Consider the following 288,358-nt stretch of genomic DNA (forward strand, 5'->3'; position numbering starts at 1 on the left):
TCCTTTTCTATTGATCCGTGTTTATCACATAATACTACACTGGCTTGCATTAAACAGTGTAGATATACATTTTCATCCCTATGAAGGGAATTAAATGCCCAATTCTTATTATTGTTAATAGTTGTATGCCTAATGCCCAGTGTGCCTGCCTGCAAACATACCCCTTTAATTGCCTAATGTGCAGTCTTGAGAGAAGCAGATTATTCAGCTTTATGTTTCTGCATTTGCAAATATACCAAGGAACTGGTGGCTGTGGTACAAAGAACAGATTTGTCAATGTGTTTATTTTCAAAACAGGATAGCATAGAGGCCTTGTTCTAGCAACTCTTGGCTATAGCACTGTGAAATTCTAAAAAAAAAAAAGAAGTATTTTAACATATGGATTTCTACAGTGTGGGAAGGCTTTGCTTTGCATTCAGGACTCTTTCCAATTAAACTGAATGTTATCTCAGCCCATTTAAAATCCATATAAACTGTACTTCTGAGTTTCCAGTTATGCTTACCCTCCTTCTGAAAGATACCACACAGGGCATGATCAGAAATGCAGAAATATTTTAACCCTTGAGTTTACAGATGGGTTTCTGTTGTGGGTATTCTTTTCTTCTTTGGATGGAAAAATGTAGATCCCTAAGGACAGCATTTACTACTGCTTTTCAAAACAGTTGAGAGAGTTGTACATGAAAAGCGTACATGGAAAGGTGTACAATGAAAAACGTATGTTCCGAACAATTATTTCTATTTAGCATTACACCAGGGTGAAAACAATTTTGATCATGATGAATAGTCCACAGCGAGCTTCATTAATTTCAGTGAGACTAAACCTTGTACCATATTACTTCCCACAATGACGATATGAGAATTTAGTTCTATTAAGGAATACTTTTAAGAATTCTACACTTGCAAATACATTCCAAGGCTGGGAATAAATCTGATAAATTCATTCACGTGATTTCATAGTGACTGTATCTATTTTGGAATTCAAAGTTTATTGGAGTCCATAACATAAGAAGTCACTGTATTCTTGGTGAAAGCTTGTGGCTGAAGTTCTCTTGTAAAACAATAAAGACATTCTAAATAGGTTTCTCACAGAAGCTGTCAGGAGATTCATTCAGCACAGATCAACCTGTCCACATTATCTCTATTCACACATTCTAACCACCTCCATTGTCAGAGGAAAAAAGCACAGCCCAGAAAAACATCTAAACAAATAAATAAATCCCTTTTCCTGTGCTTTGAGAAAAGCAGAACTATTTCCTCCCAGAGAAGCCACAGAGAAGTAGGTGGCTAATGGAATAAGGGTATGTGGGCCTGAAGTCTCAAGGATAACAAGGGTGAAGAGTCACTTCCTCAGAAGCAGGCAGAGCAATATCCTGAAACTTTCAGTGTCTCTAAGATGAGCAATTCTTCCATGGTTTCATCTAGAGGGAGTGTTTTGCACAGAGAGCCCACCTGGGTGGCATCTCTCATTGAGCTCTGCCTACAAAAACAGCACTTAGCTGTATTCTCTCTTGTCTGTTGCTCCTGGGTATTCACCTCCATGTGAAAAAGTCCACTTTGCAGCTCATAGCATCACTGTCTCTCTACGTCATGATTAGGTAATGAGGAGGACATCATAAGGGCAGGCTGGACTGGGCTTTGAGCAACCTGGTCTAGAGGAAGGTGTCCCTGGCAGGGGGGTTGGAACTAAATGATCTTTAGGGTCCCTTTCAAACCTAACCAGTCTGTGATTCTGTGATTGTATGATTCTATGGTTCTATGATTTTATGATTAGCTGTGTCATGCCATCGGGGCTGAGGCAGGCCAGAAGTTTACAACCCCTCATGTCTCTCGTTTGCTTGAATATTTCTCTCATCTGCCAGATGGGGCAATAGCGTACTGAGAAATAAACCTCTTTACTCTGCCATATCCCTATAAGAGAGATATCCTTATTAACAACTGCCTGAGCCAGTCAGTCAAAGTTTTCCCAAATTCTTCTTAGCATCAGCTAAGTCACATAATATTAATACCACCGATGTCTGCTACATCTCTATGGGATTTTAGCAAAGAGTGAATGTTATTAGAAGAGATAGTGTGGCTTTCCCTTCTTTTGTTCTTACACTATACTTGTTAAACAAGAAGCAGTTCCTCAAGTCATGCCAATCAAGCACTGCTATCTAGGACCTAATGTTCACAGTGAGACACAGAAATCCAGTCCCTAAAAAGCCAGCTGGATACCTGGGGGTGGCGTAATGGTACTGGGAACCTTTCCAGATCACTGGTTCCAAACCAGACCTGGCTGGCACTGGGCAAAACCAGCACCATTGCTGGTGAGTTGGCACTTTCTCTTCCCTGTCCACTGCAGAAAAATCGTTATCCCTGCTGGCACTCATTAGAGCCATTCTTGCCCTCCTCATTGTGAAGTCACAGGCTGTCCAGGCCCCAAAAGACTTCTCAGGAATACCTTAGCTTCATTGATGCAACTGGAGGGGATATACGGGTGGGAAAGAGGAACATAAGATGAAGCAATGTATCTCCCCGTGAAAATAAATCTATTCTGTTGCACTGGTGGGAGTGAGCCGATGCAAAGCTGTGTGAGCAAACGCTGAAGATTCCTCTAAACTCCCCATACTACTCTACCTCCAACAGGATACAAAGTGGTAATTTATCCAAACATTGAGACAGAGTTCCTCAGCTAGTGTAAACAGGAGTTTACCCATTGGCTGTGGCCCTCCTGAGAACAAACTCCCATTGACTGATAAGTGATCCTGAGGATAAGGCACTATTGTTGGGCTGTTTCTAAGAGCTGGCCTTCATAAACTAATCCTTTCATGGGTGCCATAGGCACCAAATTCTAAAGCACTAAATTCACTTGAGAAATCCCACAATTAGAAGGCAAATTGACTCACCAATTTCATCTTTAAAGGTTTTATTTTACCAATCTAGATTTAAGAGGGTGCAAATCTAGGCACGATAAGATTAGCAGAGCACAAATAGGTGAGCAGAGGCAGGGCTACCCCAATGTGTTTTCAAATCAAATCAAAGAAATTCCATGTGCTCTAGGGCAATTATAGTCATGCAACTGCAGGTGACTGAAACCCTTGACTAATAAAAATTAAATTGGCCCAAAATTAATCATATGCAGCAGGAATTATTTGATTCAACCAGATTAGCTGCTAAAACGCCTCTAGAGGGTTGGATTAGCAGAAGATATACCCTTCTATCTCAAGGCTCAGGGAGCAATATCTTACAAAGGTAAATTAACAACAGAATACATTAGCTAGTACCCTCTTGATCTCCACAACGATGAAGCAAGCAGGGGAAAACATGACTGTAAGTACTGGGCTGTTTCTGCATTTTTAATTCCTCCAGCAAATTTACTGCAGCAAGCACAGCAGTGCATGGTTGATGCCAGACCGGTTAATAGGCAAGAGATCACCTGGTGGTAATATAGTGCTCCTAGTTTTGCGTTTTGTGACAGTAAAAAATTGCATAGTCAAGACAGATTTCTATTATTCAGCACAAGGATGGTTAATCCAACTTTAGATCAAGAAGACAGCTAAAACCAGCTGATCTTTTCAGATTCCTTCCAACCTTCTCTTCTGCCTGAGCAAGCGGAGGCCTAACAGGCCTGCTGGTCTGACATGCCTGGTGTGGTGGCCTGTGAGATAAACCATGGGGCAGCTCACTGGGCCAACCAGCATGCTCATGCTGACTGAATTTTGTGAAGGAAACCTCTTGTATGGCAGACAACACTTGCAGACTTGCTGTTCAGACAGTCTGACCTTGAGGGTGGCTGAAGAGCATCCCTCTAAACACACCAGAATGACGAAACCAGTACTGTCATGCTTTCCACTGCCAGCGCCTGAGCTACACATACCTCCTGTAGTGAGCAATGATCTAGCTTTCCACAGTCCCTTATGTGGTCTTACTGCTTCTGAATGCAAGCAGCAAAAGAACAAGGGAATAATCAAGAAAGCAGTGTGCTTTGCTGCAGACATAGTTCCTTTTCTGACCTTTTTTTTTTGACATTCTGTTGTTTGGTTTGCCTGAAACTCAAGCATATCATTCATAGCATTTCATATTTATCTACAGAATTAATTCAACTTGAATAGTCCAGCTTCTCATTGTACGATGTCTTTATTTTGCAGCTACGGACCTTCACTCAATTGGCTGCTAGAAACTGGGTCTAAGAGCAGGACCCCAATGTCCAGGAACTTCTGTGTTCTTCCCAAGTGGTATGAAGCAACAGACACCATGGCACAATTCCAGTGGGTCCAGAAATATTGCAGGTGGGCTAAAGGTTGCATTTTGTGAACTGCTACCCAATGAAATAGTCCCATTCATTGTAGTTTAATTTACAGCAGACCGGGAGACACAATGGCAAGGAAAAATAGTGCAGATACCTTTACTACCGTCTTTCCATCTCTGAAGCTAGGATTAGGTATTCACAGGTTCTTGTTTTGTTTTTTCTTTCCATAAAGATTTCTTGGTTCAATAAATAGAATAAATATAACCAAAGTGTAAAGACAAAAAAAAAAAAAAGGACTTCTCAGTTACCTCTGAAGTAGATAGTGCTACCTCTTGTATATCTGGGCCTAAGAATCAGCCTATGCACCTCCATTAGTACTCTAAAAGACTCCCTTCTCCATTCTTCCAGGGAAAGGTACACAGCTGGATTTCCATCAGAATAAATGGCACTGTCCTGTTGGCTAACTTCTAAATGTGGAAAAAGCATAATCCTGATTTCCCATGGTTTACTTTGTCTTTCTTGCATTAATTTGTAGGGACCGCTACTTCCACTCTGTATCCTGTAAATAAATAATTGTACATAATAATTTCCTCCATCACAAAACACTACAATTCTGATAATTTATGGGGTGGTCAGTACCCATCAGTTATTTGATTGTTCATGGAGCTAATCAGCTAAAGAAAATAAAAAACTCCCACATTTTCTTTCAGGCTGCACTGCCAAGATGAACATTTTGCTCTAAATAGGCAAAATACGCATTTAGTTTTCTCAACAGCTGGATCTAGCACTGAGTAGAAATTTCTCCAGCATCTGGTATAGGCTAGAACTGTAACACCATCCCAACTTTCCAGCTCTCTCAAGTCTTTTAGTTCACTCACCCGTAGAGGAATGACGTCAGTCACATAACCCCTTCACTTTCCCTTCTAGGGCATATAAAAGGAAACCCTGCAGTTCTCAAATGCTAGTTAGGAACTGTAACTCTGATGAAACTGTTTTGTAATGTAGCTGGATAGGTTGCACAGTGGCTGGTCACCGTGCTGGAAGCTGTTTTTAAATTTGATCCTAACTTGGATTGACTCAATTCTCCCAGAATATGGACAGGGCCTCATTTATCCGAACTTTGATTTATAGTAAATAGAAGGAATCCGGATTTCATTTATATAATTCCCTAAACATGCATATTATACATAAATTTATTCTTCTGTTCCTGTTCTTTTTTATAAACCTAAGCAAAGACAATCTCTCCAAGAATATCTATTGGAAAGCCTGGGGAAGAAAACAGAAGAACTGATGTGTGCGGATGATTTTTTAATGTTCGGGAGGCATCTAGCTCAAGCAGTAAACAAACACTTTCGTTTTTATGAATAGTATTATTAAGGAGATTTCATGACATTAAGGAAGCTTCATTATCATAGCTTTCCTTGAAGTCACTACAGAGTCAAATATAGCTGCAGAACCTTCAGTGTGTTTGGTACTTATGCTTCAATCATTTTTTAAATTTTTCATAAGTCACAATCCAAAGAGATTAAAAAATATGAAATCTCTATAAAAATTATGTCAATTAAAATGATCTTTTAAAAATAATTTTCCTATGAAGATCAAAATATGGTCAGTGTAAGCATGAACTCTGTCTTCCCCGCTTAAGGGAATTTTTAGACCAGATGTTAAGGCTTCAGTCACCACATTTGAAATACATTTACAGTGCTGTTGAAATACATTTACAGTGCTGATAATACCCAACACTATTTACAGAGAATCATAAGGAAATTTAAGGTGGACAAGAGCTCTGGGCATGACCCAGTCCAACCCCACACTCAGAGCAAGGACACTTTCAGGGTTGGCCGGGTTGCTCAGGGCCTTATCCAGTCAAGCTCTGGGTGCCTCAAGATGGGAGATTTCACAGGCTCTCTGGGCTCTTGTTCCTGTGCCAAACCACTCTCCCAGTGAAGGATTCTTCCCCTAAGCCTCACCGCATTGTCTCGGATGCTTTAGCCTGTTGGCTTGTGAGGACCTTCTGCCTGTAATGTTGTATACTGCCTTTTCACAATCATCTTTGCACCCTTTCATCACCACTGCCAGGGCAGTGCTTTCCAGAGCCTCTGCCATAGTATCTTTCCTTTGTTGCTCTAATGCTATTTCTTCATGTTTCTCTCATGCACCTGCAAACACCAGTAGTGTTGTTGTGGGGTGTTCTCATGGGAAGCAACTCCTGCTAGTGTGACAAATCACAACTTCTACCCTTTTGTCTTCAGCTGTAGCATTTGGGTTACACTAGGGGACAAACAATACGCATGCACAAAACTCAACTATCAAGCAGTGGACAGTATCTGCTGATCATCAGTGTGCTCCAAGCATCCTTAATGTCCCTCAGTGGGAATGACCAACAAGGATTTTGAGAAAAGGCTGGTGGAAAGTATAGAATTACTGTGGGAAAATTACTATGGGAGAACACTGCTGTGTAGGAGAGAATGTGCAGGGAGGATGCTCCTCTGGGGACCCTCATCACTTCCCTCCCCAGCTGGCCAGTGAGCAGTTTCCTCTATGTCTTCTTTCTGTCTGTCTGTTTCTTCTTCTTTACCCTTACATTTTTTCCCCAAAAATAGCTTTCATCATCAGAATTGATGTATACCATCAGTGATGGATGGACCTTGCTAATATGCTTTCAGTGCATGTAAACTTTTGTGTTGAGAATTTTTCAGTAAGAATTTCCTTTTCTGCAACTTGTCGCTGCTGTCCCTTCTCCTCTTTTTGTGCACATTGGGTAAGAGCTCTGTGCTCCCTGTAACCCTTCCTCAGGTAATGGAAGACCGCAATTACACACACACACGAAAAACTTTCCTTGTATGTCACATCCTCCAGTTTCCTCAGTGTCTTAGCAGCTGTCCTCCAGACTCTTTCCAGTTTGTTAACAATTCATCTTCTGTGCCCCTAAACCAGATGCAGCAATCCAGAGGTGGCCTGTGAGTACTGAGCAGAGGGGAAAATCACCTTGTTTAACCTGCTGGATATATTCTTGCTAACACAGCCCTGGATGTGGTTAGCTTTCTTCCCCATAATGACACACTGTTGGCACATTTAACTGACTACCAGGACTCCAAATTTGCTTCCCAAAGAACTGCTGCTTTCCTAGTCAACCCCAGCTGGTGCCTATGCATGGTACAGGAATTTACATTTGCTCTTGCTGAACTTCAAGAGACTCTTCTCTGCCCTTTCATCCAGCTTTTTGAGGTCCCTTTCTGGCAGCCCTTCTCTCCAGCATGCCAGCAGCATCCCCAGGGCTGGTGCCACCCACAACCTTGCAGAGGACTCATTTATGCCAGCCCATCATGCAGGCTGTTGTTTATGAAGATGAACAGGATCAGCCTCCCAAGAATACCAGACTGCTGCCAGTTAAACTTCCAGTCATTAATCACTACTACAGATCCAATCCTTATCTGCTCAGTGAAGCTATGTGGGTACTCTGCAAGAGTATGTAAAAGCTTTGCTAAACTTGAGGCAAACATCCACTGCTCTTCACTTAGCCACAGAGCACAGCATTCCACCACAGAAAGTTAGTCAAACACAGTTTGCCTTTGGTAAACCCCTTCTGGCTGTTCCCGATCTTTACAGCTCTCTCAGGGTTTCCCTGTTTCTTCAGCATGGTGTCCTTAACCACACTTTGACAAAGACAGCTGAGATTCCTTATTTTCTGTAGTTAATATTCTAGCCTGAGCAAGCTTAGTGATATTATAAAAGCATATAAAGATCTTCAAAATTAATGACCTAAGGTTTCCTAAAGTTTCTACCAAGACTTTTTCAGAAGATATATAGCACAGCCCTTCCAAAGAGAACACTCTCATTTCTGTCTTTTAAAAGAGTGAGCCTGTATTCTGCAAAGCAGGGATGCTCTTTTTTTAGTGGCTAAGACAATGAAATAAGTGAAATTTTAAGGGCTGTACCCTCACTTGTTTACATCAACCCATACCTTTTAGCTCCAGTGTAACTGTACTAGTTTATACCAAACGAGGATCTGGGCTCCAGTTTCTGTTTCCAGCTCCATTTTGCTCATGTGAATGCAGCAGTTAATTCGGAACATATGGAAGAGGTGGGGGAGGGAGTTCCTGCTCACACAGCTCATGTAGCTAGATTGATTTTTGTTAATGCCTAAAAAAAACACAGCACATGCCATGTGTGACAGTCACTGTCCTGCATTTCTGATATGAATTTTATTGTATAAGAAAATGTGAGTGTTAAAATTTAGTAGCATGGCAGTTATGCTATGCAACATTTCACCTGCCTGGAAATACAGTTATTTCCATTTTCATAGTAATGGGATATTGTATCCCAAGATGCACTGAGAGAAAACACACTTAATGGGATTTTATGTGAACACCTGGAAGACCAATTTATACAATGGAACTGGGCTGGAATTACTTGATTAAATGCAAATCATTAATGTTGTAAACAATACAGAGTAAACCAAAACTGAACGTGAAATAATGAGAGGAAAATGGGCTTTATAGTGTTTGAAACACACAGGTCAGATCATGAGGCTTCTATAGTATCTGCTAAGGCAATTTCACTGTAGAAATGGTTTTTTTGTTATAACAAAGCCAACTTGCACATGACTGATTGACTGGGAGAAATGTATTACTGAGTGTGGTCTCTAGGTCTATGAAAGTATTCCTAACTCTTAGTTACCTCCCTAATTTCCCACTCAAATCAACTGGAACTATGAATACTGTACAGCTTTTTAGATCTGAACTATGGCAATAGAATCCTTTACACAGGAGGTCTTGAGTTAGAAGCTTCTTCTCCAGAAATGAAAAGGAAGACTATATCATAAGTGTAAAGGAGGGGACAGCTTATATTTCACAGTCTTTGCTTGGATGTGGCCCATTCCCATACTCCCACAGAGAAGCTAGGATGTTTAGGCAAGCAGGATGGCAGGAGCTAAAGAAGATGGGAAATCGTACACTGTAAAGGCAAAAATATTACAAATTAGGAACAAATACAGTGAGAACAGGAGGTAAGTGCTTATAAATACTCATTTCCTATAGCAAAGCTGTAATCCAGATACAAGGCTGCTTGCTTGTGTCTTTTGCTGAATTTTCATTGCATCTCTGGAGGCAGGAAGGCGGGGAAGAGGGGTGGCAAAGTGACACTATGCCCTGAAGTTTCACCACAGCTCTGTTCTGGGTTGTCTCAATTGGATCGCTTGAACTGTAAAGGTGCAAAACACGATTCCCCTCAGGTACTGCTCACATTTGTAAGAACTGCAGAAATGTGACTACCTTAGGAAAGGTTCCTTTTTTCTTCTCTTTTTTATTTTTTTTTTGTTTTAAGCACAAACAATTTAGATTTAGGTGCCTAATTTTAGACACTAAACGAGTTTTAAGATGTCAGCTTTCATGCCCAGCTTGAATGCTTTTTTTTGTGATAATATATTTAGCTGGGTCAAATGTATCCCTCAAGTTATCTGGTCTATTGTGCTTACAGTCTGCTTAACTTTTATTTTCTGAATATTTCTTCTTTGTTTTACCTTTGTTTTTCTACCCTGTGGCAAATAAACAGTACTTTTATTGAAGATAGCTAGAACTGAATGTGAAGACTCATGTGTATTACTCACTGAGGGTGCCTTAGAGCAAAAGGAACTACCTTACTTTTTCTCTTCTCTCACCAGCTGCTCTTGTAATAGTGCAGAGTATTGTTATTATCATGGCATGACTCAGAGAAACAGCCAAAGAAACATTTTAGCAGATAGGATAAACAACTTCTGAGGAACTTGGGCCCTATTTCTGTCTTTTATGCATCCTTTTCAACCCTTGCTGGGCTTTCACCAGATGCTCTTTTCAAATCTCATGAGTTATGGGGCTTCCCTACATAAGAGGCAGCTCAAAATTCACTGATATCTTCTTTCTCCAGGGAACTCTGGAACAAATGAGATTCAAAGACAACATTCAGCCAGACACAAATTAGTTTGGGATTGGTTTGAGATTTGGCTTGAGGGCTGAACCAATTCTTCCTGCATCCCCTGCTAAGCCAGGTTGTTCATCTCTCATTTTAAGCTCTAGGTACTTTACAGTAGTGTGGTATGCACTGCTTCCTGTCAAGATGATATGAAAAGACTTTCATATCTGAAAAACATTCAGATACAAAATCACCAGGAAATCTGGAAGATGGAAAAATTCCAGCTTCACAAATATTCTCCCAGAAGAATCTGCTGCTAAATTGAGATCTATTTGTTTAGCGCTTTTTTAACTCTCTATGGGAGACACAGCACTGGGACAATGAGCCACACAGATAATGAGCTGGGAAGAAGAAATGCTGTAAGAATTGTCCCCAGCTTCAGGGGATTTAATCTCTCTCCATATTTTTTTTTAAACACGTTTGTCATACCAAAGGCTGTAACTTAAAAAACACTGGATTTCCAGGCTGTAGGAGACAAAATTCAATAATAATAACAATAATTATTATTGTTGTTGTTGTTATTACATGAGCAGCAGAACTCATGAAGACAGATTTCCTATGGGTCTCTCTTCTTTTACGATCACGTCCATCTCACTACAGGTGCCCTGAGGCAGCCTCTGTCTTTTATGATACTTTCATGATACCTCTAGCTTGCAAAATATACATGCTACGGTCACTTTGGAATTAAGGTCAATCAAATAAGTTTTCTACATTCCTAAATAAATAAACACACAAGCATGCATAATACATAGGAAGAGGCTCCAAAGGAAAGAAAAGCCTGCAGTCATGGATCCCATACTAGCTTAAATCCTGTCATTCACCACCAGGACCTAACAGCAGAAAGAACAATCTGCATAGGAAAGAAATGAGTGAGTAATAAAGGCAGGTTTATAAAGTCTAGATCTGCTTTGATCAAGCACTGTTGTAATTTAGACATTGTCAGCTGCTAAGACCTATACTGCAGCTCCATTGCTGGTGAAACTAAAGGAATTCCAGAGCAATGGCAGTAATGCACAGGAAAAGTGCCAATTTAGGGAGGCAATACCACATGGAATGAAGCAGCTAAACTAGAAAAAGGGGAAACCTCCATTCTTGTCAGCCTCAGAGCATAACCTCAGTCCCATCAGGACCAATTCCATTAACGCCTTTAATTCAGTACGAACCATTAGTGTTTAGCTAGGACGATGAAAAAGATACCTGTATAAATTGTATTGAGCTGATATAAATTTCCACCTGCCTAGATTTTACAGCCTTAGTATTAAATCCCACTGTGGATATGCGGTATTTTATGAATCGGAATAAATCCCACTGTGGTTTAATGGTGGGAGACAGGGTTCACCTATGGTTAAAAGCCACTGAAATCCAACACCAATTAAGAAAGTCAACGTAGAAAGTTAATAGTGCCTTACTTGGGTCTCTAAATGATTTAAAAACTTAGGCATAGGGCTTTGTGTCCTCCTCAAAAACACACATCAAACAGATTTCATAAACTTGTGGTAGGGCTGGGAAAATCCCTATTCCTTATTCAAATTCCTTTTGGAAGTACTTCAATTTCTGTTTAGCTTCCAGTATCAGAATCTTGTGAAAGCACCCTGTAATATGCGTATCTGTAATTCTCTTTTGACATTAATATTTGAATGAAAACCCTCAAGTTCTTCCCAAATTCAACACTAGTAATCCTAAAATACACCTGCAGTTACAGAGTACGGCAGCTAGCTCAAATCTCAGAAATATAGTGGCATTTTAGGTGTCATTATCATTGCCTTGGGGAATGAAAACATCCTTCTTTTCAGAATCAGCAGTTTCTTATCTGTGACTCCAGCGGGTAGTGTGTGGTCATCTTCTGGAATCCTTGGAACGCTTAATGTTATATGGGGAAGGGTATTTGAATGATCACTCAAACCACTTTCATAAATACTGAGTTCATGCTTCTCCTCCATGTGACAGCATGTGCAATACTGAAACAGAGAACTTCAGGAATCGGGACCTGTGAGAATAAATCAAGGTATTTATTACAGAAATAATCCTTTCTTTCTTTCTCTCTTTCTTTGTTTTCCTTTTTTTTTTTTTAATGAGAAATTGCTTCAGTATCCAGTTGTGAAAGATTTTTCCCAGACCTTTTTAAATCTATTCCTTAGGCTGCAGCTTTTTGCTCTGTGATAAGAGAAAACACTTTCCCAATATGTCTAAGTGAGAAACTCTTCTCTCTTCATGTCATTATGAAAAAAGTGTAGCAAATCCTACTGATGTAAAACTTGGAAAGGATTAGCAGGAATGCAGCCACTGCTAGTGTATTTTTTCCCTTTTGTCAGTGATAAAAGAGAAATACCCAAAATGGTAGAGTCCAAGATCAGATTGCTGATTGTGGCAGTTTCCTCTGAAGAGTCCAATATAAAAATTATGTCTCTTCTTCATGAACCTACTGTCCCATATAATCATGGCACTCCCTGCAGTTGGGAAGATCTTTTTGTTCAGGCAACATGCCAGCTGAAGTTGGCTAAGAAAAGTGCAACTGTTCCTAAGTAACCATTAACACACTCCAGAGTGTGCATTTGTCAGCCAACATATACATCTAGTATGTAGCTGAAGAGCTTTCAGGCTAGGAACATTGTTGAGTGCTTATAAACTGCACAGCTGTACTTGCCAGTGTAAATCTAGATGTGGCTCAGCTACACTGTATGCAGTGGGGCTCAAGCAAGCATCACCTGTATGATGCAATACAGATGATAGGACCCCTGCTGAAATCTCTTGTTTGTATGAAATCATCACATGTATATGAGTTCACATACATGTAACTGTGTTGATGCAGTTAGATCCCATCAGCATTTTTGAACCACATATGCACTGGTTTTGACTTTTCATCTGACCTTGGGGGACACTGCATTTTCTGGGATATTCAGATATTCAGACATCAGGTGAATTCTAATAATACTAGTATCTCATCCTTGGCTCATTTCCCAACTTGCTACCTCTCTAACCGACCTAAAAATTGATAACTTTGTGATAACTATGTGCCTACACCAGATTGTTTCCTCCAAGTCACCCACCCCTGCATGGAATGCCATTAGCAGCAGCAGTATATATCACTCTAATGGAGACTGGCTTTTATCAGAGGAGGGCAGACTTCTTTACTTCATGCACAGCAGTGCTGTCCATCCTAATGCTCCCACTTTTGCTACTACCAAGAAAAGCTTAGGATTGACATTCAGAGTAATGACTGACAGAACACACCAAGTTAATACCAATAACTTAGCAGCAGGATGTAAGTAGGCTGGCAGGCTCTAACCTAAATGGTACATAGCTCCTGCTACGAATGGTTAATTCTCTCTCCTACACAAGGGAGCTGTGGCCATCATTCTTATACTATGTCTTTCTTGGTTTCTAACTGTACTGGCACTGTATGATATTATTCCTTGGCCCAAGAAACACTATTTCATATCTGCTGAATATCTAGAAGGAACCAGTTGAGAGATGAATACTCTGATATTCTCTTTCACTGCTTCCATGACTCACAAGACATGTCATAACAAAGCCATATGCAAGCCATGTTCCAGTCCCAGTTGCCTTCATCTTTCCATCCCATTCCCTTCCTCTCTGTTGTTTTAGCAAGACTGCAAAGTCTTTGGTGGCAGAACTTCTCTTCTTATGTGCTTGTGCAATAAACAGAAACAGGCTCCTACCCCAGTTGAAATCTCTGGATACTGTTTTAGACCATGAAATGTTTTTGGATCTTGGCCTGAAACAGATAGCAGCATACACAAGGCTGTAATAGCCTAGCTGTGCCTAGTTCTTTTTCACATGTAGCAGTTTCCTTGACACTAGACCTGATAATTATTGAATGAATTGCCTCTTCCACTCTCAACCCCAGCAACCATTATCTTAATTGCAGTTCAGCTGGAATCAGTCGCAAAAATCCCACAAAAATCAACAACATGAAGAAATACCTTCAGCACACTGAGCTGCAACCACGTAAATCGAGTCTGAGGTGTTATGTAAATCACCTCAGCATATTTCATCTGTGCTTCGGGTAAAGTCCACTTAACTTTTTAAACGTGTTAAATACATAAAAGATGTTCAGTTGTATGAGGTAATAGGCATGGTGAAATCGCAATCTATTTGTGAGAGGCAGATTTTAAAGCACGGCCAGGTAGAGTTTTTCCTATCACCAGTCAGTAAATAACTTAAAGCTCATTAACTTTTGATGACTTGTATCTAAAAGGAAAGTTACACACGAAAAGTGAAAAGCACTGTTGCATGACAGATCTGGATTCACAGGGATACTTTAATTTTACAGCAAGCATAAGAAACTGGTTAGCAGGTTGCATGTTTATGCTTCTATATTCCATATTTGCAGAAGCAGTGCAGACCCAGATACAGCACTATTACATGGTTTATTCTGACAATACAACATATAATGAATGAAAGAACTTGTTACCAAGGAGATAATTGGACTCGAACAGCGAGAATATCTCAATGTGCCAATTTTCAGCATCAGTTTTTCTTTTACTGTGGCTGTGAATTGTAGCTGGCCACATTTTTATAATAGCAAACTAGGGTCTTCTTTTTGTGTCACAGATTTCATAGTCTAATATATTACTCTAACAGGGATTTTACGCAAGGCTTGACCTGCTATATATTAATGATTTTTGTTTGGTTGTTTAAAAAATAAAACACAATTAAAAATAGAGCACCAGTAAGGAAGGACAGTTAACAGACATGTCAAAAAAGATGAAGGACAAACTGGTATTACTCCAGATCCTCACAAGAAAAAATCAGAGTGTATAGAAAACTCTTTGCAGGAGACAGGAATGGTACATATTGATGCCACATAGTGAAAGGACTCCTGCCCACCCGTCTGGCCAAACTTCATTATCATGTTAACCTCTGTTCTTAATACTTTAAACTCCATTACCCTGTACTTACTGGTATCTTTTTCTAGGCCTCTCTGACAACCACTTTTAGCGTATTATCTGTAGATGAAATCTCTTTGCCTTTTTTTTTATTTTTCCAAAACCAGCTTCAAAATAACAAACTTCTGAGACATGCATACCACATAGATTAGAACAAATGGATTAAATTGCCTTCTTCTCAGTCTATATCAAAGCACAAAGACTAAGTATATATGACAATTACTTTTAATCTTTAGTTGGTGTTTGATATTTGTCTGTTCACCACGTGGAGGGACGTCTATATATGCCTTATTGTTTCCTGTCCTATTTGGTTGAGGGTGAAGAAACCAAACCACCATTTTTTTTCATTACCACCTGCAGCCTGTATACTACACTTCAATGCTCCTAAGTTTATATATCAACAAATTACACACACAGGTTGGGAATAACTGAAGAGAACAGCCTAAAGGTTTTTCTTTAGTTATTGCCTTAAAAATTTTCTTGCACCTTGCTAAAGTCTTTAGCAATGTATTTTTAAACGGTGGTTGCAATTAAGGCAATGCATGATCATCTTCCAGTACTATCAGTGCCAGATGAAGACATTTCCTTCCTCAAGGGCTCCCACTGTTCCCTTGAAAACTGACAATCCTTCAGATCCAGTGGACAAAATGCTTGTGTGAGGCCTCCTTAATCTTCTCCTCAAAGTTGCCATCTGAATATGCCATGCTGGTAAATGCTGGTAAAATGAGCAAGATAGCCCAGCTCTTTCTGGCTGCGGAGGTAAGCAATGCTTTCATGAGCAGCTTGCTGGTGGCCTTGAGAGAAGCCCCTAGAGTAACCTGGATGTTACAAATAGCCATTAGAGGGAGGAGCAGGGAATGGGAGGCTCTGCTTCTCCCCATGCTGGGGTCATTCATTCAGATTACTTTCCAGCCTCTAGGAGTTTGTTAATTTTCAAAAATCCAATATTCTTTCTTCTCTTTTTCTGAACATTCACTGACAGTCATCCAGATGCAAAACTGAAGGAGAATGTCTCATTTGTTCAGAGAAAAAACATCCATACCTTCTACAAAGCCCTCCCTATAGCACTGCCACGCTAGGAAAATATATGTAATGCCCACTTTTCCTGACTACCTGTTTCTCATTCAGTTTCTTTCCCCTCCCATATTTTCATCCGGTTTCTCTTCTCTCCCATAGCTGCCTCCAATAAACCAGCAACATCACAGGATCTTTTTCTAATTGTAGGTACACAGTTTATTATAGGAGACAAGGAGATTTGCTTTGCAAGACATAGAAAAGCAGTAAATAGCTGTGAAGTGCTGAACAGGGATTGGCCTGTCATCTTCCCAAAGGAGGTATCAAGAGTAAGTAAAGAGTATCATTTAGTTCACTCACCACAAAACCTGTATCCCCAGGCACTAACAGCACATAGAGAGAACAAGCTTTACCCTACAAAGAGATGGTCTTCTCCAACCTAAATGGTACTACGATTCTGTGCTAGCATATATATAAGCCTCTCTAGAGGCTTACAGGAGGAAGAACACCTTTTAGTGTTCTCTGCCCCATGTTTGAGGATACTTCCGGTACAGTAAGCAATGGACACAAAGGTGCTTAACCGTTTGCTTTAGTTTGGCTTGAAATCCTATGCTGTGTCACTTAGTGGTGGGGCATGTTTGGTGTGGTCTGAACATAATAGAGGAACCAGAGCTAAGCAGAGACCTCTAAGTTTTTCCTGAGCCTCCTCAGCTCCGTGCAGTTGTGCTGCTGATGCTCAGAAGTGATGCCCACACCTCCTGAGACCTTGACAGCTTCTGTTTATTTTACTTTCAAGCTCGATAAGGCAGATGGGAATAAGTTCCTTGCCAAGATAAAACCTGTTAACTGCGGTCATTCTATCACTGCTTTATTGTCTTGAGTACCCACTAATCTTCAAGCAGCTTCATAAATATGTCCTGCTCCATAGCTATTGAAACTTAACTAGCCAGTGAATCTTCAAGTGATAAAGATGGCAGAGACAAGAAAAGATGATAGGATTTCATTTTTTTCTCTCCAGATTCATAACAGTGAAACTGAGACGAGAATGTAAGACAGTAGAGTCACTTTCTTTTTAGATTTTTCTAATGGAGGAATTTTTCTTCCTCTTCATCAGTTAAATGGCTAAGAAAAATATGTTGTTGATGTACATATGATAATGCTGCACACAAAGGATGTTCTGATATCTCCCACTTTCACAAAAGAACATTTGTCATCACTTCTGATGTAATGGAATTAAATTGTGGTCTGCATCAAAGACATCGGTTGAGAACTAAAAATGTGGAAATTCATGGAGAAAATACTAGTATCAACATTAGCATGATGAAGAATGCAATGATGCAGAGAATTCATACAGACAGAAATATCATATAGTCTCTCCAGAAACCTTTCACTGTCCCCATGCAAATCAAAAGGAGATTGGAGGATTGTGTGGTATGGAAGTAACAATAAAACAAGGCCAGTGCAATAATTCTAATTCCAAAATGGAATGTGGGAAAACTTGGTTTCTAGTAAATGTAAATGTTATGTTTGATGTAATTAAATTATTCTGATTTTAGCTACTTTTAGTTTTTCTTATTGGTAAGGAAAAAAAAGTCTCAAAAGGAAAAGGTGTTCAGCCCCTCTCTGGTTTCCAGTTCTTGGTCAAACTGCACTATTAGAATTTTGCCCAATCAACAAGTCTCTCTTCTCCCCTCCGTTTCTGGCCTCTTTTTCCCCCAAACCAGTAATTATGCTGTCAGTTGCCTCCCATTCCTCTCCTAGGTATTTTCTCAAGGCTTGTCCACACTACAGAAATTTATGATACAAAGAGCTGTGCCGGGCTTCTAAGGATGCTTGTAAAACACTTCACATCCATATGCCAAAGTGCTCCAAGTGGTTTGTAATACTGCCAAAAAACACTTGGATTTTTCTTGTGTTCAGCAAGGGCTAAACTTGGCTCAAGGCCAGCAGGGACAGCACTAAAGGAGATAGGATGCAGCACTCGTGCTGCAGCCCTACAGAGGCACTCTGTACATTCCCAGAATCCACACTCTGTCAGAGATACACTTGGAACCAGGAGACGGTTGCCCATAGGACTCCATAGCTGAAAAGCTTTGGGGAGGAGAGCAGAAATGCTCTTGTTTGGAACAGCAGTCGACAGGGTACTGCTCGATATAACAAATAGTTTGCATTTAAACCAAAGAACTGGGATCAGCTTAATGAGAACCCTTCCAGTTATCACGGTATTAGTAAGGAAGTGAGAAAATGATACAGGTAATAGAAGGAATTCCTGCTGTTCACTCCCCTGCTCTGCCTGTCCTCCTCAGCCTTGCATGCAGAGCTCTCCCTGCTCTCCTTTCAGTCAGGATCTAAGAAAGAAACATGAAGAAAAGGGGGAAAGGGGGGGGCTCACTTTCAAAATAGCAGCAAAGAGCTCCTCTGCAAAATGTGACTGGAGGTATAAAAGATACAGCTGGCAGCTTACACTGCTTTGCTGAAATAATGAGACTAGAGTTGTAGAAGCAGGCTACCTAAAATGGGCATTATTAGTTTTCTTTATTAGGGACTGGGTAGGAGAGCGAGGATGAGCAGCACTTCCCTGTGTTTTGTTCCTGCTGTCACTTGACAGCTTTTTTGTCCTTGAGATATTCTCTCAAAGGGCAAGGAGTACACCAGCTCCAAGTCACTCCAGGATGGGGAGAGGAGGCTCAGTGTATCAAGGGAAACGTGTCCACAGCAAATTTGACTGTTCAAAAATAATCTAGAATAATTTTGTCAGGAAAGTAAGATTTAATTGTAAAGAATAATTTAACCTTAAATTGGAAGGGATTTTAAGCATCATTACAAAATTCCTCACATAACACATTAGGCACAGCACAGGGAATCCTGATTTAACCTAATGATGAGCAGACTGACCAGATTTTCGAAGTGAAATATTGGGATTCCTGCAGGGGAAGAAGCAGGGTTCAGTCACAGACTTTTGGAGTGAAAAGCAGAGCAAAAAAGGAAAAGACAGCCAGTTTCCCTCCTCCCTTGCTGTATTGCTCTACCTTTCCTCCACTCCGCTTGTGAGACGCACAAATCCCCCACTGGGTGAGCCCTGTGACAGTGAGTAACAAACAGTAATGCTGATGAGGGCAGTCAGCAATGCTGGGCTTGTACTGACGAGATTAGCTGGAGGAGAGGCAGATCCAAGCAGGGATCCAGTTTGCTCATCACAAGAACTCTCCACCTGAGACCTTGTTGCTGCATGATGGGTGGACAAGATACACTGGTTGATACCCTCACACACACCACCCCACACACATACCACTACGTACAGACTGAGATCCATGTCCTCACTCTGTTGTACAGGTGATTCCCCTATAAAAGGTTTATTTCACTGGCTAATAGATTCATTATATTTTTTCCATGATAACTACCAGAAAGTCTCAGTCTCGTGTGTGCTGGCATCTTGCATCAGTCTCAACCACCTTGTGATTTTTCACAAAGCAAAACTGTTGGGTTTTGGCTAACTCTACTCAGCATCCCTTCCTGAGGGCACAGGACATCCTCACCTTACCAGCAGCTGGGACATAGTGGGGGCCCTCCCGCTTTTTATTCTTCCCTGCATCATTTGAAGCAAGGCCTGCTGACCTATCAGGTTGTTAGCTGAAAGAATTATCCCTCAAGGAAACATTTCTTTCTCCTCTTCCCTGTGTTTCCTTTCTCAAATAAGCCTCTCCTTCCAGGCTCACAATTACCATGGGCACTCTCATTTTGTCCAGACTTATTGCCCCTTGTTCTCCTACACACGAGAGACCTGCCAAAGTCCAGGACTGGTGGTAGTGATCATCTCCATATGGTTTACATACCTTGTACTATCTGCCACTTGAATTAGTTGCATAGGATATTTATATATCTTAGATAAGCTTTTTCCAAGCAGGAACACAGGTTTTTTTCTCCTCTAAAATTCCTCCACTGCACACAAATAATAAAAAACCTAAGCCCTCTACACTGAACTGAGGCAATTGCATAGCTAAAAAAACCCGTAAGGCCAGGCTTGAAATAAGGCTTTCAGTTTCTACAACAGATGTAAAACACATGTGGGACTGATAAGACAATCTGAAAATATGATATGATGGTGAGCTCACAAGCATGTGGCACCTCTTTGACTCATTTGGTATATAATAACATACTAACGCCATCCTAGAAAAAGACTATTCGTGTATCTAAAAATGAACATAGGCTGCTCTGCTCTAAAATTTGTACATTTTGCTGCTCTGCCTCCTGCCTGCCAAATCCAAATCTTTCTACTTTGTTCCCCACAAACACAGCACTTGGTCACGTCTGTCTGTTCAGGTAAATAATAAGAATAATAATAATGGTCACTATAATAAAAATAGTCTCAAGTAGGTTTCTCATTTCCAGACTTAACTGCTGGAGCGAATTCAGAGGAGGGCCATAAAGATGATCTGAGGGCTGGAGCACCTCTCCTGTGAAGACAGGCTGAGAGACCTGGACTTGTTCAGCCTGGAGAAGAGAAAGCTTCAGGGAGACGTTAGAGCAGCTTCCAGTGTCTGCGAGGGGGCCTACAAGAAATCTGGAGAGAGTCTTTTTACATGGGCATGTAGTGACAGGACAAAGAGGAATGGATTTAAACTCAAAGAGAGTAGAGTTAAATTAGATATTAGGAAGAAATTCTTTACTGTGAGGGTAGGGAGACACTGACACAGGTTGCCCAGAGAAGCTGTGGCTGCCCCATCCCCGGCAGTGTTCAAGGCCAGGTTGGATGGGGCTTTGAGCAACCTGGTCTAGTGGAAGGTGTCCCTGTCTTTGGCAGGGGGGGTGGAACTAGATAGTCTTTAACATCCCTTCCAACCCAAACCATTCCATGATTCTATCATTCTGATTTTCTCATCTCACTAAAGTCCATATTGCTTCTATTTATTTAGGAGGATGTTACTGCTGAAATCATACTTGCTGACCAGTCTAAATATCCTCAGTTTAATGTATTTGCCTTCCATTTCTGCTATGCTGATGCCAAGTCTGCTTCCTTCTCTTTTACTTGACTTCAGTATTTGGCTACCACCTACTTTCAGTATGTAATATCAGTGCCAGTACCCCAGACCACCCATTATTTTCACTGTGCTGGCTACAATGCTCCAAACACCCACTGAGTCCATGCATGACTCTCTTGAAGACCATCTTATTCATTTAAGTTATCCTAATGGAACTTTTCTGCTGAGACACGGACTTAGGCAATGAACATATCTACACGATGCATACAATGTAGGCTACAGAGTTCCACAAGCTCACTATGCCCAGGCACCTGTTTCATGGACTTTCTCCCCTTTTCCTCTTCTGTCACTATTCAGGAGCCACACCGTGCTCAGTATTTCTGAGGAATCTTCTCTCTTCTGTGAACTAAGCTGCATGCAGCAACCATTACCAACACTCACTCAGCATAATAAATGATACTTAGCGAAAACGCTTCTCTGGACTGAAATGTTACTGTTCTGGAAAAATACTGTTTTGCTTCAACAAGATGAAATGAAAAGCAGAAAGAACGGTAAGACCAATGTTTTTGCCTGTACCAACTGCCCCCTGCCAGCAGGAAAAGCTCATCCAGGTAAGCTGCTGATTTCTTCCACACTTCCAAAACTGAAATGCTTTCCTGGAAATTCAAACAAAGGCCAGGTCTGCCACAGAATGGTGCCTGATGGATACAGAAGTGGTGATCTGGAAGAAGTCTGTATTTTAAGCTGCATTTCAAATATAACATGTCATTATAAAAGTTGAAGATGATCGGTTAGACTACTTGGCATTAAACATCCAGAACACTTTGCTCATGTCTTCCAGGGGCAGTGAATGCCATGCAGTAAACTTTTCTTCACATTTATCTGGAGATACAGGTGAAGAGAAGGAAACACAATCAAGCCAGGACATTTCACTGATCACAGCAGCAAGGAATCTAGTTATGTAAATCTGGCCCAGGGATGTGAAAGCATGAGCTCAGAAGGGAAATAAGACCAACCTTTCCATGATGCAATGTAAATATTCAACTGTAACAAGATTACTACATTTCTTGAAATGCAAAACTTCAGATTCAGAATTCAGACAAAAGTTGATTCTTTTCTACTGTGAACAACAGGGATGTCAGAGAGGATACAATTTTCTGCTCTCTTTCAAGAAATCACCAAAGTCATATAAAAGAACAAAACTGAACCAATTATGGAAGTTTAGGAGCCTGATTTAAACTTTCTCACAACAAATTATTTTTGCAGCAACAAATACTTATGACAGAGAAAAGGAAGAAGAGGGCAAAGTGCTGATTATACATCTGCATGTATGTAGCTATTTATACCTTTAATAGCTAATCTACTGTGTTGTCCTTTTGTATCACTATTAGCGCTCAGGTAACTTCCAAGAAGCATACTCAGACAGAAAGCACCATTCTACCAGGCCTGGAACTTGGCTTTGGTGCCAGGTTGCCATGTGTTCTTACACCAAAATTGTCTTGGAGATTAATGTCATTTGCAAAATGCGGCACAGAATTCTTCCTGACAGACTGTCAGACTAACACCAGCTTATCCCATCTAACTTCAAACTCACCTGCTCCTTTTTACAAGGGAAACAATATGCTCCTCAGAAAACATTATGTTATTAAAATATTGTTTCCCTGAAGACACTCTGAGGGTCACCATGAAGGATGCTGTATCGGTACGGCTTTCTTTGTAAATGTGTTTGAATCTCTAAGTGTCTCAGGCAAATATAATATTTTATTAAAAAAGAGATAGAGAGTTATTTGCAACGTGGACCCACTGCCTCAGTAAAACAAAATGCCAAAACAATGTTGTCTCAATTGCTAGAGGACTGCACAAATATCTTCCAAGGACACAAGAAAGAGCAACAGTCCTCAGAGAAGCTAGCAGCATAGGTCTCATTTTAGGATCTATTTTTTAAAATTTCTCCCATATTTACTGCTGATATTAGGAAAAAAAGGGTTATTTCTTGTAAAATGAAACATTTTGCCCAACTTAAAAAGATGTGGTTTACATTGGTTTGGCTGTTATTATTAACACATTTATGTTGGTATTTTTAATTAAATTTTAAAGCTAAATATTTGAGGCAAAACCAAATAAAAATATTTACTAAACATTAAAATGTTGCAACCTTTATCAACTAAAATTTTACGTCAAATTAGCATTACTTTCTGCAAAGGTTTAGCTGCACTCCAAAATGTATTTTTTATCAAACATCATTTGACAACAAACATTCTCAACTCAACATATCTCCATTGTTGCTTCCTTAGCTATCATCACAGAGAACAGCAATTCACACATTATCATACATTATGAAAACAGAGACACTCAAAATATCAAGATATTTGGTCAGTCCCCCTTGCTTTCCAGCTGGCAGTAGAGGGAATCCAGCCATAGTGCAGTTGGGGTAACAATAGATTTTCAGCAAAATAGGTGGCTGTGCCAAAGCCCTAGAGATCTTCCTGACCACTGATGCCACTCCTGCTGCTGAGGTGCCAGTGGGAGGTCTGGAGTGAAGGTCCCCCCAGAAGAACACAGCTTGTCCACTCATCTGTCACAGGAAGGAGCCTCCCTCTCCATGACTCCCATTCATCTGATCTCTGCCCATTCCTGTGACAGGAGAGGACATTGGCCTGGTGGACTCTTTCAGCCTTTGGGCAGTATAACTCTGCTTTTGCTATGCAGCTGAGAAGCTCTCAGTTGGCGCTGCGCCAGGCATGCTGTATTGCTATGCTTTGGAGGTTTTCACAGGGATGAAAGAAAGCATTTAGGGAGGTTCCAGAAATGATGCTGATGGTTGCCATGCTAATGCTTGTAATGAATTCTAAATTGGTAGTGGGACCACTTATGGATAACTAAAGGTTTATTCACTCCCCTGGATATCTCCTTTTCTTCCTTTACCACTTTTTGCTGGATTTAGTGCCAGCATTCACTTTGCACTTTCTCTTTTCCTCTTTTTCAGTTCTTTACTTTCCTACTGTCATTTTTCATGCTGTACTCTTCATCTAAAAATTATCACCTCTCAGGTTCTCCACTTATTCTAGTGCCCCTACTGCAGCAAATGCATGTCCTGCAAATCTCTAGGTATCATTGATAGTTCTCTTTTCTCATATGGGGCTAATCACTCAAGTTTGCAAGATTTTGAAAAAACACAATGTGGATAATAACATTTCTATGAGCGTATAATTTTGTTTTACATCTACTGGATAATGCAAGCTGCATTCATACCACCTAGAGATGGGTGATACAGTAACAAGTGGTAAAACAATAGGTGGTCTAATAATGAAGGACTGCATTAATGGGCAGCAATCGTAACTGGCACAGACCTGTAGTTTCTGGCTGATGCAGGTTTAAATGATGCTAGTGTTGATTGCAGTATGTCTTATTGCCTTAGGAGATATGTATTAAGTATAAAGGTTTGCAGTTAAAATTCTGTGAGGCACAAGGCTTCTCTGGAACATCTATCATGTCAGCAGCACTGCTAAAGTGTAACTCTGGTCAAAAAAAAATGACACTATAAAAATGACATCTATCATGTACTGTATTTATTTTCCCTTGGCGATTTCCAGATTAAATCTGCCCAGTTTACAAATCAAAATAGACTTTTTTTTAACTGCTTTTTTATCCAACAGTCTATTTTCCCTGTTCAGACTCTGCCTAAAAAAAAAAAAAAAAAAAAAAAATTAAACTATGTTTATTCTGTTTCATACATCATTTTCCATCCTCTCACTATAAAAATTCCCTAGCTAAAACACAGGTTGTATTTGTACTGATATGGAATGAATCAGAACAAACCATATCTCACTCGCCTTTCAGATCAAAGTAAAATGTGGTTTTAATCCCCAGTAAGCTACATACATATATATAGATGACATGGAGTGATCAAACTGGTCATTTTTACTATGGCAAACTGAACAATATTCCATACTAAAGATATAGCTAACATACATTTTACACATCAATTTATATGTATATACACACACATATGTATGTATGTATGCATGTATGCACATATAATACACACCTGTTAATTGCTACACATATATATTTGGTTATGCTCTCAAGCAAAGTCCTAATCAAAAGGTGTCAACTGCATTGCATATCCCTTAAACACTTGTACTGATATCCTTCTGAAATGTCCTTCCACGTATAGGAGAAATTGGGAAAAGGTCGGTAGCAGACTTTACTAGCACCAAATGACTTTAAGCCCCACATTGCTTCATCTAGGTTGAAAAGCATTAGGATTATTTGTATCATTTCCTAACTCGTTTCTCTGTCTCCTATTTGCTCACCTATTTTCAATTAACTCTCCGCTTTGACATGGCTGAATGGTGTCAAACTGTGAATCTTTTTCAATTTATAACAGGTAATACAGTTACCTAGTTTTTGGTATCTGTTCATAGCATAAGAATAATGAAGTTACACACAGTGTTATATCACAAAAAGGACATGGCTAGGTACTTTTACAATGGCAAAGGAATATGTTTTCTAACTAAAATTACTATAAAGAATGCTGCATTTAAAATATCAGGATTACAGAGAAATCAAGAAAATCAGAGGTAAAGCTGATATTTTAAGTTAACACTTAGCTCTACTTCATCTTCAGCACTAATCACTAGGATGGCAATCAGATCATCCCATCTCATGAATGAGGTATAGCCAAGTCGAGGTGAATCAAAGCAAGGCAAAGGTCTTGCAGATAAATAGAATATACTTTGTGGAGTGTGCTTTGCCATGATTGAGTCCACTTTGGCTGAAAGCATGTCTTAGCAGTTGGTCAACCTGACTTGATTTTGCACCATTTGCTTGTACCAGGTTCCTTCACAACTTTACTCGTGAAGTGCCTTTTCTATTAACACTTTTTCATAGTGTGCATCTGGTGGCAATTCCTCTCTCCATCACATCCCAGAAGAAAATGACATCATCCATCCTCTTGTCCAATCACAACTTTATTGCAGGAAGTTATCTGGACAGAAAATTATCAACCCTTAGGAAAGATGATAGAAAAAACCCAAACAAACAAAAATCTAAAGCATGTGTCCTCAGTAATGTAACCTACCATGAACACATTTAACTTATTTTCCACTCCTTGTGCTGGGCCACCGTCTTTATTTTCCACACAACAGTTGGAGTGGATCCAAGCTAACTAAAAAATCACCTAAAGTTCTCAAATGATGACTAATGGGTAGTGCTATTCTTCAGACACTAAGGCAATTTTATAATAGAGATAAAGCTTGTCTATGCAGAAGACACAACATTTTAGGGGTGTCTATGAGACTATGAAGAAAGCTACCACATGAAATAACGGCCTCTACAAATCTTGTCACTTTCTGCTACAACTGCACGTGATCAATGTTAATCATTTAATTTAATGAAGTGCTGGAAGGTGAAGAGAAGAACAGGAGCTGAGATAGAATTTAAGCCTCAATTTGTCTATATCGGTGGTTGGCTTACAATCTGGTCTCCTTTTAAGCCTTAATATATTTGTGTCAGTTAATAAATTTGCTATAAAAACTGACAATAAAACTGAGTTAATGTTGACAGCGTATATCTGAAATCTATACTAAAACATACTCTTATACTGTTAGAAATTAAAACCGTACAGGAAAATGTTTAATCACGAAGAAAAGTCAAGATTTTGTAATCTCTTCCCACCCCAAATCATCAAAAAAAAGAGATCTCAAGAACATTCAGTACAGTCCACCTCAATTTAAACAATTCATTTGACAATGTAATCAATTTCAGCCAATGAACTTATTTAAAACATTTGGTTAACTTAAACTTGCAATTCAAAAATTATTTTGACTCATAAAATTATTTATCCTGTTTTCTAGGCAAAGAAAGAGCCTTGATTTGCAATTTCTGAAACTGTCATATTCTTGTCAAAACAGAGTCTTCCACAAGAAGTGGTTCTGCCTGAAAATCCTGCTCAAAATTTGTTTGACCAACTCCACAGTATTTTCCTGCCCAAAATCATCATGTACAATATAATCAAAATAGAGTTTAGAAGTATAAAATATATAAAATTTAAAAAATTTTAAAACTTAATTCTAAAAATTAAGCACTGGCTACGGACAGTGGAGAAACACAATCAACCCCATCTCTGATCTCCGATGTCACGCAGTAACTCCAGGTTATAAATCAGGCATTTGTCTGGATCCTCTCTTTAGCGGAATGTTTATTAAAAGGAATGACGCTTCAGGACACATGAAAGTACCTCTTTCTTTCTGTTAGTACAGGAGCCCATGTGGCTAAGATGTCCATGCTGAGCTTCCTCACAACTCCCTGCCCTCCCCTTCTGGATCATACCCCTGACACGTAGCCTTTGAATTAACAACAAAAGCACAGAGCCTAAACTTACTTTCATTAGAAGCCTGTACACTTTTTGTTTTTTCCCAGTGAAACACAAAGAAAGAAATGTTCTCTTTCAAAATGGCTGCTATTTCCCACCGCCTTCGGCAACACTGATGCTAAGCCACATATAAAGACAGAGGCTTCCTACGCTGAAAGAGGAAAGGGTTTTTAGAATGATGTTTGTAAAAAGGAATTAAATGTTGAAGCGTGTATCTGCTGGGATAAGTGTAGTCACAGATTTATTTTGGCTGAACTCCAAGTTAGGAAGCTGTGAGTGTGCTTTGGCTCGGCAGTCAGAGAGGCAAATTAGCAGAGTGCTAATACACCCTGCCTTTCAGCTTACTGCTTCAGGTACAACTCTAGAACAGGCTGACTCATGTTTGGGAAGCTCAGAAAGAAAGATGAGCGAACAGGGAAATCTGGCTACTGTTGACCCTTAGCTGTGAATAAAAAGAGATCAGGAAATTTGTTCCAGGATTTAAAAAAAAAAAAAAAAAAAAAAGAAAGTCACTGATCTTGTAACACATTTCCTGCAAATGTTACTGTAATGCAAATATTCATAAGTAGCAGCACGTTAACATTCATAAGTAGTATCACGTTAGTATTCATAAATAGCATCATGCCAACTTACAGTAATTAAAGGAATCTATGTGGTGAAATTCTTAGAGTTTTAACACGTTAGGTGTTAGACAACTTAACAGATAGCAAGAATTGTGCCCCAGCTTTGATTGTCAAAGTTGTGAGGTAGCGAAGATGTCCGTGCACCTGTAAGTGGGAACACTGGTAGGACACGAGTTCAAAGATGACAAACAGCAGCCTCACAGTGACCAGCTCTCTTAAAACCCTCTGAGGTATCCCATACTATCCCATACACCCAGTTTATCTAGGTAGCCCTTAACTTGATCATCCTTCCCTCTCCCAGTCCTTGCTATGAGATATGGAGACCTGGGAAGCCTGCAAGCACTTCATTACTCATCTACTCATTGCACATTCTCTTTTCCTGTGCTACATTACTATCCATGGACATAGAGAACAACACACAACTCTATACATATTCGAAATTCATAACCACGTCCTTCCCCTGTCTTTTTTCCTCATGGAAAACATCTCATGATTTTGCATTCTTCCCTAGGAAGTCGGGCTTTCTAAATTCTGGATTATGCTCATTCTTCTACTTTTAGTTCATATAATTTTCAAAATTGAACACCTAGAACTGCACTCAGTCCACCATCTAATACCCTACTTTCATTCAAAACACTGCAGTTTTCCTCTGCACACCAAATATATTCAGGGAGATCTCAATCGTTTATTTTTTTCTTTTTTAATTTTTTTCCCTTTGTGTAATATATTTAGATTTCATGGTATTTAAATGTGAAAAAGGCTGTTCAGGACTGATTCTGTGCAGTGGAACACCAATGACAAGTCTCACTGATTTAAAACTCAGGCTCAGGAGCCCTAGGAGTGGCTTCAGATGTCCTCCTGTGTTGTTGTTAGCTAAGATGCTTAACCTACTTCCTACTTTTTCTAAGATTTAGAGGCAGCCAAGTGCACATCCACTACCTGGATGAAATAGTATGATGAACATCTATAACTAGTGCTCAGTTTAATCCTCTTGACCTAAGGCTGAAGCTGTACCACTGCGAAGTTACCACTAGCTCAATAAAGCACACTGCAGAAGCTTAATTTATTTTTCCCAGACCAGAATTGGGTGAAAGTTGACCTACCAAGTCTTGCAAGTAAAGATTAAGATGTAGTTAAGAGGAATTATGGCTATACACCTAACCTTTTCTCTTTTTCTGGCTTTTCTGTGTTCTTTGAATGAATAAATAAATACCTCAATTTGAGCCATTTTTACCTAGTGTGCTGATCACAGATTCTTTGGCAGGAAAGATTTTGCTTTAGTCAGATATAACTGGTTCCATAATGCTAACACAGCTGAGAATACAGAGCTACAGGACTGTAAGGCTTCATCTTTTGTGAGGAGTAAAGGAAAATAAGCCTGCCACTTGCTAAATATCCTAGCAGGATCTAAAGCACAGTTTGTCATGCAACCATAACAACCAGCTTGGATTTTCTGTACCAGATACTTAAGAGAAACCTGGGCTGGTTTGTACCCAGTCCATAAAGTTCAAACCCATTCTTTTTATGCTTTGTGGAATTGCATAAACATTTTTCTGAGAGCTGCTTGCCGTTGTGTTTTGAAATAATACAAATAACAGAGGTGAGCACATCAGAATGCAGATGCAAAGACCTTCATAATGAAGACATAATGGTGTGATATGATAGCAGCAGCAGTGCTGATTCAGAGCTGTAGGCAGTATGCAGAATCACTGGGTATCCACAAAAGCACATTATATGGTAGAAAAGCCATGCTCCCCTCTTTGGTTGATGCACACAACTGGGGCTGTTTAATGGAAGAAATAGAGCTCTTTTACCCCCTCAGCAATCTTCCCTGCAGATTGCACATCTTAGGTTTGCACTGAGAACAATTTACAGACTTCCTCAAGTCTCTTTCCTTCCTGTAATATTAGTACATTTCAGGGGATGTCATCATATAAATGCATCATAAAAAAAGATAGAAAATGTTATTATGCACACCTACCTGATCTCCAAACTCTAACCAGTTTTGGGTTATCTGGTTTTCTTTTCCCAGACTAATACAAAATTCAGTTTTTACAGTTGCCTCTGTGGGTAGAAGGATGCAAAAGATGTGAATAAAGCAGGCTTCCTAACAAATGTTCTTGAGATTGAATATACTTTAATCTCTTTTAGGAGTTAGAAATTCTCCTTAATACTACTTTGTTGTTGAGCAATTTATGTTTTCTTCAGTACAAGATGAAGTGATGGTAAAGTCTGAGAGCAACAGCAAAGGAAAGAAAAAAAGAGTCTAAAGTTGAGTTTCACAGCCTCAGCCACCTTGAGGGCTGTTGTTTTATTCACCCTTTCAGTGTATTAGGTCTTAAGGAATTCTTATTTCTAGTATCACTACAAATGTGACAATTTCTTTATACTGTGGTTTTATTAGTGAAAAATGTGAAGATAGTTTTGGCAATGGTTGAACAGCGTGTGACTGGACAGACAGTACAGAGAAGTCTATGATACATTTGCAGCAGCCAGAACAGCAAAAGAGCCATCAAAGCATTGATGATAAAAAACTCTGTAAGCAAATAAATAACATAGGACATAATTATTACTCAGTTCAAATATTAAAGAATCCACACACCAAGGAAAATGCCTAGATTTAATATTTTTTAAAGGAAATCTATTGCTGCTGAGTTTAGAAAATAATTTCTGAACTGAAAAACATCAGAGTTGTGAAACTTGAAGAGGAGAGTTCTTCTGATCACACTATGGACCTGTGAAAAGATTCTGGAAGTAGAATAGAGAATAATTTTGCTGTTCATCCTGCCTCAACCTTAGAAGGAAAGAATGTCTATTTTTTATCCAATGTTTGTTGTTTACTTCTAATTTTCTTGTAAAGCCACACCAGATAACAGAAAACTACCTATCTGGAAGGGATTTGAGAATGTGCCCTTGTACAGAGGCACTTTACTTTATAAAGACCAATCCTGTGACTTACTTGCCTATATAGCTTTAAAAAGAAACACAAATTGACACAGATTTCTATGTTCTACATCCATCTCCTTCAGACCATCCTTTCCACACCATAGCTCCAGCTTAAACATTTCTTATATTTGCTGCATACATGCCAACAAAAATCCCTGACAAGTGAGGTGACAAGAGAGGAAGAATGATTTAAAGAAAGACCGTGGTTCTTGGAAGGTGTTAATATTTACTGTTGGCTTCTCAATTAGAAAAGGTAAATTTCAGTCAGGTTGTGAGACTGAACTTAATTGTTTTGTTATTATAAAAGGTCTTTCTTCCCTATGATGCAAACCTGTCGTCTATTCCAGCCTTATGAACAGAGGGAAGCGGGAATTTAAAAGTCTTTTATACCTGCAGTAAGTAGCAGCTTTGTGCAGTGAAGATGGAAGAGGAACTGAAGATCTAACAGGCTCACGTGTAACTTAAAGAGTCAAGATTAAAGTGGCTTATTTAACATAAATGTTACAATGAAGTAATACAAAATTGTAGCAAAGGTTTTCAAGCTTCTTTAAGGGTGCTCTACAGCATTTATTCAGTTGGCTATTGAAAGATTTTATATGGATTTTTGTGCAAGTTATTTTTTAAACAAAATTTTCTTTGGCAGTTCCAAGTTGTCTGTTTTTATTTAAACCTCAGGAAAGTGTTCCAAAAATAACTACAATGTAAGTACTTATCAGAACTCTAACAACAGTGTAAGTCAATGTTTATTAAGTTTCAAGTACTATGTAACAGTGGATTGCTGAAAAGTCCTGTCTTAAATCTTGTTTTTCTTCTAACTTTCCTGAAATTTGTGATTTTTTTAAATTTAAGAATACACAGGACCTCCACAGCATCTACTCAGTTTACAGAGCCTCTTCTTCTTAATTGTATTAACAGGTTCATTCAACTATAACGTCTTCTGAAGTACCTGTCTCATAACTCAAATCTTATCAGGCCAGAGATACTCTCAAGGACAGAGTGTAGACAATCCCTCTTCACCATCCTTCTTGAAGATGAAGAATAACTTCCTGCTTTCACTCCCTCTACCAAGTCTAAAACTAGCCTTAGTAGCTCAGGAATTATTTTTCTTCTGTGTTTACATAATGCTCAGAACAAAAAAGCCCTAAACTCAGCAGGAGCCTGGTACGCAGTGTCAGTAATACAGGCATATCAAAAGAGGTTTTAGTAAGAAGCACATTATTAAGTTGCACTTACGTTCCACTTTCTGTGGAAGTTTTGAAAAGCCTCTTATTATCATCATTAATATCTTTTGGACATAAAGAAGAGCAGGAGGGGGAAAAAAAAACAGCCCACAATTTTAGTACTTCATTTATCTAATACTGAGTTATTTTGGTTTAAATACCTTGACGTTTCACTGCATTATGAATACAGTGTAAGAAAAAGAGGAAAGAGGAGACAAAACTATGCAGAGAAGAAAGCAAGTGATGAAAGGGAATAGCTTCCACTACTGAGACAAGGTAACTGCTTAAGCAGAGGAGCAACTTGTAGAGGAGAAAGGCATGAGAAGAGTATGTGGGAGTAGGTCTCTATGGCTGTTTCATGTTTAAAGTAGATAGAACAAGAAGATACCACCTTTGTAAACAGAAAACAAAAGATCTTTTGCCCTCTTATTTCTTTCTTTTTAACCTGTTAATAGAAAGGATAACTGATTTCTTTTTCTCTTTAGCAATGAGATCCTAGCTTCCTATCACTGAGAATTATTGCTTGAATGCGACAAAAAACTCTTGAAAAAAGCATTTTAGCTAAGCAGCTTTTGCAGTTTTGGTCCATACCTTACTTATAATGCTACTTAACCTTAGTTTTAACACAAAGGTAGAATATATTGCCCACTTTTATCAAAAGCCCAAAATAACACAGGGCTCAGTATTTTTCTGCACAAATATTATTAAAGTTGGGGGAAGGAGGGAAATAAAACTGACCTGAGCAGAATGAAAAATTGTGCTGCAATTAAAGAGACTCAGCCATGGCAGAGAGAGAAAATAAGAAAAGGAAAAATACAGCAGCATGTAGGAAATAAACAGCAATTAGTGAATGAGGCTATTGCTGCTTCAAATTGGTATTTAAAACTTGGAAGAAGATCAAGCAACTTTCTTGTAGCTTTCCTATATTAACATGTACAATAAAACTTCCTATCAGCAAACTGCAGCATAAAGGAGTTAACGTATTATGCTACCACTAAAATAGCATGAAAAAGTCTTGGAGGGGAAAAGAAAGGAATCTGTGGGAGAAAAGTTTCTGCAGTTACACAAAATGATTAATTTTGTCTCATGTGTATTTGGCAATGAAGATTTAAAATTTAACAATGACAAGGACTGTTAGTATTGTAGTTAATGTTCTAAGCAGAGGTGCTTATGTTACTTAGGTTTCATTTTATTAATATTAGAGCTCTGTTATTACATTTAGAGAGACAGACAAATCCTGTAGAGTAAGAATATATCTGCTTAAAACTGTATTTTTGGTATAACGGGAATACTTCTCAAAGCATACTTTATTCATTTTTAAAATGTTATAAATGTCCTCTGTTTCAGAGCTAGAAGTTATATTAATATTAATCTAAAATGTTCCTAACATTTCCTTTGCTTAAAACAACAAAAGTTGGAAGAGTTCAGTTGCCATAATGCATAATAATACACCTGTCCCCAAAACATCTTTCAAAAAGATTATTTTGGGGGTTTTTTGAGCTGGCAAAGCCCCCACTCTCTCTGGAAATTGTTTCAAAGCCCATCCTATGCGAAGGCCTGCTTTAGTTGATGTTTATGTGATTCTCTTCACAGACATCGTAGGGAGGTGACAGTGCAAAATCCAAGTGTTTGTTTTCATTCCTAATAGCAGAGAGGTTTTACACATGAAGCAATCATTCACTTCTTCAAGAAACATAATTTATCTCTTCCCTTAGCACAGTCACATGCTGGAGACTTGCCACTTCAATTCTCTGGGACTTTACAACCCACACTACAATATTCAAATAAAATCTAATTGTATTGTGAAAAGGGGAGGGAGGAAAGAGAAATGTTAGCACTGATTAAAGTTAAAACTTCAGTTCTATGAAGGTCAGGAAATTCAAAATAGCTTTTTACAATATCTCTACCCTGCTCCAGTAGGTGAACATGCAAATGCTTTTTTGCAGCGTGTTCATGTGACAAAATATTCTTTTACATTGCTTGAAAAGAAACCAATTTCAAGGTGATCAGGATCTCACTTTCCAAGAAAATCCTCCAAAACATGAGTAACTTTTCCCTTCTAATCAGCATAGTAAAGCTCTCTGAACGTTCCTTGCCCATACTGCTCGACAGGCAAAGTTGGTGGTACCCAAAACAATTGGCTCGAGAAAACTTAGGCTTGTTACCAAAGATATTATCAGTGTGATTTCCAATAAAGTTTGTACTAGCTGAGATTGTGAAATCCAGACAACTAATTTAAAATGTACCCTTTGGCATGTCAGCCATCAGTTTGAAAGGTAGCTGAATTGTCTATTAAGTCCTCAAAGCCAATCAAATGTGTACTGCCTTAGCATTTCCAGTGTTTTCTCTAAAATTATTTTTTTTGTTTGTTTCCTTTAAACACAATAGTAATCATGTCATTGCCTTTGGACACAATGTCCAAGGTTGAGCGTGTTTTTAAAATTAATCTCATTACTCTGTCAGATCTCTCCCCTTTTAACAGTTGAAAAAATAGCCTCCTGTAGAGAGTCAAATCTTTTATTTATCATTTCAGTGCTAGCTACAATTAACTTTGTTATTTTAAAGAAGTTATACTCTTACTGAAGAGATCTGAAGGAAAAAAGTCTTCAGTTAAAAGGACACACACTGTCAGCATTGTTAGTCTTTGAAAATTGTCTCACATTGTGCTTTTTTTTATAGGAGTACAGTACACAATTCATACTCGCACATGTAAGTGGCTGGAGTGCTGAATAATAAATATTAGACTTTCTGTATCTTCCTCTCTAAACAAATTGATTGCCTATAGCAATATGTCACTTCTAGACTGATAAAAAAAAAATAGCCACAGGAATCTTTAAAACAAGTACTTCAACACCAGCCAGCTGCCCAAGCCTAACCACCTTGGCTCCGTTTGCTAAACAATGTAGTAGCCAGTTCCTCATGCAACATTTGCTCAGAATCTCAGAGAAAATGTCAGTGGAGTTCAATGGAAATTAATCTGAAGCTGAATTTAAAGAATTAGGATACATCTTGGACATAAAGAACCAAGGCAACTGAAGGAGCAGACTGGGTAGCTAAAGTGCAATACAGGAGAGGGCACACTTCATTCCCTGCAGTAGGAGCCAGAGGAATGGCAGATTTTCAGATTGGGACAAATTTAGAGACAATCAAAGTCAATGGACTCACTCCTAGCAGCAAATATTGCTTGGGCTTCACCAAGGAGAAGCAGGCTTCAAATGTGACCATTTAGTATATGCTCAGGCATTCACTGCTCCTTTTTTTCCAGTGAATTGTGGATTTTATCAGCCAGTTCATCCTAACAGTAGGCTTCTTCGGCAAGCCAAAGTAAATTGTTATCCCACTGACTAATTTTTAGGGTCTCTAAAATTTCTGGGGTTTGTTTTTGGTTTTGGTTTTTTGGTTTGTGGTTTTTTTTTTTTTTTAAATAGTCTATACTATGCTTCATTTAACACTTATGGAGACTTAAAGCTTTTATAATAGAGAATTACCAGTTGAAAAACCTTGGCTACAAAGCCAAGAATGTAAAGCAGGTGCAGACTCCTTTATCCCAGCTTTAAGGTGATTAAAAGAGTAGATTTGATAGTTCCACATTTGAACTGTTGGCAAGACATTTGAAAAGATATTGCTTAATACTAGAATATAGAAGGACACAAATAAAATGGTTTTGCTTGTTTGGGAACTCATTTTAAGACTTATTTGCTCTGTAAGAACTAAAGAGATATCCCCATGTCTTTTCTGTACACTTCTCCGCAAATAAAGAATAACAGAACTGATTGTTAGACGGTTAGAGATCTAAAAAACTATGATGGTTGTGTCAACAGATGAATGTACTGGCTGGCCAGAATTATATTTCTGATTCTTTCATCAAGTACCCTGTATAACACAAACAGAGTAAATGGGTTTGGTTTATTTTATTTCAAAAAGAGTTTTCTTTAATCTTTTGTTTAGTTTAGTTTAATTTGGATGTAGGTGAATCATTACCTGGGTGGAGTACCTCATGGTAACAGGATTATTATTATTTCATTTCCTTTAGTTTGAAACAAATAAAATCTTTCATTGAAATAATACTCAGTATTCTGCATTAGGAGTTTTCTTGAGACCCAGCATGACAGGAACAAAATTAATGCTGTCCTTCAGTTGACACCAGCAGTATTTAAATTTTTGCTAAGATTGTGCAGAGTTCTTAACATGTATTGACATTGTACTCCATCATGACTTCATATTGCTAGGATAATGTACATTATTTTGTACTTAACACTGACATAATTCTATTCAATGGGATTTTGCCTTGTAATAATACCTTACTGGTGTAAAACCATGCTGACTCCAACTCCTTAAATGGTCTCACTAAGTTGCATTGAGTTTAATTTCAATCTTAATTCTGCACTTCCAGGCTTTGCCCATTTTTCAGACAAGAATGGGCTAGGGGAGAGCCATGGCAGTCAATAAAACAGACTTCCTCAGTAATTTTAAAATACTTTTTGGTACAGGTTTGAACAAAGAATGGCAAGTGAGATCAACTGAAGAAATGCTTCACTTACTTACACCTTTCTGAGGCTGCACCTGTAATTGGCAGTGCATAAGATGAACCAGTTTAAGCATGGCAATATCAAAACCAAGTACCTCTATCCTCCACGTCTGCATTGTGGGGTTTTTTTCACAGTGCAAGATAGCCCCTGAAGAGAGGAGTTTCAGACTGTGACTCAGACTAAAACTCTCTCATTATTTTTCTGACATCCACTACTTCTGCCATTTCCGTTTTTGAACTGCTATCGGGATGCTTGAAGGATCTTGATTAATGCTGTGAATATAAATCTGATCAGTGCATATAGGCTGTGCCTATGCAACTGGAATTTTATAGCAGATGGATATTATTGTGCAGTATCATGTAGCTTCAGATGCCCATGGTCATCTGGCTCATGGAAGAGGAGTAACAGGTTGAGCAGGTAATTCTACAGAACATGGTGCAGTTTTTCCAAGTTGGCTTCCACTACTGAGACAAGGTAATTGCAGTGACAAGGACGAGAGCAATGACGCTGCCAACAGCAGCAGCAGAATTTCAAGATGACAAAGGCCTCTTTCCTATGTATCTGCATGGGTGTTTCTACATCTCACTGTCACCAGGAAGTTCATTTACCTACTGCTTGCTTGTCCTTATTTGAGCAGACCACAGAGAAGCAATCATAGGGAAGATCAGAAGTACTGGAAGGAACAGTGCTGTTGTGTCATATCAGTAACTTAGGTTATTCAGAGATATCTACGAATTGCATTGTATGGTTGCATTCCTGATTCCAATAGGACTCATAGAGGGATGTACATGACTAACCTTCAGCAAGGTTTCAAGCCAAAATCTTCATCTACAAGACATGATATTTTTTCATGTTGCTTCAAGGCATCATCAATTATTAAGGAAGGCTCACTAATATTAATGTGGAAACATCAATGTTGCCAAGAACTGGGGCTCATTTTCAGCAGTGCCCAAAGGAAAATCTGCTCTCTGGATAATCTGGATATTAATGGTGTTAAGATTTCACACCTCAGTAGGGTTTATTTTTGGTTCCCCAGCATATGGTGCTTTCTCTGGGTACCTTAGGTGGAAGAAAGAATAGTTTGGCTTCATTTTGCTTAATCTGAAAACAGGAAATGCTTTTGGACCACGTACGGTTAAATGCTGAATTTCACCCAAGGATTTGTGGAAAGGACTGTTTTATTCCACCAGAAGGAAAGAAGGAGTATGTGATTCCTGTGGGAAGGTCCTATAGCCATTTCTTGAAAGGGTACTCCCCACAGTGATGGGGCAGCAGAGCTTGGGGCCATGCTGCTCAGCCTTTTGTTGAAGATATCCACTGGCATCGTTTTTCCTTTCATTTTCTTCATTTTGACCCCTTCCAGAGCCTTTTGATCCAGTTTGGTCCTTTGGTTCTAGCATAAGAAACTACCTGCTCTCTTCACAGCCCTCTTAGAGCAAATTAAATAGCCCCCCAAATAGATCTTTTATTCTTTCTCTTCCTGTGGAGATCTGCCTGCTGTTCAGCAGAGCAGAGCTACCCCCTTTACACAAGCTGCAGCACGACAGAAATATCCCAGGCACTTGGTGCCCCCTCTTCATAATAACAGTGTCAACAACATAAAATAATCTTTTTCCCCTTTCTCACCTCCCCCACAGTTTTTGGGGAGCCATTTCCAGCTACTATTTCACCTTGTGATTTCTTTTGGCTTCTCTTGACAGGCTGAGACAGATTTGAAATTATCTTCTCCTACTTAAAGCTTCTGCGACAGTAGCTGGATGTTTGACCAGCAATGTTAGACTTTGGTAGGTAGAAAAAAGAAAACCAATTAGATTGGTGCTAATAGCATTCTGCATTCATCAAAGATATTCTTTTGTGGATGCTACCCAGAGGCAAGACTTTCCTGAGTTATAGAAGGATCTTACTCAAAAGAGCCAATAAGAAAACTGAAAAGATGCACAAGGGTGCTATTTATCATGGTCTTTTCATCATCTTACTTCCAACCACAGATGCACTCCAGCTGCTGGAATGGTAGAGGGAAATACTAGTTAACTGAGCAGGCACAAAACAGTTTCTTGCTTGAAGTCTGTGCACCTTAGCTTTCAGGTTTTTATTACACCTACAAATTAATAGCATTCTGCAGTAACTGTTTAAGGACAAGTAGTTTGGAACACCTTCAAAATCTCTACTGATGTTTGAATTGTCTCTGTACTGTGATTTTGGCTATTTATGTTATAAAATCTCAGTAGCAGGAAAAAAAAGAATGCACTAGTGAAAGCATGAGCACACATTCTTTCACTATTTTTCGTGCTCCGTCACTACAGTAAGCACCCTTCCTCTGCAAAGCATCATGGTTGGTTGTTGGGTTTTTTTCCTCTAAAGTTCTGTTTTGTCAGCTTTTTAGAGGAAAAGTGGAGAACTCACAAAACATTTTAAATTCCCCAAGACTGAGTGTGAGCTGTAACCACATCCCACCTTCATACTGAAGTGACATGTGAGCACATAGAGATCCCATTTGCTTGTTGTCCTCAGGAGAAATGACGACCAGGAGACTGGGTCTTAGAAGCATGCAACTTTTAAAAGGTTCTCACAGGAATTAATTGAAGGAAATAGCTATTCAATAATAAACCTCATGTTAAGGAATACTTACTGGTTAGGAAGGAAACATGTTGAAATTAGCTTATACAGGATTCTTTGGCTTTATTGAACATGTGATTCCTGAAAGAAAACAAATTTAGACTCTATTTCTAGATGAGCAGCTCCTAAATTATATGCCACTTGCTTCAGCTGGAATGTGAAGACATTCTGGGGGAGATACTGTGAAGGGATATTATACCTTTTGCTGCTTTGTATTCATTCATAAAAGAAGGAGATGAAGTGGGGTAGCCCTGTGTGTTAGGAAGTGTTTTGATTGTCTAGACCTTAATGACGGTGAATAAAGGGTTGAACGTTTATGGGTAAGACCAGGTGGAAAGCCAACAAGGCAGATATCATAGTGGGAGTCTGTTACAGATCACCTGACAAGCATGAAGAGGCAGACGAAATATTCTGTAAGCAATGGGAGAAGTCTTGCAATTGTTAGACACTTTTGTCATGTGATACTTACATTTACCAGACATTTGTTGGAAATAAAATACAGCAGAGAAGAAAGAGTTCGGGAGGCTCCTGGAGTGTGTGGAAGATAACTTTCTGACACAGCTGGTAAGGGAGCCAGCTATGGAAAGCACTCTGATGGACCTGTTGTTTGTGAACAGAGAGAAGGACTTGTTGGTGATGTGATGGTTGGAGGACGTCTTGAGTATAGCAACCATGAAATGATGGAGTTTTCAATTCTCAGAGAAGTGAGAAGGGGGGTCAGAACTGCTGCCTTGGACTTCCAGAGGGCAGACATGCGCCTGTTTAGCAGCCTGGTTGACAGAGTCCCCTGGGAGGCAGTCCTGAAGGGCAAAGGAGTCCAGGAAGGCTGGACATTCTTGAAGAAGGAAATCTTAAATGTGCAGGAGTGGGTCATCCCCATGTGCTGAAATTCGAGCTGAAAACCAGCCTGGCTGAACAGAGAGCTTTGCTTGGAACTCAGGCAAAAAAGGGGAGTTTGTGACCTTTGGAAAAAGGGGCAGACAACTCAGGAAGACTACAAGGATGTTGTGAGGTTATGCAAGGAGGAAATTAGAAGGGCCAAAGCCCAACTAGAACTTACTCTAGCTACCACTTTAACAGACAATAAAAAATGTTTCTACAAATACACAAACAACAAAAGAAGGGCTACGAAGAATCTTCATCCCTTACTGGATGCAGGGGAAACATAGTGACAAAGAAAAGGATGAGGTACTTAATGCCTCCTTTGCCTCAGTCTTTAATAGTAAGACCAGTTCTACTCCGGGTACTCAGCCCTCTGAGCTGGAAGACAGGGATGGAGATCAGAATGAAGCCCCCATAAACCACGAGGAAATGGTCAGTGATCTGCTACACTACTTGGACACACACAGTTCTATGGGACTGTGATTCATCCAAGGGTACTGAGTCTGAAGTACTCACTGAGCCACTTTCCATCATTTATCAGCAGTCCTGGATAAACAGGGAGATCCCAGATGACTAGAGGTTAGGAAATGTGACACCCATCTACAAGAAGGGCTGGAAGGAGGATCCAGGGATCTACAGGCCTGTCCAGTCTGACCTCAGTACTGGGAAAGGTTATGGAGCAGATCATTTTGAGTGCAATCACATAGCACATACAAGACAACCAGGTGATCAGACCCAATCAGCGTTTATGAAAAGCAGATCCTGCTTGACTAACCTGATCTCCTCCTATGACACGGTGACCCACTCAGTGGATGAAGGAAAGGCTGCGGATGTTGTCTGTCTAGACCTCTGTAAAGCCTTTGACACCATTTCCCACAGCATTCTCCTGGAGAAACTGGCTGCTCATGGCTTGGACAGGCATACTCTTCACTTGGTAAAAACCTGACTGGATGACCAGGAACAAAGAGTGGTGGTGAATGGCGTTCAACCCAGCTGGCAACCAGTCACAAGTAGTGTTGCCCAGGGGTCAGGACTGGGGCCAGTTCTGTTTAATATTTTTATCAATGATCTGGACGAGGGGATCAAGTGCATCCTTGTGAAGGTTGCAGTCAACACCAAGTTGGGCAGGAGTTGTTGAGGGTAGGAAAGCTCTACAGAGGGCTCCGGACAGGGTGGATTGATGGGCTGAGGCCACTGTGTGAGGGTCAACAAGGCTCAGTGCCAGGTCCTGCACTTGGGTCACAGCAACCCCATGAAACACTACAGGCTTGGGGAAGAGTGGCTGGAACGATGCCTGGCAGAGAAGAACCTGGGGTGTTGGTCAACAGCCAGCTGAATAAGAACCAGCAGTAGTGCCCAGGTGGGCAAGAAGGCAAACAGCATTCTGGCCTGTATCAGAACTAGCGTGGCCAGCAGGACCAGGGAAGTGATTGTCCCCTGTAGGAGGGCATTGCTGAGGCCGCACATGGAATACTGTGTTCAGCTTTGCGCCACTTACTACAAGAAAGACATAGAGGTGCTGGAGCGGGTCCAGAAAAAGGCAACGAAGCTGGTCAAGGGTCTAGAGCACAGGGCTGATGAGGATCACCTGAGGGAACTGGGGTCATTTAGCCTGGAGAAAAGGAGGCTCAGGGGACACCTTATCACTCTCTGCAACTACCTGAAAGGCAGTTGTAGAAAGGTTGGTCTCTTCTGCCAAGGAACAAGCAATAGGACAAGAGGAAATGGTCTCCTGTATTGCCAAAGAAGGTTTAGATTGGATATTAGAAAAAAGTTCTTCACTGAGAGGGTTGTCAAGCATTGCAACAGGCTGCCGAGGAAGCGGTTGAGTCACCATCCCTGGAGGTATTTAAAAGATGTGCAGATGTGGCACTTAGGGACATGGTTTAGTGGTAGACTTGGAAGTGGATGGACAGTTGGACTCGATGATCTTTAAGTCCTTTTTGCAACCTAGATATTTCTATAATTCTATGAAAATACTGTCTTCAGCAGCAATAACTGCCAGATTTTTGTTTCACTCCACTCCTCAAGAAGAGCCAGTACTGCAATTTGAGGGGGCTTAGTCATGATATGGATGCGTATGCAAAATGTGCAGAAGACACTGAAAAAAATGAACTCTTTCCAAAACTTAAATGTTGCTCAGCAGAGTCATCCAGTTCAGGCTGAAGTTACTAGAGTTTACATAGCACCCTGACTCCAGGGAGGTAACAGCACCAGGAAGGAATAGTAAGGCAGAGTAGTATGTATGGACAAAACTCCAAGCCAACCCAAGGCCTGGCATTTCGTGCAGACAATGTTAAACTACAGCCATTGATCATATGATTTGTGGGTTTTTATGGACAACTAAACACTACATAATTCTTCGGCTTGATGCAGCCACTATCCATCTCCTCACAACTGTGGCATTTCCAATGCCATCAGTCCTCATTTGGTACTCTCATCCTTCAGGTACTCTGTTGCCACTTCTTAGCCAGTGACATCAGACCCAGATTTGGAGGGAATTCTTCATTAGTTCTGAGAAGCTCATATGTGTTTACAACTTACTGACTCATCTCCAGGTGGGATTACACATGCTTCTCTTCAGAAGCCTGGGACATGTTCGGGCAGAATCAAAGGGGACATGGCTGCTTTAATGGATAAGGAAGCTCGCTATTACTTGCAGTGGAGTGGAGCACTCCTGGCTTCCCAAGGGCATTTATTTGTAGAGGCAATCTGGTCATGATGACTCCAAACCAGTGTGAGGAGAGAATACAGAGAAATGTAAAGTGATGAGCGTGGGATGGAAGTGGAAGACTGCCAGAAGTGGAGCTGCGAAGAATGTATTTACAAAAGCTTCAGCACAAAGGAAAATGAAGGTTCTTCCTGGAAAAGCCAGATGCCTGGGAACAAATACTGATGGGTGTGTCTCAGAGTGAGGAATACTATTTTGGGAAACCGTGGTTCTGACTGGGGAGTTGTCTGATAACCAAAGCAATGGTCTGAGGAAAGGGGTTTTATGTGATCACCAGAACATTAAGTAGGAATCTGGTACACATATTCTGGTTTTCAAACGACTACAGCTGCTGGTGAGATACAGCGTGTGGTTCTAGTACCAATATTTCAAGCAGCATGTAAAAAATCAGAGGGTCTGGGAAGGATTGGAACATTTATTAAATGATTAGGAACTATGTGTTCTAATGAAATACTCAGGGACTTAGATTTAGTTAGCTTAATGAGGAAAAGCTTTGATTTATCAAAGGTAAATGGTTTGTAGTTCCAATACAGGGAACAGATATATGAAAAAGCAACTGCTCAGCTTGCTGCTGAAAGAAGTAACAAGAGTGAATGCTTGGAAATTAGACAAGTTAGATAAATGTCTACTTATTACACAGACATTTTTAAGAAGGGTAACCATCTACTGGAACAATTTAGCACAGTTGACATTAGACTCTCCATCAGCAGTCATTTTTAAATAAAAATTGGATTATTTAAAAAAAGAGAAAAAATTCTAGTTCAAGCAGCAACTACTTCAGCAATGTTTTATAAGCAATATTACATCAAAGGTCAGACTTTTGTTCATTTAATCTAGGATATTTAACATTTCCAATCTAACAACTTTCAGGTAAATCACAAGCATGCACAAAGAAAGCCTGACTAAAAAACCCAGTAGCATTTTCAGTATTTATTTGTTTTTCTCCAAAACCTATTCCTGCTGTGCAATAAATGCCGCGCAATGTAGATACCGCAGCACCATCAGACCAGGTAGCAGCAGCACAAAGCTCAGTGCTGGATGCAAAATCCTTCTGCAAATCAAAGCAAGTACATGGGTGTTTAGCCCATGCTGTGCTCCCTGCTGCTGCCTGCAGCTCGGAACTGTGAACAGACAAGGTTATAGCAGCAGCTGATATTGCACCCTCTCCAACGTGGTTCAGAGAAAGGCCTAGGTGGAAAAAGTGTCTGTCCCTGACTTGTGAAGTAAGACTTTCCACAGAAAAAACGTATTCATTGGGAAAATCTGAGTGTCCGAGAAACAAGACTGTCACTCTAAATCAAGCTTCCATGCCTGCCTCAAAAACATCCCCTTGCTCCAGACAAGTTCTTGGCCTTGTTAGGAAAATTACTAGGTAATATTCATGAGCCTGTGTTTTGATGAGGTCAAAATAAATTATTAAAATGGTCCCTTCTGACTTTGCAAAATATAAAAAACAGTGGATGTGATCCATTAGCAGTGGAGAAAAAGTGAGAGATTTTATTTTAAAGCCAAAGAAGTGAAGTCCTAGATTTTTTTAGTTAGTTATTTTCAGAATCTGCACATGTACTGAATTGTGCTCCTTAACACAGAAACAAATCTGGGGCTACAATTTGGGAGAAAAAAAAACCCAAACCATCCTTAATTTCGACTCCTAAATACTTCTGTTAAAACTCTGGGGGGAAAAACATGGACAAACTTTCAAATGTGACAAGCACTCAGTAACTCCCATTGATCCTAGGGTCAAAAATAGCAGAGTGGGGTTTATAAGGAGGAATGACGTAGATTTAGGGCTTTGACAAAGGAGCTCTTGCTCATCTTGCCATGACGGTTGTTAACACCTTAATCCAAAGAACTGTCCTGCTCCTTTGTCTCAGCCACCATGATTTTTTAATCCACAGCCCAGTAGCTACCTGGGGGCACTGCTCAGCTGTTTAGCTCACACTGCCAATGAGTTTGAACTACCACGGTGGACTGCAAACTGGTGAAGGGAGCTAAAAGTATGTGCTCCCCTCAGCTCTGTGGATGGAGACCTTTTGGGAAGAGACAAGGTGGGCAGCGGTTAACAGTAGCAGACCATGGTGCCACTGGAAAAAAAGCCTTTTTGTTTATTTGTTTCAAAAGCTTAGGTTTGAACACAGCTGTGCCCACAGAAACCAGACTTTCTGCAGGACATACCTAAGCACCGTGAGGATAAAACCCCAAGTCTCCAGGCTGCCAGGGGTCTAACATAACCAATATTCTTCCTTTATGAATAAATGTTTACAGACTTCCTAAAGTTCAGGTTAATGATCCAGTTGTGCAAATTCACATAGCATTCAGATAGATATTTTGGGCTTGAATTACTGTAAAAGAGAAAGCAGACCTCCAAAAGGTCATTTTGGAGAGGAATGCCGTTTTGAAGTCCTACTAACGTAAAAATGATTCAAAAACCAGGAACAGTTTTTTAATCATAACATTTCTCTGAAAGTATGTAACACATCTCTGCATGGCTACTTCACTCTGTGTCAAATTTTCATGTGGACTGACTTTCTGCAGACATATTGTAAATGCTTTTAATAAGAACACTGCTATTATTAATCTGTCAATAAAAACAATTTTTCAGATGTTTGAATACAATCTCCTAACTTTTTAAAAGCTCTGAACTTCTTGAATCCCTGGAACAAACCACATAATATGTTTATTTTAATCTGCAATTTTGGGGAACATTGACTGTGATCTAAAACTCAGTTTTCGTAATTGAGTTTTCTCTCCTTGAAGCAGAAAAGAGTATCAACAGCATATCAATTATATTGCCATACTGGGCCATTTTACATTTTACCTTCATGTTTCCTACGCAAAACATAATCATTACTATTATAATCCATGACAAAGAAGGGCATCTCTGAAGTATAACTACATTTTATACTGACAACGGTTTCTTCACTGGAGGAAGCCGTATATTTCTGCTGTTTTGTGAGGAAATCTTAAAGCACTACTATTTTTTTCCCCCCAGAGAGGTCGGTATTGCCTCAACCCTTTCCTTCAGCTTACCCTTTGATACATCAGTCAGACTCAGCTCCTCCTCCATGCTGTTGGGGCCTTTGGAGGGGAGCAATGTACTCATGAAAATAGACAGTCTCTACCATCTCTCTGGTGCTTAATACCACAGAAAGTATTGGAAACTCCAGGGCAGCTCCTCCAGTTTCCAAAGAGGGGACATGGGCTTGTTCTATGAAGTTGGCTTGTTTGCAGAATTTTTGCAACACAGCAGTTGTTGGGGGAATAAGATGTATATTAGATGTGGACTGATCTCTCAGGGGATATAGATGTGAAACTCCTCCGAACTATAACATCATAATTTTCAGATTTGTAACAATGCCAGGTTTTGGCCAACTTTAACAGCTATTGGAAAAGGCAAAACCTCAACATAAGAATCATGCCCCTCCCACAGCTAAAGTCTGTGCTCCAGAGCCTGGAGTAAGATCCCTCAGTGAGATGGCAGTAAGAATTTTATAACAAAAATAAAATGACATATTTTCCTTGATCTCATTCTTCAAAAAGGACAAAGGATTTTTCTGAAGTTTTCAAAAGGCACTTGGCTTGAAATAGCCAACCAGCCCAGAGAATTCAATCTTGTTCACTAAAATAAGAAAACATTACACTAAATGAAAACAAGATTTGAGGATAGAAAATATTAGGCAAATTTAACTACAAGTGTTAAAAACTGTTTGATAATGAAAGTGGCAATCCACATGACAGCTCTCACATTAAAGTAAATTAATATCTATGCTGGTTTACCATAAAAAATTAGAGTTCTGGCTTCTGACCTTTTGCTACCTAGAAGTCAGGAGTAGTAAGACTGATCTTCTGGAAATTTATAGTGTTTCTTTTTTGGTGTTACATACATACATTTTCACAGAAGCCAAAAGGTTCATTCCTGCCAGTGAATTCTGGCTATGGCTAAAGAGGGAGTATGGGACTGCTGACTGCATGAGTCAGAAAAAAGTGAGACTTTGATCCCAAAACAATAAAATGATTACTTGATTTCATTGGAAAGCCAATCAAGTAAAATTAAATAACTTCAAATAAGAGAATTATCAGCAAATTAAAAATAATAGTTAAAATTTACTGAAGCTAGATTTTTAAGAAGCAAGTCTACCTCTTGCTACTGGCTTATTCAATAGGAGGCAGTTCTACGAAACTGTAAAACTTTCTTCTGTGGTGATTAGAAATTATCATAGGCCCTTGTTACAAGTTGTCATCTTTTCAGCCTTTTATCACATCATATGATTAAGGCCTCGTTGGTTTTTTTGTTTGTTTGTTTATTGAAGGTATCTGGCTGAATAGAGATGCTAAGCTGATCAGAAGGTCATCTTCTCTACCTTGATTTTCAATAGAAACTCTCCAGGCCAAACAGATGGCTGGCACTGGGCAGTCATGCTGAATGAGATCCCTGGGAGAATGAATTACAAGCACTAAGCTTGAGTATGTTGATTCCCAAATCATCACACCGAGGATATAGACATAAAGCAAATTACACAATATACAAATATATTGTACCACATCTGGATTACATATGCTCAGCTTCATCTCCACAGAAAAATCCTTTGCAAAAGTTGCTAGCAATTAACAGAAATATAACTGTGGTGACAGACAGGATTTAGCTCTCAGGAAAAGGAAAAAATCCTCTTCCACCAAATCATATATATGTATATACACATACATAGCAATAGAAAGAGACTGATGTTGCAGAGGGCCTGTTAAAGCAAAACCAGAACTGCTCTGAACAACATTCTAACCCACCTGATTTTCAAATTTGAGCAGAACAGCCCACTAACTGCTGCAGCTGTAGTTACCTTTCCATGTCTTCCATTGTTTTGATGTGAGAAACAGGCTGAAGAAATATGCAGAGCTATGTACATTAGGTAATGATAGTGCCAGAAAAGCCCATGAGGATAACTTGGTTAAGTTCTGTAACAAATTACAAGATATAGTCAAGTAAATATTACTTACTGCTAAGACTGCCTTCCCTGGCCTTTCTCTACCCCCCCCCCACCCCACCCCGAGATAATTTCCCTAAATAAAAGGACAATTAAAACTTACAGAGTTTTTAGTTCACTTAGGTGATCAACATGAAAAACCGTATTTAGAAAAAATGCTCAGACCAGATGATTAGAAGGGTTACACTCATTTTACTGAATTAAGACAGCAGCACTAACAAGGTTTTACTTATCTCAATATTTAAAATATTTAAGCTGTTTTGTCACCTGTGTCACTCAGTTTTTGTTTCCCATCTACATAAAACTGCATTCTCCCTGGCCATCATGATTATCTGCTTCCTAAAACAATCATTTTCATGTGTTTACAGTGACTAAAAATCTTACAATTCAGAAAAATATCCCTCGCCCCAGGAATTTTACATATGTGAAGTTGCTATATAGACTATACAAATTTGCTTTTTCCCTGTTGCCTGTCACAGACTGCACAAAGTAAGTCTGGGGTCTCAAAAGGTCCTCAGAGCCCAAGTTAAAACCCACTGTGTTAAAAAGTTGGATTTTTATTTTTGTTAGTGCTTATTCTTCTTCTATATGTTAAAGGAATATCGCAAGGAATCTGGGTTAGCAGACAGGGTGCATAGCCTTCATGTCATAGTAAGAAACCACCACTGCTTTTTCCACTATCGTGATAAAACTCAGTAATAAGCATTGAATGCCCCCAGACCCATTAACTAGGTGTTTCTTGGTTGGTTTTGTTTTGTTAGCAGATAAATATATTTCTTCATATGTAACAAAGAATACAAGGAAACGGGGTAAACTAATATGCCTTTCGTACTGTTGCTTGGTACATTTACCCTTCCATCTTGTAAATACACAGGCATACCAACAGTGGTATGCCTGTGTGCAGTGTGACACCATTTGCTGAGATCATGTGTATAAATGTTTGTCAGATCAAGGCCTAAACTGTCAGTGAAGTGCTTAATTTGCATAATTTGAATTGAGGAGAGTAGTCATGGCAGTACCTGGCAGATTAAATATAAGGATAGACCCACAAGGGAAAAGGTGGGGGTTTTTTTTCCTCCAAAATATTTTAAGCCATGAGCAATCTAGTATGTTCCAAATTGAAAACATCTATTTTTTACAGAATTTTTATGAACCCGAGAAACGAAAATTAATTTGGACAAGTTGAAAGAGAGACTCAACTCCATGACTAACATGGGAATTACTCTAATCCTCTCCTCAACTTAATCGTGGAATTTTAACGAGGTTTTTCTGGAAGCCCTTGAGATCTCCTAGGTTGAACATGAACTTATGTCCATTATTTTCATACTACTTAAAACACACTCATAAATGCAATCTGTAGCCGAGTTATGAGATAAACCCTTTGAGTTCTAAATCACTCGTTCAAATCTTGGCCAGGAATTGACACTGTTCGCTGGCTTTTGCATGATACACATGAAAAGGGTTGGCGATCTCAATCTAGTAGCAGTTCTACCTCTGGCTCTTCACCTATGCCTACTTAATGCTAGACTATTTCTGTGGGGAAATAAAAGAAAAAAATAAAAAAATGCATGCTGTTTTCTTGGGTTTTTGCTACAGATGAATAGCATGAGCCCTGAGGAATCATCCATGTCTAGAAGCAACGCACAAGTTTCTCCTCTGCTCTCTCACACATATGCCTCTCACTCATAACAAGATGCAGTGCAGATTATACCTCAAAAGGTATAACCCACCCCTGCTCTCTTAGTTCCTCTTTATCGCACTACCCAGAACTAGGAAACTCTGTAAATGGAGGAAACTTTTGGTTACAACCATGTAAATGAGGGAAGCCAACTGCTTGACAGAACCTTGTTCAAAGCTAAAAGACTCAGTAAAATCACGTTGGCAAGAGCAATTTTTCTGCCAATGTTACTATTTCTGCTACGTAAATTTAAAGGCAGCAGCAGAACTGTTAAGAAGCATCAGCCAGAGCTCAGATCTGGTAACCTTCCAGATATGCTGCAGAGCCTTTTATTTTTTTCAGGTCTTTAGGGATGGATGAGTTGAGGGATATGAGGAGCCAGGCCCATTTACATTATAGGTAATTACTCTCATTGGACAGTTGGCTTATGGAGTTGTTTATATTGTGTGCTTAGCGTTTTGCAGAACACTTGTAAGAGTGAATAAATGCTGCAGTATAATCATTACTAAATTTTAATATTATGCCTGCCTACCTGAAAATGCAAACGGGAATCTGTTACTCAAGGAAAGTCACCATTTCATAAGCAAATTCACGCAAAGGCATTAGAATTGCTAAAGAGACTGAACACATGCTCTGTCAGGTGCAAACTCTTCCTTGTAACAGGATATAAACATCAGCTGTGCCCTTCTTACTTACTCTCCCTCAGTCCATTTTTTTTTCCTCCTAGGCTAAATTTTAATCCAGAAACTCATTAACAGACCTCATTTATTGTTCTTCACAACTGCTGGCTTCAGCACAGTTTCATAGGCTTCAACTTTAAAAGAGGGCGGGGGAAGAGAGGGGGGATGCGTGGGGGGACTGTTTTTCTAGCTGGGGCTGCCTGTCCGTGGCTCGGTCTCATTTCGCTGTTAATGCTTGCACGAGGTGCCCACCCTGGCCGCGGCCTATTCTGTCCTGTCCAGTCCCATCTCACGGAGGCAGCGCGGCGTGATCCTGTTCCCAGTAGTCGCGCATCTCCGCCGCCGCTGCTCGCTCTCCCCCGACTTGAGCAAACAGCTGCATCGCAGTTCGCAACTGACCAGTATTTTCAATTTCGAAGCTAATGAAATCAGCATCCTGCGAGCATGTACTTACCCCACTTTCCCCCCCAAAAATATAAAAGCAGATCCACTGTTTCCTTTCAAAACACGAGCATGGCGTTTTGCGTTATTTTCTAAAGCGGGGGGGTGGGGGGGAAGGTATTTTTCTTGCACGTTCAAATGTAAAACAAGATGCTTTAAAATAAATAATGCACCGTTTTGAATCAACATTTCATGAAATTGTCTAGGGGCCAATGCCTACAAATTTTCCCTTTACTTTGTCCCAGGATGGGAGCTCTGAGGCGTGGTTACAAAAACGACTTCGCCGAATGACCTGTGGGCGAGAGAAAATCTTTGCCAGCTCTGCAAATGACCCAGCACTGATAGTTGTTGCTTCTGTAACTATTCCGCTCAGCAACACTCCCCAGCTCCGTTAGGCGCGCTGAGATTTTTGGGACCCGCGGACTGCAACCCCGGCCAAGCTGCTGAAAACATTTGCTGATAAAATTCAGCAGGTAGCTTGGAAAAAACCGGAGGGGGGAATAAAACCTGAAGGGGTGTGGGAGTTAACCCGCTAAGCAGTAACAGCTGAGCGAAACTTTGCCGAGCCGCCAGTACCGGGGTGCCGCACAGGGGCATTCCGCAGCCCCCGGGCTGGGCACCGCCCCCCCCGCAGCTTCTCGTTGCACCGGCCGTCCCCTACCGAACGCGGTTGGGAATGGGTCAATCCTTCCGTCCTTTTTTCCCTCCCCAGCAAGTTCTCTCCTTCCCCCCAAACAATTACTGCACACCAAGTTGGGTTGGAATTTGGAATTTATCCCCCGCCGCGCCAGCTCTCAGGGAACCAAGCAGGGACACCGCTATTCGCGGGCAGCAGCAATCCCCGACGCTCGCCGTGCCATTTCCTTCCCATTGGCCGTGCGGCCGGCAGGGAGCGACGGGAGGCGGAGGGGGAGCTGCCAGGAGCAGGCAGGCAGGCACCGTGCGAGCGCGTACACTAGGCGCACGGCAGGCAGAGGCTGCTGGGGTATTGTTATCATTGTGCTTCAGCGGAGGGTTTTGCCTGCAGGGGGAGGGGTGGAGGGAGGAGAAGAAAGAGGGAGAGAAAGTGCGGGGCGAGCATGCAGCGGGGCTGGTGCAGCGGCGGTGTTGGCGTGCCCGGGTTGAGGCGCTGAGAGGAGCCGCCTGCCCGAGCTCGCTGGGGGCACCGGCAGGAGGAGCGAAGGGGGCACTGATCCACGCGTGGGGAAGGCCGACAGCTGAGGGAAGCCGCCGCCGCACCAGAAGCAGCGGCCTCGCAGCAGAAGCAGCGACTACTTCTTTCTTATCTCCCAGCCTTTTGTTCGCCCATCCTCCTCCTCCTCTTCCCTGCCCACCCTCTGCACCGCGGAGGGGGCTCGGCAGAGAGAAAAGCAGCCTGACCCTGGGCCGAGTTTCACCCATCCTCCGCCCCTCGCTCTCTCCGTCTCTCTCTTCCCCCGCTGCATCGCTGCCCATGAGCTAGAGCGGCAGCCGGCTCCGGCAGGGGGGGCACACGCCGTCCGCAGCTCCCGGCAGCTGCCGGTGCCCGACCCTCCCCGCTGCTCTCCTCGCCCCGCTCCGCGGGCTCTAACCGCGCTCCGGAACTGCTGGGGGCCGCCCTGCCGCCGCCCCTCCTCGCCTCCATGTGCCGGGTAGCGGGAGCGCCGCTGCGGATCCTGCCGCCGCTGGCGCTGATGCTGCTGGCGGCCCTGCAGCAGGTAAGCACCACCGGCGGGGAGCGGAGCCGGGCTGCGTCTCTTTGTTCCCCTGCGGGCGCCGATGCCCGGGGAAGGCGGGAGAGCTGGGGAGAAGGGGGAGTGTAGGAGGGGGCTTCGCCGCTGAGGTGGGGGTCTCGGGGAGGGCGTCCGGGATAGGCGGCAGCCGCCCAGACCTCCGCAGCCAGGGTGCCCCGGTGTGGCTTGTGACCGCTCGCTCGGAGCCACCTGCTCGGGGGCAGCCCCGGCGGCGGGCGCCGCGCTCGGGGCAGAGAGGAGCTTGCGCCCGGGGCCGGCTGAGGGGGATAGGGGATCCCCGGAGCGTGAGGGGTGGCGGCGGCGCCGCCGCTGCTGAGGGAACGCGAGTTCCTTCCTCGCTCCTGGGAGGGCAGGTGCCGGGGGACGGGGAGGGGGGGCTGTCCAGTATACGCTCGGCCGGCAGGAGGAAGGGGACCTCGATCCCGCAGCGAGCGCGGAGGACAAAGTAACGGAGTAGGAGAACGGGACGGACATTCCCCCTCCGCTCGGTATGGGGAGCGGTGCCAGAGGTGCCGGGCAGGAGCAGCCACCGCGCCCCGTCTGAGGCGGCTGGGGCCCTGCGTGCTGCGCCGCGGCTGCTCCCGTGCCCGCTAATCCCTTCCCGGGAAGAATTTAATCAGTCTCCGACTGGGCGCCGGGCTTCCCCACCCCCTGCCGTTAACGGGAATTTCCACTGGGAAGGGCTTGGGCTCCGAAGTGTTTAATTTATTATTATTAAAGTCCTGCTGCTGCCTCCCCCCGGCGGGCTCCCCGCGTGCCCCGAGCGGCGGGATCCCGGGCACCCAGTCTCGGGACGCAAGGCACCACTGGGCACCGCCGGCTGAGGTGCCCCGGGCGGGCGGGGAAAGGGAGAATGTCTCTCTCCGTGCAGAAAGTAGGGGTCTGCCAGCCAGCGCCGCTGCGAGGGGCGGCTGGGGGGAGATGGGACTTACGGGACCCTGGGCGGGGGAGGACGGGGAGACGACAAAATGGATCCCGGTTGGGGCAGCGAGGACAGTGCCTGTGGGGCAGTGGTTGGGTTGGGCTCCCATCGAGCAGCGCGGGGTGTCCGGAGCGAGCGCGGAGCCGAGGGGACCCCGAGCGGAGGCCTGGGGTAGGTGGGGAAGGTGGCGGTGGGTTCCCCTCCCGCTTTGTGCTCGCTGAGCTCGTATCCGGCGCGGCGCCGGGGATGGAGAGGGCGGTAAGTCTGAGGACAGATGGCGCAGATCATCGCCTCTTAATGGTATTTACGCTTGGGACATTTCTGTCGGGCCGTGGGAGCGGGTTGAGGCGAGGCCGGCGGCGGGGACGCGGCGCTGGGGCGGCCCCGGCGCCCTCCCACAGGAGCGGCTGGCGCAGGGCAGGGGGAGGCGGCGGGCGGCAGCCACTGTCCATGGTGCAGCCGTCCGCTCCGTCGCAGCAGGGGCAGGAGAAGTCCGCTCTTCTTTCCGTCGGCTCTTCTGACACTCCCCGTCCGCTCACGGGATCCCCGGTCGATCGAACCCTCCTTCCCCGCAGTGTCTGAGCCACTCTCGGGGCATGATGACTTGCACCAGGCGAGCGAGGTGCTGAAGCGCTGCTCCACGGCAGCCGCGGATTTTCCCTTGAGTCTTAGGAGGACACGGGGCTAGCTGGTGTGACACGGAGTGTCCGGCTGGGCATGAGCGAATCCATGTGAAAACGGCCACCCTCCTGCTCAGAAACTCGCAGTGTGCCACTTACAGGCTGCTGTTGTCTTGGAGATGCATTTGGGGTGGGTTTGTTTTTGGGTTTTTTTGGCCTTGTTTTCTGTACTACTGGTTAATTTTCAGTTGGGTTCGTTATTTGCCCCCCCCCCCCCCTTTTCTTTTTCCTCCTTTCTAAATGCTAGTGTATCAGCAGATCTTATGTGCAGCTTTTCTTTCTCCACCCCCCCTCCCCCAAGTCCTTATGCTGTTTATTGTACGTCCTTTCAGTTCTGTTTAGTCTTCTGAGCTCAATAAATCTTTAAAGCACAAATTCTGCAGGAAGCTTTTGTTCTGGGTTTTGTTTTTTTTTTTTCTCCCTAGCCTGGGCAGGTTTGAAATTGAAGCACAAGCTATGAATTAAGGACAGGAACTAGCCGTATTGCTTTTATGTATCACTCAGTGTCACTGGCACGTTACGGTTGGGGAATCCAATTTCCCCCTTGTTTGGGTATCCATTAAATCGGGTTAGGGTTTATTTTTAATAGTGTGTAACAAAATTGGAACTTGGGTATGAAATCAGACTTATGGACCTGTGTCTGTACAACACTTTCATTTTAAAAGCCTTCCCCCCCCCCCCCCTTCTTCTTTCATGTGTACTGCAAAGAACCTTCACAAGCTGGGTGCAGTGCTAACTTTTCATTTCCCTGTCATCATACCTACTGCTTTTGGTTTGTAGGAGGTTTTCTGTATCGTGTTCTTTTGAAATGTTGAACCTTTCTACTTAGTTTTCCTTTTCTGCAACATCATAAAGGAGCTATCTACCTTTATTTTCTGGAGTTGCTGATCACTTCGTTATTCACCAGTGATGTAGGAAAGCTGTCATGGAATTACTTGGAAGATTGTAACTGGAAGCAGGTTTTAAGGCAGATCTATGGGTGCTGTTTAGGTACAGGAAACGGGGCTTTAGATTTTTGGCAATATGTAACCTGCATGAGACTTAAGAGAATGAAAACTGCACTTTATTTTGCTGGTTAACAAATCACTGTGAGTCTAGAAGTATTATATGAAAAAAACTGACAGAAGAGAGGATGAAAGGAGCCAGGCTTGCTTCTCTGGCCAAAACAACAGTTACAGTTTTTGGAACTGGGATGACAACAGGATTAAAGAAGGAATGGCAAAGCTACAGGAATGAAACTACTGTTAGTTAGAAATTAACCGAAAAGAGGAGTAGAAATTAAGTAAGTGCTCAAAAAGGGAGTAAATTTTTTTATTTTTTTTTTTTTAAATGTATAAAGTGATTGGAACACTCTGTGGATTTTGTCCATTTTTAAATCAGAAACAAATAAACAATAAAGCAGTTTTGGAGCCTTTCGTGCCTAGGTGACTGGTTTGAATTTGAATTACGATGACAGAGGATGTAAGTTATTACCCTCTGCAGGCAGTTTTGGTCTTATTCCAGGTCTTAGCGAATGTATCCAGGTGATAAAGCTACTACCCTAAATGACACTCCTCTTAAGCTGCCTCTGCTCAGAATCCAGCAGTGGCATTTCTTGCCAGCTGCCCCCTCTAGTCATCACCCCCAGAGGTAGTCGCTGGCAGAATTGGGGTGAAGCATATAAACGTGATTTTGTACAGAAGTGGCAGTGAGATCTCCTGTTGTGGGTGCGACTTCTCTCATTATACACCTGTGTCTTAGACTATTATTAAAAAAAAAATCAGTCTATTTTAAGTAATACAGTAAATACGAGATTGTGAAAGCACAAAAAATGAGTTTCAGAGTGTCTCTTTTTTTAACAAATAGGACTCCAAACATCAGCTTCTGTCAGTGAATTTAATGTATTTTATAACGCATTGTATAAGCCCCGGAACAGGACAATTATGTGAGTGGCTCAGCCTTTTTGGATTTAGATCTTTCTGTTCTGGTTTTGCTTTGTCTTCAAAGAATCTATCTGAAAAGTTAAATGTGGCAGGATATTGCAGCAGAGATCTCTCTAATCCTTGTCTGGCTGGTCTAGGTGATACTGATACCACTGATGCATCTTCAAAATTCAGATAATTTCAGAACTGAAGAAAAAAACCTAGAAGTATCTGTTTAGTTATTAAAGTGGGTATTTTATTTAAATATTTATGAAAATACTTTTTTATTTTTTAACTGCTTTTTACATCTATTTTAGGACAGATAAGGTCAAATTGAATTTTTGAAAATTAAATCATTGGTTGACAAAACAGGAGGTAATTTTGTGTATTAAACAAGTTCTGATTATCTGAGCAGATACTATAGCAAGCCCAGAAATGTATATACTGCTTATATAACAAGGTATATGTTCTCATGCGCTGCCTATTTACATATTTTTAATAAGCATTATGTGTTTTCTAAAAAGCCTTCTGCTGTGCTCTCTCTTTGTGCGTAGTAGTGCTACCTAGGTATGCAGCTTAATGTGCTAGAAAGATGAATTTATAGTTTTTATGATACCAGTTTTTAAAATATTGACCCAAATGATCATATTTTTTAACTACATCTAGTCAAGAGTGTGTAATTCATAAACCTCCCATGTATTATTTTTCTTTCTGCTCTCAGAAGTTGGAGGAGCTCCCAGAAACATCACTGTCCTGTCATGTCCCGTCTCGATTTAGTTTCAGTGACACTTTTGTGTCAATAATTTTTATTTATTAGTTTTTTTAAAATAACTGAATGCTGTAATGCATAAGACAGTTTAATTGTGATGGAAGTGCATGTGTATATTTAAAAATAGTTTGAGGAAGCTGTGAGTAAAGTTGTTTTTACTCAACACAGACAGTCTTGTGTAAGGGTTTTTTTGTCATGTGGGAAGGAACAGGAATTGTTGAATGGCTTTTCTTGCCTGAGTAAGAGGATCATTTAGCAGTTAAACTCTCTGTCTTTCTCTCACTGTTTTTGAAAATGCTTTTCAGGTTAACAAAACAGAAAAAAAAGTTTAGAAAACTTGCAGTAGTTTCAGTAGTTCACCAGCGCTCCCATTAGGATGAGAATTTAATTTATTTCAAACAATGTTCACGTACAAAATGTGAGTCTGCTCCCCAAAGGCTATGCAACATGTAATGTTCCCTGGCATTTTTAGTTTAAATTCCTTTTTGTTATAAAGCGCAGCAGGAACCTGTAATGTCCTTACTGAATAGATTGTGTACTTCCACTAACTCAGTGGCACTAGTTGTGCATAAGATGCAGTGAGACGTAGCAGGAGTGGAGAGTGATGAAAGCAGAAGGAATATGTAACGTCTTTTGCAGTAGCAATAGCAATAGTAATTACAATAGCACTTTTCTTCACCTTTCACCAAACTCAGACTCACTGGTTGGTCAAGCTAATAGTGGCATACGTAGACCTGAGTCTTGATAGGAAAAAAGGTGTTGTATTTTACTGCAGGATGAGTTTAGGGAGGATTTGTATTTTGCTAAAACGTGTTTGTAGTTTGTGGGTGATCTGAGGTGGACCTTTTTCACCTGGGTGTTGGACTGTGCTGCTGTGCACCTTGAAAGGTATATAACCAAGTCTGCGTGATTCATCATTTGATTCGATCCTGCAGTTCTCACTGAAAGTCATGGGAGCGCCATCTGAATAAAGAGGGAAAAGTAGGATTTCTATTTTTAAATGGCTTATGAAGACAGATGTGGGATCAGCAGCTTCCAAGATGGAAGGTATATCACTGCTAAATCTTCTCAACATGTCACTTAAGCTATTTGACTTTAGTCAATATTTGTGTATCTAATTAAATACAATGTTTCCAAAAGGTGCATTTATCCTCTAGGCACTCCTTGACATATTTAAAATATATATTTTTACCAACAGACCCCTCTAGGGACTCCTCCAGGGACTCCTCCATTCCTTATAATTAGCATATAATTATCACCCAGCAGCTGAAGACATAGTTAAAATTTCATGATCCCCCAAGACTTCTTCCAGATAGGCCTTGCAAGGCCTTGGAAAATGCAGCATCTTCCTGTACACAACAGTTTTCCTGGGCAGAGATTTCCAATGAGTGGATGAAGTTGAAGGCTATAGTTGTGGATGCCCCATCCCTGGTAGTGTTCAAGGCCAGGCTGGATGGGGCTTTGAGCAGCCTGGTCTAGTGGAAGGTGTCCATGCCCATGGCATGGGGGTTCAAACTAGATGATTTTTAAGGTCCCTTCCAACCTAAACCACTCTATGATGCTATTATCAAATCAGTGAGAGGTCATTTCCTCTCTTAGAGAAATGAGAATGTATCATCAAACATAAGGTTTGGGTTGTTTTTTGGTTTTTTGGGTTTTTTTGTTTGGTTTTTTTTGGGGGGGGTGTTTGTTTTCTTTTTAATATTAAAAAATGTGACTTACAGAAATTCCATTTGGTTTTGTTACTGCAGTTGAAATTTTAAGATGCCCTTCTCTGATGGGAGCTGTGGCTTGTCTGGAGAACCATGTGTCTTGGGAGATGCAGCACTCCCTGTTCTTCTAGTTGGGGGAAGAGAAAAGTCCAACCCGGGTTATGGCTTTGTGCTGCATGGAGTATGCCAAATAAGTGTCGACGTGTTTAATAAAGCAAATGGATGTTGTCTCTCAGTTGGAGTTAAGAGAAAAGGGTACGAACGTGGTTTGTGAAACTAATCTGTAAAGCTGTGGTGGTGAACCAGTGGTGGTTCAAGGCAACTCATTTTAAACTGGGTGGTACCATGAAAATTGCAGATTCTTGTTATTTGGGGAAAGTGTTTGAGCTTGAAGAGTTGGCTTAAGAAGCTGGTTATTCTGATCTAAAATATCCTCGTTCATGAAGTAGAACACTAATTAGAAGTGAAGATGGCACAGCGAAAGCCCTTTCTAGTGTAACTGAATGACCTCTGGGAGGATGTAGCCTGGTACCCAGTTTGGAAGCTTTTGGCTTCCAGAATTATTTGAATGAAAGGCATTTTTGTTTTTCTCCAGTTGCAACCTATGGTTGAAAACAAACTGTGCTTGACTGTGTTTGCTGGAGTACTGAGTACCATTAAGGTATAAGCTGTTGCAGCTCTTTTTTGCATCAAGTCAGATTAAGAAAGAATTGCTGGACGTTTTCAAGTTTAGCATCTAAAGCATTTTGGAGATGTCTGTCATCCTGCAGAGTATTTTTTTGTAAGCCTTATGGTAGTAAGTAGATACCCGTGATAAAAGAAGACCCACCTTCTACAGCATATCCCACCACGTCGAATGATGTATGTGTACAAAACTAAAAATAGAATGTTCCCTGGGGTACCCAAGTTGTAAATGAGTATTGGGTAACATCTTGGCCTTTAAATTAATGAAGAAACACCCAGTCTTTAAACACAGTCACAAATGTTTTTGCGATCTGTGCTTAAGTTGAATATTACTGTCATAGTTGCAAATTAATGTTGGTTATTAAGGAGGGAGACTTCAAATACCCTGTCCTGCTCTGTCATACATATAATTATGTCAGATGTTGTTTTGAGCTTCGCATAATAGTGCCCTGTGAATTGGTTGGACTTGGCAACCAGCAGCTGTACTATGTCCAATTATAACTGTATAGTACGATATTTTTCTCTCATGCATACCCCTCTGTTTCTCATTTTACTACCTGGTAAGGTACTGTAGGAATAAGCTACAATGAGTATAAAAGGAAGCAGTCTTCTGAAACAACTTCCCTTGCATTTTGGTACAATCAGTATTAAGAAATCTAATGTTGAAGTCCCTGCAGATACAAATAGTGGAAGAGCAGAGACTTTGATATTTCGGATTAATAGCTACTAGTGAACTCCAGTGGTGTATGGCATATCAGAGAGAAAAAGATCAGCCCTGCTTGAAAGCTGTCTTCAAGAGCCCAATTCTGCAAATTTAGAATGCATGTTGTGATACAAAATTGCTTCTACAGTCGTGTGGTGAGCTTGCATTTTTAAACAGATGTTTCTTTACAGAATCGCATTCTAAATGTACTTTTTAGAAAGTATGGGAATTGGGAAGAGGTATTAGTCGAGAACTGTCAACGCTAGTGAAGCAATTCTGTCTGGTTTTATTCCTGTTTTAATTTATGATCTTTTCACAAGTGTGAGGCCTATATTGTTGGAAGACGCTTACTAGTGGTGTTTAGAAAAAGATGTAAACATGAATCCTTAGAATTATGGAGTTGAGATTTTTCAACAGGTCGTTGGTTGGTTTTTCAAATTGAGCTGGAATACAACCTTGAAATTAAACCGCAGGTTTCTAGATACTCCTGATGTCTAGGTAAGAAATTAAAGTAACTGAGGAGCAGAGTATAAAAACTGCAAGCTTAACTGCCATAAGTCTATCAAAATGGCCAATTCTTCTAATTGATTGAATAATAACTTTGACAGAAGACTTGTAATTTACATCATGTTGCTTCATAATTGCAGTTTGCCTATTGCATTTAATCTGAGACCTACAGTATTGAGTTTATATGCATGATCTGACACCACGTTTGACTAGGTGTTTAGCTCTTTAGCATCTGGAGATAGTAATGCTGGTTACTCATTTTGCAGTTAAAAATGACTAAATAAGCCATAAAGGATGAAGAAAGCAGAACAGTTTTTCAGTAGTAACCGTATTTTGCTTTAGCAAAGTCAGTTAGTACTTGAGAGGAGAATGTTCCAAGTGCTGAGCTTGTTCAACACTTTGTAACTCCATTAAGTATGTTTTATATGGGTACAAGCTAAAGTAATTGCTTTCCATCTTAAAAGATAAAGTATTTTTAAGTAGTGTCCTTCTGTAGATGAATGTGCAACTAATATTATCTTAGGTTTGAAATAGTCTTGTACCAATCACACAAAATTCTGTAAATTACAGTATTGTGCCCCATAATCATCACTGGCTTTCCTCTTTTTCCCCAGATAAGGGGATAAAAATGTTTCAGCGTCGTCTTCTGCTTTTAGTTAAAATGCTTTAAGTCTTGCAGTACTCCTAGGCTGAACTTGATATGACCCAGTGTGTCTGAAGCTGCAACTTCTACTTACTTCAAAATGCTTAACATAGGGCGATTAAGAATTGCTGAAAATTTGAATTCTTCTTTTCCTTGTGTTTTTATTCTCAAACAATCTTTACAAAGGGCTGTTTTTGGAGAGGAGAGTACAGTCTTTTGTTTCCGGATAAAATTGATGGCTGCAAATGAAAGACTAAAGAAGGCTCTCTATTCATGTCCCCCAGCCTTTGTTTCAGTGGGCATTGTTTCAGTTTATAAGAGCTGTTTAGTACATATAGATTGCTAGAAAGGCTGAAAGATTCCCAGGCGCATCAGTGGCGGCTTATTAAAAATCCAGCTATCTGCTCAGCTGCCCACCCAGGACCTTTTTGTTTCAAGGATACCATGAAAAGCTTTTTTTTTTCTTTTTTTCTTTTTTTTTTTTTTTTTTTCTCCCTCACGTTCGCTTTGAGGTCACTTTTTGTACAGTAGTTTAAACGAGTCTTACTGGTTTTCTTTCCAATTATGGAAACCTTACCAAACCTGTGATTTGAGTTCTAAAGCTGAGGAAACTGGCAGTTGGAATCGTAATTATTTTTGATTTGCCATCTTTTTATCTTAAAAACTCGAATGTGTAAGTTGGCTGTTGGGGCTTAGCTACAGATCCAAGTTCCAAGTAACGTAGTCCCATGTAGCTTAAAACTGTTACTTTATGTTTGCTGTCTCTTTAAGGTCCCCATATAAACATTTTAAAGTACATAAATAATTGTACGTAAGTGAGATACCAGTGTAGTATTTAAGTCACGATTAAGTCCACACCACAGTTTTAAGTTAGCTTAACATTTGATACTTACAAGTTCTCTTACCCGCTGCTTACCTGGATAGTGCATTAACTTGAGAGATAGTAATTTTCTTTTTTTTATTTATTTTTTTTTTTTTTAGTGTTCACATTGAGCTGCTTAGTTAGGACCGTGTTGGTGCAATACAGTGTGTTATGAATGCCTCCTTGTATTAGTGATTAAGTTATTCTAATAGGGGCTGGCATGCTGAGCTTGGCCATGTGTGTCAGTGGAGAGATTACACTTCTGCTGCATGATCCCTCTTCCCTGAGGGAACCCTTCTGGTTTGAGATGCTCCTGTCCCACCTCTGTTCTAATGCTCTCTTTCTCTGAGGTTACTATGGTAAACGTGTATAGCACCATCATCTCCTCTTTCTCTATCCCTTTTTTCCTTTTTCCTGTAGGGCTTTCTTTACCAAATATATGCAGACGTGCTTACATGGCCTTGAGTGGGTCTCCTTGATGGAAGCCCATCTGGCAAAGTAAAAAGGAAAATCTAATTTAAGTCTTGATCAGATTTAGGTATGATCAAGCATAGCATATGATAGCAGCATAGTTGCTCGTGCTGCTAAAGACCATATACTACATCTGGGTATGCACATGGATAGGCCTTTACTTGGCATGTAGGCGTGTTTGAGATGCTGCGAGGGCTCTCACAATTTCTCAGATATATCTCAGCACAGGCTGGCGTGGGAGCTGGCCTCTCTGCCTTGTGCAGTGTGAAAGGGGTTTTGCCATGTATGGTCACTTAGCCACATGTAAGGTGGGCTGTTGTCTTGTGTGGCGCTAAAATGAGACAAAAGCAATTCACTGAAAAGAAATTTTAGTTCTTTGCCACAGAAAATTGGATGATTCCCCCCCTCCCCGCCCCAGCTAGGCGACAAATTGTCCTGGAAAAGAGCTTCTCTATCAGAATTATTTTCTGAACATGGAACACTACAGAACAAACAAGTTTCCAAATGCTGTATTGTATTTCTCAGTAGAAAGGCATTTATGAAACTCTTTGAGAAAAGTGATTTGAGAGGAAACTTTCATAGGAAGTGAGAGAACAAAGTTTCAGTGGCTCTGCTCTTCCCTTGTTGTGCAAATTTAATAATGAGCTGGTCGCCTTTTAACTTAATGTCCCTTTGAAATAGAAGGAGATTGCATTGGAAACATTTGGCTTTATAAGGTATCTGTTTGAATGCTAATGCAAATACAAATTCTGTTAAGTTACTGCAAATGTAACATTTTATCTTAAGTTTACTTGTTCTGGTGCAGCCTTACATAGAAAAACTCTAAAGTGTTTTAAATCAGTGGTTGAAGTTGTTCCTCTTGAGTAATCTGACTATGAAAAAGTTGGTGATGGGCTTTGTGCAACATTTATTTCCAGAGGAAAGAATGTTTTTGTTCCCACTATGATTCCCCTTCAGCGTCAATGGCTGGTTTCGTGGAAATGTTCAGTTGTCAGAAGAATCAAGATTGTGTATTATTTAGATCTTACCAGACAAGTGGGATTTGTTCCTTCCATTCCAGTTATCAGAAAGATTAACCCTTTGCCCCCACAGTTCTAATTGCAGTCATTCAGAAACAAAGATGCTGCTTGTACAAGACAGCAGCAAAACGGAGTATGTGCCAACTGGAATGTTTCTCTGGTGAATGAGGGTTGCGAGTATTACATAAATTTTGTCTTGCATTTCAGGCGCCGATAAAAGCAACCTGTGAAGATATGTCATGCAAGACTGGATTTCCTGAAGATGTTCACAGTGCAGTGGTGTCAAGGAGTGTACATGGAGGACAGCCTCTTCTCAATGGTATGATTAGAAAACATGCTTTAATTTTTTTTTTTTTTTTTTTTTTTTTTTTTTTTTTTCTTTAGTTCTAACCCTAGATCGCTCTGGAGCATTTTCATCTTTAAATAGGGCACAAACTCTTGCAGGAAAGAATGTCAGATGCTCTGTGATTATTTTTTGATTACTGTCATAGGACTTGGAAAATCTGCTGGCATTAGTGGTAGCACCTGCACCTCTGTTGACCGTAATCTGAAAATACTGAGTGTTATGAACCTTCCCATGATTGTCCACTAATTCTCAGCACAGCATTCACACTGCTGTTTCTTCTTCCCACTGACAATACATGTCATCAGTCTAAACTTAGAGCCCGTGTATAAATGATGAGGATGTAAAGAAAATCTCTCTTCTGCTTTACATCTCCCGTAGAAGTACTGCCCTTACACCTAGTCCTAGCACTCATATTAATGCAGAGATAGTTCCCTTCCTGCTTTTTCCTGGCAACCAGAGGAGAGGCACCTGTGGAAAGTAAGACACGGGACAGGCAGCAGCATTAGAGAGTGGATGCCTGTGAGCCCTCGGTCGGTGACCTCAGCACTGGGCTCTGTAAGGAGCCATGCCAGGAGAGGCGGGACAGCGCACTGCGCTCTCCCCCTGGCACCTACCTTCATCTGAATGGTATGGTGCCCAGGATGAGGATGAGCCGCTCTCAAGCTCACGGTGTGCTCTGCAAGTGCAAGCGCTTGCCTTCGTCAGGGATGCACTGCAGTCAGATTGTCTGCCCGCAGGTTGTCCAGGTTGGGAATTCAGTCTGTTGCTCTTTTTCGTGTCTCTATTTCTTTTTCAGAGCACATGCTCTGAGTCTTCCCTAGGTTTCCCAACCTAGGGAAGTTTAAGTATACAAGTTTGTGGAAATAGAACATTTAAAAAAATTTGCATTAATTTGGCTGTTTTCTGAACTGCTACCATAGTATATTTTTTTTAATCTAATTTGGAAATTGTGGAACTAAGAACGTTAGTTTTAGATGGTTTCAAATACATCTTAAATAAGTACTAATTTAATTTAATTTGTTGTTTCTTTCACATATAAATACAGTTACACAGATCAAGACATTTAAATGAAAAAATTCTAATGAGTCTGCAAAACAAATGAAGTAAAAGCTGTAGTCTTGATTTTACATGCTGTATGTAGCAGTTTCTTAATTATATTTTACAGACCTATTTTGTGCTTTTTTAGAAGTATAATGGAAACGTGAATGCAGGATGAATTGATTAGCTTTAGCATATTTAAACTTGAGTTATTAAAGCTTTTTCTGTTCCGTTTCAAGGAAGTATATTCTACCACCACAGACTTTCCTTCTATTAAAGTACAGCTTAGAAATTCATGTATTAAAGTAAATGTTCTGCCAATTGAGAAAATAATAAAAAGGAAAGAGAATTTTCCTCGCTTTCCCACCACATAGGAGTTAATAGATGACTCTACTATAGACTCCTGCAATAGCCATCAGCACTGAGAATTCCTTTCCTAGGTGGTGTGCAAACCCAGGAAGAGTGGTGGAAATGGGGATGTAGAGCTCAGAGGGCAAGAGCTGTCCGAAGGTGTTGCCTTAAAACCACCAAATATTTGTTACTGGTTAATTATCATGCCATCAGTTTATCTTGCAATGGAGATCACACAAGTTTGGAGATCTACCCTGTGCTGTGAAACTTCTGTTCACTCTTCATGGAATCAAGACCCTTTCGCAATTTCTCCCCTTCTTTTTTTGTCCACCAGCTAGGAACCACAGTGGACTGCCCACTAATTCTTTGTTGACATTGCTCATGCAAATCTGATGATAATGACTGACCAGCCTTAACGAAGTCTGAACTAGGAGTATAGGATGGCAGACTAACTTCCTTTCTCATTAGTCATCACATTCACACAATCCCTTCCCTTGCTTCTCAGAAGTGAGAAGCATGACTGTTGTTTTGTCCTTGAATAGTATTAAAGCGCGTAGCATTTTTAGGGAAGTAGGAATTGGAAAAACTGTATGAAGCATACACATCGTATCAGTTGGTTGAAAAATGACTTGGGGGAGTTTTTTCCTACCACTGTTTCCTCAGCTGAATTACTTCAGTGGTTAATTCTTTTGAAAATTCTGACATGCTTAAAAGCATGTAATTTGATGGTTACACATAAACATACGGTCCATCATTGCATAGCTTTGACTTAAATTTAATTACACTGCCGTTTTGAAATACTATTGTTGTCAAAAGCCTATTTTCTGGTTATTAAACTGGATTCAGATGACTCTGGAAGTTAAGTGTAGTTGCGCAATACTTGCTCCTTAGGAATAACCATAGGCCTGATTCTGATCTCAGTTGTGTCACCTTACTGTGTAGAATCATAGAATCATTTAGGTTGGAAAAGGCCTTTAATAACATCAAGTCCAACTATTAACCTAGCACTGTCAAGTCCAGCATTGAACCTTGTAAGTGCCACATCTACACGTCTTTTAAATACTCAACTGCTGCCCTGGGCAGCCTGTTCCAGAGCTTGACAATGCTTTTGGTGAAGAAATTTTTTATAATATCCAATCTAAACCTTCCCTGGTGCAACTTGGAGCAGTTTCCTCTTGTCCTGTCACTTGTTCCTTGGCAATAAGAGACTGATACCACCTTGCTACAACCTTCTTTCAGGTAGTTGCAGAGAGCAATAAGGTCTCCCCTGAGCATCCTTTTCTCCAGGCTAAACAACCCCAGTTCCCTCAGCTGTTCCTCTTTAGATTTATGCTCTAGACCCTTGACCAGCTTCGTTGCCCTTCTCTGGACCTGCTCCAGCACCTCAATGTCTTTTTTGTAGTGAGAGGCCCAGAAATGAACATAGTATTTGAGGTGCGGCCTCACAGATGCAGAGTACAGGGGAATGATCACTGCCCTGGCCCTACTGGCCATGCTAGTTCTGATTCAGGCCAGGATGTTGTTGACGTACTTCCATCTCATCTTCTGCCAGCTGTTGACCAACACCCCCAAGTCCTTTTCCAAGTCCATCTTTTCCAGCCACTCTTCCCCAAGCCTGTAGTGTTTCATGGGGTTGCTGTGACCCAAGGGCAGGACCCAGCACTGAGGCTTGTTGAATACAGTTGGCTTCAGCCCATCAATCCACCCTGTCCTGATCCTTTTGTAGAGCCTTCCTACCCTCAAGCAGATCAACGCTCCTGCCCAACTAGGTGTTGGAATGCATCCTTCGCAAGGATGCACTTGATCCCCTCATCCACATCATTGATAAAGATATTAAACAGAACTGGCCCCAGTCCTGGCCCGTGGGCAGCACTACTTGAGACTGGTTGCCAGCTGGGTTGACTCTCTTGACCACGACTCTTTGTGCCTGGCCATCTAGCCGGTTTTTTACCAAGTGAAGAGTATGCCTGTCCAAGCCATGAGCAGCCAGTTTCTCCAGGAGAATGCTGTGGGAAATGGTGTCAAAGGCATTACAAAGGTCTAGACAGACAACATCCACAGCCTTTCCCTCATCCACTGAGTGGGTCACCATGTCATAGAAGGAGATCAGCTTATTTTTGAGGGAGGGTCAGACTTCTTTCTATTATATTAAAAAAAAAAAAAAGGTGTTTTTACTGATAATGGCTTTGTTCATTTATATTGCCGGGTAGTATGTCATCATCTATTAGTTTCTCCTTCTGTACATGAGGGCATGAGAGGCCTCATCTTCAGTTGTTATCCATGTGTTCAGATGTCACAATATGTGAAAAATCAGTGGAACAATATATTCAGACTAAATTGGAGAAGGGAAAAAACCACACGTTTATTAATGTTGTATTACTGTATGTCGTGGTCGGAGAAGAAGAGGTTAAGTTAAAGAAGGAGTTCTGTTCAGTATGTTAAATGCCTTTGCTTGTGCAGGTTTTATTGCAGTTCCGTAGTTTATCCAAGAAAAAATACTTATGGCAGTTTGATATGCCTGTTTATCTAATCTTTGTTCTATGTCCTGCAAATTTTAAGATACAAATAATGCATTTCTCCTAAAATCATTCGCCTAGGAAGATTACTTGAATGGTTATTTGCAGTGTCATATCTTAAAGGTAGAGATTCTTACTCTGGTAATTTATTTTACTAGTTTCTTATCTTTCAAAGGCTTTATTTTAACATTGTCTGTCCTGTTACTAAATGCATGATTTTAGTTTTCTGCTAAGCAAACTCATTGTCTAGACAACATTCAAATATATCCTTTGAGCATTGTGTAGCTATAAAATATTTCTAAGCACTTTGAGTTGCACAATGGTAAAGGAAAAAAAATTGTTTTGGTGTTGATCACTGAGATAAGTGGTGATTACGGATGAGTAACAGCACAGTTTCATGAGCCATTTAAGCCAGAGCGAGCTCATGCTGTTGCCAGAAGAGGCACGCTTACGCCTTCTTTGAGCCTGGTACCAAGTGCTCATGAAACCATAAAATGAACGTGGTTAGCTAATTTATCTGGGGTAAACTGTCACTCCTACTCCTTTAGATTTTTGCTGAAAGATCTTGTATGCTTAAACAGAGCCATGGTGTCCCTGCTGCCTTTTCTCTTCTAGCAGTGAAATGATTAGAAAATAATACTTTTTTTGATGCTTTCAAACTGAGTGACAAAACTTGATTTTGGCATTCCCACTGACTTATTTTGTAGTTTACTATTGAAAATACCAGTTGGTCTGAAACAACCCAGAAACGCATTGTTGTGAATGCGGTGCTCAGGCATTGCCTGGTATTTAAGAGTGACTAATGTTTCTTCTGATGTAGTGGAAGTTCCATGGATGCTGACTGTCCCAGGTGAAGCCACTTCACTTTGTTGTGAAGTGCTAGTGGTGTTTTATCATCCTACATAGAAATGCCTATCATCAGCTAAGAATAAAATTCCTTTTAAAGAATAGTATCATGCTTAAAACTGAAGACGACAGCATATCTTTTAAGGCTTAGGTCTTGTTCCTTTCTATAAACAACTCTTATGCAATTGTATTCTTACTATGGTAGCTTTAATATTCTGGTGCATGTTAACAGTAGAGCCAGGGAGAGTGTTTTTAGCAGAATCATATTTTCCAAGAGGAAAATCAGTCTTTCCTCCCCCCTCCCCCTCCCCCCCCCCCCCCCCCCCCCCCAAGAAAAAGAAAAGGACTCTCCCCATGAAAAAAATTAGAAAAAAAAAAAATAAAACCAAAAATGGTAACCACTTTGCTTGAAGTCTCCTTGCCTTAAGCAAAAAGACAAGTTGACAAGTTCCTTCCAGGCAGACAGCCAAAGAATCTCAGATGGATCACGTCTCTCTATGAGCTGCTGGCAAGCTGGGGAAAAAAATGTTTCAATTCTTCCCAAATGTATTGTTTACTGAAATTCTCTTCCTGTACCCTTATTCCCACCCCCCCCAAAAACCCCCCAAACTACCACCATACTGGTTATTCTTTTCAGCCTTAGTGGGAGTGAGAATTTTTTTTTTTTTTCTGCAGAAGCTTATGTTGGGGAAAAAATATGAATATATTCTCAGTCCTGCTTAACATCTAGTAGGTTTAGTTTTGCCTTCTGCCATGTGAAGCAGAGTAAATTTTAATGCTGTTACTTGGTGATGTTGTGCCTTGTTGATTTATTTTGTTACATTTGCATTCCAATTCTCAGTCTCTTGCCTTTTTAATCCTTTTCCTCTTCTTTTCTCAAACAGCTTTCCTGTTTGTCCTCTTCCCATACCCCACAGAATCCTAAATTCTCCTGTGTCAGTACTGAGCTTACTCTCCTGGATTGGAAGAGCTGCTTCCGTTTGCTTTAACTACACTAGCACAGTGTCTGTTTTATGATGCCTGTGGTCTGTTCACGTACCAAGCTCTTAATGTATTCTCAGATACTTGTCCCCTGAAAATCAGAGCTTTCTTTTGTGGAAGCAAGGGATTGCTTTTCTCGAGATGTGGTTTCCTTTTCCCCACTCCTTAGTTAAACATAGAACATATCCTAGAGTATACATAACATGTTCCCTTGCTGAACAGTGGTGAAGTATCTATTTGAATGGTGACCCCTTTTTTCTCCCTTTAATTTCTGTAAAGTTCTACATCTAACTCATACATGGTATCTGATTTTACTCTTTATATTAAGCTCCTGATTAATGTTGGTATTTTCTCATTGCAAGCTTGTATGTAGAACGTAACATACATATAAACATATATATTACATATGTATTATAAAAAAGAGAATAAATATAAATAGTGAAATTCAGTGATGCTTTGGATGTGTGCTAGGGACAGACATTTGAGAAACGTTAACTCCATTATTCCTCCGTGGACCTTAAAGCTGTTATGGAATGACTGTGTTTAGGTCAATTTGTGTATCTAGTATCAAAGAATTTCTCTTGAGTTCTAGATAAGAAGACATTCTAAAAGAAACCTATAAAAATGTAGTAAAATGTTTTCCTTTCATGGAATATTTGTTCTAGAGGTGGAAATATATATCATAGTAAAACCAAAATAATTCCTAAATGCACTATTTTGTCTACTTTTTCCTGAGAGGAAACCTGACTCACCCCTATTCCCTGCAAAAGGAACATCGCTTATGTTTCCAGTGTAGACTCTTATAACTACATCTTGATAAAGAGAAAAATAAACTTGCAGAGAAATTATAGAAATCCTGAATGGTTGCAGTGTTCTGGGATGTGTAAATTACTATCTTAGTTAATTAGTCCAGCTCTGATAGTAATTTCTGTTTATGGTGCATTTACTTGGAATGCACTGAATTAATTAGTACTTATTCTGTTTTCCTATATTCAGCTGGTTTCTTATGAGGATTTCAAATGTAGTATCCTTTCTGTGTGCAGAAGTATGAATTATGAGAACTGAGTTGTCAGCTGCCCTTGTAAGCTCTGGGCATGGCTCAGCAGGGGATGGCAAAGGAGATATTTGTTTCCACCTCTGAAGCGAGGTCTAGCCTTATACTGTTAGTAACACCATTTAGTGTAGCCTCAGCTCAGTTTTAAACTCTGCCATCTGGCTCTCATTCCCAAGGGGCCATTATTTCTCCTAGAATTGCTATAGTTAGAGCCTTCTCCAAGACTGACCTGTGCTGTAGGGGAGGCTGGGAGGAATGGTGGTTGCAAAGCTGAGCAGAAAGCCTACCCAGCAGACAAAGGTGCCCTTACATAAAAGAGGTTTATCTAGTGATAGAAGAAAAGTTGCTGTTGCTTGCAGCAGCTGCATTAAAAACAAAATAAAATTTCTGTATGTGGGTGGATTAGTATATGGAATCCATGGAGCAAAAACTAAGGTGAGGCCATCTGGGTTAGCCTAACATGAGACACATGGTTTGTATAATTATGCATTTGAATTCTCATTTAAGACTACAATACATCTTTTGTTGATGTGTCATTTTTTTAACAATCTGGAAAACAAGTTTACCAGAGCATCCTATTGAACCAATATTATAAAAAGTGCCCTTTATTACAAAGCATATTGCCATACTATATAGAGATAAATTGCAGTAGTAGTTAAACATTTAATGACTACGTTAAATTAGATACTACTGTGTTGAACACTTGGATGTCAATCAACAAATCCAACTGCAGTTTGAACTGCTCTGATTTTGGATGAATGCAGTGAGGCAGATTTATTGCTTTGGGTTGAACTTGTGACACTCAACATGGGGACATTTTTTAATTTGGAAATTACAACTTTTGGAAGCATTCACTTCCAAATTTTCAGGGCATGTCTTAGTCATCAGAGTCAGCCCTGCTGAACTGAGAAGATAGGAGGGGCAGAAGGAAGGTGCAAGGGAACAGTTTTGGATGGAAGGGAAATTACTAGAGCTGCTATTGTTTTCTAGGCTGTAGAAGGAGTAACTGGCCTTTGGTACCCTTTAAATCTTTCCAATTCAGCACACATAGTTTCCCACTCTTCTCCATATACCCCAGCTGGATGATCTGTCCTCGAGAGGGCAAGGAGAATAATGTTAGGGGATGAGTGGGGTGAAACTCTGTAGTAGAGAATGGGGCTGAGGCAGAGGAAAGGGTGGAAGCAGAAGAATCCAGGTGATGAAGGATGCTGGAATGGGTGGAAGAATGAATAGAGATTCTGCCTGCTGTAGTTCAAGGGGGAAAATGAAAGCACATGTTTTCAATAACTCTAGAAAGAATGGAGAAACTTGGCATTGTTTGAGGGCTTAAGGGGAGAAGCAATTTAAGGTAGGAAGGAAGATATCTTGGAGTACTTCCAGATTTCCTCATGACATCCAGTTTGAGCTAGTCATGGGCATCTGATATCCATCCTAAAGGAAATGCCAAGGACTCAGTGGAGCTCACCAAAGTGAATTAAGTGAGCAGATAGTGCTGAGAAGCTTTTCTAGGAGAAACTGCAAGGCCTTTTTGGCATCCGAATGACAACATGATGCCTACATCTCCCTTTTTTTTGCAGTTTACACTAATGCCAAGAAACGTAATTATTTGAGTATTCAGCCAAGATCAGAACATGCATAAGAGCCTTTTGAAGGTAAATGGATCTTATAGCAAGAAAATCAGGTTCACTGAAGAAGTACTTGGAGCTGCACATCATGGCTTGTCCACTGTTCTGGAGGCAGCATTGGGTTTGAGCACTCAGGCACATCAGTGTCTATAGAGTGGTCTCAAAACCCACTGCTGCTTCCTGCTACAGGTGAATTGGTACCAGTAATGTTGTTTTTATTGTTGCTCACCTTGATTATAGATGTGCAGTTTAAGTGCATGTGAAAACACCAGCCTTAAGTAAAGCTAGGAGAGGATATACCAAAAATGCAGCTGCCTTTTTGGAGTTATAATTACATCACAGTGATGTGGCTGCAGGGTGAGTGAGTTAGATCAGCGTGTTGGTACGTCTGAAAACTATATGTGTAGGCTAGTTCTCCCCTGGGTCAGCTTGCTTTGGTAATTTACTGGGACCTGCTATGGAAAAGGAGATCAATTAATAAGAAAAAGGGGTCTGTTGGGGATGATAAGAGAAAAGGAGGTCATAGCTGAGTGAGACTCCACTGTGTTGAATTCCCTGTTTGGTTTTGTTTGGGTTGTGGTTTTGTGTTGTGTGCGTTTGGCTTTTTTCCCTCCCTTTTCTCCCTGCAGTGCAACCAGGAGCTTTTTTTCCTGCTATTTTAATTTATTCCAGTTGAGGATCAGCTCCCTGCCCATCCCTTGCTGCCTGCTGCATCCCAGCCCCATCCAGGCACAGCAGTGGACAGTGCCGGTGGTTCCTAGCTGGGCTGTAGATGTCAGTGAGCAATCCCATTAACCTGCCAGCCCAGCTGCAGATAATCCTGGAGAATCAGGGCACCCAGCTCTGGCTGTGGCTGCCATCCCTAGCCCCACTGCAGCCCCAGCCTGCCAGTGGGCACTGATGCTGCAGGCAGAGGAGCATCACAGCACAGCTCAGTTGCATCTTACTCTTCTATGAGCTTCCCACAGAGCTTCAGAAAGTGGCCCATTTTGGTGTTTTCCTCTTCCCTTTTACTATCTGCTGTGTTTTGACACATACTATGTTCTCGTGTGCTCGCCTGTGAGAGCAAGCTCGCTCTTGTGCACTCTGCTGCCTTTTAAGAAGTAGGTTTTGGTTGGTTTTGAAAGTTAATGGCACATGCCTCTCAGGTTGTGGAGAATAGGAATTATTTAAGACCCTCTGTGAGTTCCAGTTTAACATTCTTTTAAATAGGAAAGTTATGAATCCCTAAAAGCATAATTTGTGACATAAAAGCTATCAAAATAGCAGTGCAAGCTGTTAAAGTGTTTAAAAATTTGATTCTCTGCAGTTTAAAATGTGAAATAAATGTACACTAATTGTTTTGAATGGAGATGAAGATGGTGTTTGAAGCCAGTCTTTAAAGGAATTAGTGAGGTAGCACTGCAGTTAATGGTGGAGCACTATTTTTCTGTAATGGGCTCAGCAATGTTCTCTAATTAGCTTGCAAATTGATATTCAAACACAAGTAAACTGGCAATCAAATACAAGCAAAACATCTATGTAAATAGAGTATGTTTTCCGCATTTAGCATACCTGTATCGAAATTATGTGTGGGTGGAGGGTAAAGCTCTTAGTTGTTTTTCAGCATGGAGCTTTTATTAATGGTGGCTCACTGGTTACATTAGGTCAGGGTCTTGGTTCAAGCAAGTGAAAAGAGGAAAGGAAAAAACCAACCCTTTTCTTCCACAAGTGAGTGGCTTTTAGACATTAGTAACATAATACTGAGTGTCTACGAGGCGTTTCCTGTCTTCATTTTTTTCAAGTTTTGTCAACTAGTTGTACACATGGGATGTGATGTGTAGCTGGGTCAGTGGAAATTATTCTGTTGATTATCCTGGATTTGGATCATGTTTATTAAAATTGCCGCTGTATGGTATAGCCATTTAACTTTTCAGCCTTGTGCCAGAGACTGGATGCATAAAATGTTATTAGTGTTCGTGTTCTAGAGTTTTCTGCTACATAGAGTGCAGGTTCTTAAACTTGAATTCAACTCAATACCTGATTTAAGTAGTTTGTAAATTTTTCTACAAAGGAGAACCATACAACAAAGCTGGTGCATAAGAACTGTTGTGAGGAAAGATAAATAAAGATCATGCCTTTGAAATTTGGTTTTCAGGGTCTTTTTAAACTTACTATTTTCTAATCTAGGAAACATCTCTCAGTCATTGACACACTGGTAACTTGCTAACTACCCGCTAAGTGTAATGTTTGTTGGCAGGTGGAACTGTGACTATATCAATGAGTCAACTATGTGGTTTTATTGTACGTCCATACTTCTTTCAGCTGTCCATGGTGTGTGTTGTTCAGCATCATCTTTTATACTAAGACTTCTTTGGAATGCACTTGCCTAAATCAAAATCTTATCCCTGTGCATTCATTAAATCCATTATTGTTTGGATAGATTTAGCTTTCAATGCTGGCTGTGGTCTGAGTTCTTCAAGGGAAAAAACCCAAACAAACCTAAAAGCTAAAAAACCTTATGTTAAGAGTTTTTTGTAAAGCAGCTAGTATGCTTTTTACACCACAGAAATAATACGTAAGTGAAAGCCTCTGGCTTTCCAATTCAGCATGTGCTTTTCTGTTAAAATAACAGCAATTTTCCCTTTACAGTGCTGTAGTGCATGTTTGTGCTTTTATAAAATATTGATTAATTTGATTCTCAGGGGATGGCTAATGGGGGAGTGCAGGTCCCTTGGAGGTCACAGGTTCAGATCCAGTCTATCATCTGCATCCAGTAACCACTAACAGATAGCTGCTCAATATGTTATGCAAGAAGAGCCGTGGTTGGATTGGTTTCTTCTGAAGGAGTTTATGTTGAAAAGGTATTTGTTATGTAAGAGCAGAAATACTGCTGAAATTAGTGGAAACTGGGGCAGGACATGCAGGGAGGGAGCATTTGTGTGAAGGCAGCTGGAGGTGGTCAATACCATAGTGCTTTCCAGACTGTCTAGAAGAGAGAAGCAATGAAGTGGAGATTTTAACCTCTTGGAGTGCATTTATGCAGAGCTGAGATGTATTAGGACAGGAGTTTTAACAGCTTGGAGGAGAAAGCATGTCTAGCATTCCAGGTACCTGAGGTGTTTTTTGCCTACCTGGAATTGATTCAGTGTGTGTCCCAGAACCAGAATGAAGTCTGTCTTGCATTTGAACTTAAAAAAACCCCAAATAAACAATAAAGAAAACCTTTCTTATTCTTACGCTGCATGTCACTATCTGCACTTCTGAATGTTTCCAGTCTCATTTAATTAAAATTCTGTTATGATGCTCGTGTGTAAATTAAATATTTAAGAATTATATGTGTCAGTATTTATAAAAATACATCATTTTCCCCTTAGAGAAGGTGATCTTATCAGTTGTTACAACTGCAAATGATCTGTTAAATCATTGTCTCCTCCTGATTTTTGCAGCAGAGGCTCTGTAATTTACAGATGCTGAACAAAAATAGTCTCAAAAAGCCAGAGTAGTCACTAAAATGAAAGATTTTTTTTTTTTAGCCTTCAGTGGATTTGTTGTTTAAAGGAAGAAAAGCTTGCAAAAGCATAGGTGCACCTGGCTTTGGGACCCAATTTTGCAAGAGAGAAATCTGTTCTGTGATCCCAGCAAAGCTTCATGTGGCTGCTCCAGTTTGCTGGGCAGGTCATGATGCAGGTATATGTAAGCCTGGCTTAAGTTGGCCACCATCTCCAAGTCTTTAGGTTTTGTATTCCAGCTGATCTCAAATGAAAAGTTACTGAGTCATAATAGTATCGAGTTGTGTGTTCCTCTTAAAAAAACAAAAGTACAGAAAGATTCTTAATCTTTTTTAATGCTTTTTTCATGCAGGACATCAATAATAGATTGAAGAAGTAAGCGTTGAATGCTTGTTCATTGAGTAAGTGACTTATCAACCTTCACGTGGTACTTAAACTTTTTGTAAGGTATACAAATAAGATCTTGGGAAAAGCTGGTTTTCAAGACTGCTGGAAAGCCGTTGTGTGACCTCTGTTGTCATACTGTAGAAGAACTCTGCCTGGGTCCTCTTGGGGAGGAAAATGTGTTGTGTTGACTCGTTGAGTGATGCGCAGCTGTGCGGTGAGCAGGGCTGGGCTGGAGCCAATCGATAGATGCAGGTCCCTTTGATAGATCAATACGCTGTAATGAACTCAGTGCTCCACTTCCCTGGTAAGGATCACTGCAGGGGATAGGAAGGTTCCTGTTTTTCTGGAATAAATCAAACTGAAAATTGTGTTTGAAGATTTTTTTTTTTTTTCTCTTATGCAGGGATTGAATAACCTTTCTTAGTTTCCTCCACAAACTCTGAAGACCCTGTGATACAATCTCCTTGGTTATCTGTGAACTGGATGCTATGTGTTTTTCATCGTGACTCCTTTTTGAAAATACCACAAAATAAATCGATAACCGCTTTAGTTAGAAAGAAATCTAAAAGGGCTATGGAATACTTGGTTGTCAATTTGTTTCCTGGTTGTTGTTGTTGGAGGTGGTCTGTGTTTATTTCTCTGGCAATTAAACAATTAAAATACTGTGAAGGTGAGCCTAGCAGCTTGGGTGATGGTTTAGTCCGAGGTGTCCCTGCCCATGGCAGGGGGGTTAGAACTTATATGATCTTAAGGTCCTTTCCAACCCTTTCTATTCTATGATTCTAGATGAGCAGAGTCTGGCAACTTGTTTATGTAGTTCCCTAGACATGGTTTTTTAATTGCAATATTTTCTTGTAAATCATAGCGTTATAGAAGGTATAGAGATAGATAAATGGTTTGATAAGCTGTTACCCAAGTGTTTTAATAATGCTGTCAGCCACATGTATTTATGATGCAGAGAATTTTCCAGGCTGTACATAGTGTCAGAATGTCATTGAAGGTCAAAACACAGTTTGTTTGCTTAGAGGTCTCTGTTTTTATTTGATGCTAGACTTCTCCAGTCTCTGTTTGTATTACTGTTTTAGTAAGAATCTTGCTGTCTTTGATTTAAAATTTTTGCTAGCCGTGCACTGATCTGCCACAGGATAAATTGAATTGAATGTACTGTGCCATAAAGTGGGAGAGGGGGGGAAAAAGGTCACCTTTGTGTGATAAACGCAAACTGTGTTGATACCGTTACTCATTTTATATCAAATACTTTGTTAACTTTGCTGATTTTATCAGCAACAAAAGGCAAAATGTTTTATTAACAAAAAGGTAATATTAGACAAGTCTTTAAAAAGAGCTGGAGATGCCAAGAGCATGGTTGGTTCTCTTACTCTGTAAGGGACAGGCAAGTGGTTTTCGATTTCAGTGTTTCAGAACGTACCTGCTTAGTTATGATAAAATGGTTGGGGGGTTAATAATCATTTATACACAGTGTCTTTACTGCCTTTCTGAGCTCATGCACATGCAGATGAACGTAGTATTTCTCATCTTTTGAACTGATGCTCCTACAAAATGTTCAAAATAATTTTTCTTCAATATAGTGAAAATGAAAATTAAAGTTTAGCTGGTGAAACATTTTTGCTGCAGGATTTTTAGCGGTTCCATGACTTGAATCATCAGGTGTCCAAAGCCCTCCAAGATGGATGTTGCAAGTTCCAGGCAATATTGTGGCTTTTTTAAAAAAAAAAAAAAAAAAAAAAAAAAAAGACCATTAACTTCTCTGTGATAGACTTAAAAGATGCTGTCATGTGAGATTTGGTGCAGAGGCTCTTGCATTGCTGTAGGTAAGGCGGCGACATTAAAGCTTGGTCTCTATTTTTGGTACAGTAAAAGGTAGCAGGACCAAAGGGTGGTGGACTGGGGGGCAGTGGGAAGGAGCTGTTTTGATGAGGGACTGTTGACACTACTTACGCAAGTCACACTTCAGAGGAGGAGACAAGCCAGTGCTTCTTCACTGATGATGGAGGAGCTTGGGCGAATTTGCCTTTTTATTTCTAAGGCCAAAGTTCTTTATTACAGTTCTGTATTACAGTGATCTGATGCTAAATTACCATTGGAGAGGGAAGTCCCACAGCTCTTCTTAGCCTTACCCAGAGGTCCAAATGCTTCTTTTGTACTGGATATAGTCGTTGTGCGGCCTCAGTATGAATCAGTGCATAGGGCTGATCAAATGGCAGGCTTACCCTGGAGCGAGAGGAATGATATTCCCTCGGATCAGCTGGGTGAATTGAATTGTCCTGCAGCTCTGCTGCAGTGGCTTCTAGGAGAAGAGAGAAATGGGATAGGGGGCTGCAAGTCTACCTCCTTTAGCAGCATCTTCTGCCTAAATACTTTTAATTGTCATACCAGAAGTGCATCTTAGGTGTGTCTGTACATATTGCTTATTGTCTCCTGAGGTCTTCATCCTTCATCTTTCACTGGCCAACAATATTGCTTTGCTGTCATTTCTTCAGAGCCACAGAACCAGAGTGGTTGATTTGAGCATCTAGTATGCAAATGAGATGACCTTTTTGCTGTGATTACATTTTTTTTAATGAATATATAAATCATGGATGTTTCATCATTAACTCAAGCCTTTCTGTGAAATATGAGGACATTGTGCAGCATTTTAATCTTTTCTCCAGTCCGTCCGGTCCTTTTCTCTCTGCTGTGATCGTCCAGCAGTAAACCTCTCAACAAGCAACAGTCTCTTCAGACAAGAGTCATATGTCTTATTGCAAATCTGCAAGGCAAAACGAGGCAAGCAAAGCTCACTACCATAGTTGTAAGCCACTTCTGCATGCACCCCCTCTTGAACTCTTTCTTTAGTCACCCTCAGTCATGTAAAATATGATAGTCCACCCATGCTGCTCCAGGGGCTTCAGCGGCATGCTTGCTCCTGAAACTTTTCTGTGTGAAGGAAGAGCTTTGAGGGACAGCTCTGCTGGAGCCTCCTGCCGTAACTGAGAATGCTGCTGCCTCCGTGTATCCATGCTGGCTCTCTGCTGGAGGCTGCCATCCTGCAGCAAGACTGATGACGCAGGCTGCCTGCTTGGGCTTTGCCTCTGAGGGTCAAAGCCTCCTGTGAATTATCAATAAGGATGTGCTGACGCCAAGGCAGTAGCAGAACTAGAGCAGCAAGACAAGGATGAGAATGCCCTTCTGTCGCGTCTCACTAGGCACTGTCCTCAGCAGAGAGGCAAGACAGGTGGCTGGGGCTGGTAGCATTTTGTGGGGGGAAGTTGGAAGAACCCCAGGGCTTCCCGTTTGGTCACAAGGACTTTTGAATCCGTCTTCAGAAAGTGGTCTACAGCTGTTTACTGTACTAAGTTCTTGTGGTGGCAGGGCTTGACATTCTTCAGCTAAGGCTGAAGTCTCATTCCAGGTGTTTATACTGTGGCAGTTGGGGTTTAAAAAATTGAAACATTTGCTGTGCCTTGTAATAATTAATTTGATTAAGTTTGGGCTGAAAACAACAGGAGTGTTTCTTTTTAAGCTGAAGACTGTGATTTGTTTTTAACAGCATTTTTTTTTAAAGCTTCCCATTAAGGGGGGGGGGGGGGGGGAAGGGAAGGAGCCTTTTAAACTATTTACTCCAAAGATCTTTATATAGCACAATCTATTTCTCCTCTTAAATTAGTGGTCAGCTTAAAAGTAATTCATCAAAACTGGTGGATTTATGTAAGTATAAATGTGGTATAAGAAAGAGGAAAATGAGTTGCAGAGTTTCTGAGAATACTTGAAATTTGAGGCAACTCTGGCTAGTCTAGAATCAACCACAAACCTAGTGAGTTCCTAGTATTGAGAGTTTTTGCTTTTTTGGAATATCTATCTCAAATGGAACAGGGAGATTGTGTAGAATCTTCTATAGAACTTACATTCTGGAAAAGATTTGCAAGCTATTTTTATGTATGCTATGTGAATGTTACAGGGAATGACATATGCTGGTTTCCTGTCCAGGGGCGGATGAGCATCAAGATGTCTGTGGAGACCAATAATTAGTGTGCTTTTGTGTATGATGAAGAACAGAATGTATCTGATGGTACACGTGTATTTGTTCAAAGATTTTTTGATACCTGATTTTATTTTAATCTGAACCAGTGGTCAAGAGTTCTGTTACTTGCTTTTTCTTATGATTTAAAAATGTTTTCCTAATACCGGCTTTCACTTAAAGGTAGATGCTTGATGGTACATTTTAATTAGAATACTGATGTGCAGACTCATAATCTAAACATCCAAAGTTACGTTAGTGTTTCATACTGGTTTACATGGACTATTTTTTTTTATTTGCCCTTGACTCGTAATGAGCTTATTAGCTACAAGCTATCTCTATGCCCATGGGCAGGTCCTGATTCTAAAAGTAAAAGCTGACAGCTGTGGCCAGAGGGGGGCTTTTCAATGCAATACAGTGTGGCTTTGCCAATAATTTTAATTTCCTAAGCAGACTTTAAAGGGGGGGAGGCAAGAGGGCTGTCATTGTTGAGTCAAAAATTAATGTAATTTATTTTTTATTATTCTTTGTTTACGTTTGATATACTTTGTTCTTTTATGAGAACATTGTGAAAATAAATCTGCAGTATTTAGACAGATGTAGTACAGAATTATTTCCTCGTCTGAATTCAGTGACTACTTGTCTTGCATGGGTGAATACTTGTCATGGTGCAGAACTTCAGAAGTAGACTGAAAACCAGAGCAATTTCAAGGAGTACTAGAAATTTTGTAATGTTTAGGTTTTCTGGAATGCTGTACAAGGCACTGAATGTGAATATTATGTTTTAAAAGAAACAGTTTTTATATACTTGCATCTGTCCACCTATAAGTGGAGATCAATAAATAGCTCATGATAGATAATGTGCATCTCAGTCTTACTGCAAGTATTCTGTGGGAGGTAGGAGGAAAGCATAAGGAAAAACCAGACTTGAGAGATAAGCCTCGGTGATTTGATCAACTTCACCATGGGTTTTTCTTTTATTCTAAGTCACAAGTTGGGAAATTCATGGTGAGATGAAATATGGAAATCTGTACTTTCCTTCATATTTACCATTACAAATTCAGATTGGTAGTTAGAGATTAGTTTTGTAATTTTTTCATACTTCTGTCAAACTGTGATAGATACGAAAACAAAGTACATCTGTTTTTTCTCAAACTATAAATGCAGTACCTCAATGGCAATTAAGTTATATAGGCTCAGCTCTTGTTAGGAGCATTGTTTTGGGGTTTTTTTCCTCATTTACATTCTTGAAGCAGCAGAAATTAGTAATATTTCATCATTTACATGATGAAATTGCATTCAAAGCTTAAAATGAATTTTACTTTGTAGAAATTCATGGTTAACACTGAAGATGAATCGTGCTGTACAGTGCTGAAGAGCAGAACGTCTTGCCAGCTCATCCTAGCGTAGGAGCTGCAGGGAGCCCTCTAGGGAATGTCACACTACTTTTTGGGAATTCTTTCACTTTCCAGTCACTGTTGCTGTGGGGAGCAAGAGCCCACATCCTGTTGTGTGCCACTAGAAACACCAAGGGGTTGGAGGTGATTTGGGGGTGGAGTATTTGCTATAGGAGAGATTGGCTGGGAGATGGCACCCGCCAGAAAGGTCTCTTCCTTTGTTGCAGCCACCCTGCTCCCTCAGGAGTGTTTCCTGCCTGCTTTCCCCATCTGTCCAAAAAGGAGGGCCAAGAACTGCCTTTTTAATTTTCCCTCAGTCTACTTCCTGCTTAGCCAGGTAAAGCCTTGCAGGAGTGAAGAGCACTGGAAGGCCAGGCCTGGATAATTTTAGCATCTCACCAAGTCTGTAAATGATCTGAGGGCTTTGCAGAGCACATATGCCATGCTGGCACTACCACTTACTTTTTCTTCTCAGAGTTCATTTGCTTGTGAAGATGCATGTTGTTCATAACTGTAAAACAACAAAAAGATAAACTAGTGCAAATACTCATATTTTCTTCCCCTGTCACACAAATCCAGAACAAGTATTAGTGTCATCTGTCTTTATACTTAAATTCCTCACTAGCTAAATTTCAAAAGCAGTGATGTCTGATCTTTGGGAACACTTTTAAAGCTGTCTGACATTGACTTAGGTGGTAAGTACAACTTTGGAGAACTTAGAAGAACAGGATTTCTAGCGTGGGATGCAAATAATTTAAAAAATGCAGAGCAGTGCTCACTGTTTAGACCAGCTATGCCTGAAAACTTCCCATTAAAAATGTTAAATGGACTTTTCAATAATGCAGTAAATGTGCTGTGTACTAAAGGCTTTGATTTTTAAAAACCAAAACCAACAAACTTTGGTTTTATGTAATCTGCTGTGCAGGCTTTGTCTTTTGTTTCATGCCATTCAGCAGCTCAGTAGGGAATACCAATTTTTGATACCTAATCCAGTTTGTCATCTCCCATGGTGCAGCCTTTGGATATTGTGCATACAGGAGACTACTATGTGGATAAAAAGTATGTAGCTCAAACAAAGTGTGAGGCTAGTTGGAAACCATTTGGTTGCCTTTACAGAAACAAAACATTCTTTCTTTAAATGTTGCACTTTGTCACAGTGTGTTTGTCATACTGCTTGGCTTTGTGTGTACTATTGATCAAGGTAGCTTGTGTCCTGTCTGCACTACTGTACCATATTGGTTTTCTATCTTACCAGCACTGTAGTACCGCAGGTCATAGCAAGATTCATTTCAGCAGTGGTCCATCTGAGTTTAGTATGAGTTTGGGCTGATGTAGATACCTTTGTGTTGTGCACCTGGGAAGGAAAGCTCTGGGATCAAATAGCTCTGAATGGAGCCACATGTACTAGTGAGGTCTTGCTGCCCAGCAACAGGCATGATACTAGGGGCAGAGGCATGGGCAGCCTCCAGGCATGGTGACGTTTGTATGCTGTGGGAGAGAGGGCAGTGGGCAGCTGCATTTACTGAGGCACGGTGTGGCACCAGTTTTGCCAAGCAATGCTGATCTCTGTCTAAGGAGATTAGACCTGTGCTCCACCCTTACCCTTGGAATAAAAGCTCAATAACAATCTTCAAAGTCTTGGGTGGCTTGAGATGCATTTCTTAAAAGTACATTTAAAAAAAATAATTAAAAGCAAGTCTTGAAGATAATACTTCTATTTAAGAAGGCTCTAGCTATAGAATAAGCTTCCAGTAGCTATCTTGAGTAGAATAGTCTTTAAAGAGAAACATAAATCTTCCCGAAGAGCAACTCTCACCCACTTCAGCATAAGAGACAATGTAAGAAACCCTAATATAAAATCTTTCTACATGTTTGGCTGAAATAGTCCTTTGTAAAGAAAAAGAAGTAAGAAAAATGGGGGAATTCCCCTCACCTCAATTGAGGCCCAGAGTTAAACTTCTCATAGGAGACATTTCAGTAACCACTGACCTTTTGCTGTCAGTATTTTTAGCATGGAGAAAGTTGAGGATGATGGTTTAACTTCCACCCCCACCCTGCGTCCATATTCTTTTTTTCTTCCCCTCTTGCTTTTTAGTCTCTGTTAATCCATTGTTACGCTTTGGAGAAGGAAGTCTTTTGTTGCTGCCAGTTAGTGTCTGTTCTTTAAAACAGTTCTAACTTTTTTTTAAGTGTCAGAAAATAAAGTACTGAGTGAGTGAATTCAGAGTGAGACCAGAAAGTGCACATGCATCAAATTCCTCTTTGAATGTTACAGGTACCAAGGCTATTTAAAGCAAATGACATAAGACATGTGGCTGTGAGTGACGGCCCTTATCTCTAGCTGTCACCTTGGTGTCAGATCTGATGGGATTTGAGAATGCAGGCACGTATGCCGTATGCCAAGCCATTGTCCTGCTGTAGCTGTGCAGAGGTCAGATGTTGAAGGCACCTCTGGTCATCTCCAGGCAGCTCCCAGGATGGTACCAGCAAAAAGTGGCTGTGGATTATTTTGGTCCAGTGACTGTGTCTCTGGCCACAGAGCAGAGATATGAAATAAAAAGGACTGGGTGCCTCCAGGAGCCTGTAGCGGGTGTGATTTAAGAAGTTATCTGCACATGACAAGGTTTTCCATAAGCTTCAGCATATGGATATTGGCTGTCCTTTTTGCTAGATCTTTTATTAGTTGGCAGTCAGTGTTGCTTTATGCATTAAGTAAAGTTAAAATGTGAAAGTGAAATTTTCAGTCAAAAGTGAAGTAAAAATGAAGACCTCAAGGGAAACAATCAGTGCATATTTAAAAGCTGAATACCTTTCATAGCACAGTGAATAGCTGAGCATGTTTCTGTGGGCATTCTTTACAGCTAAAAGATGAAGAACTGGGGTCGTATCCTCCCATGCTAGGTGGACAAGTCATTGTCTGCCCACTGGCATAGTCTGTAAGATATGACAATTAAACACACAAAGGTGACACAAAAAATGCTGTTAAAAAAAATAACCTTAAGGTGGAAGAAAAAAAGAAAAATCATAACAATGTGAGCAAAAGTCATGTGCTTCCCATTTGCTTGTCTGGTTGGTCATATAAAATCATGTAGATTTAGTAATTTAAAGTTACTGGACAGTAATACAAAAAATCTTTAGTCCTTAGGTGGTTTGACCTGACATAGAATCCAGCCACTTTGCCCACTAAATTAACCCAGCTTTTAAAATGTCCAAAGAAAATATCTCAGAGGAAGAGAGTGCTACACTGAGGTGCAGCACCCTAGAAGTTATTTTTGATGTTGGAAGAACAGAAAATAGAAATTGTGACAGTTCTGTTAGCAGGATTGAACTTTTTAGCAGTTTTTGACAGCTGAAGTTCTTTTCAGTTTTTTTGTTTTATTGTTTTTTACAGATCCAGGTTACTGCTGAAATATATTAACTTGAAGGGGATGGGCTTTATGGAGTCACTTTTTATACCAACTGTACACTGCTAATTCTGTAAAGCCTGCCTTGATGTTCCCTGTCCTAAAAGAAGACTCAAACCTTCCATTTCCCTGTGTTAGACCTGTGAACCACTGAGAATGTGGTTCGGAGGTGTGATAACAGAATTAATATATGAGAGAATTTATGTGCCATGGCATTAAATCAAGATGGTCTTCTGTCATTTTTTCTATTTCCCGAGAGCAAAAAGACTCAAGTTGGCATACTTACTTGCCACCAGAAGTCTAAAGAGGGATGTGGTCAAGAAGGAAGGTTGGAAGGAAGATGTCAGGGGTTTAAAGCTCTTTCATAATTTTTCCAGGCAAAATTGTGTTAGGAAGGACCTTTGTAGTGATGCTTTTTTTGTTTGCAAAGCCCACTGACAATGAAAAGCCCTGTGTAGCACAGGCTATCATTATCGCTATCCATGGTCTAACCATTGCTCAGTACACATATTTCATGATGTCTATAATCTTCTGACAGGACAGGGCTGTTGAAATGCCATGTAAAGTTCATTCCATCCTTTTTACTAGTTAACTAAATTATCTTCAAAAAGCTGGTTTTGCTTCGTGGCAAACCTTGGAAGACATTCTCTAGGGTTTTCTGTATGTAAAAACTAAAGACAGTGTTACAGAAATAGCCCCAAACTTCTTTGGTTGAGTAGTCTTTCTCCACTCTTCATTTGTTTTCAGAGTAGTTGTGCGTAGGCTAAATTGACCCTTTTGGCTTCAGTCTGCACCATGTGACAAAGGGCTCTGGAGTTACTTGAAGGACTCCCAAATCTGTCTTTTCTATACTCCTACTGTATCCCTCCCTCCCTGAAAGCAGGACCCAGCTCTGCCCCACGACACATTTTCATCCTGCTTTCCTAAATGCAGACCCCAGCACTGCTTTTCCATCTTCCTGCTACTGTCCTCCTCCATATCCCCAACCTGTCAAACCAGAAAGGCCTCATCTTTTCAGTGCGTACCTTGAACCAAATGTGCCTTTGCTCAGCATTCTAGGAATGGTGCTCTGCTAGGGGAACAGGTTACTGTTGTCGCTTAGCAGCTGACAATCTCCCTGTGCACATATTCAAGTTCTGACACATCCAGAAGGTGGGCAACTGAAAGCTACCATCCATTGCTGGTCAAAAACGTTTGTAGGTGTAAGGTGTGTAGTTCTAGTGCTATTGGCTCTAACTAGATCATGCTGCAGATCTACCTTTCCTTTCTTGTACAGCCTTCTCATCTCTTGTAGACAGCCCTATGAAGTGTGTGATGTCAAGAGCTGGGACATCAGGCCCACATGAGGTTTGTGTGCTAAAAACCGATAATCTTGTAAGGTTCACATTGGAGTTGGGTTTGTTTTTGTTATTTCTCAAGAGCTGTATGTAAATTATATGTTGACTAGTGGAATTATTCTTAGCAAGAGAATGGCGTGCATTCTTGAGAGTGTAATGAAAGACCAGAAGTGCAGGGGTTACACAGCAAAGAGTCATAACTGGTTCTGCTGGAATAATGAAAAGTTAAGCTGCAGTTGTCTCCTGCTCTCTTGGGATGTGGTGTAAGGCCTAAGATAACTTATTTTCTCAAAATCCCCATAATCTGTCAAGTCATTTAAATGTTTGTGGTTTTGTTTTGTAGGAAGCCATTCCACAAGATGCAGTACTTAAAGGGCTCTGCTCATTCTCCAGGCAGGATTACAGGGTGGGAAGAAGTGCTGTCAGCCTAAAAATAGGAAGGGAAATTCACTCCCCATTTTTAACTAACTTTGTAACAATAAGGCTAACTAGACTTTGAAGTCAGCTTACATTTAAGGTTAGGGAGGGAGGAAAGTGTGACTGGTTGATTTTACTACAGAGATCCGACATGACCAGGATACTACAAGTTTTGAAAAGATTTTAGATAAATGCCATAGTTTACTATAGTACAAAGGAATGCAGAAGTCCGACCACCTTCCTGCTCAGAGCAAATCTGATTTTTTAGTAAATCTGAGTTTGGCTTTGCTGCTGAGGTCTCTTCCAATGGGCTGGAAAGAGTCAGGCAGCAGCGGCATGATGAAGCCCTGAGCACCAGCCCGTCAGGGTGCACTGGCAGAGCCCTAGGCCCAGGCAATTGCATTTTGGCTTCTCCCTATTGCAGCAGCAGCTGGCCCCCCCTGTTTAGCTGGGTACTTCCTCCCTGTCCTTCAGCACTGGCCAAATAAATAAGAAATTCCACTGACTCAGATTGCAGCTAGTACAAAAAGTTAATGAGGGTACATGTTAAGAATGAATAAATGTCCAGAAGTTTATACTTACAGATGTTTTGGGCAGTCTGTAGCTTGCAGGGCTTTATTTCCTTGCTGGGAAGGGATCTTTTGGTCAAAAGCCAAGACTAAAGTGTTAGAAAATGAGTCTGTTTATCTCTTCACCATTTGTCATGCTCACTGAACATCTAGGTTTATTTATTTATTATTGTTTTAATTAGACAGCTTGCAAGCCCCCTATATTTCTCATTTCCCAATTCCCCTGGCCCTTCGCCGCCAGTTGTGGGTTATTGGTTTGTTTGCCAACTTAAGTGGCACCAGTGGATTTTTAAATAGTTTCAGTCAAAAAAATAAAAACCAAAAAAACTGGATAATCTGGTTTAATTAATGGAAGAATAATACTTGTATTGTAAACAAGGTGTTCTTTCAAGATGAATTTTTTCAGTAGCTACGAGAATGATACTAAAGAAAAACTAGTCTTTTAAGACCCAATATGGGAGGATTTTCTTCTTGTAGACAGGAAAGAGTGAGAGCTACAGAAGATGTTAACCCTTTGTCTTCAACTCCTTTCTGGTTTGCAGGCTGGCTACCCAAATGTATGAAGCAAGCTTTTGCTTATCCTTTTCAAGAAAGTGTTGCTTCAGAGTGAGGCATTTGCAAACATTAATTCTTTGTGCAGGTGGGCTGAAGAAACAAGTTGTAAGCTATGTGCAATTTAGGGAACATAAATTAATCTGCATACATAATTGTGGCACACTTTTATATGCATACAAGAACTAGATATTTACAAAGAAACATGACATGTAATACAGTAAAAGATCATTTTCTTAAAACTGATTTCTTTATACTCACTTGTAAAACATAAAATGACCAAAAATAAGCATTCTTGTTGAGTTTTAGATGTATTTTTTGCAGGTATATTAACTTGAGAAAAGATAGAAGGTTGTAGTTTCTTTAATGACTTGTATTTACAAAACTATTCAAGAGACTTTTTAGACTGAAGTTTATTTGGATTCTGTGATGGTCATTTTGACACCAAATCATGCTTTGCCCAACATGCATGTCAGCATTGGGCATAGGTTAAAGCTTCTTGCTTACCATGAAGTTTTGAGATGGTGATCATTTTAAGGCAGCAGTTTATTTATCTAGAAAGGAGGTGGCCGAAATGCTCTGCTATGTGGTGTTACAATTACTTTTTTTTTTTTTTAATTTCTTTTTCAAAGAGCAAACTTGAAATACATAGTGTTAGCTCAGGAAAGCGAGGGTCTATTTGACCGAAGGCCTCTATGCTTTCTTCCCTTTTCCATGGAGAATCAGCTAATTTCATTTCTGATGCTGCTCAGGGTTCCATAACATAATTCTGAGTAGACTAAATGTTCAGCTTCATCTAATGACTTCAGTGTACTTTTGAACTGACTGCATAAATTATATAGTAGAAGATTCATGCACAAAATATACAAATACAGAGTTAGCAGTAGATAGGGTTTGTGGATGAAATTTACTCCATGCAGATGGCCCACTTAAGATGCTTCTACTTGACAGCCTCTGCCAAAGGTACCTTTGTGGGAGGAGGAAGGGTGGTAAAAGGATAAAATGTAATTCTGGCACTCTCTAAAAGGACAAGCTTGTAAGTAAGCATCTTGCTTGACAGCCTGTCCAGGATTTGGGATCAGATAACCTGGGTGTATTTATTTCTGTTAGTTTTGCATTTGTTTTGGAGACTGCAAACAAACATTACTTGAATAATAGAAAGAAAAGTAAAATACTGTGGGTTTTGCTTAAGAATGTAGTTATTAAAGGGGACAGCAGTTGATTTAAGGATCACATGGTAGTCTGAGTGCCATCCCTCAAACAAAAATCCCCCAATTGCTCTCTGGTGTGCAGAGCCCAGGGACACTATCTTGAATAAAGATTTTAAATTAGACTGCAAGAAAAGAAATGTAAATGCTGTGAACTACCATGCCTAAGTTATGGGGAAAAATCAGAGGGAAGAAAAAGTCTGGGCAGGCTGATGGCAGGGCTATGGGGGGAAACATTAGGGCAGCACCCTATCGTAAAAGCGGTAGGCAAAAATGATTACGTTGTTTAAATAAAATCAACCTTAGAAATATTTTTTCTCCTTTTTTTTTGGGGGGGGGAAGCATCATACAAATCTGACATTATTTGGGTCCCTTATTTATATTTATGACTGTTAGAAGAGAACTGTCACATTTAGAAGAAAGTAATGATGCTTTTCTCCTTCCAAAAAATAACTGTAAACAAAGGTCAGTGTTGCCAGAAAATTCTTTAGAATATTCAAATAGAATAAGCTATTGCCAATTAGGAGGCTATACACCATACTTTATGGGTGGGGTTTTTTTAAACACAACCCCTTAGGGTGGAGGGAAAACTTATAAAAGGTATTGCAGTGGGCTTTTAACTAAAATTGGAGGCTCTCACAAGCATAGTAATGTTTCATAGAATGGGGCTCATTCTAGAAGTTGAATCGAAAGCCCTGGTATGTACAGGATTCAGAAAGCAAATTAACAAGGAAGTCAACAGAGGATGCTATATTCTGTTCTCACCCTAAAATGTGTGTGTTCTGGAAAGTGTGTCTGTAAAAATGGCTTTGTACTTCCCAGTGTATTTGTCAGTGAGATCTACATTAAATACGCTTAGTGTACAAGTTTAATTATGTTCCCTCTAATTGCTAGCATTGCATTTTCAGTCTGGAACCTAAGTTTAAAGTGCATTTTTCTTTATTATCTTCAATATTAAAAATTGTGTGGATTCAGCTAAGTCTATTTTTGCAGCTCTGGTTCTTTCCAGAACCAGAGCTGCTGCAGGAACCAGAGCACGAAGAACTGGTGCAGCCGTTCTTGTTAAGAAGTAGGCTGTATATTTATAAATAAAAGCAGCTGCTTTGTCCTGGTACCAACCCATCACCCACTGAAAATAATTTTACTTAACACTCTCACAGGTGTACCAGCTTTTTGCATTTGGCTCACAGTTTATAATCAAATGCATTACTTTGTTCAGGAAAGCATATTTTTAGAAAGGATGCTATAATGCCATTCTATGTCTTTCTTTTTGTGTATAAATAACTGTCTCCTTCATCTATATGAAGTGTGTATCCAGTGATGCATTTGTTGTTTAAGGTTGGGGTTTTTTTTTCCTGGACAGGTAGCTTTTCTTATTTCCAGATATTTCTGATAGATTTATTTTTGCATCTCCCTCTCTGTTTTAGTAAATCTTGAGAACCACAGAGCCTTTCAAAGACTAGATGTAAATTTGCTGTCCTGGAGTGCAGGTGTTGCTAACCTTGAACTTTAGCAGGTATCTTATCCTTGATCTTGTGGAGTCATACAGGCTTTGATGAGTGAGATAAAGCCAATACCATTGTCTTTTTCTTTTCCCTTAATAGTTTTTTTTTTTAAACTGATGCCAGTTGGGAAGCCTATTTGAGGACATTCCTATGTAGAAGCACACGAACTTCTGCGATTTAAAACTCTGTCATCTGCTCTATTTTACGTTGTTTTGACATGTGCATAAATATGCAGGTTCAGCAGCCTCATTGTTTTGTCTCTGACCTGTTCAGTGCTGTCTCTGGAAAGTGGTTCATAAAATGGTTTTATGGATACTTCTCAGATGTTGACGTAAGTGAAAAAGAAGATGGGCTAAGATTTAGTAAATCTTAGTCAACACATGAGAAAGGAAGGAGGGATGTGCCTTTTATTTCTCTCATCCCTTTGTCTATGTTAAGGTATTCATCCTTTGGTATGTCAGTGTATTACCTCCAGATTCTTCTGGGTAAGTAGGTGGGGGTTTTGTTGTTTTGTGGGTTTGGTGGGGTTTTTTATTCAAAGTTTTGGCTGCTGCTTCATATTTGAGAAGGATTCTCTAAGGGCTTTTTTAGTTTGTTATTTTTGCTTGTGGCTTTTATTAAAAAAAAAAAATCTCTTACTCTTTTCGCCAGTGATAGTGCTTTTCAAATCCAAGTTTTTCAATTCCTGCTGTACCAGCAAAGCTCATGTGGGAAAACACCAAAATTGCAGAGAAGATGACAAATTCTGCAGGTGAATAACACAGACTGGCCACTGTCACATAGCTTGCAAAACGCTGAGAGCTGTTCCCACATGCAAGTCTGTTTTTCTCCAGAGGTGGTGCAGTGTTTTGGAAGTAAGAGAGTCAGGGGAAGTGTTACTTTTTTTAGACACAACTGTGTGGTAAGTAATTCTTATTCAAGACTTTTCCTGATACTCTGCCTCCATTGTCTTTATTTATGAAGACTGATGCTATTGTGGTACCCTTACAGAATTCCTCCTCCTCCCTGTACTGTGTCCTTCAAGTGCTTTGCAGATAATTATGATAACTCCCTTATTTGTTACTTAGCCAATATATACAGTATGTTCAGCTCTTTAATCTTCCAATATTAATTGCGCATGCCAGGCTCCTTCTTGGGTGTGTTGCTTAACTTTATTTGGTATGTCTTTATTCTTCTTCATCTTAGACTTGACAAACAAAGGATTTGGAGGAGTAGTTAGAGAAGCTGACAGAGTAGATTGAACTTTTATCCCTAATTATCCTGCTTCCTGGACTTGGAGCTGCAGTATATGCCATGTTCTTTTTCTCCTGTAGGTCATTAGGAGAGGAAAGTAGTCTCTGGTATTATTGTGTTGACTTAAAAGGGAGCATCAGCATCAACTAGATGCAATGAATGTAAGGGGGTTTTGGTGGAGGGGAAAATGATTTAAAGAACATAGCAACTTAGCCATGCTCTGGTTATGAGAGAGGCCGTAGGTTTGTTGTCCTTTCGTAGCTATATTTTCTTGACCTGGTAACCCTTAATCACTTCTTATGTTTGAATGGTGTTTTTGAAACAAGGATCAAGGAGCAGTTGACAGAAAGGAAGGGGTTGTTACAAATGTGTAAATGATGACGACTCTTATCCTAGTGAGAACCAGTAGAATTTTTATGGCAACTTACAGAAGAAATATGTATGACTTACTGCCAGACATTTTATGTCAGGCAATTAAAATTATTTAGGAAAGCTGGATATCTGAGGCAGAATCGGAAAGCAGATCAGTCTGGGGAATTGTCCCATCTGGCAGCTGTCTGCAAGAGATCACTGCAAGCAAGAACGATCTTTTTCTTTTTCACAAATAATATATGCTTTTCTAAATTTAACAGCAGCCTTTTGAGAAATACGTGTTTTAAGTTTCATTGCCCTCACTGGGTGCAAGTAAGCACAAGTGAGGGAAAGACTGTTCTCCAAACTTAAGCAAATAAAAGGATCATTGCCTTCCAGAATTGGTTATCTAATAGGTAAAATCTCCCAATCTCAGATTATTTTTTTTTTTAAATTTTTTTCCCCCTGAAATAGCAGATTTTTTCTTTTTTTTTTTTTTTAACATCTTATGGCAAAGTAAAACAACAAGTATAATAGGATTTGAAATGCATTGAGCAGCCGTGACTTCATGGTTTCTACAGCCAGCTGCCTTGTGTCAGTCCTAGATCTCACTTATTATGAAGATAACTATTTAATTACTATGTTTTTTGTCTGTGTTTGTGTATCTTGGAAAGTATGCTGAGATGCATTAGGAAAAGAAGCTGCGCTATCAGGAGGCATAAGTTTGTTAGATGGTGAGGTACATGTCCAGTGGAAAATATTTTAGACCTCCACAAAGGGAAAAAAAAAATCCAACAACTGTTGTGTTCCATGGGTTCCTAGCTCTTTTTGGATGTCCTGAGGAAAGAGATGACAACTCTTCCCATTTCTCCCCTCTTCCCCCCCCCCAAATCTTGCCTTTTGGATTAGGGAGGATAAAAAAAAGAAGGAAAAAATCTGTCATTCTGGGCATTCTTTATGAATTTTTAACTTCCTTCCTGAAATTAGTGCCTCTTTCCAAATCCTGTGTTTCCTTAGTTCTGACTTGAAAGAGGTATATGAGAACAATCAATCATTGACAGGTAGTCTTTCCTCTAACAAGCTTTGGTGGGTGGTGTATTACTGTACAACCCTGTTGACAGTACAGTGTTAAATACTGTGTTGATCATGAAAGAACTGTTGGGGTTTTTTTAGTGTAAATTGACAGATAAGTGCAGTTCTATCTGAAGGCTATTTCCCTGTGCTTGGAACAAACTTGCCTGGGTGTTAGATGCTGGATATTGATTAATTTATTACTGAAATAATCCTTACAAATAGTGTGTAACAGAGTGTTCGGGATAGCAAAAACTTATTTGCAAGCATGCCCATTTTCTTTACATGGGAAATATTTTTTATACGCAACTCATTTGCTACATTTTGGCTTTCTCCAGCTTGATTATTTCCTTTTGGAAGTTGTTAACATTTTATTGACTACCACATGTAGAGCAGAATGATCCCTTATAGTAAGATGATGACTGGTTAGATTTAAATAGTTTCATGCATAAACTTCAGCTTCTGTGTAAGTGTTCATACTTAAAAGACTTAATACTTAGGGAAATAATTTAAGTAATAAGAAAAGAACTGTGGGGAAAAAATACCTGGGAAGTGGCAGACCACATAGTTCAGTACAGTTTCTCTGAAAGTTTGTAGTTTAAGTTCGATATTTTCAAGATGGCAGTTTTTCTGTACTCTCTTTTATAACAATCATGGGAACATCAGTTTCACTCTGCTGTAGCAGCACTGAGGTGCCATATACTCGGAACTGAAAAACTGCAAAGATGGAAACCCTCAGCAGAAGTTTAGACTGTTTTCTTGGTTGCAAAGACCAAATTCTAATATATGTAACTGGTCCACCTAACAGCAAGACAAGCTCACCTAATGAAATCAGCACTCTGAGATGCTTTAAAAACCCCCAAACAAATAATAATGCAAGCTACAGAAGGACCTTCCTGGAATCCCAGTTCTTTTCCTATAAAATAGCAGTGCAATTTTAGAGATAGTTGATTGTGTTCTGTTCTTGTTCTCATGCTGGTGGAAGTCATGCATAATTCTGGCCAAAATGAAATAGTACCTTTTTTTTGTCTGTGTGTTTTTGCTTCTGAAATGAGCACCAGAGAGAACCATGTGTATATTTCTCTGCCTTAGTCACAAACACAAGTGTTTCAGCCTGACCTGTCTCTTCAGCACGTAGCAACGCTGTACTGTGCTATGTCACATCAGGAATTTTAGCTGTTGTGGTAGACCTATGGGACACTTTAATTGTGACCCAGGATTTATACTGTGGTCTGCAGTACTGTGAAAATGTTATTCAGTGGAGTCGTATACTCATAAAGAAATGTGTACTGGAATGTGAATTCTACTCTGAAGGGAACAATATGTTGCCTTTCTGAAAAGAGGTTTTGCTTCTCTCTGTTCATGTAATTATTCAGAAATGAAAAAAGAACAAAAAGGCAACCCTTCGATTCACCAGGTCCCAGGATACTGATGTATTTTTTTTAAATGCCTTTAGTATTATATTTCAGACTTTTTCCAATTTTAAGTTGGAGTCCCTTCCAAAGTGGAGAAGATTGGATGGCTCAGTGGTCATCATTATGTCCTTAATAAAAACTTGAGATGAACACCTTTAAAGCAATATTTGGGGTTGATATTGGCAAAAAGTCCATATTGATTTAGTGGTGGTTTTTTTTTTTTTTTTTTTTTTTTTAATGCAGCCATGATGGTGAACTACTTTTGATAAAAATTTATTACTGTTTACCTATCCTTGAAGCGAGAGGTAATGTTTTAAAGTTGGATCTGGTATCCAGCTCTTGGATATTGGCTCTTTATTTATGATGACTATGTAAACAGCTGCAAGGTATCTTGCTGTGTATATGAAAAGTGCATATTTCCTTGTTCCCAGAAATGGAAAAATGTATTCAGCCACAGTTTTGCTTTTCAGAGCATTTGCACATTTTCTGCTGAACCCGTATTATGCAAAGATAAACTCCTAATATAACACACACACCCCACCATCCCCCCTAAACAAACCAAACGGATAGCCTTTGTCAAACACTTAATTTAATCTACTCGAAATGATTTGTGTTTCCTAAACAGAAGCCTTATAAAAGCAAAAACTTAAGGGGGTGGGAAACAACACTGATGTTTCATTGCAAATCCTGTCCTCCTGTAATGTTGCAGTAATAGTGATGCACATGTTTTGCACTGCCATAAAAATACTGCATCCATTACTTTGTGTGAGCTTGGCATTGCCGCAGCTGCATTGGTGCATGAACACAAAAGAAAAGAAGAACCTGACCAAGCAACTAAAACCCCTCCATAGAGATAAGGCTTACAAGTAGTTCTCTCCAGCCTGAATTTTTGTCACTGTTATTGTTCTGTTGGTCATTCTCTAAGAATAGGAACAAAAGGGCTTTTATATCTGAGTAAAGAATGGAGTTTCTAACAAGATGGAACCAATAACTGAGACTTAAGAACCTTGTATTTGGAAAAGCCAGAAGAAAGAAGGGGGGGGTGGGGAATGGGGGGGCTTTCTGTTGGGAGGCATACATTAACAAAACAAAACAAAACATACCCACAGACACACGAGTTTATTAGCAATGCTCCAGCCATCTTTATATCCTCATCTCAAAATCAAATTTTCCATACATTTGCAAATTTTGCTTTGTCAGGCTGTTAAATGGATGACTGCATTGCCACAAAAATTACATGGATTTGAGACTTAAATTGCAGAAATTAATCCTATCTGGCGTCTTTGTCTAGCATTAAAATTTCATTGACCACCACTTCTAAATTTTAGGAGCGTTTAACTTTTATCTACATAAGGAAGCAGACTTTCACATTCAGTTTTCATAGTGGGAGAGAAGGTAAGATGCTTTCAGGTCTAGAACTGCACGTGTTGAAGCAATCTGAGTTTAGTGCAGTGTCATCCATTGATATATTGACAGTCAACCAAGGTTTTCTTCATAATTCAGCTTACTTGCATAAACCATGTTTAAAAATTGTTAAAATGGAAAAGAAATCGTTATAGAAAATAACATGGATAAAATTAATGTTAAAGATACGAGATTTGAAATTAATAAAGTCATTCGCCAGTACAGACATAGAAAATTATGCATAGCTTTCGTCAGGCTTTTCGCTTGTTCTTGCGCAGAAAGATTCATGTAATTTGTGATGCACCTTGTGTTGTGCTTTGTGGGTTGAAACACTGTGTTTACCATTTCAAAAATACCTCTTCTGGGCAACTGTGCTCTGGGAGCTTCTTAGGCAATGTGGTACACATCAGCCAGAACCTCATGCTCTTAGCAGACAAAGTGGTCTCACCAGCAGATTGCCATTTCTGTGCTTTTAATTGTGTGCCCTTTGGATTAGTCGGGAAGAAACTATTCTGGAAATAGTTCTTCATGTTTGATGTGTGTTTTGATTAGCAGTTGCCCTCCTCCTTGTTTTCTTACCTGCCCTGGTATTCCTCCAGTAAAAATGCATTTTACATGCAAATGATAATAATCAACCTTTGCAAATCCCTTTGTCTCGGTTTTAAAGGAGCAGAACTAGATTGATTGAAGAAAGAGGAAGGGGAACCTTGACAGACTCAGGATACATGGTTCTTGATTTTTTTCTATGTTTTCATATAAAAAAAAGATAATATGGAAAACTGTCTTGTTTTCAATGCTTGGGTTTAAGAGGCTGCAGTAATTTTACTAAGTATTTTCTTGTTTGATTATCCAGTTCCTTAATTGAATGAGAACTTGTGTTGCTTCTGAAAGCAATTCCACTTATGGACTTACTTTATTGCCAATATTTCTTCAAATGAGGTTTAGTTTTAATATAGTGCTTAAATTGTTTATATGGTAGATTTCTTTGAAAACTACATTTAATAAGCCATTGACATGGAAGACTAGAATAGTACATTAATAAAATGAATGTTTGACAGGCATGATTTTTTAAATGTACATTGTTTTTCTTTTCATATGACTGTAAAATTAAAAGTGCTCATAGTAATTCAGTTTCAACAAATGGTGCTTTTAACCAATTTAAAAATAACTTTTTCTTTCTATTAAGCAATTTGAATATTTATACCAACTAGATTATTAGCTTAATGTGCATCAGTTATTTTGACCAACATAGGGGAAAAAAAGCGCTGTGTAGTTCTTACTATAGTCAATTTGCTGTAACAAAAAAAAAAAAAAAAAAAAAAAAAAAACCACCAAAAAATCACAAACCTAAACAAACCACTAGAAGTTTATGAAGTAAATTATATTACATTAATTTTGTAGTCTAAAAACTATAATTTTGTCTTACTAGCACAAGTTTGCATAAAAAGAATGATGTAGAGGGAGAGAGGATGTAACTCAGAACAGCTGAAAAATAAATGCCAGGCCTATTTAAGCTGTCTTCACTCTGTGACATTTTTTAAAAGGGTGTGTACAAAGTTAGAGGCAGCAACAAGTATAGAAATGCAGGTTGCTGCAGCTAAGGTGGCCATGCTGACACAAAGTCTAAACTCTGAATGTTTCCATACTAACTTGATTTCATAAAACCATAGAATGGTTCCACATGGTTTCTATGGAAGAGATTCCAATCCCTTCCTTAAGATTGGAAGGGATCTTAAAGTTCATCTAGTTCCAACTCCCCTGCAATTGGCAGGGACACCTTCCACTAGACCAGGTTGCTCAAAGCCTTGTCCAACCTGCCCTTGAGCACTTCTAGAGATGAAGCAGCCACAAGTTCTCTGGGCAACCTGTTCCAGTGTCTTACCACCCTCACTGTAAAGAATGTCTTCTTAATGTCTAAATCTCCCCTCTTTCAGGAATAACAATTTCAATATTAGTCACTTTAGTCTGAGATTTTATTTTTCTGTCATAACTGCATTTCAGGTGAACTACAGATAAGAATGAGTAGGTGGATGTGTAACTATTTACATGTCACTTGACATGAGGCATGATAGTTTTAAGATTAAAGAATGTGCTGCTCTTAAAATTAGTTTGGAAAAAATATTTTTGTAACTGTAATGTTATAAGTAACACATAGAATTACTTTAAATTATTAAAAAGATAATTCTCAGTCTTTATTGCATTTAGTAACTGACAAAAGAGTCTGTATTTGTAATTGTCTCGAAAATCAAACAGGGAGGCCTAAGCCTACAAAGTAGTGTAGGGATCTCTTCTTTCACGCATCCATTCATATTTGAGTGGATGTGTGGGGGCATTCGTGCTGTGCAAGTAGAAGGGCCCATTCGACTTCTCTTCAAAGTTTTGATACTTCATGTGTACCATAAAGAAGGAAGTTGTCCCAAGATCGTGGGTTGATGGTCTGCCTGGTCCTGCTTATACTGGTTTTTATTTTCCTGTTTGTAGTAAAGTATTTGTGTAATACACACATTGTTGTTCATATAGCTTAAAATGCAGTGATGAAAATAGGATCGTTCAAGAGATGAAATTGCCCTGTCTTTTGGAATGATTGGTCAGTATCTTTAAGCATTTTTGTTTATTTGTTTGTTTTGTATTATTGTGGATTGATTCACCAAATTAGCAACAATTTGCTCTTTCCTAGAGTGAGCGGCTGAGTTTCTTTTCTTGTTATGATTTTGTGCATGCTTTTGTTCCCGCTTTAGCTGCTTTCTTTGATAGCATTGATTTACCTCATGACATCTCGGTGGTTCATCTCTGACCAGCAGCAGAACTGCTTTATGGTGTTTTCCTTTGGGCAGATGCACAGCCCTTTGTGTGCCTGCCTCCCAACTTTCATCCCACCTTTTGTCTCTCTGGCGTGGAAATTAATCCCGACTCGAGAGCGCTGTTGAATTCAGCCAGTGGTAAAAGGATACCATCTCAAAGCTGGAGGAGAAAATCGACAGGTCCCGAAGGATGAGCCTCTTTCAACATGCCTGCTTAGCTAAAATATTAAAGCTGGGGGCTCTGTGCATGCCATCTTAAGAATGTGTCAGTGTGAATAACCCCCGACCCTCGACTGTATATCAGCTGAATAACAGCTTTGTGCTGCAGAAACTTAACACACAGAGCAGGACTAAAAGCCGGGTTTCATTGGTTATTTTGGACATTTAACATTCAAGTCGTGTAAAAGAAAGAAGCTCGTTATGACTCAGTTCCGTTAATTAGACGTAAATTACTGTCTTTAGGGCCTTAACACAAAGGAAGGTAAGAGTAGTTCTGCAGGACCAGAGGATGCAGAAATTGTAATTCGATGAGGGCATGGGCTGGGAAAGAGTGGCCGAGCACAAGCCCCCATTGAACTGGGGAGCTCACACTGGAGTGTGCCTGTACAAAGGCTGAAGTCAGAAAAATCACTTTTTAACCTCCTCCCAGATTTGTTGTGGTTTATTCCAAGATGACTGGTGTGGCTGACTTTAAAATGATGTGAGGAACAGAGGCAGTTTATCTAGTAAAGATTTTAATCTACTGCAGAAAGCTTTAAGCAATTCCCCTTTTAAAATGCAGATTAGCCGTTAATTCCTACAAGTTCAAAGGGAGATCCAAAATTTTTCCTGACATCTCATGGTCCTGAGATAGCCCTGGTTTTCTCATAGTATTTATCATCTCATTATCATATCTAGTCTAAAAATATTATGCCTATTACATGTTGTCTAGCATACCTTGTCCTGAAATTTTTGTTTTAGGAGAAATGTAAATGCATTAAGGAAATGAATATACCTGTATCTCTATTGCAGAAGAGGCAATAATTTGAATTGAAACCAAATCGTTGTATAAAATGCTGGGGTTTTTTTCCCCATTGCTTGCAAAATTAAGCATCTATAAACCTTATGATTTAAAAGATACTTTAACCCATTAAAAGGGATTTCTAAAAATAAAAAAGCAAACCAAACCAAAAAAACAAAATAATATTTTGCAGTTTTACTTGTTGCTTGCTTCAAATCCCGAGCTGAAAGGATTGTTTTCCATAGTGTAAACACAGGAATGTTTCTTGTCCACCTTAGTAATGAATAACAATAGCCACAGTCTTACCTCTTTGCTCGGATTGTGTCCAATGGTAGTGCTAACAAACCCCTGCCTTGTGCACTTAACGGTCGTTGAAGTTTTGTGTAATTGTGTCACTTGAGTTGATTTCAGAAGTAACATATTAGCCTAACCTCTGAATGATCAGAGGCAAGACAATGGAGCAGTCGTTTTTGAGAGATTAGAAGAAATAGGAGTACTTACAGCAGCATTTGATTTGTTTCTGAATGTTGATATTTATTGCGGAAAAGCTAGTCGTAGAGAAATAGTATAAAATAATGGGGCAGGCTTATCGCTAGAAGATGGACATAGTCGTTCCTGCATTGTTATCTGTCTGGCTGTTCAGCGAATACTTTTTAGGGCTGAAAAGCAAATCTTTCTCCAGCTGTTACGGTGTTTCTCTCAGAACAGTTTTCTGTTCGTGGGATAATAATGTTGATAAGTAACTAGGCTGGATATACCCAGAAAAACGGAGATTTGTGGTCTTGCCTTCTGATTTTTTGGCTTTCTCTGCTCAGCAAAAAGCCACTGAACTATTAATAAACAAAACAGCAGGTTGTTTAGCACCACGGAAGCCAATATAGTGGGGGAGAGGCAAGGGGAGGACACAGATGGACTTGTAAGTAGAAGTCAATGAAATGCAAAGTTTCAGGCTTTCTTGGAAAGAAAATGGGACAGAGTTGCATGGGACAGAATGCATGAAAAGGGTTTAGCAGTTGGAATATTGCTGTTTGAAATGCAGGAAACTGTGAAGGCTGTTGTTAAAGTGAAAGTATGATATGCTCTGCTTCTCAGAATTACTTTTGGGTTTATTTTTAATTGATACTCATTTTCTAACCCTTAAACTACCTTTGAAGTAACAACCTACAAAGGGTAAGAAACAGGTTCACAAACTTTCGAGAGGCAGATCAAACCCTAAAGTACATACTTATCTACAGGCGTATTTGCTGCTGGAAATGCTAAGGAAAGCTGAAAGCAGCTTGCATCTGTGCTGTTGTAGAATTTATAAAGCCTTAACTTGTTCTGAGATGTCCTAGAAAAGCAAAGTGATTTCTTTGAACAAAGTGAATTCTTTTGTTCTTATCTCAAACTGTTTGTCTTGTAAATCCCATTTTAGCCTCATCAGTTACTTCAGCAAGTTGATAAGGAAGTACTGCGTTCTTCACTATGCAATCTTATTCATTAAGTGTGATCACTTAAATCATCATCATCACAGTGATCATCTGTCAGTGACAGGATGGAAGATACCATGTTTGTCCATGCAGTTGGAAGGGCATAACTGTTACCACTAAAGGTAGTTGCTGAACGCAGAAGGAATAGTGGATATTTATTTTAATAACAATTTTTGCATGACTGGTGTTAAGTGGTTTGTATGTCCAGATTGTGAGAAATTTTCTACAGATAGAAAGCACTTTTGCAATGCTGCCAGCTGAGAATAGCCTTATAGATGTTATTGATGTGATGCAGGACAGAATTCTGCACTGATTTTTTCTGGTCAGTCAATTTACCATGTAGGTTATTTAGTGAAATGCTTATTAAATGAGAACTGTTATGAACTATATAAGTATTTTGAGAAGCGGAGCAGACCTAGGAGCCTTGCTGTAACAGCCTGTGTCCCTCATGTCCCACCTTCTGCCTCATCTGATGTTGATCTCTAATATACTGAAGTACATAAAACGTGAGCCTGTTTGAGTCTGTAGTTATCAGGTTTCTGTCTGTGAAAGGACTCGCCTGGTACTTACTCCTGCGTCCTGGCACATGGTTCCCTGACTCATGTTAGTGGAAGAACGACTTTTGAAGAAGCTGAGTCAATTTGTTAAATATATCAGTAGAATAAATGAGGAAGTACTAAAACAATGCATGATTTATTTCCTAAGCTCAAAGCACAAATAGCAGGGGCACCTCTCTCATACATAACTTGGACGGACCTCCTTCCAAGCAATGGATCTTTTGCAATTAGATATTTTTTTAAGAATAAGTGTTTGATCTCTTCTGCCAGCTTGTCTGAAGGGCTCAGCTTCCAGCTGCTAATTTTGCTCCCTCCTGTCTGTGTGCATTTCTTACCTCAAATCTCAGAAATTTTCAAAAGTAATAAACCCACCTTCTCTAAAGAGAGAGATGTCTCTCTAAGACTGACTTCTCTAAGACTAGGAGTGTCAGATAGTTGAATCTTTGTTAGCCAGTATTCAGCAGCTGGTAGTCTTTTAAATCTGATTGGGAAGTGCCTTGACATAGTTGTCCAAATTCATGTTTTGATTGGCTGCTTGGGCATTTTGAGAGAAATGGTGTGTTTTTGGTAGCTTCAATGGTTATGGGAGATCTTATCAACACAGGGGGAAGAAATATATCCAAAGGTTCAGAAAATTGCTAAAAAGTTTATGGCATCTCTGCCGTGTCATCCTTGATTTCCTTCTGTAATCACAAGTCACTTTTTTTATATAAATGATCGATGTATGAACTGGAAACTTTGCACTGTACTCTGAGCTTTGTTCAATGTCCTTTAGCCTTAATAGCTTCCACTGTAACCCTGTAAGGTTGTACCAGGAGTAGAACAGAGCCTCTTCAAAGTGCTCTTTGGGAAGGTGTTGCTTCCCAGCCTGTCCGCAGTGCTTAGTGGTGTGATGTCCAGTTTGTAAACTTCAGACTTATGTTTTAGAGGTATATCTTACAGGGTATAGAAAGAGAAAGGTAAAGGAATCAGCAGTCTGTTTCCATGAGAGCCTCTGTGAGTTCGAGTGTAGGTTTGTGGGCCCCCTTCATTGGGGGGGGGGGGGGAGGGGTGGGGTGGTGAGAGCTGGTGGCACAGCATGCTGCTGTCTGCTGAGAACAAGGCAAGGAGCACAGTGAATGGTGGGGGCAGCATCCCTAGATATGCAATGAAGCTAAATGCAGCCTAGAGACAAAGGGAGCCTGATATATTTATCGGATTCATTGCTCTAAGAATTGCGTTGTGATCTCTCCTTTCTAGCGTTAGCTCCTTCCTGCTTCCAACTGGCACATCTTTTCATATTAGGCCTTATGCCCTTGTTTTGCAATCTTCCACTATTATTTCTGTTGTTGTTTCATACTTAGCTCATCGCAGTTTTCTTCAATGGCCTATTAAAGCTTCCCTCCAGATTGTTCCTGCTATGTTGGGTACTGCTTAACAGTTTGTGGGAAGCTTTTTGTTTGTGCCTGTCAATTGCGACGCAAACTAGAGAAGACATTACTCCTTGTCAAGTGGCAGCGCTAATTGCAACCCACACTGGGTATATCATCAAGGCTATTTCAGATCCCGTGGCAGGAGCCTTTGCCAGGCCAGCTGGTAACCATTCAAGGTCAGGACTTGTGTAGGAGTCCCTGAGGGGCGAGTACACAGATATCTAGCTATAGCTCACTGGAAGGGTTATATCAGAGACTTCTGAAAGACCGGTCACCCTTAGACACTAATTCTCAGCTAGACTATTTTACCTGTAGGCAGTCTCAACCTCCAAAATGTAAACAAATTTTTCAGTAATTTTTTCCCTCTGGATATCCGTATGTATAAACCATTTCTGATCTGTACTGACTCATTCCTTTTCAGAAACACTGCCTAAAACCAGGCTCTTGTTTCAGTCCAGTTAATCTTATTAAGGACAAATCTGTTTCAGTGTGAGGTCATAATTTTTATTCAAAAAAACCCACAAACAACAAAACAAAAAAAAAGAAGGAAAAAAGCCTTGTTTCTCCTTTCAGATGGTTGTGCTTTGACTTCATCATAACACTTACATAGGTGGATTAGACCATTTTAAAACCATACCTGGTATTGGTGGGGCATGGGGTTTTCTTGTGACTTGAACCAGTTTAATTTATTATCAGCTGCCAATGTGTGTGTTTGGATGATACCAGAGTACCTTCGTGATTGGAATGTGCCTTGCAAAAGCTCACTTAAAGCGTTTTCACAAGTGTCTCTTTGTTCAGTGCAAGCATTTCAGAAGTAGCAGAGAAGTGATGTTAGCTGAGGAAAGAGCCCCCAAATGTACATCCAGAACCACGTGATCTTTGATCTTAGTTTGTCCTGGTGATTTGCACAATAGCCCCGGACAAAAATCTCTTGATTTTGTATGTTCACCATTCCCTAGCTCCAAAATAAGAATACTTGCCCAGCTGAGAATAACGTCGTGGGGTTTTAAAACAAAAAAGGGTTTGTGTGCCCTAAATTCTGTGTCATTTTTTTTAAACTATGCGAGTTGGCCTAATGAAAGATACTTCTTCATATAAAACTTACCCTTCATTGTTAAGCATCTAGTGTATGTTGTCTGGGCCTCTGGCCTCTCCAGTGGAGAGGGAGTTATTTTTAGATGGCAGTTTGCCCAGCCTGTCTTAACCCTTTAGGAAAGCAATTTGTCTTTCAGTTGAGTTCTGAAAGCATCCAGATGATGAGAGGCTTGGACTCACTACAGTTGGTTGAAATTAATTCCACCATCTTCAGCCAGTCATTGCCATCTTTTAAATGTTTATATTTATTTGATAAATTGGGTAGAAAATGGGGTAAAAGATAATGCCAGGTACTTTCTGGAAGTCCGTTGAAGACGTAAGTCTTTACATGAATACTACATCAACAGCATCCCTATATAAAGGATTTAAATTAACAGTTCACTTAGGTCTGGGATAAATAGCACTCAGTGTTCTACGGCATTGATACGCATCCATATGTATTTATTAGTATGTGTGTGTAGAGCATGAGTGTGTATACAGACAATGCAAATGTCCTAAGATACAGGAAAACCTGTTATTTTACATTCTGAGTACATTCTGTATTTTTCTGTATTCTCAGCTACTATCAGTCTTGTTGGGACAAACTGTAATTCTGAAAATATGCTTGTTGATGGTCCTCTTGAATGTATGCATGTGTGTACTTATCGTTGGATAAAGGCCAAAGAAAAGGGTTTTCAATGGAAAAAGCTAATACAAAAAGTTTAAAGTCACTGTTTGTCTTGCTCTCAAAATGGAAATTGAACTTTCGATATCAGTTACAGATACAGTCTTTGAAAAAACCAAAGTTTTTCAGCAGCTTGTAGCAAACTTTGACTCTACCAAAAAATTTCTAATGGAGTTATTTGACCACTTTAGAACAAGTGTAGCAATAACCTATATGTTTTGAACTCTTAAATGTTGAAATTAGTTTGAAAACAAGATTGCTGTCCATCGGAAACTTGAATGACTCTCCTGTGAGACCTGAAGTGGTTCCGAGTCTTTTTAACAACTTCATAGGCAACCAGATCTCTTCTGTGAAGCATACTTAGCTGTGTATTTAGCTGAAAAGGAACTTGTTAGACTGGATGTTACGAATATTGCATTAGAGGGAAAAAACATTTAATTGTGAATGTATAGTTTATTTGAGATTGCTGAGTTTAAGCAATTGTTTACCCCCAACTCTGTAAGTTACACACACCTACAATTTAGAAGCAAATTGGAAGATCGTTGATTATAGGAACCAGCATTCCTGTTGCTTCTGCATAGCAAGCTGTTATGCACACAGTCAGCATCTGTAATATTTATTATACACTAGGATTCCCATTTTGCTTCTCTCCCTCCCCCCCGCATATACTAGAGCTTTGCATCTGGGTTCCCTCCTGTACGGTAAGACCCTCTGTGAGCATCAGTAGGAGTAAAGCAGAGCTGACAATATATAATTCTAGCTAACTTCCCTCTGCTTCCATGACACAATCCCACAGCAGGAATACAGGCTTGTTTTGCATTTTTTTTGTGTCTGCACAATAGAAAAGGATTTAGCTGGAGAAAATGGGAAAGGGATGTAATACACAGATTTAAAAAAGGGGGGAAATGAGCTAGAGAAAATAATGTTAAAATACACTATTAAGAGCCTGCTCTGATGGGTTTGAAGTGATTTTTTTACTATGTTGGAAGCAGATAACTAAATAAAGCAATCAGTCATAGATACCTTTTTGCTAGCATCTCCTACCAAATTTTTTGTCCTGCCAGTTTCCACCACAGGAACAGCATGGATGTAAATACCAGCTAGAGCTGTAAAGTGGTCTTAGCAGCAGGAGTGTAAAACTTCAGTATTTCAGCTACTGTATGAATACAGAGATGTGTTAACAGCTCAGGACTGCATCTCCACCAGGATTTATACATATATCCAGTTTGAACCATATAAATAGTCCATTTGACTGAGAGTATTTATATTAATGCAAAAATGATTCTACTGGTTCAGGCTTTGCTTTCCAGTTAGTCAGGCAAATCCTACAAGTGACCTCATGGTGATTTATATTAGCTAGGGCTCCAAAATCTGCTTTTTGATTGTGTGGTATAATACTGTGTATATTTACATCACAAACATCATTCCTTCACGATCACCCTTTGTTCCTGTAATTCTGTCTTTATCTGTTAAGATGAAGGTTTGGCTTTGGACAATTGGAAACAGACCTGCGTTTAGAATTATATCCATAAACTCTGCAGCCATTAGTGCTGAAGTCTAAATAGGGAGCAGAATTCCCATAAAACAGAGTAAATGAAGCAAGTGGTTTCTGCTGCAAAGAATGAGAGGACCTATTCTACTTAGTAATAACAGTTGCAGTATGTTAGTTTGCAAATACTTATTTTGGGTAGCAATCTTGTGAAATTTCAGTCCATTGGCTGATTGCTGCTGATACAAAAAACATACAGATGTTAACAGGTGAGCAGAGTTTCATTCTCTCCTATGAGGCAAGCAAGGAAGAGAATATTCCAGGTTTGGTTTTTATGATTATGCCCCTTTTTGTTGGTGTTAGGTTTTGTTGTACCAGGATGTAGTAGGTGGGTCAGTGGTAACTTTGAAATTTGGCTGTCTGTGCACATCAGCTACATGGAGCACAGACCTTTACAAAAGGTCTGGTAAACTGAGCTGCAGAGATATTACAGGTTTTGAGCTGGGGCAGAGGGGAACTAAGCTCTAATTTGCTGTTTCCCAGCTTTGCTATGGTGAAATAGTTTTAATAGACATCTGGTATGGCATGGGCACAATGGAACAATTCAGCTATCAGTAAAAGTTTGTTATCTTTTCAACTGCACCTTGCTATAAATAGATGTGGTAGAAGATCTTAATTATAGTTTCCCTTAAAAGTAGGATTAGATTTATTTTTTATTTTTTTTCCCCTGGGAGTCAAGAGGAGACTTTTGTATGTCGTTTTGAGGTTTTTGAATTGGATCTAGGGAAAGATTAAAGGGCTGACAAAGTTTCCTTAGCATGGATGTACATTATGGTGATTGTGTAATTGTTTTACCAAATGTCCATGGATTTGGTGTGTAAAAACATCTAAAGTTTGAGCAGCATTTGGGAATATCCTCTAAAATAAGGAGGTAGGCTGCGGCAGGGCATCAAGCCTGAAAAGGGATTTTGATGCAAAAGCATATGCAAGTGCCTAGCTTATTCATCCATCCTTACTCCGCCTGCCTGTTAGAATGTGTCTCTAGTGCGACATCATGAAATGGATGCTATCATTTACTATATGAATCTTGTGTAATATTTCTTTTGTTTATTAAAAAAATGGAAGTGAATGGAGAAAGGATGTTGTATAGTATGTTCCGCCTCATGTGTCATCATCAAAACATACTCCTGTGTTTCTGAGCCTGGTCTTTATTGTTGGGGTCAGCGTCCAAAATGGTGATAGCACTGCTTGACTGTTTCGTTCCTATAAACTTCACAGCAGGAATCAGAATACCATGAGTGCAAGATTCACCTGCATCCATATCAGAGGGCCCGTCTTTGTGAGTCAGGATCTTGTACTGTGCCACTGATGTTCCTTGTTGGATACTTGGAGGTTTAATGTTACTGAGAATAGAATATCTTTTTCCTCATAAATCCTGCTGAATTGTACTGTCACAGATGCTTTGGGTACACAAGGTAGCTGCACCAAGGAATAGGTCATCTGTATAGAGTGTATTGATTTACTTATCATCAAAGAAACTCTAAATGATGCATCAAAGAGACTTTTTCTGCCAGATTGGCTAGTCTGGGAAACTAACACAGTTTTCAGATTTATTCTTGCGCTACTGATACTTTAAGGCAGTAGTGGCAGATTTGCATTAAACAGATGATTGACAAGTCAAAGACTGCACTTCAGAAAGAATGTCTGAGCACTGGTCATTGGGATGCCGCAGCCATAAGTGGTCAATCCAAATTCCTTAGATTCTTGGCTTGTGCCCAAGAAAAAGCTGGGATGCTGGGTAGTTCTTGTTTGTTTCAAGTACAGACCCATGATATTAGACATACAAAATAACTGGTTGATGCTGACAAGCCCCTAAGTAAGCTTCGTGTGGTGAGTGTAAAGGGGTATAGCCAAGATGGACAGCACTGTCTCTTATTTGTGGCATGCCTCTGCAAGAAGATATTGCCAGAGGATGCTTGAAGCCTTAGCAGAAAAGCAGTCACAGACCGAGCCCTGGAGAGGATGCAGTCAACCAGTGTTCTGGGTGGCATTTGAGGTACGCTTTACACAGGTGACAGGATTTTTGGATTTTTTTTTTTTATTTAATCTTGCTGAAACCATAGGCTGTTCAACTGAGAGGTACTCTGTCTTGATGTTGTTTGGCCTGGTATGGGTATGTCTAAGCTATGTGATGCCTGAAATGAGATTCCAAAAGCCATATTGTGGTATCTATAAATAGTTTGATTTTTAGAGGTCCCAAAAACACAGCTGCTGTCAGCAATTCAGTTAATACAATATACTGTTTTGCATTTAGTGGCAAGACATGGGCCAAAATTAAGAGATGGTGATGTTAATGCTGCTTTATTGTGTTGGCAGCTCTGATTTGGAAATAGACCAGCAGCAGGTGATGCCATCAGGTTGAGTGTCTCTTGCATCATTTGACCCAGGTTTTCGACTATTGCCAGTTACACTTCTGAGAGGGTAGCAATCATCCACTACAGATGTGTAGTTTTGTTTAAAGATGTTGAGAGGTCTTCTAGGGTGTGATGGTGGTGGTGCTGATCATTCTAGTATCTCTTTGTCAGGTACCTATTACCTGTCCATTTCATAACCTGCCAGAACAGACTGGGAAGGCAAGGAGTTAACACCTATCCTTGTGTAGCTTCAGTCCATTCCTCCTTTTCAATCCACTGTACAGACAAAAGAGAGGAGCAGCATGAAAGAAGAAGAGGTTATGGTGTGGAAAATTACCAATTTTTCTGTGTTCATCTCCTCTTCCCCCATCCTACTGTCAGTCAGAACTAAGTGTTGATATATCATGCACAGGTTTTGGTGTACTCACAGAATTTGAAAGTTGGCATATAAAAGTCAGCAGCCCTTGAAATCAGGAAATTTATAAACATGCATGCAAGCAGGCAACCTGTGGCAGGGTGAGACCTTCCATATTTTCTTTCCTGTGAGAAATAACTACAAACCTTGCTCTCTCTTTGCAAGTAACAGTCGGTACCACACCTGTCCTACAAGAGGTTTAGATGTGGAGACAGGGAGCCAGAACCCTTGTCGCGTATGTATTCGGGCTTGCATTGTCACGCTATTCATCTAGACTTAAGTGTTAGCACTTAATTCAAGGACTAATAGGTGCATGTGACAGTGTGTCTCTAAAGCCAGTAGCTACTATAGTTGTCATGGCATCCTCTGATGGAGGTCTGAATTACATTATCAATGAAAAGTACTGCAGATTGGACAGGTCCTTGTACACGATGTACATATTACAGTGTAGCATACAAGAGGTCCATTCAGACTGAGTGCTGCTTCATGGTAATAGCCTTCCTCTCTAAGCAGGTTAAAGGGGAGCAAAAACTACATGCTTGGCCTATCTCCTTGCAAAGCTAGGATCCAACAGAATTTGGTATGGAAGTTACACATTACTGAGTTACAAGAGTTACTTGGTAATTGGAATAGGAAGGATTTGCTGGTCAGGGCCTCTTTAGAAAAATAAGCTTCCATTTAAATTCTTTGCTGTGAGTACCTCAATTGCACTGATATAGAATTTGTTGTTTTCATAGTTGCAGCCTAAATGCCACTAGCTGTTCTTCTAGTTGCTGGAAACCCTGTGGCTCTGTTACCTCAAACTATGTTGCCAGATTTCTGCCTATAGTTTGAAATGAGTATAGCAGAAGATCACTGATAAATGTAGAGAGTCCCCAGAGCAGCTCCTTGCACAAACGAGGAGATACTGTTCACTTTATTTCTCTTCAAGATCTTCAGGAGAAAGGGTTTAATGCTTGTGCAGAGCTAAACCTTCAGAGTGAGTAAACACGAGTCTCGTTTGCAGGAGCTGCTATGTTGTGCCTTCCTGGGGATAAAGGGTGCTCTGGGGCTGCATGAAATGCTGTGCGAAGCAAGTGCGGATTTCTACCTCAATGCGCTGGTCTTGCTGCCAGCATTCTCTGCATACCCAACCCAGGGAGGCCCTCCTCCGTAAACTCCACATGAAAGAGAGCAGACTAAAAGCCTTAGAAAGTGCATCCAGCTTTTTGTTTCCTTTGTCATCAATACAGTGTGTTCTGATGTCTCCAAGACAACCATGTCTAAAAGGCTGACTGCATCTTTCACTGCTTCTCTATAGTGAGCTTGCCGAGATGGGCTGTGAAGGCCAACCTCTAGCTGTTTGTTTCTTTTTTATCCATAAGTTTTCTGGGTAGTACCTTAAGTACTTTATGTGCTTGCTTTGGTTTCAGTTTTATTGCAAGAATTAAGCTTTGGTTTATCAGTTTTAAAGATACTATTTTAGAGTTGTCCCAGCTCAGATTTCTTTGAATAATTGTAATGAGCAGTTAGGATGTTCCTAGTAACGCTTGCAACAATGCTGGCTTTCTTTGCATTTCAGGCCCATTCTGCATCTGATAATAGATGCCTTCCTGCCACTGAATAGAGATGTACTGAATTTTGTGTTCTGCGTGCTCTTTGTTGCCCATGTATGCTGCCTTCTTGAATGATTGCTGGTTTCAAATTTAAGTTCAGATAGTCAAAATACTTCCGGTTTTAGGATTTCTGTATAGTTATCAGTTTGCAGATTTGCAAATCTGCAGAATCTGGGGGGAGTACAGGGGAAGGTGGAGGAAATCATTCATGGTACATGTTCTCTGAGCAGCAGCATCACAATCTTTTTCCAGTGCTCATCTGCGCCAGAACTGTGGTCCCTATGTCCCATTCTGTGTAATGTACTTCTCTGCCCCTTGCTCAGAAGAAAACTGATGATGAAACACAGTTTTGAGGGCAGCACATGTTGTCTCCCATGAGGTCAGGGGCTTTGGGAATTACGGTTGTTCTGTTTCCTTAGGGTTGTTTAGGGGAAGCTGGATCGAAGACTAGTCTCTGTTGGCGAAAGTGAAGAGTAGTTAATGTAATTATTTGTGGTTTTGTGGCTGTGACAGTCAAGAACACCACTCCATCCCTGCAGTGGGCCTTGTTATAGTAGTTAGCTTAGGCATCTGTAGGAGTAAAGAAACTGGTTTTCCTCCTGTCACTTTCAGAAATGGCTGAGACCTATATGCTGACACAAAGGAAATAAATTCCTCTCATGGCAAATTCCAGTCTAAGTGGCTGCAATTTTATTCTACTAGCAACTTCAATGTACCGTAAAAATGTGTAGATAAACATCTAGATAGATAACATTTATATATGTTGGGAAATCTTTATTAAGGATCTTTTGTCAATTCTGCTTGTGTTCTATATGCCTGCAAATCCATCTCATCCTGGAGGTGCTACATGCATTTAAGTGTTTGATGTAGTCTGTTAATGCATTTGTATGTCAGAATTCAATATCTTAGATAAAATTGATTTCTGCAAGCATTGTGTTGGTACAGTTGAAAGAGTAAGTAAGGACTTGCCTGTAGACAGTGAGAAAGGGCTGGAAATAAGGCCGTATTAGTGGAGCTGTAGCCTGCAATGGAATGCATGAGAGCAACCCATGATGTGTATGACCAGGGCCATAACTAAGATGGCAGAAGCATTTCATTCACCCTTTCTGATGTGCAGAACCATTTCCTCCTTGCCGATGTGTGGTTGTTGAGACCAGTTCTATATTCCCTTAGCACTGTCTATTCAGAAACATTTCCTCTGGTTTTCTACCAGGGTCTCTGCAGAGCACTGTAATTGAGGGGCAAGGGGATACGCTATCAAGGAGGGGGGAAACTGGGACATGCTTCATGCTTTGTCAGCCTTGATTCCTCCTCCTTTTCTGTTAGCCATGAGAAATTTTAGGAAAAGCCACAGGAGCAAATCCTCTGTTCAATGGAAAGATTCCAAGCATCAGAATGTGTCGTGGCTTCTTTTCATTTAGGATCCAGTCTTGCAGTTCTCCTGCATACCAGACTCTCTCAAATCAATAACAGTGTGTAGTACAGAGAGGTTTAGATATCTACTTGTTTCCCTTTAGCACTTTCTTTGCAAATACAGTGACTTTACTTTGGAAAAGCTGGTGTTTGGTTGTTGATATTTTATTTATTTAAGTATCAATTTGAGATGCCTTTCCAGGAAGGATTTTTGTTTAACTTTCAAATGAAATCAGAAGTGAAAACTCATGCATATCTCTTTTCTGTAACAGTCTCTTCATTTTAGTTCTCTTGCCTCATTTAAAGCACATATAAACAATACCAAGATTACTTCAGTATTTGTTACTTTTTCTTTTTTGAAAACCACATGAATTCAAATTTCCTGTAGATACCATCCAGCAATTTTAAGAGAGCAGTGCAGTAAATAGTGCAGTAATGCCGAGAAGTGGTGGTGGTGATTCTTATTTAAATTTTTTTAAATAAGTTTTCTATAGACTTGTAAGAACTTAAGGTTGATTTGATTTGACAGTTTAACTTACAACATTAACAGGCTATGGCTGGTTGATTCAGGCTTTTCAGGTCTTGCTTAAATTCCCCTTAATATTGTGGAAGTCCTCCTTTAGATGTTCAGTTGCAGCACAAATCCTTTGTTCCATGTATATTCAGTGTTTTTAGTAAATTGACTGATATGGGCATTGAGTTACATAACGATGAAGACCTTGAAACTATAATTAGTTTTAATCTACTGTGTGCTATTAAAATAACATAAAAGACAGAGAACATTTCTCTGAGTTATTGTTCATAGTTGCATTTAATAATTACAATTTATAATCTGTTAAATTTTCAATAATTTCAGTGTTTCATGTTAAATGAAAATTTTCATTTTGAAAGGTGGATTTTTCCTTTCTGTAAATAGATCAGTATTAGCCCAAGTCACCTTCCTGTTCTTCAAAGAATGTAATATTTTACAGTTGACTTCAGTTTTAGGAGTTTTGACAAAAATTGCACTTTCTCCTCAATAGGAGTTGGGGGAAAGATAAAAAGATTGTTCAAGGTTATTACTGAAATTCCCTGTTGTCACCAGCTGTGTTGTAATTTCTCATTCAACGTGTGACAGCAGTGCAGCATAAACTACATAATGGTCCATAAATAAACTTTAAAAGTCCATATTTCTGTTTTTATCATTGGTATGGCTGCTAGTGGGCACTGTCACTTAGCTTCTGCCAAGCTGTAAATAAAACTATTTTGCAGCCATTTATTGCTTCCTTCAACTTGCCATGCAAATCTTTAGCCTGGGAGAGATTTTTCTCATGAGGAATCTGCATGGCATTGTATTTTCCTGTGAAAAAGAGGGCAAATTCTTGCTCAAATTGTAAACCTTTGCAAAAGCAGCATGCTAAATACTGAGTGTTGGAGGCATTTGTTTGCCTGCTTTTTGTTTGCTTTTGGACTGGCATGTCTAATACTCTTTCTGGACATGTGATGTGAAATAATCAGGGAAGGGAGAGAGAGAAAAAAGAAATATAAAAGCGTGCCACATGTAGCATACCACTTGGCAAACTTGATAAAGGAACAGACCTGGGACTCAGCCTGATTTCCCTAGACACCAGTCAAGTACAAATGCTTTTATAGCTTTCACTGCCCAAGGCAAGCTGGAAAGAATTACCACCCCTCCTAGTCAAAAGCCACTCACGCAGTAAACAAAATAGTCACTAAACAATTTGCTGCCCTTGATATTTTGCTGACCTGCATGACCCCTTGTCCTGCCTGTATGGCAGAGCTGCCCCTGCAGCAGTGTCTCTGGAAAACTCAGTGCTACAGCAGTTCTCTGTCATTTGATGTTGTATTCTTGAGCCGTGTGTTTGTGTGTCAGAGCATAAATTCCTCGTCTGAGGAGAGGCAGAGGTGGCATCTCTTGTCTGCAAAGGCAGAGGTCTGGAGCAATTAGAGGAGGAGTAGAAACTGCTTGTGATGAGGTGCTTGCTGTGTGCTGTGTGGCACTGCCCCGCTCAACCCTGGCAGCGGTAGCAGTGGATCCTCCGCCTATCATCTCTCAACCTCCATTCTGCTTCTGCAGGAAAACTCCTGTTTGACCAAGGAGGGACATTCCTCAGGGTCATCCAGTAAAGAGACATTAATAGGGGCAGGGATAGACATTATGCCTCATTCCTGGCCTCCTTTCCTGGACATTTTTTATTTACCTTAGATCTTGGTCTAGTGGAAGGTGTCCTTGACCATGCTAGGGGGGTTGGAACTAAATGATCTTCAAGGTCCCTTCCAGCTCAAACTGTTCTATGATTCTGTGTTCTGTAGCAGATGCGTTTGAAGCCCTCAAGAGAGTTGTTTTTTGTTTTTCTTTGAATTTATCATCCACAGTAAGGAAAGGAAATAGTCAGATCGTTACTATGTGTGCATAGTGTTTATAAGCAGATGAGAAATGTAGACTTGTCTGTTGGTGCAGTAAATACAGTATTATGTCAGGAAACATAATACACCTTTTAAAAACTTAATAAACTTCATTTGGGAAAGCAGCAATATTTTACAGAACAGCATTAAACAGTATCAAAAGTGTGTTTAGTTTTGAAGAGCCCGTCCTCTAATTCCAACTGTTGACTAGGCCTTGTAAATGTATTTCAGGCTTGGATGATAAAAGTAAAGAACAGTGCCTTCTGTATTACATTAATAAAAACACGCCACGTCTCACTCTTCTGCGGTTGATGACCACAACCAAGAAAAGTATGAAATATTATTAATAGTTTAAAAATAAAACCTGTTACCTGACTGAAAAGACATTTAGGGAAAGATGGATCCTTTCCATTTTCATCTAGAGGAATTATATGGCTTTTTTGTTCTTAAGCATTCAGTTTTCCCTCCAGCTCAACGAGCACCACATAGGCTCAGCTACGCTTTTGACCTGATGAGGCTACAAAGAGAAAATGGTCCAATTTGGCGAGAGAAGAAACATTTACATGAATCATACTCATTACATTTTTATTTATTTTTTTTTTTTAATAGGAAGACAAATATTTCTGTACATAGTTTAAGTGGTGTCAGGGTTTCAGGACAGTGCTTTCAGAGTCTTGCCTGTTTATTAGAATGGTTTCTGAATCTTCTGTAAAGATAGCATGAGTTACGACCGTTCTTCATCCATTACTAGATTATTAGAGCATCTTGGGTTGTGATGGGGAGAATGTATTTGACAGAATAGTGGAAAGAAATGATGTGTCCCATGTTGTTAGCTCCTAAAATACACTGCGAGGTAAGCTGTCCCAAGAGAGGGAGATCTGTTTCTTAAGGCATTTCTGTTTGTCTTGGCTCTGCCACCTTGCATCAAAGTTTTGGGAAGACTATTTTGTTTACAACCTTTGGAGCTAAGACTATTTTACTCTCTCCACATCTTTCCCATTTGGGAGAATGATAGAAGAGATCTCACTGGCACCTAAGAGACAAGGAGATATGTAGCAGTAGTATTGCCCCGAACAACATGGACACATTTTGTGGCAAAAGCCTCTTGGAGACATCTAGTTGAAAAACATGAAAGCAGAGAATTGGGTTGTGTCATATGTAGAAAGCAAGTTAAGAAAAGACATGGCGGAGACAGGTGTGTTAAGGAAAAGGAGATTAATACTAAAACAAGTTAACGCTGCAATACATGGCAGAAGAAATGTATCAGCTCTGAAGGTAAGCTAAAATAAAAACAAAGCTATTATTCAACTGCTGAATATGAGCAGTTGAATGTGATTTGTAAATAGATGGAATGCAGTTACTGATTTTTTTATCCTGAAGGCTTTTTGAGTACTACAGGTGAATCACCATTGCGTGACTAAAATATCGGATGTCTCAAGTTATTCTGTTTCCATGGTCCTCAAAGAAAAAGTTGAATTGTAGTGTTGGAGACATCCAGCAACAAAGGAGTTAAGGAAAAAACATGTAGGTTGATGATACCAGTTTTCTAAAAATCTGTGTTATGTCTATGATGGGCAAAATGCCAACAGTTGCACATTAAAAGTGACATCTCTGCATTTGTACCAAAAAAAGCACTGTAGTGAACTTTATCAAAATGTTAACTTCTAATGAAGAACAGCAGCTATGTTATGTGCTTCTGAGCCAAAAGTTGTGTTAATTTTACCCTAATGCCTTCATACCCAAGATACTGTATGTAATTCATTCGTGGCATCAGTTAATATAATTTTTCTGATTTACGACACTACTAAGCATTGAATCTCTTAAGACCTTCACATGAATATTATTATTTTATGACATCATAGTGTGTTGTCTTTTGTAACATCCTTAAGTTATGTACACAGTATTACAAGGATTATTGAAAAATGGATGTGACTTCTAAATGGATTTCAATTTTCGTGGCTCTTTGCTTTCCCTTGGCAGCATATCAAAGCAAAGTAATGATGTCTTGGTGCCAGTATTTTAAAATGTAGCTCAGATGTTTAGTGTAAGGTCAGATCTGTTCCATTTCACTTGCTGCTTCCTCCTGCTGCTGGGAGAGGCTGCGTTTAGCTTGCAGAAAACCCTTCCTCTTGGGAAGGTGAGCTTTAGATACCTCGATCTGAGCCCTGAGAGGCAGATCAAAATAATGCATCACTCATTTACCGCAGGCATTGCCCAACTTAGTAAGAGTTATTCTGGACTCAGGGAGCTCGGCTGAGAAGGCTGATCAAATTGATTATATTGCGTGCTAACCTGTCTGATTACCTCATCAAAGTATTATGCACCAGCCATGTGGACTCTCTTCACTGGGCGGGAAGGTCTGCAGTACTGTCCCTGTGAGCAGCCTGTCCAAACAAAGCTGGACACCTGATGCCGCATGTGCTGGATAGTGCCTTTTGGACAACTCCCCAGCCTGAGTTTGCAGGCTCGCAGGCTGTATTCATTGGGAGCCCTGTCCTGAGGGCAAATGAATTCTCCTCACCTTTAGTATGAAATGAGGGAGGGTGATGTGATAGGGGTCCATGCTCCAACTGCAGTGTGCACATTTTAATAGTAGATTGTAGCGAAGAACACCTGCACTGAAGTTACTTTAAATGAATAGAAAACATTGAGCCTTGATTTCATTTTGGTTTGATTTTCAGAGTGTGCATGTGTGAGGGGGAATTGTTCTGTGGCTTTTTTGTGTTGGGGTAGTTTGGCTTGGTTTGTTTTTATGCTTGTGTTTTTTGGGGGTGTGGTTTTTACTTTGGGTTTCTACTTCCTAGTACACAGCCCTAAACCCTAGTGAAATAGATCCTAGACAGCATTGCAGAGTTTGACTCCAGTCCTTGCCTGCAGGATGTAGGCTGGCCAGATCTGCATGCAGATGGCTGTCAATTCCCTCAGACATAGGTGGGAGGAGAGAGTGGTTTTAGCCGCTGCTGCTGCTGAACGTCAGACTCCCAACATCTGATGACAGGTTGCTATTTCATGCTCTACAGTTTTGTTTCAACAGAAATACAGTATGTTGTTTCGCTGAATGACTTCGTCTTCTCTCAATAGGTGAAACTATTGCATTTATGGGCCAAAAGCATTTTCAATATGCATACAAAGACATGTCTTAGTTATAGTAAGTGTTTGAGATTTATTGGAGAGGAACCGCACATCATGCACCAGGAAAGGAAAGAATTTTGCCATGAGTAACTTTCATAATCATTTAAATAGATCATGAATCTGCTTATATTAGCTATCACAGTACAGCATTTCTGTGATCTTTGTACAAGATGTTCATGATAATGCTTATCCTAAGGAAAAAGATCTCTGCATCAGCAGTCATTACCGTAGGACACACTAGTCGTGTTTCCTGAAGTATATAGCAAGTGTAGTATGGCTTTCTTTATTCCCTTTGCAAACTGGCATTGTTTTGGGGGAGAGGAAATGAAAAGAGGTGTTTGTTCTCATGAGTGAATGCCACAGGTGACTTTTTAGGGAATTGAAACATCTGAGGAAAATTGAGAGGCATACAGATGACAGCTGAAATAGCCGTTGAAATGTTGCAATGTTTATTACAATGGGGCTTTTCCGCTCAGATTCCTTTTGGAAACAAGTATTTGGTATTCTGGTAAGCAAAGCGAGGAATGCCTTCCTATTGGAATAAGAGACTGCTTAGGTTTCTAAAGACAAATTTAGTTTCTTTTTTATGATGCATTGATTCTGTAAGTTACCACTGAATGTTTCTGTTATCCATGGTGCCTGGACCATGTTTGATTCATGCAAATGTTGGAAGTTATTACTATTTTCATGTAGTACCTAGGACTCTCACGCAAGGATCAGTCCCATTATACTGATTGATGTAGGGATAATTCCCAGACACTTTGCAGTCTGGACCTTTGGAGGGTGATGCTGTGTAATCTTTACTAAGAAACTTAAGAGTGTCATGACTAATAATTGAGAAATCAAGACTGCATAGAGTACAGTACCTCACTGCTTTTCAGCAAAATAGGCTTGACTCAGACAGTAATAGGTTAATTGCCACATCCAGAAATGAATCCTAATGATTCCCTTTAGGAGCCATTATCACACATAGGGTTTTCATTGTGATATTTATAACTGTAATCTTTGGTCTCGAAGCTCATGTAACTGTTCAACCCAACAAAAGGGTTCGGAAAGGTAACATCCTGCTCCCATCCTTAGGCTTTGCTAAAAGTAGAATTTTCAGTTCTAGTTCAATCAGTCAAACCCCTGCCATTTTCAGGCATTATTCCAATCTAACACAATTTGAATGTCAAGTGCCTTATGTTTTGCGCTCACAAGGCCCACAGGAAAGTCTAGACACCAAAAAAAAAAGCAAAGCATTGCATTTATCATAGGAAGCATACCTTCAAATACATCAGAAGGCCTGATCTTTCTCTTTTCTGCTCTTCTGTGGCTGGCCTGAATTGCAGTTGTTAAATGAGAGTGTGTTTAGCCAGGTCTGTCTGTCTATTCCCACCTGGAATAAATTGCATAAATTTGCACAGCATTGTCTTGGCATAGGATCCTAAAGTATGTCTTAATTTTGCAGTGGCTGTACTGAAAGTTGGCTCTTGAATGAAGTCTGCCTGTATCCCTCTCTTTTGTCTGCATATTGTATCCGAGGGTTGTGGTGGTTTTTTTTCTTTCCTATATAAACCCAGGTACCCTGTTGTGCTGCTGTCACGCTTCTCTGCGTTTTGTAAAGAAAACAGTTTCTATCAGTGTTTTTTTGCTAACATAACACCTTTTTTATTCCTGGCAATTTTGTTACTGTCGATTTAAGTGGATTATTTGAGCCTCTTAATTTTATAATCCCTAGACAAGATATGGTAAATGTTCTTGCAGGAAAGCAGTGTTGCTGGAATTTTGACTTAAATTGTGTCAGCTGTACACAAGTGACCTCATGTTGGTCATTTAAAGAGTTTGAAGCATATAGTGCAGTCAGACATGAAGCAACGATACTATTTCTGCTTGCAGCTACTGTTTCTCTAGCTTACCAGGTAGACCTTACATGAAATAAACTAGTAATTTGAAAAGACTGAAGTCTGAAGTCCTGACTCAATAGCTCAGACCCTTCCTCTTTTGTTTCCTTTTGTTCAGTTGAGATTCAGTAACATTGCAACAATGGATGGTTTTCATCTCATTGGGAATACGGTTTAGATAATCAACCAAGAAGATAAAAGTAATTAATAATCATAATCTGTTAGCATTTACTAAGTGCCAGTCACTAAAAAGCACTGGATTTGTTTTTTTCTGGTCACTGTACTTATTTAGCTCAAGAGGAAAAATATGTAAAATACACACTAATCACTCTTTGCTATATATAGGACTGAATACAACTTCAGGGTTTCACTATGGTGAACTTCCGTGGTCAACAGTATCACATGATTCCATATATATTTCTAATTCACTCAGACTGGATGGCTAATATTAGTGGCCCTTTGTTATTGCATCTAGGGGGAATGTGAAGTGTGTTTGGAGAGATGCTATAACAAGCTACTGCATGAACAGCCCAGGTGGTAGAGGCGCCTTCAAATACGTGAAATTAGGCATTTTCCTGCCAGTTCTCGTGGTATTTTCCCCTCTTAAAGGATTAATTAATGATTAATTAGCACATCAACTTTTCCATTTTAAATTATGAAAGCGATACATAGAGGGAGAAAATACCCATTAGAGGTTACATTTAGAGTTACAGGTGTACTCCCTTATAATGAGATAGACATATTGCCCTAACTTTTTGAGACCTCTGCTTTGTAAGTCTACTGTGGCCTGGCTGTGAAATACACTGTGCTAGCCTGCGCCAGTCACCAAGTGCTTTTTTGATTTTTATGGTCAGATATTTGTGTTTAATAATAATAATAATCATCATCTCAGGTCTGAGATAACATTAAGCTGCCATGCCAACTATTTTTGTGCCTGAGGCCTGCTGATGGTTCATCTTCCAATGGTAACAATAAAAATCATAAATCGAAGGGATTATACTATCTAACACATCAGTGTAAATGCTTCTAGGCTGTCTCCGCTCTTCTTCCACCCTGTTCGTCAACTGGTAGGTTTCTTGCCCTTTTTTGGTACAAAAGCACAGCATTCAAGCAAATAAGGTATTTTTCCACCATTATCCACATGCTAAGGTGATGAACACCCCTATATTTTAGGGTGGTTCTGCTTTGAGATGGGCTGTGCCTGCCTTTTGCTGTGGGGATGCTGGTGTAGCTGTGTCCATTTCCAGCTCCACTGGCTAGGAGGTTTTCCAGATTCTCCCTGGAGATAACAGAGTTTATCTTTTAGGAAAGAAGTGTCATGGAGAGCTGCCGTGGTTCCTTGAGGGTGACTAAAGACTTTTCAAAAATCATTAAAAATAATTGCAGCTTTGGAAAACTAGTCTATAGTGTGCCCAGAATGGCTGGTGGGAGAGTGGCAAAAGCCACCAGTGTTGGACAGACCAAACCGAGGAAGGAAGGATTGAGGAAAAGCAGCACTGATAATTGTAGAGGGTAGTCACACTCAAATGTGCGCTGGTTTGTGAAGTTGAAGGACAGCTTCAGGGAAAACTGTTGCTTTTCCCCTTGCTGCATCTGTAGCCACATTGGAGGGACTGCAAAATGTACTCCCAAGCGATGGGTGCTGTCCTGCTTTATGCAGCAGAACACAGAATATTAAATGGTCCCGCTTCAAGACACTGTTTTTTGAAACAGGAAGCAGGAGTCTTGGCAGGATCGCTGCCGTTTGGTGAGAGCTGGGAATTTTTCTTTGTTGCAATGCAGTGCAAATACAACACTCACTTCTGCCTGAGCAGTCCTATAATTTAATAAGAAAAATCTCTAATATAATTCTATTGTGTTTATTTTCATGATAAGAAATGACATACAGCATATATGTGATATATGCATGCTTCTCCCCTATATTCTGTTGTTTTTCCTATACCCCTCTTAGTGTGTGGGCTTAAGCTGCTGTGGAAAACTGCTGACCAGTTGTATTGGTGAAACCAGATCATCAGCTCATTTGAAAGTATGCACCAGTTTGATATTCAGCAAGTTCTGGCTCTTTACAGAAACTCCAGAAGCCTGCATTTTTATTTATTTAGTTAATTAGTTTATTTTTTAATTAAGACAGCCCTCCAGTGACAGGCTTTTTCTGCCTAGATGTGCTTGGAGCCTGCTGAGCTGCAGCCAGGGTTGTCAGCCTGAAATTAGCAAGGTTTTGCACCTCTGCACTTCTGTTGGGAGCACAGTTGAAAGAGGGGGTAGGAAAAAACGGGAGTATTGGCAAATAAAGTAATTTTTAAAAAAAATCAAGAGAACAGAATACCTGGATAGAGATGGAGGAGGAGGTATAAAGAAGAAAGAAAGAAAGAAGAGCTAGGAAAAAATGTGAAACCTGAAGCCTAGAAAGACTTTGAGCCAGGAATAGTTAGCAAAGAGACAATATAAAAGCATCTATTCTCGCTCTCCTTATTGCTAACAAGGGGAGAAAAAAAGGGGGGGGGGGGGGGAATAGAATAAGCTTTTTTTTTTCTTTTCCATTTTCTAAAGATAGACTAAAAGGAAAAGTTGCTTATCCAGTTTTTACTAGGTATTTAAGTCGTTACTGTAGCAATAAAACTGCCCTTTAATTGCTGCACTGTAATTGTAGGTATTTGTTTCTTATGCTGCTTAAGGTCACATAAAAATGAATAGAGGTAAAAATAGGTTTATGTAAAGTGCCTGAATTTTGAAACTGTTTTCTGCTGGCTGTCTGCAGAGAAAGTACTTTCCCTTTAGTCTCCGGGTTTGACTGTTCAGTAGATATATTTTTTAATTACCAAATTGGATTTTAGCAGGTATAGTCAGTTGATGCATTATGGGTATAAGAGATTAGTGTTTAATCCTTCTTTTTATTACTGTGTAGAATGGTATACTTGGGAAAGTATTAAAGGCACATTGCATACTCCAGAGTACAGAAATGACATTTATTACCGAGTTTTCTTTCAGCTAGCATCATTTAGAAAAAAAGCTGGTGCAGAACTCTGCAGGGGCCTATAGGCTCATCTATAGTGAAATAGCCTTAAACAATACAGAGTGGAGGAATCCAGAAAGAAACCTTTTATATTTTAAAACAAAAGCAGTTGTCGAAATAGAAGTACTTCCCCTGCTTGAAGATGCTTATTCTCTTTTTCTGCATTTTATTTTTTTCTAAAATAAAGACAAAAGGGGTGTCAAAGCACAGGTCTTTGTATCAGTGAGTGGTAGAGGCAAGGACTGAAAAGGGTCAGTGAATCAGATATAATTTGGACTCTGTTTGAGATACCAGTCCTGTGTTTTGCTGATGGCTGGTATTCCCGTTCTGAAAAGCTGCAGAGGCATTTCTATCAAATAGAAAGAACATTATCCCCATTTTCATTCTGGCATGCCTGTTACGACTTTGTTCTGTAAACAAAGAGGATTATGGGAACTGGAAACTAGATTGGCATTTTATTAAAGAACTGTGTGTGTCTTTCACTGTGAATGCAGGAATCGGACAGTCTGGTGATAGTTACCTGTGAAAGAAAATACTTTAAAAATACACTTTAGTGTTTGAGTTAGTAGGGTTTATGAGGAGGCAGTCCTGTAATGTAGGACAGAATATGCGCTGAGTGTTAATGTTTCCCAGTTGCACCCTGCAACAAAATACTTGAAAAACAAAATCAAAATGCAGTTGTACAAATTAAGAATAAAAATATATACTGCAGAAGTAGGGAGAGGGAGGCGTATGTCCGCTGTCCTTCTGTTGTGTAGGCTGCCAGATTGCTTTAAAAGTATGTTATTTTAGGAAACGTGCATATTTGTCTATGTAGAACTAGCAGGCTGGGGAGTGGGCAGGAAGAACTGCACTTAATGAGCATTAGTTGCAGTAACTAGCGCAAATTATTTCTACCAGTGTGTCATATAACTTTTCATACAACTTTATAGCTTTTCTGCAGGAGACTATTGGCTTAGCAGCATCTTAATTCCGCAGAGTAAAGTCTTACATTAGTATGAGGTTTTACCTAATGCCTGCTGCAGATCACTCTGGAACTGCTTTCAGTTAATGAAATAAGTGTACAGTATGAATTAAACCATAAGTCTTGCAAATCACTTTTCCTTTTAATTATTGTTCTCCTGACTGAATAGACAAATGATTAAACAAACATTACAGTATGGAAATAGGGAAAGTTAAGCTGTTAGGAGTCGGATCATGAAACACCTAAAGTTGGTAAATAGCTTGAATGTATCCCCAGTTTTATCTTAGTTGAAACGGTGTGACACTTTTTTTCCAATCTTGCGGGCTTCATAGCCTGGCTTTCACTTGGCACCAGGCTCCAAAGCTTGTGAAGTCAAGTGAAAATAGGAATGAGAAGCAAATGGCCATGATATTTGGCCCTTAGTAAGTGGCAAAACTCCAGTTGGTTTTGTGTGACCTTCTGAAGTAGCCTTCTACTCGGCGTGGGCTGGGGTGGCAGAATGCAGAGCTCAGCACAAAGGCAGAGGTTTTCAAAAGCAATTACTGAATTAGCAGGCTTGCCTCTCGGAAAGTAGTAAGCAGCTGCCGTTTGACAGCCAGGCTTTCTTTTGAAGTGTTGCAGGTTGGTTGCTCCAGAAAGGCTCAACATGAGGAGTGCTTTGAGATTTTTCTGGGTGGTTTGGAGTACAGGATAAACTACAGTGCATGGATAGAAAAGTAGAAAAGGGGATTAGAAAAAAGACTAAAACCTATTAGAAACAACACTGGTGTATTGAAGTATCTCAAGGATATTATGACAAATTGAATTATAGTACAGGTAGGAAAATGCTATTCTCTAAAATAACCTGATTATATTCTATATTTATTTTGCATCAGCAAGTCTCTATAGCTAATTTTCTCAGCTTGCAGGTGAGAACAAGACATTTTCCTGGCTGTAGACCACCCATATATCAAAAAATCAAAAATTAAATAATGTTCTAAGCTGGTCTCAGGAAGTTGTAAAATCAGACCCATTTTAGAAGTGCTGCTGTGGTGGAAGAGGCAAGTTAGATGTAGTTCAGTTTTATGATTGTAACTGTCCACCATGATGTCAAAACCCCACTTCTCTTGAAGGTCATCTATAACTGTAGTAAAGGATGACTCATGAGCATTTCACATCCCACTCCAGAAAACCATGAGCTGAAATATGAGCATGTGCACTCTGTTAGTAGGCCTGAGAGATCACCTTACAGATAGAGAAGTATCCAGTCTGAATAAATAACTAATTTATAAAGTAGTTATTTTTAAAAGTGTATTTTAGTGTGGTTTTCTTCAGTTTCTTTCTCTGAAAAGTAGGAAGACTTGTTAAATACAGAGTGTTCTTGGAGAAGGTAGTGTTATTAAGTATGCAGATAGATAGACAGTTCAAGCAGAATGTGCCCATATAATTTCTCATTCTGTCAAAGGTAAAAGTGGTACCTGGCAGGTAGCTGTGTGTAAGCTACTTTCTTATTCTATTTATTTTATCTGCTGCAGAGTGATCCTGAGTGGATTAAGTATACCTGGGTTTTCCGTTTTATGATACACACTCTTAACTGTATTGCTGGAGTGCATATATTGTTGGAATTTGCTGCAATTTCCATAATGTCCTCTAAGTGAGTCTTCGTCTTGAGGTTGATCCTTAGGCATTGAGAATAGCATTCAAGAGGTGTAATAACATTCCAGCAAATATACAGAAGGAAATATACTTTTTGTATGCATGTGGATGTTATCTAGAAATGAGTTGGATATTTTCAAAGTGCAGATATCCAGATGGCAAACTCAGTGCAACTATCTCAGGATCAAAGCAAGTAATGAAAATCCTGTATTAATATTCTATATTGTACATGAATATGTTCATGAAAAAATTATATTAATAATATAGCCCATTATATCATTCTGGATGCCCCATCCTTGGAAGTATTCAAGGCCAGGTTGGATGGGGCTTTGAGCAACCTGGTCTAGTGGAAGGTGTCCCTGCCCATGGCAGGGGGGTTGGAACTAGATGATGATGAAGGTCCCTTCCAACCCAAACCATTCCATGATTGTATGATTCTGCGCTCAGTCCTTGGGTCGAGTAATTCCAACGTTGTTTGCCTAAGACTAAAAGAGTAGAAGCAGGTTGTCAAAGGGTACAAACCAACATGAGTAGCTGAAAAAGGGCTTTTATTGTCTGAGAAATGGTTCTAGGTAACTGAAGATTACTAAGAAGGTACATGGTTAGGCATGTATTTTATAGATACCATGAATCATTCATCTCATTGGACCTGAGCGTGAGTGGTGTAGCTCTCTACACTCATTCAGTGCACTTTAAATGAATTTGCATGTTTAGTTCTTAATGTTTTGTACACTACACACATAGGCATGCACTGTAATTACTTCCATGCAAGAGTGTTAACTTGAAAGCTTGCTTTAATACCAGAGAGCTGTACATTTTCATTTTAGAATGTTGTAGTCGCAGAGGTCCTATTTTATTCTTTTTTTAATAGATTATACTTGTCTTCTTTTTAGGGCATGAAAAGACTCACAAATTAGGATACTAATCTTTTTTCTTAGTGCCTAATGTTTAATAATAATCATATACTAATACTAAATATGATTTTTCTTCTGTTTAAAGACCTTGGTTTTGTAAATCCTTGTGCACAGCCTTATTTTGATCACGCGAACTAATTGCGTTTATTCCCATGCTGCATATTACTGCTTTGATACAACTAAAGATTCTCTTTAAAACCAAAATAGTTATATTTCAGATTATGATTGAATACTTCCTAGTGCTTTCAAGTAATATACTTTTAAAAATCAGATACTATTCAGATGCTCAAAAGACAAATATTTAAAAGTCTGTGAGTTGTTTTTACAGATTGCGAGATACATCTGATCATTTATGTGGAGAGTGTTCTTAAAAAGCGGTAAAATAAGATACTTGATTACTCTTTCTACCACTATAAAGTGACTAAGATGCTGCATAGTATATCTAGTTAACCTTTTTTTAAATGAAAAGAATCAGTATGATTGATCTGTCAACATAAAGTGACTTTTGGAAAGCAGGCCTCCCTTTCATGTGATTGTTAGAGCATGGTTGGCATCAACAGTCATTATTCTCAGAGAGGTGAAGTCCTGTAGCATTTTTGCAAAAATCTTTGCCTAAAACCCTACAGTCAGAAATCACTCTTTGTTCATACCAGTTGAACACTGGAAAATGAAGCAAAGTGATCTAAATCCAATGTACAAGACCGATAACCATGCAGTTGAGGGGGAGAGAGTAGCTACTGCACAACCTGTTCTCTGACAAGGGAATTTAATTATAGATGGTTATACTTGAGTATAATTTGTTAATGTGCGCTCCTTGCAAAGGGAGAATAATTCTCACACAGTATTGACAATTTTCTACAATTTTACCACGATGCTGTCAAAGGAAGGGGATTTTCATTGAATTTCATAATATACAGATGCCTGGAGGAAGAATATCAATGAAGTGGCTAGCAGGGTGGTTTTTCTTGTTTTTGTGGTTGGTTTTTTTTTTTTCCTACTGGATTCTATATGTAAGAAGACAGGGAAGGAATGATCTTCTCTATGAATTTGAATATACCAAAAATGAATATATTATGTTACTGTGCAATAGCTCAGAAATACTTTTTTGTAAAATACTGTTGTGATATTTTAGTCTTTTGGACCATAATGACTGTAATATTAATTTTAAATTTCATCTCTTTGAAAAACAGTAATGATCAAGGTGTAGATTAATATTCATCCTCTTTCCCACTCCCTGCTTTTCAGAAGTAAGTCTGAGAAGAGCCAAAGGTGAATCTGGCTCACTCTTCATCCCTTTGGTCAAGACAGTCTTTTGAAGAAGAGCTTTTGAGAGCAGCTGTAGCCGAGATGAGAGGTCAGCAGAGGCACAGAGCTATGGGTTATTATTACTGGCTGGTTTTTTTCCTTCGTCTCTTAATGGGAACTGTTCCTAACTGGGAGTTTTGTTTGTGAACAGGGATGACGCTTGGAAAAGTCTCAGCTTTCTCCATGCCTGGGATATGGGTGGTCTGTGCCTCTGAACCCGAGTACAAGCAGCACTGTTTGGTAGTCCAGTCATTAAGTTCTTAAATTATTAGATGTAGTGACTTTTGAGTAACCTCTTCTTGGACACCTCTTTATTTTTGTGCTAAACGATACAAAATATTCTGCTTGGAAGTTTGGCTAATCAGAATTAGAGAATTAGGACTGTGGTGATGATTTCCGGGTACTAGTAGTTTTATATCCTTGGCTTAGAATCGTGCATTTTCTCAGCTGGATGCTGTGTTTCAGCGTACAGTCATGGTAAGCTGACTCAAGCTGCAAGGCTTAGTGTTGAAAAGAGTGGCAGATCAATGGGACAGTCAACATCTGGGAGCTTGACCTTCTGCCTCTCGATTTTCTCCTCCCACACGAACAGCAAACCAGAGGTTCTGTTCACCTTCTTCCAGTCTTGCAGATTGGTAGTCTGTAGATCCATAGGAAAGGAAGTGAATTGTACTTTATGGAGCAGGTAGGATGAATTTGAGGAGCCATAGGTATTGCCTAGAGAGTAATATGTATGAAAACTTATGCGGAGGGTTGAGTATTCATTAGCATTTCAGTGAAGCACTTTTCACTGCTAATGAGGAAGACCTGAGGCAACATCTACAAGGAGGGACCATAGGAAGAGCCTTGGTGGTGAGGTTTAAGCCTTTTACCCAGGCAGATTTATTCTCCTGGGTTCAGTGTTTTGTGGGCATGGATTGCTCTTCTCCCCAACGTGGGGCTGTCATTTCGTGGAGGGAGACCTTCAAACTCTGCGAGCCATCTGGAAAAATCCCTGCCCAGCCCAGCAAGATCATTATTAAGAAGGTTGATGTTCTGTCGTTTATTTGGAGAAATGCTGTACTTGTCTCATTTTTGTACATGATGGACGCTTTTAAAGTACAGTCATTTCTGTCAGAAGAGGGAAAACGGGGGATTCTGGATAACTGAAAGGGTGCAGTAAGGAAAAAAATTTTATATGTCGCCAGAACATCAATTGGGTCCTTGAAGTTCAAATACAAAAAGGTACGATTCTTCTTCTCAGTACCTTCCTGGAAACAGTGCATTACAGAAGAAAGCATATCATGCATGACATTTAATAGCGATTTTTCTTGAGAAGGACCTTTAGGTTTTGAAGCTAAATAGTTTGTGCATGGTTTAGCACAATACAAAAAGTCCAATAACTGAAATGAGGCATAAAGCCTCATTTCATCTTCATCTTCACTATGTGAATTTCAGCACAACCTTCATAATGCTATTTTGCACTTTTGTTGCCCATACAATCAAAATAGTTCATAATGCTTTGGAAACATTAAAGAACCATCATTGGTTATAAAAGCACACTTGCATTTTTTACCTGCTATTATTTGCAGTAACCCAGAAGATAAGTAGTAGTGAAAGCAATTGGGTAAAGAAAGCTGCAACCTGTTGTCAGTTCTGTTTTGTTAGCTTCACTTCATGATCTGTACAATCAGTTTTACAGACTTCTTGTTCCAATATGCATCTTTCAGACAGGACAAAAGGAAGGAGTGGAGAAATTAAACAATGGGTAACTCATAAGTAGGTGAAGGGACATGTGTGGTACATGAAATAGCTTTATTAAAAAAAAAAAAAAAAAGAGATAATAAAATGAAGTCTTTAACTTAGATTTTTCTCCGTGAGGTAATTACTGCTGCCTCCATCTTGTAAATGAGGGATGAGGAAACTCTGGCCCAGAGCTTGTAAGTGACATACCTGAAATGATACAGCTGGCTGAGCTGGGCATAGAAGTTAATCTCTTAACACACTTTTGGGTTTCTGCCTTACCCAGATTGGCAGAGAACCTGCTGGAAGCACGGTTGTGTTTGTGATTAATGGTTACATTGTAATTAAATTTATTGTTTGTTTTTAATGAATTGACTTGACTGGATCTTTGTGAGGCTTAAGGGGTAAATCCTTGCGGCCATTCCACTGGAAACTGGCTGAAATGTAGCAAAGGATGTGGAGGGAAATGGTTTCCTTTCTCTGTGTGTGTGTGTCTTTGTGAAGGAGGCAGTCTAACTAGAGTTAAAATCTCTGCCTAGCACTCCACAGATGTCACTGTTGTGTGGACTGACCCCTGAAGTACAAGTCTTAACTCATAATTGCATGTAATAATAGTAGCAACAAGTTAAGCCTCTCTGCTTTTGAATCTTTGTTCTTAATGCATTTTATGTCACACTGAGTTCAAGTGGGCTGCTTTTTCATTTTTTTGTTCATTTTACGTCTGGCTTATAGTGAGGTTTCGAAGCTGTGATGGAAACAAAAAAATACACTTTGGAAGCAGTGAGCCAGAAGATTTCAGAGTAGGTGAAGATGGTGTGGTCTACGCAGAGCGAAGCTTTCAACTTTCAGCAGAGCCCACAGAGTTCGTTGTGTCTGCTCAAGACAAGGAAACACAGGAGGAATGGCAAATGAGAGTGAAGCTAACCCCTGAACCGACCTTCGCAGGAGCTTCTGAAAAGGTAAAACAACTAAACACAGCCTCTATAAATGTATCTCCACAAACAGGCCTGAAAATAGGGATCCAATTCTGTCTGTCATGCACCTCTCCATGAGGCGGTTTATTAAGGGACACCTAAAGCTGGAGCTTTAGAAATAACTCTTCTATAGCCTGTTATTTTGTAGCTTTACTAGGGTATGGAAAGACATGCCTGTTTAACTATATTGAATTAATTTATGTTTGAGCTTTTTCGTTTGTGTTCTTTTTGTTGTTTTTATTTGTATTTTGTTTTAGATATATACCCAAATTTAAGTCGGACACAGTCAGTTCTTTATTCTGATTTGCTTGAAAGTAGTACAGTATTTATACATGTGGTTGAATATAATCACAAAATAAATAAATCTGCGAGAATCAGTCACATTCATTAGATGGGAGCTGTAGATTCATGGCAATGGTAGGAAAGCATTTCTGGCAGGGAATATTTGCTTTGTCTTGTCCCTTCATAATCAAGTTAGAGATTGTAAATTATTCATGATTCCAGCACTACTTGGTAAGGAAGATGAACTCCCTCTGCTGGAAGCTGTTACAGGATAACGCATGTACTGCAACAAAAATCAGACCTAGCCATGTACAGATAACAATGCATTTACTTCAGGAAAACAGTATTAGATCTACTACCTTTTGCTGTTATACTACTTGCTGCCTGCTGTTTCTTACCTTCTCTTACAAAGTTCTTGGCTTACAAATAAAGAATAAAATTTCTTCATAGATTAACGTGTAATAGGTGTACGTTAAAGATTTAAGAATAATGTCAAAATAGTGTAGTTACACAAGACATGCTTCGTGATACATGTTCTGTGTAATCCTCAGGTTTTTTATTTGCTTACTTGCTGATTGTTTTAAATCTGCTAAGGCATGTTTTTAACACAGGAAATACTGTCTTTTTGTCTGTGAAAGTCTATTAAAAGAACAGATGCTTAGTTATGCCAGGGCATGCCCTGTTCTTTCCAAAGATCCAGTTCAGGCATCCTTACCATCAGCAGAATGTAGAGTAGTGGAATCTGGCCTTCAGTTGGGCATCTGTTTTTATTCTGTGGCATATTTGATTAGATTTAAAAAAGAAAAAAGTTTTTCTTTTGAAAGATTGGAAAACGTTTTTGCCACCCTGTCTTCACCCTTAAGCAAGCTAGCAGGGCTATATGTATGCTGGCATCCAAAGGATGAAATGACTGCAGATATAGGAGGGAATAGGAAAGGAATGTTGACACCCAGCAGAGATTAATGCCCAGTGTGTAAAGTGGGTCATCTACTGCATCCATCATGGCTGGCATAGGTTTAAAATCATTACAACATTAATTCTAAGGGTTTTAATAGGGTCATAAATATTTGAGACATTCCTTACCAGTATGTATTAAACTCCTCTTGGAACTCCAAATTATATTTTAGCACACTCAGATCTAAATTTAATGTACAGTAGCACATTACCTGTACTGAAGTTCTAGCTAATGAGAAATACATAAAGGCATACTATTAAATTCTGCAAAATATTAACTACTTTTCAGAAAGTGCAGAATAGTTTACACAGTAAAGCCATTCTACAAATGGATTGTAATTCCATTTCTCCTCCAACTTGCATAAGGAAAAAAGGAGTTCTTAACATTTTGCAGTGCAGTTGTAAATAATACTGGTTATTTTCATACTGCACTGTGAATGCAAATAAAACAGTTCTAGGAACACAGAGGAAAGACAGCCTTTCAGTCAATTATGTAATTGTATCTCAGCTATTTTATGATACTTACTAGTAATTCTCCTTCTAACATGTACTTAATTTTATCTTGTACCTGGGAAAGGACCAAAAGAAAATTGAAGACATCATATTTCCATGGCAACAATACAAGCACAGCAGCCCTCTGAAGAGGCAGAAAAGAGACTGGGTTATTCCTCCAATCAACCTACCAGAAAATTCCAGAGGACCTTTTCCTCAGGAATTAGTTAGGGTAAGGAAGTTAATAGAAATGTGGTTTCCATGTCCCTCAGAGAACTCTTGAGGAGATTTTGCATAAATGATGTCTTGTTCATTGCCCAAACATGTATCAGTCTTTTGGGCTGGTTTATGGAGCGAGTCCAGAGGAGGGCCATGAGGATGATAAGAGGGCTGGAGCACCTCCCGTATGAAGACAGGCTGAGAGAGTTGGGGCTGTTCAACCTGGAGAAGAGAAGCTGCGTGGAGACCTCATAGCAGCCTTCCAGTATCTGAAGGGGGTCTATAAGGATGCTGGGGAGAGACGACTCCTTAGGGACTGTAGTGGTAGGACAAGAGGTAATGGCTTCAAACTGAAAGAGAGGAAGTTTCGGGTAGATATAAGGAGGAAGTTCTTTACAGTGAGGGTGGTGAAGCACTGGAATGGGTTGCCCAGGGAGGTTGTGGATGCTCCATCCCTGGCGATGTTCAAGGCCAGGTTGGACAGAGCCTTGGGCCACATGGTTTAGTGTGAGGTGTCCCTGCCTATGGCAGGGGGGTTGGAACTAGATGATCTTAAGGTCTTTTCCAGCCCTTACTATTCTATGATTCTATTCTATGATTCTATGTTGGTACCTCTGCATAGCAGGCTGGGCTGCCTTTGCTTGATTTTTCAAGTTGTCCCTGTGCTCCTGTACTGGTGGGAGGTGACCTTGGTTTGGGTGGTAATTGCTGTGATGACTTCCTTAAGTGGTTAAGGAGGATCTCTGCTGGTTGAGGAGTTCTCCAGTCTCCTGCACTCGAGTTCTCCACCTGGGGAAGGATGTGGGGGTGAACGGAAGGGGGGGTACACCAGGAGACAGAAGGAGATGGGATCCGATGGGGTGAGGACACCAGCTGTTCCACAGGGCTCTGCAACACAGATGTGGCCATTGCCCAGAGCCCAGCACAGGAGAGGGCTTCCAGCCGTGCTACTGGCTGGTCACAGTCAATTTGTTGGAACTTGGTAGAGCATTAGCTCAAGTTGATAGGATGTGGTTTTGCTCTGTACTGTTGATGTGCATGCTGGTGATTCACCTGCTCCTCGCAGATGCACTGCCCTTTAATGTTTCCTTGGAAGATGAGACCAAAGTTCAGTCTTTACACAAAAACAGTGACTTTCTAAAGGGCTATTGCCGGTGGCAGAAGAGAGTCTGTAGCTTTGGTCTGGGAAGGTATAGGAGAAGGGGAAAAACCAAACCAGACTTTTTACTTCTTACAGTTTTATGTAGTTTTCTTATAGTTTTATCATAGTATATTTTTTCTCTAGGATCTAAACAAATCTGGTTAAGGTAAGTATACTGAATTGTTTTCGTTTGATACAATTCATCCTACTGTGAGAAATAAGCAAGGATATTTTTGTGTTCCCAAAAATTCATTGACTATGTTTCTGACAAAGAGTATAATTGAAAACTTCAAGCTTTATACTAATTTTGTACCATTCCTAGGATAATTCTTTTTAGAAGTTTAGCTTAAAGATGGGAAAAAAAGCTGCTGCTTGTCTCGGCAGCAGACCCATCCACTGCTTGTTTGTAGCTAATGTAAATGTTATCTTTTTTGACACATAGATTAGGTCTGATCGTGATAAAAGCCTCTCGCTACGGTACAGTGTGACTGGTCCAGGAGCTGACCAACCTCCAACAGGCATCTTCATCATCAACCCCATCTCAGGACAGCTGTCTGTGACAAAACCTTTAGACCGGGAGCAGATTGCTTCTTTTCATGTAAGAGTTTAATTTACCATAAATCAGATTATCAAATTGAAGATTAACATCTGCTTCAAACATGACTTGAGCAGCCAGCATTTAGTTTTCTGCGAGATGTGATTTAAAGAGTTTGTAGCAGATTTGTATTTGTTGTACTTACTAAAGCTAGCTCTTACTTTGTTTAAGCAGCTTAAATACATTAACATACATAAACAGTGATTACATGTGTTTAGATAAAGTAATTTTAAAAGATTGAAATACGGATACTGTAGCTTATGTTTCAAATCCAGGCCATTATTCATAGTCTCCACTGTATTGTATATTTTTCAAAAGTTTACTTTTAATTCAGCAACTTAAATTAAGACGTGACTGCTATTAGAATTGCAGCAGCTGTGATTTGAGAAATAGGAAGAATAACTTACGAATTTTCATTTTCAGGGGCAAATCTAAGCATTTTAATGGAATTGTAAATTAAGTCTGTCAGCTTATGAAAATTATATTCTTTGCTCTAAAGAAATTGACAAAGTAGACCACAGATTCCAGTATTAGTGGAAAATGAAGTTTGAAGGAAGAGGGAGACCTAAAGTTGTCTTGGCTTTTGAGAGACTACACTGAAATTGTTACAGAAGTTGTTCAGCTCCTAGAAAGCATTCCCAGCATTAAAATTGTGCATTAAAATAGTCCTTGCCTTGCACTCCAGGAAGCCCTTGGAGTGCTACTCCCAAATGGAGGATGCAGCAGGAGTCATCATGGAGGGTCTGGCAGGGTAAATGGCTCTTGCAAGAGAATAGCAGCTCCAGCATCCATAAGAACTTTACTGAGAATTTGGCATTAGCAATTCAAGATTTACTGACTTAGGAATTTACATTTATATGAGTAATTTCCAGAGTGGTGAGTTAATAATGCCTTCTTGCTTCTTTCTACTAGGTTTGTGTGTGTGTGTATATATATATAATGGGCTTCAGCAAGACTGCTATAGGAGCAAGTTGCCTTTTTGCCTAGCAATCGCCAGGCTCTGGACTGGATACATAGGTTTACATTTTTAGAAAGTATTGTGTTCCTTCCCCCCCCCCCCCCCCCCCCCCCCCCACCTTCTTTTTTTTTTTTTTTAATTTTCTTGGCTGTGCAATTTAATATGATTTAGGTAAACCTGACTGTCAAAGGTAGTTACTCAGCTCTTTTTGACAATCAGGGCATTAAATTTAAGTGTCTCAGTATCTTTGAAACTCAGTCCATAAACTTAGCTTAATTTTAGCCTGGAATTTCATGTGTTTATTGACAGTGATTTATCACAAACCCTACCTTGGTGCTCCAGGTAACACAAATATATTCTATATGCAGTTGCTACGCATTCATATATTTTCAGTACACACAGTATCTGTAACAAAGTTTTAAAAGTGATGCCAGTGTTCATTCCCTATGGATTGTTAATAAGTTGCTAGCTGCATAATATAAATCTGCACATTTTTAGAGTCTGTTTTCTAACAGTCATTATTAAAAATTGTATATGACAGTAGGCATTGGTATTAATCAAAATTGCAGGATTCAAAATAATTTTCAGCAAATCAAAGAAGTCAGTCTGCAACTTAGAATAGTTTAGAAGTCTGAACAGCAGTTTCGTTAGCAATCTGAAAACTTAAAAGGTCAATATGGGGAGGGCAGTGGCAGATAACAAAATACTTGGAGCTAAAAATGCCTGGCCTGAAACTTCCTGTCACCATTATTTTGTCTATTTGTGCCTGTATGTTGTGCAAATTCTCATACTTTAATGATTTTTGCAGCTGAGAGCACATGCAGTGGATGTAAATGGAAACCAAGTGGAAAATCCTATTGACATTGTTATTAATGTCATTGATATGAACGACAATAGACCTGAATTCTTGCACCAGGTTTGGAATGGGACAGTCCCTGAAGGCTCAAAGCCAGGTAATACGTGTGCTTTCAAGGGGGGGTGAGGGGGGTTGGTGGTGTATGCAGTATCATTTTGAAGGTGATGAAGGGGGTGCCTTCAGATCTTGTGATACTTCTAAAGATGTCTTTAGCGTGATGAACAAAACCTCAGATACGATCTTACTATTTCACCTTATTTTTAGTTCACTTTTTAGCATGCTAGGATTAATTTCCAAAAGAAGAGAGTATTACGTACATAAACAGAAGGAATATGACTTTTAGGTTCCTGTTTTCAAAAGTCCTATTTATAATGCCACAGTTCTTACGGTTGTGTTCATGATAGCCATTGGCATTCAGTTAGTTGACAGGTCAGGGTATAAGAGACTGCTGAAATATCAGCAGATCCAGTTCTAGTTTTGAATCTCAGAGGCTTTGAAAGTATTGGGATTTGAAATCAAACAGATTTCTTCTCAATTCTTGAGAAAACCCTAAATGTTGTTCATATCTCATTAAAATCCCAATCACCTTAGACTGAAGTTTGCACTACAGCTGAAACCACTTTCTTGACTTATCAGTAGTGCAAAATGAATTTTTTAGAAAGGTTAGCACAAGACATGTATTTTCTCACTTTGCAGTGTTGACTTGGCATTTGAGATGTGTCTCTAAGACCTTTGAAAGAGTATTTACATTGATTTTCAGTCACTATCAGTATGTGCACCAATTCTGAACATTAAGTATATTTCGTTTGGCCCAATTAATTATGTTTTCATCTAAACATGAGAAGCTCTCTTGTTACAGAAATGTTATTTGTGGCAGAATTGTAGGATTTCATTGTTTATGGAGCTTCTTCAATCATAAGCAAATATGATATTACTATAAACACAAAGTATTTATATCTCCTCTTATGTATTTTAATTACTCTCTTGGTGAGTCTTGGGTTTAACCAGATTGTTTTAAGTCGGAGAAGGAATGTGCAGAGTTTACCAAAAGAAATACATGCTTTGACCACTGCTTGTAAGTGATCTGTGTAATCTGAGTAAACTGTTTATATAACATATATAACATCAATTATTTATCCTGCTGCTAGGAACCTACGTGATGACTGTTACTGCCATTGATGCTGATGATCCCAATGCACAGAATGGGATGCTGAGATACAGAATCTTGTCACAGGCCCCAAGCAGCCCCTCTCCAAACATGTTTACAATCAACAATGAGACTGGTGACATTATCACTGTAGCAGCTGGGCTTGACAGAGAGGTAGGTCTTAATCCCATAGACTGGGTTATACTTTTTTGATAGTAATTTACAGATAATTCTCCCCCTCCCCAGTCTGAATTTTCTCCCTTTCTTTCCCCTGTTGGTACTGGTCATTGTCCTGGGCCAAGAGTGTAAAATCCAAGAGAAGAGGAAATTAGGATAGGGATAAAAATTGGATCCATGCATTCTGTACGCGTAGTCACTCTTGGTTCCATTGGGTTGTGGGCAGGATTTTGTCTCATAAGCCTGTTTGGTTTTAAGTAACAGGTACACACTAAAGCAGAGCAATGCAGATAAGGACCTTGGATGCTTGGCCTGGGTGCTGAGATGGGAGGTGTTCCTCAGTTCCAGCCCTTTCCTCTTGCTGAGCTCTGTGGGCAAGGTTTAGATCAAAAATGGAATTGGCTATACGTTTTATGTGTTTTGGAAGCTCCAGGAGAGCTTGTCCTCCCACTGTCTTTTTCCTTGTTCTTCACAGAGAGGTGGTAAATATTGAAATCCTCTGCATGCTGTGTTGCTAAATTTGCAGTAATTCTCTGATCTGAATTCTGCTTATTAAAATCAATCAGGAAAAATATTGCTGATCTTAAAATTTGAAAAGCACAGTTCTAAGAAGTAAACCAGTCAGTATTGGGAACTGCATAGATGGAGATCTGTCTCAAGGCCTGGACACACATTCAAAAACTTTAAAAAGAAAAAATAAATTAAAAAAATCTGACTGTCAGTAATTCCTTGCTACATGCTGGGCAAGTCCTGTTCTGTCTAGACAGTTCTTCACTGTGCCCACCATCAGAGAAGGAGGATGCCAGATCCTCTGCTCTGGTTCACGCATTTGTGAGGTGGGAATAAAAATATTTCCCTCCCAACTGCAGATCTGTCATGGACTAACTGTGCTTTTGAACCACTTGAAAACTTCACAAGAGATAAGCGTTGTTTTATAAACAAGCTATAAAATCCAAACAAATCTTTTTTCAATTCATCTTTTTTCAACTTCTGTTTTCCTAACCTCATTTTAGCTCATTAAATCTGAAGGTTTCTTTAAACTGGATTTGCTGTTCAGCTTTTAGCTGTTTGCTTATACTTGTTTGAAATAGAACACAAAAATACCGTCTGATGCTCTGGGTTGGCTATTAATATTCTGATGAATTTCAGTTTGAAAGGGGCAATCAGAAGATTTGAAAAGCTAAGCCGGCGGATTTTGCAATTAATTTTTAAAGTCTTATTAACATTCATTCTGTTTAGGTTGGTTTTGAAGAGGATGGATTTGAGGAAAGGAAAACCCTTAACTTTACAGTATTGTACCATACTAAATTAAAAGAAGAATGGGCAGCTTTGCCCTGGTTTTTAAAATCCCTTGGTCATTTTTGACAGGTGAACTTTCAGAAGGACACAGCGGTAACTCTGAGTTTTATTACTTGATGACTAGCTGTACTGAAGTGATTTAACTGGGAAGAAACCGCCTGTCTGTGTAGTTTAGGCCCTCGTATTAACAGCTGGAGAAGCATTGTTGTTTGGTATCAGTTTTCCTGATGGATTGCTCTACTGGTATCCAAATGAGTATTTATAAACATTTCTTGCACATGTTGAATATTAATGATTAATGTCAAATCATTCAAATATTAAATTATAGACTAATATGAGATAAAATAGTTTCCTTCCCAAGCTGTTGCCTTGCTTCCTTCATTTCCTGAGTCATTTAGTGTAACTCAATTAAATTAAAATGACCAGGATTCTAGGAAACCAGATCTGAATTGAGCCCACTTCTGGCAGTGGGCTGGGGAGCGCCTTGTTGCACAAGGTCCCTTGTTGTCCATGAACCTCAGCTGGACTACCCAATTCTGCCATTCTGCCATTTTCTTGAAGTCTCTCGCCACTTTGTAAAGCTCTACTTAGGTTCATAAAATACTAGACACAATTTTAAATTCTTAAATTATGTGACACATTATTTATGGGAGCATAAGTGTTGTAGGCATTCAAAAAAAGAGTGGTTCTTCTGATAGCATTCCTCATCTGCTAGCATTTTAGATTATCATGCACAATGCATTAACTGTGCTAACATGGCACAGGAGGAGAGTTGCTTAGGTAAGGGGACTCAGCTAAAAGCAGAAGAAATCTTTCACTTGCTGTCCCAAAAGATGCTGTTTCATGAGATCCAGCTGTTGTTATTGCTTCTGCTATTGCTGTGGAATTCACTTCAGCATTAAAACATCTGCCTTACTGCTGGAGGTGCCGAAGAAGTCAGGCAGGGTACTTAAATTTACACACTGACATTCCTGCCTCACGTGAGGTTAATTCAGTGAAGTGCTCTTTTATTTGCCCTATGTTGAAGTGGAAAGATGTGACCTGATGAGGTCTGCATTCTTTCTTGAAGCTGCCAGTTCGTTTTCGGATGTGTTGCTGTAAAGTCTCTGTGCAGGCTGCTGACACGTGCTCCACAGCTTATTCCTGGCTGCTTCTCACAGTAAAAGGCAGAGAGCCACCTCCCCCAGTTTCCCCATGCTTGCAAAGTTCTGTGCTTGTCGATGTCTGAAATTTCATTCCCAGCAGTTGATCTTCTTTATGTGAGTGCTGGGAAGGGGGAAGAACAAACAAAACCACATATATGCTGTCTTTTGGGGCACTTTTTAGGGGTAGGTTTCTCGTGCACTTCTTGTGTTGGAATTAAATAAGAAGACTGTATGGAAGTTGAGTCTCCCAGTAATAATAATGGGACTTTCCTTAGTGAAATTTGCTTCTTGGGATCAATATGTTAAGACCCAGGTGAATCAGAAGCACCTGCTGTTTCAATAATGTGGAATCATCTGGCTGCAAGATTTGCTTCAATACTGCTCTAGATTTTATTGCTTCACAATAAGTAAAGTATATTTTTCCTGGATGAAAGTGGTAAAAGTATTTCCTTGATTCCCTTGTGACTGCTTCTCCTGTTAGTGTCATGAAGGAAACCTTTAGGATGCTTATTGAAGCATTCTGAAGGTCACTTTGCAAGTATATTTTCCAAGCCAGAATTTGTATACATATTTCTGCATTATTGAACTGTATACTGCATTTCATTGTAAATAATATAAGTCTTGCTTTTATTAGAGAACTGTGGGATGCATATATAGTAATACACATTTGGGGTGTTTTGTAAGGGTTTCTTTGTGAAAGAGGACATGAGCATAAATTATCTTCAGTGGAAGATGAAGATTCATATGATTTATTTTAAAAATATTTTTTTATTCAATGGCTCATATTTGCTGCTTGGAAGTGTGCATAAGCATTACATTTCTAATGTCTGTCGTAGTGTCTGGCCAAAATCTGAAAGAAAGTTAGATACAACCAGTGGAATCATCCTTGGTTATTTTTTGTGTTGCTATCCACAGTCCCTTTTTGTAAACTGTTTCCATGAGAAGTAATCTGTCATATACCGCAGTCTTCAAGTAGTGGGAGAAAATGAGGCACCAAGTGGAAAAAAAAATATCCTTTTCTTTAAGTATTTTTATTTTGCCAGCAAGCTTTTGCCAGTGTTAGTAAACCATTCATGAAAGTGATATTTCAGAGTAATAGCAGCTCCTTATGTTTGTCTGTTTTCTTTTGGAAAGAACTGAAAGGTAACACCTAGCACTTTGAGCTAGGAAGCTGAACCGGTAAATGGGAGAGCACACACGATATTTGCGCTTCACCATCAAGGAAAAAGCAACTTCTCAGCAACTCTACGCAACAACCCTCTTTCTAGTGTTTGGTTTGGTTTTTTTTTAATAGAACCTGGTCAACTTTGTTTTAGACAGTCTCTATTGGGCATTTCTTGTGCTTGAGGGAGCTCTGGCGCTGCTCCAGCTGTGACGGGATAACGGCATACGCAGCAGTTGGAGGGGGAGGAGGCTGAGTCTGCAGTGGTGACCATCTTCGGCTGGGGTGCTTAACATTTATGGAAATAGCCTGTGCAGTTGTTCCGTCCTCCCCTTTCTCCCAGTGCCCTTATTCGTCTCTGTTAGCCTTGACATCTTCAGTTTCCATAGCGATCACAAGAAGTTGCAAACAGTGGGTTTGTGCTTGGGCTTGGCTGAAACAAAACCTTGGCAGTTGTAGCCGTTTGGCCAACAAACCTACCTTGGCTCAGTTCGCTTAAATGCTTTTGAGGACTTACCCTGTTTTAGTATAAACTGCACTCTGTGTTGGGGTTTTTTTTTCCCCATTTGAAAAGCAATGTTAAATCTGTGATAACAGCATTAACTGTATAAAGTAGTTTTGATTTTTGAGAGCAGAAAGCAGGCAGTCTGTCCTTGTCTCAGTGACATTTGAAGAAAATCAAGCAGTAGTTCCATATAGCTAGATGCAACCTGGTGCTGTATTCCTGTGGCACAAACTTTATTCCTGTCATTCCAGGTGATGCTAACTAGAATAAACAGTGTGATAGGCTCCACTGCTTAGCACAGTGCAATTTTGGGAACACCTGCTGTCCTATGGTAATGTTAGTTTTGTCTAAATCTTATGTTGATGTCATTTTGTGTTTTAGAAAGTGCAACAATATACATTAATAATTCAAGCTACGGACATGGAAGGAAACCCAACATATGGTCTTTCAAACACAGCAACTGCTGTCATCACTGTGACAGATGTCAATGACAATCCTCCAGAGTTCACCGCCATGACTGTAAGTAGAGGGTAGGAGTAACTGAAGGATGTGCATATTTATAACCATTCCCCACTTTTCTCATTATATTCACAGACGGTAAATATTTATTACTTATTAAATATGTACTGGCAGGCAGAATTGAAATACATGCAGAATATTATGTCCCTTAGATACAGTATTCTGTTTAGGCCAAAAGGCAAAAGCTGACAAGGGAATCAAACCATCCGTTTTCTGGGTGGCCTCAGGTAAACTTCATTAGATAAATTGTCAGACATCCAGTGAAGAGAGATGTGCTCCCTAATGTTGATGAACGTTCAGTATGGCGTGTCTCTTGGTGCTTCTGCAGCCAAGGTAAAATGTTTTCTTGTGTTTTTTGCAGTTCTATGGGGAAGTACCAGAAAACAGGGTGGACGTGATCGTGGCAAATCTGACGGTAACGGATAAAGATCAGCCTCACACGCCTGCGTGGAATGCGATGTACCGGATGACCGGAGGAGACCCGACAGGTCGATTTACCATCCTGACTGATCCCAACAGCAACGATGGGCTGGTGACGGTTGTGAAGGTGAGAGATGCCTGTGCTTCAGGGAATTAGGCAGAGATGGAATAAGTGGGAGAACACTGCGGGGTGGGGGAAAATTTGAGCTCCTGAGGCCAGCATGAATCTGGAAAGTAAAATGGATGGGCAGTGTCTGCCTTGTGGAAGATAGCTATCTGTCTCTTGGAGCATTTTTTCTTTGCTTACACTATTAGTAGTACTCCAACTGATCAATTTTGAAAATCAGGCTAGGTTGTTGAAAGTGACAGATTTTGAAGCTATATTTGCTGAAAGAGAGAAATTAGTCTGTGAAAAGGCATTTGCTTAGTACTGTTGCTAGAGTAAAAGAACAGCTTCCTACCTCCTGGCCCCCATTAGTAATCATGCTTGTTGTCTGCGGGTTTTATGTCAACACGTTCCCATTAAGGAACAGATACAGGCAGTCAAGGCACAATCAGAGAGGAAAAAGTGATAGGTGGGAGGCTACTTCTACAAGAGGTTTTTAAAGACTGGCTATTTTTAAATCCTCATTTAAATACCTTTTATGGAATAACCTGTCTATCTTCATTCTCTAGCCAACACAGCTCTGTGCTGAGGAGTGACTTATTTCAAGTGATAATAACAATGTGGTTCTATAATTAAACTTGCCAGAAATTAGGCATCTTTCCTCATGGCCCTCTGATAAGTGTCTCATCTCTGAGTTGGCCTGTTCCGGTTTTGGCTGATCCACTTATGAAGTCAGCTGTAAGATGCCAACGTTCCCATTTGGAAATTAAAACATTCACTTTTTTTTTCCTCTTTTCTGCCCCCCTTTTTTCTTTTTTAATCTTGGCTGTATCTAGGTGACAAAAAAATACAAGTTTTTAAACAGCTGTAGTGGTAATTCACAAAAGTATTTTTTTGTTTTGGGGGTTTTTGTTGTTGTTCTGTTTGTTTGTTTTTAAAGAACTCTCTTGTATTAACACTGCACTTCCCCAGAGGTACCAATTGTTGTATTGAAGCCTTCCAGCAAGAATTACATGAGTGTTTGTGCTTTGTAGCGCTACTTCAGGCACCCGACATGGGAAGAGTTGGAAGCCTGCCTACAGTTTTTATTGGCAGTGCAATGAGTTGATCTGTCAACCTGAAGATTAGATCATTTCTTGTCACTGAATTCAGACTCTCATGTGCCAACTGCCCCTGTAAAGGTACAGGGTTCCTTCAAGTCTATAGTTGGTGCAAGCAGTACGGTGCATAGTCCTAAGGCAAATCAGGTCTTGGAGAATGCCTCACCCCTATGCAGCACAACAGGGGAACTCTAGCATCAAACTGGTTTTACTCCTCCTTTTAAATTTGATTTCTGGCTCAGTGAGAAAGTCCCCAAACTGAAGGTTGTCTGCACTGTGAAGATGTGAGCTGTAGCATTATGAGAAGTAGAATTATCTGGGATTACAAAGAGTCTTTCTAGTGAAACATTAAGGGCATGGGAATCTCTGATCTATGGGGCTAGGTATGGTCATGATCTTGTTCGAAGGTTGTTCATCCTCATAACCGACAGAGGCAGATTTCTTTCCCCAGGAGAGCTTCTCAGGAGGCACATCCACTCATGTAAGTGCCTGGCACAAGGCTCGGAGTTTTTAAATCAATTTCTGATGAAACTGCTTGTTACCTCAGTTACTTGTAATGGCAGTACCACAGTAAGTTACATTCAAGAATGAGGAGGTTTCTAGCTGTTCTGACTTCAAAGCTGCTGCTAAGCAAACTCCTAACCCAGTCTCATGTTGAGGCGTTATATTTAGTGTGTTTTCTTCAGGCTCTGTGCTCATTTTTGACAAAAGTAGTACAAGTAATGCTTAAAAGTGTACTTTAAAGTAAAAATGTTACCGTGCGTCCATTGCTGTTTTTAGTAAATGTTAACGCTTCCTGTTCTTTGCTTTTCACAGCCTATTGACTTCGAGACCAACAGGATGTTTGTACTTACTGTAGCTGCGGAAAATCAAGTGCCTTTGGCTAAGGGGATTCAACATCCTCCTCAGTCAACAGCAACTGTGTCCATTACGGTCATTGATGTGAATGAGAGCCCATATTTTGTTCCAAACCCTAAGCTTGTACGTCAAGAAGAAGGACTGCTTGCTGGTAGCATGTTGACAACTTTCACTGCTCAGGACCCAGATCGTTACATGCAGCAAACCTCTCTAAGGTCTATATGAACACTTCACAGTTATTTAACAATTGGAATGTAATATCTGTGTTATAGAATGAATGGGGAGCAAAGAGACTGCATACAAAATGACTGCATTTACCACAGCACATAGCTATACCAATACTTCCTGTGGCTTTTGTGCAGCTCTCTCTAAAGGGATTTTTTGCTGTAGAGAAGGTGACCCGACCCACATTCATAGATCTCTAAACCGTGTTATATCCTAATGCAAAGTCCCACTTCATCAAGGTAGAATAAACTTATGCATCTGTGTATATGTGGCATCCCGACAAATTAAGTCAGAGCAGACACATACTCATGTGAGCTAAGATCATTTGCAGTTTAAATTAACCAATAACTTTGACATGGCAGCAAAACCACATCATATTGTTGATAAAATCTAAAGGGTTTTCTCATTTATTCTCCAGGAATGCAAAGTGCTGCTTTTGTCTATCTGTGTACTCTTGAGCTGATAGCTATGATCATAATTTGATCATAATTTGCCTAATGACTAAACCTATGCTAAATGAGAAAAAAGAAAATAAACCACGGAAATTTTAAAGCATGCATTCTCACACCTTGTTTAAAACATAGTCATTGTCTGCAAAGCTAAGGCACAGTGGCTAGTCCTGTGCCATGACTCAGGTTCTGAGCTTATCCAACAGCTTTTTTAGCTCATGTAGAAGAAACTCCAGAACTTACTTTCTGTCTTTCCTTCCAAAATTGAGATTGTTACAATTTTATTTTATTTTGATTTTGGTTAGCTATTGCTGGTATTTTACTCGTTTCTGCACGCAACCATCATAGACATGATAGCATGAGGACTTAGGTATATGCATTTTTAATGACCCAAGGTAACTTGCACTTGATTAATGTCAGAGAACAAATTTCTCAGATGGAAGGATGGTTTTGAAAAACACTGCTCTTTCAAATTAAGATGAGAAGTATGCAGTAAAACAGGGCCTCTAAAAATTAACATTGGAAGCACTAGAATAATGTGAGTTAGTGCTACTCCAACACTCTTTATCCATTACCTCTCTCCTGCTCTCAGAAGTCTGATAAGATAAAAGTTAGTATGAACAGTTCCGTAGCTATAGAACAAGCAAGACGGATCCTTAATGAATATTTTGAGTCTGAATGTTACGTAGTTTATGGTAATCATATGATTTCCTCCAGTTACATGATAACTTACATGGTAGGTTAGTTCAAGAATCTGAATGTAGGACTGTTTTTAATAGTTATTTTCAAGAATTTTAGTGACAAGACTTAATAAATGGAAAATAGTGAAATACTGTCTTCAAATAAAAAAAAAAAAGTGTTCAGAATACAAATTAAAATACTAATGTTGTCTTTGCCAGTATTTTTGTTGACAGATAAATAACACAACTTGTGGTCAAATACACAGGTACTCAAAACTTTCAGATCCTGCAAACTGGCTGAAAATTGACCCTGTTAATGGACAAATAACTACTACAGCTGTTCTGGACAGAGAGTCAATATATGTGCAAAACAATATGTATAATGCAACGTTCCTTGCTTCTGATAATGGTATGTATCAACATGGTATGTTTTTTTAAAAAGCTTTCTTCTGTGTGGTTGAATGGCATTCAGTTTTACCAGGGCAGAAAATAAGATATGTTTAGAATACATCCAGTTGGAAGTCTGTATTAGTATCAGGCTTTTTGTATTTCCCAGCTGCTCGGGAAGTGCGCTGAAAAGTAATTCTATGAGCTTGAAGAAGGGCACTGGCTTAATTACAGTAGTTGAGTTTATTGAAAACTAAAAAAAACCAAAAAAAAAAAAAAACCCTGCACAGGAGATTCACAGCATGAGTTGCCTTTATGAGGAGTAACGTGTTGGGGAGGGCTGTTGTAGTTTTCCACATTCAGGCTACAGCAGTGCAGAGGGAAAAATGTCTTTTCATTGTCAGTTCATTAAGGACAATTAACAATCTCTGCTCAAAAATGAGTCCTTTGATTTCAGCTGGAGTGCTGTACTGTTCATAGCTGACAGCAGAAAGATGGACAGGTGCAGTTAGGCATTCCGGCATTAGAGAGAGGAATACTGAAACACTGGGGCTATTTATCTTTGGGAGAAGACAAATGGTAGAATTTTGCAAACTGGTTTTGTGTAACAAAGCTAGATCAGCTATTTCTATCTTTTTGGTTCTGTTCTGGAGAAAAAAAATAAATGGAACTGAAGATTATGGGAGTGGTGGGGAATGGAATAAGAACCATTGCTAATTATACCAAGAAATTCAGTGCCACATGTTCACATAAATGTGTGACTTTAGCAAGGTTTACAGAAGCATCGCATATTCAATGTGCATAGCAAGAATGTCTAGAAGTAGTGTGCTGGAAGTCAGTATTAGAAAGAATTTAAATAGCGCACTTGGGGTAAATGGTGGTCGTAAGTCTTCAAAGTTACAGAATAAATTCTCCAGAGGATAAATTATCCCAGTTTTTATCCCATATTTTTCTTTGAAGCATTTGATATGGGCCATCTCTGGAGATGAACTGACTGGCTGGTCAGTAAAGGGTTTGAGGCCCTGATCTGTGGATCTGCAGTTATTTGCTGAATTTTGCTGAGTAGGGCATTTTTTTTCTGAGAACAGACTACATAAGAATTGTGTGTTAGCAGGAGCAGTAACAGTGTTATAGATTGGTTTGGTAAAGACAGAATCCCAAAACTGAGGTGAAGCAGTGTACACGGCAACCGGAAGATGTTGGTATAGCTTTGCTTAAGTAACTTTGCAATTAGAAACAGGCTCGATACCATTTTCTTTTCTTTAAGGAATTCCCCCCATGAGTGGAACTGGCACACTTCAGATATACCTGCTGGACATCAATGATAATGCCCCTCAAGTGAATCCAAAAGAAGCCACAACTTGTGAAACTGTACAGCCTAACGCTATTAACATCACTGCTGTAGACCCTGACATAGATCCAAATGCAGGCCCGTTTGCCTTTGAGCTGCCTGACACACCTGCTAGCATTAAGAGGAATTGGACCATTGTTCGAATTAGTGGTAATTAACATTATTGAAGTCTTAGTAATTTTAAAGAAACCATTGCATATCATAGAATGGTTTGGGTTGGAAGGGACACCTTACACCAGAACAGCTTGCTTTTAAAGCCCCATCCAGCCTGGCCTTGAACAGGTTGGATATGCTTGAATATGCTTGTATATCCTTGAATATGTTTTTCTGTATTTTAGTTTGGTGTTATTTTGCAATGTACATGATTTCAGTTAATACAAATAGGAAAGCACCTTAGTCTAAGTTCCCCAAATAACAAGAAGCTTGAAGAAAGAAAAAAATGTTCACAGTAATAAAGAAGTCTGTTATCCTGGGTGTCATGCAGTGGGTTGAACAATAAGTTAATGCAGATCTCAAAAGATGAGCCGTTTTTGCCAATACTGTTTTAAACCCACGAGCAGTATGTGACTTGTTAAAAAGTGCCTCATTTTCACACACAGGCGATCACGCCCAGCTCTCTTTAAGGATCAGATTCCTGGAGGCTGGTATCTATGATGTGCCCATAGTAATTACAGATTCTGGAAATCCACATGCTTCTAGCACTTCCGTGCTGAAAGTGAAAGTTTGCCAATGTGACATAAATGGAGACTGCACTGATGTTGACCGGATTGTTGGTGCAGGGCTGGGCACTGGTGCCATCATTGCAATTCTGCTTTGTATCATCATCTTGCTCAGTGAGTATACAAATCTCATGATTCTAACTCTTCATATTGTTTTGCAAGTATTATGCTATAGTCCCATATGCCTTGATAAAACCAGGGGAGTGATTAAAAGACTCAAGTCCAAAGATTGTTGCTGCTTCGTTCAGTGTCTTAGACAAGTATGAAAACCCTCCTGATGGTAAAGGGTTAGGAGTCTGTGAGATCATAACTAGCACTTGCCTGGCAGTCAAGCCTCACAGAGGGTTTGTGAAAGAGATTTTCCATCTGTGCCCATGGGCGCTTGTTCTGTTACGTCAGTGAGTGACCAGGTTGAAGATGTGATTAGTCCTGAGACATCTAGTCTCTTTTGTGCTGCTGGTACTGTGTGATTTGATGCCACCCGCAGTGGGTAATAGTGCCTTTAAGGAGTGCTCTGTTGTTACTACTGTTGTGCTTTAGATTAATGTAAGTAGACTGTTTGATGATTTTGGAAAGTAATAAATCAGAGCCCTTCACATAGAGCCTGACAAGCAGGCAGCCATGCAGGAAGAGAGAAGTGTATGTTTAAGTACTACATAAAGTTGTGCTAGTATTTTATTTTTGCGTCAAGTCCACTCAGTGAGGGAAATGCGTAAACATCATGACTAAGTCTCTGTCCAGTGTAGTAAATTAGATGCTAGCCCTCCTACACATTGTGGTTAACTGATTTCCAGTTGTGGTGGAACACAAGGAAAGGACTAACCTGTTCAAAGTATACTGTGCACCAGTCCAGAACATACAAAATTATAGAAAGGGGTAATTTGAAAACATAAAATAAAAAAGGTATTTGAGCCTGGCTAAGCCCGTGGCTGTACACAGGCACAGTACAATTATTTTCTTGATATAAGATACTCTTAAAATGTTAGGTATTGGATTAACAGAGCTTTATTGAAACTATCAAATCATTCAAGACATTCTTCATATATTGACATTGTAGATACATTGTAATTTCTTGCCATGAAGATGTTTATAACTGGAAACATGCTTATTGTATTAGAAATCATTTTACATTTTCGTTTCTCTTACAGTTTTCTTTAACAGCTTTAGTTTATAAACAAACAGTATAACTTGAAATTCTTGAGGTTAAAGATTAAAAATATATAGCTCTAAATGCCATTGCATTTTCCTTAGCCTTAATTCCTTTTGCTTCTAAACATAAATCTAAACTTAGGCAGCAGTACAGTCTGTTCTCTGATGAGCTTTATGCCAAAATAGCCTAACCTTGGTGATGGTCAAACATCAGAATTACTTAAACTATATAATTGCTATATATTCTTAGGACATAGCAGAAATAAATATAAATAATCTGTTAGCATTCCTGCCACTACTGGTGAGATTCCCTGCTCAATTCAGTGTTTTATGAAGCTTGGTTTTTCTTGTTTCTTTTCATGACAAGTTTATTCTCCAGATGTAGAATGGATATGTGATTTACAACCTTGAATATGTGTTTGATTTCCAAATCCAATTGCCTGTAGTAGCCTGGATTTAAATATTTCTTGCTTAAGATGCCTTCTATGAAACTTTTTATTAAAAAAAAAACCCAAACCGCACAAAAAAACCAAACACCAAATTTGTACCATTTTCTGTGGCTGTACTTCAGAATTAAAATGTGGTTTTGTGTCTTCCATTTCGCAATGTAGTTTTAGTTTTAATGTTCGTGGTATGGATGAAACGCCGGGATAAAGAGCGTCAGGCAAAGCAGCTCTTGATTGATCCAGAAGATGATGTGAGGGACAACATTCTGAAATACGATGAAGAAGGTGGTGGTGAAGAAGATCAGGTGAGGAATGATCAATGGCTTTTACACATAGATTTGCACTTCACTCTCCACTTTATTTTGGGGTTGAGTTTTTTGGGTTGTTTTTTTTTCTTTTCAGTTCCAGAAATACTAATTTCTTGCCTTTTGGAATAGATGTAAAATCAGTATCTCATCCATTTAAAGTCACAGCGTTCTGACCATATTTCAGCTAAGGCGGTTGTATTTAAATGAAAATTAACATCCACTCTTATCGCAGTTTGTAAACCTTCTTCGCTCCTTGTGTGGGATCCTGTTGTACAGAATCACCAGTGCAGAGTGCCTAATACAGTCTGTTCTAAATATCACCCTTTTTTGGTGAGAGGTGAATGCCTTTCTAGATATACAGTAATGTTGGCTATTGACAGATTGCCACTACTGGGACTTCAGCTTGGAAAGTATTTATGTTTCAAGTAGCTGTCAGGGCACATCTGTGTTTACTCAAATACCTTTCCAGGCAGGTGCCATATGCATTTAGTCTCATGTCACCTCTGGTAGAACCACTGCTGATATGTCAGAGGACTCAGTGTGATGTGTATATGCTAAGAATAGCTTCTTTTTCCGTATATCTCTCCAAGTTAGTGAATTTCCAGGCAGTGCGATTTCCTTGCTTCAGAGCAGGTTTTTTTAAAGTGCTTTATGAACATGACAAACAGTAGGTTTATGCACATTGTTAGTGGTAGAAGTAAGTATAATAATTATGAAGGGGACAGTGCATATAATATAGGCTAAGAAATGTTCCAGTAAAAAGCCTTGAAAAACTAAGCGTAATTCTTCCATACATCCCCAGTCACAGTCATCTGACACTTGAGTTATCTAAAAAGTGTCTCCCTTCACTGGTACAGGCATTTATAGCTTCCTTCTGCTCGTTTGTTTGTTTGTCTGAAATTTGTGTTCCCCTTAGTAATTTCCATGCTTCCTGCATTTCCCCAAGTACTGTTCCTACTTCCTGGCTTTTCTTTTTAAGCAATTTGCAAAGGAAACTTCAGTTTATGCAGTTTTGGAAAATTGCTTATGTTATTAAATAAATTGAAGACAACCCTTTGAGTCTATCTATTCCAGTTGTTTATACACAGTTTGAGTACAAGAATTACATCCTGTTTGTGCATCTGTTACTGCACAGAAGAGTTACAGGCTTTAAGAACATGAAGAAATTTCAGTCTTGTGAGACTGAATTTTCCAGTTCACATATCACAGAATGGTTTGGGTTGGAAGGAATCTTAAAGACTATCTAGTTCCAACCCTGACATGTGCAGGGACACCTTCCAGTAGACCAGGTTGCTCAAAGCCCTGTCCAGCCTGGCCTTGAACACTGCCAGGGATGGGGCATCCACAACTACCATTGTCCTATCACTACCTGCTGTTGTAAAAAGTCCCTCTCCAGATGTCTTGTAGGCCCCCTTTAAGCATTGGAAGACTGTCCCCAGCTTTTGTTCATCCACAGTCTTCTGGAGGATCTGTTTAGCAATTTTCATGTGGTTTTGATTTTTAATTGCTGTCCACACAGCCCTCAGATAATAATGAACCAGTCAGTAAGGTTCTCAGAGTATATACTGTTCATTGGGAAGTCATAGGAGATGCTAGAGTAGTGTTGGGACAGGTTGTGCTGCAGATTGAAAGCTTTTAAGCATGGTTGTTAACTGTACAATGAGAGTAAAATACTGAATAGTTTAGAAATGGTACTGAAGTTTCTCTTCCTGTCCACCTTGTACTGTGCTCCTCCTCTTGTACTGAGGTGTAGACAGAGGCTGTCTTTGTGAGAGGTATAGTCAGGGTAGTGTGGTAGGAGGCAACATTGTGTGAATGCTATAGAGATTAGCAGGATGTAAACCATCCGTAAATGCAGCCTTTCACTGCAGTGAATGAGCGTAGTACATGCAATGAAAGGAAAAACTGACAGTGGTTGGAGTACCAGTTAAGTGGTAAGAAATGTGAAATTAGGATCATTTCCTCTCACTGTGAGCAGAGGAAGCACCTAGACACAGAGAGGTTTAAGGGCTTTACAGAAAACTGGATGATTTTTAGCCAGAAAACCCCTGCTTGCTTTCTTAAGACAAATTTTAAAGCCACTGTTACAAATTAATTTTCTCAGCTGCCAGCCATGTAGTTCAGGTACACTGGTCCCTTCCTGATCCAGCAGTAGACCATTGTGTCTGAGCATCTAAAAGGGCTTTATGTACTCCAAACATAACAAGCAATGAAGGAAGAGAAAGTAAAAGATCATATGAAGCATAGCAAGCTTTTATAACTACACTTCTGTTTCAATACTTTTATACCACTATGTAGACAGAAAGGGAGGAGGTCCTCCCACAGCTCTGGAGTTAGGAATTTGTTCCTGTCCAGAATGGCTGAATAGAGAACACAAAACTTTTCATGTAGGCAGTTAATTTTCTGTCTACAATGGATGATGGAAATAAGTTCTGTCTTGCTTTTTAGGGGGATTATTATACTTAATTTTAGTTTGATGTTATGTAAAATCTGTTTTTTGTTTGTGCTTGACTAGATGATAATAGTTCCAGGTTCATTTGTTCTCAATTCCCTCCTTGCCCCCCTTCACCTCCTGTGCCCAGGGGAAAGAGAGAGGATTATATTTGGTTGAGTTTTATTCAGTTTTGCACGCATTTTATGTGAGATTTAAAGAACTTGGAATGCTAAGCTTCTGAAATGTCCCAACAAGTTCCCTACCAAGTAGTAATCTCATTTTTGCAAACCGTGGCTTAGCAAAATACTATACAAGCAAAGCTATGTGCAGAACATTGTGGGCAAAAGGCACTAGCCATAAAGATCTTTGCATTTTTGTCGAAGTTAAAGTAAGCATTAAAGTGTCAAAGTTAGTGTCCTAAAAATGCATGAGACTGCCATCAAAAATCTATTTTCAGAATGAGGCCTCATATGGTAAAACTGCCACTGTTCTATTAAAATCAAGGAAAAATATTTCATGTCAACCTTGCATCCACAAGTCATCAGCAAATCACAGGGGAAAATGCACTACATCATTCTTCCCAAAACCATCAGGACTGATTGAACAAGCAGCTTCAATAGAAGGCGGTGCACAAGGTGACTCAGAAACACAGGACCATCCAACCCAAGGTGCATCTCATGCAGCAAAACAGAAGGGAATGCTCAAAGCTTCATGTGAATCTCAGTGAAAACAATATTTTAAAATTCTCAGATATTTTCATCATCTGTACCTTTTTAAAATACTTCTATTTATAGCAAACAAATTACTTAGGCCTTTTTTGAATCACCTGCTTTTCTGTATGAATACTTGAAGATTTACCCTCTGTGGCCTCATTTTTCTTGTTTGTCCAAGATGTTTAGGTGACCTGAAGATACGCCTGGTAAGGCTTGAAGATAAGCAATTGAACTTGGGACTCTGCATCCTGAACCAATCTACTTTTAGACTAGTGGGTTTGCTCTTGGGGTAATTTATTTAAGAGGGTTCATTTGTTTATTTGAAAGTGATGCAGTTTGGTTTCTTTGCTGTCATGGCAGACCCAGAAATTCCTAAAGTACCCTTGGCGTGTTCCTTTCAAACTCTTTGTATGTGCTATCAGAATAATGTCTCCTGCAGCACATTTTGAGAGTTCCAAATTCCAACTAGTTTCTCTGAGTCATAGCAACTGTCAACAACAAGGTGGAATTCCTGCTTGGTTTTGTTTATTGGTTTGTTGTTTGGTTGGGTTTTTTTGTCTCCTGTGCTAACATTTTGAAGGAATTATGCTGTAAAGTCTGTCATAAAAGAGCAGTTTTTTCCATTGTGAAGGTCTTCTATTAATCCCGGTTGAGGCCATCTTGGCCTACTTTGTTCATTCTGGCAGACTGAATGCTTGTAAAGAAAATTGAGGTTCTTGAATGATTCATAGTCTTCCTCTAGCCTGGCATGATGTACACGGGGTCGTGTGATCTCCACAGCAGTTGAGAAAAATGCTTTTAATTCCCTAAGCCGGAAAAGCTTTTGAGCCATAGGTCATAACTGAAGTCAGCCTGCTCCCCAGTGAACAGCGTTGCCAACAGTGAAAATGTTCTGGTGTTTTATCACCTAAACTTTTGTTTCTTGGAAATGTGGGCTGGAAAACTACAGCAGTCCTGTTGTTCCAGGCAGAATCATTTTTTCCTGATATTGGGAAAGATCAATGTAGTAGCAGAAGCTGGGGATAAGGGAGGAAGGAGAGGAAGCAGAGGTATTCCAGATATTGTTGGGACATGAGAGGCTTTGAGTCAGCATTGTTCCACAGAAGTCAGCGGTGGACCAGTTTGGTTACTGGTTTGGGGAGGGGGGGAAGTGTCGTGAGGTTTTTTTGTTTACTTTGGAGGTTTTTTTGTTCAGTTTGTTGGTTGGGTTTTTGTTTGTTTAGGTTTCCTGTTTGTTTTTCAAATTGGCATCTGAATCTTTAACCCAGCAATTGGTGTGGGGGACACTACAGTTTGCTATATTCTGGAATAGACGTGCCTAGTTTAGGTTCAAATTATGAAGCTGGTAGTGACTTTCTTGATTATTACTTGACCATGATCGAGAGCTTGTGGTTTTTTCACGAATGAGAGGTGTGAGGTTCAGATGACAAATATTCTTTCCCAACACATTGTGCTCTCAGCTTGTAATACTGTTGTCAGTTCTAAATTCCAAAACCTCATGTTGTCTGAGTGTTAAAGCACTTAGCAAATGTCTGCAGCATAGTTCACACACATAGCAGATCACAACCCGTGAGCATCAGTAACTAGTTTTCATTGCATATCTCAGGCCGTTCTTGTGATTTACATCGAGGCAGTGGGTGCTTGACTGGGATACGTGCAGCATATGTCAGCATGATAACTGTGATACATCTTTTTCTATGTTATTGCCTCTGTATACATCTCATTGCAGAAGATGATCCTCTCATCTCCTTTGAGCCTGTTTCTATAGTGTTTCCTGAATTCTAGTAGCACTTGCTCATGCAGGTGGTCCTGTTGAAGCAAGTTCTCTGAGCAAGCGGGTGGTATGCTTTGAAAGTATTGCAGATTAGCTGTTTTGAACCTGTATTTTAATCTAGCCCTCAGATCTCTTCAGCACAAGTTTCCAACACAATGATTTTGCTATTATTCGTGGTAGTTTTCTTCCATAAGGATTCTGCATGTTCCTTTCTACATCACCTTTTCTTATGAGTCTGTTCAGACATCAGTCAATAGCTTGGGTTTTGACATGTTTTATTATATGTTTATATAGAAAAATAGTAGCATTTATTTAAAAGGTGATACTAGCATCAAAAACTTAATACGTTATTTTTATGTGTGCAAGATCTAAATTCCTCCTTTATAGAAAGGGTGGCATTTGTGTGTCATTGACAACAATGAACTCAGTAATCCTTTCGTGGTTTTGGGTTTTATTTTGGGTGTTTCGTGTGCGTGTTTTGGTTTGGTTTTGTGGTGTGGGTTTTTTTGGGGGGGAGGAGGAAGGGGGGTTCCTTATTGTCATAACTTCCTGTATGCCTGCATCTTAAGACAACATTGGTCATCTGTTGGATCTTGTCATAACCTCTGTCGTAAACATGACAATGGTTATAATCAAATCCATTTGATTATATTTTATTTTCACCACCCTATCTGAGTGTTATTCAGATCACATTCTAACCTTTATTTTGTATGGCATTAAGATTGGAATATGTTTTATGTTTAGAAATTTTAATCATAATGAATGAAATAACTGTTGCTAAGATATCCCTAGGAATATACAATATTATAATTAGAAGGTAGTTATTTTGGGGGTTATGTTTGCTTACTAAGACATTAACTTCATTTTTTGAATGAGCGACTCATACACTGCTCCTGTGGAGGAATTACTGTCATTCCTTGGTGAATCTTTATTTCATCATAAGAAAAGTAACGTTTCCATAATTCCATTGCAAAATTGCTTTGTCTTTTATTTCCTCCTATCTAGAATCTATGCCTGTTGTTGTGTTTTATCTGCAGCTGGAGTTTAACTTTCACCTTTTTATTATTAAAAAAGGCGAAGTTAGCTTCTTGGTTACCTTAAAAATGAATACTCCAGATGCGTATGTAATAAAAACAAATGGGAAAAGCAATATGGCGGAAAGTAATCAGAATGTGAGTGGCAAATAAAGAGCGGCTGTTAGCACAGGCATTCTAACTAGCTTCCCACCTGTAGCCTATGTCTGGTCAGTCCTCTCTGCTTTGGGTTTTTTGGTTTTGGTTTTTTTTTTTTTGGTGGAGGGGAGAGTTCCATTATTTCAGTAGATGTAAGATTTAGGGCGAATTGTAGTGTTTTGCAGAACTTGGGCAATATTTTGTGTGCAAATTTCTCATAGTTTTTCAGGGTGATGTTTGGTGGGTTTGGAGGTAGGATGGTAAGATACAGCAGGATTGGTTTTCATTTCCTTTGTTTTTAAAAAATCTTGGCAGGTGGAAACATTCAGCTGTGTAAAAATATTTCTTCCCTTGCTTCCCCATCCCATTTCCCTATTGGAATAGACAGTGATTGTCTTTGGAACACAAAGACAAAGCAGAACATGTGTTTTATCCATAGGTACTTCAAGTCATAGTTTGCTTTATTCTCTTAAGCCAAATACAAAATAGGGTTTACACTAAGGCACCATACTGTAAAAGGGGTGACTCAAATGCACACTTCTGCCAGTGTTGCTTTTCATGCGCTTACACCACTGCAGCTGATTTTTTTCAGTGAATTATGCATACAGCTCTCGCCATCAAATTAAGTGATCTGGTGACAATTGAATTGATTATTTCTTGCATGGGGATAGATCTGAGCTTTCATATTTCTTTGCAAAGGCTGCATCCTTTGAAAATGAGAAACAGGTGTAGCGTTTTTTGTTACATTAGTCATATCTCCAGGCCTGTATTCATGCGTAGCCGAAGATTTAGTTCAGTACAAGGTAAATAAACAAAGGCATCCTTGAAAGTGTATAACAGTCTTGTGAATGGCCAGGAAATAAACTGAGAGCTCTGAGATAACTGAGAATCCAGATTCATAAATTATTAATAAATGTGTCAGGCTGCATGTACTAGGATGTATCACTGTTAATGTTAGAGAAAACTGCTTAGTGGTGAGCGGAAAGCTCAATTTAGATGTAATATATTCCAATATTTTCAGAGTTTTCCACTCTGGTAAAAAGTCAGTCCTGTCTGTGTACAGCAGTTCATAGTTTTAGTAAGTTGTGGTTTCATTCTGCTGTTTGCAGTTCTTCTTTATAATGTTTCAGTGTGCATTCATATAAAACAGGTCCAGCTACTGTAAAAATTTTTACTTTAAGTTTTAGCCAAGTACTTGAGTAGATCTTCTAAAATACAAACACAAACAGAACAGCTGATCCAGGAGGGGGAAAAAAAAGTTAACTTTATAAAACTAGAAGCTTTGGAGAAACTGTGTTTTCTGGCCTATGCCCTCATTTATTTTTTTTTTTTTTTTTCAGAGATTATAGAATTTGGTAACTGTGTGTCAGAAAGCAAGGTACTTTCTAAAAAAACCTTTTCAACTGCCGTACCTGATGACTGCAGTATGAGGGATTATTACTCAGATACAGTTAAATTAGTAGCTTCATTGCACGAGAGGAAGTTGTTTAAAGGAAGAGATTTTAAAGGCTGCATTATCTTGTTTCTTTGTAAATCAGTGATTACTGGGGAATATAAAATGGCCTTTCCTTCTATTTTGGACATTTCTTCTGTTCAAGTTGAGATGTTTAGACTGTTCTTCGAACTACTGTGTAGATGTTCTCAAGGAAGTGCTTTTTGGGGGTTTTGGACTCTTCTGCCTACACATCTGGTAAGATAGTTTGTTTTGGCTTGGATAGCTGGTTTTAACATTTAGCACTTTCTCACTGGGATCTCACGTTTCAGGAATGTGAGGTGGGAACTCGTAATTGTGTAAGTCTGCTTAAAGCTGTCTAGAAGTAGGTGAACAGCTAATAAGGTCAGTATTTGTAATCAGTTTGGTGGGGAGGGGGCTGGTGGGGTTTTGTGGTTTTTTTTGAGGTTGTTTAATTTCATAAGATGCAACTTCTGATAAAATGTCCTTTTAGTACATCATGATTTTATTTTCTTTCTTAAAACAAAAGCAAATCAAACCCAGAGTTTTTTCTGCTACACTACACAATCAGAGTTGTTTTCAGCAAGAGCAAATAGTGATGCCAGAGGTGCTAACCAAGGAGATAAAAGTGCTGGTGGTTAGATCAAGAGTAATATTGATAAAGCATTAAGATTGTCATGTCTTTAACCATCAGTTATCTAAAAGGTAGCTTTATTTGTCTCATTGTGACATCAGATCACTTTATAAACAAGGAGAAGGACCAAGGGATTGTTCAGCTTGCTTTGCTTAGATCCCTGTTGAAGAATGGCAGGTGTCTGCTTCCCTGTTGACTGCAGATTTGGACAATCAGACTAGTGAAAATTTCTGGTTTCTAGAGTTTTGCTAGAGGCAAAATGGGAAAAAACTAGTATGTTTTAGTGACTTTCCAATAGAGAAAAACTGGTAATAGGGTCTCCCTTCCATCAACAATCTAAGCTTGTCCAGAAGTTTGAGGAGAAGAACTCAAAATGCTCTGTTTGGATTTGCTTAAATCCAAACTGAAGGAAGGGAAAGAGGTATTTGTTCTAAAATTGCTGGGGTTAGGCGTAAACAGCATAAATAAGTAATTAAATACCTCTAACAAAAATTGGCAGCCACATGAATTACATGAACAGGTTATCTGGAAAAAGGCTGGAGCAAAGACAAATGTTGTTAACTTGTCCTGAAATTAAAGAGTAAAAATAATGACCCAGAATGTTGCTCAAAGCTGCTTCTTCCAACCTATCCAGCGTGTTTTGTTCTCTCTCTGATGTGCCACAGTTTTCTGTTTAGCTGTCACTTGTGCCGTTAACTGTCTTAAACTCCGCTTGAGACTAACTTTGAAGTCTGTTCAGGGGCTACATGAAAAGTTTTCCCATTTTTCTATCTGTGATTGCGGCATTGAGTGAAGAGGTGGAATTTTAGCAGCCCTAAACAGCTTATGCCCTGGCTCTTTAAAACATTTTTCCTTCTTTTACTTTGCAATAATTGAGTAGAGTTGACTTTAGACAGAATGTTGAGACAGCTGGAGTCATTGCATGATGCTGTGTTTGTATGGCACTAAGCCAGTTTGGGGAGGTGGTGGATGATTTGCCGTACATGACTGATGTACAGTTAGTATTGATTTTAATGATACAAGAGATTTGAGAGTCCGTGGCAATAAGCACAATGGATCTTCTCTTCCTGCCCAGACACTAACAGACCTGCAGAATAAATTTCCTCTGATTGAAGGCTAGTGTCATAAATTAGCCTAGAAAAGAAAACCAAAGTGGGATTCCACATAAAAACACATTCTGCACTGCTGTTGCCTTACAGATGGCAATCTTTACTTTCTTTTTAGCTATAGAGCCTGGAGATGTCTCTAACTGTAGATACGCCCAAGAGAATGGCCTTAGATGTGAAGATAATAGCCTGACTGCGTTGTCATACAGAAATGCAATATGAATCCACTAATCAGAAAAAGAATTGATTGTGTGAGTGGGTAGAAAAATTATTTTATCTTTATAAAACTGAAATGACCAGAGACGCTCCCCAGATCTTCATATACTGATATTCAACCATATCCGTTTGAATTCCTCCATAAGGAAAAGTTTAGTATTAAAAAAACAGTATTTTTCATTTCTCCTTCTTGGTGTTTTCCACATTTTATCTTTTGGGTGTGTATGAAAAGCACTTTTGTGTTGCATATTTATAAATTCTAGAACGTACATTCTTCTCCGATAGGATTTTCTGATAGGGTGTCTCTAAACTACTTTGATTTATTTTACGTAATAAAAAGGGAAAGGATAAAAAGTTCTTTTCTGTTTACTTTTCTCCAGTTCATACCGGTTCATGGAGATCACTTATTCTGTTTGGTACACGAAGAACCAACGGGTAGGAGTTACAGCTCTCCCCCAGGGAACTTGTAATCTAATTAAAGCATATGAAGCTGCATTCTCAGATCTCAGTGGAGCTGTTCCACCTTTTTTGATTATATATTTGTGTGCAGTCAGCTGAGGACCTGAGTAACAAATTAGGAGGTGTATTGGATTTGATAGTTACAATTCTCCCAACAAACTACCTTCACGGCTGTCAACAAGCCTTTCCTCCTGTTGAAAAGTCTGGGTTTGAGAGTATGACCCCAAAAAGGACCTACATTCCATGAGGTGACAACAGAAGTAAATGCTTGCATTCCTTCCTTTAGGAGCCAGTAAAAAAACAATGAAAATGTAATTGTCTGTCCAGACAACTTCCAGCAAGTTGAGATTATAAATAAGATTTTTACCAGAACAGTACTGTTGTAGAATAGAGACTGTTGATAAAGGAGCTTATTTAAGATGCTACTCAACTGCTTGGATTATTTGTGGGGCAGCCTATCTGGCATACAGTAGAGTTGGCATGAACTCCAGTCTGTTGGTAGTCTGTGAATGGATTTAGTTTTAAGCTTTTAAGCCCAGTTCTTTGTTCTGCATTTTTGCCAGTGCCTTGTGCAGAGGCATCCTAGAGCATGACTACTTTCTAGGCATGACAACAGTGAGGTGAATGACAATGCTGAAATGTATCAGACTGTGCAAATAGTATGCAGGCATATCTGTCTCAAATGCATAAACATCCATCTAATTAAAATTTTTATATACATACATACTGCTTATTGGAATTCATAGTGCTGTGCTAGCTTCATCAGTGTGCCAGAGTTTGAAACTGTGGCATCAAGTACTTAATGCACAGATCCACAAGTAATCTCTAGAAAGTGCTTAGAATTAAGGCCAAATCTGAGGAGCTTTGTACTTCTTATGACATTTTCCCACTTTGGCTTTCATATTATAGAAGCCACATGAAATCAGTAAGGAGTCTTAAATTCATTCTTTGAAGGTATTATAAAAAAGCTGGTGAGCAGTGCACTTTCCTCTTTCTTGGGATGTGAGAATGTCTGGCATTTATTTGCTTAGAAAAATAAGAGTTGGATTTGGCATCTTTGCTCTATGCAGTAAATCATCATTAGTAGGTAAAGTGTTTAGTCTCTTAATAGTACTACTCAAATCCTTGCTGCTCAACGGAAAACTTATGAGAAGCTCTACAAATCTGATGGAATAGAATAAAAATGGTAGATTCCAGGAGTATAAATCAAATAACATCCTGTTGGTATGCACATAATGTTACTGACTTAGTAAGCATTACAATTCTGAAAATAGGACTTGTGGTGAAATGATGCTTTGCATTTTCCCTTTTTTCCACCTCATGTTTCACCCTGACAGATTTTGTTTCAAATTCTCCTAACATACTGTCTTTGTTTCATATTTTGCAGGATTATGATTTGAGCCAGCTCCAGCAGCCTGATACTGTGGAACCAGATGCCATCAAACCTGTTGGAATCAGACGTCTTGATGAAAGGCCAATCCATGCAGAACCTCAGTATCCAGTCAGATCAGCTGCTCCTCATCCTGGGGACATTGGGGACTTCATTAATGAGGTAAAGGAGAGGAAGAGAGTTTCCTCCTAAGATCTGATAACCTTTTATATTTTGTGTGTTGTACTCTGCATGAGCAGCAACTTATGTTTGAACATAATAACTTTTTAAAACTTACTTAGACAATTAAAGTTGTCTTGTTAGGTAGAAGTAAATTTGTTCTTGTGCAGACAAATTTAATTAACTCATTCAAACAGAAAGGGAAGTTATATCAATTAACTTACATACGTTTGTGTTAATTACATTCATAATACGTTATCAGCTGCAACCACAGTATCTCCAAGCAGAATTATTCTGTGGGTTCCAAGTAATAAATAGACTAACAAAATTATAGTTTAGCCTAAATTCATTTATTAATTCACAGTAATTTAATAATGGAAGAAGCTCATTTTCATTTTCCTCATACATTCCCCTTTAAATCTAGGTAATAGTGGAAATTCAGTACCTTCAGTAAAACCAAAAGAATTCCATCAAATACGATTAGTGAGCAGGGCAGCTAAATTAAATGTTATGTAAGTGCTTTTAATACTTGTCTTGTCATAGAGCTTTAAAAGTCTTTGCATTATCTTTAATTCTTCTATCTAATAAAGGTAAATGTAAGTAAGAGTCAGACTATACCAGATTACGGTTTTGAAATAAATGCTCCTACAAATACTGGCTTCATTATTTCTATCACAGGTCAGTTGTAACTCGATGGTTTTGTGGTACTTAAGATGGAACATGTTTCTTGTACTTGCTGATTATAGGAAAACAAATACTAACCCAAAATTTATCACTTAAAATAAGCTATATTCTGTAGATGAATTCTCTAATTTTCTCATATCTTCCTTGGCAACTAGAACTGGGTAAGTATTGCAGAACTGTTTTTGCAAATGTGTTCATTCTTGTTTGCTTTAAAGAAAAGTCAGGCTAATATACCATAGTCTTTTGTGTTAGCCAGCTGCAGGAAAGTGAATTTGCTCCTTTTAAGGTATACACTGATACAATTCTGAAAAAACCCCAAAACTACAGGCTGATGACTAGCAAGAACCATACAAACATTCTCATAGGACACTCTATTTAAGAGACTCCAGTTTTGGGGAAGAGCTGTTTTAGAAAGAAATGTTTCAGTAAAGAGGATTTTTGCATGCCATGCACTTCTAAATATTACAGTTATAATTGACTTCTGGAAAACAGTGGAGACACAGGATAGTAAAAGGCCCATGTTATTGGTCAAGGCAATGTGCACACAAGAGCTTCCTTGTTCTTCCTCATCTTTCTCTAAACAATCAGTTTCCCATCCTGTTCTCACACAGTTGTGACCAGACACTACCCACCTGTCAGGTGGTCAGGAAGAATCCATAATCCTTGATACCCTATTTTTTCTTGTCCTCAAAGCAGCTATCAAGCTCTCTTACAGAGCCAAGACAAGGAATGAGTATGATTCAGCTGGAAAGCCAGAAAGGGGCTGGAGTTTGTCTAGCTTCTTGCAATTTTTAAGTTACTTAGAGCTGTTCTTGCAATACTATTTTTCAGTACATTATCACTCTTGAAGATTATAGCATCAGTGTGTACACATGGAGCTGTAGAAACAGTACATGCTGTCTTGATTTAACCCAATATGTTTATATTGCAGTACAAACAAGAATGGAATAATTTTCTTTCTGTTGCCTATTGTATTAGATCAATATCTCCCTTTATGCTTCCCCTTGCCAAGAAAAGAGAAAGCTTCTACCAGCTATTTTTAGACAGCAAAACAATGTCAATAATGTCACTGCCTTTAAAATAAACCTTAGAAATATATATGACATTAAAGAAAACATGGCAATTTTCTCATCTGCAATTTAGCTCAGGATTAATTATATCCTTTGATTGAAGGGAACTATATGAGGTAGTTTCTGTGTTTCAAGCATGATCTATTTAGATTCTTTTTGATAAGGTATTTCTTAGGATTTCATAGCAATGTGTCATTTTACTATGGGGCATTCATAGACTCATAGAATAGTTAGGGTTGGAAAGGACCTTAAGATCATCTAGTTCCAACCCCCCTGCCATGGGCAGGGACACCTCGCACTAAACTATGTTGCCCAAAGCTCTGTCCAACCTGGCCTTGAACACCACCAGGGAGGGAGCATTCACAACTTCTTGGGCAACCCATTCCAGTGCCTCACCACCCTCACGGTAAAGAACTTCTTCCTTATATCTAATCTAAACCTCACCTGTTTAAGTTTGAAACCATTACCCCTTGTCGTACCACTACAGTCCCTAAGGAAGAGTCCCTCCCCAGCATCCTTATAGGCCTCCTTATACACCAGAAGGCTGCTGAAGGGGGCCTGTAAGGGTGCCTTGGAGGGACTCTTCGTTAGGGACTGTAGTTCAACCTAACCCTCTGTCTAGCAGACAGTAGCCACCCAAAAGTTGTCCATACTCAGTTTTGGCAGAAGTCTGAGCAAAATTTTTATTTTGCTCAGATTTTATTTCTCCAAAACGGTATCATCTTAATTTGGGGTTTATGTTAAAATTCCCTATGGCAAATGTGATTCTAAAAAATCTATTGGGTAAAAAAAAAGAAAAAGGTAAAAAAAAAAAAAATCACTCAGAGTAGTCCTCATTTACAGTTAAAATTCTAGATTATCAGCATCTAGCTCCTAAACATTCAGGGTTTTCAGGCTTTCTTGAGAGAATTCCACCTGCAGTCCTGGCAAGATTATACCCAAACAAATTGGTAAGTTCCTCTCAGTTTTACTTGGAGTAAATGGAAGAAATATCTTGGGTAAAACCCATACCAGACATTTCTTAGGGCAGTTCACAGAAAAGATACACTGAGCTGTGAAAACAACATAGCAAGATAAGAAAGGGCAAAGTTCTTATCTCTCTGCATCCAGCTTCAACATTATTAGGCATAACTTTTCCCTTGGGCAGCCCTAACCCAAACCACCTGCAGAACTAGCCGTGTTGCTAGCTGAACAGGGAGAGGCTGCCTTTGAGTTATCAGTACCTTGGTAGCAAATTCTGCATTACCCCATTCATTTGAAAAGATGTAGAAGATAGGCCTGGTCTTTCGGGGGACTTGGCTCTATTCGCAGAGATGCTGATCAGCATGATCGTTTCAGATGCTGGCCCATTTGCAAGAACTAATATAGCCTGTTGAATGCTCACCAGCACCTCAGACACACAGCCAGCATTGTTCAGATTAGCCTCTGAAATACTCTAATTTTTGACAAAAAAGAACTGTAGGTCATTGATTTCAGATATTGGAGGATTTAGCTACCATTGCCAAACAAGCATGGGGTGTTCTTTTCTTCTTTTATTGCAGAGCTGTAGAAACAAAAAGTGAAGAAAACCTAGTGGTTCATTTTGTTTCTTTTCTTTTGGCAGTACTCTGTTTCTTGTATATTATTTTCTAGCTGTCATCTGTTGTATTAAGATCTACTTATCTCAATGAGACATACAGAAGTATGAGTATTTTGTAGTAGTGTTCTAATGACTTCTCAGTTGAAAAACAAGTTACGAGTAGGATAAAAACTTCAAGTATTTTTGTAACACTTGTACAGTTAAGATAACATATACCGAGCTATGAACTTCCTGATACAAGAAGATTCCAGAGGTGCCTTATAATCAAAATATGTTTTGCAGGCATAAGCTAAATGACCTCAGGGACTTTCTTGTTTTGTCTGTTTCAATGGAGAGATGAATCTCTAATTTAAGAGGGGAAGGGAAAAACCTCATTTTCCTCCAGCCCAGTGTACAAACAAGACAGTGAAATAAGTCATGTGTTATTAAGAATCCTCTGTAGACCTTGTTTTACATTTTGAGCCTTTTAAAACGTAACCTGCACAGTGTGGAGCATAATTAACACTTGGAATAGTCGGAATTTGTAGGCCAGTTTAAATTAGGCCTGTTTAAAGTAGCTTTGTTAATCCTGTTTCCAACAATCACCTATGCTGTCCCTAGAAATATTAAATCAATTATGTTGTGGTGGAGAGTGTGTGGCTAAGAATGTATTTCTAATCAATAGAGGACATAGCCTGAGGTAAACTAAATTTGAATTGCAAACTAAAGGTCTCATCCCATGAGGACATGGAGGACCCTCAATTCATTCTTAGTAAATGGCTATTGATACAGTGCACCTCCAAGCAGAATAGACTCCCTCGATGTTTTCTGTTTTCTCCTGTCAACTAAAAAAATGGTTCTAGATGTAAACAACTTTTTTTTTATTTCCCTCTGGGGCTCTGTTCTTCCTTTCCTTCTCATCAAAAGTCTGCTGAATCTGATTAAGTACAAGGACTAATGAAAATAAAAGCATTAGATTTTGTAATGTTTTATGTTAAAGATATTGAGGGGTTTGCTTTCTCTTGATTTGAGATAAATTGACAATGCCACACATACTAAGGAAAGTATTACTTCAGGTTACCATTGTTCCTCAGTCAAGGCACTGTAGTTTCTCCTCTTCTACCCCTGTCTCCTCATTAGTGAAAGTACCATGACATATATAAAAAAGGAAAATGGTGAGATTGCTACCCAGTCTCTCATAGGTCTCAAGCGGACCTTTGTATTGCCACAGCTCTTTTGTAACTGCTTGTTGTGCATTAGGGGTACAGCAAATGCAAGGAAATGTGACTTGATTAGCACTCTCCCAGCAGGACCACCTGGTCCCCAGTATGTGCCCTAGGAATTCTGTTGTTGAACAAGCTTCCGTATTTAGTAAAAATGTTGAGTTTTCAGATCAGGAAACTGTAAACCAAATAACTATAACAGATCTGCTGCCCTGAGATTCTTGAACACATCTGGGAAAAACTGAGAGATCTTTTTAGAAGCAGTCGACAATACCGTGGGAGCAAAATCAGTAGAAGCAGTTCTTGCCAGCTATTCGTTGCCTTTTCAGTAACACCAGTAAGGCAGGCTGTGATACCACCCACTGAAAGGGTCGGCATAATAAGCAAAAAGGTGGCGATACTGAAACCGAAGGGAGCTTCATAAGCTAATTTCACTGCCAGAGCTGATATCCAGTAACTCCAGCTTCAGACTTGCTATAGAATCCAACAGTAAAGCGCAGCAGTGCCCTGGGTAGGTTCAGAAAATATGCTTAGCAGAGGGAAAGTGAAAAAATTGTAGCATTTCTTTGTCATTTTAGTATGCAGCATGCCACACAAATACAGGAGGAAGCTTGATTGTCATTTGAAGAATTAGAGACTAAGTTCAATCATTATACTATGAATGTAAGGAGTTTTTAACCAGAAGGTAGGTGAAAAGGTCAGTGTAACTTGGGCCGTGCAGTTGAATCAATACCACCATAACATGGCCTTGTAGCTATGTTCTCTGAATGAAACGGATTACACAGTAAGTACAACCTTTGAAACAGTGAATTTGTTAGTGAGATGTTATCTTGTAATCAGTGGCTCAAAACCAGTTTTCTTTTTAAATGCTATCATGATACCAGCAGCAAAGTGAAAAAGAAAAAAAAAGTGCATCTTCCCCTTTGGAAGAAAAGATGGAAAGAGAGTGCCTTGCCATCTTGCCATGGATGGCTGACAGGTATCAGAATTTCTGCAGTGATGTAGGAAAATGTTTTGTTCACTGATTTTTAATAAATTAGTATCCCGTGGTTGGCTGGCTGTTAATAGGCAGAACTGGGAGATGGCATTTTGTCTCCAAGCTGCCTTTCTAAATGACTTTTACACATTGATACCTGGATTCATACCTCAGCAGTCCTTAAGCTCAAGTGGTATTTATTCTCCTTCCCTGTTACCTGTGTTTGAAAAGCATGGGTGTCTGTCACCCCAAGCAGGCTTAAGGGAAGATGTAAATACCATAAGGCCAGTTACTGCCTAAGAAGTAAAGTTGCATTTCTGCTTCAGCAGCAGAAATTGAGAAAGCTTTAGAACTATTTCCAGCTTTGAAGCTGGATAAGGGAAGTCTTCCAACCTTGCTATTGCTGTTTCAGGATTTTAAATATTTTGTGCTTATTATGGCCATCAGGATGAAAAATGCCAAAGATAACAAGCATCCCCAATTATTCTTATCAGATAATTCAAAATTGTGCTCCTAATGCAGCCTATTAATAACCTGCTTGATGTTGTTGTACTACATGAAATGATCATTTTAAGTCCAAAATGTGTTCTTGATTAGGGGTCATTAGTTTGATAAATATGCTGGGCCTTTCCACCACTGATTTGCAAAATTATTTTTAGTACATTTTGCACACTTCTGAATTACTTTAGATAGGCAATAAAGAAACAGAATTCTCTTCTACCTTATTGATGCCATATGCTTTAATTAATGGGTTTAGCTATGTATGTATTTCTAGAAGAAAAATCAACATCCATTTCCATTATGTCATATTCAGACTAAATACAAAAAACCCCATACTTTTCTAAAACCAGAATATATTAAATAATTTGAAGGAGGCACACTCAGTCATTCAAATAATGAGGAGTATAATAAAGCCATTCTTTAAATAAATAAACATTTAAAATTAAAAATAAGACCAGCACAAATAGCTTTGGTTCAAATTAACAGTGAGCAATTTAAAGTCTTAGCTCAACCTTATAGAATTCTGGAAGATACATTATCCCTTATCAGTGGCTGCCAGAGTAGATCCTATTTGAAGTGGAAGATCTTGAAAATGCATTGCTAATCCTGTGGAAACAGCAAGGTTGAAAAATCCAAAACACAAGAGGGCTTTTTAACCTCAGGCTTCAGCCTTTTATATTCAGCTTGTAAATCTTCTCGGGATAAGCACAGCATAATAGTCTCATGTTCCAAAATTAATTACGTACATTACTGTTTAGGTTTGGACCTGTGTAAGAAAACAGGGAGGGAAGAGACTTTCCTCTGGAAGAAGTGTGGTTCTTTCCCTGCTTTCCTCTTATCCAATTTGTTTTGGTTTTAGTTTGGGTTATTCAGCTCTAGAGAGTAGAAATTTAAAGTTACTGAAGACCCAATATTCATGTGTTAATAACTTGCATACTTTGAAATGGGGAAACAAAAATGGTTGTGATCTTGTATTTAGTTTTGATGTCATTGTGTGTATGTGTGTTTTCCGAAGAGCAGGTGGAATCTTATGGGTAGTTATGACAAAACACATAAGGCTTAAGCCAACGTATTTAATGTTTTTCTCACAGCAGCCTACAGAGGTACATGGATTTTACAGGACTAACTTAATATGGTATTTGCCACACAGAGGTGGACTGCAGGCCAGCAGTGTCAGTGGATATGTTATTGGCCATGTGAGGTGGCTGTTAAAGGGAATCTTTGCAAGCATGCCTGTTTCTCCTTCCCCATCTGTCTGTTTAACCAGTCCCATATTTCTCATGCTGCAGATTCTGAGCCGTGCAGCTCTGAAACTGTATCTCTATTAGCATAAGTCCTAGCACTGTGATGTTCTCTTAAGGTTTTATTAGAGCCATATTTGCAACAACATTCAAAACATCCAGTGCTATAATGCTGGAAACCTGGCCATTCTAAAAGGAATTCACATAAGTTCTTGCTGGAGTTACGAAAATAAGAATCCTGTTTTGAATTGGATTGCAGAAGGGTAAGAACTTGGTTTACTTAAATGACAATTGATAGAGAACCACACTGGGATATTCCAGTTATGTTTTGTCTTTCTCAGATACAGAACTTTTATCCCTTTTTTTTTTTTTTTTTTGTTTTCTCCCTCTCCTTCTTGCAGGGACTTAAAGCAGCCGACAATGACCCTACGGCCCCACCATATGACTCCCTCTTAGTGTTTGACTATGAAGGAAGTGGCTCCACTGCTGGATCCTTGAGCTCTCTTAACTCCTCAAGTAGTGGTGGTGAGCAAGACTATGACTACCTAAATGACTGGGGCCCACGTTTCAAGAAGCTTGCTGATATGTACGGTGGAGGTGATGACTGAACTTCAAAGTGAACTTTGGTTTTGGACAAGTACAAACATTTCAACTGATATTCCCCAAAAGCATACAGAAGCTAGGCTTTAACTTTGTAGTCTACTAGCACAAGTGCTTGCTGAAGGCTTTGGCTTAGGCTGCAAACCAATTTGGGCTCCGTGGAATATCAGTGATCCAATGCTGTTTGGAAAAAAATATTGAGCTCAGTTACACTTGAATTTTACAGTACAGAAGCACTGGGATTTTATGTGCCTTTTTGTACCTTTTTCAGATCGGAATTAGTTTTATGTTTAAGGCTTTAATGGTACTGATTTATGAAATGATGCATTAAAGAGAAAATATGTTGGGGTGGGGAGGAGTAACGTGAAACACAATATGCTTCAACATGCTTTTGTTACATCGCATTGCTTTTATTAAAATAAGAAGATGAAAAATAAAAAGAATCCTCATGGAACAATTTTATTATCTGGGAGAGAAGACCATGAGGTGGAACAATGTACATTACTTCTAGTTTTAGATGTTAGGGGATTTTTTTTTTTTTAATTTTTTTTTTTTTTTCCCACTAAAATTCTAAAACTTATGCAGCTGGTTGCAAATAAAGGGAGTTTTCATATCACCAGTTTGTAGCAGAATTGATTTTTTTTTTTTCTTATGCTAGAATGTTAGACACATTTTGGTCTTAATCCATGTACACTTTTCTTTTTTCCTTTTTATTTTAATTTCTAGTATTTTTTTCCCACTTCACTGTAAAAAATGGTATGTGTACATAATGTTTTATTGGCATAGTCTGTGGAGAAGTGCAGAAACTTCAGAACACGTGTATGTATTATTTGGACTATGGAGTCAGGTTTTTGCATGTTTATATCTTTCGTTATGGATAAAGTATTTACAAAACAGGTTGCAAACAAGTGACATTGATTCAATTGTTGAACTGTAGTTAGAGTACTCAATTTTTTTTTTTTTTTTTTATTTTTATTTTTTTGTTTGGGGGGGGAGAAAAGTTCTTAGCACAAAAGTTTTACATAATTTGTACCAAAAAAAGGGGGGGAGGGGAGTTGGCCTGATGCTGGTGGCACGAGTAAATATACAGTATGTTTTGGGGGGTGGGAAGGGCAGGGGGAAGGAGCTTTCAAACTGGAGAAACTTCTGAGAACAGCTTTGCCTCTGTATTGTGTACCAGAATATGAATGATACACCTCTGACCCCAACGTTCTGAATAAAATGCTAATTTTGGATCTGGTGCTTGGTTTGGCATTTTGTTCTCCTACCTGGGTGGCCCTGACTATAGTGAATAAAAAGTACACAAAGTGTGTTTGAGTCTTGTGAGAAGTTACATGCATTTCTTTAGTATTCCATACTGCTAGAGTGAAAATAAGCTGCATGTAGAAGAAAGTTTGGCACAAATTTGGAAGGCAAGTTCCCAGGTAAAAGCAGAGTGACCTGTGCCATTTCCCAGAATTCAGAACTCCGAGTTCCGCATCGATGGCTAGGTCTTTGGTTCAGTGCACATTATCTAAATAACAGAGCTTGCATCATTTTTGGCTTGTTTCTAGACTGGCAGTCTAATGGTTGTGTGACTGTGCTACGGGTTGCATAAATGAAATAAATTGGAGATCATGGCAGTTATCTGCTGCCTGGACTTTCTTGCGCTAAAGTAAAGATGAACTCCTGTGAACTTCTGTGCACGTCAGATTGTGTCCTTCAAGGAGTTGCTCATGGTCACGGAGCTTTATCAGAAAGTCCCATTAAAAGACTACTAAACATGTTTCTAACCTGTTACAGTGATTTGTTTGCAAACATAGAAGGTACAGCACTTCTGCCTTCTTCACTTGCGACAGTCTGCTCAGGTTTAATGTCTACATTTACACTCATTAAGGATGTAACTGAGCAGTGTGAAGCTCACGCTCAGTAGAAATGCCACAGTTGTGCAGTCAGTTGAGAGAACTGGAGCAGTGGGAGGGAATCTGCGCTCTGTGAGGGCTGGGTGGGCAGGAAGTTGGAGTTAGTCTCTGGGTAATGCTCTTCAGCATGGTGCCATTTCAGTGCTTCCTCAGCACTCAGACTGTAATACATGTAGTTTGACTGTGACTTCCAGAGGTAACTCCTGAAATCTGAGTTGGGCAGTGTTCAACACTGCATGCGAGGTACCTCCTCCTCACGGCACTTTTCATGGGAACATCTTCTTTCTTACTCTTTGTTCCTGATGAAAGTTGACGGGTAGCAATCCTCTCTCATTGGGATATAGCGCTTTGGCCCCTGCACACATGGCTATTATTTATCTCGTGCATTCATAAGTGTAGCTTGATGCTGTTACAAAGCTTTAGTTTTTCAGTAACGTATCAAAATTATCAATGACTGACCTTGAGCTATTCTGCGTTTAATTATCAGTATGGGAAAAAAAAGTAGAGCAGGACATAAAAATGAAAATCTGGCTGTGCACGGTTAAGTAAGGAAAACTTCTATAAATGGCAGGATTTAAACTGTAAATACATGTTAAATAAGCAATAGGCCACTTTTAGCACATTGATTTTCAGTCTTCCTGTAATTTATGAAAAATGTATTTTAGGCATAATAATTCTATTATTTTTACTTGGAACCAACAAACTAGAAATGCTAGATGAATTTTATTTGACATCAAATGTTAGAAGATACAGAGGGGGAAGGATTTGTGAAAGATTTCTAGGTTTGGCTAAAGTGGAGCAGAGGTCATCTTTTATCAGCATTCAGCATTTTGCACAGCAGTAGGAGCTTTATCTTGATCAGACAATCTTCCAGCTCTATCTACAGCTGCTTTGAAATTGTAGCAATGGTTCTCAAACCTAGTGTTAGGTCAGCATTAGATCTACTGAAGAGAACAAAGGGTAAATCATTTTTATGCATCTCAAATGCTCTTACAAGAAAAAAAGGATGTTTGAACTGATCCTCTTTCATCAAGCTTCAGATTGGTTCTGATTCTAGAAATGTTCAACTAGGTTTTGTACCCATGATAAATGCTTAAATCCCCATCAGAGGGCTTCATGGAGCAGAAGAGAATGGCTGAACTTTAGACCCTACCATTGTCTTGGGCAATTTGGCAGCCTGTTTTGGAAATGGAGTTTGGCAGTGATATGTATTATCTCTGCCTTGTAGATGCTGTATCCAAGGGAAGTTACTGGCAAGAAAAAAGGCCTTAGGAACTTTCCCATCTCAGCCTTTCTACCATTTCTATTTTCTTTCAGTTGTAGTCCTTCACAGCCTATATCCGTATGACTTTCACAAGCAGAAAAGGTGGAGAAGGGTGTTTTTGGGGAATAAACATCTTAAATGGCTACACGAGGCCTTACATGTGGATGGATGTAGCTTCCTGTGTTTCCTCTGAGATTGTCCACTGTTGGTAAAGGATGTTACTACTCATCCCATAACAGTCTAAAATGTATTTACGTTCCTCTAAGTAGTTGAACCCCAAGTGACATTTGAATTCTCACCTGGTGACTTTACTGGTGGTGGCATGCTCTTGGCTGTGCTGTAGCATTGTTACAAGCTGGCTATAAAGTTCACTGTGATCCTTCTGAATGCAAAAACCCCACATAAATCAGTTTGATAGGGCAGACAATGAGCACCAAGTTCTTCCTGTTATCCCAAGCTACTCTATCTTGACTCTGCTTTATGAAATGTTTATAAATCCATGCAAATTTTAAATGGAAAATGTTTGGGTCTGTATTGTACTGGTTTGCAGATGGAAAATGTTTCTCAGTTGTGAACAAAAATATTTTAGACAGATGATTATTTTCTTCTGGTGCCAAAGTGGCAAAGTTGCTCTGATGCTAAAAGCCGCATAAAGTCTGCTTCTTGGGAGTTCTCTTTCTCGGTCCATAGTATTTTTTTGGAACCCTACCAAATTACTTACCCTGAAGAGCATTTATATCTAGTCTGCCATGGTCCCGTTCACCTTAACACACAAGGGAAAATGTCTTCTCACAGGGGTTGGGACACACATCCCCAAAAGGGTGTCTCAAACCTGTCTCTGGTCATTGAAGATGTCTCAGGTAAGCTGCCCCCAATTCTTGCCTTACATGTCTACTCCCACCTTCCTAAGGAGCCTTCCTTCTAGCAGGAGTAGCATGGTTCTGGCAGATTGACCTTCCTGGATCAGGAACGTGAAAGCAAAATCCCTGCTTTCACCTCAGTCAATATAATTATTCAAATAAAATGCAGTCACACAAATGCCTTAATACCTAATTCACAACGGTGTATTTTATACACAGTTTTCCTCATTCAGTCAGAGATGATCTAGATTTGTATCATGTCCATCCTTTTTCATTTCCTTTACATTTCTTTACATAAGCTTTACTTTTACTTTAGGCAAGGATCCTAGGAGGAGTTTCTCTAAGGCATAGGATGGTTTACCCTTAATACAACAGGAATAATGAAAAATTTTCCCTTTAACAAGAGAGTACTGCTGGCAAATAGAAGAGGAGAAGAATGGCGAAGGAAAAAAGGCTTAAGTGCTTCCCACAGGGACTCAAGGTGCCTTCCATCATAAGAATATGGAAAAAGCCTCCTATTTGTTAGGGACCCTTTGATCTATGAATGCAAGGCACAGTCCAGCCAAGCTGCTGCTACTGTACTGGCCAAACTGGTTTTTTGGTGTAATGGGGAACTTGGAGATGCCTCTTCTCTGGAGCTTCCAGTGTTGTGCTGCTGCCTTTCCTGCTGGGATACATTCCACCACTTTGAGCTTTCCTAGTTTTCCTCCTCAGTTTACCTAAATAGTTGAACACTGCCAAATCTCTATAATCAAGCTGTACGTTTTCTTCAGTTTACAGCCTCAGAGAATCAAGGTCTTAGTCTTGGTTTGGTTTGGTTGTTTTGCTGTAGACTGGAGAATGTATTCTCAATATAGCAATGGCTGGGAAGACTTTCCTAGCTGTTCAAAGCTTAGTGTCCTGAACACTACTTTTCCCCTGTGACCTCTGTGGATTTCTAGAACGTCTAAAAATGCAGCAATTGCTAGTAATACAGCAGCTACTTATAATCAGGTTTCATATTCATATGTTCTCTTGATTTTTCTGTCACAGAAGGTCATACACTAATGTGGTGACAATGTGATGTTACAACCCCCATAGAGCTCTTTGGAAAGATCAGTCAGGGTGAAGTGGTGGATATGTGCTCTCTGAACTGCGCTCCATGTAGCTCAGGCTGTGGAGGGTGTATCTATGTGTGTGTAATGAACTGTTGGCACTCAGAAGATCACAGTGATGTCACAGATCTTGTGCCCTTTTTCCCTGAGCACACAAAAGCCACTCACGTGTGACCACTGGAATGCAAAACCTGGAGCTCCTGAGCACCCACATGCATCTCACCTCACTTGCCTCCACCATTCCCTTATCGCCTTTATACTCAGCCGCTACCTGGACAAGATGGTCATTATTTTCTCATTGCTTCCATCTTTCTTTTCCTCCACCCACCTTTTGAGAGACTAGTTTTTAGAAAGTATTTAGGGCCATTTGTCTCTAAGTAATGAAGGGAATACTCTCTGGAAAAAAAAAAATCAGATTTTGCAGCATTCATAATGGCTTATATTTATTACTATTTCTTATATTTATTTTGAGAGGCTTTAATTTTTTTTTAACAGTAATACATTTGTAAACCTCATGGTCGTATGCATTTATGTAATTTCATGAAACCACCTTCAGATGGTTTACCCCCTCCCAAAGAGCCTAAATACTGGTTCTGAAAGCAACATATTTCGCTCTCGGTATGAATAACGAATAGTAGCATTGTGCAAATTACTTTTATGCTCCTGCTTCTGAAGATAAAATTTGTTGATATGGTATATATAGACAGGGTATATATAGACAGACCTGTGGGTCCACCCGTTCTGTGTTCCATGCTACAGAAGTTTGATTATTACATTACATTTGTTATCTGCAGTACTGCAGGGCGAGCTTGTAAAAACCCAGCTGTCTCTGTGCTCCATAAATCAAAAGTAATGGCCAGATAATCAAAATTACGTTCCAATTCTAGAACATTCATTACTGGTGGCATTGTATAAAGCAGATATAAAAGCAAGCAGAGTTTTTGTGCTAGGATGATTAGAGGGAATTACACTAAAAATGTAGAATCATTACGAGTATGTTTTGACTTGAAGTTAATAAACAGCAGTTTGCTCAGCAAGGTTATTTTAAGATAAACTGAGAAATAAACAAAAATAAATCTTTTATCCTGACCTACTCAGGAAGCAATATTCAGCGCCCTATCTTTCTGAGAACTGATTTTTCCTCATTTGGGCAGAATGAAGGCAACCAAGAAAAATGACCAAAAAAAGTAAAACCAGACCCTAAAAACTCCTCGTGAAATGGGAGAGGCAACTTCAAAGACCTGCTTTGTTGTGATGTCTCATAAAAGAAGAATTCTGGGCTACTGCTGAGTTTTTTGATCTTCCCATTTTTTGTGTAGCAAGAATTCACACTGACTAGAGCCTGAATAATCTGACTGCAGAGCATCTAGGTCCAAGCCCTAACTTTGAGTTAGTTGCTTTTGTGTTTCCTGTTGTTTCTCATTGGTATAACTAATTAAATATTTACTGTTGCTAAGAAAAGACTTTAAAGCCCAAACTACTGTGTGGGATGTAAAAAACCCCAGTCCATGCCCAGGAAAAGGGAATTGTGCTTTGGAATTTTTTATGTTGCGTGAATGTCATTATTTTGATAATAACCTCTTGAGTTTTGCCATGAAAATCTCTGGAAAGCTTTTATCCTCTGGAAAGATTTTATCCTGAAGGAAACATCACAAATCGTTTGCATTTATTCACAAAATAAATAGTTTTCTGGACATTCCCACTCAACCTGCAGCTCTTTGAAGGCAAGACTCAAATGGCAACAAGGACGAGGACCACAAAGAAACATTTTGAGCACAAGCCCTCAGAGACTGGAAGGCAACCCTTTTTGCACAGTAGCAGTCCATCAGGTCAAGTTCTTATGAAAAATTTTGCCTCACTGGTGTCAGCGTGTCTACTGGAGCAATGTATGACAGAACGTAACAAAGAGTGGCAGAATACAGTCCTTCAAAAATAGGTTCAGATACAGAGCTCCTGTGTCAGTGGAGACACTCCCAATGTGGATGTCCTCAAAGCAGCATTCAGCTCAGAGAAAACACGTCTTTAATATTCCTGCAACCATATATCACAGACTCCTAGAATGGTTTTGGTTGGAAGGGACCTTAAAGGTCATCGGTTCCAACCCCTCTGCCATGGGCATGGACACCCTCCACTAGAACAGGTTGCTCAAAGCCCCATCCAACCTGGACTTGAACATTGCCAGGGATGGGGCAGCCACAGCTTCTCTGGGCAACCTGTCTCACCACCCTCATAATGAAGAATTTTTCTCCTTATAAATCTAAACCTACAAACCTACTCTCATATATGATAGTATGTAACTCTAAACAACCTTGCATAACCAGTAATATATGCATGAATACTTTTGGTTTAGAACATAGAGACTGACAATTCCAAATTGTTACCAGTTGTCAGTTGACTTCTTTTTGAAAAATGGCCTTTAATGACATGATGTTTATTACAACTCACTGTACTCACGAAGGCACTATATTTGCTGAACTCTGGACCGTGCTGTGATGACAGGTGACCCTGTTTCTATGAGTATTTGCAGAAATCTATTTTAGAACTATTTGGAAGACAATTTTGATGGCAGTTTTGTTGTTTGATGGTCTCAAAGACCACTAGACATGTGGAGCTTTAGTAGGCATCACAAGAATATCAGATCAGCTGCCATTCTAGAGGAAAGGGAAAAGATGACTCCATGAAATTGGATTTTGACACTTCTCCAGTCATGCATACAGTAGAAAAAAGCATATAGTAAAGTGATGGGTCATGAGCTAGATGCTGTATAAGTATTTTTTGTAGGTCTGTGGGCCACAGTCCCTGAACAGCAATGGTTATTTTACAAAGACGAGATTCATAATCAGTGTCAAATAAAACATCAAGCTTCCCTGAAGATCATCACAAGGTTATTTGTCTCACAACTTGCATGAATATCTCATGCATATTTGTGCATCCCTAGAAGTGTTCAAGGTCAGGGATGCCTTCCACTGAACCTGGTCCAGTGGAAGGCATCTCTGCCCACGGCAGGGTGATTAGAACTAGATGATCTTTAAGGTCCCTTCCAACCCAAACTATTCTGTGATTCTATGACTCTATGATTCTATGATCATATTGCAAAGGAGATTTTCTCTACCACTTGAAAATCCCTGTGAGTCTTAGAATGCTATTTTTGTAACTTGGATATAATACTGTGTGAGATCCCCCAGGAAAAAAAATAAATGTTTGTGAATGCCCATTTAATAAAGAATATGATGAAATTTGAGTAGAAAGGGCAGATTGTAATAGCACCCCATTGACAACAGTATATAAATTTGACCGTTGCAGACAATTAAAGAGGCGTTTCATGACAGCATCATCTTGTTGTGACCTTTCTTTAAAGTGCAACAAAACAAGTATCATTTTGGAGCTAGAGAAATAGGGACAGAATGGGCATTTGTTCTGAGGTCATGAAGACTGGGGACTTGTGACCCCCTTCAGTGAAAATCAAATTGCCAATGTCAACCTATCTCTGGCAGACAGCACGTTGCATTGATTTTATACATAATTTAGCACAATTGACAGTCTTCAGGACAAGCTGGAGACTGATATGTTATGGAAGGTACATTGCTTCTCCCTTCTGGAAAAGTGGGTCCCTTGGAGCCACGATTTATGTTTAATGGTATGACAGTTGGGACTGTGAAGAAGTGGGAGTACATTAAGGCTAATGTGAAGATACTCACAGTGCGGCAGTGGCATAGTAAAAAACTGCCTCCACTGAAATTCTTATTATCATAAGGTATCCAAAAAGCTTTTTTATCCCTCTGTCTTGTCCCAAACTGTAGTAAAAGAAATTAGAGTACCTTACCCATGTTGAGTTTTGCACATGCAGTACCAGATGTAACCATTACCAGTTATGGTAAGCCTAATCAGCAGAAAAGAAAACGTGATGGGAGAAAAGTGCAGCTTCCTTGCTGATGCTCTTCTGCTTTTGTCACTGGTTGGATTACTCAGGCAAATTAGCAGCTGTTGGATAAACCTAGGCATAAAACTGAAATGTGCCCATTTCCCTTAACTGTCCAGGTCTGAGCTTCCACTGCAGCTCCTGAATGGTTATGATGGCATCTCTCCAGGGTAAGAGAAAATGCACAAGCACTTGTCATGAAGCAGCTGCTGATCCCCACCCTCGTTTATACCACAGGAATTTGGGTATTGGCTTCACCCACCCTCAAAGGGCTCCTCATACAGTGTCAGGCAAATGTGAAGTAGTAAGTCTAAAGGTGTGGGTTTCTTCCTCCATTCTCTCATAGAAAATCTTTCTATTCCAAGAGGCACCACCTCTGCCAAACAGCCGGTGCACAGCTCTCATTGTGGTGTGCCCTGATTTTGGCTACGCAGACAGCTAGTCTCTGGCCAATCCTAGAATCATAGAATGGTTCGGGCTGGAAGGAACCTTAAAGGCCATCTAGTTCCAACCCCCCTTACAAGTGCAGGGACACCTTGCACTAGACCAGGTTGCTCAAAGCCCCGTCCAACCTGGCCTTGAACACTGCCAGGGATGGGGCAGCCACAACTTCTCTGGGCGGGCTGTTCCAGTGCCTCAGCACTTTCAGTAAAGAATTTCTTCCTAATATCTAATCTAAATCTCCCCTCTGTCAGCTTAAAGCCATTAGTCCTTGTTCTTGTAAAAAGAACGGCAAACTTCTGTTCCTGAGCTGAACATCCCCAGAATACCCACTTTGCTGCAGAGGTCTGGTATTTTGAAGTACTAGCAGAAATATCTCAGCTCTTTGGGAACAATAGTAGTTGAAACCCATTGTTCTATCTTATTTTCTTTTGTTTTTGTTTATGTGAGTCAGTGATGAAACTGTGTTCGTTGATAGTATGCAAAATTCAGTATATATAAGAAACTATTCTTGCAGCATAATCAGATAATTAGATGCTTTGTCACTGTCTTGCACTGTTTAGTATAAAGTACTTTGAATGACAACATAGCAGCTCTTTCCAGCAAACTTTACAGGCTGCTTGTTGCAAGCTGCAAGTTAACTTTAATTGAGTGTCCTGAGATTTACTACAAGGAAGGTAATAACCTCAGTACAATAGCAAGAAACTACATCTTTTCATTGTTGTCAGTGTTGTAAATAAAAGTTAATTTTCCAACAGCCTCTCTTTTTCTTCAGTGATCAGATTTACCAAAAGAGGTATAACCTGAATTCGTAATTTCTGGAGACTGTGTAATATGTAAACACCTCAGTGATGCAGGTGGCATTGTGTATGAATGAGTATATCTTGTAGTGGAGGCTGACAAGGGAGAACTACATTTTGAAATAACAACATGAATTTTATTGAAGCAGCAATGAGTTGTTTGCCCTTCTATTTAGCCTTTATGATAGCAAATAGAAACGATTTGGCTTGCCAGTCAGACCTGGAAATGGGGAGGGGGAAAAAACCAGCCCAAAACCTCAGTGTAATTTTGAGTCAAATGATGTCTGGATCAAACTCAATGCAATTTATTTTTATATACTGTCCTCCATACAGATTATTACAAAGCAGTTTAAAAGGAGAGTTAATCACCAGAAGCTAAAGGGAAAAGGAAGTTTTTAAAAGCAAGAATAATTCGGTACCTAAGAGGAGTCATTGGGGGTTTACTAGAGTTCTAAGAGAAATGAGGAAAGTTCTAGGTAGAACACTTTTTTTCCTGTCTTTTGGTAGGCAAAGTACTGTATTCAGTTTTGTCAGAAAATGGTACATTGTTTTTTTAACGACAGCACCTCTGAATGGCCCATCTTGTCAGAGGCACATCAGTGTCACCCAACCTCAAATCTGTTCCAGTTCAGCTCTGAACAGCAGCTACATGGACTTTTCACCTTAATTAGGAAACAGTATTGCTGAGATAGAGCTTCTGCACTACAAGCTTTTTTTCCCTTTTGTTTTTATAAAAACTGGTATCCTCAAAATATAGTCAGCTTGGTCCATTTTGAGGTTGAGTTTAAAAAAGATTAGAACAGAATGCTGTGACAGTGTTCTGGTTATATGGATGTGAATACACACACCTACACACCCCCCCACACACACACCCCCCACGAATGTATTGTACTCTACTATTTAATATTTTGTATATTGGGACAGATTCCCTGATCTCTTCATTCAGTTTTGCATAACTACTGAAACAACTCAGGCAAGGCTAATTTACACTAACTGAGACTTTTATTTATTTTACCTGCTTTATATTTACAGGTATCCATCAATTAGTAGTTCTGAGTGTGTGGTTTTAGTGACACAGGACGTAGAAGGACCATGATGGTCATCAAGGTCATGATGGATACCAATGGAGTCAGCACTCCGAAGGCTGACTGCCCCTCCAGACTCTCATGGGCACCTCACTACACAAAGTGCTTTCCAGAGCTTCAAAACACTCCAGGCAAAGCAGAATTTTCACCTGATGGCTCTTCTTCTTTAGCTGAGAATGGCCTTCCCTGAAAGAGCAAAATAAACCCTACTGCACTCTATTACATTCACTGAGATGTCTTTGCTTACACTGACAGACAGCTCAGCCTGGAATGTACCTTAAGAAACAAGAGGAAAATGGATGTGAACCTTTTTTCTTTTTCTCTTTTTTTTTTTTTTTTCTGGTCTCTTGTCTTGCACTGGGAATAGCCCAAAAGCTCCCAAGCAGCACATTAGCAAACCATAACTCCAGCTTAAAAGCCAGTCTTGTTGCTGGTCAAATTCTTCAAATTTTTCCAACAGTTGTGTGTATAAAGTGTTCTTCAAAGAATTTGATGCATGAGTGTCAGCCTGGTGGGAAGATGGGATCCTACCAGAGACTGGAAGCTGTTCAGCCACTTTTGAAAAGAGAAAGGAGGTGTGAAGTAGTAGGGGTCAATTACAGTCCCACTGTAAACAATGAAAAGGAAAGGGAAGAGGTGTAAAGCCATACACACTGATGGGCTGCAGCAAGGCAGGATGCTACCTCTCAGATAGCACTTGCCAGGAGAGGAAGCAGCCCTCCATGTTGCACCCTGGTGAGATGCTTTGTTTCAATGTGTGAGCTGGAATGTGCTTTATTCTCACCATCCAGTAGTATGTGGTAGGATATTGTGACAGAAACCTATTAGTCTAGCCCACGGAAGAGGCAAGAAGATACAAAATGCTTTTTCTTTAATGTGGGTGATATGAAATGCCTTTGTCATGCATCATTAGCAGTGTCATTTTAGGAAGCGCTGATTCTAGGAGGCGCTATGCCTCAAGCTCCCTTCAAGAATACTTTTAAAGATTATTGTGATTCCATTCATCACTTTTCTAAACGATGACATCTAGCCACACAGTTTTTACACAAGCGTAACTTCACAGACCTTGATACTCACGCTCATTACTGTGAGGCAGAAGTTGAGCCCATAACCGTCCATGTAAGAGAATGATGGTTACCCAAGACTTAGATGGTATGTGATACTGTGTTACAACTCTTGTGGGTTATAACAACACCAGCTTCAGGATATTAAATTTCTTCCTAATTTAAACATTTTTTTTTCTGCTAAAAACATAGCTTGCCTCACCCTCCAAATTGCCCTTCAGCCTGAAGGCACTAAGATTTTTTTTTAATTCACACATTTTCACTTAGAAATATGGGTGTCTATTGCAAAAGTTTGCAGTGCTTGGGAAACAAAAATGTTTGACTCTAAAACACAAATCAAGAGTATGCTTACGATTAACTTTCTAGTTCAGAAACTTCTGAAATTTACTGCTGCCTCATATGCGCTCTGTGGCCACCCAGACCTTCTTGTAAGGTCAAGATACACAAATAACACAGGATACCTCCACTCACTTTTGCTGCCTATTTACTTTTCCAACGTTTCAGCCCTTGCTTCTCTGTCTCTTATGATTTCTCTGTTTTCATACTTGTGAACTTCTATCTTTATGTGATGCACCCAGTACGGAGAGGTCTTTAGGAAACTGGTAGGGCTGTGAATTACTTATTTAGGACGCCAATTCTTCCTGCTTTAACAAGAAAACAAGACATTCATGAACTCGCTCTTGTTTTCAGCCTGCTACTTTTCTCTTAAGATTCAGCTCACAGCATTTTGACACCAATGGCAAAAATCACATTTCTAAGATTTTCAAAGGTGTCCTTGATGGCCACTGCACTCCAAGTGAAACATTTTTTTGAGGTTTGAAAAACAAAAAACCTTTATTTGGCTTACGTGGCACGGTTTTGCTAGTGGCAGGGTTGGGGTGTCTGCAGGGGTGGCCTCTGTGAGAAGAGACCAGAAGCTGTCGCCATGTCAGACAGAGACGTGTCCAGATGGCTCCAAAACAGATCTGCTGCAGCCCAAAGCTGAGCCCCTCAGCAATGCTGTTGGCACCTCTGTGATAACATATTCAAACAAGGTAAAAACCACTGTGCAGCAGCTGTGAGAAAGAGTGTGAAAAATGTGGAAGAAACATCCCTGGAGACACCAAGGTGAGAGAGGAAGGAGCAGCAGGAGGTACTCCAGGCGCTGGAGCAGAGATCCCCCACTCAGCCCATGGTGAAGACAGTGGTGAAGCAGATTGTCCCCCTGCAGCCCATGGATGACCATGGCAGAGCAGGCAAACATGCCCTGAAGGAAGCTGCAGCCCACAGAGAGGGTCCCTTGCAGGAACATGTTTTCTAGCAGGAGCTACAGCCCATGGGGTGTTCCTTGAAGAACTGCACCCCACAGGAAGGACCCCATGCTGGAGGAGTGGAAGTGTGCAGAGGAAAGAACAGCAGAGATGTAATGTTGTCCCACTCCCCATTCCTCCCTCCCCACCTCCTCCAGTAAAAGAGTTGGGAGTGAAAGAGTGAGATTGAGCGTAGGAAGAAGAGGGGCATGGGGGGGAAGGTGTTTTAGTTTTGTCTTTGTTTCTGACTATCCTGCTCTGGCTTTTAATTCACAATAAATTAAATTCATTTTCCCCGAGTTGAATCTGTTTTGCTCATGACAGTAATTGGTGAGTGATCTCTCTGTCTGTACCTCAACCCCGTCTTATTTTCTCCCCCATCTGTTGAGGAGATAGACTGAAAGAGCAGCTGGGTGGGCACCTGGTGGCCAGCTAAGGTCAACCCACCACAAAAGAGGATAAACAATATCTGAGTGGCAGTATCACCGCATCACAAAGTTTTCAAAGCACATACAGAAACAAACACGCACACTCATCCCTTAGTTTTCTCAGCTCTGTGCAGCAGGAAGAGTGAAATACCCTCAGAATTTTGCAACCTCGAGTTTTTGAGAGAGGAAAGGCAAAAAAAAAAACTCAACCCAAACCCTGAAGGGAAGCTGATGAAACAGAACTAAGGGATTGAATAGGTTAAAAAAAGCAGCTAGTGGTTTAGAGCTGTAATAAGGAAAACAAGCCTCTGGTTCAAAAGCAACTGCTTTCTTGTCCATTTACAGGATAATCAATATCTCATCCTAAAACATCTGTGAGAAGATATAAAAAAGAAAGAATGTTTTATGCTACAAAAGATTTGCTGACCAAGCCCAAGCTCCATCAGAAATGGAAACATAAATAACTAGAGAATATTGATAATGATTCTTAGGGAAAAAGAGCTGAATAAACAGCACGGAATAAAATGTAAAATTGCATTTTATCTCTCTGTTTTCTTGTAAACCTCTGTGCTAGCAGACCTGAACAGTATCTGCCTCTAGCACTTGATCAGAATTCTTCCCCAGTCAGCCTTTTTTTGTTTCCCTCCCTTATTTTAAGCATAATTATCAGATTGATAAATATATGCATCAAGCATAACATTAGCAGAGCCTGTGTTCTGAATTACTGCAGAATTGGTGCTTTTAGGGAGCAGAAACAATTTAGGACCAGAAAATGAGCATGTTTCTCTGAACAGATTATCTTTTCCAGCTAATAATAGTTCATACCAAATACCATTTTGTGAAAGATAGAGACCAACTTGCACAGTCTCTGTGAAAAAGTGTGGAAAATGTTCCCTACAGCACTTTATTACGAAATCAATTTTGCATTAAAGGACACTTTTCAGAGTAGTTTCAATCCTAAGGTAGGTCTGTATGTTGCTGTGTTCCCTATATATTTATATCTCACTGAGCAGTCTAATGACCCAACAGAGCTCCATTTCAGGCCCTGTGTAAAATTAAGCTTAAACTCACAGTAACGGTAATGGGAAGTGAATTGTTCAGTTCCAGAGAACTTTTGTCTTGAAAGAAGTTCCAGTTAGACTGTATGATACATGCACTGGCTTAAGCCAAGCATCTAACTCTTTCAGTGGGTCAAAGTACTCTTTGCAGCTCCATTATTGAGTGCTGGTGTCAATCTGCTTTCCTGCTCCGCAGACCAAGGCTCACTTTCCACAGCTATACTCCTAAAAAATATCTTCTCCTGAAGGCAAGCTTAGCTTTGGCACTTTCAGGAAAAGTTCAGCCTGCTACTTGCAAGCTTCTCAGGGAGTGACAACTTAATTGCCAAAAGAAAAAGATGAGCTGTTTCAAACAACATGCTTCATTTGATGAGCTCAAATCCTGTATACAACATGATGCTGAACACCAGGATGGGAGAGCGGGGTAGCAATCAGACAAGCAATAGTGAGGTCTATGTTTCTCATGCAGTGCTCCTTCCCCCAGTCTTTTATTGTGTCAGGTTGGCAGTGACAACAGCTGCTCATGGTGTCTTCCAGCCCCATTGGTGCCTGCATCGTAGAGCTGGCTGATGGTACCAAGTGCCTGGGTTGAGGTGCTCTGAGGTGATGAGAGCGCTGAACTGAGGGCTACCTAACAAACATGAGGACAACAAGTTTCTGAAAGAGACATGTGTTGGCTACTCACAAATCCTTTTCAAGTCTCAAAACCAATTGGTTTTAAGCTGCTTGCTCTAAGGAGTGCAGCATTTTCAGCCTAAACCCTTCACAGGGCCATTAGGCTCACATATTGTATCCAGAGGCTTTAAATGGTCTACATGCAAAGGCTTGGACAGGCCTGAGTCTGCAAGACTGGGAAAAAAGAATAATTATTTTGGATGAACTGAAATCATATAGAGGACTGTCTTTTGGAAGGTTTTGGCTTCTCCCTTGAGTGGGTCAGGAGATGAGATATCTTAGCAAAGAGATACTGTGTATTTTTGACCACTGGAAAACTGTCCACAAGCTTGTATATCTGATTTAAAGCATTGTAGTCTGTTACAGAAACAAGGAGAATATACAGCAAATGCTGTCCCTGCTCCAAATGTTTTATTTCAATCTATGTAGTTTACATTCAGAAGCTGTGCAGACTTCTGTTGCCTGTGCAACCATACAGACTATATTACTGCACATGTTTTCCAATTATCCAACTTCTGTGGGAACAGAAGGTCAGCAAGCCATTCTAGATAAATATTTTTGTCACCTTGTGCTTGATAACTAAGTTTGCCAAAGGGTAAACAGCCATGATTTCATCATCGATCTTGGAATGACAAGGTTCTCAAGTGCATGAGTACATGGCATGCTGCTTCAGTGATAGGGGGAGAAGACATGCATTGTCAAATGGAGCAGAGGGTAATATTTTGATTGATTGTATGCATAGAAGCTTATTGGTGAGGCCTGAGACCTTTGATAAGATGCAAAGATGAAGATACAGAATTTGAACTTAAAAATGTATGCTTCTGTTGCAGCTCTGGAGAGAGATGAGGATGGAGGAGAGTTTTGAACAGAACAAAAAGACTTTAAAGTCTCTAAGAAAGGAGTAATTCCAAATGCAATAATAAACTAATTAAGCACTGTTAGAAATACAGTGAAACTAGCGCTGCCTCCCACAGACAACCCACTCTCTTAAATAAGCACTTAAATAATCCCCCTGTGGATTTCAGTACAATTTTGTCTGACCTTTAAATAAAGACCACCAACAGGGCTATTGATTATGGTTGGTCAACCTATGTGAATTGGCTGTAACCTAGAGTCAGTGCTGTTTATTTCTTTGCTTACTTTGTTCTTTCTTATTTTTAAATCCAGTTATCTTCTTAAGGGATTCTTTTTCTTCATCAGAAACTTCCGCATTTTTCTACCTTCCTGCAGCTATTGGTCTCTTCTTTTGTTCTCCCTAAAGCTTCTGGAGCTACTTCCTGCTATTTAGATTTTTTTTCTTTATATGAAACAGCTTTTAAAAACAAAATATTTGCCGTCTGTCCTAAAAATCAGTCTAATACCTATTTAGAAAACATAGGGCTGGATTCACTCCTTGTATAGCCACAGCTACATTCAATGTATCTTGGGGAGGAATATCTGTTTTATACTGTGTTTTCCCATAGCTCTGCTGCCGTATCAGTGCCAAGAGTATGAAACTGTATGAAAACCGATAGATATAAGGCATTTCATCTTCAAATGCATAGCTCTGCTTTTTAGAGCCTGCAAGTTCTGTGCTGCTGAATAAGGACTGCAAGATCATAGAATCATAGAATGGTTTGGGTTGGAAAGGACCTTAAGATCATCTAGTTCCACCGCCCCTGCCACGGGTAGGGATGCCTTCCATTGGACCAGGCTGCTCAAAACTCCATTCAACGTGGTCCACAGGCATAGCTGTGCATGCCCGGTGTAGTCATTCTCTTCCTGGATTACCCACTCTTGAAAAGAAAAAAAGATGGTCTTACTACATTCCAATATCAATATTCTCTCAGACTTAACAAACTGCTGCTGACAATCATAGCCACCACACACAAAAAGATCTGTCAAAAGGTAAGAGATTTTGGAGTAGTAGTTCTTCAGTTCTAATTTCTACGTTTAAAGAAGAGGGATATACACAGACGTGAAGATTTAGAAGGTACTTTTTTTCCCTCCCACATTTAGCATATGCATAAAGACTTTTCCAGGGTGGAAGGAACAAGAGAAGAGGAGGAGGGGCAGGGAGGAGGCATAATTGTCTTCCGTTATAACAGGCAATCTGAAGTGATAGAAATACTCATGTTAGCTATATTTTTGAAGATAAGGCTTATTCATATCAATCAAAACAGAGTGACAGCAGCAGAATGAATTTTCTTCAAGCAGCTCTGCTTTGCAGAATCTGACGCAGCCCTCTGATATGTTTGTTCAACTATAGAAGGGCCCTAATGTCACAGGCACAGCTGGTTTCTCACTTAGCTATCACACACAACAGTGGGGGGCTCTCCTGTGCTGCAGGTGCCTCTAACATCAGTACTTACAGGTCTTCCAAAGGACACAGCTTCCCTGTGGCCTCTCCCATTTTACCTCCATCTTACCATCTTACTGATAAATTAGCTGTTCTTAGGGTTTCTTTTTTAAGCTTAATGCCTAACTTCCAGCAACTGGTAGTTCCAAACAACTGGCAAACTGTTAGACCTGCTAAACCATTTCCACTGACAGCAATGCCAGCCATTCCATTGCCACCAGTGAGAATACAGCTGGGCTGATATTGAGTATCCTTTGGAAGCACTTAATTTTTAATTTTAAAAGTGTATTTTGTGGATGAACAGTTTTTATTCACATATCTTTGGGTAGCAAGTGTCTAAATCTGAAGCATTCTTGGTTTTCTGATAAGACATCCTTGACTACCTGCTTTTTAGGTTATCAGTAAAATAACAGAATCTTGGTATAATTTTTCTGCCTTGAGTAAAACTGAAAACATAGAAATTAGTATTTTAAAAGCTGCCTTTTTTATTCAAAAATCATGGGTACTGCAGGTTTGGTGGCAACATTTTTTGGTGAGTTCTGACTCTGTTTGGATTGATTTGCACCTCCATGTGTAGTATAAGAGATGGCTATATATAGTTTTTATCTATAACTGGTGATGGTGGACAGTTAATAGTTGCCTTAGAAAATAGCTCTTTTATATTTATGTGACAAATGTTAACTGTTCTCCTGGAAGCAATTTCTCTGTACCCACCATAAGCAGTGCCGGTCATTCTCCAAGGTCTGAATATTTAACAGCTTGGTAATGGCACTGGTGCAGAGCCATACTATTTGATTGACTTTTGCTTGGCTTGGAGATGGTAGACTGCAGCCTTGCAATGCAGGATCCGTCCTCTTTTAGCACTGCTAGAATTCCACAAGGAAGGAGCTAGGGACCACTGGCACTTGCTATGGAGAGTGGCAAGCTCAGGTGGCCAAGTGCAGCATGCAGAAGCAGTGGCATGAAGCTGATAGGGAGCTCTGAAGCACCTTCAGATATTGTGTGCAAATTAGCCCCTAACCATATAAAGCCAGAAATCGGGACTAACCCTGGGACATGCTCAAAGCAGGACTTTCAGGCATAGGAAGGACTGTAGGGTCTCTCTTCTGAAAAATATTGTAAATTCTGTAGATAAAGTGTGGCATCATCATCAACTAGGTACATCTAAGATTGTGTTCAACACCAAATTTAGCAGGAGAAGCTTCTGCATGCCATGCAGCCACACTCTCACAGACTGCTTATACCTTCCCACCTGAAAGCTGCTCTTTGGAGCGTTGTTTTATCGCTTCCTCTCAGCAGCTGTGTAAATCCTACAGTCTGGTGTGCTCCAGCACAGGAGAAAGGACTCAGAGAAGAGGCGGTGTGGAGCACACTAGTCATTCAGTGGATAAATGTGTCAGCAGAGGAGTGCATTGAAAGTTATCTGTCTGAGAAGAATCCTAAGAAAAACAGATGTACTCCGGTGGTCTGCAACTCCTCACAAAGCTTTTCAGTCCCCCTAGCAAGATGCTGCAAAACAAAGAAGTTGCATCTTTGAGATACAAACTTGGGAATGAAGTATGCTCAGGAGAAAAGGTTATAGAAGCCAGTACCTTTGTTTCCAGCTTCAACATGAAATACATCACATGACAGGCAGAGTGAGTCAGTTTGTAACTGGCCTTTCTTGTCACTCGGAGGCAGACCCCCAGATTATTATTAGACCCCTAATATGTTGCAACATATGACAATAAATATTAAGTACAGAAAAACTGCAGTAATCTGTATTACTTGTGTCATCCATACAGTGCCACTCACAAGGCCAGAGAAACTATAGTAAATATAACAAGTTTGCCAAGTTGTTCGGAATTAACACCCACATGTTCTTAACTATCAGGCATAGACAAAAGCAATCATTTATGGCAAAATGTAAACACATACATTGCACTAAAAAGTGGTCATCAGCCTCTCTAGGAGTAATCCAAGCTAAATCCAAGATCCAGATGGCACAATCTTCACAAAGACCAATAGTCAAATTCACATATAGCAAACTTTTAGCTGTACCCATAACTAATGTTTATGAGCATTATTATTACAGTAACAGAAGGATCAAACTATTCAGGAATAATGAAGAGATATGTTTTAGCTTAAAAATCACATATGATTTGTAGTGATCTCCTAGCTAATTACCTGGTAGTCAGGATGGGGGTATCTGTGAAGAAGATAATTTGTTTGAAGGAGGTAACTGGAAAGGTTTAGCAGAGGGTGCTTTGTTGACTGTCCTTGCATCAGGTCATAGAGCTGATGATAGGCTGTTAATGTCACTGTGAAACAAAAAGGAAGTCAGAAGGAAAGGCAGGCTTCACATGACTTTCTCAGCCATCTACCCAATTAAAACTGGGGTAGTTAAAAAATCATCATGCATTCACTGTAACAGCTGTAGACACTTGGAAAAATTTCAGTGAGATCCTAATAGTTAAATCATGCTATTGATCTCCCTTCATCTATGTCAGTATTGTATTTTAGATTCACTTTTTTTCTGTGGGGTTTTGGTTGGGGTTTTTTTATTTATTTTTCTTTTTTACACAACCTGCTAAGTTATTACATCCAGCCTTTGCATGAAATGCAGAGGGCCAAGCCTGTGCCCTTTTGTACAGCTACAGACAGCCCACACAACATTAAAACAGCCATGATTTTGCTGGTCATGTCTTGTGTGGGTGGTAAGCTGTAGAAGTATCCCTTAAAGGGTATTCTCCCTAAGTCAACACAGGATAGAACAGGACACCAAAATAAATAGATAAGTTTTAGCTAACATTTCTCAGAAAAAAACCCCTATAATAAATTACAGAAATGACACCACAAGAATAAAGATAGCATGTGAATAACTCAAATAAACTGTTTTAGCGCAACTAATTTATGTGTGTTTCTAACTAAGAACTATTCCACTCCTTCACATTTCTGGCACAAAGAAGTCTTTGTTAGACATCCGTATCACCTATTTCTTCAATTAAGATCTAAGAGCTAGCAGTACATATTCTGTGGCATTTTTAATAAATCCTTTAACAGACCACAAAAGATCAAAACGAACAAGTAAGATAGTTTTATGAGAAGACTTTTCTGGCATTTTTACATCATGTAGAAGACAACAGAAAACCAAGCCAATTTAAGAACAGTTCTCCTCCTCCTAATGCACCAAACAGGGCCTAAAATTATTCACTTTAAATTCAGTAAAAAAACCCCATTACTTTTAATGAGTTGCATCAAGTTCCCACTGTGGTAGTCACTAAAACGTCAATATTTACAGTTGCCACCAAGAAACATTAAACTGCCACGGTACTCCTCTTTTGATAATACAAAACTAGCTCTCCTTGGTTAACACCACATGGTAAGTGCAGGGAATAGCAGTCACAGTAGGGATAACAGAACGTTTGATGAAATCCAGGGACTGAAATCCACGGTGCCTTTCTCTTCAGAGGCACTCAAAATGCAATAGGTCTACAGTGGCACAGTAAGTAACTCCCACATCAACCTCCATTAGATAAAATAATTAAGTCTACATCAATGATTTAGAATAACAAACCATTGTCAGAGGATCAGTGTTGTGTGCTTTGAAGAAAAAAGAACCTGAGCTGCACCATGCCATTTATTTTCCATAAATGCTTTGGCTTTGCCTTGCTATTCTTGCATCTGCAGGAGCCCATTATCCGGGAGAATATTCTGTTCCATTGGCAATTATCTCTTAATTATGTCTGTCCTTTAAGTAGCCACTATTTTGAGGATTTTACATTATGTGATGCAATTTTCATCGCGGAAACTCCTCTGACTTTCCCTGACAGGAGTACATTTTTATATTAACACTTGCAAGTACCCAGCAATACCACCAAGGAGTCAACAATCTGGTAGAGTTTCGGTAGCTGCAATAGGATGATCACTGTACAGACCCACTGCTTGGGAACCAAGTGATTTGTATGTAAGCAGTCAGAAGGGACAATAGAAATCCCAGGACTCAGAAGAAATGAGTAGATTTCAGCTTTTCCCACACGCTGTGTTCTCCATAGTACAAGCTTTCACTAAAAGAAAAAAAAACTTCGAGGCCTTCCAATTGCAAAAATAGTCTTCGCTATGTAAATCCCATCGCTGCTGTTGTGTTGAGTCTGCATCCAGCCAGACTGAAACAATGGCACCCAAAGAGCCCACAACTCCCTGATTGCATCTTAATGGGCTCTTGGTTAACTTCAAAACTGACCATTTAAATGCTAACATTACTAGGCAAGTAGTTCAAAACATAAGCACCCAGCTTGAATCATTAGCATTTAATTACCTAACATTTTCTCTTGTTTAACCGACAGTGCTGTGCAAACTGGTCTTAATTTTTGGTTTCAACAGTGGAGCGCTCACAGTTTATGTCTCCCTATGTGGAGAGCCAGTCTTGCGAAAAAGAAGAAAATATTTGAGATGGCAAATACATGGGTCTTTTAATGCCAGCAACAATGCAGCTTTATGCTAAAGTTTTCTCAGAATTTATTTGATATATTTAGGTTATTTCTATTGCCTGGGATCCTTGTCACCTGCTCTGACAAGCACTGCTGTTAAGAAAAAAGTGAAGATTTAGCTGCTAATGAAAGAGTTCAGAGTCATTTCCCCTCTTATTTCTTTGACCAAATGGGAAAAGAAAGAAAGAAGTTTCTATTGCTTTTTCAAGGTAGTGTAAAGGTCACTGACAATAGCTCACCTATAGATGCCAATGTGTGACATTTCACCTGAATACAACAGAAACATGATAAGCTAAAAAAAAAAAAAAAAAAAAAAAATCGAATTCCTTTCTAGATAAAGCTGTTTCTCAAGACTTGTTCCTTAAAATTAAATGCAGCATCTAACTCTTATCTTACAAATCTTACTCAAAGCTGAGAGCACATCTCCTGAATGTAAAAGATTACAAATGGATGAAATAATACTATTCATGTAAAATACATATTATGAGACCTGGACAAAGACAATCTATTGTCTAAAAACTGATAATTAAAGTAAACAGATGATTCAAAGTTGCAGTTTTTAACAACTGAGTTCAGGCCTGGAGTTTGAGGCTGTATATTTCATTCAAATCCACAGAGATACCCCCTCACCAAAGAATAATCCTAAAATTCCTTTTTTATTGCTGAGAGGCTCCTTGTTGTGTGTTTCGCAGGCAATTGTAAGCTCCCAGCAGTGCTGAAAGCGCCTGTACTAATGCTAGGCACAGCGGCACCTGCAGTCAATAGTCATGGCTTGCCCCAAAGAATAATACATATTTTCTTGGGCAAAGATTCATATTTAGTGCATCGCTACCAAAAAGTGTTCTTATTTATGTTGTTATTAGAAATACAGAAGTTGTAGCTTTTTAATTCAGTTAGACTTCGGAGACTGTAACCTGAATAAGTATTGCCAGGAACCTAAGCAAGTACAAGCTCTGTAAAGAAAAATGAGGTGGTGATGGCAGAATATGAGAAAGGTGACAAAACCAAGCAATTATGGGGTATTTCGACATTTTTTCTTCTGAGATTTCTGTTCTGCTATTAATTTATATTTTTCAGTGCTTCTCTGAGGTCTGGTCTTCATTGCTAAACAAGCAGTGATTTTTACCTTAATCTAAAATGTATTGTCTATCCTGAAGAAAAAGTGTAATGAAAACAGCATACCAAAATTTCAGTTCAAAGGAGATTCACCTAGACAAACGTCATTCTCCTCTTGAAGTTAAGCTTCAAGTAAATTTACCTGGAAGGAAATGTAACAGAACAGGTCCTCACTGTATTTTTTACCTCAAGGTGGCCCATTTGCATTAATTTCCTTGCAGTTAAAAATGCAATTATTTTGCATGTGAAGAGAAGACCTGAAGTAGATGGATATATCAAACCTATGTATGCAGAAGAACAAAGCTTCCATGAGGCATTTTTACATATTCATAGAACATTTTAATTTTTTTTATGTAATATTTTCATACAGAGACTAATTTGTGGAAGCTTTTTTTATATAAAGCCTGTAAAACTCCCTGGATTTACCATTACACAGTGTCAGTGTGTGAGTGCTCTACTGAGTGCTCTACAATGTGAAAGATTGGATAAATGACTGTTTTCATTTCTGGATGAAGAAAGCATTACTAGGCAGATTCACTATCCAAGAGTTATGAGATGGAGCGGCCACATATTTTACCAAGATCACTCAAAAAAACCAAAGAAGACCACTATAAAAATGTTGGAAAAGAAGACATTGAAATTAGTGACTGCAGGACTGACTGAAGTTTGGACAAAAACTCAGGCAGAAATAAAGCAAAAAAGATGGGAAGGCACAAGCTAGCGTCTTACAGTCTGTGCAGCAAAGTGATTAAAGTGCTACTTTGTCCCAGGCTGCTTGTTAACCTTTTCCTGTCTCTGACCCATAACAATCAAACAAATGGCTCTATTGTCCTGCAGTAAGTTCTGTAGGGCGGCATTTCTTTTCTCCATTCCCAGACATGCCTTTCTAAAACCTCTTGTATGGTTCTATAGGTGAAAATACTGTCTGAACTTTGCAAACTTATCTCAAGCTCTGGTCATTTCATAGAATCATAGAATCATAGAATGTTTTGGGTTGGAAAGGACCTTAAAGATCATCTAGTTCCAACCCCCTGCCATGGGCAGGGACACCTCCCACTAGACCAGGTTGCTCAAAGCCCCGTCCATCCTGGCCTTGAACACTGCCAGGGATGGGGCAGCTGCAGTTTCTCTGGGCACCCCTTACCAGTAACCCACCACCCTCACAGTAAAGAATTTCTTCCTAATATCTAACCTCTCAGCTTGAAGCCATCCTTCCCTTGTCCCTCTGCAGCTTTACTTTAGTCCTTCTTTAGGTACTCGAAGGCTGCTATGAGGTCTCCCCAGAGCCTTCTCTTCTCCAGGCTGAACAAGCGCAGCTCCTTCATCCTGCCTTCATAGGTTTGGCCGTTTCCATTACATTGACATCTTCAATCCATTCTTTTCTATACACAATCATGGGAATTTTATGAATCATCTTCTTGAAGCTGTAGAGTAACATAATATTGCAATGCAGTAATGGAAGGTACCAGCAAATGGTGACATACATAAATTGCTATAAGGATTATGTGCAACAAAAGAGTCTTCACAAGGTGCAGACGTTCTTCATAGTTCTGCTTCCATTTCTTGTAATGCTCAGGGAAAAAAAAAAGTCTTCGTTTCATTGCTTCTAGCTTGGCCTGTTACAGCTGGTGGCAGCTGTTAGGGGACTTTTTTCTACCACTCAGATAATTTTGTTTGGCATTGATGCCTGAGTAGCTGCTGCAAACCATCTTGGAAACTCCTACAGCGTCTACATTATTCTTTTTTCCTGAGTACTTCTTTTCCTTTGGAGAAGTTATTACCAAGTGCGCTGTTTACTGTTTATTGTCGATATCACAGGGGAACCAGAATGCAAAATAGACGGCTCTAATAGCCACAGGGTAGCATACTGGGGTCTAGCAGAGGAGAAATGCTAATTCCATTGCCATTTCCTGGCCCAGATGGTCAGAACTTCAGTACACGATGGTTTGAAATGCTATTATGAGTACAAGCTAATATTGATTCTACAGAGAAGTCTTTGGCAAATCTATTACCAGCTCTTTTAAATAGCACCTCACTAACAATTTAGGGTAGCTGCTCATCCAGAGAAAAGAAATATAGCTCTGGGCTTGCTAAACTCTTCTCTGAGTTGACCTTAGGAGGGAAAAACTTTGCGAAGCCACATTAGTGCTTTTTCTTGGCAAGAATGAACTGCAGATCTATTCTGCAGAAATCACTTGCTCAAGCAGCAACCCTGTCCTTGTACACCATACAGATCTAGCTCAGTCATTCAGTGAGAAAACACTTGTGGCCACCGAAGGTGTTACTGCCCCAGCTGTTTATTGTAGCCCATCCACCAGAGACTTTCACCTCAAAATAGAAAGGGCCATGTGTTGCCACTCCGGTTTTCTCCAGCTATCTCTGCAAACTTTCCTCTCTGGTGGATCAGATGAACATGTAGGACTGTGAAGTCAGTGCCATTGAGGCACAGGAATGTTCTGTGAGGCCTTGGGGGTGGACAGCTGAGGGCAGGGTGGGCAGCTGGAGGCACCGATTGCACCCTTGTGACAAAAACTGGTCCCTGCTCATCTGCTATAGCTCTGCAAGGCTACAATGGTGCTGTCCATAGGGTTGTTCTTTTGTGTTAGCACCAACTGGTGCCATTCAGAAACAGTGAAGAAAATAAAGCAGCTAGACTGTGATAGCTGAGGAACCAATAAGGTCTGCTGAACCAAAGGAAGGTTTGTATTCCTACCAAGTGTTGCCCCACATATTCAGACTAGGGAGAAGAACTTGAGGACAATTGGTAAATAGTGGAAATAGACTAAAGCAGTATACAACACTAAAGCAACCAATATGGAGACAATTTTTCTTCCAGACGTGGTCAGAGTCATCAGTGCACTCGACCCAAGTGCAGTCCTAATGTGATTCAGGCAGTTTTGAATTTGCTTTTGCTTAGCCAGGCCACCTTTCACTGCCCCAAAAAGTGGTCCTTTTCCAGTACTAAGTTATATTGGCCCCACAGCTGCCAGATATAAGCAAGAGGTATTCTCAAAACTCCTCTTCTTTTTCCTTAAGGTTCCTAAATCATGCAGTTTCTTTCAGTCTATGCTTCATTTGGTCAGACTGTAAACATCAGATCTCCTTCATTTCTAGGTAACCCTAGAAGCTACATGTGTTTCCTCATTCAAGAGTAGGGATGAGCTAACCACTTTAGCATAGTGTTAACTATAACCCTTCTATTATAGAGGAGATTCAGTTTGAAAACATGGTCTTAAATGCCTATAAGTTGTTTGGAGGTTCAAATTTAAAAGCAAGCACACTGATCTAAAGCCATCCCTTTTATTTTGGAATGAGTTATTTGCAGTTCTTTGGGATTAAATTTTTCTTAGTAATGCAAACTGTATACTTGCAGCTCTGGAATTATTACATCCAGTAGGATGTTTCCTTGCAATACAATCACCTCTTACTGCTTACAGTCTTTGTATCTCTAGTTTGACTGTCCCTAAATGCCATTCATTTGTAAGGCCATTGCTACACAGAATGTATTCTTCTGCCTAGCAAGCTCTGGGTCCATTATCACTGATAATTTTGTACCACTCATCATGATTTCAGCAGCTCTAGATTATCCTGAGTGTATAATTTTCCTGCGTCAAAGGCTTGTTGTTTTCCATTTATGGCCCTTATAGTGCATTTTGGGGTTGGGTTTTTTTTTTTGCTGCATAGCCTTGGGGACAAAGACACATACATACACAAAGTTGTTCGCCCGCAACCTGCAGGTCGTTGAAGAGAGAGATATCCTGTTATGAGGTTATGGAGCACTGCACTGTAGTTATCATGTTGCCCTGTTCAGAATAAACCAGAGAGGAAAGTGTACAATTAGGAGCTTTGTGTGTATTCAAATGACACTGTATAACAGATACTGGATGCTGGAAAGCCTTGCAGAGTTTGTAGTGTGGGTAGGAGCGCATTCTCCTCTTCAAATTTACTCTTCTTACTTGGTAGAAATCGATTTGGCAGCAGGGCCGGCTTCAGGCAAAAATAAAGCAGGCAACTGCCTACAAGGGGCAAGAAAGCAAGCTTCTGAAGGGGCTGAGCGTTGCCCTCTTGTGTGAAAACAGCATCACTGGCCGGACTACGGGTTGTGAAGGTAAACTTGCCTCTGGTAAGAGGTAATAGGCAATGACAGGCAGGCTGGCTTTGCTAGTTAGGCCTGGCAAGAAGGAAGGCAGCAGAGGAGTAAGGGTGGTAACTGCATTTGCTTCACCTGTGCCAACACCTGCCTGTTCCACACGGCCTCACCTGTCTTCCAGTGCTGCCCTCCTGTTGAGTTTTGCCTCTACTGATGACAAGCTGTGAGACAGCTCTGTCCTGAGGGTGCAGATCTGTCCATTCTTTTAATGTAAAGCTCTGGTTCTCCTTCATCCTAGCTAGTAACTCTATGTCTGTGTTGTAAAGGATCAAGCCCCTCAGACCATGTTTTCTACACCATTCTCATTTTCTAGCTTCTCTTTCACTGTGTTACAGTGCCATCATGACAACATAAAACGTAGAAGTGTCACTACTATTTAACTCCTGAGTTCAGAGTTCTGCTGAGGTCTAAAAGCTCTGCTTGCTGGTAAGATATGGGTAGTGTGGGATAATTTTGAGATGAATTGCAGGTCTAAATTAACTCTGATTTTAGGATATGTTTCCACAGTATGGCCAAGCTGATGCACAAGTTAACTACTGACAAAAGCGGGAAACTGTGGTAACCTTTCTTCTGACTCCTCCTTTCTCTACCCTCTCTCCCTTTTCCCTTCCCCAGCTTTCCATCCTGATTCCGGTACAATGGCTCACCTGATCTCAAATGAAACTGCTTCATCTTGTCCCTTTCTGCTGTCTGATTTAGGTTGGTGTGTCTTGCTGTGTGACTTACACAAATATGAGAGTCACTTCAAAGTGAGCAGTGGGAGGGCATGGCTAGGAGCATGAGCAATGGAGATATTTGGAAGTGGAGCTGGACCTGCTCCTTCCACAGCACTATGCTATTACTTTGTTTCAGGCCATATCATAAGGTCAGACCCTAATTGTGCCCATGCACTGGACACAAATCATGTCACTAATTTTGTTTCTTCCATAGTCTGAGCATTTCATAGAACAATAGTCACTGAATCAGTTGGGCTGGAACAGGCCTCAGGATGTCTTTCAGTCTGCTCAGAGCAGGGTCAAAGGGACCATTAAAGGTCTCTTTGGTTGAATGTGTGCCAATGGACTTCAAGACACCTCATTTTGGTTGTAAGATTTACCTGCTGACAATCTGCAGAGCATAAAAGTACCTAGACCAACATGAAAGGAAGGAAGTGGATTCAGCCTCCCTTCAATCCCATGAAAGACATCCTCTGTGTAAGTAGCATTCATGGCTTCATATTCACCTTCTGAAACTGCAGGTTTTCAGAACAGTTCACTTCGCACACTTTTTCTTCTGCAAGGTGTCCCTGGAATGCTGTTTTCCACAGTAACTCCTGGCAGGTTTAGCTGAGAGTAAATTCAAAGATGTTCTTTCCTCATAAATAGATGAGGCAAAGGATGTCAGGGAAGGGAAATATTGCCTCCATCTTATAAAGAAAAGCTTTGCTGAATCTTTTTTCCCTTCAAGAGTCCCAGAGATGGTGTGCAGCAGTGTACCAATGGGGACACCGACCTCCTGAAGCGCAGCCCAATGCCTTTCCTGTAAAACTATTTTTCTTCAAAGCTGTCATCTAGGAGGATTTTGTTAGCTGCTCACAGATTTAAGATTTGTTGGGGACTTTTGCTTAAGCTCATTCTCTTTCTTGAATACAAGAGTGCATTTGTTTCCTTGATCTGCTATCACACAATTTCCTTTTAAGCAGAGCTTACTGTGTAATCTTATATAGCCTTTGCATTTGTTCTTGTGCCATGCACATATTTTTGTTTACCTGGTGTGCGTCCATGCACTTTATGGAGATTATAGTTGCTGTAGTTTGTGCTTCTGCCTTACCCACTTCACTTTTAAAACCATCTGTAATTCCATTAGAAATTTTTCCTTCTACAGGATGTTCCAACATCGGTACGAAAGATAATTGAAAGACTTTACAAAGCAATCAGATGCCCTGCCTTCTTTTGCCAACTGTTGGCAACACATGGTGACTAAATGCAGAGTTTTCATAAGGGTGCAACAATCTTCTAATATTTTGATTGGAACATTCATTTTGTTCATTCTCTGCAAGTTCAAAGGTGAACAAATTATGTTAATCCTGTTCTCCTGCACAGTGTGAATTCAGCTTTTCAGCTTTTCTCCGCTGGAGTCTTTTTTTTCTCTTGTGCTGATGTAGACTGAAATATTCTGTCTGGCTTGTTCAGTATTTCCCTAGATGTCCTTCCAGTCTTAGCTGCTGGGGTGGATAATTTCACCTATTCATTGCTATTACTCTCACCATTTGAAATCTGATGTCCTTTGCCTACCCTCATTTACATTCTCTTTGCAACTGGTGTATGAAGAGACCCTTTTAACCTATGCTGTTTGCCAAAGTTTGTGGGCCTCAGAGCTCTATGTTACGAGTAAAAATGGATGACAGAGCTGGGTTTCTTTGAGGTAATTCCTCTCTGCTCCTGTAGCCCTTAATGTGGAAACAATTAAACATTGAGAGGCAACGTCAAATACATCACAGCTCAAAGTGGGTTTCAGTCAACATTCAGCTTCAAGCTCTCAATTTTTCTCAAGGCAGTGTTTCTATTGAAAAAAGATGTGGATGTGTGTTTCTCCTTGTGTTGTTTCATAGAGACCTCCACTCAAAACCAGCCACAGTCACCCATATAAAATTTCTAAGTGGTTTCATCTTGATGTTTCTGTGGAGAGGCAGAGATCCATGTTACATTTGGCAAGCAAGATGTTTTATCTGAGAGAAGTACAGTTTTATTGTCACAAAGGCAGAGCAGCAACTGAATTCATCAGTCTGTGATATTTTCTCACCCTGTGATATTTTCCCACTATACTATTGATGCACCTAGAGTGCCCTTATTGGAAAACATCTACAGTGCCAACTCTAAACATTAAATTGCTGATTATCTTTCAGTAACTTGTCCAAAAAGACAGACAGGTTCTCCAGTATTTCAATGAGAAGGAACCAGCTAGAGCAGCTCTGCCTTCTGCAGCCTTAAAAACTGGTTATATATGATCCAGAAACAATAATACAAGTGCACCACCAGTAGAGAGAGTGACATGATCTGGCTTTTCAACCTGGCTGCTTTTTCTGCTCATCGTTCCTGATGCTAATTGCCCAAATTATCTTTGCATTGAACATATTACTCTGGTGATATGGCTGCATCTGCACTCTTAATTATCAGAAGGTGTGGCCAAAACATTTCCTGAATCATTGCCTGGTCTCTGTACTGAGGATGTGTGAAAGGATTTTGGAAGGTCAGACACTTTCTGTATAAACAACATCAAATGTCCTAAAATACACTGGCTTTACTGTGAATATCAAAACTTTTCATGAGCACTTATGTTAGCAAAATTTACCTGCTGAGAGGCATGTGAAAGACAAACATGAAGTGGGTTAGAACATGGCCAGACCTAATTAAATTTTGTATTTAAGTGATTATGCTCAGGAAATTTTTACTTAGTACTACTGTTTTTTAATCTAATTTCTTAGGAAAGACATGGAAAAAAGAAAGAAGGAAATTTATGTAGAAAATATTTTAACAACTACTCAAGAACTACTGTGATGCTGGGATGGAACAATGTCTGTAGACAGGCAATACAAAGACATCTGAGCATCTTGTTTAGTGCTCGCAAGTCGGCTAAACCCATGCTTCTGTTAAATTCTCCACAGGTCATATTTCTCATTTTCTACAACCAGCTTGTCACCTGGTTAATATTGCAAAGATTTACCCTAAATTCATGGGTGCCAGTTTGAAGTGTCAAAGCTCCTTTAAAAGAAAAATAAAGTTAACCTGGGCAAAATGAATAACACATATTTTATAGCCAAAAAGTGGGTTTCTTTTAAGCTTCAGAAGAATTGCTAGTTCTTCAGGCTGTGATTGCAACAATATTTTTTCCTAAGGAACAGAAAGCCTTTATACCTCTATATCCAATTCCTTAAGGTATGCCTACACTTATAAATTTAAGTATATTTCTTCTCTGTTCATTGTGTACTGTGGCAGGACTTGGAAAAGATGTAAATTTTTGCTTTATACATGCCAAAGCACTAGCAAACACTGTCAACCCTAACACCTCCTGTGAAACAACAGTCCTCGATTTTTCTTCAAAAATGAACAGAACAAAACCACTCTTAAATTGGTGCCCCAAACTTTGCCAGAGTTGCTTTTCACAAGAGAACAGCACCTCAATGCTACAGTCCCTAATGTCCTTGCTGGATCACAAATAGTGGTCGTACATTATGTTTGTATGCTGAAGATCCTGGAACGCAACGTAAATCTAATTTCTGGGTTTTAATTAATGAGAAAAGATTGTGGTAACTGTAGAGGAAGACTGCAAAGGGTCTAAAGATTGCAGTTCAGTTATTTCCAACAGATGAAAGACAGGTAGAAACTCTCATCAAACCAGATCACATAAAGCCACCCATGAACCGAAATTGAAATTTTCACTGATTTGAAAGATGTGCAACCCTGTTGTCCTGGGATAACATGACTATGATTCACTGCCTCAAAAGCAATCACAGATCAGCAACTGCTTTCTTTCCCCAGCCACTCTATCCCATGTCAGAGTGAAGGTCATAACGATTTTCAGCAGGCTGGTGAATGCCTGGGGACTTTGTGGCTTGTGTTTGTCACGAGTATGTGAACACAAGTTTGTCATCTAATTTACAAGTGCGCAGGGCTTATATCCATAGCTATTATAAGTTAAAAGTACTTAGAGAAAGTTAGGGCATGGAGGATAAAAATGCGCCCCTTGTCCGTGTCTATATACACTTGCATTTGTAAACTGGAGTTTGAAGAATTTGAAAGAATTTGAGCGCTTACACACACCTAGATAAAACAACTGTCCCTGGTCTCAGCTTACCTTAACTTCCCCCTGGTGAGGCTCTGGGCAGTGCAGGAGATAGGGGAACACTGAGTAATGCTCTTCTGCTGCCCTTTGATGCTCACTGGTTTCCTGCCAGATTGTTTCTGAATTTCCTTACACTAGCATGAGTCCCTTATGGGTAGACTCAATAATTTCTGCCCTTCATGGAGGGGAAGACTTCAAAAAAGAGGGTAGATAATGGAGCTGTGAAGCAGCTCCTGTGGAAGGAGACTATGGCTGGCAGATTGGGAGGGATGAATGAGCACTGACAAAGCAGAGCAAGAAGCCAGAGGGACTTTACAAAACTATGCTGTGGAGAGGCTCTTTGGGAGGGTGAGGAGAAGATTTGTGTGAAAGGACAAGCTGTGAAGACCAGCACAGGAAGGTGTACAGCAGTAGGGTGGAGATGCAGAAGGCCCAAGAGAAGATTTAGCTTCAGCATTGCTGGTGTGCTTCCTGAGGAGAGGGCTGGTCTTTGTCCTTCTGAGGGAAGACCACGAGCTCTTTAGAAGTGATAGATGTCTTACTCTAATTTTGGAGTTGTGCTAGGCCTTTGGCTGAAACTCCTAGAAAGCGCTGCTCTCCCTGAAAGTTGTGCCGGCATGTCCTGTGGGGATGGATCAGCTAACCTGGAGCATTTCACAGCTACAGCTTGGGTGGAGAAGAGATTCAGAGCAGCCCTGCAGAGAAGGACTTGGGGCTGTTGGTGGATGAGAAACTGAACATGAGCCAGCAGTGTGCGCTCGCAGCCTGGAAAGCCAACCATATCCTGAGCTGCATAAAAAGAAGCATGACCAGCAGGTCGAAGGAGGTGATCCTGCCCCTCTACTCTGCTCTTGTGAAACCTCACTTGGGGTATTGCGTACAGTTCTGGTGTCCTCAACATAAAAAGGACATGGAGCTGTTGGAGCAAGTCCAGGGGAGGGCCACGAAGATGATAAGGGGGCTGGAGCACCTCCCGTATGAAGACAGGCTGAGGAAGTTGAGCCTGTTCAGCCTGAAGAACAGAAGGCTACATGGAGACCTCATAGCAGCCTTCTAGTATCTGAAAGGGGCCTATAAGGATGCTGGGGAGGGACTCTTCATTAGAGACTGGAGTGATAGGACAAGGGGTAATGGGTTCAAACTTAAACAGGGGAAGTTTAGGTTAGATATAAGGAAGAAGTTCTTTACTGTGAGAGTGGTGAGGCACTGGAATGGGTTGCCCAAGGAAGTTGTGAATGCTCCATCCCTGGCAGTGTTCAAGGCCAGGTTGGATGGAGTCTTGGGTGACATGGTTTAGTGCAAGGTGTCCCTGTCCATGGCATGGGTATTGGAACTAGATGATCTTAAGGTCCTTTCCAACCCTAACTATTCTATGATTTGAAACAGCAATGTACTCCTGGAGGCCATGGAGCAATTACCTCAGTGCTTACTACACCCCCTTGCACCTTGAGACATGTTAGATACTCCCACTTAATCCACTCTTAAATCTGCAATTTGAATTACCGAAATTTTCTGCTTTTCATTTTCCTGTTCCACTCCAAGAAGTGCAGTCTAATACTACTGCTGCAGAAAGACAGTGGGTGCCCCAAGTCTAGAGCTATCTGTATCTGAAAGAGTTCAGAGACTCGTGCTGAGGAAAGCTCTTTGAGTCAAAGTGCCCTAAAACTCAACTAAACTGCAAAAAAATCCTTAATTTTGAAAGAAGTAACTGGAAACTTTGCCTAAACTTTACTGGTCTCCCATAGGACTACTGGTTTTCTTCTGTAAAAACATAAAAGAGCTTTTCCCTGTGTATTCCGGCATTGTTGTGGCAGAACATACATCTATGCACATCCTTTGGTGTAAATGTTTACAATTTTTTCTAATGTGTACTTCAAGGTAAATGCTAATATGTACACCTGCCTCCCTTATGAACGTCAGCATGCCCTAGAAGCCATATTTTTGTGTTTATTACTACAACGTAAAGTGAGGGTCATGGCAAAAAAAAGATAGAAGAATACAGGTAAAAGAAGAAGGCTCTAATAGAAAGAAGTCAAAACCAGAAAAGAAGTAGTGGGAATGACCAACTCCTAATGGAGGGAAGCTCCTGAAAAGCTGACCACAGAAGAGGCAGGAAGGGAGGGGTAGCAGAAAGGGAATCCCATTTTATCCCAAATAAACTTTGCAAAGATGTCAGAGGAAGGAAGCACGAAGGCCTCCAGTTGGACAGCAGACACAACACCCGTATTTTCTGCTGTGCCATCTGTTTCTACATCTTGCAATGCATTGATACATACAGCTGCTGCCACCAAATAGCCCAGCTAATTTTAGGGTTCTTATCTCTGCTTGAGCTTGGGTAAGTAGCCTCTCAGCCTTCATTTGTAGGAGATGACACATGAGCTCTCCCACCTGCTGTAGATTTCCTGACAATGTCCCTTGGGAGACCATAAAGGCAGCTATGCAGTTGTGGGATGAGAAAGAAGGGTTGTATAATTAATTAGGAAGTGCTAAGTTGTCAACAGCATTGACTATAGTAAGCAGTTTGTTTTCAGCCTGGGGAGGGGTTGACTTGCAAAATAAATTAAAGAAAACCTGGACTGGAAGGGTCCAGCATATTCATCAGTGATTGTGTAAAGAAGCAAAGGAGGACACAGCAAAGCTTGCAAACAATAAAAAATAGCATTCTTACAGCAAAAAAAGAAATAGCTTTTTTAGGAACATAATCTGTGCCACATGTCTGGACAACAGACCCCCTTACTCTTGGGTAGGGGAACTTGCTGCTGGAGCAACAAGAAATTGCATCCTTGGGATATGGAGGTTTGTATGGGTAGGACTTTTGTTTGTTTTCTTGTTTATCCATACGCATTGTGTAGGAGGTTGAGGGGTTACCTACCTATATTTTCAATGGGACTGTCACCTCAGCTGGATGTGTGTGTGGGGAATGACCTAAACTGTACCAGGAAACAGGTGAAGGAAGGATAAATTAAATGGTAACTCAAACCTGATTTGGTGTGTGGACAAGTGCCAGAATTTCTCCAGGTTTGAAGGTTTGGGTTGGGAAGGGCTTGAGAAGGAGATGTTTAAACCCAAGACAAAATGCTGGTAGTCAAAGAATTTAAAGGAAAGCAAACTGACAACAAATTACCGAGCTGCCTATAGATTGATCAGTTCTAAGCTGGTGTCCCTGGAGAAAAAAAAAAATCATAGTCTCACAGTCTCCTTGATGAAAACCACCTGTTGATGGAAGCTGAGGTTCATGTTAAACAGGAGTCTGTATTAAGAAAGAGAGAGAATGTTACTAAGAATGTATAATAATGTAAACTGAGAGTGTATCTTCCCCTTGAATAATGTTTACAGTTCTGGGCACAACACTTCGAAAAGGGTAACACTAGAAAAAAAGTGGGTCCAGAGAAGGGCAAGAAAAAACATATCAGAGGAATAGCAACATGTATACTGTGTGCATGGTGATTATAAATGTGAATGCTTTAGAGAGAAACAAATAAATTATCACATATCAGGAATACATCCAATACTGACGAGAACAGAGAAGGTCAGACAGAGACACCTGTCTACTTCCATAATAGAAAAATACAAAGACACCATAAGGGGAAAGGAAAAAAATTTAAAACTGTTAAAATGATGGGTTAGGAAGCATAAATAGCATGCAGCTGTGTATGAACTGCTGTAAAACATGACTGAAAAAAAAAGATTAGTAGGATTCCAGGGAGGACTGAAGACCAGATCTCCAACGGTATTTAGGCAGCTAACTCCTACTGAAGTGCATATAATAACTTCAATTAGCTATGAGCTCAATTTTGGGAGTTTCTGAACATGCTGGCTATAATCCAGCAAGACATGTGCTTTGCTCTCAGCAGGTAAATAGTGTTCCTGATGAGTGTACCAGAAATTACACCCCTGAAGTTAAGCACACACTTACATTCTTTGCTGGACTGGTATAAGCATGTTCAGTACTGAGCTTTCCATAAATAAAATACCCACAGTTATTTATCCCAGGGGAAAAAATTGCTTCATTAAGGAACAAATACCTAGCCATACACATACTTGAAACAGTAACAATAGCACTCATATAATAACGTACAAGGGCTGACTCAGATATGAGGACGAATTGAGCACCAGCTGGAAATACATGCTGGTTGTTTATTCCACTGTCAAGAAAGATGCTACATAAAAAATTTAAAATATTCTTTTAGCTTAAAGTCACATTTCACTGTCTGGCACCCTATTTTGAAAGAAATGAATAGTCTCTTGTCAGTATGCCTTAGTGAAAAAAAGAAGAAAGAGAAGCATTTTTTAAAAAATACACCCACACTTAGAATATTTAGAAAGCGAAATACATGAATCAAACACAGTAAATAGTTCAGAAGATTTGAAGTTCTGGTTCATTGTTGTAGAGAACTGTTAGGATTAGTTACATGGTATGCGTTCCTTAGAGGCAAAATGAGCTGCCTTTCCTCCACTACCCTTCAGCTCGTTATGCCTGCTCTCACACTCACTGAGACGTGCCAGCACAACTGCTTGTGGGATTGTTTTGTGGACCAGATTAGGGAGATCTGCGTTAAAGAGCAAATGAACAAACCAACAAAAACAAGGACAAATGCCTTTTTTTTTCCAGAGGTTTTCTTTTTGCCCTGGACAGTGTCAAGGGTCTGAGATACAGAGTGTTCCACAAACAGTCCTATTGCCTTTGTCGAGGAGACAGCAAGCTGCTGCAGAGGAGCAGCTGGGTCAGGGCAGCACAGAATAACTTCCCAAGGCAGTTTTGTCAGCAAAAATAACATCTGATTGCCCCACAAGTCTCTCTCTGGAGTCAGAGTTACAGAAGGATTTAATTCATAAGTTGATATTTAGCCCATCTCTCTGTCATTGCACATTATCTATGTATATACATTTGTATATATCTATATAAATATATATGTAAATATTATTTGTGTGTATCTCTGCATTTGGAAAATATGAAGTCAGTGACTCATTAAGATGTGAGATTTGTTTTCCTTGAGAAAAAAACCCAAACAAACCAAAACCACACAGGCAAACTGATGTGTTTGGAGACAGATTTGAAAATGCCTGGGAAAACACACTGCAATGTTTGTAAAGACCTATACAATAGAGTCCTAGCTGCCTGCCACACAAACATTCCTCTCATGTGAATGGATGCTTAATTATGGAGCTACAGCCCATAAGCATGGGCAGAGGAGCAGATGGCAGGTCACTCTACTGATATGGAGAATTCAAGCAATCTCAAACACTTTGCAGTGCTTTTACCCCTGTGATTTGAAACTGTATGACAATGGAATGAAGTGCCAATGGCTCCCTTTTAAGGACCAGTAATCTGCAGATAGAACTAATGAGATATTACCCATTTTCTGCCAGCTCCTATGCACCTGCACCAAACCACCCATTCTTCCCTGCTCTGTGTCTGTCAGCAAGGTGCTTTGTAAAGCTTGCATGTGGCGAAGTGCAGAATCAGCAGTGTACAGCCATTCTTCCTGTTCCCAGAATAAATGGCAAGACAACCTGCCCAAGAAGATGAACAATTCTCCAGGCTCCATAGCATACTACGTACTGGCCTGTGCCAGTCACTGAAATGTCTCATGAGTAAAGTTTTCCTGAGACATGATGAGAATTGCATTCTCCTTTAAACTATTAGATGCCCTACACTTCAATGTGGTTAAGGGCTTTTAGTGTTGGGGTTTTTTTTCATGTTCTAAATCTTCTTAATACTCTGTTACCTGGGGAGTTTCATTAGCATTCACCTGTCTGAAAATGACTGGGGAACAGAAATGCAAATTACTCCCAGACAATGCAAATATATGGCATTTTGCAAATGAACCTTGCAAGGCTTATGCTCATGTTAAAGCATATTCCTGATGCAACCACTCTAGTCAATTAAGCTGGTGATGACCAAAATATGTTATATTCCATATCAGAGGTTAATTTTTCTCGCCTTTTTTGTCTGTATCTCAGCAGGTGCTTCTATACACCACCTTCTCCTTTCTTCTTCTTTCCTGACAATTGACAACACCAGCTGGAAGCAGCTGGCTAGTTTGCTATCTTGTGTCAGATGTGTTAAATGCTAGGTTGCTGAAGTAGCAGCTCACTTCACTCCAGGGGAATATGTTGAATATTACAGGACTGGGTTTGGTCCCTGGGCTTCCATACTGTATAGTCTCTAGCTTTGTTTTTTCTTACTTCTCCATGCAAGTAATAGCAGCCTGTGAACTTCGTGATATAGGAGCCGCCCCAAGGTTTCCTGCCTTCAGATTGCCTTTTGGTCTGCACTTACACCTCTGAATTTAAATTGTGTTGCTTCAGCATTTCGAATATGATAGGCATTCCACAGACAAACGAATGAGCAGCTGTTCCCTGAAAAACTTCAAAAAAACCAAATAGGTACCCAACCGCCAGTGAAAGGCCAATCTTCAAATATAATTGTGCACTGACATATGAATGTGTTGGTTTTATCTGCCAATATAATTTTTTTTCCAGCCACAGCTCTACTTGGCCACTGTTGTATACACTTATTGTGTTCTGTACAGCAGAAATGGGATATGAGGTTAATGAATGGGTACATGAAGATTTACAGAATCACAGAGGCTGTGGATAAAATGAATGCAGAACTGTTACTGACCAAGCTTGCAATATTTGAACTAAGGAGCACTCATGGAATGTTAGTAAGAGATGAGCTTAAGACAGATAAAGTGCTTTTTACACAGCATTGATGACCTTCTGGAATTTGTTGCTACAGAGGTTGTAAGGCAGATATTTTCAATGGGTTCAAAACAATGTGGGTGATTCATGGACCACAGGCCCAGAAACAGATTCTAAGAGAACAGGTGGGGATACACCCTCTGGCGCCCGATACAACTGTGGAAGCTAAGGGTATGATAGGAGGAAATGGACTGCAAATAGTGGTCAGGCTCGGGTGTACTCCCTAAACAACACTGGCACTAGATTTTTTTTTGGCAGATCTAAGGGGAACAGGTCACTCCCTACTGTCCCACCCCACTTAGGCCCCCTTGAAGGGCCAACCCTTCAAGGTGAGGTTTGAAGTTCTTCTCGTCTTCTGAGACAACACAGGATTTTCCCACATTTTTTCCTCTCTATAAATATTCCTGACTGGTATAACTGACCCGTATATCTGAGTTGCCACTGTGGGTTCCTCAGTCTCACTTCCCAAGTACATAAAAGTATCCTTAAAAGACTGGTGGAAGAGTGTCTGCAAGAATAGCTTGAGCAATACTCCCTAAGTTTCTGCAAAATGGGTTGCAGAGTCTCTGTGTACTTGTTGCATCTCCAGGGATTGAAAGAGATTATGCATTAAGACATGAGAGATAATGTGTGTAAATACCATTTTCTTCATTTCTGCTTCTCACACAATACCATCCTCAACAAACTCATGAAAACTTTCCACACACTAATACTTAATAAATGGACCCAAATTTTCCAGGATGATTTAATGTATACACCTAGAATGTCCCCATAAATAGACCTATCAAAATACTTTGATTTTACACATACTTTTCTCAAAAAATGATGTCCCATGCAGCCAGTACTGTCATTTTGAAACTGAATAATCAGTGTGCAGAAATAAGAACTTTTGCAGATAATCAATAATAGGTAGAAATCTTAAGTTCCAGTATTTTTCACAAAGCATCTCTGGCTTCTCAGTAGCAAACCTCAAGAGAGACCTACAAATCCCTTCAAATAACAAGTCTAGAATTTGTAACTCCTCTGGATACTAAAAAGAGGAATAATTAAGGTATTACATCATGTGACATTACAATTTGCAATTTGCCATTGACCCTATTTTTATGGACATGAATGGTTTCCTTTTTGTGTCTGTTCCATATGATCTGCGTACTCTCTTCCCGCTAATGTGTGTCACATCTTTGTCAGTGCTTTCCTCTCAAGTCATCAAATCAATTAACAAAATTAGATTAAGCTTTGAGCAAATATATCTAACTTGTTTTTAGCTTTCTTTTTGATGCAATGCTTCTTACCAGACCTCATAAAAGAACTCCAAAGTCTGTACTTACTTATTTTCTCTAATTATTTTGTAAATCTAATAAAAAATAAAAGTTCTTGCAGCCCTACATCTTAATAAAATGCTGGAGAAGGTACTCAGTCTTAGCACTTACATTTTGAAGATTGTTGCTGTGGAGATGTAGGAAGCAGGGAACAAAAGTTTTTGGGTTTGGTTTTTTTTTTACATTACATTGATGTGGATTTTTTGATGGTGTATCAGCATCAAGAAAATACATTTCCATGTTTTGCTTGAGAGTAGGAAGATGACTTATTCTGCTTGCTGATTTGTCATCTTTGCTGATACTGCCAAGTGTATTAATTTTCATAAACATCTCTCCATTGGCACAAGCAATTCAGTTAAAGGCTATTACAAAAACCTGTTAACTTGTAACAGGTTTTAGTAACTAATGATTGCCTTTGCTGATATATATATAGCAGAAAATAAATTATTTTCTGGTGTAGTTTTCACCTTCTGTGCTGTGTTTTGTAGATAAGGTTTCTGTGACTTAAGATTTAGAATTCCAAGTGATGTATAAAATAGTGTAAATACAATCTTAATGCAGAACATCTTGAAGCTGAAAGTTGCCTTTTGACTGTTTGACTACACTAGGCATTGTATCATGTTTGGTGGTTATTTAAGAAATAACCCCCCACCTTTCAGATATATGCATATATGAACTGGATCATTATATAGTCACTGCTTCTTGGTTTTTCATCTGAAAAAGCAGAATGGACTGGGGAAAAGAGAGTTTTCTTTCCCAAATGAAAAATAAATGTAAAACCCCAAAACAATAAAATGTTAATTCCTGACCTTCTTTGCAATACCCCTATGAAAGCCCCCCTCCAAAGAAGATGTTGCAGCTGTTCCCCTTACTTCTAGCCTAGACCAGGTGTGAGATCCATTGTAACAAAGGATATTTGTGTTTGTGATGATAAATGTAGTCCACAGAGACATGTTCTCAGATGTTTCTGGTTATGGCATATATAATCCATCACAGCGAATTTTGGAGTAGAGCCTCAGGATGGGTGATGAATCCCAGGCTGAATTAGTTTATAGCAAGGCAAATGTGTGCTCCTATCTATTGCCCAGAAATTGTTCCCTACAGATGGCTAGTCACATCTTTCACTGTGTCTTCACCTGATTAGGCAGGAATATAGGAAGTACCTGATGCAGATCCCATTTAGTCAAGTGAAACAGAACAGGAATTTGATGGCACCCAGGAGAAAAATCCCATGTTCAGATTTGTGACTTCACTTTCCCCAAAGTTCCCCATGGAAGAAGCGACATTAGCTTTGATCTTACAATGGGCCTTGCTGTCTCTCCCAGTGATTGCTCCCTCATCTTAGCTGTATGACTGTTCTTGTTTATCACACTCAATTTGTGCATAAATGTTAAAGGCTTTAGGACTGAAGCACAACCCTGAAACATGACATACTTCTCATACCATTCTTCAAATCTTTTTAATAATATCTTCTTGTGCTGACCTCCACAGAGCTTCAAATAGATGTACTTATCAATACACTACAATACAGTATAATACACATCTACAAGAAGGGCTGGATGGAGGATCTGGGGAACTACAGGCCTTTTAGTCTGTTCTGGGGAAGGTTATGGAGCTGGTAGTCTTGAGTGCCATCAAGCAGCACATGCAGAACAGCCAGATGATGAGGCCCAGTCAACATGGATTTATGGAAGGCAGGTATTGCTTGGTTAACCTTATCTCCTTCTACGACAAGATAACCCACTGTCCCACAACATTCTCCTGGAGAAACTAGCTGCCCATGGCTTGGGTGGGTGTACTAATCACTGAGTAAAGAACTGGCTGGGTGGCCAGGCCCAAAGAGTTGTGGTGAATGGAGTTAAATCCAGCTGGCCACCAGTCACAAGTGGTGTTCCCCAGGGCTCAGTACTGGGCCAGTTCTGTTTAATATCTTTATCAATGATTTGGATGAGGGCAGTGCTAGGTTAACGGTTGGACTTGATGATCTTAAAGGTCTTTTCCAACCTAAATGATTCTATGATTCTGTGATTCTATGATAACACACAAAAAGCCAGCTGAAGTGTCTTGGTGTCTATTGTAGTATAACTAAAGGAGTCTTCTGAAATAAACTAAAATGATGAATTTGTCAGAGAGCACAAGCTCAAAAAGATGCCCTGCTCCTGTCTTGCTCTTCATTGAGGCTTAGGCAGCGGTTTCTTTCTGTTAGGGACCCAGTAAGGACAAAAATCGTAATAGAACCAGTATTAGCTTTGTGGTGTTCTGACCTTTCTGAACTTTTCACTTGATGACCACTGAAGGAATTTAAAACCAACATGTTCACACTACTGATGTCACATTACCAAGAAACCCAGTCAGACATTCAAGAGCACAATTGCATAGGCTCTTTTTTTTTTTCTCTAGCTCACTTTTATTTCAGGTCTGTTTGGGGAGTGAATAGCAATTATGTTAAATAATGAAGATACAAATCCACATGAACCTTCAGGCAGCTATTTTTCAGATCATATTGAGGGGTGCCATGACTGAATATTATTTACGTGGTGCTGAAGTTTAAGTTTTGAAGTGCATTATTTAATGAATTTTTCTAATTAGTCTTCTACTACATTTTGGGAAAGATGGGATGCTACTTCAATGCTGGTTGTCTGTAGCATCATGTAGCTTCTGAACTTAATTCTGTTTTCTTTACATGCAGACTCCCTCTTAGACTGTGGATGAATTCATGAATTTTGACAAAACTAATGAAAATAAAATAAGAGTGGGGATAAACATGGGGGAGTGTTATGCTGATAGATATCATGTTTCCCAACATGCAGTGGAACTTGTTGTGTGTGTTAGTTTGTGTGCAACAGTCACAATGAGCCAAGGGTGACAATGCTCCAGTCAACTTGGTACACAAGAATTCATGCCTATCAGTTGGAGATATCTCCACTCATACTATATTAAAGGTGTGAGAATTTTTTGTGTGATGGTAGAATATCTTCTGCTATCGTATACTTCTTTCATTGCAAGAGCCTGTGCAATGTCTTTAAAGGTTTATGCGAAGGCTGTGTTTTGCTCCAAGTGATTGCCTTGTTTCCAAGTGTTCCTCCACATGCTGCAAAATGAAGACATTTAGCCCTTCGCCCTACGAATTACCAGCAGCCTTTCACTCAGTTTGTATTTAATTACTGTGTAAGTCTTTTTCTGTGGGTCTCTGGATCTCATTCTGTGCTGGTATTACCCCTTGTGGAGCAATTTGCATAACACAAAGTATCAGAAAGTGTCATTTTGATTTAGTCTGCTTCTGTTGAAGTGTAAACAACCACTCAAGATGTAAAGCACGGGGTATTCTATGTTCCTTCCGCACTTTGATTCAGAACCTCAATGGCTCTTCAGGCAGATGGATCAACGTTTTCCATGAGGGAAACTGAAGGGCAAGAAATACTACAAATTCCTCTTTAAGATTTGTACAGAGTGTGAAGCAACTGGAGTTTCTTATAAAGCAGTAATTAAACTGAAACACATACTTAGTATAAGCAAAATCTGTTCATGGGAACTTTAGACCAGCCTATTCTCTACAGTATTTGCCACATCCAAACCAGAAACTGTTTGGGGGGCTTTGGTGAAAAAGTTATTTGCTCTCTGAAAAAATGCTGTAAAATTAATTAATTTTAGGTCTGCTTTTATTAGTTGTCCAGGGGACATAATAAACTCTTTTAAATTTTTTAAAGAATAGGCAGAGCAACGAATCACTGAGGATTCTTTTTCTGTCATCATATCTCAATTGACTTGCTTTCTCCAGTAGCTACAGTGCATCAACTGTTTGCCAAAGAGCCTGTCTTCCCTTCATTACAGTTTTCTAAATCTGTTCCTTACCTCCTGAACTCTCTGGCATTTTATCTGGAGGACATATCAGTTCAAGGCAAAGGACAGGACTGTAGAGCTTTCTCTCCCTGAAGAAATCTAACCTTTGTGCTGGATTGACACGTCTGTGCTCTTAAAACCATTTTATACCTAAATCGTGTTCAATTCAAATCCCCCAAGTACCAGTATTTCAGTCTTGAGGGAAGGGGGGTAATTTACATCTAATTTTGGGTGGGGTGGAAGGAACGGTGCCAAGAAAGATGCCAATTATGAGCAGGACAATCTGTTTTTCACCTGCTTGTTGAAGCATATGCATAGGCAAATCCTTAGCTGCTGTAAATTAGCGTAATTCCACTCACATCTAAAGGAATATCTCATTTTTTATTCTTTGGATCTTTATTTTCAGGTACTGAGTGCATTACACAATTTCCTGAGTGAGGTAATTTGCATTCAGTCATGCTCCAGCTGCACAATTCTATAATGTTTATATGCCTGTCATTATAAAATGCTAAGCGAACAATAACAGGGTCTAAACAGGAGCACTGGAAGAAAAGAAAAGACTTGGATGAAGTCCATGCCTCACACAAATATTCAATGTGTTAACTGGCTTTATTGTTATTTTCAGTTATTTCTTAGCTAGGCATAGACAGCCAGCCTGCAGTAGTGGAAAAGAAATAGTTTCTCCAACAATTGGAAGAAATTTAAAAATAAAGCTATGGCACAGATGCTTTTTCCCTGCTGCAAGAGCTGAGAGAAGAAAGCTTTTCAATGTAGAGAGAGTAAAAAAAAAAAAGAGCCAAGGACAGTACAGGAAAATTTCAGTGTGTGCAAAGAGGTTAACCTGAAGGAAAAAGGTGTTCACTGAAGTCCATGAAATGTCTCCTCTACACCTAGTCTGCGTGCTTTACTCTAAAAAGCAGAACATCTGATGAGAGAGGAACTGGGAGGCAAAAGTGCAGCTGTCATAAAGACCAAATGAAAGTAGCCCTTAAGATGAGAACAGGAAAGAAACAAAGGAAGAGAGAAGCAGCACTAGGAAACCTTCTGTTCCTTTATGCAGTCACTTGCAGACTCAACCTCTGCCAGGGTCTGAATTCTGGCCATCAAAGCAGCCTAACCAAAACCTTTCAGAAACATCAGATGATCTACCCTGCTGGCTGCTAGTTTGAAACTGTCATTTGAAAGCCATTGACATTGACACATAATGAGTTAACAAGAGTCATCATTTAGAACTCCAAGTGGTTTTAACACCTGGGTTATGAAGCTTACTAAAGAAAAGCTTTATTAACCGTTCAAGCACTCTCACACTGTCTTTTGTCCTCCAGTGGGATGTTTGGCCTTCTGATGAAGGGCTAGTACCTGTTAGTGCAGCCCCTAATACAAGTAAAGCTGAATTTCAGAAACAAAATATTAGGCAGCACTCACACTTTGCTAAAAAGTCTTAACCTTGAAAACCAGATCAGTCCCTCAGAGTGTTAAGAACTCAACCATAAATACTGTTGGATAACCAAAAAGCTCTCTTACCCTTTACTATCCAGATTGCCAAACTGCTGCTCTTCAATGAAGGAGCAGAAACAGGCTCTGCCATTCAGTTAATCAGTCACAAAGCTCAAGTAACCAAGAACACATTGTTTGAGGACAGCCCACATTCTGGGAATTACTTATACAAAATGGATATTTATGGACAACAAATGCCACAAAATAAAATCAGATTACTAAATTAAAATACATGTAATTCTGTAAGAAAACATACCTATATGTCATGGTTGAGAACTACTGAATTTTGAGTTTGACTTATTACCCTTGAGAATAAATCTAAGTAAATTTAAGAAAGCAGAAGATTTTAAAGAAAGAGAATGCAGACTCTTTAAATAAACATTTAAGGCCCAGTTCCAGCTGACCCTAGGAAGCATGCCTTTGAGCAAAGTGGGTGCAACCAGAATCAGCCAAATAGACATTAAATGTTAATAGACATTACTCACTGCTGAAGGACTACGAAGGATTTAGGCACAGGGGGATGAACAAAATGCACCCAAATAAATGGATTATACAGTATAATAGGTCTATGTCTGTGCTCAGAGATGTTTTGTTCAGGCTTAGTTCAACCTAGCACCAGAATTAGAAGCAATATTCCTACGTCAGTCTGTCACTGGATGTAGACTAATAGATGCTGTGGACTGATGCAGCCATACAGCTTCCTGATCCCAGATAGTGTCCTCACATGGAGTCACACTGCACCTTGTGAATGTGCCACCTTGAGTCAACAACAGTTGAAGAGGTAGGAGTGAAGCACAGCAGAGCAGTAACAAGGGAGACACTGTGCCTTGCCAGTAGCTCCAAGTTCACCCTTCATCTGTCCAGCACACTGATGTCACTGAAAAAACCACTTTTTTCCCCCCCCCCACTTATACAGTATTGCAATGAGGCTTAGTGGTTTTTTCTCCCCTGCCTTTGGAAATTTGGAACCCTAAACTCAAAACACAGAGAGAACACCAATAATTTTTCTCTCTAAAAGAAAGAAAATAGAAAGAAAATGGATTTTCCATTCATTACAAAATCTTTTCAGTGAAAGTCATGTAGCTAAGTCCCAGTTGGGATGCCCTTTGGTCTTCATTTTCAGCCATCTAAATGAGGCTTGCAGTTTTGAGATCAAGAGAGGGTGTCATTTCCTATCTAAATTGGGTTTGCATGGCAAAGTTTTGGTAGCAGGAGGGGCTACAGAGGTGGCTTCTGTAAGAAGCTGCTAGAAGCTTCCCCTGTGTCCAATAGATCCAATGCCAGCTGGCTCCAAGATGGACCCACTGCTGGCCAAGGCCAAGCCCAGCACTGACCATGGTAGAGTCTCTGGGATAACAAATTTAAGAAGGTGGGAAAAAACCTTCTGTGGAACAGCAATGGGAGAGCAGAGTGAAAATATGTGAGAGCAACAACTCTGCAGACCCTAGGTCAGTGCAGAAGGAGGGCAGGAGGTGCTGCGGATGCTGGAGCAGAGGTTCCCCTGCAGCCCATGCTGCAGATCATGGTGAGGCAGGCTGTGCACCTGCAGCCCATGAAGGTCCACGGTGGAGCAGATCTCCACCTGCAGCCTGGGGAGAACCCCACACCAGAGCAGGGGGATGCCTGAAGGAGGCTGTGACCCTGTGGGAAGACCATCCTGAAGCAGACTCCTCACAGGATTTGTGACCCCATGGGGGATCGATGCTGGAGCAGTTTGTTCCTGAAGGACTGCACCCCATTGTAAGGACCCACACTAGAGCAGTTTATGAAGAACTGTAGCCCGTGGGAAGGACTCATGTTGGAGAAGTTCACAGAGGATTGTCTCCTGTGGGAGGGACCACATGCTGGAGCAAGGGAATAGTGTGAGGAGGAAGGAGCAGCAGAGACAACATGTGATGAACTGACCACAAAGCCTGTTCGCATCCCCCTGTGCTGCTCAGGTGGAGGAGGTGGAGAATTTAGGAGTGTAGTTAAGCTCGAGAAGAAAGGAATGGTGGGGGGAAGGTGTTTGAAGAATTTGGTTTATTTCTCATTACCTCACTCTGATTTGATTTCTAATAAATTAAATTAATTTTTCCCCATTTTAACTCTGTTTTGCCCATGATGGTAGTTGGTGACTGATCTCTCCCTGTCCTTATCTCGACCCATGAGCCTTTAGTTATACTTTCTCTCCCCTGTCCAGCTGAGGAGGTGAATGATAGAGCAGCTTTGGTAAGCACCTAGCATCCAGCCAGGGTCAACCCACCACGTTATCTAAACCTGGAGCTTTTACAATGGGATGATTCTACTCCAGTAGTTTTATTTTTGAAGATGTAAGAATTGACGAGAAAAAAAGAAACTTTAATCTGAGCAACTCCAAACATGCTTTATGTTGTAGAAGGGAAATAAAGTTTGAAGCCCTAACCTCACAACTGCCTCAATTTCTAATGAACCAACCGAAAACGTGAGACATTCCAGATGTTCTAAGACTTTGATATTCAGATTAAAATTCCACAGGATCAAGCCACTTTTAAAAATAAATATGAAATGTGGTACAGATTTAGACAATTTAATCCACTGAATTCTGCTCATATCCTGTATAGAGAAGTTGTTTTGCTATTCCCATCAGTAATGACTTTTGTAATTGGATATGCTGTGAAATTCAGCTCTTCTTCATAGCTTCGCCTATTACCAGTTTCTCTGTTCTCTTTTTGATGCCCAAATTATCTCATATTCATCTGGACTTTGTCAATGCAAAGCTGTTCTTATTACTAGCCTTTGTTGTTTCCTGACTTGATTTCAAGTCAAACTCCTTTCTTGTAAATATGTATCATTAACATACTTGATTAACTTATTAAATATTGCAGCACAAGCTCATTATGTTTGTCTGTTGTGATTTAACTTTCATTTTTAGTGAGTTCATTGCAACAGAAAGGCTGTGTGATGCAGAGGGAGTGCAGGGTACTGCATAATGCTCTCTCTCTGTCAAGCAGAGGTTCAAATCCAGTCTCTTCAATAACAGCTTTAATTATCACAGTCTGACAGTTTTGGAGAAGGGTTGTTTGGTTGCTGCCTCATAAAACTGGGAGTTGTTTGTGTAAAGATTTTGTTGCAAAAAGTGAAGAATCACAGAAAAGGTGCTTTCTTCTGATATTGAATAAGGGACTTTATTCTAACAAAGAAAACTGTTATCCCCCCCTTGGCTTTTCTTATATCTTCTCTTTTTACTTCACTGTAGAATTTCTGCTGTGAACTTTTTCCTGCCTTTCCTGTGCTTATCTTCTGCTTCTTAACTGAAGCAGCTCCAAGTCTGTTGATGCCACAGTCTGACCCTGGGCAAGTCACAGTGAACAGGAGGTGAACACACATCCTTTTCCAACTACATCAGTGCCAGCTAAAAAGGTGACCAGTCAGGCCCTGCCTCCTAGCTACCCACCCTTGCCAGAGGTAATCCAGCCCAAGCTGCTTTTAGGAATGTACTGGTATCCAGCTGGATTAGCAGAGATGTACTCACTGCCCTCTTAAGCAAGGCCCGCTTGTCTAGGCTGAAATGGGTTGGTGAGCTTTGCCATGAGCAGCTGAGATGGTAGTCTGGAGAAATGGTAGCTTCTGCTGGGAGAGTGGTGATTAGCCCCCTTACCCTTAGGCACTGGTAAAGTAAGCTGCAGTACCTCCTTCTGTCAGTTTAGGTGTAGGTAGAAGACGACACATGTCAACACTCTTTGGTCAGCATTCTTTGCCTCTCCCTCTGTAACATGGGGTTGATGCTGTTCCCTGAATTTCATGCAAGGCAGAGTTCATCAACATGTGCAAGCTACTCCAAGAATAATGGAAAGCACAAAGAAAAGTCAAAGCATGAATATTAATTGGTATGTGAGATCCTAACAGAAAAGTGATGGGGGGGGATAGCTACTGCATTTTAGCCATAACACTAAGTAAATGTTTGTTTCCATGCTAACTATTCATGACAGATAAGAATTGCATCTCCCAGTGTCCCTGGAGGAAAGGGGACCAGCTCCATGTGCAAAGTGCTTACCTGACTATATAGGACACCCCTACTCCCAGACTAGAGAGGAGATAGGTAATTTTTGCCTTCTAGGCTCTTCTATTTTCTTGTCTGTGCAAGCTCAGTTGGGCTTGCTACTATATCAGGGACAAGAGGAATGGGCACCCCGGTCTGCCTGTTTGCTGCTCAAGACGTACATTGCTGGTCTCTTGTAACAAGTAAAATAACAAGAAAAATCCTTGAGGGAACAATTTCTACCTCCCCTCCATGCTTCTCTACATGGATGGACAAGTCAGTTCAAAACATTATTCTTCACAATCAGCGCATCTTTCTGTTGATGCCTCATCAGTGAAGCATCCTCAGGGCTGCTGAATGCACTTGGCCATCACACTGCCTTACAGACAGACAACATTGGTGCACAATTCTTGGCATATCAGTTGTTTCCTGTCTGCATTTGAAAAACTGTTTCATTGCAATGCAGAGGTGTCCTCCGAGCAGAGTAAAGTAGGCCTGTTAGATTAGGTTTCTGATGTGGGAATTGGCAAGTAAGTCAAAAGTTCAATTTCTCTGCAGTGTCTGAGTACTGAGAAAAGCACTAATATTCCTAGGAATAAAGTCACTCTTGGTGGTATTCTCAGGAAGACAGTAGAAAAGGTAGGTCTATGTTAAGAGGGCTGGGACACACTGTTTATATTAATTAAGAACTGAAATTGATATTCTCCGGTAAAGACTCCTGTTTTAAGATTTTCTCAGCTCCAGTTCACATCATCCATAAAGAATCTGAGAATTACTTTTGTAAAGAAACTACTCATTGTTTCAGCAAAAAAGGGGGCAACACAGTAGATGGTGACACTGACCCTTTGCTGTCTCATAGATAAAATAGCTCTCATGCTACAGGAAGAAAAAAATCTCTCCTTTGGAAGAATTAGTGAGGAAGGTCTGTGGTCTGTATTGTGTGGGAAATCAGTCCCGATGATTGCCACTGTGCCTGCTGGCTTTAAGCTTGTCAGCCTCTGCAGCTGGTAGTCTGGGGTCTTGCACAAGCGCTAAACTAGTCTTTATAAAGCGTAGAGCAGTTGTATATGATATGCACCACAGGACAACCTGACTGTGTGAGTGGCAGATTTTCAATTTGCAATATGTCCTTTACAAAGAACAACACTTTCTTTTAGAACAAACGTGAAAAAAAATATTCGTGTGTTCATCAAACTGTTGGAGCTACATGACAACAAGCAAGAAGTCCGGAAACCATGGAAAAGAGGGCATCATAATCCATAACACTGCATAATTAATCATTTTTGCAAAAACACAATCTTAAAAGCCTTGAAGTGTTTATAAGCTTCCAGTGGCCTATTAATAAAACACAGTCAAAATGGAAATTAACTCTTTAAAATATGATGGTAGGTAAAATGAAATTTTCCACAGGATAAAATTAGTCTGAGGGCATGCAATTCTTTGTCTCCTGATCCTTTAGAAAGAATCACTGAATAAATCTAACTTTTGATTTAAACTGAAGGTATGTACAATAATGTATGGGATGGTAATTAGTTCTACAGAGCAAGAAAAATGTTAGCACAGGAGCCATATAATCTAAAAATAAAACTGTTCCAATGGTTCAGCAGATTGTCTAAACAGCGCAGTTTCTGAAGGCAAGAACTATCAAGAAATTCAAGTATTTCTCTTCATAATATTCATAATATTTTTCCATTGCCTATGACAATTTTTGTTTTTAAATAAAGCCTAATTGGTTTACTATACACACTCATCATTTTGCATGCCCAAAATACTATCTATTAGCGTAACATTAAGGTAATAAAATAATCTCACAGAAAGAAGAAAAACTGTAGTTGCAGATTAAACCTCTATGGTTTAATATGAAGGCACCACAGGAAGACATCAATGTGGAACCTAATTTTGGAAATGTAATGATAATGATTATTTTTCAACAGCTAATAAGAATAATCGGCATTTATCCTAGTGTCTTGCCTCCTGTGTGATCTGGATGTATTCAGTACCACTGAAGTGAAGCTACTTTTTGGTGAATGAGGGAAGCAGAGGAAAAGTGGGTCTGTGATATGCTCTAGAGGAGTGCTGGTAAGAGTGTTTCACACAGTTTTCCCTATAGTTGCCATGAAAAGACAAGGGGTGTCCATGTAGGTGGGCTCTGAGCTTAGGGAGATAAGCTAAAGCGGCACTGAGAGCTTGAGAGAAGCTCAGGCTAATGTCTACCTAAAGTGAGAGGAGCTGGGACTATATGGTCTTTATAGCTTTTTAATTCCATTTGTGCTTGGGGAATTTGTTTCATTTTGGTTTTAGTTATTTTTTCAGTTTTTATTATGCTAAGTAAAAACTGAAAATAGATCATATTAGTAATTTGATAGTAATTAACAAAACTGATGTAAATTCAGATAAAATTGTGTAATAATGATATAAAAGCTCTTATTAAGCTTCAGAGAAAGGAGAATATTTATACATGTTGAGCTAGTCCAAGGGTTTGGGAAGTTAGTTATATCTAATGCTGTCACTTCCTCAAGATTACAAAAACTGTTACATATTAATCAGAGACTGAGTCAAAATCTAGGTCCTCAAAACAGACACAGTGGTTTAGGGAGTGATGCTGGTCATCACTAAACCACTGTTCCTGAACTTCAAGCTGTACTTCTCCATACACCTTATATTGCCATCAGCCAGCAATGCTTTTACAGCAAGTTGTCTGTGCTCTCTACAGCTTCACTCCCCCACTGTGTTGGCATTGGCTTTTGCTTGTGGCTGACGCCGTAAGTGTTGATGTGGCTGGAGGGGAATAAGATTGGAAACCCAAGCTGGTTAAACCTAACCATTTTCTTTCCCCCCTCTCTCTTTTTCTCCCCTATTTGGATTAGTTTTATTCATGATCCATTCCCCACCCCATACCACTGTGAGCCTTCATCTGCACTGATGCTCTCTCCACAGAGACAAAAGTGCTGCTCAGTCTGAGCCCAGGGAGCAGGACTGTTTCCTTTGGCAGCAGTGTTGGAAGCATGTGGCTGCTACCACATGGAACTTGTTTTTCCCCTGGGACCTGAGCTGACTGCAGGTGACACAATCACAGTGGTGACCTAGTTAACCAGGATCTTGGCCCAGATACAAGCTCAGTTTTCTGCCCCTAGAGGCCTTGGTTTCAATATGGAGCACGTACAAATGGAAACGGGGCTGCTCATCTCAATGTAACATTTCTGACAGGTCATGGGCTACAGTTTGGCCCAGAAAGCAGTTTCTCCTCAGATGCTGCCTACGCAATTGCATATAGGTGGTCACAAACCACCTTCTCCTGTCCTCTGCACTGATTGGATGTGAGCCAGCCATGGCCCTCCAAAGGTTAGTTGCATGATGGTGCTCATGCCAGTAAGTTACACTGACAAGAGCTTTGCAGGTTGTGCTAACACAGTTAAATGGTGCACGGTCCATCAGGGGAAGCACAGGCAGAGCTGGGCTGTAAATAACGACATCTGTCTGGTCAACATGTGCTCAGAGTGGTAAGGCAGGTTATGAATCAACTGGTTTGATAGACACTGGCACGAGCAAACTCTTCCAGTACCTGCTGACTAAATGCTGGGCTCTAAACTGTCTAGTGCCAGGGGAATGAGATTGAGTTACTGCTTTTATGAGCATTAATCTTTGGCTCAGATGAGTTGTGTAAGATTATAACTGAGGGCTTGGAAACTTCCAGTTTACTCGTTATCTTTCTCTGCTATAAAATGGCTGAATGATTTTTTGGAATGAAACCCAAAACAAACCAAAAATATCACTGCTGTGCTAAGATCTGTATTCCAGATTATAGTACAGAGCATATTTTTATGGCAGAATTTAATGTAGAAATGTGGCTAGAATCTTAATTAAAGGAAAGATACAGGACTCACATGATCAGTTGCCAACAGCTATTATACTGTATATAGTTAAATATCACCTTCTAGGCCTGCATTTAGAAATATCCCCAATATTCAATGCTTCTTTTTCGTAAGTACAACAAAACCTGCACTTTAATTTAACATGTAAACTGCATGTAACCTTATTAACATGTTTAGAATGATATTCTGATTCAGTTTCTTTCATTCTTTAAATAAGGTCTGTGGAGAGAAAGGAGATGATCCAAGGGCATTTTACATATACACAGTGATATCAACAAAGTGTTAGAGACCATACTGCAGCCCAAGTTATTTAAAAGTATTATTCCTTTATTGTCTTCATGTGAAATCAGAATCTCGTGTGCGTGTATGAAATTGCCCCAAAATGGGAATATGGCATAAAAAAATTGGGGAGAATTCAAAAGCATGATGTTTCTGAGTTTTATTCTTGGGTTGCCACATGTTTAAGAGGATGTAGTTGGGTGAACAGAACGTAGTCTGTAATGGAAATATATTGGTTAATGAAGGCTCATAGCACATGGGGCCAGCCTCATCACAGGCCTAATTGGACACAACAGTACCGATCTCAGTGGTGTTGTACCCACATATGCTGGCAGCAAATCTGGCCCCATGCCCGTAGGCAATAAACAGTAATGTTAGAGCAAATATGAAAAAGAGCAACTCTACTAATGATCTTGAACTGAGATCAGTGGTGACACAGTTCAATTACAGCATTAGTTCCTGGTGTCAGAGAGGGGTTAAAAAGGAGTGTAATGACTCTTTAGCAGATAGATTTGGAGCAATTAGAAATCTGAAAATGTCTCTCTGTGTAACTAAAAATATAATTGCTTTTGAATAGCTAGGCTATAGAATCTTTTTTTTCCTTTTTTTTTTTCTGCACTGAAAACTGTGAGGTTTACTCTTATGACTCATCTACATGGACTTAATTGACTGAGGTTCTAAACCCCAACCCTCTAGTGAGTACTGATGAGGTTTTAAATTACTCTGAATTGCAAGCACTTTAAAATACAGGCAAGGAAGTGTACTAAGGCAATACAGCACACAGAGTGAAGTGGTGGGTTTAGATTACCTTGGTTTCACATCTCTGCATGGAACTCCACTAAGACCACCTAGGAAAGCGCAGTATTGCCCACTGTTAATCTCTGTGTTGCTCCAACACTCTGTTGTCTGCAGGGGTTTCTAACCAGTCACCAGAAAGGTGTACAGCTTGTGTTTATTATCCCTGGCTGCAGCAGTATGATGACTGAGGCTGAAATAATTTCTGTGGAGAACAGATGACCTTGCTATCCCTTCTGTATTTCAGCTGAAAACGTGAAGGTCAGGGAATGGGAGAGGACTGGTTTCATGGAGGAGTCTGACACTTCCCCACCAGGATCTTCTCTATTTTCCTGGCAATCTATCTTCTACATCACAGGTCCAGACCAACACAGCATATACCACAGCAACCCTTTGGTAGGTAACCTTGCTTTCATTACCTCAATCCTGGAGCTTCTGGGAGTGACTGGGTTTCTGGGATCTTTTGATCACAAAAGGTCTAGCTTTTGATGATTCTAGCACCCGTAGGAGGAATTCCTGAATGCTGAATAGAGACACGTGCACTGAACTGAAATGAACAGGAGTGCTAATGGATTACAAAGCAGTCATACTGTGTAGATGGACCGTACTGTACAAGTATTTCAGGCAGCTTTTCAGCCCAGCACCACTCTTCTGCAGTGCTCCCCTGCCTCAAAGGGAGGGGAAGCTCCTCTAAGTACTGTACTAAAGATACTCTGAACAGCAGTGTTTCCATATGACAAGGAGCTGGAGAGCCAGATCTTGCACTTCTCTCCTTCCGCACCTCAGATGTGTCAGACTTCAGGAAGAATGCAAAGCCAGAAAGCAATGTCTTTCAGCTGTCAGTGTATGATCATAACCCACTGATAGAAAATAGACCCAGAACTACTCTTATCAGTACTGGAGTCAGGCAAAAAACCCCAAGGAGCTGACTAAATTCCACTCATGCAGCTCAAATGAGCTAGGTGGGTTTCTCCTTCAGGGCTTGATGAGGTCCTGCTGCCCTTCCATGTCCTTCGAAGAGTCTGAAAGAAACTGCAAAGCAATGGGTCAGAAACTCATCAGAGGGCAGCAACACAGGAGCACAGAAATTTTCATGCTGCCAAGCATCCTCTCTTCTTCCAGTTTTGTAACTCATTTTCATTGTGGTGAGCAAACTTCATTGATAGACATGACGACAGAGGAATATTGATGATAGCTCTCCAATAAAAAGCTACCCCTCAGGTGTCAGACACATGAGACAAAATGCATATCAAATTGGCTAAGCCATCTCTGCCTGAAATCCAAGAGAGCTGGCAAGCAGCAAGAGATGCCAATTTCTGTATGCCCATGATTTTATTTTGGACACAGGGAATTGCAGAGACCAAGAAACCTTCTGAGCTAAACTTCCAGCACTGAGACTCTAGCAATTCTTCAGAATATTGACCCAAAATGGGAGCACAGGCTCAACGTTGGCATGAAGAGCTAAAGCAAATATACATATATTTCTATCATTTTTATGGCACCACCAGATGTTCTACCTCATATTCTACAGTGCTGGTGTGGGTAATGAGGCTGCCTGAAAACATCAGGTCACTTGACCTTGAGTGGAATTTTCCTCATTCCTGTGAACAGCAAGGTTGCATTTGTTAGCTAGGGAGGCAATAAATGTTTATGCCCAATTTAAGCAATTGCAGACAATATCTATTACATTTGGAGTAGTGTTTTTAACAGCAAAACTGAATTGAAAAAAGAAAGTATAACTGCCGTTTTATTAAGACATAAATCCACGGAGGTTTAATTGGAAGGAGACAGGTGAAGGAGAGCAGTACTCTGCCGTGTTCCAGAATTTCTCCCACATAACATTCCCAGCAGAGCAGTAAGTGTCAGCATATTCCACCAAGGAAACAAAAGGAAGAAAGATTTTATTACAAGCAGTCTTCATTGTGTATTCAATGGTCTACAGATAAGATATTATTACTGACACTTGCCACTTCTGAGAGTTGATTAATTGCTTTGGGGGTATCAAATATATCTTAGCAGATATATCTTAGCAGAGTCCAGTCCGTTTAAGAAATGATCGGTGTTGAATGGTTGTTAGTGATTCCTGATAACTCAATCTTTCACTCTTGACCATGTTTTTAATTTTCACCTATGCAACCCTTACATCAATTTTCAAGTGATATTATAGCACTCCAGAGTTGCAGGAGACAATGCAGTCGATTGCAGCAAAAGTCTAATAACTAGAAGTTCCTGGATTCAAACTGTGATTAGCCATTAACCTATTGTGTGACCTCAGACATGTCTTTTAATTCTCTTGTCCTTCAGTTTAGCTATGTAATTTGTCCTCAAACAATTACAACACCCAATCAAAATATTAAGAGCCTCCTGTGCACCAGCTATCCTGAGAACACAGAATTAGAAAACAATGGCAAAAGGAGCAGAAAAGGAAAGTGAAGAAGGTAATGGGTGCTAAACTAGTTACCAAAAAGGAAATAAAAATGTTCATCTCTATTCATGAGAGTGCCTTGTTGCACTGTCTGCTCTGTAATACTAGACAAACTTTTTTCTAAATATCGCATCTGCATCTGCTTCTTAGGGATTTCTTTTTCTTCTTCCAAATCTGTTGACTAATAAATCTGGCATCCAAGTTCCTTTTAGAATTGACATAATCTTATGGCTAGAGCAGATGCGAACAAATAAATTTCCATGTCTGGAAAAAATCTGGTAGCTCACTCAAAGCTGCATTGGCAACTTAGAATCATAGAATAGTTAGGGTTGGAAAGGACCTTAAGATCATCTAATTCCAATACCCATGCCATGGACAGGGACACCTCGCACTAAACCACGTCACCCAAGACTCCATCCAACCTGGCCTTGAACACTGCCAGGGATGGAGCATTCACAACTTCCTTGGGCAACCCATTCCAGTGCCTCACCACCCTCACAGTAAAGAACTTCTTCCTTATATCTAACCTAAACTTCCCCTGTTTAAGTTTGAATCCATTACCCCTTGTCTATCACTACAGTCCCTAATGAAGAGTCCCTCCCCAGCACCCTTGTAGGCCCACTCCCATCAGTGATCCCCCCTGCCCCATGTAAAGTAAATCTGTAGAGTAATTAAAAATGTGAAAGACACTTTTGCAAACGATGTGAGCCCAGTTCTGAAACAGTTTTTTTACACCATTCTAGACACAAAAAGAGATTTTGGACACAAGGAAATTCAAACACAACTAAATGCAAGACCTGCTTGCACTGATGTAAACACTGTGACCTCCACGTATGGACCCAGTTGCAGGTGCTTACAGATTCACTTGCTCTGCTTATTTTGTATCAAAAGCAGAGTAGAGGGTGGTCCAAGGTCATCACAGCTTGCCAAAGAAAAGTCACTTTGAGCTTGGGTGCACTCTGACACCACACCCCAGCAGAGTCCTGGTCACTCCAGCTTCACCACGCCCAGAGCTGAACACATAACCTCAATACAGTATGGATTACACCCCATTAATCATTATGCATGAATTATAATTTCCTTCAACATTTATGCCAGGATCTGTTTTGCATTGTGTGAGCTCAGTCCTGTTTGTGCTATTTCTACTTCATTCTTGGCACTTTATTAGCATGGCAGACCACTAGCCATGGACCTGCATTTGTAGAGACTTTACAGACTGTTGCCAGATGTAAATTCAACACCAAAGGAAAAAAAAAAAAACAACAAAAGAACAAACTTGCAATTAAAATATTTTGTACCTGTATTGATTGCATCTTATCTCTTAATTACTACTCTTCTCCTGTTCCCTATGGCTAAGATCCCTGAAGGAGGGTTGTCACTGGTCACAGATGCATTCCCATGCACTACAAGCCATGCAATGAGTCAGTGCTTTACCCTTCTACCTTTATGGTCTGTCCATGGCACTGACACTCCTCCACCATTGCCACTTGAGTCTCATTAGTGCCCTTCTAGCTGAATTTCTTATTAGTGCACTCCCAGCTGAAGCACTGCATTTGTCTCCCATCCTTCCTCAGCAGAAAGGAATTCCTAGATGTGCATATTCTTTCCTTGATGTGTATTTTCTTTTTCCAAAACCACTTCTTATTATGTGCCTCAAGGGAGCTTGCCTATGACAGTCTAAGGACACAAACGAGGCAAGATTTCTTGGTACTAGCATTTAATAACTCCACTAGTATATTCTGACAAACAAGCTTGAGGGCACACAAGTCCATTTTCAGACCAGCTCATACATGATGCTTTCCTTTGGTAGCCCTCAAAGTGCTTGACAAATGAAAGTGGTGTAATTTTGCAGATGGGGAAAAGAGGTGTGGAGCAGGAGCCTAGCACGAGAAGGGCATGATCTCTCAGCTTTTAGGAAGCACTGAAATGTAAATAATGAAGAGAAAGGCAAAAGGCTGCATACCTGACCCCTTCACCTCGGCATTATGCACTAGGATCTCCCCTGCCTGACACTGCCAATGCAGTGTTCTCTTCCATGAATCCGGTGGTAATTCAAGATACAACATTTTAATCATCAATAAAAGGCACTTGGAGACATCATGCCCTATTAGAGAAACCTCTTACAGTGAAACTCTGCAGATGGGGCAGAATGTTGGCTTAAATGATATGGTTAATATTCCTGCAACTTGACAAGCTAGTTTAGATCCTGGCCCTCCCTCACCAGATTTTTGTGGATGTGTCTCCCTGCTTGCATCCCTTCCCTCCCTCCTCTTCCTCCTCCTGCCCCTACCTTGCCCTCATGATGTGGCTGCTGCCGCTGCCATAGCTTTCAGACTCCAAGGTCAAGTTTTGAAGCTAGAAGATGCTTAGTGCTGCTGAGTCTTAAACTGGAGCTCCTGCCCATCCACACCCTCCTCCCTCCCCCCTCCCCCTTTTCTGCATGTCTTTGCAAGGAAGAAGAGGAGGGGATCTGCTGGCATCGATTTAAGTGCAAAACAGGATGTATGAAAGCACAAAGCTCAAATGGTCAATCTTGGATTAGGATAGTGGTTTTAAGTTTTGACAGAGTTTTAAGTAATGCAGAAAGAGAACAATAAGAAACTCAGGGTAGGGAAGCTCCTGAAAAAGATTAAGTGATCCTGTGAAATGGTTCTGCAAGATATAATAGACCAACGAACATCATTTTTATGTGCTCTAAAATTTAAAGGAACAGAAACCTAACATGTCCATCATGATTTTGTTCAAGAAAGTTTCCCTGTTTTCCCAGTTGTGCTGAGTTGCCTTATTTTACCTCTCAGTGCCAGTATCAGACTGAGGCATCAGTACATCACTGGGGGACAATTCACTCACAACAAACTTTAAATGAAGTATCCACAAATTGGATTACAGCCCCAAAGTGCTCAGTAATTCGTGCTTTCACTGCATAATAACAAGTGTGCTTGCATAGGAAAGCGGCACTGAATTTAGCATAAAGCCTTGTTTTTCCAGTTTTATGCGATGAGACCAGGCAAAAAAAGCAGAGTTTTGCCTGCTCATCGGCACTAACCTTAAACCTCCCCATCCGTGAGTGAATGCAAGTCTGCGAGCATTAGAGGGCAGCACAGTAACACGTTCCCACCGGCAAGGAAAAGGATTTTAGGATGCTGTCACTTCCAAGTGGTCTAGGTCAGACAGTTCTGTCAGACCTCCATGAGTTTCACCTATGTCCCATTAAGAGATCTTTTTTCTTAAAGGGCTGGGGAACAGAGGATGGGGACAATGTTGGTCACAGAAACAAGGGAAAGAACAGTAACTTTCACATGGTAGCTGCTGTAAAGTTCCTGACCTTACAATCTTGCCATTGGCAAAGGCTTATCTGTCCACTTGTGGCTTGCTTTCATTGCTCTCACTTTATAGAGCTTTTAATGCTGTTTTCTCGGAGAGGACAGAGTCAATCCAGTGCAACGATTAACATACCAGATGAGTCATGGTTGAAGCATGTTGTGTCTTCCAGACACCTAAAAAAAGCCTGTCTTTGGAAAGGGCAAGCTTAAACATGAAAAGAACTAATGATCTGTAATAATGACAAATCACCCTGTGAGTTATCTAATTTACTAGTGCCAGGCACCTTGGCAATTTTTGTACTCTGAGTAGGAGACTGGATCTTGGTAAATAATCCATAATTACCCTACCATCAGATGAAGATTGATTCAAGAGGGCCATTTTTTATCCTGCAGGATCTGAAGGATTTATTCTTTTCTTTTCTTCTTTTGTGAATAAGCCACTTTATTTGTGACAAGATACATACATACGATATCAGAATATATATTAAAATGTTACAGAACTCTTCCATTGCCCAGACAAGCCAAAAGACTGATCCAATTATAATAGGATGAGACAGCCTCAGCTCCCAACTAGGTGTCACAACAAACCCAGCTGGAGATCCAGACCAACACGTGACCTCCAGACTGTCATTCTGCAGTCCAGTGAGCTGGAAACAAAGCTAATGAGAAGGTGATCGGCTCCATCCCTGAACAGCCAGAGTTTCCATTCCTGCCTCGTGCCTGCCACGTCCTCCCCATGGCACAGAAGCCAGCTCACAGAGGACTAGCACTGTTCAGAGACAAATGCTGAGCATCTCACAACTTGCTGTACCAGCCTGTGAGTGTCCTGAGATGATGTAGCTGAGGGAGGTTTAGAAGGCATGAGCAACACAAAAAAGGCATGCCCATAAACAAAGGGAAGCAAGAAAACTCTTTCACAACTAATTAGAATGGTGTGGTGTCCAAACTCCATCTTTCAGGCAGGTGAGAAGCTTTTTCCCCATGGTAAGAAAGAAAAAGCCTGTGAACAGATGCCTGAGGCCTGCAACACACTTTCAAAAGATGGGAAGGAAAAAAGAAGAGAAAAAGAGTCTGCTTGCATATTTTCAGCAAACCAACTGAGTGAGGGCTTGTATCATTGAATTAGCATTTAAATCAACCAAACCTTCCACAGTCGAGGCCAATGCTTTCATTCCTGTACTCAGTTTGACATCCTTTACCCACTCATTCAAACACTACCCGCTATCACTGAACTGTGCTGCAGGGTGCTTGACAAAACAGTGAAAAAACAAAAATGTACATAAATAAAACTTGGCATCATATGTCTTTCTGTCTGTGTAAATCAACAGCCTTGCTTTTATCATGTATGTCTTTGAAGCAACTTTCCTTTCCAGTAGACAGTAATTTAGCATTGTCCAGGGAAAACTCCCTTGTTTCAGGCATTTAATTGCACCGCAGATGACTGGAATCTGAGTGAGGAAACAGGCACTTATGTGAATAAATACATTATGAATGGTTTTCTAAAACTTGATTTGGAGAAAAAAAAATACAATGATTGCTTCTTGATTGCCTCTTGGAGGAAGCTCTGGCTCCTGTTTGCCCCACACGTGCTTTTTGTTTATGTGGAGACTACATTATCTGGAGAGAAAAAGTGTGTCAGGCTGGTTTTCACCTTACATCAAACTGGGTTATAACCAAATACATGTATAGATCATATATGTATTTGTGTATATGTATTTTGTATATGTATATGTCTGAACTTTCCTTGTTCATTTGACTGTCTTGCATGTACAGATCAGTGGTTCACAGGGAATATCAACATTATCCACTGCATGGGACTTTCTCCAACAGGGTCTACCCTTCCATGGTAAAGCCTTTGGAAATACTAATAGAAAAATAACTAAAACTCAAACACCAATGCCAAGTATTGCGAGATGCTGCTGCAGTTATAGTGACATGCAGGAAAAGAGTGAAAGGAGACCTAAGATTGCCTTAAAGCAACTACCCTGGCTACCAGCAGCTGTGTAGCTGCCCAAATATTTCTCCATCTATCTCCTTAGCTTGCTTTTTGCTTTGAGCTACTGCTAGTTCACAGATTCGAGGTATTTTGAATATAGATACAAGCTGCAGTCACAGCAGTAGTGGTGGATATACTCTTAAGGGGAGAAAAACTGAGAAGAAAGAAATTTGAAGAGAGAGAAAAAGAAAGAAGTGGCAGCTGGGGCCGGAAGAAATTGCTGTCATGATGGGCTGTAACAAGCTCCTTCACCCTTGGTCAAAAATACAGTAGCTCTATATCTTATCTGATATTTCCACTCCCGTGTCCACTTCTCACTGTTACATTCATTTTGGTTCTCTGTGGAGTCCTGCAGTCTCCTACAAGACTTTCAAGAACACATGGTGAAACAGTGTAGGCCAAAGGGAGATAAGATTCCCTGGGAGTTCAGAAAACCACCCTCCGCTGGCTGCCATGTAGTGAGAGCAAGTAACTGGTGACACAAGAAAAATTCAGGGCCACAAAGTGTCTCATTCCCAATCTCAGCCTGTGAGGATTACCCTCAAAACCCTTCAAGGACATCTAAATATTTGCTAAGCCCAAATCATGGCTGTCAGTCAATACTCCTAAGATTGGCCTGTGTCATAGACCACTTTTCAGATAGCTTCAGCCCAGCTCATCAAGTGTACAAAGCTCAAAGCAGGAGCTTCAACTATTACCTGGCAGGACTGTGGATCCTCTCTCAACCTATTCTGCTCAATTGGATTGCTGAACATTGCCCATTTCCAGCACATAGCAGTGGGACTGCAACAATTTAATTTACTTTACTTTTCATTTAGGTCTACAAAAAGGTTCAAAATGCAAAATAGCAAAGCAAAGCAAAGAAGTGAGCCTCAGCAAATGGCCTGTCAGCTATTAAAAGTCTACTGCTTCTTTTTAGAAGGTGAAGACCCAGCTGACTGCCTATCTGCACCATCCAAGAAGCTGGGCTTGGCTGGGAAATGCAGGGTGATCTTTGGAACGTGATCTGCCTGTGGATCCTTTCTAAGGCACTGGAAGGGGTGAAGAAATGTCAGACAAACCTTCTTTTATATGGGACTAGATAACTAAATGACAAGAACCCAAGTCCACAAAAAGACTTGTTCCTAAGACAAGAAAAAAGTCCTGCCTAAAGCCTCTCATATTCTGTACCTGAAAAATTGCAGTCAGATTTGTTTTCTTGTGTAAAGTTCTCCAGTACTGCATCCAAATTTAACATCATAACATTGGCATACAGTTCTTCCTGATTGTCCAGATAAATAATCTTTTTTCAGCTATCTTCTGCTGTGTTTCTGTGGAAGGCACTCTGGGCCTGTACCCTGACCTGGAATTTGAAAACTAAATGCAATTTCAGTGACAAAACTTGCTCTGCACACTCCCAGATCTGCTGTATTGACAGCTCCACTTTAGCAGCTATTTCCCACCTAAATCTCGTCACAAGATAAATATGTGGCAGTTTTGTGGCCAGCTTCCCTGATGTACCTGCTTTTCACATTTGCCAGCAGTGTTATGTTCTGTGCAAAACACAGGGACTCTGGCAAATCTTTTAAAAAGTGTTGAGGCTTTGAACGCTAGCTCAATTTTACACAGTTGCATAGTTGTGATAGCATCCACCCAGGGGATCAGATGCCTGGGAGTAGTGCGTTTTTGAAGAGCCAGTGATTTCAAATGCCTGCTTCTTGCAAGAGCACCTCAACAAACAGACTGTTTTGAGCATAATATTTTAAATCACTTGTTGAAGAAAGAAATAAGATTTCTTGGGCAAGTGTGACTCCACCCAGAGAACAAGGCACGTGACTGGGAAAGGAACTTCCTGGGTTATTGATTGTAAGAATACAGTAGGTATGCTTTACACAGCGATTTAATACTACAAATACCACTGACAGTCTGCTTTTCTTCTCAGCATGGTCATAAATAATTGTTGCACATAAATTTTCTAGCTATTATTTCCTTCATTTCTATCTTTAACTTGGTTTGGAGAGTGCTTTGATAGAAGAGGTCCTTGTTCTGGTTTTTGGTTCTCTGATTGGCTTCTCTTGGTATGTCATCGTGGTCTTCGTGATTTTCCTAAGGGTGAGTTAATACAGCAGTGTTTAGGCTTTGCCTGCTTGAGGAATATATGGGTGCATGATCTGATGTGGCCTTCCTCTATAGACTTCAATAGCTTTGCAAGTACATCTTGCTATCTGCATGGAACATTCTACAAGTCTAGGAACAACTTTTGGAGTTGCACCTTTATGTGAAGCGTAGCTGAAGTGGGTGTTATTGTTTGTGTATGCTTTCAAACTTTTGAAAACATTTGTCCTTGTTTATGTTGGAATATACTTTTTTCCCCTTGAGTATCAAGGAACAGGTTGCCCAGAGAAGTTGTGGCTGCCCCATCCCTGGCAGTGTTCAAGACCAGGTTGGATGGGTTTTGAGCAACCTGATCTAGTGGAAGGTGTCCCTGCCCATGGCAGTGGGTTGGAACTAGATGATCTTTAAGATCCTTTCCAACCCAAACAATTCTATGATTTGATGATCATCCAAGTTTAGAGGTGTTAAAAACAGGTATAGTTGCTCTACTGTAGCTACTGAGTAGAAAAGCATCCCTCCGCTGTTTTTTGGTGAAATCGCACACAGTTTTAGTGCCTGATGTGTTTCATGGCTTGTAAAGACACATGAATTGTGTATTTTGGTGGTGAGATAGAATGAGGACTCACAAACCTTTCCTACTCCACTGGAGGTACATGTTCTGCATTAAACATTTATGTACTACAGACAGGGGGAAAGGGCTAACACTTTTTCTTCTCTTAAGCAAAACACACACACCCCTCTCATAATTATGGAGGCAAAATCAACTGGTAAAGACATACCACAATGAATTTTGCTGCAGAACTGCACTATATAGCTTTGGGGAAAAGATATGAACCATTTATGCAGCTTCAGTTTTAAGGAGAATCTTCTCTCTGGAGTACTGGATTTATTTTTTCCTTGAGAACATGTCTGAAAATATCTTCAGCATAGCATAATCTATCTCGTTATAAAGGCAAAGAGAGCTCATCAGAAGTATATTTTATGAGCTCCAAGTAGAAAAGCTCCCCCAGACAGGGACAATATGACAGCTGGCAGACAAGCAGCAGACTCCATCAGAGGCGAAGAAAGCTACTCAAATGTTCTTTAAACTGTGTAGTAGGACTTTTAATGAGTAAAGCCTCCAATCCCCATGATAATATGTTTGGTACGCATAGCTCTGCCATCACCTGTCCTTGTTTGAATGGTACATTACTGTGATCAGTCCTATTTTGGATGAGCAAGCAGTCCTCTTCTAATCACTCTTTTGCAGAATATCATGTTTAATCCCTGGATTTCACAGTTCTACATGATGCAGTTGGGCATCACTCTGCAGAAAGATGACTGACTGCTGTGCGTGTGAAGTATTTGAGTGATTGGAGCGGCAGGGCATAGTAGTGCAGGCTGCAGAAGACAGGGAAAGGTGTGAACGCAGCATGAGCTGAGGGAGCCACTGTTCAGGCAGGGTGAAGCCAATCAGTTGGGGCAAGACACTTGGAGGGCAGAGAAGAGAGGCTGTGAGTGATTGATGAGAAAAAAACACGTTGGAAAAGAGAGTATCTGTAGAAAAAGACTCTTAGAAACATGTCCTCTTATGACAGAACTACAGTGACATTGGAGATAATGGAATGAGAAAGCAAGGGAGGAATTTCTTCTAATGAATCTTAATTCTTAAATATACATAAATATTTCTATTCAGATCAGTTCTCCACTCATCACTCTTAAGGCAAATTCTTGACCTTGTAACCCCTCAGTCAAGATCTGTGTACTACTATAATGAAATTCTCTTATATTCTGGACAGTTGTCTCTTTCATGGAAAATAAGAAACAGATGAGTGTGATTTTTGCAGTATAGCAAATCACAGTCTTACAGGTGTTTAATTTCTGTCTTAATTTTCTCTTCATTAGTCCTTTTTGCTACTACTTAGCTTCCTCTTTCTACCAAGAAAGATGGCCAAAACCTAATTAGAAGAAAGTAGCTTGTAATGCAGTGCTATGTGTCGGGGACCTACCTCCAGGCCCAGTCTGTACTGAGCATCCAAACAGAAGCTGCTCCCTTGGAAGTTGCTAGCCTTCTCCCTTCAGGTTTCTTTCAAAGAGGTGATGATGCTCCAGAATCCTCTGCTTCGTCTTAGTTCAGTGTTTCTGTTAGTGTTATGATCCCTACTCTCTTCTCACGGTTTTACTTCATTCCCTTGTGTTTGATAGTTTTCTAGGCCTGTGGCAGCTTCTCAGTGAAAAGGTAGGCTGTTTATTTCAGGTGGACCATCTCTAGCATGTGAATGTGGCTTCGGGAACTTTGATATTGGCTGGAAATAAACCAGCATAAGAATCTCAATGACATAAGGCCAGTCTGTGCTTTGTCTTATTTTTCAGCTTTCTGTTTTCATTCCTTTGCTAGTTCTCTCCTAACTTTGTTTTGTTTGTTTGTTTGTTTTTTGTAAAGAAAGACCTTACCTAGAAATGGCAGGAGGAGAGGCAGGGAGAAACACAGCATATCAAGTGTTTCAGCAAATAGATATCTTGCTATCAATACAGCATATAAAAGATGAAGGAGTGCAGCTAGGAGCCCATTGGCCAGGGATGTCAAGCTGAACGGATGCAGGGGGTCTTACTGCATTCCTTGCATAGGGACCATGGGACCTGCATTCAGCTCCACATTTCAGTGAGTACCATCTCTCTTTCCTCAAAAAGTTAAATTGCATTTGCTGTGCTGCAAGCAAGAAGGTCGTTTTGAGGAAAGAATTGCTATCATCTTTTACACGCAGACTCATTAATTTCTGTGATGTGCTAAATCTGCTCACTTGGTTGATGGTTAGTGCAGGCATTTTCTAATTGCTACCCATAATGCACTTCTAACCCCAGAGAATCTTATTTTGAAGACTTTTTCCTCCTCTTGCATTTTGTTAGGTGGGATTATATTGATATCAAGTAAATTTACAAAAGAAAATCTCTTCTGCTCTATGAAAGCACTGTCTGGACATCCACAGCAGAGGCGAAGGCTTCGAATGCTTGTGAATGAAAGACGGCAACAACAGCAAAGTCGATATATTGTAATTTTAGTTTAAAGCACTCTGACTCTTTGATGTTGATCATATATTGGATTCTTTCAGATGCTGTTTTATTGTGCTGTCCAACAAAGATATTTATAGTTCTAAGTTAAATATATGTCTCAGGTCCTTTCAAAAATGACTGGTTCCCCTCCTTGATGCTTTCATTTTTGAGGTAACTATCCAGAGAAATCTGGAAGGAAGCCTGTTTTTTTAGAAAGGTGGAACTTCTTTCCTTTTTCATGGAAAAGCAAAAATAATCTGGGAAATATAGTGTGATATATGTTTCCCACAAAAAGAAGTGATCTAGCAGCAGTGGCCATGCATGAAGAACTGGAGTTTATGGAAGTACCACCCCAGTGTCCCATTTTGTGAGAGAGGACTTCCACATATGGGAGCATTGGCTTCTCTGCTGGCCTCGCATATGGCTGTTAATGTGGGCACAGAAGTCTGAGTTTTCCAGACTGTGTTTACTTTGAAGAGGCATCTCTGACTACGATTCGAGTCAAAATGAATTGAGCCTGCAGCCTAAATGAAGCTTGCACTAGTGAGTTGCTGTCTATGCTGTTGAAGAGCTGCCTGCCATATTTTCCCTCTGGCAACAGCCTGCCATGGGGATCAAATGAACAACCAGAGCTGATGCAAGGGGGAGAGATTGCAAGAAAGTAGGGAAAACCAGGGGCTGCATTTTCAGTATCTGTTTGATCAGTTTGCCTGTAACACCAAACTTCATTTTATACCCATTTTCACTGAGCAGTGGAACTTCAGCCAGACCACTCTATAGATATGTTATGTTCAAGATCTGAAGGGCCTCCTATTTTCATGCGCCCCATTACACAGAAGTACATTGCTGTTTGGTTTGCTGGCAGAAACTAACTCCTCCAATGAGTACAGTGTATTGCCTCAGTTATGGCCCAGAAAAAGGAGCAATGAATCAGAAGCTGTTGTGAAAAAACCTCTAACACTAAGTACAGGAAAATAGGCTTGAAAATACACTGCCAAATGTACTGCCCTGTGCTGCAGTGTGCCTTTGGAGTGGTCTTTGGGGAAGAATTGATAAGGAAATGCTGGACATGAGTTTACAGTATCTTCTGTGTACAAAAGGACATTTCACTTTGAGAGAGAGAACTGACTCTGATGCTGGGTCTCCTCACCTGATTTTTAGGGCTGCAGGCAAATGTCTGCACCTCTGTCTGGGTCCTGGCCTGCTGTTAAGCCAAACGAGTGGGATGTTCAGTGGAAGAGAGTGGGACATGACATGAGAAATTGCTGGATGTGACAGATAACCGTGGGAGGAGCTGACAGAAGTTAAAGATAGTGCCATGAGGGATGGATGGCTGAATTTCACAGGGGGTGAAGAGGGAGTTGCATAGGAAATAGCCAGGCTTCACAGATAACTGACCTGGGGAATGCTGGGCACCTTCCTGGCTGTAGTCCTGCAAGGCCACCAGTGCCTAGTATCAGTAACACTTTCTTTGGACATAGATGTAGCAAAACTGGCACCTGTGGGGAAAAAAAAGGTGGCTGTTTATTTGGGAAGAGCCTGTGGTAGGCAAGAAGGGGTGTGGTAGAAAGGAGGATCAAAAATGGGACAGGGGATAATAAGGTGCACAAATCCTGTGAGCAGTGCTGCCTGTGGGGTACCTAATGGTCAGTCCTGCTCTAATAAAACAAACCTGTTCTTCTGAGCATAACACAGGGGTCCAAGCTGTGGCAAGGAGGTTCAGGCTGGAAGACAGGGTGCACTCCTGGGTCAGAAGTAGATGCCTGGGTGAACCGATGGGACACCCTGGTGCCACTGCATCCCTGTCCACTCCTGTCTCAAGGGCACTGGCAGCTGCCACCACTTCTAACACAGACAGGAACAGTCTGGGAGCACCTTACTTGGGACAGGAACAGATAAAACCACTGGGCCCACATAGCAGACTGGCATTTTGTCCCAAGAATATCCAAGAATAAAAAGATTAATCATCTTCTATCAAGTAATAACATTGTTGAGAATGTTCTGTAAAACTAACAATGGTCTGTCAGAAAAGGAAAAACAACCCATAAAAGGTTTGTTGGAAAAAAAATTATTTTAGTGGGCTTCAGGAGGTTACTTAGGGACAGGAGTGCAGGGGGTTAATTTCTCAGTGTTCTTATGCTGATCAAGTGGGAATGCTTGGAGGACTAATCATAAATAATCATAATCATATCCTGCTTAGATGGATACGGGTTTAAACTTAGATGCAGTTGCCAGCAAATTGTTCTATAAAGATACTGAAGGCAAAGACGGGATATGTGAAATTAACAGCAGAATGGGCTAATTAAGATCTTCAGATAGGTGCTTAAAACTGGGTTATTATGTAGAATGTTGCTTACTTGACATGCTCTCTAAAAATTCTGTTTTTCTTTAGTGGTTTATATTTTTGTCATTTTTATTTTAAGGGGAACATTTTTTTGTTTGTTTGGTTGTTTTTTTTAACTTAACCCCACACACACTTCTGTTTTGACCTCCCAGGGACATACAGGTGTACAGGGGAGGGTCTGATCTAATGAACGGCTGCTGGAGAACACTAAGCCCACCCTGCAGCTTCTTGGTCCTGTTGCCTAGATGTGTTTTGCCAGGGAAGCCTCTGGGAACACACTAGCACTGAATAACATTGAAAAGAAAAAAACCCCAACTTTCAAAGCAGAACTTTTTTGTCTTAAGGGTTACTGAGAGAGTCTCAGTCAACACACACTGAACGTTGCCTTCTGAGAGGGTCTTGTGGTTGTTTAAAACTCCTTACTCTTTCTCCTGAAAAATTCATTGTCTCTGCTGCAGTTTTCCATTTCACTCGGGGGCCTCTTGGCTAGCTTATGAATTCATTTAGTAGAAGCAACAGGAAGGCTGGAAGAAAGTGGACATAACAGAGCTGTAAAAAAAGCATCGTCTGTGGCAAAGAAAAGGAAATGCTGCGTCTCTGCATCAGCACTTCCACATGAAAGGATGACAGGGTACAGAGCTAACCAGAATTCATCAGCCGCTTCTTTTCCATTAATAATTTAAGTTGTTCTCATGTTTTAAGATTTTTTTTTTTTTTTTTTTTTTTAATATCTAGGAGGATTCTGCACTCATGCCAAAATTGATGAATCTTTCAAAAAATTCTGACAGATCAATAGCAGTTTCAATTCCTAGGTAATTGCAGGTACTGTGTTGGCACAAATATTTGGAAAGTAGTTGTCTGGGACACTACTCTGAAAAGCAAATGTTTGCATCTCTCCCTATGTAGAGGATCAAATCTGAGCTCCAAAGGGCAGCCATCAGCAGTAGAGGGAATGTATCTCCCCAGCTGCTTTATTACCACTGCTTTTAGCATGGAAGCATTTTGCAATACTCCTAAACACAAACACATGAATTTACACAGTTTGCTTTCAGAGCAGGTGCATTTTATTTTATTTATTTATCTATTTATTTATTTATTTATTTTGTCAGCTATGCCTGTAATGACAATTGATGGTTCGGGTTGAATGCATGTTGTTATGCTATTTTTATGTGGGGTTGTTGGGATCGCTTCTTGTTCATGTGATAATAGTTGCTTGCCAGCTGGTGTCTAGATTCTGCTGGACAATTCGGAATTTTCTCCATCTGGTGAATAGATTTACCCTGCATGCATCTTGCAGGTGATAAAGGTGAATCTGAGGTTCAAATAGAGATGTTTTGGTAAAAGCATGTTCTTCATCGTCCAGAGCAGGGCTTTCTTCTGTATGCTTTGCATGTTTTCAGAGAACTATGGCTTTTGAGAGTGATGGAAGTGCTGCGTAAGTGATTTGTGATGCTCCAGTTGGACCCTGGTGTTTGTAGATCTCCTAGAAATGAAGCAAAACTACATAAATGGTGTTCCTAATTTGGTGAATAAAAAAAACCAAGGATTTTTTCCTATTTGCACAAACTTTTTTCATAATTAAGTGTCAAGCTCTTTTGGTGATCTGCTTTGTTTCCATCTCCTGCACAGCTCCAAATTAACAGATACTATGCAAGACCAATCACTGCAGGACTGGATTGTTTCAGAGTCTACTTCACTACCTCTCCTCCTGCCAAATTCCACCTGACCATAGGAGTCATGCTGTGCACTCATTTAAATTGAAAAGCTCACAGGCTTGGTTGGGTCATTTCAAAGTTTGCAGAGATTTAGCTCTAATCCTCTTAAAATATTAGGCCATGTGACCTTGCATACCATATTGTCAGTGGGATAAAGATCCCTTTGATTTTTATTTACATTTCTTCACATGGGAGGGGGCAGGTTAATTCATTACATCTCCGTGCCACCTTTGGCTCGTCATCCCCTTCCTTAGGTCACTCGTGGATGCAGGAATGCTCCAGCAAGTAGGGTTAGCATTTTCCTGCAGCTGTTTGCTCCAGTTTGTTCTCCAGAGACACACTTCCAAGATGTCAGCTTTGCAGGCAAATAAATTGTTTTATTTTTGCATAAAAGCTGTCCTTCCATCTATCTTTGTGGAATGGAATTTTTCACTATAAATGTTTCATGCAGGCAATTTCAACAATTCATGTACTTGCTTTTGCTTTATAACTTTTCAATTAAACAATGGTTTTTAAAAGCTGGCAGTAGTTCCAAACTGTTGTTGTTAGGAATTTTCTCTTCAAGTTTTGGTTTCTTTATGTTTACAGCGTAGCAAAAACAAGGCATAAGGAGTATAGAGAAGAAAAATGCTGTAACTGTGGAGGATAATGTGTTTGAAAAAACAGTACGTGGAAGTCCCACAGCCCCTATCTTCATTACTTTGCACAGTTATTTACACACATGCAAAAGTAGTAAAAATTTTTGATTTACTGGTGGCCTTGGCTAGGAAACTAGATTCCATGCAAGGAAAAATATGAGGCTTTTCTGTCTAGGAGAGAAGGGAAGGGGAAGAATTAGCTTTCAGAGATAAATTGGGAGACTGTTGGTGCTGTCCAAGCATTCTGTATTTCGACAATGAAAAAAATTATCACAAAAGGCTGGGTACTTTCTGTGAAAACATAAGTTTAACTGAAACCTCATTTTTCTGTCTAGTACTGCATTCAGATCTTGGCTAGTGTTGTTTCCCTATAGTCTTCCAACATCCAAACTAAGTAAGCGTAAAGCAGTGATAATTTCAGGCCCAGTGCTCAAGACACACAACTTGCTCATAAAGTTCATGAGTTTGAAGTAAAAATATTAACCTGTCCTGCCATCTGCTAGTTACCAAGCTATTCTTACACCATACTAACATTAAGAAGGTCAGATTTTGTACATTGTCTCTTCCTACATATTCTTCTTTCTGAAAGAAGTAATTCTTGTTACTTGCCTCCATACTTCCCAATGCTCTTGAAGCAACAGTGTACTTTGTAAAATATTTAAATACGTGCAAACCCATTAAGCAAAGCAAATTTACCAGGTGATCTAACACAAGGCAACATTGATCTAAACTGTGTCTGTCCAGCTGCATTTCCAAACAAAAATGCCTGTTCCTACAAGGAGTTATACATCCACAGCCTTTCCCACTAGTGACAATCCATGAGGATTTACTATGGGAGTTAATAGCTCTTGAAGTGTGTGATACTGTATTGTAAAGAGGGAAGTTTTAAGGGAGGTCTTCCAATTTAAATACCATCTCGATCTAAGAATTTTCTAGCTTTTATTACCGGTCATGTAGTACCTACATGATCAGGTAAAAAAACTCCTGTTTTTTAATTTCACTGTTCGTTTTCAAAATTCAGACACATTTTCTTTTTCCAGGTGAATTTACAATAGATGATACATCTTGAGAGGAAATGCTTTCATTTTTTGGGTTCAGGGACAGGAGAGGCAGATAGATAGATACAGCAATTTGAAGGCTTGGTTCAATTTCTGACTGGAAAGGAAGAAGTCATACTAAAACAGGTGGAAGAGTCTATAGGGTCTGGTTCACTTTTCCTTATATATAGGTGCAGCTACACTAATCACCTTCTCCTTACGACATCTACTCCCCAAAGCAGGAGCGAGGTTTGTAACAAGGGCAGCTAACTCCAAGATAGATGGTGAGTCAGAGGCTTCAGCTGTGATTTGTGCAGCTTGGCATATTAATGTAAACTGATAGCAGCTTATAATGAGCATCTGCTATTGCCTCTTGTTAACGATGAGGTACTGGACTTGCTGGACCTTTGATGTGGCCCAAGTACAGCTGCTCTGGTGCTCTTTGTAAGAGCTCAAACCACTAGTGCAGTCGCTCAGAAGCAGAAAAAAACATGCAAGAGCCAACTGTCACAAGTGTAAATCAACAAAGCTTCCAAGTCCAAGGCCACAAAAGTTAAGAATAGCCTTTGGGGAAGGAGGGGAGGGCATATTCACTAGGAGACTCAAAGCTATAGATGGACTGCCACACTGGCGTGGGCTTATGTTTTTTAAGATATGTTGAGGTTTGGCTTCTGTTTTAGACTTTGGAGGTTTAAAATGTACCAGACGCAGTGAGGCAAGCACCAAACAATATGGTGGGGGCTGTATCCCATTAAAAGGGAGGCCAGCCAGTGCCAGATACGTGTGAGAATGATCACTCACACAGCTTCTGCCTGAATAGTCAGTTTTAACTTGTTATGTTGTGTCTCCTGTACTCCAAGAAAGGTGATATATGTGATAAGGGGAAAGTGCCTCAAGAAAACTGAGGTTGCAAATTTGCAAAGAGATTAGGGAGCAGATGTGAAAATGGAGGCTGCTCTTCATTCATTTTAAATAGCTGGATGGCCAGTCAACAGTATTTCTCTATATGTGTGGTTATATGCTGAACAGGTATATAGCACATGTCAGAGAGTTAGATCCATAGATCTCTGTTCCAGAATGGTATATAACCTCTGCTGAAAATTAAATGTCATCCCATGTTTAGTATTTGATACAGTGAAATATGACTTTTGAGCCCTGGGTAGAGAATTGAGGATTAAATGAACACTTTGAGATCCTGCTGCTGCCACGTGAAGGAGGAATGCAAAATGTTCATGCTGGAGCAAATGAGGGTGCCACAGCCTGTTCCTTGTGATGAAGTGACTGGATTAGACAGTTTCCACATAAACAGATGCGGGGAAGGCTATTACTGACTTAAAGCACTAGCATCAGGCAGCAGCAATATGAGAAGTGCCAGGCCATAAGCAGAGACTTTTTCTCAGGATTCAAGCTGTTGCTTTTCTAGCTTTCCATCCTTTCCGCCTCCTGAGTGATCTAATGAAATTATTAGTTGATGTGATAGGTGATAAATGGAGGGGGGTGACAATGGCATTGTCTAGAAATTAGGAGTGGGCTTTATTTTTTATTTCCTTCCCAAATTGTCTCTTGCCCTTAAATCCTTCCTCTCCGTTCCTCCCTGACTCCTCTCTTTATTATCGTTTTTGCTTGCGCCCTTATCAGTATGTCGTAGTCCTTGTCTCCCTGTGCCCGCAGGAAAGCAGAGCCCTGTTGTCCCACGTGTGCTGGGCTGCATGCCCAGCTGCTGACTGCACCACAAGCCACATGCCCACGGGTCCTGCCATGCTGCTGGTGCAGCGGGCTTGGGAGCAGCTGAGCACTCAGCTGGTTTATGGGGTGAGAAGAAACTGTGAGCAAAGGGAAGGATACTCCCTCATTGGGCATTCTGGCTTATTTTGGGAAGCTTGTGTGTTTCGGTTTTGAGTGAAGCAGTGCAGGGAGGATGTCTCACTGTAACAGCATGGTAAGAATTTTTTTTTTTTTCATTTGAAAAAGAAGATCAAAATTGAGAAATATGAAAATATGAATGTGCCCACACATTCGTGTTAGGAGTACAGGAAGTTAAAAGGGAGAAAGTAAGATTAAATGATAAAGTTGCTACATGCTGGACAGAATGATCTGGGGAGCACTCCAGTGGGGAGGGAGTGGGCAGTGGCCCTTATACTGCTCACAAACAGGCAATGAAATCTGGGAATATAGGGTGGAAATGAGTGGAAAGCTTGAGATTAGCTTGCAGGGACTGAGAGGACAAAACTTGTTAGAGATTGGAGAGGAATGGTAGAAAGGATAGAGTTGTCAGATCACACACATTGTTGGGGTAGGAACCAGTCTAGCTGTGCAATAAAAACTGCCAAAGAAAGATTATTACAATGAGTCCTCACACCAGCATAAACGTCACCTGAAAGGCTCTCAGGAAAAGGAGCAGACCTTTGCTTTTTGATTGAGAGCGGCGAGAACTATGGGTATAACAAGCACAAGCTGTTTTAATTTGGTGCTATTTAAGAGGTGATTGCTTTAAGTATAGCAATACCTCATAGCTGTACAGGAGTCCCTGAAATCTCAGAGGCTTGAAAGTGAGAGGTGGCTGTCATTCAGTGCAAGGAGTCCTCCCTTAAGTCTCTCCTACTGCAGCAAGGAAACTATATGATGACTGAAGCAAAATGATCCAATAAACACAGCCACCCAGGGACAGAATCCCTGTGGGCAGCAAATACAGCACCTGGACTACTACCTTGGAAGGTGAAAGCAGGTTAGATTATAAATGCTGCAATAATTACAGTATTGTTGAAGACAATTTCACTGTAAATGAAAAAGTCAGATGATACAAAGGAGTCAATAAGGCTATGAGAGACTGTTCTGAGATCTGAGGGTAAAATAAATCAGACCAATGCTGAAAAAACATTGAGTCCAACAAAACTAATGTGACAAAGCGGCTAGTCAGCACTTTGAGGGAGGAGATGCAGGCAAACAAAGCAAAAAATGAATAAAGGATGTTCAAAGATCTGAAAGGGAAGAAGGCTCTTCGAAGTCCTTGGGGTGAACAAAATAGACATTGTGAGACAAGCATACTAATGAAAGGCCTGGGAAATGCATAAAGAAAGTTCCACTCTGAGTAACGAAACAGATGCTTTTTGTTTCTGTTATGGCTAGAAAAATGAGACTGTGTGTTGAAGAGCCAGAGTCAGGCTTGGTTGGCTGGGATGGCGTCAAAATGGGTGAGCCCTGGACAGGCAAAGAGGAGTGCTCATGGCTGTCAGGATTTATGGGAAAGGGATCCTTTCTTGGCAGGGGATCCACAGTTCTAGCCTTGCCATGTCTCAGACACCAGCAAACATCTTGAATACTCCTCCAGAGGAGAGGGTTTTCTGCTGAGGATTTAGTTAATGAATAGCCAAGTCATTACTGAGACCTCTTTGCTGCAAATGGGATGCTGTTTGTGGTTGTCCAGGCCCCAGAGATCCAATAACCTGTGCCTCCATGGCCATGCTGTGACATGGCTGCAGGGTCCTTTTGTGCAAGCAGGCAAACCCTCTCCTTTGGGGGACTGATGGACTCTTTCTGGCTATGCTGTAAGCTGCAAGTCACTTAAAAGTGGCTGTCTCACTCTAAAGATCCTGTATTTTATGTGTGGATACCCTTCTATTTGGAAAAATGCTGGACTAAACACAGCTGCAGACAAAAATCTAGCAGCACAGGCTTTGATTGTGCTCCTTAGTTCCCTGAACTACAGACCAGTCAGTCTCACCTCTGTGCCTGGCAAAATCTTGGAACAGTTTCTCCTGGAAAACATGCTAAGGCACATGAAAAACAACGAGGTGGTTGGTGACAGCCAACATGGCTTCACTAAGGGGAAATCCTGCCTGACCAATTTGGTGGCCTTCTATGATAGAGCCACGGAACTGATGGACAGCGGCAGAGCAGTTGATGTCATCTACCTGGACTTGTGCAAAGCATTCGACACTGTCCCACATGACATCCTTGTCTCTAAATTGGAGAGACATCAATTTGATAGATGGACCACTCGGTGGATAAAAAACTGGCTCGATGGCTGCACGCAAAGAGTTGTGGTAAATGGCTCGATGTCCAGTTGGAAACCTGTAACGAGTGGTGTCCCTCAGGGATCGGTGTTGGGACCGGTCCTCTTCAACATCTTTGTCGGTGACATGGACAGTGGGATTGAGTGTGCCCTCAGCAAGTTTGCCGATGACACCAAGCTGTGTGGTTCGGTTGATACGCTGGAGGGAAGGGATGCCATCCAGAGGGACCTTGACACGCTTGTGAGGTGGGCCGATGCCAACCTTATGAAGTTTAACCAAGCCAAGTGCAAGGTCCTACACCTGGGTCGGGGCAACCCCAGGCACTGCTACAGGCTGGGCAGAGAAGAGATTCAGAGCAGCCCTGCAGAAAAGGACTTGGGGGTGTTGGTTGACGAGAAGCTTAACATGAGCCGGCAGTGTGCGCTTGCAGCCCAGAAAGCCAACCGTATCCTGGGCTGCATCAAAAGAAGCGTGACCAGCAGGTCAAAGGAGGTGATCCTGCCCCTCTACTCTGCTCTTGTGAGACCTCACTTGGAGTACTGCGTACAGTTCTGGTGTCCTCAACATAAAAAGGACATGGAGCTGTTGGAGCGAGTCCAGAGGAGGGCCACGAGGATGATAAGAGGGCTGGAGCACCTCCCATATGAAGACAGGCTGAGAAAGTTGGGGCTGTTCAGCCTGGAGAAGAGAAGGCTGCGTGGTGACCTCATAGCAGCCTTCCAGTATCTGAAGGGGGTCTACAAGGATGCTGGGGAGGGACTCTTCCTTAGGGACTGTAGTGGTAGGACAAGGGGTAATGGGTTCAAACTTAAACAGAGGAAGTTTAGATTAGATATAAGGAAGAAGTTCTTTACAGTGAGGGTGGTGAAGCACTGGAATGGGTTGCCCAGGGAGGTTGTGGATGCTCCATCCCTGGCGGTGTTCAAGGCCAGGTTGGACAGAGCCTTGAGCCACATGGTTTAGGGCAAGGTGTCCCTGCCCATGGCAGGGGGGTTGGAACTAGATGATCTTAAGGTCCTTTCCAACCCTTACGATTCTATGATTCTATGATTCTATGACTGGAGATCTTGCAGATTTTACAACCCCACACCAAAATGCCTAGCAGTTATGATTGCACGTAAGATCAAGGGCGGCCATATTTGAAAGTGTTGAAGTAAAAGCCCTCTAAAAATCTGGGACCTATTTGTGGGAATCTTACGAAATATCTGCTGGGTTTTTAATTTCATCTCACTGGTTAATGCATAAAGCAGGAGTGTGCAGCAGCGGTGGCTGCATGTCCTATGCTGTGGAGCAACACCAGAGAGGTGCAGTGGAGGTGCCTGCCTCCCTTCTCACAGCCCCGTTTTGGGGGGTAGACATCCATCCCAGCATGCAGACCTTGAGAAAGGCATGTGCTCCAGCCTGGGTGCGTGGATGGACGACTGGAGGAAATGGGGTGTGAGGGCACATGATGGTGGGTTTCTCTGCTTTGTAACTGCAGCCTCACTTCATCAGCTTCCCATCTTTAAAACGGAGGGCATATAAACTCCTCTCTAATTTAAAGATAAATTAGCTTCTGCCTCTGGAGCATTCAAGTGGCACATTGAGGAGCACCACAGGAGAGTCCATGAAGAGATAAATTATTTTATACAAAGGGAAGGGATTTGGTTAGTGTACAGTTAAGCAGAGCCTGGAACTAAATGGTAGGTGAAGAGAATGAAACAATATATTTCACAGCTGCGCATTGGCACCATTTATTGCACTGAGTGAGACACAGGGTTTCATCAGAAAAAATAGTATGTGGCCTTATAATTAAAGGCTGTATTGTAAGTAGAATGGGGGGATACAGAAAATCTTAAACCTGACATTTCCTAACCTTTGAACAGTTGACTTTGCACCCACAATGTTCTTTTACTGTTGGGTTTTTTTTAGCATGTAGCCCAATACAAAGCAGAAAGGGCTTTTATTATTAAACAGAAGTGACAACAGAATGGATGTCTGTGGCACTAAGCTGCACAGGAATGTAGTAGAGTCAGCAGTCCAGTCCATGATCAATTAATCCAGGATTTAGGCAGTTTCCAAGCAGTAAGACAACACTGTGCAACGGCTGTTCATCAGCTGGAAGGTTAGAGAGGAGCAGGTAAGGGACATATCTCTCTATTTCACCCCCCAATTATTTTGTTTCCCACATAGTCACTTGTATCACTGCAAATCAGGTTAATGCATGGAAGGATACAACACTTTGCTTGTACTTCACACACTGTCCAAGAAGCAAGCAGTGAGTACACCTGCTTCACCATACACTCCTTGCTCGCACCATGTGTTTTGTGCTGCCTTGCAGAACTCTTTTGTGTTAAGCAAAGGTGAAATGTTAACATGAGGATAGTAGAGAAGCAAGTTGACTTTTGGTGCTTAGAAGTAATAATAGATGCTTGCCTCTCTATGAACTTTGTGTCACTCAAGTTTAACCTTCACATGCTTGTGTAGGATAAGAGACAGATTAGGTTTGCAGGAGGACAGAAGGTTAAAAAAAAAAAAAAAGACCTTAAAACCCAAAGGCACGGAGCAAAAGCCAGAGGTCTGATTGCATTGTGTCAGATGGCAGTTGTTCTCTGTGAAGCAGCTTTGATACACACAGGACAGTGTAATGCCATGGTGTTACAGCCTCTTCTATTCTGTGAATCTTCAGATAATGTTTTCAGAGGAGCAAAAGATCTTCAGACAGCAAATTTAAGCCTACAGCAATATGTCTAGTTTCTTAAGCTATTGTTTCATGTTTGCTTTCAGGCAGTGTAAGACAACCAGTGCCTCAGCCAGACGAAACTGTGTAATGCTCACCCTTGGTCCTGCCCCTGCACCACCTCCTTTCTTGCACCTGATGCAAAACAAGAAATGATATGGGGATCAGAATGAGAAGGTCAAGTGAGCAGATCTGTTACCCCAGTATTTAGCTGGCGGCAAAACAACTTTAAGCTGTCTTAAGTCCTAGAGCCACAATTGCCTTGTGAACTATCATTACGTGATACAGACCTCTAGGTTTCTGCATACCATGGAATACAAATTGCTCTAATGGATGAGCCAGTAAATGCAATGGAGAGAATTTTACAATAGGTTTATAAAATAATTAAGTATCCCCAGGGTAGTAAGTATATGCAAGTAAGGAGAACTGCAGGATTAGGGCTGCACAGGCAAAACCAGTGCAGATGCCTGGGACATGCAGATGCACGTCCCATTCAGGACTGACGGGCATCAACTGCCACAAATCCCTTCACCCTTCTCAGTGTTAACAGACGTCTGGTTCTAAAGTTCAAGTCAGACCCTTCCATCCTTCAAGGGTACACATTTTATTACATCTGGAGGCATGAGCGACTCTAATGTGGTGATGTGTGGGGACTCTGGTATATGCTGAAGTTTCTTTGCCCCCCAAAAGCAGTGTAAATGAAGGCCTGAAGCGAGTGAGAATGTAATGCTGTGCAGCATAAACTAGTCTAGAGCAGAGCTGCTCAGACTCCTTCAGCCCTTCTGCCCTCAATTTTATGTTCCCACCCTTTGGTTTTTGCTGCTGCTTGTAAGGTCATGACATGAGATCAGAACCAACTGAATGCTCCTGAAGCTTTTTCTTTTTAGTGTTATGCAGTTAGTGTCAGCTCCCCAAGCAAGTTCTTCATGCATCTGTGGGGATATGAATCCTAGTGCAAGGGACAGGACAACAGCACAGCTGGGGGCAGAGCTGCAGGATGCAATGCTAGCATGTGGCACAGCCGACTTGGATCAACCTCACCTACTAAGGACCCAGGGCTTCATTAAATATTCTGAGTGCTTCATGTTGATTCTGGCCCTGCAGAAGTGAGCTATATACAGCCCTTGATTGCAGACTATGCCTAGACAGTTGTCTAGCCCAAAGACATGCCTAGAAATCTCTATCACTCCCATTGATCTAGAATGAAAAGCCTCCTAGACCTTGCCTCCGACTCCCAAAGCAATCCTTTGCAGCGTTTGCTGTTGCTTGCACGTGTTAATGCTTATAACAACTTTGAATCTTTTGTGTTCATCATGTGGGGTGGTAACAGGCTGCGGTGTAAATGTATGACATGCTTGTATTACAGGGATTGTACGAATTAAAATTAATTCCGGAAAGGTTGGGAAAGTAACAGAAAAAGGAGATGATGATGAAATAGTGGAGGAAGCAACAAAAACAAATAATCCAGGCCATCTTTGTAGTCAGTATATTTACATCTACTGTTGAGAGATGAGTTACTGAATGATGCCTATTTTCACCCCGGTCATAGATTTCAGAAATGCATGCAAGTACAATTATCTTCACCCAAGTGGTAAACGTTTGGACAGTTATCAAATCTAAATGTTGTTTATGAATCAATTTTTGCCTCCTTAAGTTCAGGTTGGCTATCCTTGCAGCATACCAAGCACTGTAACCAGCCTGATGGATTATGCAGGGGTTACATTTTGCATCTGGAATCCTGCATGCAGCACTCCTCCTGGAGAGATGCTTTCAGACATCTGCATTTGGGGGGAGGAAGGAAAAAGCAGCCATGGGAAGATGTATGCTTCTTCCCTCTAAATATAATCCTAAAGGGTATGTTCTTTAAGGACAGTTCTTGGTTACTGTGCAGATAACTACTTATGCTCTATGTTTTCATTGTTATTGGTAGCATAAGCTCTGAGGGTAACAGGGACCTGGCATTTTCTGCTAGGCTAAATCCTATGGTCAGCTCTCAGCTTTAGCTCGTGCAAATTCCTAATGTGAAAACTGCAGGGATTTGTCTGCATACAGGCATTTAGAATTTTATTAGCTGTAAAATTGTCTATAATAAGGACTTCAGTCTCTGAAGAACCTGTGCTGGCTGCTGTCAGGGGCAGAACGTGGAGCCGGATGGATTGGTGGAGTAATCTAGTAATGCAAATTCTTCATATTTAATCAAGGGAGCATCCACTCTGCAGTCCCAAATGCTTCTTGGCAAAACAGTCTGGCAGCGCTGAGCTCTGACAAGGTGGCAGTACTGCTGTTTCTCCCAGAGGACCAGAACTAATGTGCCTTCCCTGCCCTCTGGGAAAAGATATGAAGAAGTCTGTTGGGAGCCCAGTCTCACATTTATAGAGGCAGTTGCCGGTTGGGGTTGCAATTGACCCCCTATGCCGCCTTCATCTTTGCTTTTCCCTTCCTTGCATGTGTTTATGTGATTTTGAGGTGAGCTGGTCCAGGGAATTAAAGCAGCTGAAAAGTAATCATAGGAGTAGAAGAGTCTGGTGCTTGCACATACTGCATGTTGCTTCCTCCACATTTCTGGCTAACCCCAGAGAAGTCAACTCCACCTTCCACACGACTTTCTGAAGTGCTGGGCAATGAAGTAAACAACATGCAAGATGGCTAAGGAATTTAAGTTAAATCCATGTCTATGTAATAAACTGCCCTAGAAAGGCACATATTATTCACAAATACAGGGTGAAACTGGAAAAAGTCAATCACATGCTGCTTACTAACTGCAGTAACAGTTACTATTTCTGTACCTGCAAATCACAAAAAGAATGACACCTTGTATGTTAAATTAACGGAAACCGAGACAGACAACAAAATAACTTGCCTGGGACTACAGAGTGCCCAAGATGTAGTTAACTCACAAGTCACTGAACTCGTGAACCCCTGCTGTATGCCTGCTTTCTTGAGAAAGTGCTGCATTTCTGTGCAGGAGGGAGTGTGTCCTCAGGGAAAGGCACAACCTATAAGAGCAGGAAGACCAGCTAGAAAAAGTGGCACTACAACGGATTTAGTCAGCTATGAAGATACATCTGTTGTATGATTTTTTTTTTCCCTAAATGTTTAGCCTGTTAAATGCTACTGACTAATAAAACTGTAGGAGGAGGGAGATATTTTTTAACTGACCATTATTACATGTGTAGGAAGGAACCTTTACTAAAGATGCCGCTGGTGCCATGTATTTTGCTGGAGGGACCAAGTGACATCTGCTTTATCAAGATGCAGGAAATGCCATTTCCCATCTAGTCAGGGGCATCAAGCCAAATACTGGTCTCAGTTGTCAACCAGTCAATTATTTGATTACTGATGTACAGCCAACTTGTGTTTGTGGATTGTCCTCCAGCTAGACTGCAATGATTACATATACATCTGACAGTCAGTCTCAGGCTTATTTTCAGCTTAAATCTATTACTTATCAACACAGAGCGCTGGCCTCACTGAAGTGAATTGTTCCCAACTCCCCTGTTTGAAAATTTGACGTGCAGTGGTGAGTTTGCTCAGGTCCTCGTTCTGTGTTTTAGCAGAGAAAAGAAGCAGTTTCTTCTTCTCAGTAAGATGAAAGAAGTAGTATTTTTTTCCCTTATATCCCAAAATAAATAAAGTAAGGTTTTCTGGCGATGGTGCTCATTTCACCCCTTGGTTTTGGGAAACATTATTCATCCTGAGAGAACAACTCTCTATCTGTTGGCCTGAGGATCCAGCTGCTTGTCATGTTAGACCATCGGGAGACTGCATCTGAGTCCAGCTGAATTGCCAGGATCAGTGCCCTAGGGACTTAGCACAAAACCACTTTGATCCCTCCCAGTGACAGGGGTTTTGCTAACAAGCCTCCAGACATTTCAGTTGGTATGTCATCACCTTTGCTAAACTAGAACAGAAGGATGAAACAAAAGTATCGCCACAGACCTTTAATAATATCAGTTGAAGGGGAACAAGTAAAACATCCCAGGTGAGGCAATTCTGCAAAAAGCCGTAGCACCAGCCACATGACTGTACAGAGGCCAGAGAGGCTTCTTCCCCCCACTTTTTTCTTTTTTCTTGTATTTCTCTTCAGAGATGAAAGAAAGGATAGGATCTATGGACTGCAAATTGCAATGAACAAAGTTCTGAACATTCTTTAAATAGCTGGAGAGGGTCAAAGTAAGGCAAAAAGTCTAAAATGCATAGAAGAGAGAATGAACCTGAAAAGTCCTAATACATTTAATACAGAGTGCCCCCCCTGCAAATTGTACCTTTCAGTAATGACCTGATTAGTTCAAGTTTTCCACACACTTAACAGGGACTGAATTACAAACCTCGTGTACACAGTCAAAGGATTTATACTTTTAAGTCTCACTGCTACAGAACTGCAAATATACCCTTTTGCTTTTACCTTTTAAAATCCAGACTGCGTATGTAGTGGGCATGTGAATTGTGCAGTGAGGATTTGGGATGAGTGCCTCAAAAGAGCAATCACCTGGTTCTTTTGTGCTAGGACAATAAAAAGTTAACTAATACCTTGCTTTGATGAAGCACTCTGGTTAGTGGAAAACTTGCAGGCAGCATTGAATTTTGTGTGAGACACCTGAAATCCAGGGTTTTTACAATTGAAGTGCATTATTTGAGCAGAAATCAGACTAGCTGGATTGTCAACAAGGTGGTATGTGATTAGCATTAGCGGAGCGACTTTCAGGAGATCATGTAAATGAAACAGGGAGGGCAGCAGGGCCAAAATCATTGTCTGAATGAATAGAAAACATGTTTTGTACATGATTTCGTTGCTTAAAGAGAAAGAACTGTGAGGGAGAGACAGCAATAAAATGCAAGGCTTTGTCTAATGTGCCCAGCCATGCTCCTCCCACTTCTGCAGAATAATTTTGCAGAAAACAGGCAATTTGAACTGAAAGCCTGGCTCTGCATCCAAAGGCATGGGAAGTTTTACTACTTAGAGACTGAAACTTTGTGCAGTCACATAACTATACAGCATAACCCAGCAGAGCAGAAATGTTTCAGCAGGTGTTTAAAATCTAAGCACATCAGCTGGGCTATGATACTTTAAACATACAATACTTAAAAGCATCTATTTCTTAAAGAGCTACCTAAAAGTCTGGGACATCAAGGCACAGGTAAATTTTCAACAGTGTAATAGGGTTGATCAGTTCATGTTGTCAAGCACCATCCAGTAGTTACCTTGACTACTTATTAATAATGTTGTTCCACATTATGAGCATTAGTAAAAAATGACTAGGGATTAGGATCTATGAAAAACAAGCAGTGGATAATTTGTCGCTAAAAAGCTGATGTTTCTGGAAATATGCCTCTCACCTTGTTTCCAAAAATTTTATTTGAAAAGTTATTTTATTTTTTTAAAACAGCAAGCAAGCAAGCAAGCAAGGCTCCTCTTATCATCCTCACCAAAATATTTTTATCTATTTTCCTATTTGCTGCTCTTTGGAACTGTGGAATGAAGAAAGCTTCTTGAAGCTGTAATCTATCCTTGCCGTGCCGGACAAAAGGAGCATATGTTTCTCCTGACAGTCACCGGTTTTGGCTCCCCTTTGTTCTCATCAACATTCTGTTTTCCATCTAGAGCATCTCTGTGTTTTCAAGCTGGGTAGGATTTGCACTATGGTTGAAACAATCCAGAAAAGTGGGATTGCGTGTGTTATGTATTTCTCAGTGAATGGCACTCTAAGAAACATTTTCCTGCCAGAGCTTCCAGCTGTCCTCTTGACAGGCAACTCTTGTGGCAATGAGTGCAAATAGCTCAGTAAGTGGTTCTAGGATAAATGTGAAAACTCTCCCTGAGGCCAAAGGGAGATTTCTCAGGAGCATTTCGCAAAGTCACTTCCCACAAACATCAAGCCATGCCTGGTGGCAACCAGACTGACATTGCCTCAATATTTCTCTTCTCTTGATAGTACTTTGACGGATTGTTTAGTTGTGGTTTTTTCTTTTACTTAATGCAGCATTTGCAGGGTTTGTTTGTGCTAGCTAGGTAGCAGTGTGCCCACTAATATATTAGCCAATTTTTCCCACTTTCACAAAGCTGGCATGCAACCAGCTCTTCTACTGTGCTTACAGTACATCCTTGATCAGAGCTCACATCCTTGTAGTTTTATTTTACACTATTACATGTGGGCACCTATCAATCATTTCAAGACTCCTAAAGGCATTGTATCATCCTTGCCTGTCTGCACTAGCTGTAAAGCAAACCAGTGTCATTATATACTGCCCTCCAATATGAGTCAGGTGATTCAACTTCACTGGCAGGAAACCAGTTCAGGGAACATCTGAAATATATTAGTCACGTCACTGAGATGTCCAATATTGTTATACAGCTAAAGAAGGGGAAAAAATTGCACCTGAGAAGCCAGACTCATGTTTCAAATAACCTTGAAAAAGATCATGGTGACATTCAGTGGTAGAGAAGAGAGAAATAGCCAACTTATCCTTGCAGGTGCACCTCATCCTTTGGCATGAACCAAACAGTTCCCCTTCACTGGAAGACTCCTGAGCTCGTCTTCCATGAATGTAGATGCATTTATTAGTTCCCTCCTGCTTGTTCTAGCCTGGTGTCACAGCCATCAAACAGCACTGACACAAGTAGAAGCCTTCAAGAGCAGAGGGTGTTCCTGTCCTTTCTGTCTCTAATACATGTAGGTCGATGCCCTTTACCTCTTGGGTTGTACCCTGAAGAGACATCTTGGAGCTTGCTCATTGTTAGCTGAGAAACTCTTGCCTACTGTCCTGGTCTTCCAATTGTGTAGTGTATATTAGATTTCCCTCTTTCGCTGAATAGAGAGATGGTTGGTAGCTTACTGTCTATCTGTGAAGTCTTTTGGCACTAAGTCACTGCTTTATTTCCTCTCTTAGGTTCTGTTACATGCTGCTACTTTTCTGACCATGCTTTTGCAAGACTCCAGCTTTTTGTTAAATTGACTGTTCTGGAGGCTGAGCATCCTTTGGGAACAGTTGTTTATAGACAATAGCTGAGTCTGCTGAAATTCTAGATAACAATAATTGCAGAGAATTTGTATTTAACTAAAAAGTCCTATTTTATGTGAGCTGGAAAAGTTTTTTTCTTCTTTCGTCTGAAGTACTCTGCATGTTCTCATTTTAAGTCTGAAAGAATCTAAATTTACTCTCTCCTGGCTTTTGAAGAGTAAACAGAAAGACATCAGGGCTTGATGGGGAAGAAAGCTCTGAAATGAAAGAAGAGAGAGAAGCTTACAAAAGAAAGTTACTTGTCTGTGTTTACTTCTTTATAATAGTAGTCTGGAGTGTCTCTGAGGCTACATTTACAAAGCTAAGCACAGGAAGCATACTGTGCTGTGTGTGAGTCAGCTCTCACATGAAAACCATGTAATTCATCACATTTTTGTTAGTCTGACTGTCGTGTCATGAGAATGTTGCTGCTGCTGCACAGCTTTCTAATGTGAATGTGGTCATGGCTGCCCAGGGCAAAGCATGGGCTCAGCAGGCTGCACACTCTGTGTTTGTGTGGGCATGCACAAGAAGGACAAATGCCTTGCACATGACTTTTGCTACCACATGGCCTTTGCAAGGGGCTTTAAAACTGGCATGTGCTGGCTTCTGCTTTGAGACTCCTTTCTTCTGCCACAGTTGTGCAAGGGCAGACTCTCATTTATGCAGAGGCCTCTGAGCAGCAGGCCCTAACTTTTTTAATGGAAGTACCCACAGCCAAAAAAAGGAGTTCTGCTTTTATGCTTTTGTGTAATCTAGGCTTTATTCCTCAAAGACGTTTATCTGGTGATAAGAACAAAACCCTACATGCAACTGTCTATTTCTGCCAGCATCCCTAGAGGTGATGTCTGTTCTGTCCCCTTCTGGCTCCAGATGCACTGACAGCTGGGAGCAAGCCATCACGACAAATCCAAAAGCTTTCTTGACCTGTCATGCCAGTTACATGGCTGGAAGGACGCACTGCTGAGGAAGCTGTTTGGAAGAGAGATTCTGAATGCAAAGCTTCTTCCTTTTTGGTAATGGCTTGATCTGGGTTAAAGTGTTGTAATTATTCTAAATTTTGCAAACATAACTGTGTTTTTATGAATTTTTTGAGGCAAGTTGCTTTTTTTCTTTTTTTTTTTTTTTATTTTCCTCTCCCTTTTTTATTTCTTTGAGGGAGAGCTGGCTGGGTCCTTCTTACTCTCCAGGTCAAGAACACATTAGGAAAATGGTGTAAAATTCAAACCCCTCCTCTTTCTTACTTTAAGGCAGTTGGCCTTGAATGTTTTGTTTCGTGAAATGTAAAGCTGTATTTCCTTACTTTGCTTTAACCCTGCTGGTATAAGGGCTCCCTTTCCCAAAAATGTTGACACAGAAATATGAGTATAAAGGTCCTACAAACTTAATTTGTGAATATATCTCTAGTGTGCATCTCTATACCTGAATCCTGCATAATAAGTAAGTAGTTCATGGTGGTGTAGCAGAACAGCCTAAGTGACAGTGGCAGGGATATCAAGGTCATAACTGTCTGTGTTAACATTTTACTAGCAGAACCACCTCAAGTAGAGGGTATGAAAGTAATGGTGATATAGGATCCCTCACCTTGAGTAATTCCAGCAAAATGTGGAACTCCAGGCTTTGCAACTCCAAGCATAGTTGAGTAACAGGGGTTTGTTATGCTGCTGTGATTCCTCTGAGCTGCAGCAGCTGTCCATGTGGACACCATTAGTTGTTCCCAACAGCACAGTGATGCTTAGCTTAAATATCAGTGATAGCATTAGACACAGTGTCAAGTTAATGAGTGCGTGTGGAGTCAGTGTTGGAGAAATACTAATGTCAATTTATAAATGAAGTATGATCCAAACACAGAAGCTATTCATATATGCTGAAAATACCAATCACATTACAATTATAAATAAATGAGAGAGGTCTCTGTTGTTGATGGCACAGGTGCAAACATGGATAAGATATAAAACCGATTTACTCTCTGCCTCCTGTGGGAACAACTCTATTGGCATGAAAGATTTAACTGCATCTACATTAGAGAAGCTGTGCTGGTTTTAGTTCAGTGTAGCCAGAGAGACTGCTATGCTAGTGTAGATGAAAAACTGAGATCAAGGCTGGATGAGGACAGAACATCACTTGTATTTTCTCTTTAGTTAACGTAAAATATACAGAGAAATGAAATGCCGTGCATTAATAATTTCCACTAATTTATTATGTCAAGTGCAGAATAAAGTCTGCTGCTGATCATTATATTTCCACTGTACATAGCTCTCTAACATAAAAAATTCATAAGACATTAGGATAATGATTTCTATCATTACTTTCCAATAAAGTGTGAAAATATTTTTTTATTATCCATTTACATTAATTTCCACATGCATGCGTTTAGTCAGAAACATGGACTTTAGAAAGTGATTGCTCCCCATTGATTAATGCAGCCAGAAGTTTCCTGATTTGTCAAATGACACAGAACAACATTTTGTTAATGGTGTCTGTTTTGTGCATAAAAATTTGCATCTGAAGAGGTTTCATCTATTAAAAAGTAAGGTTTAGAGATACTCAGAATTAAACAAGAAAACATATCTGTAGTGTGGTTGCTGTGTTGATGACTTCAATGCTAAAACATACCAGTAGCAATCTTTTGCCTTTAGATGAATGGAAAGTTTGAGTCTTGGAGAGGCTGAATTTATGTAGTCTTTAAGGTGAAGAACCATCCTGACATAGCAAGCTGTCTTCATGCAATGCAATTGAAAAATGCTGTTCATCCTCTTCTGAGAAGGAGCTCTCCCTGCTATACTTACATTCATCCAGGCTTGGATGGCAAAATCCAGCGGTAAATTTGAGATTGAGTATAAGGAGATGATCGTCATATAACTGACCATCTCTTTCCTTTAAAATAACACCTATCTGACAAAACTGCCTTTTGCTGGGATTTTTAGATTAGTAACCCTGTGCTAGAACAAGGGCCAGGGGCTTAAAGTTTCAGGATTTGACTCACTAATTCAAACCAGTAACATAAACCTCTGCCACCTGTGGTGCTGTGATTGTATTCACTCAGCAATTCCTGTAGTAGATTTGTTTTGTAAAGCTAACAAACTGTTAACTGGGGCTCACTCTGATCCCCCATAACCAGAGACTCTCACTGCCATGTGTTGAGGTCTCCTTTTCACCGTTGTTTCAAATGTCTTCTTTCCCCACTAACCCAGAAAGAAGAGATATTTGAAATCTTGGATTGGAAACTGTAAAAGTATTTTCTGTTTACTTGTTGCAATGTAGAGCTGGGTTGAAAGTAACAATGTTTGCCTCTGCTCCTTTTGTTTTCTGTTTCTGTGAACATTCAGGTGAAAAGGATTTTGTCCTCCATATTTGTAGAAAAAAAACTTTAGCATTTTATTTAAAAGGGTCCTTGGAAACAAAAGCATTGTTGCTCAAGGAGCTTGAATATGCACTCAGCTGGGTAATAGGAACAACACCATGTGACTAATAAAATCAATGCCTGCTAAGTAATGTGGTTCAAACTGGAAATGTTCGCAATCAATCCAGGGTGGTTTTTTTGTGACTGAAGAATAAATTGGAACTAGTCTAACAGCAGATATTTTGCTGTAGAAAAAGTTAATTTTTATGAAGTAGGATTTTAATAGATCTGATTAGCTCTCCATGAAGATAGCATCTCTGATTTAATCCTGTCTTAACTTGTCAATGTAGTCAAACTGTCAAATTAGACCTTTTCTTCATATAAAGTGTTGCATGTGACTAAGGCAATTTCTGCCCTTAGTCCTGACATGTTTTGTTGTTACAGTGCACTTTGAGTATTGAAATGTAGGCTGACCTGTCATTAAACATAGCCGGGAAGAGATCTGGCATAATTCTATACTTTCTTATTGCTGAAGTGACTGCTAAATATTAGCACTGTAAATTGCCAGCAAACCACGAGGCATCGGGACACAGCAAATGTGAAAACGGAGCTTGAGGGAGTGACACATATAGAAGAAAACACTGCAGAAAGAGTTCACGAGCTTCTTCACAGGCAGGCAAGGGTATTTCATGCACAGGTTTAGATGCCACTATGTACAGTTTGGCTGAAGAGGAGAAATTCATGGTCTGTACGAACGTAAGAAAAAGAAAAATGACAGTTCACAGCATTTGGCTTTGACTCATTGAGAATCATCTAGAAATACCACTCCTTCAGAATGTGGCTTTTTTCATTTCTACTCAGGTCTCATGCTAGTAAAATACACCAATTTCAGTCCAAACCCTCCATTTAAGGACTGTAGTTTTGATTCCCATGAAAGCAGATGGAGGGAAAATCTCTAGTGTGTAGAAAATGAAGCAAGCTGTCCAATTAAATCACCACACTGATTCCTAATTCCACTGTGGCCTGAGAAGGTCATTAGGAACAAAAAATTTCTCTGTGGAACATTTTGCTGGCATTTCATGCTCCTGAGGAAGGTATCTGTAGGCAGCCAGGCATGTGGCATACTTGGAAAAGCAGGAGGCATTCAGGAAGCTGAAGTTGTGCAGCATTCTGTGCAACATCACAAGTTAAAATAGAGACGTTTAAACATGGTAATTAATCCTGAGCAGGAACAGCTATGATCAAGATGAGAGCTGAGTTTCACAGCAAACGGAAGAGACTCATTGCCAGAGCCCCCCTCCTTTGGTGTTTCCTTGTGCAGGGCTGCAGGATGCCCAGTGGGCAGACAGACAAATATGGGGCACAGACAGGAGGCTGTGAGGTGAAGGCAGGCAGCTGTGGGGTGCAGGCAGCCACAGGGCACAGGCAGGTGGCCATAGGTTGCAGGCAGGTAGCCATGAGGCATAGGCAGGTGGATATGGGGCATAGGCAGGCTGGCTGTAGCAGGCTAATGAAACAGCATGTTCTTTGGTAACTGCATGGAGGAGGGGAAAAAAATATTTACTTACCTTAACACCAGGCTGCAGTAAATGTTTTTAATACATAATGTTAAACAGGCAATTAATAGGCAAATGTTTCTGTATCTAGAAATACGGCAGTATTCAAGTTAATCCCTAATGGTACAGAGCAATTGCAATAAGCTTATTAAACTTCATATCCAAAGGCAGCATATTTACTACAGGGCTTTCATATCTAGTGGTGAAATTCCAGACAGTTATATCTTTTAATTTGAAGGTAAAAACTGATAGATCCATCACTTGGAAACAGCCAGTTGTAAAATGAAATGAAGAAACCTAATACTGTAGATTTAATGTGTTGCCTGTGTGCTGCTTTCTATCACCATATATCAGGACACTGTTTCAGTATCGATGAGATTTGGCAGCAAATATGAAAGAATATGAAGGAACACATTTCTTTTACAGAGCAATACACTACCAGGGCTGTGTACAGAGCATAAAGACAAACCAGTGAATTTCTGCACCGAAGTCAATAAATAAGCTCATTGACAGTGTTTGCTGATAACAACCACAGTCTCTCTGTTACACCCAGCCAAAGCAATCAAAACTCAGTAACCATGAAGGGACAGTATAAGCAAGACCTACAGTTAATGGATGAAAAACAGCAGCTGATTAAGCTTGAAGCGAGCTTGCTCGCCAGAATTTGAATCTCTTTGCTATTCGTGGTAGCAACAGAAATGGGGTTTTTTTTCAGCATTAAAGATAACCCCTAGAATAACTGGTAAAGAGCGAATGTTAGTCCTGGGGCTGATATAGTGTGCTTTGGCTTGTTTTCTTGACAGCATTACAGGGGAGTGTAATTCTGTGAATCATGAATATGACTCATACCAGCCGAACTGACCTTTGAAAATTGGGAGTAGGCAAACATATCAGAAAGATATTTGAGCTCTAACAAATAAGCTGATAAAATGAATGAATGATATTTACAGACCCTGCCAGTCTATTAAGAGGTCACTTTGACAGCCCTGTAGGTCCAAATGTGAGAGTTTCTACTCCTTCCTGCATACCTGAGCAGCCATTCATACATACCTAATAACGATGTGTTATTCTCACCATTTTGGCTATTTATAAATCACTGGTTTATCACTCTGTGATAAATCTGTATGCAGACTGCAGCATGTGGTACAGAAGACTCTGCATGGTTTTTTGCAGGTCTAAGTGTTCATGAAGTTCCTGACACCTTAAGGAGCCCAGCTGAGACACAGAGGGAGAGAGATGAAGATGCATCTGACCTCGACCTAGGGTTGGACAAGGGTCCTGCTTTGAGCAGGCAGTAGCGCTCGCAAAGTGACTTCCAGAGGTCCCTTCCAACCAACACCTCTATGGTTCTGTGCAAGCACATGGAGGAACCTACCTGAGGAGGTGGTTTGCAAGACCTACGCCCTAGCTTAGGTTTGCTTTTTGTGAAACCATAGACACCAGAAGGGCTGGAGGAAATTTAAGTGTATCTCTTAGCTGGACATTTTTCTTAATCAAGGGACCCTTGACTTGATAACATGACCTGCCATAGCCCTGGAGCCTGTAGCTCCATGTTGCAGTAACAGAACGTTCTTCCAGGCACCCCTGTGATAACCTGCACCATTACAAGCTTTATAACTTCAGTTTTTAGTTAAGCATTTAGAAAAATTGGCACATGCAGTCTGTGCACTTCTGAAACTGTGGCTTTGCTCCATAGCTGTATTTGATTGCAGTATATGAGCCCGTAAAGCATTTTGGAATCTCTCTAAAAGAGAAAAACTGTTTAATATAAAAATCTGTTTCCTTTTTTTTGTCCTAATAGCAAGGTAAATAAAGAAGAGTTGAGAATTGCATGTGACAGGAAGATCTGAGATTTGCTTAGATCCATTTCAGTGGTTATTTTTAACCTTTATAGCAAAACAATATAATTTCTTCTCTTCACATTCATAACTTCCTAACATGTTTACATTTTCAGCTGAACTTTTCCATTCTTGGCTGTGCTGAAAGGTGATACTCTGTTTACTGGGTGTAACACTGAGCAAAATCCCTTCAACCTTCTGAATTACCTCAGGTTGAAAAGTATAATCCATTATCCAGATATTCTCCCTATGTTTTTCTAGTACAATAATACTGCACAACAAGCTGAAGATGAAAGCTGAGCCTGGATATAGCAATTGCTAAGGATTTCTTTGGCTGGAGATGAAGGAAGAAGGTTTAAAATAGGACCACCTCTGCATGTGCTCAGTGAGCGTTTTGCTTAGATTGTAACTCAGTGCAAAGAACTATTTGCAGCCGTTTCTATAAAAATTTCCGCTGCATGTGTGGATGTGAGGCTGATACTGAGACCACCCCACTCAAACTGGCTTTAGCTACTTAAGAACACTATGAAGATGTAAAGCCAGAGCCCTTTAAGTTCGTTTAAAAGAAAAAAACAAAACCCAAAATACAAAATAAACCTGATATAGTGTGAATGTAGCCATGAATGTGTACATACATAGAAAGACTACACACATTTGCACGTGTGCATGCACACACACACACACAAAAAAAAGACAGTCATGATTTAAGTTCCTTCGGCACTTTGTCCTCCATTATTCTTCATATTACATTAACTTTCTTTCATTGTGAGTCTACAGCCATGTGCACAGATAATTTGTCTCCATGCAAATGTTAGTAGTCAAAGAGGGAATATAGTTTATTTCCTGGAAGATATGAGCTTTAGTTCACAGCTGGAGTCATTTAAATGCTAACATCTCATTATGCATAATTTTTCCTTTAAATAATAACAAAAAAGTTGTAGGAGGCAAAACATGTAAAACTTTTCCTTTTTTCTTTTTAACTGTAGTTTAAGCTATGCAATGTAACATGATCATTAGAAGCCAGTAGCATTTTTTGCTTCTGCTTAAATGTATATTTAATACTGTGTTTTGTCAAAAATCAGGGAATCAGGAGATCATCCCATCCCTCCTTTTACCCACAGCAGGATCAACTATACTTACATCATTAGTTGACAGATGCTAACCTATTTTGGGAGGCTTCCCAGGCAATCTATTCCTGTGCCTTGCTATACTTGCCACTAGAAAGTTTTTCCCTGATGTCTATGCCAAATGTCTTGTGTTGCAAGTTAGGTCTATTAGTACTCACTTGTACTTCCCCTGCCCCCCGCCCATTTTCTAACACAGTACCTAAAAATGTGCACAGTATTTCACCTGAATCTTTACAATTGAAAGAAAAATGACATGTTCTTGCAGGTTTTGTTCCTGTTTATACAGTGCAATATGGCACTTATTTTGTTTGTTTCTTTTTTTTTTCGGACAACAGCCTGATATTATTTACTCATGTGACACAGAAGTTCTTTTCTGCAGAGCTCATATCTGTCTAGATGTTCACCAGCTGTGTTCATGCAGGTGATTGTCTAGTTTAGAAACTACTCAATAAAACGGATCTAATTTTTTCAGTTTGTTTCCAATTTGTCAGAATTTTCATTCCATCTTCCCCTTTTCTCTCTCTCCATGTTGGTCTAATTGTAGGTTTAGGAAATGTTATCTTTTCTGTCATCCAACACAAGACAGATCCTTACAGAGCACCATATTGATGCTATTAGTAACTTCCCTGAATATATTTTTTTTACTCAGTTTTGTACTCACAGTCTTATTTACAACCTGATCTGCATGTTATATCATATCATGCAAAGCACTTCATATTTTTGAGCCTACATCTCACCCTGCTGGTTATCTTCTGTGGGTGCATAACATGGACCCCAATCTGAAGCTGGTATTGGAAATCCATACCTAAAAGGAGGCCTACAAGAAATCTGGAGAGGTACTTTTTACAAGGGCATGTAGGGATAGGACAAGGGAGAATGGCTTTAAAATGAAAGAGGGGAGATCTAGATTAGACATTAGGAAGAAATTCTTCACTATGAGGGTGGCGAGACGCTGGCACAGGTTGCCCTGAGAAGCTGTGGCTGCCCCATTCCTGGAAAAGTTCAAGGCCAGGCTGGATGAGTCTTTGAGCAACTTGGTCTAGTGAGAGGTGTTCCTGACCATGGCAGGGGGTTGGAATTAGATGGTCTTTAAGGTCCCTTCCAAACCAAACCATTCTATGATTTTATTATATGATTCTATGATTCTCATTCACAGACTGACATTATTGTATGAATTGCTGCAGAAAGGGACCGTATGAGCCAGGTAGCTCTCACCCACTTTGAATTAGTATTTACAGATTCATCATGAGGATGTCGAACACTAGTAGTTTGACGGAAGTCTGAGGTTTGATCAAGCAGTTTTCATCTACTCTGTCACTATCCCAAGATACTGCAGTTGCATTTTTCCATGTGTATCTACATCTTTGCATGAAGGTGACATGAAATCTCCCTCTCAGGGAAGGAATGGTTTGTGACCATTTCTAGGGGGGCAGGCATGCCTGGACAAGAGCTTCAGCTGCCATAAAAGCCCCAGGGTCTGTGCAATGAGAGGCACTGCTGAGATATCTACCTTCTCGCATGTGGAGAATGTGCTTGCAACCTGCTAGTTACACAGAATCACTTCATCACAGCTTCGCAGAAGTGAAGGACAGGGAGGTATATTTGCTTCCTGGTTTGTTTAAAAAAAGAGAGAGTAGAAGGGGTTCTGTTTATTTTTTTCACAACAGAGCTGTGTTAAAGTTCATGTACCCCCTGAAGGTCAGAAAGACTTGCTTGAATTGAAGTGCTCTGGGTCTTGTCTTGTGTGCACATGCCATATGATTAGGCTTAGCATAACACAGAGGGTCACAGGCTGAGCAAAAACTACAAGTCTGCTGGCCTGTCAGTCAGTAGTGATAGCCATCTGTAAGACAGACCTGTCTGAAACCCACTCCTCCTTTTGCTAACAGGGAACTAACACAGACCTACCTTGCTGTCATTCTTCAGCCCTGACTATCTCACTGTTCTACCACATGCACATGAAGGATTTAGATGCAGACTTCTAGCAGCTTTCCAGCCTGGAAATACCTTATTTGCTCTCTGTGGTTGGTGTCGGGCTGCTTGCAGCTTGGGAAATGCTGAGGGAGACTGATGTGTCCTTGCCCTACATCTGTCACTGCTTAGCCTCCGCTTGGGTAGACAGGTACATAGGATTGATTCAGGGCATTTTTACACTGCTCTCACAATCTTAGTATAATCTAATGCAGTTCCACTGTCAGGTTTTTACAAATGCAGCCTGACTTTGTAAGAGAGGGAGCAGAGCAACACAAAAAAAGAGGAAATATAGTAAATCTAAAAATAAATAGCCAAGCTTATATTATCGCAGCATGTAATGAGGCTTTTCTGCTCTGGATGACAGAATATCATGTTGCAGTGACTAAAAGTGGCAAATGCGCAGTAACCCAGTGGTACTTTAGGACATCTTAGAATCACCTCAGGCTATTTTGTTTAAATTTTCTGGCACCTGTCCTGAAATCAGGAAAATTCTGAAATCAGGAAATTCAAAGTAATGCTATACCAATAGAGTTTCAGGTGTGTAATCAACACAGGTAAAGTGACAAATGAAGCCACTTAATGTATTCAATACTGGGAACATGATTCTAACTTCCTGGAAAAAAAAAAACCAAAACAACCAACCGCTCCATAACAATCATCAACCTCTAATTCTATTTTCTGTTCTACAGAGCCTTAAATTTAATTTATATCTATGGCCTCTGAGCCACTTCCCATATTGCCTAAGAGATGTGTCTACCATCTGTCATCTATTTGCTTTGTTCTTCTGCAGAGAAGCATGGACAGTGGTGTCTCTTCTTTTTGTTCAGTTACTAAGGGATTTTTTGTTTCATCTTTTACATACAAGCTACTATACACTTCTTAGGGGAGAATGAAGATGGTAGGATTCATGATTGTCTGTAGTTTGCTGGAAAACCTATTCAGATGAGCTCCTGAGAAAGTTCTGCCTATTGAGGGTTAAAAACCCCCAAACCAACAAAACAAAAACCAGCAAAAATTACTATCCAGTATTTTATCAAGCTGTGTTAGTAAAAGGCTTATGCTTTTGTGGGTATGTGGGTATCTGTATATACATTACCTGGAAGTGAAGGGAGACAATTGCAGAGTTTTGTGGGAAGATTGGGGTATTAAGGGAGTTTGTAGTCTAGCAGTGACCACATTTTCTTTCACTCCTGATTCTCCTTGTGCTTTTCTTCTTGGTTTGCTGCTGCCTCTAGGCTGAAAACAGGGATGATGACCCTGCAGTGAATTTCTCATATCTGCTTTAAAGAAGACTCGTTTAGCTTGTCTCTATTTGCTAATCTTCCTCTGCAGCCATGCGAGGCAATCAGAGCAGCAGTGAGAGTAGTGGGGAAGGTACAGAAGGGAAATTAGAATAACCAGGTGCTTGAGGCACTCTCTGACCAGCTGCACTGAACCAGCATTTACAGCCCATGAAGCAAAGACTGAGAGGTGGGTCTGGGCCATGGTGTGAATCTGGAATAAGCACTGGCGGCTGCTGAGCTTTTAGATGGAGAAGGGCACGCTTTGAGAATTTGTGTGCTGAAATTACTCCAGCTCTCCAGCTTGCAGATGCTTAAAACAAGAACTCCCTCAGCGGACCAGTGAGTGACATTCAACCTAGGTGTCTTGGAGAACCGAATGACTACAAACCTCTGGAGCTTCTCCCTCATGCAACATGCCATAAAGTTGAACAGGTTTGCTAAGCTTTACCACATCATTTGTGTTGTACCCCCCTCTTCTCTGAGCCATGCTGCTTTGTTTTTGCGAGCTGGCAGGAAATGGAAAATCTGTGTGGGCTTCTTATGTGTTTCCACAGCTGCCTAGTCACAAATATGACAAACCATAACAGAGTTTTCATAAGGACTAATCCTTGCCGTGACAATACTGCCATAGCTAACTCATGTTTGTTCTGCAGTTGCCACTGCCATCATTTGTTTCTCTCTGAAAAGTGGCCCTTCTGAGAATATCGTATGAGCACCTGTTTCATCAGGTCTACAGGATGCATTTACACACCTACCAAACACACATAAGGGAAGAGTAATGTGGGAAGAGAAACCAGTTACGTGTGCTCTGAAGGAGAGAGTCTAAACTTGATATTAAACGATAAAGCCAGGCCTGTTGCAATCTTGTTTTCACATTTACACTTAGTATTTAGCAACAAAATAACGTGGCTTACAACTGGCTGACACCCTTTTGGAGTCCTGTTATTAATAGCTTATTAATAGGCATAAAAATTAACTATGGAAGTATTTATAAGGAAGCAAGAGTTCATGTACTAAAAAGCACATGATGGAGGACCTAATCAGCTGGAATGTGCTTTGCTTACAGTGTGTGAATGTCACCTAACATTGCAGGTTTGGAAGAGTAGACTTCCTACATCAGAAAGTTTACTGTGGTCTCACAATGTCTTTTTCATGTTCATTCTCAGCTGAAGAGTGTAATTTTTCTTTTGCAACTTTCAAAACTAACAGTGAACATTGCTGTGAGCTCACACAGACAGAACTCAGTTTAAAACTCTTGCCTCATCCACACGGACTGTTGCTGTTGTTATTATCAGTTTCATCTGTTTTTTGTCATCACACTTTTCTGTCTGTCCTCAAAGGAAGCACAAGTTTTGCTTCTGTTTATCAGCAAATGAGGATGCTAGGTCTTGGCTGTGATTTAGAAAAGGTCTTGTTCTTCCTCATGTGAGTAAAAATTCCTGCCAACATATGAGCCAATTTTTAGATTTAGAGGAAATAAGCAATATGGAAGGTAATAAAAACAAAGAGACAACCTAGTTTGTTTAAAGCTCTGGTAGCAGCTGATTTTTTTATGTCATATTTAATGTAATCCTCTTTTCAGCCCCTTGTACTCCCCACAGGCTTTACTTCCTTGATCTGAAAAGCATCAATGTGCAAAATTGTCCTGGTGTCATGAATTGTTCTTGTCCTTGCCTGCTGTATTTCTACCTCTTTGTGCTCTATCCAAACACGTCTCCTGGTTATGGTGCTATGTCAGGAATGGTCTAATAAGCGGTAGCCAAAGAACTGGTGGGAAGGAAAACAACATCAAAAAGCACCCACCCCTGTGTAATTATTTCCCCTTACTAGCTGGTTTTGTACATTTTCCTCCGTGAGATCTTGACTGAAAGAAAGCTTTGTGGCAGTGTGACTTAGCAGTTCCTATTCAAGTTTTGGTTTTTTTCCCCCTCATCTCTTTGTCATCTTTTCATACATGCACTATAATTTTGTCCTAGGAAACCTGCCTGTTGATAATGGCAGCTAGGCAAAACCTGGAAAATTATAATCTCTCCCTTTAAAAGAAACAGCTAGCTCATGTGGATCTGTGCATATACAAGGACTTGTCAGTCATTTTAGCATGATTAAAGGGCTATGAATCTCAAGGCTATTGTCATTGTTAGCCAGTTCTCTGAATCATTTGAACAATCAGATAGATCTTTGCACCTAAATCCTTGAAGTTGAATTTTGACTAATCCTGCAAAAGAGACATCTTTTAATTACCTTTTTCTTTAGTTAAAACAGACTTGATATGTTTGCTTTTTCCCTATCAGATTACTTTTTGAAATATAATATGTTGTTGTTTTCTGTATAGAGAGACTGTGAATAGATCTGAGACTTGCTACTAGCTTAAGAAAGGAGACAAGCTATATATCCCCATTTCTGTAAAACCAGGTTTCAGTTGTCTTGATCACCTGCACTAACATACAAAGGGTCACCTTTACTGGTTCGGAGGACGTCACAGTCAATCAAAGTCAATCCCATCTGGAATGGAGAGCAGGATTTAATGTTAGTGCCTGCAAGGTGGTGATGTAAAGGTTGTGAAGGGTCTGCAAGACCTGTGATTTATAAGGAAAGCAAGAGAAATGCAATCTGCCTTCAGATTCGAGAAGGCACTGATCTTCACTTGGAAGTGTGGGCGTCTTTCTATCTCAAAAGCTATTGAGAAACCAAACGCTGAGAAGATCTTTTGTGCATTTAATCCAGTTCTGCTAAACAGGGCTTTTGCTGTAAATGTTGGCCAGCTCTTAGAAACATAGATCAGAGGTATTCTGTGTTTTAAAAAACTAATTTTCTACCTGTTTATTTTCTAAACTCATTGCAAAGTGGCCTCAGTGAAGCATCACAGCAAGAATCTTGCAGTTTGTTTGTGCACCGCTAACACAGGAGTGATTTATGAGCCAGTATAGGGAGCGAGGAGGGACAAAGGAGGCAATGTGAGCCTTTGACACTTAAGAAGTGGTGGCAGGTATGTGATGAGTGGTGCAGTGCACACTGAATCCTAAGGAACACCTGTTAGCATCGTAAATTGAGTGGAAGAACTACATGTTGGGCTGACCCAGTGTATAATTGGAACCCTGGAATGTATTTGTGCAGCCTGCAGCAGGCGTACAGAAATATGTGAACTTGGCAAAAGCAGTCAGTAGCGTCAAATAATTATGAAATACTTGAAAGCCCCAGGTAAATAACCTCTTCAGAATTGGCAGGCGTCTATGGGTCATTACTTATTTTGTTCTTTCCTTCTTTATATGGTGAGCTGTTGTAAATCCCTAGTGGAAAATCCAGTGAGGCAGACAGAAGAGAATGCAATCAACAATCCAAGCAATAAGAACAAAAAGAATAATGGCACTACAGATTTTCCATGCAAACTCCACAGTCCTTTCTAATTCCAATCTGATAGAAAGGATTTAGTCGAGTAGCTTGGCTGGGTGAAGTGTAGTTTTTACAAATCTAGCACAAAGGACCAATACATTTGATTTGGTGGATGTGTAAGCTCTAACAATAATATTCAGAAAATTCAATTCTTTAATCATTGTGACTGTAAGAACCAAGTGTTTGTAATATTTTCAGGACATGGAGAGTAATTACATTGGATTTTAATAAGACTTGCTAGGAATTGTTGACCAATGATTCACTATGGGGGAAAAAGTAATTAAATTTTAATGTGAAAAGTTATTGTTAATTAAAAGTTGTATGAAAAACAGCCATAAAAAGTAAGTTAGGTGGACAGGTTTTGAAATTACTAAAGGGGCATATGAAGAAAGGGAATTAGCTATGCTTTTGGCCTGGATTTTACCCTACCATACATATGCTTGAAAAGACCTTTCCATATGCAGATTCTCTGCTTCATGAAAAATCTGTCCCAGGAAGTGCACACCCTTGACAGATGATACCGTGCACCCATGAATGTAGAGATAGGAGTGGTCCGTGGGATGACTGGATGGGTCGGATGTTTATTTTCACACCCTTCTATATGTTTGCCTCTGTAGAGCTTTACAGAGAAAATGGTGCCAGCTGAGCACGTGTGGGAACACAGCCACCTGGAAATGATGCTGCTGCAGCCTCAAGGTTCCAGCACAACTTCTCACCAGCTGTGCCTCTGCCTTCATCCATGTTTCCCATCCCTGGGCAACCTTTGCTTTCTGCACCCCATAGTGGCCTTTTTATAGGGCCTGTAAAAAGCCCTCTAGTTGTGTGAAAGCTGGAGAGAAAATGCCAGAAACTTGGGCACAGATCCCATAAGTGACTGAAGTATATTTTACGGTTCTCAATGAAAAACTGCAATCCTCAGGACTGCAGCTAGGCTGCCACCCAGCTCACTGTACCTGTGCTGCCGCAGGCTCCTTGCACATAAAGATCTGCTTTTGACTATGACCAGAACACATAGGACGTATAGTTAAGCAGTCTAGAGCCCAGTTCATGCCCAAACCTGATTAGAATCATAGAATCATAGAATGGTTTGGGTTGAAAAGGACCTTAAGATCATCTAGTTCCAACCCCCCTGCCATGGGCAGGGACACCTCCCACTAGACCATGTCATCCAAGGCCCTGTCCAACCCGGCCTTGAACACTGCCAGGGATGGAGCATTCACAACTTCCTTGGGCAACCTGTTCCAGTGCCTCACCACCCTCACAATAAAGAACTTCCATCTTTTCTTCCTCATCTGAGGAGTTTGGACACAGCCTGGTGCACTCTTGCCACAGCTACCTGATCAACATTAATGTACGAGAGAGAAATAACACTTTTTTTTTTTTCTTCACTGAACTTTTAGGGAGAGGATTTTGTCTGGGGAGTTTGAGCTGAGTGGGAGTTTTTTAGTGAATTTCGTTCTTAGGCACCTGGTTTCGTTACACATTATGTTGTCACTGTAGTCAGGGTTGGAAGAATAGTGTCTCCCTGGCAAGTGTCATTCTTCCAGGCTTGGAAGACCAAACATCCTAAGTTAAAAAATCTAACACCACCACTATGGCAATGAAGCCTTCTTTAGACTCCAGACTTTAGCATTTTTCTCCACAACAAACCTATGAGGGATCAGCAAGGTCTCAAGTTGTGTGTGTGTGTCTCACCAGACTCCTTTTACAGATTGCTTTTACAGTCCAGAGATTCATGGGTCTTAAGTCACTTCATCATACGTGTCTCATTCAGATCATTATAATGAAATCAGCAGGGTTAAATCACGCATTACAAAGTGCTTTTCCTTAATCATCAGTTTATCCAAAGGGCTAACAAGTGAGCTATTGTGCTGGATAATCCAATGCTTATTTCCCCCTCAAGGATTAGGATTTATTTACTTGTAACTGACAAGCTTCTACAATCTCATTTTGACGGTATTTGTGCAAATGAAAACTTAAAGTCCACCTTATTATATGGTAAACTCCTATGAAAATATCTTCTTACATTTTCAGATAAATGTAGCTATATATCTGTATAGTCGGCTTTAAAAAATCTCAGTTCAATGGTCTGAAATATATTGGAATATAACACATTATTTGTGGTGTAAATGCTCTACAGTAAAAGATTACTCACTTAACTTTATCAAGGGGTCAGTGACCAAAAGCAGAACTATAATTGTAGTTTAACTACTGAGATTCATTTTTCCAAACAAAAATGAGCTTGAATTTCTTCCCAGTGCTCAATATTTCTTAAAGGGCAATTACATAATTAGAATTAAATTGCAATTTTAATTTAGCTTTGTGAGCACTGTACTTGCAGTTCTAAAAGAAACTCATGGGGAGCTTTCAAAAGATGCTTGCAGAATCCTGTACCTCTTGACTGCTGAAAGCATCTGTAAATATTAAATCAATACACACATACATATGACCTTTCAAAGAACAGTTTGTATGTCATTTTTAGTAGCCCCATGAAAGCGTTCCAGATAAAATGTCAACAGTGGAATCTTTTTTTCCATATCCATTGATCAAAAGTTACGTTTGCTAGACAATGCTGTGAATATGGTGACCAGAGCCACACAGGCATAGCTGCACCACCAAATTGTAACATTAACTAAAAGTAACTATTTATTTTATCATTATTCTACTGCCTAAGTCACATCACTGCATGACCATTAATAAGCACAGTTGAAAAAAAATTAGCTGGAGAGGTTATCTCACAAAGACAGATCACGGCTACCAACATATATCCCAAAATACAGAGAACATGGCCTTTGACAAAGGAAACATTTGATGGCAAATTATTTCTAATACTGTAATTCCCTCATATGTAATTAAAAAACTATAAAAACACTTGCACAAAAATTCGTGATTGGTCCCTGATCAGTGTACACTGGCCTACTGCTATGCAATTGCATCTGATCTATTCAACAGAGCACTGAATTGTGCAGGACCCTGAACCAAATTCTTTCTTATTTTACCTGATTCATTACAATGACTTAAAATAATTTATACCAGTTCTTCACTGGCAATGAATTGTCAGCCACTGCAACTATTTTTATCTCAATTCTGCATTTGATTGTAATCATGCTTCTTAATTTGACAAGTACCTAAACATCTACAGTCTATTCACTCGTCCTGTGCCTATCATCAATAATTTGTTCTCTGTATAACTCCATAAAAGTGGCAAGGATGATGAATATTTTCTTTCTCTCTCTGTTTAAAATAAAATCCATATTAGTTTCATCAACTGGCAATTATTAATGCACCTTACTTAACCAACAATTGATTTGATTCTGACAAGTTCTTAATGTCTTTAAATTGTGGTAAATAATTGCTAACCATATTCAGCAGTTTAGTATACCGACATAAGCCGATCTTATTTTAATGGAAGACATAGTTCTAAAACCTTGCAGAATATTGGGTAAAAGCCTTCAGTTGCTGACAGTCATTTCTTTTGCTTTAACGCTTGTGCTGGACTGGGTGTATGTGTAGCTATATCAATAAATGGAGGCTAAACAAAGCTTGGGGCTCAAAACTCAGAAGCAAAATCAAACTGCAGATTCTCAGGTTGAGACTCAAACATAATATATATGAAACATGACTCATCCCTATTTCTATTTTTATTTCCTAATAATCTGAAAATTGTTATATAAACGCTTACGTTTTAGAAGTCCTCATGAGTTTGGCATACCTATCAATAATTCAGGATTTTGAAAGGAGAGCCTGTCAGTGACATTAGCTTATCATAAAATTGGTACATTTTATCTTATGAGTATGCTTGTATTGCGTATACCTCATATACATGGTATTTAGCCCAGCTGTTTAGGTTTCTTTTTTAGTGTCTTCCCTCTGTAAAAGCCTTTGAAGCAAAGGGTAAAATACTGATAGTAACTAGAGACTGAAGAACTGTGGCTAAGATAGGTCTTACCTGAAATGTAAAACAACCGTGGAATAATGCAAGAAATGTGGTTTGTTTGGGAAATGTGGTCAGTTTAAAGATCTCATGGCTTTTAATTTCATTATTCTCTTCCATTTTTGGCTGATGTACAGCTCTATTTGGTTGTCCAGTGATGGACTTCTGAGTAAAGGACATTGAGCCTAAGTATTTAAAATTGAGTATGAACTGTACTTGTACAGTAGCTGATTGAGGGTTCCTAAATCACACTGGGGTGCCTATATCAAGTGTGACCTTGCCTACCACTCTGTCCCAGGACTTAGTCAAAAGGCACTTGTCCCTTCCTGTCAGAAGAAATGTCTGTCTTCCATTGCTTAAAGTCTCAGCAATGAGATTTACTCTAAAGAGCTAAGCTCATAGGTGTAAAATGAAAAACTTTGGAATGAGGAAACTAAAACTTGTTAATGTTTTCTGTTTGTATGGGTGTCAATAAGTTGTCCAGGCCTCAGGAAAATAACAATGATAAAAAAATAATAAATCTTGTTTCAAATTCACAGAGTGCAGGTAGAAAAGTGCTGCGTAGATTTAGTAATTTTTTTATTAAAAATAGCATTGCAAGCATGAATTTCAGACATCCTGCTGGAGTACATTGTACTAAAGTGGGCTACAAATGTTGCTTAGGCCCCAAACACAAGTCTCTTCTCAGTAGGACAGCTTACACTAGCCTGCTGGAAAAATGCTTGTATTCAACAGCAAATCTAAATTTACGTTGAGTAGTAAACCTTGGTATGGTTGGAAATGTCGAAGAAATAGTCACTTGCAAAGCACATATTGTAGAAATACTCCATAAAGATACAGGAGCTCACATTAATCATGTGAACTAGGACAATAGCTGACCTTTTCTAATAAGAAATGAAGCATCTAAAGCAGTCATTAAATTTCGCAGCGGCCCTATTTACTGTACGTCTGTGGCATTCATCATCGCATGATGTAAATGTCCTCAGACTGCAGACGTTTGCCAATCACCCTTCACTGAGAGAAAAATTGGTCTGAAGCTTTTAGAGCACTGCTCCCCAAATTCTGGCAATGCTAAGGCCATTATAGCTTCTTTTCAGCCTCAAAATGAACAGAGAGCAGCTGTTGAACAGAGAGCAGCTGTTGAGCAAGCAAGGTTAACAAACCTTAGAAAAGCATTAGCGCTAATTTGTTTTTAGTACTTTTTGAAGCACAAAAGTTGAAAATGACTGTCTGACATGGGCCCATCACTTTTCCAGGAGTCAAATCTACAAAGTCATTGGTAAGATATCTAGGCTTTGGCTTTCAATAAAAATTCCCATGCTTGCAGATCTAATTCAAGAAGGTTTTTTAATGAACATAAGCTGATATGCACTGAGATGTAGTCAGTGCCTTAAGCTTTGAGGTTTAGTTTCAAACTCCGGTAAGAGATGATAATTAGGAATGCTGTCAAATAAAGATACCATAATTCGGTGGCCGGGGAATGTGTTCTCTTGTTGAGCTCATGAACTCTTACTGTCACTTTGAAAACTTGGACGACTGCTACTCCTTCAGGATCTTTTTTCACTGACACATTTCTTTTAGCTGCCCTATTAAGATTTTCTGCTTTTGAAATTAGCCTCAGGCTTTCTTAGTTTCACAGAAAAACAATGTTAGAACAGCCATTAGACTTCTGCAGATCAGGCAGGGGCCTTAAAACCATCCGTGTGTTCTCTTGTTTTCCTTTTTCCTTGTTGATCTGCCCAGTTCTTAACCGATAGCCCCTGCTGCTAACTAAGAAGTCATCACTTTGACACCAGTGCCCTCCACAGCCCCAGCAACTGTTTCTTGTTTCATGTCAGCACCAAGGAACTGGTGGCAGGACAGGTTTTACAATGTTAGGCTTCACTGAGTGCCAGAGAATTTTCATGCTGGTTTAGGCATAAAGCAAGAGTCTTTTGTGACTAATAGATAATCTGCTTATGGCAACCAGCTACCCTTGATGCTGTTACTGTTTTAGCTTACATGGCATTTGATGCAGCTGACTTCCCTGAGAGATTTAGGAGAATGGGGAGATCTTGTCTCTTTCAAAATGCCTTCTTCTGTTTCTCTTTGATGAGTCTGACACTATTTATTAGACTTCCTCTACCTCCTACCCCAACAGCTCTCACCTAGAAAACTTCTGTTAAGTGCCATGGGTTTTTGTTTCGGGGAGCATATATGTAATACTGTGTTACAGAGAATAATGTCTGTTTATAATATCTTAAATGTCAAACTCTAATTCAGTGAAAAAAAGGATTTGAGATAAAAAGGACTGGGTTCAAGGCAAAGAAATTAGAGTTGCAACTTCTTAAAAAAGGAACACTACTTTGATGAGAGGAAAAAGCTGAACGTGTAGCCTCGTAGGTGGGCTGCTGTCATTCCCTGTTTAGGTTATAGCATTGGATTCAGTCTCACGTCACTGCAGGACCGCAGGCAGCCACCACAGTTTTCTAGCCTGGGAATCACTGCTGGTGCTTCCCACCCTACTGGTATGCAAGTCCTTGTCCGCTAAGAGAGATTGCAGAGCGACAGCAAGAGCCCTGTCATCCCACTGCACATTTACAATACCAGAGTCCTGTCAGGAGAACCCTGAGAGATTGACAGATGTTTTCCATCAACACCACCTTTAATACTATTTACAACAGTGGCAATAACAATTAGTTGAAATGAATGTGTGCAAATAGTGACTGCAGTATGCAAAATTTGTAATTATTTGGCTGAAATGTTTGCTTTTGGATTCAGATATCTTTCCTCTTTTTTTTTTTTTCTTTCATTATAGTGTGCTTGCATTTTCCTCTGTGGTTTAGAAATCCTGGCTGAACATCTTGTTACAACTCCCCATGGGCAGGGATTTCACAGAGGAAAATATGGCATATGATCACTGCTGTAGTTCCAGTAAGAAGCTGGCTGCATAAAGAAAAGCAGCCAGCTGACTGTAGCTATTAAGCTTCTTTGCAAGACTCTTGATATGTTCGAGTTCTGTATGACCTTTTTACACCAAAAAATGACTTGTTTGCAGATCATGCATCATAAGCACTTTTTGTTAAGAGGTGAGAAAACAGTTTCCAGACAATTAATGTTTTCCAGACCTGTGTTGCTTTGCGTGAAGAGTGACGAATAACACTACATGTCAAAAGACTATCTTCATTTCAGTCCTCATTCTTGCTTGCTTTTCTCTTTCTCTCTGTTCAAAATACAAAAAAATCTAACATGCACTGCCCCAAAAACAAGACAGCGGAGGAACAAAGCCTTTATAAGGAGAGTGTTGCAGAGGCGGGATATAGAAGTGGTACAGAAAATACCATCATTCCTTATGAAAGATTCAGTCATTGCATCCATGCATTCCTCGCTGTATCAGCCATAGTCCTCGAGCATTAATGAGTATTGCAAAGTTGTCAGAAGCTCGGATCTTGAACCACACACAGAGAAAGCAAGTCATATGTCTATATGAAGGACCCGTCAATGCCATTTTTCACTATCAACATGAATGTTTTCAGTTTCTACCTGATTAGTCCATAGAGCGGATACTATTTCTATGCACAAGAATTTTCTTATTTTGTGAGAAAATAAAAGGAATTCTCTAGATGTGAGTAACGATATGGGGTTTTTTTGTGTGCTTTTCTAGTCCTTCCAAAAGGCACTTCTCCTTCAATTATCATTCTGCAGTGTTGTTGTTATTCAGATCTAAAGAAAGGAAATCCTAAATTTGAAAGCACAGTATTTAAAGTAAGATTTTATAGGAGACAAGCTTCTTTGTTTTGTTCCTTTTGTCTTGTTTTATTTTGTTTTAATGCATATTTTACTTGTGTTCACTCAGCATGATTTCTTTTTAGCACTTGGAGGAGCAAACTTTAGCCATCAGTTTCATTGTAAAGAGACCATTTTTCTTCTGACAAGCTTGTGAGAATCCTAACCTATAATTCACCCAAATTTGTGAGGCATTAATCCTCTGTGGCAGCTCAATCCATTAAAGACAGTAAAGAATTTGGATCAATTAATACATTCTTTTGACAGATGCAGTAATGAAATTGCTACTTCCATTCTATTTGCCCTTTGACGTATGAGCCCAGATCAATCCCAAGCTGTTACGAGGGACTGTTTTTATGTCCACTATACAGCAGCGACTAGCTATTCTCTGTGTATTCTTGAATTATTTCCCTGAGACTATTTATACAATATATATCACCATAGCATATTAATATTTACAGAATTGTTTCTTATTTCTATTTGTAAAAATTTACCATTTCATGTTTCTTGGATATGAAAATGGTACCAGCCTCAGTTCAGGTAGTGGTGCAATGGTGAACCGTTTTTCCACCTGTCGTGGTTTAAGCCCAGCCGGTAACTCAGAACCACGCAATCGTTCTCTCACTTCCCCCTCTTCTTCCTCCCACCACTCCCAGAGGTATGGGGAGGAGAATCAAAAGAATGTAGCTCCCACGGGTTGAGATAAGAGCAGTCCAGTAGCTAAGGTATAATACAGAACCACTACTGCTACCACCAATAATAATAATGATAAGGGAAATGACAAGGAGAGAGAATACAATTGCTCACCACTCACTGACCGATATCCAGCCTGACCCGAGCAGCAATCTGGGCCTTCCAGGTAACTCCCCCCAGTTTATATACTGGGCATGACATGCCATGGTATGGAATACCTCTTTGGCTAGTTTGGGTCAGATGTCCTGTCTTTGCTTCCTCCTGGCTTCCCATGCCCGTCCTCACTGGCAGAGCATGTGAGACTGAAAAGTCCTTGGTCGGAGTAAGCATTACTTAGCAACAACTAAAAACATCGGTGTGTTATCAGCGTTGTTCTCAGGCTAAAGTTGAAAACACAGCACTGCACCAGCTACTAAGAAGGAGACAAATGACCGCTACATCTGAACCCAGGACACCACCCTTGGTGGCAGTTGGAGGTCTTCTCTGTAATTTCTGGGGCACAAGACTGTGACAGGGACAGTCTATTCTGCCTAAGTAATCCACGCGTTCCTCCAATAGCCAGATACCCAGCAACTGAGTTTCTTAGAATGGGGAAATAGAGAACTCCAGCAGGCAGAATGTAAAACTATCTGGCATTGCAGCTGGCTTGCTGGACCTCCCTGACCTCCCTTTCTGCTCCTCTGTTTTCATAGATATAAGTCATAGCTGCATCCAACAGAAGGACAGATCAGCACTAGCACTCATATTAGATGTGTTTTTTACAGTTAAGCAACACATATGAACATTTTAGTACTGCATTTTTACCTCTTTCATAATCTCTTATGTCCCTTGGTTTTATGAAGCTGAATTAAAATGGCCTTTAAACTCAAGTCATAAAGGACCAGGGGTGTTGTAGACCTTGCTAATGATTTATAAAAGTGTACAGTTGGCTTTGCTGAGACACAGAGTGTGTTTATTTGTGTTTCTCTCCTTCCCAAATCCCTTGAAATTCTGCACCTCGTATGCTAGAATTTGATTTTAGAAGAGTGCAAGGTCAGTTTTTTTTTTGTTGCTGTGTTGTTTTACTATAGATATCAAGGATCAAATACCTTGTTTTGTCTTTGATTTTTGTCAAGCCCAATGAAAGTTTAAGCCTAAATGAGGTGTTGAGAAAGAGGAACAGTTGAAGTGAACACATACTCTTTTCAACTGATGTCATTGCCAGCTATTTAGAAGTTCCTGAATTGTTCTTTTAATTTAAATAGTTATCCAGATCCGTTCATCCTGATATTCACATGGTGACACATTGTCTGTACAGTAGCAGCCATCATGATAATTAAAAGTGTGATAACTTTTTAACTTCTACATTTACACTGGTAGGCACTCTAGAAGGGAAATTATCACAAAGAAGTTATTTGTGGTCTACCTCAAAGTTATATTTTAGTAGCTCAAAGCAGGAAAAGATAAATGTGCTGGTAGTGAGTACATGTGTGGATGACACAATGCACTGAGGCACAGGCATAAGCAGCACTGAGTGGGGGGACCATAATCATATGCACAAAAGCAAAAGACCTGAGAACTAAAGAGAAATGAGATCACAGGTAACAGCAAGGAATGCACCACTAATCCTTGCAATGTCTAAGCTAGAAGTCTTATCAGTTAGAGATGGCAGATCAGAAAGATATAGGGAGATAGGCCTGTGAAGAAAACTTGCATAAGGCATATGTATTGGGCACATTATTTCTGGAAGAGAGAAGTACAAAAAATGACAATGGCACAGTCCATCTAGAAAGGTGTATACAGCAGTGGTTTCCCATATGAAGTGGGAACACTGGAATATGTTAAGAAAAAAGCTACCAGCATGATCTAATGTCTGGAATATATTTTACAAGACCCTGTTTTGCAAGAGGACCATGTCAGATATAAACAAAGCTGAGAAGGGATATCACTATTCTTGCAGCACCGAAGTACACTCTGAGAAGAACAAAAAGTTATTGAAGCTAGCGGAGAATTTTGGCACATTTTCCCAGAGATAGCATTCAGAGTAGAAATTAGAATCAACTGGCTTCTGGTGAAAGTTAGGAGGTATGGTACGATCTTCCACTAAGAATAGGGATAAAAAATAAAAAAATAAAAAAATAGCAGAACTGTTCTGAAAATAGTTTTTCCTAGCTTTCAGAGAAACATACGATGATATTTTATGTATCTGGTCAATCTCTTATTCAGTGTTCACAGAAGTTCCTTATACGCTTATACTTAGCTATGTTATTTTGGTTCTTAAATACAATCAGTTGTACCTATACACATATGCATTCACACTAACAGTGAAGTGCAAATGTACTTAAAGTTAAGGTACAGGTGTTTTAAGCACAGCAATCACTATTTTGCAGAGCTAACCCTCAGAAATTGCCACAGATTGTTTAAAGATTTGTTTTTAGAAGCAGAAGTCTCTCAGTCCTTTCTATTTTCTGAGAGCAGATAGTATTTATTGAACAAAGCAGGTGAAAACCCCCCACATACATATTTGCTTTCAGACTCCAGGCCCATTCACTTTGATTGTAGGTATGTGTGATTCATTGTACGTGGAAACCAAGTGAGTTATAAATGTTAAAGTGAAATCAAAATAAGCTTTTAAAATCCTTATTTATTCTTCCTGTTTTGTATTTTTCTCAAAGCATAACTGAAATGACATTCTGAACCAGACTGCATAATGCTGATCTTTGCCTATTGAAAAGACATTCCTCATGTTTTGTACATCTGCTCAGAAAGTCTAATACCTGATGCATTTTCCTCATTTCACTATGGGGATGTACATTTTAAAATGGTTTTAGCTTCACCTTCAGAATAATTCTGTTCAGAAGTAGCATTAATGAACTGTCAAACATCTTTATCACTCATTGTTAATCCTTTTCCCATTCAGTTCTTGACCTGTCTGGCATTTCCCTATCATTGACATACTCTGTTCTTTGTAACACTGCTTGCATACTTTTATAAATATTGTGTGCTTCAAATAACAGGATACTTCTACCTTCCTCTTGAAAGAGCGTTTTAATAGATTACAAAGAGTCTCTCAAAGCTACTGGAATCCTGACAGCACCTTTTAATCAATCAAGAGCCCTGCCTCACTGTCTACTGGACTTTTGGACACATCTGCATTTTTACATTTTACACTCAGCAGAGACAGCTGAGTATGTTAGCAGTGCAATATTTGTCAGTAAGAAATCCCGAATACGCCCTGGATTTAGACAAGGACCCAGTATGGCTGGATTTAAGAGACAGCAGAAGAAATCCCTCTTTTCCATGTGATTGTTACCTGGCTGCTTGATTGCAGTTCAATGCATGGAATTCAACTGGAATGAAAATTTAAAATAACATATTTGTCCTGGAAATGCTATTTCCTTTTCTTTAATGCTTTTTTATTTATTACCAGTGTAAACCTGGAAGCAAAAGTCTTTCTGCAGGTGCAAACATATCTCTGGAAATAAGTGTGGAAATAATATTTGGTATATATGGATGAATGTAGTGCAAATATGACTTACAGCCTGCGTGTACATTTGGAAAAATTGTTTTATTTATTTTTAATTGTTTATTTATTTTTACTTATGTATCAAGAAACACTGTGAGTATCTCTTACGAGGCTGTATGATGAACATAAATGGAAAACTGAGTTTTCTGACACTGGGCCTTAAAACCTCTTCTTGTGTCCTGGATGAGTGAGGCAGAAGATGAACCATAGTTTTAATATTGGGTTTTTGTTGTACAGTACTGTCTGAAGAGAAAGCAGTGTCATCATTCCCACTGAACATCAGCACACCATGTAGACAAGCCTTGCCATATTGCACTCGCAGAGGTTTTGTAAGCCAAGGAAAACTACAGAAAACACTCTAGGAACTGTCTGGCAGATGCAAGGGAACACAGCAAAGATAGCATCTTGAGAATGAATATGATCTGGTACAGGCTTGATTTCTGGGTTTTAGGGGAAAAGAGATAACGTAAGGAAAAAATACCCAAGGAAAAAGTAGCCTCTGAAGAAGCAGGCATTTCTGCTGGAGTATCAGAGTGGCAGCCTGGCCCTGGCCGTACCCAGCCCGGAGCTCTCACCCGGCATTAAAATGAGTAGTGATTAACCAGTCTGGTCTGATAGTTTTATGAAGCGTGTGGTGGCCTCTACTGGTGAATCAAAATGTTACATGGACTTTTGCGCCTTAGAATTCTTTAAAAACTCTGGATATTCAGAAGGTAAAGCTTAGAGATGTTTAATATTCACAGACCAGCCAGCCAGGGATCCTGTCATGGTTGCTATTTCTCCTGTAATGCAAATGTGGTGGTCTATTAGGTTATGGTTTTTAGTCCAAAGGGTTTTCTCTCCTCAACTTGATACTGGTTTCGCATGTATCTGATGTTCTGTCTTTTTGAGTGGTGCACAGAAGGATCCTTGAATTATTGCTGATCTCTGACGTGCCCAAGCTTAGCACAGAATGCCGCACTTTGTCGTGTTGCATTTTGATGGATCATGAAGATAACGCAGTAAAAACTGATTTCAAATTGTTTCCTGAATTGTTCTTTTATTACAAAGGCTTTGTGTCTTGCTAGTGTGAATTAATTTTCTTCTTCTTACCTGTGCATCCCTCATAATATCATTTGATATTCAGGTAGTTCTTACATAGTCTGTCATAATTTATTATCAATGAAGCAATAATTAATGGGTATTTAAGAGGAGGTTACTGCTTGTGCTCAAGCCCTGCTAATACTTTATTTGCTCCTTCATTGCTAATTAATTTACTATATCTTCACAGAGATCTACTGTAATGCAATAGAATTTCAGTCATAACATTTGATTTAAATAACGGGAGCTTAAATAAGCTGTTGATTTTTCCTTCTCTGATAGGGATAACTTGCCATGAAGTAGTAGCTTTTCATTTTTAGAAGAGCAAAGGCTTCTATGGAAACAGTATAACTAAAGGGCTTGCAAAATGAATGAAGGCTGGGACATGAAACAGGGAAAGAACTAGAGCTTGTTAACTCCAGGATCTACCCTTGCAGAATTGGTTGAAGTAAGGGAGTTTTCCAAGAGATTTCCTTCAGTCTTTCAAGTGCTCAGATTTCAGAATTCACATTCTACTAGCACTAGTCACTGGGGCCTCAGGAAAGGCATATAGGTCTGGTCTCTTTTACCTCCTATTCAAAACAAAATGTGGAACTGGCAATAAATACTTCTTTGTAGAACATTTTGATATTTATGAATAGCATTCCAACGTAACAGTTTATTCTTACATGATAATTGACCCATATTCTACAATCTACATTACACTTAAAGATGTCTTTTTTTACCATTCTTTGCATATAGACCCATCTCTGTGTTCTAAGTGCTCTCGTTTTCTATTATGCATATGTCTATTCACTTGTCTGCATCCTGTATTCATGTTGCTTTGAAGTTCCCTTCCTTATAGAAATACTAGAGAACATTAACTTTTCAGAGTTGTGGGAGAAGGGAGAGCATAAGGGAAGACTTGACTTGCTTTTCATTTAAAGCTTAAGAGGAACATTGAGCCTTAGCCACTTCTTCATAAGAGCTGCCTCGGTATATGGGAGCTCTAATTAACCAGTTGCAGACCATTGTTTAAATTCCAGTTATTTGTATTAATGGCTTTGGTGTCAGGGCTGGCTACCGGGTAAGATGTAGAAGGGAGAAAGGTCACCTTCCTTCTCAAATGTTATTGAAACTCTCCCTTCTATTAGGCTACTAGGACACGTAGGAGAGCTCTTGCATAACCAGGGGTCCTCTCTGGTATGCATGTCCAGACTGACTAGACAGCACTCTGGTGACCTGGATGCTAGCTTTATAAATTATCTGTGATCTTTTCTTGTCAATATCTCTTTTCCTAGGGCTTCTCCCTTGTTTTGCACCATCATACCTAACACTGCCCTTGGAAATCAGGCTTCGTGTTAGCCCTGCTGTGAAAAGGGTGTTGGAGCAAACAAGTCCAGGTATCTGTCTAGCATAAGCCATTCTATGATTCTGTGCCTTAAGGAGATGATGATTTGAATTACTAGTCAACAGCTCAAACAAGGTCAAATTCACTTACTGTAATCTCCAGACATTTCATAGGCTTTCATGTCATCAGTTCCTTGCTCAGCTCCTCCAGGTGGCTTGTGTTTTGTGTTCTCATATCACTGTCCTCTCTGCAACATTATGGTACCACAAGAGGACTCCTATCAGTGCAGGTTACCCTTCCCCTCTCTTTGACGGGGGAGGAGCAGGGTGTGCAGTTGGAAATGCCCTGTTGTGATACAGGAACTGAAGGGTGATATGTTTTTGTAAGCTTTCATAAGTAGATATCTTCCTTGAGTAATTTCTCAGCTGGCAAGGTCAAAACAGCTACTGAAAAATTAAACACTCCCCACTGTGAAAGCTGATAATCACCTCTTATCACACTAGTGTCAGCGAAGATGTTCTCATTTCTTCGATGTGGCTGTCAATCTCTGCTCAGGTTCCAGAGCCAAATGTAAGTTTGTATTGACAGCATACTCTACTGTAAATTTCTTCACAGAAGGAAAGTCTTGTCAGTGCTTAATAAAGACATCTTTGGACAGCCTCCAAAATTCTAGATAACAATTAATATATCTGGTAGGCACTGATAGTGACACATTGCATGCCTGCAGTTATTGCAGCAGTGGTACTTGCCCCTTGCCTTTGATCTTCCCACTCCTCTTGCTTTCCTTCTGCCAGCTGCAAGGCTCATCTAGCTATTTTGTGAGCCAGTGCAACTTGCTAAAGGCAACGCAGTAACGCAGCGAGTAGCCTTTTGCCATCCTAGTGAACTGAACTGACTCACCAGAGGATGGAGCAGCCACTGGGGCCAGTGCAAGGAAAGCAGGCTCACTGACTGGTGGAAGAGCTGGAAGGCAGCAGTTTGATTTAGCCACCTGGGGAAATCTCACCCAAGCTGTCTCCTGTTCTGGCTGTGGTTCTGCCAAATGTGATGGCAGACCTGGAACTGCAGGTGTCTTACACAGTCTAAGTTATTTTGCAACCAGTTTTTTAATTGTTTCTTTCACAGTCTGCAGCTTCTGCCATTTCTAAGGATGATGGAGGTTTCTGTTGCAATCTGCCCCATGTTCTAGCAATCAAGCAGTTCTATTATTTCATGCAAGAAAAGCCTGGTAAACCCTACAGAGCTGAATTTCTCCTCTGTGTTTTTGCATTCTTACATTGCTCCTTCTCAAGGGGATGTGTTAGAAAACAATGTTTAGCTCAATTTCCTCTGAACAAAATGAAACCAAACCTGTCACAGAAGAATAACTCAGTGCAAAACTGATAATAATGAAGATGGTCTGATGAGTGGAAGTCTCTCAATCACAACATGCTCCCCACAGAACAGCATATTAACAGATATTGCCATGTGAATTGTCTTGAGAAAAGGCTTCTGGCCAAAACATTGACATTCACAAGCAGCTGCTGCACTCAGGGAATGTAGGTTTTAATTATCTTGGGTAAAACAATCAATTTGGAGTGCAAGGCAAGTTAGGCTCCTGAATATTACCAATCACCTAGAAAATCACAATGAATGTATGCTTTTCTTCTCAATCTGCCTTATAACCCGCAGCTCATTCCCTGGGCTGTAACAAATGCATTAGGTTTTGCTTAGCAAAGCAGCACTGCTGAAGAAAATCCATGAACAAAACTTGAATGAAAGCAGATTATCTAAATGAGAAAAGGTATGCTGTTGTTAGTCATTTAATCCTCATTCATTTCATGTGGATTTAATATACTTGTCTGTGATTTCCAACTAAATAACATAGTCTGTCTACTGATATCTTCTCATCGACAACAACTGAACAAGCGCAGTTATTTCCCATTTCCAGTGATTCTTTTAAGACTAGCATAACACCATGCTTTAGTTAGCCGGAATAATATACACTAAATATGTACATACATCTCCTTTTCCTCTCTTCTCTCCTGCTGGAAGTCGTAAACGCCTATCTCGAAACTCCTAGTGCTGTGTGCAAAGTCCAGAGCTTGCTCCGGGCAAACGCAGGCCAATGCTGGCATAGTAACACCGGGTGGCAGCAGTGGGTTTTCAGCCAGCACGTAGAGCCTTAGGGAGGCTGTTGTCAGAAGTAATGAAGACATAGAAATTAATTTTGTTTTGATTTCCGAGTGCTTGGCATGTTATCCAACTCCAAATTTCTTCAGTTTGTCATTTGTTCATACCTCACAGTCCTAGATTCCTTCTTTTAACTTAACCTAACATTGTAATTGCTGTAAGAATGACAGACTTGTCGGGGTTTAGGATATGGGAGGAAGTGTTGTGAATGTATCATCTGCTGAGAATTTGGGATTGTCGCCAGTGCTTTGTAGCTGGGGGAAAATTGGACAGTGATTTGTCTTTAGGGTATACATCATGTTTGTCCTGCTCTTTGTCCCTACTTAACATGTCAGAGTTGTGACAAGCATAATAGAAGAAACCCTTTCAGAAGCATGTCTTGCAATTACTACAAACTTTGCTGGGCAGATGACAGATCCGGGGAGAAAGCTGCCTGCTAACTGTTGTCTTCTGACAGAGGGTTTTCTTCACTTGACAGGACCCTTCTGAGTGGGCATAACCTGGGACTTGGGAGTGGAGCCCTGGGCAAAGACCATTTGTTGAGATGTTTTCTTTCTTCTGGGGGAGATTAGGGTGAGGTTAGTCTTCAAAGCCAACATTCTCTTACTCTGTTTGACACAGATGTTGCCTATTGCTCTGATAATTCCCAGATGTAATATAAAGACTGAAATATACTTGTTGTAGGGAGACAAACAGGGGATGTAGAATTTTGAAAGCCCAATCCTCAGAATACATTTTGCCACTGGCCTTAGCCATTAGTGAGACA

The 288,358-nt window shown here is 40.1% G+C and overlaps 1 protein-coding gene across 3 annotated transcripts; it reads left to right on the forward strand.

Annotated features, from left to right (window-relative positions):
* Positions 1–51,721: 51,721 nt before the first annotated feature.
* Positions 51,722–170,422, forward strand: CDH2 (cadherin 2). Of its 3 annotated transcripts, none has more exons than XM_030496621.1 (16): positions 51,722–52,478; positions 63,595–63,706; positions 129,934–130,160; positions 131,989–132,135; positions 133,706–133,861; positions 135,625–135,769; positions 136,821–136,993; positions 141,489–141,626; positions 141,988–142,173; positions 144,069–144,325; positions 145,731–145,873; positions 147,119–147,352; positions 147,802–148,035; positions 149,682–149,821; positions 161,173–161,337; positions 168,989–170,422. In XM_030496621.1, the coding sequence occupies exons 1-16, from the start codon at positions 52,404–52,406 to the stop codon at positions 169,193–169,195; spliced, it is 2,739 nt and encodes a 912-aa protein (XP_030352481.1). In that variant the 5' UTR covers positions 51,722–52,403; the 3' UTR covers positions 169,196–170,422. The 3 variants fall into 3 exon arrangements, with proteins under 3 accessions (XP_030352481.1, XP_030352490.1, XP_030352499.1); XM_030496630.1 differs by lacking the exon at positions 51,722–52,478 and adding an exon at positions 52,984–53,002 and having other exon boundaries at positions 168,989–170,420; XM_030496639.1 differs by lacking the exon at positions 51,722–52,478 and adding an exon at positions 53,636–54,246 and having other exon boundaries at positions 168,989–170,420.
* Positions 170,423–288,358: the final 117,936 nt, after the last annotated feature.

The sequence above is a fragment of the Strigops habroptila genome, chromosome 1 (assembly GCF_004027225.2).
Source record: "Strigops habroptila isolate Jane chromosome 1, bStrHab1.2.pri, whole genome shotgun sequence".
NCBI lineage: Eukaryota > Metazoa > Chordata > Aves > Psittaciformes > Psittacidae > Strigops > Strigops habroptila.

What these genes read in the sequence shown, in the direction of transcription:
- CDH2 (XM_030496621.1), top strand. Translation starts at nt 52,404, where the DNA reads ATGTGCCGGGTAGCGGGAGCGCCGCTGCGGATCCTGCCGCCGCTGGCG. An exon ending in TCGCAGGAGCTTCTGAAAAG is followed by an intron (nt 130,161 to 131,988) that starts GTAAAACAACTA and finishes TACCTGGGAAAG; the next exon opens with GACCAAAAGAAAATTGAAGA. An exon ending in CAGAGTTCACCGCCATGACT is followed by an intron (nt 141,627 to 141,987) that starts GTAAGTAGAGGG and finishes TGTTTTTTGCAG; the next exon opens with TTCTATGGGGAAGTACCAGA.